Raw genomic sequence first — 202216 nt, 5'->3', positions numbered from 1 at the left:
TGTAGCCTCTCTGTGCCCATGTATGGATTTCCATAAAATCTGTGAGAAGAGTTGGGATCGCAGCCCTCAGTCTGAAGATGGTGATCTGCTGGTCTCTCTTGTCTTCCAAGGCTGAGACAGGCGGGAGGTCTCTGAAATCATCTCTGTTAGAGAATCTGTCCTCTTCTAGTTCTAGAGAAGGAACGTTTCTCAGGGTTTCAGCTCACACAGAAACGAAGCAGGATTCTTTTCACTGCAGCAGGATATGTATATAGGTGAATCCTGTGGTGTGGGCTACTGGGCCCAGGTGCTGAGAATAGCGACTATTTTATACAGTGTGGAGGGCCAGGGCCCTGCTGGCTTTTTTGATACACAGGTAGAGAGTGACTAGAAAAGGGGAGGGTTGGGGGGTGGGAGGCAGCTCAGTGGGGCTGCCGGAACTTGGGAAGAGCGTGAACGTGAGCGTGTGCATGCACAGGAGCACCCCTTCCCAACTTGCAACAGGATTCCTCCTGGGGCGTCTTCTCTGCGTGACCCAGAGAGGCATCTAGCCAAGAGACTTCAGTTGGGATAGTAACTTTACCGACACCCTCCTAGTTCTTGACAGACAGCTTCAGGTCGCTGGGTCAAGAATATGGGTGGGATGTGGGAATACTCTTTGAATACTGAGCTTCAGTTTTCATTCACCTTCCTGCTCAGCACTGCATCAGCCAAGAGCTTACTCAGCGAACACCTCACACTGCTGCACTTCCTGGCGAGGGGAGTCCTAGGTTGTGCTACTAGAAAACACTTCACTTCCACTTCCTTACCTGGGCAGTCCTCTGCTGAAAATTTCGTGCTGAGATTCAATCTCCCTCTCCCTCTCCCACAGTTACTCCCGTGCCCAGGAGGGTGTACAGGCCCTGGTTCTGGCACTCTAGTCACCTGTCTAGGACACCCTTCTGATCCACCAGGACCTCTGACCCAGAGGCGGGAAGGGGGACTGGTAGGCAGTATGTTTGCTTGCTCACTGGTGACGTCCTCTCTTTCTCCGGACACCTGCTGCTTCTGTGGGTTTGTGTGTGGCAGTGGGTGAAGTGATTGCCTGAAGTTTTCTGTAACCCACTTTTTATTACCATTAAGGGGAGTGTTCAAGAAAGCTTTAGTGCTGATAGTGTCAGGGCAAGAAGGTAAAAAATGGAGCCCAAAGAGACTCCCCTTAGGGCAAGATTATAACAGAAAAGTGACTGGCAGAAACTGCCAGCCCTATTCAAATGTTTAGTCCTGCAGCAAATAGCATCTTTTTATAATCTACAGCACGGTTTGGGGATGCTAGGCCCTCAGGGCAGGGAGGGGGAAGGACAGAATTTAAGCCGCTTTGGTTTTTTTTGGGGGGGCGGGGGGTACTCGCTGTTCACTTTTGACACTGGAAAGTCATGTTTTCATAAAAAGCTCTTTCTAGGTGGGTGGAGAGTGAAACTGCCACGTCCTTGTCGGTTTAGTCCAAGAGATCACTCACAACAACAGTAGATGTCTGGGTTTTGTTTGTGTCTGTCTTTTTATTATGAGGAAAAAAAAAAAAACGTTAAGGGGGGAAATGTGGATTAACGGGAGGGATCCCTAGCCTTGTTTTCCTTAGAAGACTTGTTTAGTGTTTTATCAGACGTCTGTTGTAGTTGTAGGTGGAAAAGCTTGTGAGAAAAACAACCACCACATGGAGCCTGTAAATGTTTTTGCACAACCTGTAAAGCATTCTTGGAAGTGGCCAGTAAAAAAAAGGGTTTTACCGTTTTAAAAAAATGTAACTGTGTCATTGTTTACATCTGTAACTTTCTCCTCCCCTGTTCTCATTACAACATTCTGGCAAAAATGTAGGCACGGTAGCTACCAGTTTTAGAATAAATAACCATTTGGATTGAATTCACCTCTTCTGTGGCTGCACTGACTGGGTACAGTGTGTCATTGGGGGCTTTCTTATGTCTGATGCTGCTCCTTAAGCTGTACTGGGTTCCATCTAAGGGTGGCTGTCCTCTTTCAGAGCAATTTCTCCCTTCCCATCCTACCATGCTTTCACTGGGGAACCAGCGACACCTTCACTCAGGGTTTGTTGGCTTACTTAAGTGCTTGCTTTTACTAAGAGTTTGAACAATTGGAGTAGAAGAAAATAAGTTATAACTCATGACGTCTGTGTATTTGGCGTATACTGAAACCAGTTGAATGCGTGAGATTAAATGTAGGGTTGTCCATTTAGGGGCCACATAAGTTTATTTATGAGTAATTACCACTTAGGGAAGCCTTGGTGGCTTAGTGGTGAAGAATCTGCCTGCCAATGCAGGAAGCGCGGGTTCAGTCCCTGGGTCCGGAAGGTCTCCTGGAGAAGGAAATGGCAACCCACTCTAGTATTCTTGCCTGGGGAATCCCATGGGCAGAGGAGCCTGGTGAGCTACAATCCAGAGTCGAAAAGAGACAGACATGACAGCGACTAAACAAATCACCACTTAAAAGGAAGAGCCTTATTCAGCAGATGTTTGATGGAGAGTCTTTCCTAGTGAATTTGTAGAATGAGAGGTAACTGACTGACAAAAGCATTTGTGTCACTAGCATGGAACTGACCTTGATTGTAATTCTAATAAATGGTCAGGGACTTACTAAGGCTGGGATACCACAGGCTTATGACATGTAGGGTTTTGAAGTGATGATATAAACTGCTGTAACGCCTCCCTTTGGACATGACACAGATTCTCACCCTAGAGGCTTATAGCTTCAAGCCCAAAGGCTATCCTTGATCTCAGTGTCTGCCCATTCTCTAGGACACTTAAAGTCACTCTGTTATAGCTACTCATTTTAAGTGGTTATTTATAGCTTATGCCTTGTCTCTAGTAACCTCCAATCACCCCCACCCTCACCTTTTCCCTAACTAGGGCTGCAGACATTCACATCTAATCTGATGAGTATGAAAATTGAGTATGTAGAACTGAGCAGAGGCTGCTTTTTTTTAAAAAAAGATAAACATCAAGATTACATTTTTTGAGTACTCCTGACTTTATGAAGTCTGAACAGATGTGGAAATTTTCACTTACTCTTCTGGAATTTGCCCAACACTGTGATAACAGGAAAAGAGAAAATTTGTTTCATGCCCTGCTTGCCATTTAAGCATGTATAGTACAATTTAAATGCTTGCTATATGCCAGACACTGACACGATGAAGAGATTTTAAAAAACTTGATCCTTTGAGGAGTTTCCCACAGGCACTAAGAACTAAGCAGGATTCCCTGGTGGCTCAGATAAAGAATCCGCCTGCAGTGCGGCAGACCTGGGTTCTATCCCTGGGTTACGGAGATCGCCTGGAAGAGGGCATGGCAACCCACTTCAATGTTCTTGCCTGGAGAACCTCCATGGATAGAGGAGCCTGGTGGGCTGCAGTCCATGGAGTCACAAAGAGTCAGACACGATTGAGCGACTAAGCACAGCACAAGAACTAAACAGTTTCCTCTGGGTAGGTCCCCACTTCAGGAGGGAGACCAGGTTACTTTCTCGTTTCTTCCTCTCTAGGATGAGGGAATTAAATATCTCCAGCGCCTATCAGGGCTCAGGAATTCAGCAGCAGCTCCCCAAGTTCACCAGGTACCCCTGTAGCCTGTGGAAACATCCACAGGAATCTAAGTTATTCCCTTGGTTTCCTCTCTATTCTCCCCGTGCTTGTCTTTCTGTGTGGAAGTGTGAGGAAGCTGGGGGTGATATGCTTTCTCTAATATAGGTCACCCACGCCTACTGCAAAGCAGCTCCTACCCCTAAGTGTATCCCAGGACACAGCATGAGCTGATCTAGGCTTCCCCCGGGAAACGATGTATTCCTGAATGGGGGGTGGGGAATCTTAATCCATGAGGAGCAGACATCCTGAGACTACTACCTTCTCTGCCTTGGCCTTGGTCCCACTTCCGTCTGTCTTTCCTTCCCTTGGAAGGAAAAGGCTGCTAGAAAAAGTATTCTGGGGCTTTATAAGCCTCTGCCAAGGCTGAGCCCAGGAGGCGCTCGTGAGACAAGCCTCTGACCGGGCAGCTTGCTGGCTGGACCACTACGAGGGGTGGTAAGCGAACCAGGGGCGGGGACACAAATCCTAGCGGATGTGACAGAATGAGCCTGAATGGGAAGTGGGAGAATAGCAAGCCCCAGTTCTACCAGGAAGCCAAAACTGAACAACTTAGGGCTTATCCAACTCCTAGGGAGAACGAGAGCCAACCAAGGAACAGCACCCCCAAGCCGAACGGTGCGCTAATTGTCATCACACTTGTGTTTCCGCTCCGAAGCAGCTTCCACTAGGCAAGCTGTAGGGACCTAGATTCTCATAAGACCCACGCGACCGGCGCCTACTATATCGGCGTGCTTGCTGGGGTTCCCTTGTGCCAAGATCCTTGGTTATAGCCCCCCGTGTCTTCACCTGGATCGGGTGGACGTCGGCGTCCAGCCTCCGAATTGGGGAGAAGTGGGCATCGAGTTGGCGAGGACATGGGCAGCCATTTTGAGACAGATGAGCACGGAAGGGACCATATTGAGACCGCTGGGTGCCTGGGGCCGCCATTTTAAGTATGGGCCCAGCGGAGAAGCCCCGTCCGGTAAAACGCTGTGACGTGCGGCCGCCGTATTGGCGCGGGCCCCATGGCGGCGGCCATCTTGGAGGGGGCCTGCTGTGGGCGCGGCCATCTTAGAAGTAAAGCCGGCCCCTCCTCAGGAACTGGAACCGAGCTCCTCCCCTCTCGCTGGGTGCCTCCTGTCTTCGACTTCCCTCGGGAATCCCTTCCTAAGTTCACCCGGTTCGGTCTGTTTTCTTTTTGTCTTCTTTGCGTTCTTGTGTACGTGTAGGCGTGCTCTCTGTAGCCTCTGAGTGCCTGTTTGTAACAATTCTTCCACTTGAGACCCTTTCTTTTGCTCTCCATCCCCTCTAACCCGACGGATCTCTGATCCTAGAGAATGTCTAACGCGCTTTGACTGGCCTTGTTCCCTGGTTATGGCAAGCTTTTCTACCTACCCACCACCAAATCTATTGACTGATGAGCCTCTCCCGCCAAGGACGGTAACACAGGAGCTGTCCTCTGAGACTCTGGATGACTTTATTCTTCACATGGCTTTAGCATCCCAATAGCTCCAAGGTGAGACTGAGAGCAAGCACCCAGCCCATCCCTCTCTCCATTGTCTGAGCAGGTCACAGAGGGAAGCCGGCGGGACGCTGACAGAGTCTGCCAGCCCTTCTGTGGGTGGAGCTACGGGTGCCCCGAGTCACAGGGTGCTTTGGGTCCGCCACAGTGGGCGAGGAAATGGAGTCAGCAGACAGGTGAGGGAGGGCCTGGGCTTCAGATAACCTCACAGGGTTGGGCAAGGGCTAGGGGTGGGATGCAGGGATCCTCGGGGGCTCACGACAGTTACTGACATAAATAAGGAAGGGCCCGGGAGAGGGAAAGGTGAAGAGTTGTGAAGAGGAACAGGGCAGCTCAGAGGAGAGCACAGAAGAATTTCTTCTCCCGGAAAGGGTTCTCCGAAGTGGGCACAGGGGTGATGAGGGGATCCTCACAGGCGTGGGCATCACAATAAGTCATCAGGTCTGCTGCTGCCTTGGACACCTGGGGCACAGCCAGGAGGGGAATTGTTAGCCAGAAATCTCGAAGGGGGCTGCAGCCTCTTTCCCCAAATAGATTATCTTTTGCCATCTTTAGGACTCCTTAAGACAGTCTTCCCTCATCACCCACAGAGACCTGGAGCCAGCTTTCCTTACAGACACCAAGACTCCTTCCATGATCTCAAGGAGTCAGTGAAAGAAAGCCTCTCTTAGCCTAAGGTTTGGGCACCTAGGTACAGCCTGCCAACTAATGGGATCCAGGGCCCCACCCACCTTTATCCGGCACAAGCTGGCTTCAATCTTAAGCTGTTCCACCATCTTGCGGGCTTGCCCAATACTCATAGTGCTGTTCACAGGGGTCTCCCCTTTCATCCTGGAGGAAAGAGACAGCTCAGAGCGTGCTAGGGGGCCCTGCACAATCTCAGCTGAAGGCCCCTCTCCCCCATTACGCCTCATCAATCATTGCAAGGCTGGGTCCTATGCCCTAATATTTTACTCCCCTCTTATCCCCAACCTCCCAGGCCTTTCCCATCTCCCAGTTCCTCAGCTAAGGAAATGGAGAAGTGGAATGAGATGCTCCCAAACTCCTACAAGGCCTCGGCTTCAGATCATTAAACATATGAATGACTTGAAGGCTTTACAGCCCTCAAGCTATCTGTATTCCCAGTTCTGAAAACCACAACTAGAAAGAGCCCCGCCCTAATGAGGAGGGCACATAACCCCCACCTGCCCCCTTGAGCCCCAAAGGGAGAAAAACAGGATGCTCCCTACTCACCTGAGGCCACTGGCAGCGACAGTCCTGGGGAATCTGATCAGTGGGGTGCACCAAAGCCTTCTGCCTGAGATGGGTGCCCCACCTTGCAGGGAGTTGCAGCTGAGAGTATCTGACGCAGCAGCAGAAGCTGCTAATACAGAGAAGGCCACTGGAGAGGGTCAGGTCAGAGGCCAGTGGAGGGCTGGTCCCTGTTTCTGCAGCTCCAGCACTGGCTGATACCTGAAGGATGAAGGATGCTAGAAGGAGCAGCTCAGATCCTGGCATATACCAACTGTCTGGCCAGTGGGGGAGCCTGGCTGCTGCCTGCAGCCCCTGTGCACACCCCCACTGTTAATGTCTCACTGCCTGTCCTTCCTCATTGCAGGCATCCAGAGTCTGGGCTAGAGCCCTCCCCAAAGGAGCTGGAAGTAGCTGAGTCCCAGGCAGACACCCCCCTCAAATGGGGTGGTCTGGACCTGTGACAGCCCCTGCAGTGAAGTCAGTACAGACTGCGTGAGACCCTGCTCATTTGAAATTCTGACATCAGCTGGGCAGTCGCCCCCTCTATCCCTCCTCCCTCTACTCTGACACAGCATTTAGCGCCTGAATCTTCGTGTCTCTTCCAGGGACCCTCCATTCCCCATATCCAGGAAAATGTGATGAGCTACAGGTTTCAGCTTCTAGATCACCACTTAACGTTCTAGCTACAAGTGGAAAATCCAAGGGCAGCAAGGTCCATCAGAAAGATGTCTGAAGAAATGGCAGACCAAAGAGAAGAAGGAGAAGCTGGGGAAAAAGAGGCATGCAGAGACCAGATCAAAGAATCCGACAAAGAAGAGGTAGGGGAGAGTCGGTGGGTGTTTCTGGAAATAGATGGGCTTACTGGATGCGTGTGTGTGTGTATGTGTATGTGTGTGTGTGTGTGTGTGTGTGTGTGTGTGTGTTGGTCTGAGAGATTGCCTTTTACGTCTGCAGCGTTGTGCGTGGTGCTGTGGGGAGTGCAAAGATGTGCGCAACACTGACCCTACCCTCTGAGGGATCTTGTTTGGGGTGAATAGACACGTACAAAATAAAAGTGCCACCCGCTAAGACCTAGTCTAGATAATGCGCTGTGGGAACTCAGAGAAAAAGTCTGATTAGGGTCCGAGGAGGTCGATGACACGTCTTTAAATCTGGAGACAAGTCACGGGCCTGAAATGCTACCACTCTTGTGAATAGGGGCCAGCCAGCTCGCCGGCGCATCACGCAAAATTCCCAGGTACCTGCAGATTGCAACGTTCCCGGGGTGAATGCTCTTTGCTTTGGAAGCCCACGGGTCCAAGGAGATGTGCGCAATAAAAATCAGCGCCCGTTGGACGCCCGCCTCGCCCTCTTTTTGGGGTTAAATGACTGATAATGAAGGTGTAGGCGGAGTGCCGCGATTGCGGCCTCGAGGGGCTGGCTGAGAGGGATGCTGCTGACTCATAGCATTTCGTGGAGCATATCTTGGAGCCTAGAAGGAGATGCCTATCCGCTTTGGTTTTGGTTACCGAAAGAGGAGGGGGTAACGAACCCCGGGGAAGGAGCGAGCCCGGCGCTTGGAGGTGGGAAACTGGCCTCCTAGAAGGCCCCGCCCCCTGCGCTGGGCCCCGCCCCGGACGAACCCCGCTCCCCTGCGCTACAGAGGCAGTCGGCGGAAGGGGGCGGGACTTCCCTGGGAGGCGGAAGAGCCTTCTCGCCGTTGCCCTGGCAGCGCGCGCGGCCGGTGAGTCTGCGGAGCTGCCGCTGCGGGCTGGATGGTTTCTATGGTGGTGCGGTTGCGTGAGGGCTCCGGGCGCCGCGCCCGTCACCGAACCGGAGGGGTCTGGCGGGGAGCGGCCGTTGGCCGCAGGACACCCTGCCCGGCGTGGGGCTCGGTCTTGTCTGGGAGCGAACGCAGCTCCAGAAGGAGAGAAGCAACTTGGGAAGCAATAGTGGCTGCGGTGAGGTTGCTGGCTTTGAGTCCAGCTGTGCGACCTTAGGCAAGTCGCGAACTCTCCGTGCAGCCACCTCGCAGTGTGGAATCGTGTGTATAAGTCCGCCTTAGAAGAATTTTAAGGCGTTCATCCTCTGTATGTGACCATCAAAGTGGCCTGTCCTAGAATCAGGTGACCCGAGGATGGGTTCAGCTGAGGAACTCTAGCACAGGGGGGTGGTGAGAAAGCTCAGTGGAGGAAGGGAAGAGATAATTGGCTGAGAAACACAATCAGTTGGAGAAAAGCCATATGAAACAAAGGCTTTGCTATGTCTTGCTGTCTCTGGTTCCTCAAAGCCTTTCTGGTCAGCGTGTCCTTTTTGTCCTCACCTCCCCCGTGAAACAAGCCATTCTTTCCCCTTCTCGGTCTTTTTCCAGGAACCACCAGCTGCTTCGTCCCATGGCCAGGAGTGGCGTCCAGGTGGCAAAGCACCTAGGAACCCAAAGGCTGAACCCGGGGCCAGACCCCCTGCACTCCCCGTCATGGTCAATGACCCACCAGTACCTGCCCTACTGTGGGCCCAGGAGATGGGCCACGTCGTGGCGGGCCGTGCTCGCAAGCTGCTACTGCAGTTTGGAGTGTTCTTCTGTACCATCCTCCTCCTGCTCTGGGTGTCTGTCTTCCTCTATGGCTCCTTCTACTATTCCTATATGCCGACAGTCAGCCACCTCAGCCCCGTGCATTTCCACTACAGGTGAGAAGGGTCTTCTTTTGTCAAAGTAGAGGAATCCCGCGAGAGAATTGCTGCAAGCACCCTTCGCACTTTCTGAGGAAAACCCTCTTACTCAGAGAAGAGGACACTTGAGCCTAGTGCACTTACATTGATTTATAGCCGGAGGTTGGGGCAGGTCTGGGCTGGTAGGGCTCTAGGGTCTTAATCCTGTCTCTGGTTAACTGAAATCTGGTTTAAAAACAAAACAAAACAAAAAAAGCCCTCTCCTAGACTGTCATTATGAGGGTCAGTTCACTTTAGGCTGGATCAGACCTCTCTCAGGGCTACTGTAGACTTTTGAGCTAACCCAGCCTCTCAAGTCATCTCAGAACTAATCTGGCCTTCAGTAGAGAAGATATGAGGAAAGCGGTATTTGCCTTTCACATTACTTCTTCCCACTCCTGATTGTCTGCTGCAATAGAGCTTATGAAAACAAGGTGTCTGGGTTCATAAACTCCCAGAGTCCTACTTGTCTGAGTCCTCAGTTCCTTCCCATTTTACAGATCCTGCCAAATTCTCTCCCCTTCTTTTAAAAATGACCTCAGGACCAATCAAGAGGTGCTGTTATCGATGGTCCAAAGTTGTTGTTTTTTTTCTTTCCATGTCCTGAATCCCTAGTCATGAGCCATAATTTCTAAGGCACAGCTGTTTAAATTTTAGGAGGCATGGATCTCATGAAAGCTATGGCCCTTCCTGTCTGTCATAAGAACCTACTTATTGATACATGCCCATGTACAATTTTGCCTACAATTGGAAAGGTTTGTGAGTAAAGGGTTTAAGAGTAAAGATCATCTGTGGGTCCCTTTGGAGGAGTTTTCTTGAACTAGGGCCCAGATCAGAACTCTGGAATCAGAATCTAGAGGGGTGGTACCCAGGAATCTGTTTTATATTTTTAGGAATCTGCATTTTTATCAGCTTCCCAAGTAAGTCTTTAGAAACACTTAAGTCTGAAACTATTCAACTAAGTGTCCATAGGTTCCCATTTAAGAATGTCTACCTTCATGAGAAGAAATAAACACAGGTAGCAGGAAGAGAATTTAAAAGACTCATTCTAGTGTCTTGAATCTCCTGGCTGTACTTCTTCTCCATCTCTCTATAACAGAAGGAATGCCTGTTCTGGAAGAAAGGATGGGGGACAGGAAAGGGAGTCCTAGGGGCCCAGGAGCTGTGTGGATAAGTAAGACAGACTATAACTTAGCAGAATATCATCCTTATTCTCATTTAGGACGGACTGCGAATCCTCCACCTCCTTACTCTGCTCCTTCCCTGTTGCCAATGTCACACTGGCTAAGGGTGGACGTGATCGGGTGAGTATGGGAGCTGAACAGAGGTTTCATTAGCGCTTTGATGACTGGAAATAAGAACACTTGGGAAAGACCTAGGTACCAGGGACTGAGTAACAGAGATGGAACGGAAAGCTTTCAAGGAAAGGGAGGTTAAAGAAAAATTGAAGTCCAAATGAATTGAATGGGTTATTCTTTCCTCCTTAAATTGTTTCAGCCAGGCCATATCTGCTGGATAAGGGATGTTTTAGATCTAAATGAACTTAAAGAAACCAGTTATCTCACTGAACTAGGATGGAATCCACCCAAGAGTTTTGAAAGTGCATTATTAATTATGACACTACTGAGAGATACACGTAACCTTCCTTTACAAAGGGTACTGTGCCAAAGGACTGGTCAAATGCCAGTATATCTTCAATAAACCTGAAAGCCCTGGGAAATGCAAAGTGGGAATGCATCCTTCTTTATTAGGCAAGTTGGTGGAAGCTCTGCAAAAGGGTAGGATCCCAGAACACTTCAGAAGGACCTTGGAGGATCAACAGTGTTTCTGATCACCAGAGGTTTTTGACTTGTCAGCAGCAAAATGAAAAATAATCAGTGGTCAGACTAAAAGTTTAAAAATCATTTGAAAATGATTTTTCAAAAATTGTACTTGGGGAGGATACTGACCTGAAGATAGAAAATATGGAGGATAGAAATAAATGGTCATTCTGAAGGGAGGAATGTAAGCTATAGAGTTTTGGACCCCTTGGGGTTGACAATACAAAAAACCCGGAAGACTGTGTATCTTGTGACATATTCCAGTGGACTACCAGAGTACCACTATCCAGAAAGCTTAGCAGGTGGGATGAGTGGATCCCAAATGGAGATTTCAAAGTGGGGAAGCGGAGAGAATTTCCTGGCAGTCCAGTGGTTAGGACTCCGCACTTTCACTGCCGACGGTCCTGGTTCAATTCTGGTTCAGGAACTAAGATCCTGCAAGTTGCACAGCGTGGTCCAAAAAGAAAGTGGTAGAGTGGAGTGTTGGGCACTGGGAGACAGAGGGTTATCCAGTTCTGCTACTCAGGAAAGTAATGTGGAGAGTACTATAGAATATTCTGTGAAAACATTGGTTCATTGTGTTTTTGTGGCTCAATAATAATAAACGGAATATATTGAGGGGAGTAGAAACAAGGCCACAGTACACCCACACCTGGGATGGGGCATGCTGTTGTGTGGCTTCCTGTTGTAGATCATAATGGTTTGTGACACAGGGAGCCTAAAACCATCGGGTACCAGGCTGCTGGATGAGCAAGGAATGGAAGGATGAAGGGTGAGGCCCAAGTTCCCCAATAAGTAAAGCAGGTTGATCATTTCATTGATTTCTGGTGAACATTTTTGAATGAATGAGTGAAATAATGGGTCTATTTTGTGGGTAACAGCTTGTTTAGAAGTAGATGTTGTCCTGCTTCAAAGAGCTCACAGGATTGATGGAAATCTCTGCATTAAGTAGCAAAGATGCAGTTCCTGCATTTCAGAAGAATTTGTGAAGAATTAGGTCTTCTGGAGACTATGGTGATGGTGAGGCTCAAAGTGGGAATGGAGGAGAGTTCTCCATCAGGCAGACAAATGTGAATAAAGGCAGGAGTCCTTCACAAGACTCTGTTATTAGCGATTTTTGGATCCCCTTGGAGGAGACGACATAATTACTGGCTTAAAAAGAAAAAAATATATATATCAGTTCAGTTCAGTTGCTCAGTCATGTCCAACTCTTTCAACCCCAAGGACTGCTACACGCCAGGCCTCCCTGTCCATCACCAACTCCCGGAGTTTATTCAGACTCATGTCCATTGATTTGGTGATGCCAACTCTAAATAAATAAATAAAAATCTTTATTGCTATATAATTCAAATAGTATACAAGTCACCCATTCAAAATGTACAGTTCAGTTGTTTTTAATATATTCAGAGCTGAGCAACCATCACCATAATCAATTGGAGAACATTTTCATCACCCCAGAAAAAAAACTCATACCCGCTACCTAGCAGTCACTCCCCATGTCCTTCTTGTTCACCCAGAGAACTACCTGTTTCAATGTTTCAAATAATTCAGTGAAGCAACTAGCTTAGATTCACCTGGCCTCTACATGGGGATAGGACTCTCATAGAATCCATTTTTTTCAAAACAGTTCAGACTGAAGGGACTTCCCTGGTAGTTTAGGGGTTAAGACTCCACACTTCCAATGCAAGGGGTGAAGGTTCAATCCCTGGTCAGGGAACTAAGATCCCATATGCTTCACAGTGTGGTCAAAGAAACGAACAACAACAAAAAGGTAAAAAATAATCATTCAGACTGAAAATAACAGTGTATATAAAGAAAGATTTTGATCAGTGGATTTTCACCTGTTACTCTAGGGATAAAATCCTCAAAGTACCTTCACAGCAATAAGTCTAGATGGTTCACTATTAGGGTTGTGTGCATTCATGCTAAGTTACTTCAGTCGTGTCCAGCCCTGTGGAACCCTGTAGACTGTAGCCCACCAGGTTCCTCTGTCCATGGGATTCTTCAGGCACAAATACTGGAGTGGGTTGCCATGCCCTTCTCCAGGGGATCTTCCCAGCCCAGGGATCGAACCTCGGTTGGCAATTTGATCTACCAGGGAAGCCGTCACTATCAGGGTTAGGGCACTCTTTTTTTCAAAAAAATTTTTTTAATCCATTCCCTCTTTGGTTAAAACCAAAAGCTTTACCATCACCGCTGTAATCCTTGTGGATCACCCTGAGGGGGTCATGCACAGGATAAGCATAGTCGAATATAGGATTAGAGGAGTATAGGAATGGTCAGGAATAACTAGGGTATGTTTGGTGGCAAATCTTTAATCTTTTGGGGTTAATCCCAGTGAAGATGCTTTCCCACTGAGTCTTAGGGTTCTACCAACAGAACTAAGGTAAGGGACCCAGAAGGACAGAGTTACTGTGGGAGAGCTGGCTAGGGAAATGGTGAGTGCTTCCGGCACTCTGCTAATTAGTAATGTAAGTGAAGGCAGGCTGGGCCCGAGGGGATGGCCTCACGGGGACAAAGGCCTGAGTCACAGATGGCCCAGTTGGCAACATGATGGTTCACTTTTGGAAAAGAAATATGACACAACTTTTCTCAAACAGAGTGATTCAGGAGTGTAGATACTGAACATCTCAGAAGTGGGAGGGATCCAGCTACCAGAAGGGGGCAGCAGGTTCTTGGGAAGAGGGAGATTTGAGAGGCCTGTTTTGATAGCGGAGGAGATTGTATTTGGAAGGGTAGCCGGGAGGTGGGACAGGGACAATGCAATTAAAAATTTTTTTTGAAAGAGATGCCGTCCACCTTGGGCAGGTACTGATGTATGGACAGCCTTACCGCGTTACTTTAGAGCTTGAGCTGCCAGAGTCTCCTGTGAATCAAGATTTGGGCATGTTCTTGGTCACCATCTCGTGCTACACCAGAGGCGGCCGAATCATCTCCACCTCTTCACGCTCCGTGAGTGTTCGTGGCCTGTCTAGGAGGTTGTGGAGAATGATAACAGATGTCAGAGTATCTGGGTGGGGCTTCAGGAGAAAACATTCTGAGGTCTGAGACACAGACACAGCATCGCAAGAGGTGTCAGTTCACCAAACCAGAGAGATGACCCTTCCTGCCCACCCCGCCCCCGCCCCCCCGTTGCCAGACATCCGATGAGCACATCTATCTTTGAGTGGAGCCGCCCTGAAAATGGGCTTTTTTGGAGCCAAACAGACCAGGCTTCAAGTCCTCACTCAGAAACATACTAGCAGAGGGCCAACTTACTTAACCCCTTGAAGCAAATATAGTAGTAGTAACTCCCTCATAGCCAGACTGGTTTGGATTCCATGAGGAAATAGTGGGTGTTTAATAAATGCTGGACTCCGTTCTTAATTGTCAACAGAACCGTCTCATAAAGCAAATTCCTGAATGTCCACTTGGGAGAAGAAAGCCTCAGATGGTACACTGGTCTAGATTATAGCACCATTCTGGGGAAAGGTAGATGACAGATGGGGTGGGGCTTCACCTGGTAGGCTTTCTTAGAAGAGGAGACTTGTATTGGAATAGAGACGTGGTTGGGAAGGGCAGGGCAGGGATGTCTTGAAACTTCCGCAATGATGGGATCGAGACTTGGGGCGTGGTAGGAAGTGAGAGGGACTAGGAGACCTAAGGAAGAAGCCGCCTTCACGCCCTGCTCAGGGGTGGCTTTGAGGGTAGGCACCCGTGCCCAGCCTCTTCGCCCTGTTCAGGAGTGGTTTTGAGGGTGAGCGCCCGTCCCCAGCCTCCCTTCCCTGGCCCTGGCAGGTGATGCTGCATTACCGCTCAAGCCTGCTCCAGATGCTCGACACACTGGTCTTCTCGAGCCTCCTGCTGTTTGGCTTTGCGGAGCAGAAGCAGCTCTTGGAGGTGGAGCTATACCCAGAATACAGAGAGAACTCGGTAAGGAGAGGAGAGGAGGACAGGAGACAGCCCTCCCCACAAGCCCAGAATCTTCCCCGAGGAGCTCCCAGGCTTGGGCAGGAGGGACTGCGGTGGAGGCTGGCAGCAGGCCTCAGACTGGGCTGGCACGAGTGGCAGCAGGGTTCTGGCCTGATGTGCTGCCGCCCCTGCCCTCCTGCCCGCAGTATGTGCCAACCACCGGAGCCATTATCGAGATCCACAGCAAGCGCATCCAGATGTACGGAGCCTACCTCCGCATCCACGCCCACTTCACTGGGCTCAGGTGAGGCAGTGCCCACGTGGGCTGGGCAGCTCTCCTGGGGCTGTCCTTAAGAGGGTCCTAAGCAGAGGTGACAGATTTTACCTGGGCTACAGGTTTTCAGCCCTGGCTGGACATCACATATCAGGAGCGTGGGGAACTTTTAGAAAATTACCAATGCCTGGGCCCCGCCCTCAAGACTAGGATTTGTTACGGTCATATCTGGCTGCCAGACTTTTTAAAAAATATTTATTTACTTGGCTGTGGCAGCTTTCAGTTGCAGCTTGTGGGATCTCATTCCCTGACCAGGGATCAAACCCAGGCCCCCTGCTTTGGGAGTGGAGTATTAGTCATCGGACCTTAGATAGGGAAGTCCCCAGCCATGAGACTCTGAAAGCACCCCAGGGGGAGACCATGTGCAGTCAGAGTGGAGAAACGTTCTCTTGAACCACTGACTCAGTGCGCAGGAGGCAGAGGGTGGAGACCAGCTCTCGCCAAGCTCTGGTGAACTGCCCTAGAAATTACTTCTGAGAAATGAGAAGGCTGGCACTCCCTGGTAGCTGCTACTCCCCTCCTGCCTACTCCCTGCCTCAGGTACCTGCTGTACAACTTCCCGATGACCTGCGCCTTCGTTGGTGTCGCCAGCAACTTCACCTTCCTCAGCGTCATTGTGCTCTTCAGCTACATGCAGTGGGTGTGGGGGGGCATCTGGCCCCGACAGCGCCTCTCTTTGCAGGTCTCAAAGGACCCCTTCCTCTCCCCTTCATGGTTCTTCTTTGGGGAGTGGGCCGGGGCGTGTTGGGGGCTGGGGCAGAAGGGCCCAATCATTCTGGTGAGGGAAGGCAGTCCTTGCTGCTCAGGAGTTTCCCCTCCACAGGTAAACATCCGAAACCGAAAACGTTCCCGCAAGGAAGTCCAGCGAAAGATCTCTGCCCATCAGCCAGGTAGAGGTGATGGCTGGGGGCTGGGTGAGGGGGGCCTCCTGCGCCATCCAGAATGAAGCTTTAGGTGCTCGCCTACTAAGCTGAAGGTCAAGAGAAAGGCGGAATGGGGTGAAGTTGGCACTGCCATCCAGGCACAGCCACCCTAGTCCTGCCCTGTTCTCTACCCCCTTTGGAGGCACAGGGCCCCAAGGCCAGGAGGAGTCCCCCCAGCTGTCACCCGTTACAGAGGACGGTGAGAGCCATGCGGATCCCCCTAGGACAGGTACGGTGCAGCTGCCCGACCCCCTTCCTGACTACTCCTCAGTCCTCCCCTTTAGCCTCCTCCAGACTGACCTCTGCCTTCCCCCCTGGGGCTGCAGAAGGCCAGCTGTCCGAGGAGGAGAAAACAGATCAACAGCCCCTGAGTGGCGAGGAGGAGCTGGAGCCCGAGGCCAGTGATGGTGAGGGACCCTGTGCGGCGGGAACGGGTGGCGGGGGGAGCATGTGAGCAGGGCGGAGGCCACCCCGGGTGGGGGCGGGGGTCCCTGGTCTGGAATTTCCCCTTTGGGATTTGATTTTCTCTCCCCTGGCCCAGGTTCAGGCTCCTGGGAAGATGCAGCTCTGCTGACGGAGGCCAATCTGGCTGCCTCTGGCTCTGCCCCTGCCCCAGAGACCGTGGGCAGCTCGGAGCCCTCTGCGGGCTCTGTCCGACAGCGCCCCATCTGCTCCAGCTCCTGAAGCGAGTAGGGCCGAGTCCCCACATTCTGGCCCTTTCCCACCTGCTCCCTTTCTCTCTCTGGGGCTCCCCCAATAATAAACTATTTTCGTGCCAGCTGCCTCCCTGACTCTGAAGTGGATTCAGGGTCATTTAAAAACCTGGTGTTCCCCAGGCATTCCCCGCCCCGGCCGGAGGAGGTTTTCTTGTCAGGGGCCACAGATGCAGAAGACCTCCAGGCCCTGGACTATTTTAGGCACAGCTGTTTTCATTCATCAGCCTGGAAGTCCAGGGAGTGAAAACCTGCCCACTCAGTCCTCTCCCTCTGGGGAGGGGGATAGCAGAGGGTGGGGCTGCAAAGCTGGAGTACATCATTCTGGCCTCCGCACCCCTCCCTTTCTCAATCTGTGGAGAGGCAGAAGACAGGAAATGACTGCCATGGATGTGGTATGATTTTTTACCAGAACAGCATTTCGTGGCCCAGGCCCCATGCTGTCCGTAGCTGTTTTCCTCTCTGATACCAGCCAGGTGGCCCATCCCTTTCGCTCCCCTCCTCACCCCTTCACATGACTTCAGCCTTTGGATTCTCAGCCCTTGGCTGCTTTCCACATTCCGCTGCTCTTTCAGAACCCAGGCATCCCGACCTCCAGCTGGAACCACTGCATGTGGCTTCCCCCACCCCTGGCCCCGTGACTCAGGCCTTCTGAAGGGACCAGCCCTCTTCTTGGCACTCACCAGGGAGGGGAGCAGGGGAAGGGGGGCCAGGTGGTGACATCACAGTCGAGGGGTATAAAAGCTTTGGGCCAAAACAGAATTGAAATTGAAGACACCGACAGAACGTGACTGCACAGCCTGTGTTCCTGGGGGACCTCTTAGGAGCCCCAGCTTGCTACTTGCCGCATCAAGGCCTACCTGCTGGTAAGGGGGTGCCTATGAGATAGACGTGTGGAGGGCAGGCAGGGACCAGGCCTTCGACAGGTGGGGAGGGAGGGCTCCAGGGCCTCTGTGTCCCTCTCTTCTCCGTTCTAACTTCTGTCTCCTTTCTGGCTTTCTGCATGTGTCGCTGACTAGCTGGTTGCTCTGGGTGGCAGCTGGTAACCATTCCACCTTCCTCACCCAGGCGGTGTAAATCATTTCCTCCTCTTCTCTGCCCCAGCTCCCCCCAGCACTGTTTATTCATTGAATAAACTATTTCCAGCATTTCACATGTTGCCGATCGCACCTCTCTCTGTCGGCTCAGACCACATTTCATTCTTTTCCCCAAAACCAAGCACATAAGCTGTTCAGAAGCTGGACGGACACATGGGTGTGTCGGGGTCATTCCCACCTCTTGCTTGTTCTCCCGGTTCCCTGTCCTGTTTCCCTTTGCTTACAGGTTTTGGTGAGGGACAGGGCCCCTGCAGGGACTGGGGGCTAAAGAGCCTTTACCCTTCTCTTCCAGATTCCATGCCGCGCTCTCCCTGCCTTCTGTGGCTCCTTGCTGTCACCTCCTCCCTGGTTCCCAGAACGCAGCCCTTGGTGGCCGGAGACTTGGAAGGAGACGAGCAAGATGAGACACCTTTGCCGGCCATCCCCTGTGATTACGACCACTGCCGCCACCTGCAGGTGCCCTGCCAGGAGCTGCAGGGGGCCGGCCGGGCAGCCTGCCTGTGTCCCGGCCTCTCCAGCGCCCTGCAGCCGCCGCACCCGCCACGCCTGGGGGAGGTGCGCGTGGAGGCCGAGACGGGCCGCGCTGAGGTGCACTGGTGCGCCCCCTCCTCCCCGGTCCACCAGTACTGGCTGCTGCTTTGGGAAGGCAGCGGGGCTCCGCAGAAGGGGCCCAGCTTCAACTCGACGGTCCGCCGAGCGGAGCTGAAGGGCCTGAAGCCTGGGGGCGCATACGTTGTCTGCGTGGTGGCCGCCAACGACGCGGGAGAGAGCCGCGCTCCCGGGCCCGGGGCGGAGGGCCTCGACGGTGCGGACGGCCCCAACTTAGGGCCCTGCGGCCGGCTGACCGTGCCGCCGCGGCCACTCACTCTGCTGCACGCGGCCGTGGGTGTGGGCTCGGCGCTGGCCCTGCTCAGCTGCTCCGCCCTGGTCTGGCACTTCTGCCTACGCCAGCGCTGGGGCTGCCCCCGCCGAGGCCGCCCCAGCCATGCAGGGCTTTGAGGCTGCCCGGGTCTCCCCCTGGGGAGACGACGGCCCACGAAGGCCAGACCGAGGATGGCACAAAAGGCCGGGCGCTGGGCCCTTGCTGAGTGGGTTCATGCCCCAAACAACACTCTCCTCCGAAGCTGAGGTTTAGGAGTAGAGAAAGCTGACAAGATCTTTTCTTAATGGACCAGATAGTAATTTAGGTTTTGTGGCTCCAGGGGGTAAAATCACAGATATTGTGTAGGTACTTCCATAACCATGTAACCGTTTAAAAATGGTTCTTAGCTCCTGAGCTTCACAAATCAGTCCACAGCCGGGTTCCACGTGTGGGCCCCATCACTGTGGTGGCTTCCCGAGGGGTTTTGAGAATCAGCTGCTGTGGGAATGGGAGTTTGGGGCTAGAGACCACACCTCACCTGCTGCCTTTTGCTTAGATAGTAAGGGTGCACACCGAGTTACAATCCACTGTGTCTTAAGTCGGGTGGAACTAAGTGACTGACATGGGGTGGAGAAGAGGAGGATTGTCCAAGTGGCTGGCTGGGACAAGCTTGCTTATAAAAATATATTAATAACAAAGGATTTCCCCTCCCCCCATTTGTGTTTACTGTGTATTATCTGTGTTTGTTGTATAACATTAAAGGAAATGTAAAAGGAAGACATTTTCATTTGTCATGATCTTTTTTGTTTAAAGTTTTTATTTTGTATTAGAGTATAGCTACAGCCCATGGGGTCGCAAAGAGTCGGACACGACTGAGGGACTACACTTTGGAAACATAGCTATCATGATATTTTTCAATTCCCTGTCCTTGGGGCTTGCCTAGCAGCACAGTGGGTAAGAATCTGCCTGCTAATGCAGGGGACATGGGTTCGATCCCTGGTAAGATCCCACGTACTACAGAGCACCACACCCCACCACACACTGAAACTAGAGAAAGCCTGCGAGTAGCTTCAAAGACCCATAGCAGCCAGTACCCAGGCCCATTCATTGGGAAGGCAGAATCTTAGCCATGGGACCACCAGGGAAGTCCCTTGAGTTTATTTTTAAATTAACTGGATGTAGAAAAGTCTAAGTTGCTACAGAGTTTATTCCTCACTTTTACTGCTCTTAAATCTTTAAAAAATTACAACACATATTTCAAGTAAAACTTGATAAAAGGAGAGTTCTCCTCAAGAGGTAGTCACCTGCTGCAGAGCAAATCTTTCCCTAAGCGGTGGAAATACATTCTTGATCTCATTCAATATGTTATAGACAATGTTCCATTGGTAAATCACAACCTCCCTGGTTATGTGAATGGTATAACTTTCCATCGGAGGATGCTCCTTAACTGACACTTCCCATGGCTCCTTGTTAGACCACTTGTCTTCAGTGTTTGCTATGGACATCCTTGTTTGTTGGCATATCCTCACATGATTAGATATTTCCACAGGGCACTTACCCAGAAGTAAGTGAGGTCGTACTATACAATTTAGTCATCTCTTTTTTTGTTGTTGAGTCACTATGTCGTGTCCAACTCTTTATGACCCCATGGACTGCAGCACACCAGGCTTCTCAGTCCTTCACTATCTTTCAGAGTTTGCTCGAACTCATGTCCATTGTGTTGATGCCATGCAACCATCTCATCTTCTGTTGCCTGCTTTTTCTGCCCTCAATCTTTCCCAGCATCAAGGTCTTTTCCAATGAGTTGGCTCTTCTTCGCATCAGGTGGCCAAAGTATTAGAACTTCAGCTTCAGCATCAGTCCTTCCAATGAATATTCAGGGTTGATTTCCTTTAGGATTGACTGGTTTGATCTCCTTGCAGTCCGAGGGACTCTAAAGAATCTTCAGCACCACAGTTCGAAAGGATCGGTTCTTTGGAGTTCAACCTTCTTTATTGTCCAACTCTCTCACATTCATACATGACTACTAGAAAAAACGTAGCTTTGACTATACAGACCTTTGTCGGCAAAGTCTCTGCTTTTTAATACGCTCGCTAACTAGGTTTGTCATCACTTTCCTTCCAAGGAGCAAGCACGTTTTAATTTCATGGCTGCAGTCACCATCTGCTGTGATTTTTGGAGCCTAAGAAAATAAAATGTCACTGTTTCCTTTTTTTCCCCATGTATTTGCCATGAAGTGATGGAACTGAATGCCATGATCTTAGTTTTTTGAATGTTGAGTTTTAAGCCTGGTTTCTCACTCTCCTCTTTCACTCTCATCAAGAGGCTCTTTGGTTCCTCTTCACTTTCTGCCATTAGAGTGGTGTCATCTTCATATCTGAGGTTGTTGATATTTGTCCCAGAAATCTTGATTCCAGCTTGGCATTTTGCATGATGTACTCTGCGCCAGGCTTCCCTGGTGGCTCAGATGGTAAAGAATCTGCCTTCAATGCAGGACACCTGGGTTCAATCCCTGAGTTGGGAAGATCCCCTGAAGGAGGGCATTGCAGCAACCCATTCCAGTATTCTTGCTTGCAGAATCCCCAAGGACAGAGGAGCCTGGCGGGCTACAGTCCATGGGATCTCAGAGTCAGACACAACCGAGTGACTAAGCATGGCACAGTACTCTACATATGTTAAATAAGCAGGGTAACAATACATAGCCTTGACAAACTCCTTTTCCAATTTTGAACCAATTTGTTCTTCCATGTCGAATTCTAACTGTTGCTTCTTGACAACAGTTGGTCTGGTATTCCCATCTCTTGAAGAATTTTCCAGTTGTGATCCACACAGTCAAAGGCTTTAGTGTAGTCAACAAAATGGAAGTTGATGTTTTTCTGGAATTCTCATGATTTCTCTATGATCGAACAGATGTTGGCAGTTTGATCACTGGTTCCTCTGCCTTTTCTAAATTCAGCTTGCACATCTGGAAGTTCTCAGTTCACATGCTACTGAAGCCTCATTTGTAGAATTTGAGCAGTATCTTGCTAGCATGTGAAATGAGTGCAATTGTACAATAGTTTTAACATTCTTTGGCATTGCCTTTCTTTGGGATTGGATGAAAACTGATCTTTTCCAGTCCTGTGGCCACTGCTGAGTTTTCCAAATTTGTTGACATATTGAGTGCAGCACTTTAACAGCATCATCTTTTAGGATTTTAACTCAGCTGGAATTTTGTCACCTTCACTAGCTTTGTTCATAGTAATCTTCCTAAGGCCCACTGGACTTCACACTCTAGGATGTTTGGATCTAGGTGAGTGACCACACCATCATGTTTATCTGGGCCATTCAGACCTTTTTTGTATAGTTCTTCTGTGTATTCTTGCACACATTCTTAATCTCTTCTGTTTCTGTTACGTCCTTGCCATTTCTGTCCTTTATTTTGGCCATCCTTGCATGAAATGTTTCCTTGATATCTCCAATTTTCTTGAAGAGATTTATAACCTTTCCCATTCTATTGTTTTCCTCTACTACTTTGCACTGTTCACATAAGGCGGCTTTCTAATCTCTTCTCACTATTCTTTGGAACTCTGCATTCAGATGGATATATCTTCCCTTTTCTCCTCTGCCTTTCACTTCTTTTATTTTCTCAGGTATTTGTAAGGCCTCCTCAGACAACCATTTTGCCTTTTTGAATTTCTTTTTCTTGGGGATGGTCTTGATCACTGCCCATACAATGTCCATAGTTCTTCAGGCACTCTGTCTCCCATATCTAATCCCTTGAATCTATTTGTCACCTCCACTGTATAATCATAGGAGATTTGACTTAAGTCATACCTGAATGGTCTAGTGGTTTTCCCTACTTTCTTCAATTTAAACACGAATTTGCAATAAGGAGCTCACGATCTGAGCCACAGTCAGCTCTTGGTCTTATTTTTGCTGACTGTATAGAGCTGCCCTATCTTCAACTGCAAAGAATATAATCAGTCTGATTTCAGTCTCACCATCTGGTGATGATCCTGTGTAGTCGTCTCCTGTGTTGTCAGAAGAGGGTGTTTGCTATGACCAGTGTGTTCTCTTGACAAAATTCTGTTAGCTTTTGCCCTGCTTCATTTTGTACTCCAAGGCCAAACTTGTCTGTTACTCCAGGTATCTCTCTCTTTTTTAAAAAACAAAAAACATTTATTTATTTTATTTGGCTGTGCTGGGTCTTAGTTGTAGCATATGGGATCTAGTTCCCCGACCACGGATCAAACCTGGGCCCCTTGCATTGAATGCATGGAGTCCCAGCCCCTGGACCACTATCCCTCCAAATATCTCTTGACTTCTTACTTTTGCATTCCAATAACCTATGATGAAAAGGATATGGGAATGACAAACTACTCCAGTATTTTTTCCTCGAGAACCCCATGAACACTATTGACAAAAAGATATGACACTGGAAGATGAGCCCCCCAGGTTGGTAGGCGTCCAATATGCTACTGGGGAAGAGGGGAGAAATAGCCCCCGAAAGAGAGTTGAGCAAAAGCAGAAACAACGCTCAGTTGTGGATGTGTCTGGCCATGAAAGTAAAGTCCAATGCAGTAAAGAACAATACTGCACAGGAACCTGGAATGGTAGGTCCATGAATCAAGGTAAACTGGACATGGTCAAGTAGGAGATGGCGAGAGTGGACATCGACATTTTAGGAAGCAGTGAACTAACATAGATGGAAATGGGTGGATGTAATTCAGATGACCATTAGATCTACTATTGTGGCCAAGGATCCTTTAGAAGAAATGGAATAGCCCTCACAGTCAACAAAAGAATCTGAAATGCAGTACTGGGTGCAATCTCAAAAATGACAGAATGATCTGTTTGTTTCCAAGGCAAACCATTCAACATCACAGTAATCCAAGTCTATGCCGTAACCACTAATGCCGAAGAAACTGAAATGGAATGGTTCTATGAAGAGCTACAAGATCTTGAAGCTACAAGAAAAAAAAATATTCTTTTTTTTAGGGGGCCATGTTCTGCGGTATGTGGGATTTTTGTTCCTGACCACAGTTTGCACCCATGCCCCCTGCATTGGGAGCAGAGAGTCTTAACCATTGGACCACCAGGAAGTCCCTAGTCATTTTTCTCTTATTGGAACTCTAGAATAAATTTAGAACATATTTGCTATCTAGAATATACTCACCACATTGCCACAAATTCTTTGTGCACATTTGATTCCTGTATTTCCTCAGCATTTCAGTTCAGTTCAGTTCATTTCAGTCGCCCAGTTCAGTTCAGTCGCTCAGTCGTGTCCGACCCTTTGCAACTCCATGGACTGCAGCACGCCAGGCTTCCCTGTCCATCACCAACTCCTGGAGCTGACGCAAACTCGTGTCCATCAAGTCGGTGATGCCATCCAACCATCTCATCCTCTGTCATCCCCTTCTCCTCCTGCTTTCAGTCTTTCCTAGCATCAGGGTCTTTTCCAACAAGTCATATACAAATAATGAGGATCTATTCCCTCATTTTTTCCATAATTTTTCTTACCTACTATCTTATTATAAACGACTCACTTTAAAGACTTCCCTAGTAGTCCAGGGATTAAGATCCTACACTTACACCACAGGGAGCACAGGTTCGATCCCTGGTCAGGGAACTAAGATCCCACGTGCCACATGCCCCGTGCAGCACAGCCAAAAATACAAAAACAAAAAACCATGAAGACACGCTTTACATACATTCTCACTTAATTCCTATCACAATCTTTCCAAGAGATGCTGTCACTTTTTCACAAATGAGAAGCAAGCTTGAGGTTCTAAACACTTTGAAGCTACATGTCAGGATTTCAGCCCAAGTTGCATCAAAAGCTGATGCTCTTGACTCCTCTACAGAGAGATAGCACAGCTTAGCCGTTTGATATCGCACACTGCATGGGTTTGAATCCTAGGTCTCCTATTTTACCAGCTCTGTCACCTTTGGTAAATTAGCTCACCTTTCTGTGTTTGTTTCCTGTGACTACTAATAGTATCTACTCATATGGATTATTGGGATGATTAAATATTAATTAATCATATAAAATTCTCTAGTGCATCTATTATCAATATTAGTAACTTATTATTAGTTTGCCTCTAATAAACATTTAAAAGTAAGTTTTAGGGACTTCCTTGGTGGTCCAGTGGTTAAGGCTCTGTGCTTTTAGTTCAGGGGGCACAGGTTAGCTCCCTGGTGGGGAACTGAGATCTCACAACCTATATGGCTTGGTCAAATAAGCAAATAAGGAAAATAAAAGTGAGTTTTAACTTAGGCGACCTAACAGCCTAGGTAGCAGTGGAACGCTAAGTAATCAACTTGACTACACAGCAGGGGGACAAGTGCTAATAGAGAAAATACTAGTGCTGGGAGATAGAGATGTGGTGGTCAAAGCACGCTTTCATTAGAAAGCAAAGCGTAGGAGCTTCCATCGTGGTTCAATAGTTAAGCTGAGGCACTTTCCTCACAGGAATGCAAATTTGATCTCCGGTCCGGGAATTAAAATCCCACATGCCATGCTGCTACAGAAGAAAGAAAGGGTCTGTTTTGCAATCTGCACAAGTTACCCTCAAGCACTGAAAGATGAACTCCGTGCTAACTTTCTTTACCCAGTGCAGCTTGCCAGACACCTAAGGTTGGTGCTATTGTTAGCCTCACTTTATAGATGGAGAATTAACAAGAGACGGTAGGAGGAAGCCATTTAAGTGACTGAGATATCATGGAGAAGTCTTAACCAGGGAGTTGATGACAAGATCAGTTATTGCGTTTTGCAAAGTTTCTTTGTGGCGGTCGAGCGGAGGATGGCTCAATTCTCCGCAGAGGATGAATAGGTCAAAGGGTGCATACATTTCTAAGGCTCCTGATAAACACTGCTTGCGGTGTGCTTAGGGGCCATCTGGGGAGCTGTCTTCATTCGCCCATGGGTTTCAGGACAGCATCGTTCTTTTTCTCTAGCACCAACAGGCGCCCGGACTTGGGCTAGGGAGTGTTGGCCGCCTCCTAGAATGCGACTCGCAGGCACCGCCCATTCGCGTTCCCTCAGCGGCGCCAGGCCGGCGTTTCTGGCACTCGGCGGCACCCGTCCACGCCCGCCCCCACGTGACCCAAACAGATTCGGGCACTTCCGCCTCGCCTAGGCTTTCTTTCTCGTAGGTGTCCGCGGCTGGTCCGCAGCCGGTGAGTGAGCAAGCACCCGGCCGGGGCCGTCGCGGGCAGGGTTGGGCGCTGGTGGGAGGCGCCTCGCGCTGACCCCCTTCGCCGTCTTCGCTCCCCCCTCTCCCCAGGTCCCCGCGGAAGCGGCGGTGGCGGCGTCATGGCGGAGCTGACGGCTCTGGAGAGTCTCATCGAGATGGGCTTCCCCAAGGGACGCGCGTAAGGGAGCCCCCTAACCCAGGGCCGCGAGGGTCGCGCACCTGTCCAGGCCTTTACCCCAATCTGGCCTCAGGCTCTACGCCCCAGCCTGATCGTCGCCATGGCTTGTGGGCGCTATTCACGGTGTTTCTGCCCTCAGGGAGAAGGCTCTGGCCCTCACAGGGAACCAGGGCATCGAGGCTGCGATGGACTGGTGAGCGCTCAGACCGGTGGCAGGGGACGGGGAACTACTGGGAGGGCAGCCTGAACGTTAACCTCCCTCCTGACTTTCCCTGCCAGGTTGATGGAGCACGAAGACGACCCCGATGTGGATGAGCCACTAGCCACCCCTCTTGGACATGTCCTGGGACGGGAACCCACCCCCTCGGAGCAAGGTGGCCCCAAAGGTCCTAACTGAGGAAAACACTACGATTATTCAGGAGGGACCGAGGAGGAGGATGAAAGGGTAATAATACTGATTGTTTGTTTGTAGGACCTGGGTCAGCAGTGGGAGAAGGCAAACCTGTTTTGACTGAAGAGGAAAAACAGGAACAGACTAAGAGGTAGGAAGAACAAGCTCACGTTTCTGAGAGTCACTTTCCACCTCTCCCCACTACACAAATCTGGTCAAAGAACTCTCACTTCCCACATTGTTTTTTCTTGGCCTTTTCCTTCTTTCTTTTTTTTTTTTTTTTGTATCTGTTTTGGGACTGTGTTTCTGGATTTTGTTTTCTGAGTCCCTTGTTATAAACTCACTTTCCCAATTTATATACACGTCTCTTGAATGTTTCCTTTCTGCAACACAGGATGTTGGAGCTGGTGGCCCAAAAGCAGCGGGAGCGTGAAGAAAGAGAGGAGCGGGAGGCATTGGAACGGGAACGGCAGCGCAGGAGACAAGGGCAGGAGTTGTCAGCTGCCCGACAGAGGCTACAGGAAGATGAGATGCGCCGGGCTGCTGAAGAGCGGAAGAGGGAAAAGGCTGAAGAGTTAGAAGCCAGGTCTGGGTTCTGGGAGTGTTGGCTAAGACATGGGAAAGGAATCAGGATTTGCTTTGTCAATGTCTGACCTCCTTGTGTCCTGTCTGCATTTCAGACAAAGAGTCCGAGAAAAGATTGAAAGAGACAAAGTAGAGAGAGCCAAGAAGGTAGGTAATTGGGTGGAAACCCAGGATAGTTTAGTGGAGGGGCCAGTAGCTGCAGAGGGCAAGGATGGGCTTAGTACCTGATCATTGAACTTTGTCTTCTAGTATGGTGGTAACGTGGGTTCTCAGCCATCCCCACCAGCAACAGAGCCAGGCCCTGTTCCCTCCTCTCCCAGCCGGGAGCCTCCCACAAAGCGGGAGTATGACCAATGTCGCATACAGGTACTGATTATCAGGATTCCAGTCTTGCTCCTGGGACCCTTTGTTGACTTATAGGGCACCCAACCGAGCCCAGCCCAGAGCTTTTTTCAGTTACGTTTCCTTTGCCAAACCTCTCCCTTCTTTGTAAATGACTTTTGAAATCCTAGCTCCTCTGCTCTGAGGGAAGATACTCAAATTTCACTTGCCCCAGTCTTATTTAAACCCATACCTCTCTCTTACTCAGCAGCTCCCTTTTTACTTGTTCAGTGTTTTCATTTAGATTATGCAGCTGTTTGCATGATGTGTGGTATCTATCCAGATGCTTTATATAATTTTGTATTATGTTTTCCTTAAATTGTGAGGGAGCCAGGGGTCTCTTTCTTCATTGCTGAGTAAAGTGCATCCTAAGTGGTTGTTCCTTAGGTGCTTTCAATAGTAATGATCCTGGTCCAGTCTCTCTAAGTGGAAGGCAGAAGCCAACTTTGCTCTTTTTCCTTCCTTGGGCACCTCACTCAGTTACGACATTCACAATACTGTGTCTTTCTCTTGCCTTTTAGGTCCGGCTGCCAGATGGGACCTCACTGACCCAGACGTTCCGGGCACGGGAACAGCTGGCAGCTGTGAGGCTCTATGTGGAGCTCCACCGTGGGGAGGAGCTAGGTGGGGGCCAGGACCCTGTGCAGTTGCTCAGTGGCTTCCCCCGGCGGGCCTTTTCAGAGGCTGACATGGAGCGGCCTCTGCAGGAGCTGGGTATGACACATGGGATCTGAAACCAGGACTTGGGGGATAGCAGATGCTTGAGGAGAAGGGATGCAAAGAAGGGACTTTGTATAGAGATGGTGTGAGGGCAGAATGTGGGGCAGTGGGGGGAAGCAGGTATCTTTGGGTTCAAATCTGTTTTCTTCCATCTTCAGGACTTGTGCCTTCTGCTGTCCTCATTGTGGCCAAGAAATGTCCCGGCTGAGAGGCCTTTATCCCACCATCCCTCTGACCTCTCTTCATCTTTGATAAAGCACTGACATTGCCTTCTTAATAAATAGAATCTCTTGAGTTCTGTATGTGTCTGACTCCTTCCTGAATGGTTGGGAGAGACAAGGAAGGCTTTCAGAATAGACACTATGCTTTCTCTTAAATTTCCAAGGGAGACTTGTTTCTAATCTCCAGGTCTGATTAGTTGGAGGTTAAAGTGGGGTGTACATTGGATAGCATTTTTTGCTCTGTGAGTAAGACAGTACCTGAGCTTGAAATCTTTACTAGCTATGTGCCTTGACTTCTTAAGTCTAGTTTCTTCTTTAGTAAAACCTGGATAATAGTACCTGTTATTTGGGGTTATGGGGGTTACGTAATGCTTTAGCACAGTGCATGACACCTAACGAGTCCCCAGTTACTAGCTACTAAAAGGGTAGTTTTTAAAATGTGGCCATTCACAAAGAGTATTGAGTAGTTAATAGGTACTGCACAGGTTTAAGTACTGTGTATGTATCAACTGAGATCTGAAAGCACTATTATCTAGCAGTGGGTACAGTTATCCCATTTTAGAGACTGGGACATGAAAGCTCATGACTTGTTCAAACTGACACAGGTAGCAAGTAATAGAACCTGAACACACTCCTGGGGAGCCTGACTTTCAGGCTCAGGCTCTGAACTGCCAAGCTCCTGCATTCTAGCCCCTCTCACCTCATCTTCATGCTCCCTCAAGCAGCTGCCTCCTTCCTCTCATACCCTGGCTAGGAAGGAGGCCACAACTAAACTTAAAAGATCACACATGACCAATGTGTTTATGACTTCACAATCAAGAAGCACAAAACTGCGCCACTGCTCATACATGGGATCAGACCTCAGTGCTACCAAGCTTTATGTAGTGTTCCAGCTTTAATGCAAACAGCCTCCCCTGCGCCCCCACTGTTGGAACAGTTTGGAACCACAGGACGGAAAAATAAAAAGAAGGGTGAACTTATTGGCTTGCCTGTGGGGCTGCCACCCCACTGACAGCTCTACCTCATCCCATCAGTGGCATCTCCAATAGATTCTATGACCACGTTCAGAGACTGAAAACCACTGCAGTGAACACCTTATGGGAGGAAAGCCCCAGTGCAGTTAGTGAGAGGCTGTCTTGTGCCTGGCACTTACATTCCTAAGTTCACCTTCGGACCACAACTCAGATAATTGTCACCTTTATGATCAGGACTTCCCAAGTGGCCCTAGTGGCAAAGAACACCCCACCCCACCCCACCCCTCCATCGTCGCCAATGCAGGAGATGTAAGAGACGCTGGTTTGGTCCCTGGGTTGGGAGGATCCGCTGGAGAAGGAAATGGCAACTCACTCCAGTATTGTCTGGAGAAACCTATGGACAGCTGGCGGGGGGTCACAGAGTCGGACAGGACTGAAGTGACTTAGCACACCTGGAACAGGTGGACTGAGGCTCAGAGAAGTTCTGTAACATACAGGAGTTGAAACAAGATCTGTCTCAAAGTACACTCTGTTTTACTAGTACCACAGTGGCCTCCAAAACTTAAGGCCACAGAGGGCATCATGGCACATGTTAATTGCTAGAAGCCCCTCTTCAACCTCATTCGAAAGACAGGAACCCAAAGTGTCCTCTATGGGTGTTTATTGCACATGAGTTTCCAGGCTACTTATAATTTCAAGAACATCATTTGGTTATCCACTCACACAAACCACAGGACCTGACTTGTGTTTTGAAAATGTCGTCGCTCTGCCGACTGGGGTTCAGCCTCACATGGGGCGGGCATGGCAGGCGGCAGCCGCACTCCAGCTAGGCCGCAGCACAGACCCGGAGAACACTTGGCTTTTATGGGCGTCCAACCGCAGGGCTCACTCTCTGGATGGAGGAACATGATTTACTGGATCCTTGTTAGCCACAGCCCGCGATGTGGACGTTAAAACGTAGTCCTTGCAAGCTTTGGGGGAGAGCGCGCTCACCCGGCGGCAGCTCCCCAAGTCGCGAAGAGGCCTGCGCTTGGCATCCGGGTCTGGACTCCCCGCCGGCCCAAGGAGGAGTCGGGGCGGCTTGGGCGCCTGCGCTGTTAAGTCCCGGCGCCCAGGCGAGCGGGTTCTGTCTCAGGCTGACCTCCCGCCCCCGCCACTCATCCAGTTCTTTCTCCAGGCGACGTTCTCTTGCGTGGCCGCTGCTTCCTGCAGAGTGGCCAGCAGCAACTCTTTGGTCCTGGCCGCCTCGTCCCTGCGCTGCGGATCCTGCTCCGGCATCTCCTGCGGGCAGAAAGAGTGGTTCGCAGCCCCGGCCACCAGCCCGCGATTCTCCGCCCACCCACCCCACCTCTGCCTTCCCAACTGCTCCCACCTTCAGCATCGCCTGCTTCCGCTCCTCTCCCGGGGTCACAAGGGCAAAGAGCGCGGTGCCCACGCCAGCCCCGGCGCCCAGCAGTGCGCCTGCGAGCAGCAGCCTGCGCAGGGTCTCCATGGTCGGCCGCGCGACCAGCGAGGCGACCTCTGGAGCCTCCAGTAGCCTAGCCAGGCCGCCGCGACGTCTCAATCTACGCAGGCTAGAGCGCCCCACACAAGAAACCATAGAGACGGGCCCAGGCTAGAGAGGACCTAACCAGAGAAACGTTTCGCATCTGAAGCATCTGGGTCTTAAGACTAGGTTTAGCTGAGAAGGTTGAGCACGTCAAGAGGTGTTGGGACCCAGGGCTGAGGGTGGGACCCCTTGTCATGAAATCCCGAGCAGGATTGCTAACGGGAGAGTGTCTTCATGGTTAATGTGAGTTTCACAATTGCCCAGTTCCAGATTGTCCAGATCAATAGAGGGCTAAGCCTGTGCTCTAGTTTCCTAGGATTACTTGTGCTTTATCCAAACTGCAGTACGTAATGGACGTCCACATGTTTATTAACATCAGTCTGTTTAAGAGTCTTCAATCTCTTCAATCCTGAACAAAAACTGAAAAACCAAATGTACCGGATGGGGAAAAGGATATATTTATACATATTCCTTTTATTTTACTTGATAAAAGCAAACGTTACCAAGGTATATAATCTTGGCCTTTTTTTTTAGCCATGAAAACCATGGATGTTGTGTAACTTACCGAATTCTAGTTTGGTGAAGAAAACACCTCTTAGTTGTGTGACTCTGGATAAGTCATTTAAGTTCTTTGTTTTACGGTTTCTGCATCGGAAAATGAGGCTAATAACAGTGCATATGGACATGTTAGTGGACATGAATTTGAGCAAACTCGGAGATAGTGAAGGATAGGGAAGCCAGACATGTTGCAGTCCATGAGGTCGCAAAGGGTCAGCCATGACTTAGTGGTTGACCAACAACATCTCAGTTTTAGGATAATCAAACAATTTATATGACAAACATTTAAAACAGTTCCTGGTATCAATTACATATTGGCACTTGCCAAGAGCATTTGCCAGTGACTAACAACAACAGTCACTGGCATCACTGATTGGATCAACAAGAGTTTGAGCAAGCTTCAGGAGTTGGTGATGGACAGGGAAGCCTGGTGTGCTGCAGTCCATGGGGTCACAGAGTCGCAGGCGACTGAGCTAAATGAACAAAAACAAGAAGAGCATTTGCCATCTGCCTGTGTTGCTGCAGCTGCTGACCTCTACACTCCCTAAAGGGAATTCAGGGTGGAGAGTGAGGCACTCTGTGCCCCAGGGAAACTGGTGAAACAGGTCTTTTAGATAGTTATTTTCAGGAACTGATTTCATGATCTCATTTCTTGCATCTCCTCATATCTAGAAAAGTACTAAATCCCTTCTGGTGATGTCAGCTCCTCCTCCTGAAGAGCAGAAAACCTTTTATAAAATGAGTGCTTGATTGCACTGAACTCCCCCTTCACCAAAATCTTATATTTCGACTTTCCCCAGTGCCTCTTTGGAGCAGTTTCTCAGACCTATCTGAGGGACTGTCTCCTGGGCTGCAGTCTAAATTCTGCCCCAAATAAAACTTCACTCACAACTCTCACATTGTGCTTTTTTTTTTTTTTTTGACACTGTATAAATATTCATTAAATAAGATATCAAGAAACATGTCAACTTGGGAGACTCGGTAAGAATCAGGAAATTTCAAACTCATTATCAAAGCTCTTTACTCACAGGGCTTTAATCCAAATGCCCTCCTTAACTCCTCCTCCTGCCTTTCCGTGTCACCACAGAGTGAGTGCGCGTCCCTGGTGGCTCAGACCGTAAAGAATCTGCCTGCAATGTGAAAATCCCCTGGAGAAGGAAATGGCTACCCACTCCAGTATTCTTGCCTGGAGAATACCATGGACAGAGAAGCCTGGCAGGCTATACTGTCCGTGGGGTCACAAAGAGTCTCACATGACTGAGTGCCTAGCACTTCACTTCATCGCACCTCCTGGGATTGTCCCCTCCCCAGGAAGGCCCATAATCTCTCCTCAGAAGTGATTAAGGGGCTCGGCTCCAAAGCGATTAAAGGAGTAGTCTGTGGGGTGCACTGGGCAGGGGTGCTCTACTGAGTTCAAGTGGCCTACATTCTAGAATCAGCACCCATGGCCCTTGTGCCAGGGAGCAGTGAGGATGGGCCTTGGCCTCGAGATAGCCCAGGCTCTTCCCAGCATGCAGAAAGTCCTAGACTGACCACCCGGCTTTGGAAGGACAGAGGAGAAATTGACAGGGTTGAAGGTCACCAGGATGTTCAGGTTAGTACTCTCCCACCTTGCGTCCTGCTGCTGGCTCACCCTCCACTTTGGCCCAGTTCCCCTGTTGTGCCCATCCAGGTTACGTGTCCGCAGACCCGCCTCCCCTCCATTGTGGTGGAAGCCTCTGAGGTGAGTGAAGAGAGTGGGGAGCTCCGGTGGCCACACCAGGAGCTGCTGCTGCTGACTGACGATGAGGAAGAGGAGGTCGAGGTGTTCTTCCAGGACCAAAGTGAAGAACCAGGTGAGGGAGGAGGCTCGTTCAAATGGGCCTGTTGCGAACTGAATGTTCTAAGCAAAACAAGAGGGACAACTTAGTTGTGTCCCCTGCATTAAGCAGCACCCAGTAGGTGCCCAGTAAACATCGTTAAGAGAAATTCCAGTGGTTGGGACTCTGAGCTTCCACCTCGGGGAGGGGGAGGAGAGGGCTCAGGTTCGATCCCCAGTGGTGGAATTAAGATCCCATGTCCCCTGCAGCTTGGCCAAAAAAATGAAAAAAGTCAAGGTGACTGGCAAAGTTGATGAATTTTTTTTTTGGCCGCCATGCCACACAGCTTGTGGGATAGTTAGGCTCTTCATTTCAATTGCTGTATTATTTTTATAAGCAAAAAGAATTAAACAAATTTACCTCAAAAAAAAAAAAAATCCAGTCAGGTACCAGGTATATTTTTCACTGTTCTTTTATTATGTATTTTTCATTGTTAATGGGTTCTTTAACTCCCAGGCTGGACTTGGAGCTCCCTGGACCCTAAGTCTCCCTTAAGAACCTTTAACCCAGAACTCAGCTGGGGGCAGGAACGGGTAGATCAAGATGCCTCCTGGATCCCAGAGGACACAGACTGTCAGGAAGCCCCCAATCCCTGTCCTCTCTGGGACGCACCATCAAGCTCCCATGTCTGCAGAAGCTGCTTTGTGGAATATTCCCATTTCCTGCCTCCCAGGAGCTTTGAGGGTAAGTATTACTTTCTCCCTCGAACATATTACCTAGGTTTTTGAAGCCCTTCCATCCATCCCTTCAGTCTTCTCCATCTACTAGTGAGAAAAATGAGTGATAGTCAAGTAATCTGGATTAAGAATTATCATCTGTGCTTTTAAGATTTCAACTAGTTGGAGATGGGAAATAATCCACTTATACGTTTTCTATTTAGCAGTCATTTTGTGCCTGGCACTGCTAAATGTTTCACCTGTCAACTGTATGTAATCACATAGCTTCAGGTATTATCCCAGCCTTGCAGGTGAGTAAATGGGGCGCAGAAATAGTCAGTACTAGGTACACCCATCTAATAAATGTGGAAACCAGGACCCAAATTTTCCAGTCATCTTGCAAAGACAAGTTTTCTCCACCTCCTCACCCAACGGAAAACACTCAGATCAGGTCTAAAACATCTTTAATCAGAGCCTTGAACCACGTAAGCAAAGTAGGTGATGCCCCTGAAAGGGCCCAGCTCCTGCACAGTCACAGTCCGGCCCTGGGACCCTTTCTCTAGGCAGGGGAGCCGCACATCAGGATCCTCATCTGAGAACTGAATCAGGGTCCCCTGGGGGCTTAGGACCCTCAGACATTCTGCCAGGAGCTGGTAAGCCCCTGGCAGACCACCCCGGGCAACAGCATCCCAGGTGCCCTTGTCCAGTACTAGCTGAAAGGAGCCTGAGGAAGCCAGTGGCTGCAGATTCTGGCCATCAGCCTGCATGAAATGGAGGCTTGACTCAGGGTGTCCAGGGCATAGGGGTGCTTGGCCTTGGCCACCTTCCAGGAGACTGTTCATGTGGGCCACAGCTACCGGCGAGAAGTCCACCCCCAACACGTCCACGGGGTGTCGGCATTTGGTATAGAGACCTGTACACAAGCTGGAGGTCCCACAGCCCACGTCCAACACCCGGGGTGGACAGGCAGCCCATGACTTTTCCAACAGCGGCAGCAGGAGCCCCTGGGCTTCTTCGTATCCAAAGAACCAGTCGAAGGTGCAGACGCTGCCCTGACGGGGTTGGGCGTGGAGCTTATCCCAGAGGGAGCGGTCCGCCAGGCAGCTACCAGCCAAGGAACCTGCGGACGAGGGGAGGACACACATCACCCAGCGGCCGGTTCTTTCAAACTGCTGCAAAATCGGCGCCATGTGTCCTGGGGTTTTAAGCGTCACAATTTCAATGACCAGACTCTTGGGTAACGAAGAGCCCAGCTTGCCCTCCCAGTTTCCACCTTCCCTACCCGCCACGGTGCGGCGCGTCCCCGCCGCCAGGCTCGCCAGATGGAGGGTTCGGCGCAAAGCAGCCATCCGGAGGTGCCGGCAAGGTCGCCCAGGGAAACTTGTGTGAAAATGTCGCCCGTACTCCGGCTGGGGCCTGAGATCCAAGTGAAGATTTGCAAAATCCGCTGTGCGGAATGACGCGTAAAGCTTCCCTAACCCTGCAGCTTCGGGAAAAAAGAACGCGGACACAAACTTAGTACCGTACGAACGACCTTTATTGTTTGCAGCGGGAAGTGGAAGAGGGGATATGGCAGCTCCGGCTCTTGGGGTGGCTCCACAGACCTGAAATCAAAGGAGAAGGTATGAGTACCCCCTGGAGGAGTCTGCTGAACCTCGGTTCTGCCCTGCTCCTTGGAGCTCTGTGTCCCGGCGCTTGAGGATAGAACCGGCGGACTGCTGGCCGCTGGTACCGAAGACATGACGCCGAGGGGGCCAGAGCCCGTTCCCTCTACCTCCGCACATTACGCGGATCGGGACTGCACGCCCGACCCGCGCCAAGAAAAGGAGGGTTCACAGGTACCGTCCCCGTTCCCCAGGAACACCAGCCCGACACCCACACCTACCAGACCACACTCCATCAGTCGCCGCCCTCGAAAAGGCTTGCTAATGAGCCGGGTTCGTTTATATAGTGCTAGGGCCCGCCCCCGAGTTGCGATTGGCGAGCACAGAGCTGAGGGCGGGGCGCACACGGACCCTGCGCACAACGGAAACGTGGACCCGCAGCCGGCCTAGCGGCGCAGCTATGGGTGCTCCCAGTGGAAAGATCAACCGGCCGCGAACGGTGACTCTGGGACCCCCAACATGGTTTCCCAAACGTCCCAGAGCCTTTATTCTCGCCCGAGATGGAGTCTATGGGCCAGTGTCGCCGGGTGAGGGGTCCCAGGACGCAGGGCGCGGCCGCCCTCTGATTAAGCATCTTCCTCTCCCCAGGAGCTGAAGAAGAAGCTGTTCAAGCGACGACGAGTGTTGAACCGGGAGCGGCGACTGAAGCATCGGGTGGTCGGAGCTGTGATAGACGAAGGACTGATTACGCGGCACCACCTCAAGAAGCGGGCGTGAGTGCCAGACCCTCTCTCCCTACATCCTCCCCCATCAACCCTCCTTCCCTCCTTGTCGAGCTCCGGAGCAGCTTAACACCATTTTGCTTTCCTTGTGTACTCACTTATGCAAGGAAAGTTTGTGCCTAAACTTTGTTAGCCTCTCATTATACCTGTAACTTGCAACCTTTTTTTGGTTCTTGGACCCCACTGAGAATCTAAGGAGAACTGTGGCTCCAGCCTCCCCAAGTAATATACATTCACACAGATTTCCTATAAGTAAATTTAAAAGCGTACACATGAGTGTGCGGTGAATCATTCGATAATTTTCACAAAGGCTCGTGTGGGATATTGCATATAAGTTTCAAGGCCCCTTGAGTTCTTGTGGAAGACTTCCCATCCCATTCTTTCACTGACTTGTTTACTATAATATTTACTTTATGAATTGGCATAATAAATATATTTGGTCCCTGTCGGGTTTCTGACAGAGCTAAAGCCATTGGAATTTCCTGAGTGATAAGAGTGCCTTTTATTTCAAAAGGATCCCCTTTTGAGCACACCTAAACTTAAGCTTGGAGAAGGAAATGGCAACCCACTCCAGTGTTCTTGCCTGGAGAATCCCAAGGGCGGGGGAGCCTGGTGGGCTGCCGTCTATGGGGTCGCACAGAGTCGGGCACGACTGAAGCGACTTAGCAGCAAACTTAAGTTGGGCTTCCCTGTTGGCTCAGACGGTAAAGAATCCACCTGCAATGCGGGAGACCTGGGTTTGATCCCTGGGTTGGGAAGATCCCCTGGAGGAGGGCAACCCACTCCAATATTCTCGCCTAGAGAATCCCCATGGACAGAGGAGCCTAGCAGGCTGCCATGGGGTTGCAAAGAGTCGGACACAACTGAGCAACTAAGCACAAATTTATGCTAATAGTGATTTAGGGTGGGGCTGGTCATCCAAAAGATGTGATTAGAGGATTGGAAATTTAAGCCCTATGCACTGACCTTTGGGAAGGGGGCAGGTGCTGGAGATTAAGCTCTATAAAACCTCTTGATAGCTTCCTGATTGGTGAACAGGTGGAGGTGCTGAGAAGGTTTAGCTGGAGAAGGCATGGGAACTCTGACCTCTTCCATACCTTGCCCTATGCCTCTTCCATCTGACTGTTCCTGAGTTGTATTTTATAGTAAATCAGTAAATGCAAGTATGTTTCCCTGAGTTCTGTGAGCCTTTCTAGCAAATTACTGAGTTTGAGAAGGGGATCATCAGAACCCTAGTTTATGGCTGGTCAATCAGAAGTCTAGTACTCTTGCCTGGCAAATCCCATGGACGGAGGAGCCTGGTAGGCTGCAGTCCATGGGGTCGCTAAGAGTTGGACACGACTGAGCGACTTCACTTTCACTTTTCACTTTCATGCATTGGAGAAGGAAATGGCAACCCACTACGGTGTTCTTGCCTGGAGAATCCCAGGGGCGGGGAGCCTGGTGGGCTGCCGTCTATGGGGTCGCACAGAGTTGGACACGACTGAAGTGACTTAGTAGTAGTAGTAATAGGTGACAACCTGGATTTGTGATTGGCATTTGAAGTGGGGGAAACCCTGTGGAACCAAGCCCTTAACCTGTGGTGTCTGATGCCATCTCCAGGTATATAGTGTCCAAATCAAATTAAATCTGTAGGACGCCCAGTCCGTGTCCACTGCGAATATGGAGAATTACTTGATGTGGGAAAACCTACCATATCTGGTGGCAGAAGTATCAAGAATGAGAGGAGGAAAAGTTTCCACTCTATACTAAATTTTAGCAATTAATGTTACTTTATGTATGTGTTAAGGTTAGTTTTAAGTAAGGTAACAGTTCTTTAACTTAGATCCAAAGACCTTTCCGGTAACCAGAACCACTGTGTGGGCTGTTTTGGTTCAGATCCAGTGCACGTGCCAACATTACTCTGTCTGGGAAGAAGCGCAGAAAACTCCTCCAGCAGATCCGACTTGCCCAGAAAGAGAAAGCAGCCATGGAAGGTGAGGCGAGGGCCCAGAAGTTGGGGTGATGCAGCCTGGATTCATTCAAGTTCTTTAATGCTTCCTCTTTTCCTTTGTTCAGTGGAAGCCCCTCCCAAGCCAACCAGGACTAGTGACCCACAGCCCAAATCAAAAAAGAAGACAAAAGCCCCCCAGGATGTAGATATGGAGGACCTTGAAGATAAGAGCTCAATCTGAATCTCACACCCTTTCCACCGGAAGATTCTCAAGCTGGAGCCAAGAGGACTCGATGGTTATTTCAGATGATTTTGGAGAAAGCATTGCTCCTTTTCATTCTCCCCGTATTCCTCTTCCTTAATGGCCTACTGACCTGCCCTGGAGGGATGTAGAGAAAAAGAGAGTAGAAAAGAAAAATTGGAGAGGGAGTCCTAACCAGTCAACTGCATTTGTAATAAAGGCCCCTCGATCCCACTGAGATGTGTGTGATTAAATGTAGGAATTGGGATGGGAGAAGGAAAAGGGGCCGTGAGTGTGGAAATAAGACAACTGGAAAACAGGACTCACAGTGCTTACTTGAGCAAAGGCAACAAGAAGTTAAGCTCCTTGGTGGCCCTGTCTCCCCAGTGCCAAAATTTCTGACAAAACTGAGAATTATTGTATGTTGAGGTCCTTTAATGGACCGGAACCTGGTGGTCCGGAGTCGACCAATAAGAAAGTAAAGGAGAGAGAAAGAGGCTGATATTCCTTGGTTTACGCAGAAAGCCAATAAAGCCCCTGCACGGGGCTTGCTCTGTTCACGAAGGCCTCCGGCGCCCTCTCGATGGGATGAAGGTGCAGAGCGCCTTCTCAGAGGGTCTTAGAAGCCCAGGCTGGAAAGTGAACTCGGAGGGCCTCTGCGCTCCAGGGGATCAGCCTGAAAAAGAGAGAGAGAAAGAAAGACACGGGGACTAGAGCTCTGATGGAGCAAAGGTGTTTTCATCAACATGGTGTGGGCATATATACTGTCTTACAAGGTAGTTGTTCTCAGCAAAGATAAAGATTAAAATTCCAGATTTACAAAACATAGGCGATCCATATTAAAGACAGAGAGAGTTGTAAACAATCACTTTTACCGTCTGGTTCACAAGAAGGAAGAGGGTACTTACTACCACACAGAAACACTAATGAAGGAAATGCCTGGATTCCTCAGTCCTGGGAGAGGCTTGCCTCTCCTCTTAATTCCTGAGTATTCAGGAATTAATAAGGAACAGAGAATTCCTGACAGATCCAAAATAGCACACAGGAAGCCTCCTGTTAAATGCCTTCCTGACAATTGTAGAGATGTCAGAGGAGGCAAGGCTCCTGATATCAGACCTGACACCTCCCCTGTGTGACCAGGGTGGACAAGTGACTGTGATTATCTCTGCTTCCATTGCTGATTATATTTTTAATAAAGTGAACATTATTTTTCCCTTTTTATGCTCAGAAATTCTGTTTGTTGGAAGCCAGGGCTGGGGTGGTTAATTAAAGTGAGAAACTGAATGTGCAGAGATGTGGTCACTGGGGAAAGAGCATACTCTCTCCTTGCCCTGTTTAATCAGTGCAAGCTTCCTAGAAGAAGAAGGGATTTTGAAAATTTCAAACCTTCAGTAAAGTTAAGAGATTAGCACAATGAGCCCTTATGTATGCACTCTACCTCGGTTTACCAGTTTTTAACATTTCGCTTGCTATGCTTGATCTCCCTACCTGCTTGCAAATATGTTTGTTCAATTACATATCATTTTTGTCTTTGCTGACTCATTTGAAAGTCAGTTGCAGGTGAGATTTTATCCCTAAGGCTATGTTTCTATATAGCCAAAACACCTAGGACACTTAACATTAGTGGAATAGCTAAAATTCAGTTTTTCATATTCAAATTTCCTCAGTTGTCCCAACAATATTCCTTATAACTGCTTATTGTTTCCTCAGTCCAGAAACCATTAAGAATCACACATAGTATTTAATTGTCATGCCCCTTTAGTCTCCTTCAAATGAGAAGAGTACTCCTACCTTGTCTTACTTAGATGACTGTTTTTTTTTGAAGAGTCCAGCTCAAATTAATAAAAGAGTATCTCACAATCTGGGTCTGTCTGAGTGTTTCTGTACATTTCCTCATCAGTTGTAGGTTAGGCATTTCTGGGAGGAATTTGATGTAGGATATTGTGTACTTCTCGTGGCGTATCATCAGGAAGTATGTGTTGACTGAAAAATACACAAGATTGAGGGGAGGAGGAGAAGGGGGCAACAGGATGAGATGGTGGGATGGCATCACCAACTCAATGGACATGAGTTTGAGCGAACTCGGTGATAGTGAAGGACAAGGAAGCCTGGCATGCTGCAGTTCATGAGGTTGGGAAGAGTCGGATGCAACAGAACAACAAAAAGTTGAAAATTATGTTTGATTTGGCAGACTTGCAGAGGACATAAAAGCCCAGAAGACAGCGGCTCAGATGACTCTGAAGGACTGCTGCTAAGAGGTAAGGGAGGAGCCTAGATAGAGGTTTTGTGACAAAAATCAGGTAGTCAGGGATTCCTCTGGGGCCCAGTGGCTAAGACTCTGAGCTGTCAATGGGGCCCTGCGTTTGATCCCTGGTCAGGGAACTAGATCCCACTTACCATAACTAAGACCCTGTGCAGGCAAATAAATATAAATATTTTTTTAAAATCAGACCATCGAAGATTATCATTAGACTTCTCAGGACATCCCTGGTGGTTTAGCAGTTAAGAGTCCACGCTTCCAGTGTAGTGGATGTAGTTTCCATCTCTGGTTAGGGAACTAAGATTCCTGCAAGCCTCAGCCAAAAGATAAACTTACAGCAGAACACTAGACCTCTCCAGTTAATGAATTTAGTGCTCTTTTGTTTTTTCACTCTTTTGCTATGCACCTTAACTATCTATGGCCAGTATCCTGTTCTTTTCCTTCCTGAATTCCCTCGGGGTTCACCTCTGGGGATGGCTGCAGAGGTTGTCCTGGTTTGATGCCCAGAGACCCTTATGGGCGACTATAGTGGCTGACTGCTTGACGGTCACAAGATTTTTTTTCTGATACGGCAGGCAGACAACATTTTTTGTTCACATGTAATGTCAGTTTTTCTCATTGGTGCTTCTAAGTGTTAAGTGGGTATCTGTTAGATTTCTCCACTGTTAAGTATTCTTTTCCTTTATAATTAATAACCAGTCCATGGGGGCTTCCCTGGTGATCCAGTGGCTAAGATTCTGAGCTCCCAATACAGGGGGCCTGAGTTCAATCCTTGGTCAGGGAACTAGATCCCACATGCTGGAACTGAAGATTCTGCATGCCACAACTAAGACCTGGCACAGCCAAATAAATGAATGAAAATAAATATTTTTTTAAAAAGCAATCTATGAGTGATAACTTTGAGACTGTATGATTTTCCTGTTCCCAATGACATCGCAACAATGGTTTCAGCATCCATGCATCCGTGTTACTCATTTGACATACTCTGTAAAGGCAACCCCTAGTCTCTTTTTTTTTAAAAATCTCATTTAGGTTGTTTTTCAATGTTTTAATCATCTGTTACTATCAATTTTTCATGCTCAAAATCATACCAAACTGACCAGCCAGCCTCTTTAAGGAGGTTCCTGTGGCTTCCCTTGTGGCTCAGCTGGTAAAGAATCCTCCTGCAATGAGGGAGACTGGATTGGGAAGATCCCCTGGAGAAGGGAAAGGCTACCCACTCCAGTATTCTGGCCTGGAGAATTCCATGTATAGTCCATGGGGTCGCAAAGAGTCGACTGAGCAACTTTCACTTTCACTTTGTGTCCTTTCGGGCTTTCCAGGTGGCTCAGTGGTAAAGAATCTGCCTGCCAACGCAGGAGACGCAGGAGATGTGGGTTCGATCCTTGGGTCGGGAAGATCCCCTGGAGGAAATGGCAACCCACTCCAGTATTCTTGCCTGGAGAATCCTATAGACAGAGGAGCCTGGTAAGGTTGCAAAGAGTCAGACATGGCTAAGCTACAGAGCATGCATGGATGCTGTGTCCTTTTGATACACCATCAGTATTTAAGCACTTCCTTGCTGTCAGGCACAATATGTTCCAGGCTCACCTGCTTCTTCTCCTGGGCTAAAACTTGCTATCAGCCATTTTCTCAAGGAAACAGTATTATGTCCAGTTTTGAATACAGAAAGGAAAAAGTGCTAGTGTGAAACTGAACTGTATTCAAGTGAAGTAAAGAGGGGAGAAGCTGAGGGAAGAGGGAAAGGCAATTTCAACATCTTGGTATCCCCATTACCCTGAATAATTTTCTTCTACCCCTTTGCCTAAGGTGGGAAGGAGCTTGCTGAGTTCAAAGTAGAGTTTCTGTATCTGGTATTGTGTTAAGCTCTTAATACAAATAATCTGCAGTGATTTTTGCAAAAAGCTGGTGAGAAACATACCCATTTTACAGATAAGGAGAGGGGCTCCAAAACAGCTGAGTCACTTGCTCACAATAACATTGCTATTAAATAGCTGACAGGAATCCAGATCTAACTCCAAAACAAGCACCCTTAGATTATGAAATCTTTAAGGGCAAGAACCACATAATAGTCTCACAGCTGGAAGAACTCCCCTGGTTCAAAAGTCACTTCTCACAGATCAAAAGTTGAGGCTGAGAGAAGGAAAGTGTTGGGTCCAAGTCTGAAGCAGAGCTTGGAGCAGAAATTGTCTCATATTCACTCTCCTAGAACATACACATTTTATGAATGCTTGAACTTCTAAAATCTAAGAACAAATATAGAACCACCAGAATTAATCATTTAGCTTTTAAAACACAGTCACAGGGCTTCCCTGGTGGCTCAGAGGTAAAGAGTCTGCTTGCCATTGCAAGGGACATAGGTTTGATCCCTGGTCCGGGAAGATCCCATATGTCAAGGAGCAACTAAGCCCATGCCCAACAACTATGGAACCTGTGCTCTAGAGCCCAGGAGCCACAACTACTGAAGCCCATAGAACCTGTGTTCCACAATAAGAGAAGCCACTGCAATGAGAAGACCCTGCACTGGGAAGCCCAAGATCTGCTATTAGAGTAGCCCCTGCTTGCCAAAACCGGAGAAAAGTTTGCGCAGCAGTGAAGACCCAGCACAGCCATAAGTAAATAACATTTTTTAAAAACCCTATTTTAAAACACTGTCACTTCAAAGATACCTTTAGGACCTACCATCTGCTGTTCTTCTAACTAATACTTCCATTGAGAACCGTAAGCGGTCTGGTTAATAAATGCCTCAGAACCTACTTTCCCTTCCTTTCATCTAAGCAACTCTTAGGAACTTACTTAAAAAAAGACAACAAAAAAACCCCCCAAACCTACCAAGTGCCAAGCAGACACCGTTGTATGTGATGACGGTGAAGCCTTTAACAAAAGCAGGAACTACCTGTTGCCGAAGACTTATCTTCTGGAGTTCACCAAAGAAAGAAAATGAAAACAGCAATTGCATGTATAATGTTTACCTACCATTGCAGACACCAAGTGCTATACAGTAATACTATTTCCTGGTTTCAATTTTCACAACAAGCCCCTGGAGTAAGTGTACTAATAACCATCGTAATTTCCAGAAAAGGAAGCAGGTACAGAAGGCAATGGCACCCCACTCCACTACTCTTCCCTGGAAAATCCCATGGATGGAGGAGCCTGGTAGGCTGCAGTCCATGGGGTCGCTAAGAGTCAGACATGCCTGAGCGACTTCACTTTCACTTTTCACTTTCATTCATTGGAGAAGGAAATGGCAACCCACTCCAGTGTTCTTGCCTGGAGAATCCCAGGGACGGGGGAGCCTGGTGGGCTGCCATCTATGGGGTCGCACAGAGTCGGACACGACTGAAGCGACTTAGCAGCAGCAGCATAGACAGCTTAACTGAAGCACAGAGTCCGTTACAGGAATAGCTGGAATTTGATCTAGATAGGGAGAAGGCAAAGCAACCCACTCCAGTACTCTTGCCTGGCCAATCCCATGGACGGAGGAGCCTGGTAGGCTGCAGTCCATGGGGTTGCTAGGAGTCAGACACGACTGAGCAACTTCACTTTGACTTTTCACTTTCATGCATTGGAGAAGGAAATGGCCATCCACTCCAGTGTTCTTGCCTGGAGAATCCCAGGGACGGCAGAGCCTGGTGGGCTGCTGTCTCTCGGGTCGCACAGAATCGGACACAACTGAAGCGACTTAGCAGCAGCAGCAGATCTAGATAGACGGGTTGGAGAAGGGTCTATTGATAAGGAGTATTAGGTCCTCAGAAAGTTACCAAACTCTCTGCTGCAGGTGGGGAAAGGTTCCTCCTCTGGGAGACTGGGGAGCCTAAGGAGGATCATAGTGACAGCTTAGGGCTGGGAGGACACCTTCAGCGTGGCCAGCCCCATTTATTTCAGGCTTCCTCCCGTTCATCTCTTTTCTTGTCTTCTCTTCATCTTCTTTTAGGGGTTTTCTCTCTTCTTTCCGCTTCTCCTCCTTCCTCTCCTTTAACTGCTTTTTCACCTTGTCTCTGGTTACTGATTAAAAGGTTTCCTATCCTAGCGCTTCCTTTTTAAAAAAAAAAAAAAAACAACCTCGAGAGTTGAACATTTTGGATTTTCCAGGCAAGAATACTGGAGTGAGTTGCCATTTCCTTCTCCAGAGGATCTTCCCCACCCAGGGAAAAAACCCGGCTCTCCCGCATTGCACGCAGACGCTTTACTGTCTGAGCCACCAGGGAAGCCCCTCAGATACCTTTCAGTTCAGTTCAGTTCAGTTCAGCTCAGTCGCTCAGTCGTGTCCGACTCTTTTTGACCCCATGAATTGCAGCACGCCAGGCCTCCCTGTCCATCACCAACTCCCAGAGTTCACTCAAACTCATGTCCCTCGAGTCGGTGATGCCATCCAGCCATCTCATCCTCTGTCGTCCCCTTCTCCTCCTGCTCCCAATCCCTCCCAGCAACAGAGTCTTTTCCAATGAGTCAACTCTTCGCTTGAGGTGGCTAAAGTACTGGAGTTTCAGCTTTAGCATCAGTCCTTCCAATGAACACCCAGGACTGATCTCCTTTAGAATGGACTGGTTGGCTCTCCTTGCAGTCCAAGAGACTCTCAAGAGTCTTCTCCAGCACCACAGTTCAAAAGCATCAATTCTTCGGCGCTCAGCTGTGTCAAAGACCCTTACGGGGGGCGGGAGGGTGGAGAAAGTTTGCCTAGAGGGTCGGTCGACTTCCGGGTGTCACCGCCGCAGCCTGTAACTGGGACGCCGACTCAAAGCGGAACCAATGTGCGAGGGTCACGAACAGCGCCGGATTGGTTTTCTTGAGAAGCCTTTTCGCTGGTTCCTTTCGGGTTTCCAGGCAGCGCGCATGCGCTCCCTGCGCTCCGCCGCTCCCGCCTCAGGCTCGGTCTAGGGCTCCGGGATGTCTGCGTTGTGCGACCCTCCCGGGGCCCCAGGGCCTCCTGGGCCTGCCCCGGTCACTCACGGTCCCGCGCCGCTCAGGTAGTCAGAGCCCCTGGCATCTTTCCTTTCCACGCGGTCCCGCGCCGATCCCCAGCTTTCTCGGCAGAAACCCGGATCCTACCTCGAGAACTCGCGTCGGGGTTCTCAGAGATTCCTGGTCCGGTCTTCCCCGAACTCGGGGACTGCCTCACCAAAACTCTGGGCTCCAGTGCCCGCACTCCCAAGGTCTCGGTACTGCCGCCCCCTAAAGCCCAGTGTATAGTTACCCTCGATCCTGGCCTTGCTCTTCCAAGAGTTGGGAATATCAATTCTTGGGAACCCGGGTGCCCTGTCCTTTTTAGACCCGAGCTAACCCAGGGTCCCCTGACTTCATGGGGACTCCCTGAGCACCCAGGCCCCCAGAATCCCACAGAATGCTTTCTTCTAGCCTTTCCCTCGCCCTCCAACGGAGACACTCCCCTCACCGTTGAGTGGTTTTGGTTTTTGTTTTGGAGGAACCAGAGAGGGGCACAGTCAGAACCTTACCAGTCTCTAGAGGATGCTGTCTTCTTTGGCAGAAAACTCACAAAGAGGAAGGGAATTTTGTCTCTTCCTGTGATACTGCCTCCTGAACCTCTTTAAGACTGAACCCATATGTTTTAAGGTGGGAAGGGCTGGAAGGCATTACCTTGTCTCTGCCCTGGGCACCTTGGTTCCTGGGGCATATTGAGGGTACTGGGACGGTAGTGGTTGTTGATGTGGTGGAGTCCAAGTGGTGAGTGGTTAGGGTGCTTGCAGAATATGGAAAAAAACAAGTTTGAGGAGGAAGAGCCCTTAATGAGGGGCAAATTTGGGCTTAGAATTTTCTTTCCATTAAGGGCAAAATCCAGGGTACTTGAGTTGTATGGAGGGGGGAGTGATGTAAAGCTGAAAAGGTGTGTTTAAGGCAGATGTTATAGGAACACAAAATATACTTCCTCAATTCAACGAATTATTATTTCCCATATTCCAGGGGCTCCAGTAGAAGGGGATTCAGTGTTGAAGAGCAGAGAACTGTTAACTACCCTCTTGGAGTTTAGAGTCTGATTATTTAACCTTGATTTCCTTCTCCGTAAAATGGGATCATAATGGTACCTACCTTACTGGGTTGTTATCTGTATTGAAATAATACACGTAAAGTACTTAAAAGAGAACTTGGTATATTCCAGGAGTTACCTAATACTGATTCTGTTATTAAAAGAAAAACAGCTTGCATTTATTAATTAGTGTAAACTAGATATGGTGCTTCCATACTTTGTGAACATTATGAGGGAGGTTCAGTTATCCCTATTTTATATAGAAAAATACTGAAGCTCACAGAGGGAATGTAACTTGTTCTACATCTTCCAACACTCTCACTCTGCTTCTTTTGCTTCCTTACAGTGCTCAGGAGCTGTCCCAGGAAATCAAGGCTTTTCTGACTGGTGTAGACCCTGTTCTGGGCCACCAGCTCTCTGCTCGAGAGCACGCTCGCTGTGGCCTTCTCCTGCTCCGCTCTTTGCCACCTGCTCGGGCTGCTGTGCTTGACCACTTGCGAGGTGTTTTCGATGAGAGTGTCCGGGCCCACCTGGCTGCCCTGGATGAAAGCCCTGTGGCTGGCCCACCTCACCTCCGTCCACCCCCACCTTCCCATGTCCCTGCTGGGGGTCCTGGTCTAGAGGATGTGGTGCAGGAAGTGCAGCAGGTGCTGTCTGAGTTCATCCGGGCCAACCCGAAGGCCTGGGCACCTGTGATTAGTGCATGGTCCATTGACCTCATGGGGCAGCTGAGCAGCACTTACTCGGGCCAGCACCAGCGTGTGCCCCATGCCACTGGGTCTCTCAATGAATTGCTGCAGCTGTGGATGGGCTGTCGGGCCACACGCACATTGATGGACATCTATGTTCAGTGCCTCTCGGCTCTCATTGGCAGTTGCCCAGATGCCTGTGTGGATGCCTTGCTGGATACCTCCGTCCAGCATTCCCCACACTTCGACTGGGTTGTGGCACATATTGGCTCCTCTTTTCCCGGCACCATCATCTCTCGAGTTCTCTCGTGTGGCCTTAAGGACTTCTGCGTTCATGGTGGGGCCGGAGGTGGAGCTGGTGGCGGTGGTGGAGGCTCCTCTCAAACTCCCTCTGCAGACCCCTTCCCTGGATCTCCTGCCATCCCTGGGGAGAAACGGGTGCCCAAGATTGCCTCAGTTGTAGGCATCCTAGGGCACCTGGCCTCCAGGCATGGAGACAGCATCCGACGGGAGCTCCTGCGAATGTTCCACGATAGTCTGGCAGGGGGCACTGGTGGCCGGAGTGGGGACCCCTCCCTTCAGGCCACAGTTCCCTTCCTCCTGCAGCTAGCAGTCATGTCACCAGCTTTGCTGGGCACAGTCTCTGGAGAACTGGTAGACTGCCTTAAACCCCCAGCCGTGCTGAGTCAGCTGCAGCAACACCTGCAGGGATTTCCCCGAGAGGAGTTGGACAACATGCTGAACCTGGCCGTGCACCTTGTGAGCCAGGCCTCTGGGGCAGGTGCCTACCGCCTGTTGCAGTTCCTGGTGGACACAGCCATGCCTGCCTCTGTCATTACCACCCAGGGCCTGGCTGTGCCAGACACTGTACGCGAGGCATGTGACCGGTTGATCCAGCTGCTGTTGCTGCACCTGCAAAAACTGGTTCATCACTGGGGACCGTCTCTAGGGGAAGGGTTGTTGAGCTCACCCCCACCCCCCCGCCCTGTGCCCTTTCTAGATGCGCTCAGAAACCACGTTGGAGAGTTGTGTGGCGAGACATTACGTTTGGAACGGAAACGCTTTCTCTGGCAACACCAGCTCCTTGGCCTACTCTCTGTCTATACCCGGCCTAGCTGTGGACCTGAGGCCTTGGGCCATCTCCTGAGCCGGGCCCGAAGCCCTGAAGAGTTGAGTCTGGCCACTCAATTATATGCTGGGCTGGTGGTCAGTCTCTCTGGCCTCCTGCCCCTGGCCTTCCGAAGCTGCCTGGCTAGGGTACATGCAGGAACTTTGCAACCTCCCTTCACGGCCCGGTTCCTGCGCAACTTGGCGCTGCTTGTGGGGTGGGAGCAGCAAGGTGGTGAGGGCCCTGCGGCCCTAGGGGCCCGGTTCGGGGAGTCTGCCTCAGCTCATCTGTCTGACCTGGCTCCTCTCTTGCTCCATCCTGAGGAGGAAGTAGCCGAAGCTGCTGCCTCCCTCCTGGCCATTTGTCCCTTCCCCCCAGAAGCTCTATCCCCTTCCCAACTCTTGGGACTGGTGAGAGCTGGAGTACATCGCTTCTTTGCTTCTCTGAGGCTGCACGGCCCCCCAGGGGTGGCTTCCGCCTCCCAGCTGCTTTTGCGCCTCTCCCAGACCTGCCCGGCGGGGCTCAAAGCTGTGCTGCAGCTGCTAGTTGAGGGAGCCTTACATCGTGGCAACACAGAACTATTTGGAGGGGAAGTGGATGGGGACAATGAGACTCTCTCCATTGTGACAGCTCCTTTGGCATCTGCCTCCCTGTTGGACACAAACCGGCGGCACACTGCAGCTGTACCAGGTCCTGGAGGGATTTGGTCTGTGTTCCACGCTGGAGTCATCGGTCGTGGCCTTAAACCACCCAAGTTTGTCCAGTCACGCAATCAGCAAGAAGTTATCTACAACACCCAGAGCCTCCTCAGCCTCCTGGTGCACTGCTGCAGTGCCCCTGGGGGTACTGAATGTGTAGGCTGCTGGGGGTCTTCCACCCTGAGCCCAGAGGCAGCCAAAGCAGTGGCAGTGACTTTGGTGGAGAGTGTGTGTCCTGATGCAGCCGGTGCAGAGCTAGCCTGGCCTCCTGAGGAGCATGCCCGGGCCACTGTGGAGCGGGATCTCCGCATTGGCAGGCGCTTCCGGGAACAGCCTCTGCTCTTTGAGCTGCTAAAGTTGGTAGCAGCTGCTCCCCCAGCCCTGTGCTACTGCTCCGTGCTGCTGCGGGGGCTGCTGGCTGCCCTCTTGGGCCACTGGGAAGCCTCTCGCCACCCTGACACAACCCACTCCCCCTGGCACCTGGAGGCATCCTGCACCTTGGTGGCTGTCATGGCTGAGGGAAGCCTCCTGCCACCAGCCCTGGGGAATATGCACGAGGTATTTAGTCAACTGGCACCTTTTGAAGTGCGTCTGCTGCTGCTCAGTGTCTGGGGCTTTCTCCGGGAGCATGGGCCCTTGCCCCAGAAGTTCATCTTCCAGTCGGAGCGTGGTCGCTTCATCCGGGACTTCTCTAGGGAGGGTGGGGGTGAAGGTGGACCCCATCTGGCTGTGCTGCACAGTGTCCTCCACCGCAACATTGACCGCCTGGGCCTCTTCTCTGGCCGTTTCCAGGCGCCTTTACCGTCCACTCTCCGGCAGGGCACATAGCCTTTCCATGCTCCAAAAGCTGAGGGAGATTGAGCCATGAGAGAGGGGGCCAAGGTGCTGCAGAAAAGTGGGAGGTTTCTCTTCTAAGACCTTGGCTTAAAAGAGCGCTGTCACTTTCTTCCTCCCCACCTTTTTTCTAAATAAAATTTGCCGAGTTGAGAAAAACAGGGTTCAGTGCTTCTGTCTGATGTTTAGGACCAGCCAAGTCGGACAGCGCCTGGCTCAACAATCCCGCCCCCTCCCTCAAGCTCCGCCCTGGCACCGCCCCCATGAGTATTTGGCTTAAGTCCTCCGCCAATGGGACAAAAGCCCGGCCTCTGTGCGGTCGGGCCAATCAGGAGGCCGGAAGGGGCGGGCGCTAAGATACGTGGCTCAACGCGCGCTGGGGGAGGGGAAGCTCCGGGTCAAGGAGCAAACCCGGCGCAAGATGGCGGCGGTAGCGGCAGTGGAGGCGCGTAGGAGGCGGTGAGGAGCTCGGATCCCGGGGGCGCGCACGGGACGCCCCCAGACCCCTAAATCCCGTATCTCTCCTTTCTGTGTGTTCTCCTGAGACTCCGCCACCCCCGGCCTCGTGAGGACTCTTTGTTTCTCTGGAGCCGGCCTCAGGTTTCCCCAGCTTCCTCGCAGTAGATCCGCGCGGCGTTGGGGGGTCCTTATTTCTGGGGCTCCGGACCGGTGGCTTTAGAAGGCCGCAGCCGTGCGTTCTTCTTGGTCTAGGCCGCTCTCAGCCGCCGCCCTCCCTGGCGGATTGCGGCGGTTAACGCTGCCGCCTCTTTCCTGCAATGCGCGGGGCCGTCGGGGCGGGGGACGAGACGCGGCCAGGCCTGCGGGAATGCAGCCTGCTGCCCTGCGGCCCCGAGCCGGGCTGGAAGCATCGTAGCCGGCAGTCTTGCTTTCCACTGCCCTTGCCCTTCTCTCGAGAGGCCCGGACCCTGCCCTGCCCTGGTCTTCACGTGGACACCATCCCTGGCTTGTTCGGTGTTCACGGTCGTTGGGCACGGCTGGGGCAGGATCTCGTAAGCTCACAGTCGACCTGGATGATGTTGCTCAAACACAACAATGATTTGGTCTGCGTTCTCTAGTTAATATTACGGAAAAAACGGCTTGAAACAGTCAATCAGCTCCACAAAGTATTTACCAAGATCTAACGGATGTATTAGGGTGGGGAGAGGCGTGTACTGTTGGCAGCAGTGGAAAAGCATGGATCGTAAATTCTATTCTGGAAACCTGTGATCTGAAACAATAAACGGGTGCACCTTTCCCTGCGAATCATTCCTAACCTTGACTTGTGACCACCTCTTGCTCAAAGGCGTTGGAGGCCTTCCGGAGTTCTTAGGGCCTTCCAACAGGTTACATCTGAAAAATCTTCAGAAACCCCATCCACATTAGCATCTCTCCAAACCCATTTTATAGATATTGCAAGTAAGACTCCAGAAAGTATTTAACTCATGTACTTCTGCTTCTGCTTTGGGCTGGTATAGACATGGGGTCAGTGGCTCAGAGTGTCTGCTCCAGTCACTCCTGCTTGTGGGGGGCGGGGGCGCACATGCCTTGCTTTTAAGTTATCTGGGAGCATTTCTTCTGCTTGTTTTGCTGCTCCTTATTCCTGCTTGGCCTATTAAACCACAAAGCCTGGTGTTTCCCTCACCTTTCTGTCTGGCCTCGTATGCCCTGCCCTTTCTTCTGGAACTGGAGGACTTACTCTGTTCCATAATCTCCTTCCTGGTGAATTTCTTTACCTTTAGCTTTCCAGCTGATACCGAGGCTAGTGGTAGATACCGTGTGTTTAGTAGGCCCTACTCTCTGGCTACCCTGTTAGCAAGTAGCAGGGTTTGAGTGGTGAGAAGTCTGTGTTTTGTTTTTCCCTCTCCTATATGGAACACTTTATCAAAGTGTGCTCCTAGATCAGTCACTGGGAAAAAATGCAGATTCCCTGGGACCTGGGAATTTTCATTTAACAGTCACTACTCATAATTCTTAACTGACACTGAAGTTGGAGAGTGCCTGTTTAGGATGTACTCAGAATGGAGAATATATCCTTAACAAACTAACTTGCTATATGCCTGTTAGTCCCTTGTCTGTCCTTTGATGGCACGTTGGGGAAGTGGCAGGTTTGTAGTAACCTCAGGCTGATGGTCCTCAGTGAGGCGGCCCTGCTGGTGGTTGGGGCTGTGTTGAACAGCATGCAGTACCTGAGCCCCGGAGTCACACAGAGTTCAGTCCCGCTGGCACCTCATACTGTCTGTTCAGTCTTGGATGCATTATTGAATCTTGTACGTCTCTTTTATGTACCCATCTGAGATAAATTCCAATCCTGCATTCACCAATAAAACAAAGGGAAAAGAGTGCATAAAAGAGTTGGTTCTGAACACTGGTTGCCCATTAGGACTGTTTTGTTATTGTTTAGTCGCTATATCGTGTCCAACTCTTTCGTGACCCCATGGACTGTAGCCTGCCAGGCTCCTCTGTCTGAGATTTCCCGGGCAAGAATACAGGAGTGGGTTGCCATTTCCTTCTCCAGGGGATCTTCCCCACCCAAGGGTTGAACCCACATATCCTGCATTGCAGGCAGATTCTTTACCACTGAGCTGCCCCGGAAACCTTAGAATTATTTAGAGGAGTTTAAAATCTGATGCCCAGGTCCCACTTCAGGCCAGTTCGATCAGAACTTTGGGGTGAAACCGGGGCATTGACACCACTGAAAACTACAGATAGAGTTACAAACTATATAATGCAGTTAGCCAGGCTCCTAGGTGTATATTAGGACTCTGTAACAGTTGAAAGTGAAAGTCACTCAGTTGTATCCAACTCTTTGTGACCCCATGGACTATACAGTCCATGGAATTCTCCAGGCCAGGATACTGGAGTGGGTAGGTAGCCTTTCCCTTCTTCAGGGGGTCTTACCAATCCACGGATTGAACCCAGGTCTCCCGCATTGCAAGCAGATTCTTTACCAGCTGAACTACAAGGGAAGCCTAGTACAGGTTAGCTCTTGTTATTCTTTTCAAGCTCAGGTGGTGGTATGGGTGACTTATGTCAAAGATATAGGAGTGGAGGTCTGAGGAGCAGGATGGTTAGTGCATTAGGGATGTTAGAACCCCTGTGGCCAGCAGGCTAGCTGAGGGTACATCTTTAACTTTTTCACTGTCACTGCCCCCAGCATCTTGCCCATGGAAAGGCATGGCTTAACTTTGTTTCTCTGCTCTGCACGTATGATACCACCACCTCCCCTGGGACTGGCTGTTACTGTGTCTTTCCTCCGAGAGGCTGATGTAACCTGAATCAATACCTGGCCTGTGAAGGCCAAGGATCCTTTGTCCACTTCCTCTGCCTTTTGAAGGGAAGGTGTGAGTGAGCCAACTTCTCAGGCCTTACATTTAACCCTGGGTCCAGTTTGCCTTCTTTTTCTGTTTAGTAGGAGTCTTAGCTTGCTCCCCTTTTAGGGTTGTAGGGGGAAAAGGCCTTCACCTCTGAAGTGGGGCCCTTTCTGACCCTGCTCTGATTATTCCCTTGTTGTTCTTTTCCTTCTAGGTCTTGGACCGCTTTGGTGCTGGCCTGTTTAGGGGTCTGTCTGGGAATTACCTTTGCTGTGGATAGAAGCAACTTTAAGACCTGTGAAGAGAGTTCCTTCTGCAAGTATGATATTTCTGGGAGACTGGAATGGAAAGTAGGGTAATATGGGAGGTGTCTGGCAGGTGAGGTAGCGTGGGTCACTGCAGCTGATAGAAGGACTTAGGGGCCTTGGGGAGCCCTACCCCCTTCTCAATTGTTTCACTTGACAGGAGGCAGCGAAGCATACGGCCAGGCCATTCCCCCTACCGAGCCTTACTGGACTCTCTGCAGCTTGGTCCTGATGCGCTCACAGTCCATCTGCTCAACGAAGTCACCAAGGTCAGGGGAGAAAAGGAAGAGTCAGATGGGGGTGGAGAAATGGCCGGGGGGAATTGGGGAAGGGGAAACCTATGGCCCACATCGCATGCCATCAAACCATGGGACTTTTACTTTGTGAGGAATTCAGGTCTCAGATCCCTTAGGCAAAGGGCTAGAAGGAGGAGATCCCCTCAGAAGAGAGGTGGGTTCAGAGGGCATTCCTTGGTGTAGCTCTTTCCTTTCTCCACTCCCTGACCTCTGCCCCGACAGGTGGTGCTGGTGCTGGAGCTCCAAGGACTTCAAAGGAACATGACTCGCATCAGGATCGATGAACTCGAGCCCCGGCGGCCCCGATACCGTGTGCCCGATGTGCTGGTGGCCGATCCCCCCACAGCTGGGTAAGTTTCCCCTGAGAAACATAGCCACCTCCATGGCCCTTTCCTCCTTCTTCGGTTCAGTTCAGTTCAGTGGCTCAGTCGTGTCCGACTCTTTGCGACCCCATGAATTGCAGCACGCCATTCCTCCCTGTCCATCACCAACTCCCGGAGTTCACTCAGACTCACATCCATCGAGTCAGTGATGCCATCCAGCCATCTCATCCTGGGTCGTCCCCTTCTCCTCCTGCCCCCAATCCCTCCCAGCATCAGAGTCTTTTCCAATGAGTCAACTCTTCACATGAGGTGGCCAAAGTACTGGAGCTTCAGCTTTAGCATCATTCCTTCCAAAGAAATCCCAGGGCTGATCTCCTTTAGAATGAACTGGTTGGATCTCCTTGCAGTCTGAGGGACTCTCAAGAGTCTTCTCCAACACCACAGTTCAAACGCATCAATTCTTCAGCGCTCAGCCTTCTTCACAGTCCAACTCTCACATCCCTACATGACCACAGGAAAAACCATAGCCTTGACTAGATGGACCTTAGTTGGCAAAGTAATGTCTCTGCTTTTGAATATACTCTCTAGGTTGGTCATAACTTTTCTTCCAAGGAGTAAGCATCTTTTAATTTCATGGCTGCAGTTACCATCTGCAGTAATTTTGGAGCCCCCAAAAATAAAGTCTGACACTGTTTCTACTGTTTCCTCATCCATTTCCCATGAAGTGATGGGACCAGATGCCATGATCTTCGTTTTCTGAATGTTGAGCTTTAAGCCAACCTTTTCACTCTCCTCTTTCACTTTCATCAAGAGGCTCTTTAGCTCCTCTTCACTTTCTGCCGTAAGGGTGGTGTCATCTGCATATCTGAGGTTATTGATATTTCTCCAGGCAATCTTCATTCCAGCTTGTGTTTCTTCCAGTCCAGCGTTTCTCGTGATGTACTCTGCATAGAAGTTAAATAAGCAGGGTGACAGTATACAACCTTGACGTACTCCTTTTCCTATTTGGAACCAGTCTGTTGTTCCATGTCCAGTTCTAACTGTTGCTTCCTGACCTGCATACAGATTTCTCAAGAGGCAGGTCAGGTGGTCTGGTATTCCCATCCTCCTTCCTAAGGAACCTTTATTTGGTGGCTTTCTTTTCCACATTGGGATAATAGATGAGTAGCACCTTGCTGCTCTCCTCAGCCTTCCTTCATCTCTTCCTTTGCTTCAGTTGTTCTGTCTGTTGATTGATTGGCTGAGCCACGTGGCTTGTGGGATCTTAGCCCCACCAGGGATCGAATCTGCACCCTCAGCAGTGAAAGCAGAGTCTTAACCGCTGGACCGCCAGGGAACTCCCTTGCTTGGTTTCTCTTTCACCCTTTATCTTTGTGCATTCAGCAGACAAATTACAGCTTTCTCAATATAAGAGGAAATCAGCAAGGCCATGGAACTTGCCTTCCAGGAATACAGTGTCTCTGTAATTGGCTCCTCCCTTCCCTTCCGGTCGTGTCCCACTGTCTTGTCTTGTCTGTTTCTTCTCTTTTCTTTTCTGTCGTCTTTTTTTCTTTCTTTCCTCCCTCCCTCCCTCCCTCCTCTCTTTCTCACCAGATAGTCAGGATAGGCTTATTCAAGTACTCGGGCCATGACACACTGTCATTATTCCATGCATGGCTCTCTTAAGTATTTACCTAGAAAATAACATGATAAACTCTTCACCCAACCCAAACACATACATCTTACTACCCCGTACCCCTGACTCCTTCAGAGGTGACTGTTACTCAAAAGTTTATTACTCCCTTGGTTTTTTGTTCTCACAGTTATGTTGTGTGTATATGTGTATAAACACACATATACATATACATACATACATATGTTTATGTGCCTAAGCGATAAATTATGTGATGTTGTTTGTTTGTGAGCTTTTGTTTGTTTTAAGCTTTGTAGGGAAAGTATTTTAGTAAATGAGGTCTTTTGGGATTTCCTTTTTTTCACTTACGTATTTAACTGTTGCATGTAGCTTTAGAAATTCATTTTTACTGCTGTATAATATTGTGTTATATGAACATTTCCCAACTTAACTTCTCCATTTCTGTGTTAACGGGTGTTTTGGGTTCTTTCCAGCGCTGTTCTCTTCACAGTCTTGGCTTGCACGCTGTTGTCCGTCTCTCCTGTCTGCCTGTGCAGGAGTTTCTCTGTGACATATAGCTAAGAGAAGAACTCAGAGTGTAGAATATGGAAATAGTCAGCTTTCCAAGATAAAGCCAAAGCGTCTTGCCAATTTACACTTCCACCAGCAGTATGTGAGACTTATGAACTGCACCTTCTCCAACCCTTGGCACTATCGGACTTAACTTTTGTCGGTGGGAGGGCTGTAGGATGACACCACGTGATGGTCTTGGCTTGCGTGTCTTTCCAGTTTATTACTGATACATTGAGCGTGTCCTCATCTTTGTATGTTTATGTCATTCTGGTTTACTCTTCTGTGAACTGGAGGTTTACGGCTCTGCTCATTTTCCTTTCATGTGGTTTGTCTTCGCTGATTTGCAGAAATTCATTAGTCTTGATACCAGTTCTTTATTATGTACATGTTTTAGAGCTGTATTTTCCTGGGTTGTAGCTTATCTTTTCACTTTTCTAAAATTATAGGATAATTTTAGATGTATAGGAAAGTTTCAAGAATATTATGAGACTTCCTCTATACCTTGAATTCCAATTTTCCCCTGTTGTTTAACATCATTGTTGAATATTTGTCATGCCTAATGAATAGATGATTATTGTGAACTAAAGTTTTTAAAACATTTTTTTAATTTTGTTTTCATTGTTTTTAGTTGAAGTTTAGTTGATGTACAATATTATGTAAGTTACAGGTGTATAATATAGTGATTCACAGTCTTTAAAGGTCTTACTCCATTTATAGTTACTATAAAATATTGATTATGTTCTCTGAGTTGTGCAGTATATCCTTGTAGCTTAAAGTCCTTGTATCCTTGTAGCTTTATTGTTTGCTTAGTTTTTAACCTAATGTCTCTTTTCTGCCCAAGAGGCCCATTTAGGATTCTGTTGTATATTTAGTTGTCAAGTCTGCTTAGACTCCTCTACATTGGGACAGTTTCTCAGACTTTTTTCTTGTTTTTGACTACCCTCAAGGTATCTATCAATAAACCAAAATTCTGAAGTTTATGTTGTCAGGTATATTAGTCTGGTGTTCACAGTTTCTGAGTTGTGTTTAAATAATCTGTACCTCAGAGTCAAAAAAACATTTCTTTGTGTTTTTTTCTAAAGGTTTTACTTGAAAATTTTAAGTCATGATCTGTCTGGAGTTGTTGTATCTGAAATGAGATAGGGTTGCGATAACCATTTGTTTCCTCTACAGAAAACGTGTTTTTCCTATTATTGTTAGCGTTTTTCCTCCTGACGTCACTGAACTGCCACGATGTCAGTCACATTTCAAAGTTCTGAGTACGCCTGGGTCTGTTTCCAGGCTCTTTATTTGGTTCCTCTGGTCACACTTGTCTGCCCCTGTACTGTTCACCCCAGTTCCTATATAGCTCTTGGCACGTGCCCCTCTTCTCAGTGTCGTGACTACCCTTGGCACTCTGCACGTCCTTAGATCCTTTTTGATCTCTTTCCTAGGCTGTCTGTCTCTGGCCGGGATGACAACAGTGTGGAGCTCACCGTCGCTGAGGGACCCTATAAAATCATCTTGACGGCACAGCCATTCCGCCTTGACCTGCTGGAGGACCGGAGCCTTCTGCTCAGTGTCAATGCCCGAGGACTCTTAAATTTAGAGCACCAGAGGACCCCCAGGGTCTCGTGAGTACAGGGGTCAAGCACTGAAGGAGACCTAGTGTGAAAAAACCTAGAGGTGTTGCTGGTCTGGCACCGGGGCCCTGGGAGGAGACAGGGTGGCAGTGCGGCCAGGTGGGGGCGGGAGCTGGGAGAGACGGACCAGCGGGGGGAGGACGAGGCCTGGCTCGGCGCTTTCTCCGTCTCCTGTGCAGACCAGGAGGCAGCCACGTTGTCCGTTGTCTGTACCCTGGGCACCTCCTCGGGGAGGCCTGCCTAGGTCTGCCTTTCCCTCTCCCCCTCTCACACCATCACATTTCCCAGATTTATTTTCTTCCTTTTTTTGGTTTTTGTTTTGTTTTTTTTTTTTGGTTTTTGTTTTTTATTTCTTCCCCTGCCCCATCTCTGGAAGTTTGTCGACTGAAACTCACTTTTATGTTTCTGTTTTTGTGTTGGTTTTGTGCCTCCTTTTCCCCTTCCCTACCCATCTCCTCCTGCCCCAGTTTCTCGGATAAAGTTAGTCTCACGCTCGGTAGCATTTGGGATAGGATCAAGAACATTTTCTCTAGGTAAATCCATGACCACTGGTACTGTATCTGTTCCTCTTCCCTTACCCGCCCTTCACTGTGGCCCCCAAGGAAGGCCCCCCCAAGGTGGCCCCCAGACCTTTCCATGCCCTGCCCTTCATTTGCCCATTTACCCCAGCTATATGGTCTCTGGTTCCTGTCCCCTATTCCCCTGGCTGGGAGCCCCCTGGGAGAAGGAAGATGAAATGTTGAATGTCCTTGAGGAGCGTAGGGAGCTTCTTGCTTTGCCAGAGGGTGGAGAGATGCTGCCTGTTGCTGGGGTTCCTGGCTCTCAGCTGGTATGCACTGAGGCCCTGGGCAGAGCTGCTTGCCAGCTGCCGTTGAAAGCATTCTTTGGCACAATCTCTTGTTTTAAGTCCCTGCATATAAGCCTGACCGTGTGTAGAGGCTTGACCATGGTTGTGACTCACTTGCCTTTGCAAAACCCTGTGTCAGGCCAAGAGGCTAAGGCCCAGTGAGGGAAGGTGGGGCCAGGGTCTCTTGGTAGAGGCAGCAGGGCCAGGACTGGCATTCCGAACCCACTCCCTTGAGCCTGCCTGCCTGTCTCTTGTGGAACGCTGGCAGAGGCTGGTGGTTGGGCCTGTGTTGGGAAGGCACCTCCAGGTGGCATTTCCTTCTCATTTCCTTTCTCGTGTCTCTCCCCATCCTCTGCACACGTATCTGCTCACTGGGGTCCCTCTCCGAGCTTTAACATTCAGTCCCTTCCTCCAATGCCTTCGTTCCTTTGGACCCTTGGCTCTCTATTCCCTCACCCCTCCTTCCACTAGCCCCTCGTCCCTGCCCCCTCTGGATTGGAGCAGACAGCTCTCCTACCTTCCAGGCAAGGATCAAAAGAACCAGCTGAGGGCGATGGGGCCCAGCCTGAGGAAACACCTGGGGATGACGACAAGGCAAGTCGGTGAGGGTGGGGAGTTGGAGCACAGGGCTGGCTGGGAGGTCGAAGAGGAAAGGCCCACGAGAAATTTGAGCTTAGTCTTGCCATTGGGGATGGGATTTAGAAAACAGGGAAGGAAAGAGAGAGAACTGGTGTGTGATTGGGCAGTGGTCCATTTTCCTCCTTCCAGCCAGATGAGACCCAGGGGAAGCCAGAGCATGATGAGCCAGGAGCCTGGGAAGAGACGTTCAAAACTCACTCTGACAGCAAGCCTTACGGTAGGGGCTGGGAGAGCCTTGGGCAGGGGCGCAGGGAGTCCTTGTCAAGCAGCAGCTCTGGTGCTTATCTTTTGCTTCTCTTCCAGGCCCCATGTCTGTGAGTTTGGACTTCTCTCTGCCAGGCATGGAGCATGTGTATGGGATCCCCGAGCATGCAGACAACCTCAGGCTGAAAGTCACCGAGTGAGTCCCTCAGTGACATCAAGGTCGGGGGAGGGAACGGGTTAGAAGTCAGGGCTGTGGGGAATGTGCATACAGATTGGATACTCTGGATGAGTCTGGATCACTTCCCATGCCCAGGGCGCCTTTGGCAGTCAGATTTTCTGCTTGGAGAAAGGGCAGAGGGGCCGGTGTTTATCCTTTGTCTTTGTCTATGGGCTGGGGGCTGTGTGCGCCATGGTCAATGGCTGGTCTGTCTGTCTGCCTGCAGGGGTGGGGAGCCGTATCGCCTCTACAATTTGGACGTGTTCCAATATGAGCTGTACAACCGCATGGCCCTGTACGGGTCTGTGCCCGTGCTCCTGGCACACAGCCCCCTTCGGGACCTAGGCATCTTCTGGCTCAATGCTGCAGAGACCTGGGTTGACATATCCTCCAACACTGCCGGGAAGGTGAGAACACAGGCATGGGGAGGGATCAGTGGGCCTTGAGCCAGATGTATGTGCTGGCCCATTTGCTTTGAAGAGGCTGGTAGGATGGCCTGTCTGGATACCTGTTAGGGATTGGGTGAGAGACGGGCCTTGGCCTCGTGAGCAGCATATGAGTTCTCCAGTCACTCCCAGAAGACACACACCCATGGGGAAGGTGTTTCCCTTCCTTCATTTATCATCAGTGTGTTTATTATTGAGTTTGCAATAAGAGCTAGACCCTTTTATCCATATGGGGAATATACTGTATGTTGAGTTAGGAAAGGAAGAGAACAGAGGTTAAATAGGTAAGAGGTCTAGATGAGCTCAGTCGTAAGTGCTATGAAAGAACAGTGGTTGTGGGGGGAGGATGGGCAGGGCTGCTTGTGAGGGGGCTGAGGGAAGCCTCACTGAGGAGGTGACGTTTAACCCCAGCCTGAAGTGGCTCAAGGAGCCTGCTGTGAGAGCACTCAGAACACTGGCTTGGGAAGCAGTAGGGTGGGGTCAGACCTCTCTCTGGTCCTCCCTGCAGACCCTGTTTGGGAAGATGCTGGACTACCTGCAGGGCTCTGGGGAGACTCCACAGACGGACATTCGCTGGATGTCTGAGAGCGGCATCATTGACGTCTTCCTAATGCTCGGGCCCTCTGTCTTTGATGTCTTCCGGCAGTACGCTAGTCTCACAGGTATGTGGCCCCCCTTACTGCGTGCAGCCTGCTCTCCTGATCCTTGTCTCCCTGAGATGGGTGACTGTGCATTTTCAGCAGTCCTGTGCCTCGGCCTGTTCTCTGGCCCGGTCCTCTTGTATCTCCCTGAATTTCGGGGCATCTCCATTGGCTCCAGGTTGAGCCTGACCCCGCTGTGACCCCGTCCCCCCTAACCCCGAACCTGCAGGGACCCAGGCATTGCCCCCGCTCTTCTCCCTCGGCTACCACCAGAGCCGCTGGAACTATCGGGACGAGGCTGATGTTCTGGAAGTGGATCAGGGCTTCGATGATCACAACCTGCCTTGCGATGTCATCTGGCTGGACATTGAGCATGCCGATGGCAAACGGTATTTCACCTGGGACCCCAGCCGTTTCCCTCAGCCCCGCAACATGCTTGAGCATTTGGCCTCCAAGAGGCGGAAGGTAAGAGGGCTGCAGCCGTGGTTGGTTTTCTCAGGCACGATAACCCTGGAGAGCTCTGACCACCCGTGGTCCTTGCCCGCAGCTGGTGGCCATTGTGGATCCCCACATCAAGGTGGACTCCGGCTACCGTGTACACGAGGAGTTGCAGAACCTGGGTCTGTACGTTAAAACCCGGGATGGCTCTGACTACGAAGGCTGGTGCTGGCCAGGTAGGCGGGTCCAGAAATGAGGGGGGACGATTGGGAGACCAGGGAGCTTGCGTGGAGGCCGGTTTGCCCTTCATGGGTTGAAAGCCATGCTTGACTTTTAGGCGCAGCTGGTTACCCTGATTTCACCAATCCCAAGATGAGGGCCTGGTGGGCTAACATGTTTCACTTTGACAATTACGAGGTATGGCAGCCTGTCTTTCCCACGCTACTTCTTGGAGTCAGTCTCTGCCTGCCAGCCCTGCTGTGGTTGGTTGCTTGTAAGATATCAGGGCCCTTGATGATCCTGGGAGGACCCAGAGAGGTGCATCGTTCTGGACTCCCAGGAGCTCTGTGCTCTCACACTGTTTGTCTTCTTCCTCCCCTCTGTCCTCTGTTCCCATTTTCCGCCTTGTGTTCTCAGGGCTCAGCTCCCAACCTCTATGTCTGGAATGACATGAACGAACCTTCTGTGTTCAACGGTCCTGAGGTCACCATGCTCAAGGATGCCCAGCACTATGGGGGCTGGGAGCACCGAGACGTGCATAACATCTATGGCTTCTACGTGGTAAGGGACTGAGGAGAGACCGAGGCCCGAGAACTGGCACTGATGCCAGCTGGTTTTGCCCCTTACCACCGCTCTTTCTCGTTCCCATGCAGCACATGGCGACCGCGGATGGCCTGGTGCTGCGCTCCGGGGGCATCGAACGCCCCTTTGTCCTGAGCAGGGCTTTCTTCGCTGGCTCCCAGCGCTTCGGTAAGATTTGGAGGAGAGATTTGGCAGAGGGACCTGGGTCTGGTTCTAGGGGAGGTCTGTCCATGCGGCCATCCTTTGAGTGGTGCGCTTCCTTCCAGCTGTGCATTTAAAGGGAGGCAGGGCATGGGGTGGCCAGTCCCTGTTTGAGTGCTCTGGTGAACTTCGCCACTTTCAGCAGGACCCTGGGGGCCCCAGAGCAGGTGTGACAGGTCAGAGAGGTCAGCTGTCTTAAAGGCCAAACCCTTCACTGTACGTAAACTCCCTCCCTCTTCTCTTCCTCAGGAGCTGTGTGGACAGGGGACAATGCTGCTGAATGGGACCACATGAAAATCTCGATTTCTATGTGTCTCAGCTTGGGGCTGGTGGGACTTTCCTTCTGTGGAGGTGAGAGGAGGAGGAATTTGGGGCCTTGGTTTGGCGGGAGAGGGACAAGGTAGAGGGCACAGATGGACCCTAGGCTTGAGCAGAGAACCGATAGTCCAGGCCGGGGCCTTGGGGGGCTCCTTAGCCCTCCTTCACCCTCTTTCCAACTTGCTTTCTCCCTCCCCTCTCCAGCGGACGTGGGCGGCTTCTTCAAAAATCCAGAGCCAGAGCTGCTTGTCCGCTGGTACCAGATGGGTGCCTACCAGCCATTCTTCCGGGCTCATGCCCACCTGGACACTGGTCGGCGAGAACCGTGGCTATTACCGTCTCAGTACCATGACATAATTCGAGATGCCCTGGGCCAGCGATATTCCTTACTGCCTTTCTGGTACACCCTCTTCTATCAGTCCCATCGCGAGGGGATCCCGGTCATGAGGTAAGGCATTCACTTGGGTCTGTGGAGAGTGGACTGAGGTGGCTGGGAGACAGTGGGGACGGGGCTCCATCTCTGGGCTCTTTTCTTCTTGGCCGGGGCCTTGTAAAGGAGGGGAATCGGATTGCAGAGGGAAGAGTGAGAGGAGACCAGTGGGGATGAACAGCAGTGAACGCCCCTGAGTGCTCACGACATGCCAGGCATCGTCCGTCACGACCCGCAGAGCCTGAAACAAGTTAGACAAGTGTCCCGCCGTTGTGAGGAAGACAGAGAGACGTGTAGACAAACACGTAAATATGAAAATTGCCAACACTGACAAGCTGTTTGTAAAAAGTAGAACACGGTAATGGAATTAAGTTCCACAGACAGGCCATGTAAAGATGAGGCCTGTCTGATGAGTAAGACAGCCACTTGTGATCCAAGAATGTTCCAAGCAGGAGAGATTGCAAGTGCATACATATGAAATGGAAACCAGTTTGGTATGTTCCAGCAGTAGGAAAAAAAAAACAGTGTGTCTCAGCAGGTAACGAACCAGAGGGAGAGGTAGTTGAGGTGGAGTGGAAAATATGACCTGATCCTGGAGGGCCTTTTAGGCCAGGATAATAAAGTGGCCACTGGAAGGTCGTCCTGCAGAACATTTTCCAGAAGGAGCCAGGGAGGAGGCAGCAGGGAAGTGGGTTGGGAAACCAGATGTCTGGTCCAAGGTTAGGTTGCGTAGCTAAAGCCTTACTGGCTGCCAGATCCGGGTCTTTACCCCTGTGCTCTTCTTATTGCCAGTTCCTGGGGTAGCATCCTTGACTTCCACCAAAACAGCAGGTGTCTTCCCTTCTTGTCTTGCTTCCTTCCTAGGCCCCTGTGGGTGCATTATCCTAAGGATGTGACCACTTTCAGTATAGACGATCAGTTCCTGCTTGGTGAGAAACGAGGACAGTTAGTGGTGGGTTGGGGTAGGGCTGAGAAGAAGCAAGCACTGTGGGGGATATGTCTGTGGATGTGCAGGAAGGGAGGAGGGTCAGAGGCCGCTGGTGCAAGGGGGCAGGTGCTTTAGGGCTCCCTCTTTGGGAACCGATCCCCCCAATTCAGAGTGGATTCTGCCATGTTTTAGGGGATGCGTTGCTGGTTCACCCTGTATCAGACTCCGAGGCTCATGGTGTGCAGGTCTATCTGCCTGGCCAAGGGGAGGTAAGTTAAGGAAGGGCATGGTGGGGAAAGAAGGTGGAGGTCAGAGAGAGTGAAGAGAGTGGAGTCCTCTGTGCAGCGAGTGACCGAGACTATCTTCTGCACCGACAGGTGTGGTATGACGTTCAGAGCTACCAGAAGTATCATGGTCCGCAGACCCTGTACCTGCCTGTAACTCTAAGCAGTGTGAGTATGCTTGGCCCAGCTGCCAGCTCCATGTGCCTCTAGGTTTCCAGAAGGGGGGAGAGTGTGTATGCTGGAGTCCAGTTCCTGAGAGGGCACGGACTTGCAAGAGGTACAGCACTGCCGCTTCACCCCAGCACTGGTCTTGCACTAGATCCCCGTGTTCCAGCGTGGAGGGACCATCGTGCCCCGGTGGATGCGAGTGCGGCGTTCTTCAGACTGCATGAAGGACGACCCCATCACTCTTTTTGTCGCACTCAGCCTCCAGGTGAGTGCATGGGCAGGGAGCCGCCACCTCCATCTGTCCACCCTCCTGGGAGGCAGTCCCCCAGGGCAGGTGCCCCTCACTCCCTCTGGGGCTCAGGCTCTCACCTGTCCCACTTCCTGCTCAGGGTACAGCCCAAGGAGAGCTCTTTCTAGATGATGGGCACACGTTCAACTATCAGACTCGCCATGAGTTCCTGCTGCGTCGATTCTCATTCTCTGGCAACACCCTGGTCTCCAGGTAAGGAGGAAGAGCCTTCTTCCTTGGCAGCCATTGCAGGAGGAGGAGGCTGGGCCCTGGGATATGCACAGCTCACTCTGCTCTCCTGTTGTGACCTTGCTCTGCTCTCCCCTGTTCTGCTCTGATAATTGTTTTCCTGCTGGGTGTCCATTTTTGCTTCCTCCAGCTCCGCAGACCCCAAAGGCCACTTTGAGACACCAATCTGGATTGAGCGGGTAGTGATAATAGGGGCCGGAAAGCCAGCAACCGTGGTACTCCAGACGAAAGGTGAGTGATCTGGCCTCCAGGTTGGGGACCCACACCTACGGGAAAGTAATTGCTGTTGATCCTGGCACTCTTTCTTCCTCCTCCATCAGGATCTCCTGAAAGCCGCCTGTCCTTCCAGCATGACCCTGAGACCTCAGTGTTGATCCTGCGCAAGCCTGGCGTCAACGTGGCATCTGACTGGACTATTCACCTGCGATAACTGAAGGGGATGTTGGGGTGGGGTGTGAGGGTCGTGATAGTTACTCTTCTTTCTGCCCTGGAGTTTGACCTTCCCCAGGCTTCACCTTTCTGATCTCAAGATCCAGGTTCTGCCAGCATCTGGGCAGGATGAGAGGGCTGTCCCTGGGCTCTGAATTACTTTTGTGATCTCCCGACCTCTCCCACCCCATTGACACTGAATCTCCCTTCATCTCCAAATATCCTCTTGCTCTAACTGGAGCACATTCACCTGTGAAGACCCGGGGATCACAGGGCTCTTGCTGCCCTTCGCTTTCTTTTGGGAGCCCTCAGTCTCCTCCACACCCTCTCCATTTGTTTCCTTTGCGTGTTGATGCCGTTTCTTGGAAGAAGATGACGGCAGCTTTTTGCCTCCTCTTCTCCTTCCCCACCAAACTGCTCCTCCCTCCTTTTATTTCTTCCTCCTGGTTCTTCTCTGTTGTCAGCCCTCCCCTGATACACTGGGACCACCCCTTACCCTGAGAAGGGATGAATGGATCAAAGGAGTGAGGTTGCTGGAAATCATTCTCTTCCCTGGCATCCTAACCTTTCCTCTCCCCGCTTCTATCTAGAGCTGCTGCGGTTTTGACAGGGGCGTTCTACCTCCCCTGTCCCTTGGGGGAAAGAAGTTTACACTCCTCAAGATGGGGGTGGGCAAGACTTCTTTTGCCTCCTAAAATTTTGTCCCCTTGAGGGGCATTCAAGATGGAGAAATCAGTTGTGGTTTCGTGGAATCACGGTCACCTGTATTTATTGCTGGGAGGAGGCTGAGGGTGGGGGACATGATCATGTGTGCCCAGGGCTGGCCCAAGGCCCTGGGTAGCGGGTGGGGGAGAACTCACTGGGGACAAGCCGGGGCGGGAGGGGGGGATATTTGTGGGAATTTTTTTTTTACTTCCTTTTGGCCCCCAGCTGTGACAGGTTTTGATAAAAGGAGAAACAATAAAGAGAGAAACCATTAATTACTGTTGGTGTCTGGATTCTCATTCTGGCCTGAACCACAGACCCTTAAAAGCCCAAGGACCTGACATTTTCAGCCTATGCCTCGTTGGTTGAGCAGAATGAGTGAGTGCAAGCCTTCCTCAGCTTGCTTGATTGCCAGTATATCATGAAGGAACCCAGCAAGATCGTCAGGCTTTAGCGGGCCTAGTTCATAGTGGTGACTAGAGCTAATGGGGTCCCTCTAGAAATAGCTGTCTGTTAGATGCTCTCACACTTAAGACTGCTTTTCTTTTTTTAAAATTTATTTTTGGCTGTGCCAGGTCTTCACTGCTGCGTGGACTTTCCTTTAGTTGTGGAGACTGGGGGCTGCTCTTTATTGCAGTGCATGAGCCTCTCATTATGGCGGCTTCTCTTGTTGCAGAGCATGGGCTCTAGGGCGCTCGAACTTCACAAGTTGTCACTTGTGGCCTCAATAGTTGCAGGTACCAGGCTCTAGACCACAGACTCAATGGTTGTAGTGCACAGGGGTTTAGTTGCTCCTCAGCATATGGGATCTTCCCAGACAAGGGTTTGAACCTATGTCTCCTGCATTGGCAGGCAGATTCTTTACCACTGAGCCACCAGGGAAGCCCAAGACTGCTTTTCTTTAGCAGTATTTTAAAAATCTGCATTTGTATCAGTGACAGGAGATGGTTTCCTCCATTTTGCAGATTGGCCACAGTCTTAGAGATTATTTTAACAAAAAGGTTGGTTGGTTTGGGAAAATTACTGCTTAGGATGGTTTATGCCAGTGAGGAGTTGGGGGTGTGTTCAGGAAATTCCTCAGCTCAAGAAATATTTCCAGTTAATTTCCTGGGAAATAGCTCATCGCCTTGGCATCCCACCCCCATCCCTATTGTCAGACGTTTATGAAGTGTGGGTCAGAGGAAAGAAAAAGTACAGGATCCTGGAGTTAGGTACCTAGAAGGCACATAGAAAGTTGCACAGTGGGGATTACATTATTCGGGGCAATCTATGGGGACAAAAATCTATCTTACATACAAGTGGACAGGTACTGTGACTGCTGAAGAGCAGTTTGCTCTTAAACTACTGCTGGATGTGCTGGGAAAACACTATTGATGTAAACTCTTCATCCCAGAAAGGGGACCTGATTCCAAGTGGACATACTAGAACATCTACAAGAGGTTGATTAATCATTAATAAAATGCTGGAAATGCCCTTTGCTATTTTCCAGTTCATTATATTACTGTTAATTTTGCATTTTTGCCATGATCAAAATTCTGCAACATCAATTTTTAGAGTGATAGTATTCTAAATTGTGGTCTTCCTTGGTTCATATGGTAAACAATTTGCCTGCAATGTGGGAGTTCCAGGTACAATTCCTGGAAGACCCCTGGAGATGGGAATGGCCACCAGACAGAGGAGCCTGGGGGGCTATAGTCCATGGGGTTGCAAGCAGTCACGCACGACTGAGCGACTAACACACAGACATCCTAAATTGTATTAAAGTTATCAAAGGATTATAGTGAGGATTATATGAGACAACCAGAGCACAGGCTTGGCAGTTCAGTTCAGTTAGTCGTGTCTGACTCTGCAACCCCGTGGACTGCAGCATGCCATGCTTCCTTGTCCATCACCAACTCCTGGAGCTTGTTCAAACTCATGTCCATCAAGTCAATGATGCCATCCAACCATCTCATCTTGTCATCCCCTTCTACTCCTGCCTTCCATCTTTCCCAGCATCAGGGTCTTTTTCCAAGGAGTCAGTTCTTCACATCAGGTGGTCAAAGTATTGGAGTTTCAGCTTCAGCATCAGTCCTTCCAACGAGTATTCAGGACTGATTTCCTTTAGGACTGACTGGTTTGATCTCCTTGCAATCCAAGGGACTCTCAAGTCTTTTCCAACACCACAGTTCAAAAGCATCCGTTCTTCCTTGCTCAACATTCAGTATAGTCCAATTCTTACATCCATACATGACTACTGGAGAAACCATCAGTTCAGTTCAGTCGCTCAGTCGTGTCCGACTCTTCGCGACCCCATGAATCGCAGCACGCCAGGCCTCCCTGTCCATCACCAACTCCCGGGGTTCACTCAGACTCACGTCCATCGAGTCAGTGATGTCATCCAGCCATCTCATCCTGGGTCGTCCCCTTCTCCTGCCTCCAATCCCTCCCAGCATCAGAATCTTTCCAATGAGTCAACTCTTCGCATGAGGTGGCCAAAGTACTGGAGTTTCAGCTTTAGCATCATTCCTTCCAAAGAAATCCCAGGGCTGATCATCAGAATGGATTGGTTGGATCTCCTTGCAGTCCAACTATATGGACCTCTGTCGGCAAAGCAATGTCTCTACTTTTTAATATGCTGTCTAGGCTTGGCAGGGCTGTAGATTTCACTCATTCGTGTAGCAATTATTTACTGAGCTACTGTCACTGCGTGCAATGACTGGTGAATGGGTGAGTGAATGAATGTAAGAAAATACGCTCACAGGGACTGGAGATCAAGGCGGAGGGTCTCAAAGCCACTCCCACGTTACCTTACTTGGCTCCGGACCACCGGCCGGGCACGCTTGACACGCCGGATATGACGTCACCCACTTCCGTGGTTCCCAGAACTAGGCAATAGGACCGGAAATTACCCAGAGGGAAGGGGGTGTGCAGACTGACCGGAAGTGGGCCCAGACGGGCGCTGCCAGCGCTAGCTCCCGGGAGCCGCTCGAGACGAGCGTGAGGGGGGCGGGACACGGGGCGGGGCCGCTGCAGGGGCGGGGCTGGCAGGCTGGCAGGCGGGCGGGGGGCGGGAACCCCTTGTCCCCGCCGGACCCCGCCTGCCCCGGCGGCGGCGGCGGCGGCGGCGCGGCCATGAAGCTGAAGCTGAAGAACGTGTTCCTCGCCTACTTCCTGGTGTCGATCGCCGGCCTACTCTACGCGCTGGTGCAGCTCGGTGAGCGGGGCGGGGCGGGGGTGCGGCGTGTCGGCGGAAGGGCATCCCGCCGCTGTGCATCCCGCCCTGGGGATGAAGCCCCGCGCAGACCCCATTCATCCGGCTCGGTCGTCCGACAGCCCCTCTGCGGCCCCTGGGCGCACTCCCCTCTCCAGAACGCACCGCGGCTGCCCGCCGCACCTCGGGTGAAATCAGACTCCTTCCCGGAGCCTGCCAGGCCCCGCGTGATCCCGCCGCCGTCTGCCTCTCTAACCCCATTTCCCATCCCTCTCGCTCGCTCTGCTCCAGCCACACTGGCTTCATGACAGTTTCTCGAAAACCCCACGCTCGTTGCCCTAAGCACTTAACCTGTCTCTGCCTGTAACCTTTTCTCCCAGCTCTTCCCCAGCTGCCTCTTTCTCATCCTTCAGGTCTCAGCTCGCTGACATGTCACCGCCTCACAGAGGCCTTCCTTGACCACCTTAGCTAAAAGTAACTCTTCTTACTCTGGGTTCTCTTTTAAGCCTTCCTCCTATTTGTTTCCTTCATAGCCCTTACCACAGTTTCTAATAAATTGTATTAATTTGTTTCTTTGCTTAGTGTCCAGCTCCTCCACTAAACTGCAACCTCCATGAGGGCAGGGACCATGTCTGTTTGGTTTCCTGCTGCAGCCCGGGCACCTAAGGCAGTGCCTCCCAGGAGGAGCATTCAATAAATATTTATCCAGTGATGGAATCAATGAATTTAATGAGTCTTTGGTCACACAGCCAACGGAACAGATTGAACCCTGCCTCTTATGCAGGGATTTAGAGACTGGGCCACTGCATGATCCTCAGGTATTTGAAAGACTGCCCTGTTTTAGGAGATCAACTGTTCGTTATGCTTCCAGAAGGCAAAATTAGGCCCAGCAGGTAGAAAGGATGGAGGCAGGTGATCAGCTTAATAGACACATGAAAATGTAATGGATGGAATTGTTAAAAGTTGGAGATGTGCTGCTAATTAAGGCAGCGAGTTCCTCACCACCCTGGGTGTAGAAAAGCTGTTAGAGAAGTTGTAAGGAGAGCCCCGCATTGGTTAGTTGAATGGGAAGGTTAATGCCCTTTGGGATGCTGAACATCCTGTGGTTCTCTGCCCCCATCCCTGTTTCCTGGGACCAGGCCAGCCATGTGACTGCCTCCCTCCCCTGCGGGCAGCAGCAGAGCAGCTTCGGCAGAAGGATCTGAGGATTTCCCAGCTGCAAGCCGATCTCCGTCGCCCACCCCCTGCCCCTGCCCAGCCCCCTGAACCCGAGGCTCTGCCTACTATCTATGTTGTTACCCCCACCTATGCCAGGTATGGGCTCTGACTCACCCAGGATCTGCATGGACGAAGAGGCTGGGGTTGATGATGAGTTTCAGGAGGCACTGGGCCAGGAGATGTTCTTCAGGCTAAGGCATTGCCAAATGTCAGGCTAAATGAACCACATCGTTACTCAGATCTTGGGGAAATTGTTTTTTTCTATAAACAATAGATGGGAGGACTTCCCTAGTGGTCTAGTGGTTGAGATTCCTGGCTGCCATCATGAGGACTGCGGGTTCAACCCCTGGTTGGGAGCTCTAGGATCCTGCATGCCATGTGGCGTGGCCAAAAGATAAAGAATATAGACAGGGATGTGCCATGAAGTAGTGTTAAAAATTCCTGAGAAATTTTAAGATAACAACAATAAAGTTTCAAAGAAATTCTGAACTTGCCAAGTGAGTTCACTCTGACTCCTTAGGGAACCTTTGGTGAGGAAGTTTGAGAACCCCTTGACTAATGTAAAGTAGAGAAGGACTTGGCCATTCAGTCATATGGTGGTCTAGAAATAGTTACACCAGTTGTTATTTAGTGTGTTTACTCTCTGCCCCACACTGTGCTAAATGGGTTCCTTTTTAAAAAAAAATAAAATGTAGCATTATTAGTGATACAAACCAACTGGGGAATGTGGTTTTGAAAGGAGCCAAAAGGACTTGCTGACATCTGCCTGGAATCAGATGGCTGGCCCACCTAGGCTAGGCATCTTAAGACCCTCCCCTCTCCATGCACAGGATGGGCAGGCCCATCTGAAGGGCAAAGAAACTTACAAGAGGCTCGGGGATGACCTTGGTTCAATCATTTTGGTCTAAGAAGGCACTGCCCTCTGCCCAGCAATGACAGACATCAGGAGACAGTGTCTACAAGACTCCCCCACCTCAGACTCCGGTTCTGTATGGTCTACAGAACCGGAAATCAAAAGACTTGGACTTCTCTGGTAGTCCAGAGGTTAAGACTGTGCTGCCAACGCAAGGGGTACAGGTTCAATCCCTGGTTGGGGAACTAAGGTCCCACATGCCATGCATCATGGCCAAAAAGATAAAAAAGTAACAGAGCAGGTGAGGGAATTCCCTGGTGGTCCAGTGGTTAGGCCTCTGCATTTCCACTTCGGGGGGCACAGGTACCGTCCCTGATTAGGGACCCAAGATCTCACAAGTTGAGCTACTCAGCCAAAAAACAACAACAGGGAGTTTGGGTGCTGGTCAGGGAAATGTCGTGAGGGTGCTAGGAGTGGCCCAGAAGAAGACATATGTGCCTGCTGGAGTGGGCAAATGGTGGCCACCCTTTCCCTCCTGCATCTTTCCCCCTGCAGGTTGGTGCAGAAGGCGGAGCTGGTGCGGCTGTCCCAGACCCTGAGCCTGGTGCCCCGGCTGCACTGGCTGCTGGTGGAGGATGCTGAGGGCCCCACCCCATTGGTCTCGGGGCTGCTGGCTGCCTCTGGCCTCCTCTTCACACACCTGGCGGTCCTTACCCCCAAGGCCCAGCGGCTCCGGGAGGGCGAGCCAGGCTGGGTTCGGCCCCGAGGTGTAGAGCAACGGAACAGGGCCCTGGACTGGCTCCGGAGCGGAGGGGGTGCTGTTGGGGGAGAGAAGGACCCACCCCCACCAGGTACCCGGGGAGTCGTGTACTTTGCTGACGATGACAACACCTACAGCCGGGAACTCTTTGAGGAGGTGAGCACTGGCTCGGGGCTGGGGAAGCAGGCCCGGTGGGACCTGCTTCATCATTTTCCTTGGGTGGGAAGTGGAGGGGCAGAGTGACTCAAGTGGTCCTTGCTGCTGCTTCTCTTCCTCTGGGCCACTTCCTGTCTGTCTCTTCTTTCCCGACTTCCGCTAGATGCGCTGGACCCGTGGTGTCTCAGTGTGGCCTGTGGGGCTAGTGGGCGGCCTTCGATTCGAGGGCCCTCGCGTACAGGATGGCCGGGTTGTTGGTTTCCACACAGCCTGGGAGCCCAACAGGCCCTTCCCAGTGGATATGGCGGGATTTGCTGTCGCCCTGTCTTTGCTGTTGGCTAAACCCAATGCCCGGTTTGATGCTACCGCTCCTCGGGGCCATCTGGAGAGCAGTCTCCTGAGCCACCTTGTAGATCCCAAGGACCTGGAGCCACGGGCTGCCAACTGCACTCGGGTAAGGGGATGGAGGTGGGCATAGAAACCCGGTTCTAGGATTGACAGGAGATGGGAGAAGTGGAATGAGGCCCTGCGGAGCAGGATCGAGGATGGGTGTTTGAACAAGGAGAGACCCTGCAGAGCTTGCTTACTCTATTGAAGGGGAAGTCAGAGAAGGAAAGTGGTCTCTTGGCACCCCTGAGACAGACAGGGTAAGGGATTAGGCCCCATTTCAGAGGCACTGGCTTCCCTTATGGCTCAGATGGCAAAGAATCTACCTGCAATGCAGGAGACCTGGGTTTGATCCCTGCGTTGGGAAGATCTCTTGGAGAAGGGAATGGCAACCCGCTCCAGTATTCCAGCCTAGAGAATTCCATAGAAAGAGAAGTCTGGCAGGCTACAGTCCATGGGGTCGCAGAGTTGGAAATGACTGAGCAACTAACACTTTGACTTTCAGAGGCACTAAAGCCTCCCCCTCCCCCTGCCCTTCATACTTGGCAGCCAACATGGTGTGTGTCCAGGAGGTGGGAGGATCCATTTTATCCTGAGTGCCCCAGAGGCTTGGCTGAGGCTGGGCTCGGCTCTAACTGAAACCTCCCTGGACAGGTTCTGGTGTGGCACACACGGACGGAGAAGCCCAAGATGAAGCAGGAGGAGCAGCTGCAGCGGCAGGGCCGCGGCTCAGACCCAGCTGTCGAGGTGTGATGGTGGCCTTACCCTGCCCACCAGCTCACCAGGCACAGAGCTGTGGGACTGTGCCCCTGGCCCGCCCAGGATGTGGTTTTCCAAGTCCTGACCCCTCAGAGCCAGGAGCGGCCCCTCCACCCCTTCAGCCCCTCCCCTGGCCTGCCATGTGGCACTGCCCACAGGCTAGGGACAAACAGCCCTCCTATTGAGCCAGACTGGCCCTGTCTGGGGTGGAGCAGAAAACAGGCAGACTCAGGAGGGAGGGCAGCTGAGTCACTGGGTAACTTATTGGGGCTGGGCATGCACTAGGGGGGCTGAAGGAGCTGGGCTGGACCCTCCCCACCTGAGCATGCTGACCCCACCCCCTCCTACCTCCAGAATAAAAACTCAACCTGGCGGGGCCTCTGTGTTCCTTCACTTCCCACGTCAGGTTCTTGCATTTGATTCTTACCAGGGTCAAAACCCTTGGGTCCTGGCTTCTCCATCAGATGGAAATCAGTTCTTTCAGGGCCCCCCACCCCCTTAAAGAGAAAGATCAGGAGCTTCAGTCCGAAAGCTTTATTGAGCCTGTGCACCAGAAGTAGCTTCCCCGGCCTTCCCATGTCATTTCTACCACCTTGGTTTTGTTGTTTTTTTCTGTCCCCTGGTGGTTCTGGCCATGGACTAGGCCCTAGGACACCTGGTTTTCTCTCCTACCCCAGTCCAGCTCACTGACTATCCTTAACCCTCTAATCCCAGATTCCCCCCTCCCTCACGGGGAGCCTATAAGGAGTTGTGAGCTTTCCAGTCTTGTCCATCCCTCCCCTTCCCCCCACCCCCATCCCCACCTTAAGTTCTAGGCCTCAGGGTAGACCCTCCTTGGGAGGTTCCTCTTCTGGTGGGGCCTCCCCAGGTGCTGGCCTGTGGGGCCCCGCTCCCTGTAGCCAGGCTGTTTTCAGCATGTCTTTCAGCCCAGCAGGAAAGAGGTAGCCCTGGGCCTCTCCCTCCCCATCAATGACTCCTCCGAGCCCCTCCAGTGCTGTCTGCAGGTACCGCAGGCCCAGAAGTACCAGAGTCTGTGGGGGGAAGCAAGAAGCAAGAGGTCAGCAAGGGTCAGCAGTTCCAGGGGTCCCTGGGTTGGAGGAGGCCTCAGACTCTCTGCTGACTCACCTGCAGCAGGAAGGTAACAGCCAGCGTGTTGCCCAGTGTGCTTGCCAGCCCCTGCAAATGCCCCAGTAACACCTCGTGGCATCCTTGGGACCAGAGGTTGAGGTTGGGCTGTCGGGGATCAAAGAGGGGGTGGGCGTGGGGGTCTGAGAGCTGGCTTTGCAGGCAAGGTCTGGGTGAGTGGGGATTACAGCAGGAGAAAGGGACCCCATCAATCAGATACAGGCCTTCCACATTGCTCTGGATCCGGCTGCAAAGGGAGGGGAAGGGGTGTTAGGATATCTGGAGATAGAGGCCTGAGGGAGAAGCTGCAGGGTACAGAAGTTGAGAAGGGAAAAACGAGGGAAACATTTACCAACTGCTTTACTATGCCAGGCAGCCATAATTCACTTATCGTTACAACAACTCTGTGAGATGGTAGTTTTATCATCTCTAGTTTACAGACGCATGGGCCCAGAGCAGTTTGGTACCATGCCCTGGGTCACACAGCTGTTGCCCCATTCCCTCAATCACTAGATGAATTAGTGCCTACCTGGGTGAGGTGGGGTTTCAAGGAAAGAGGAGAAGGAGGAGGAGAAGGAGGGGAGAAGCAAATCACTCACTCAACCACGTCATGGTCATTGGGATCCAGGTAACGGTTGCTGACCCACTGGATTCCAAACCAATCCTTGTAGCCATGACGGCCGCAGCAGTGGTACCTCAGCTGCAGCTCATCCAACAGCCGTTTGGCTTGACAGCGTCCGGGCACCTCTGTGTCCTTGTAGTGAGCCAAGGCAGACCCCAGGCCCTCCTCCAGGCCCGTGTCCAGAGTCCCAGGTAAAGCCAAGGCTAGTCCCAGGGCGAGGACCAGGAGCCCCCCGCCCCCTGCCGTGCCAGCCACCAGCAGTGGGCCCAGGACCCCTCGCCAGGGAGGGTATTGTTCTGCATCCAGACTGGCCCGGCTAGCTCCTGAACTCACCAGTCCTGTGCCCAGAGCCACCACACTGGCCGCCAAGGCAACCTGGGGCAGGGCAGAGAACGGGCAGGAGGGAGCCAAGAAGGTACCAAGGTGCCACAGCTGGACCAGGAGGTGCCCGCTACAGAGCAGGGTGAGGCCGCCGACCAGCACGAGCAGCCAGGAGAGGAGCCAGAGCCCCTGCGCCAGACGGATGCGGGGCTGGAGGGGCAGGACCAGGGGCAGCACCGGCGCCATCTCCCATCTCTGCCCGAGGGACAGCAGAGCTGTCAGGGGCTGGGGTTGGCCGTGGCAGGATGCTGCGTCAGCCCGGCCCGGCTTGAGCTGGGCTAATGCCACCCTGACCCCAATACCCTGGGCATCCTCCCGCCACAGCCTTAATAACCCGCCGGCCGGGTCCTCAGCCAGTCTCAGTTCGGGATGCTTCGGCTTTGCCCCTGAGGGAAAGCCCCGCCCCCGGGCAAAGGGCCGATTTCGTGACCCCGCCTCTGCCCCCTCGCGGAAGTGGGGAGGGGCTGGTCGGTTCTACCCCCCAGAGGCAAGGGGCTGGGGGCGGAGACCTCGGGCCCCGCGCTCCTTCCCGGGTCCCCAGGGAGTCCGAGGGCCAGGATCCCGGAAGGGCCTGGAGGGCGGTGGCCCGAGGGGACCCGTTTGGGGAGGGGGGGGGTCAGAGGGTTGGCCCCGCCCCCGTAACGAGCCGCGAGGCCCGGACAGGGAGGGGTTACCAGGCGGCCCGGCCCCCCCCTCGTCCCGCCCCCCCTCCCGCGCTTCCTGGCGGCTCCGCGTCCGGGGCCTGTTTGTGCTGCGGCGCTGGGGCCCGGGACGGCCCCGCCACCCCACCCCCGGGAGCCGAGAGCGGCCCGGGGAGAGTCCGAGGCCCCGGCGAGCGCCGGAGCCTGCGGCCCCCTCCCCACAGCGCCCCCTCCAGGCCCTTTGCCCGCGCCCGACAGCGCCCCCGTGGGGGTGGCTCGGCTCCCTCGCGCGCGCGCCCCGGGGTGCTTCCCCTTCCCCTCTCCCTGGCCATGGCCCCAGCGGCTTAGACGCCTCCTCCTCCGCCGCCGCCGCTCGGAGCAAGCCGGGGGCCGGATGGACGGGGCCGGGGGGCCCGGTGAGTACGGGGCGGGGCGGGCGGCGTGCCCCTTCCCGGAGCGCCGGCCAGTCTGGCGCTGCCATTGCCCGACGGCTGTCCCGGGCGTCCCCGCGTGCTCCTTGGCCCCGGGGGCTCCGAGCATCCTCCACGGTTCCTCAAGCCGCTCCCCCTAGTTACTTGGGTCCTCCAACTGTCATTTCGGACTTCGACAATGCCATCCTGCCCCCCGTATTACTCTGGGCCCCTCCAAAGTTTCCGAACCTCCTGTGTTACCCTGGGCTTCTTTCCCTGCTTTGTTGGGTCTTTTTACTCCTGATCTCCTCTGTTACCCTGGAACCTGCGCTGGGACCTCTGCTCTCCGCTGCTAACCCTCTCCTGTCACTCCGGACCTCTTCTCTTCTGAGTCCTCAGGATGACTGTCCTCTGAGTCGCCCGCTTCTCTCCTGGTGCTCCCTCGCAGTTTGTCTGCCTTCCCTGGAGTCCTACGGTTACTCTGGGCTGGGCCCTGTCGTCCCTCATGCGCCTCCGTCTGTGGTTCCCACGTTCCTCGGCAGAACTCCATATTTCCCCCCTGGTACTCCATGGTACTCCCTGTCTTTGCGGAGGCTGGGACAGGCAGCAGGAAGGGAGCTCTGCCAGGTTCCTCGCCTGCCCTGCCAGAAGGAGGCCCTTGATCCTTTTCCCACTGTCTCCTCCCCTCTGGGAGCGCTTCCAAGCCTGGAGTTGCTTGCAGGGGGCAGTCCTATTGGACAGATGCAAAGTTAGAGGGAGAGAGAATCCCCTCAAGCCTTTCCCCAGGTGTGTGTGTGTGTGTGGTGGGGCGGGGGGGGGGTGACATGCTGACGGCTTCTTGCCCCTTTCCCAGGTGAGGGCCCGGCTCAGGAGGCCCTGCAGTCCTTGAGCCGGCGGCTTCAGGTGCAGGAGAAGGAGATGGAGCTGGTGAAGGCAGCCTTGGCAGAAGCTCTTCGCCTGCTGCGGCTGCAGGCACCCCCCACCTCCCTGCAGGACCCTGGCACCCTGGGCCCTCCAAGGGACAGGTATGCATGTGGTCACTCCCTCTTCCTCCTCCTCCTCCTCGATAGGGGCTCTAGGGCCATCAGGTTGATGCACTGTCTCCCCAGCAGCCCCGCAGCCCCCCCAGGACTGCCACCCACATGCAGCCCCTCCTTGGTGAGCCGAGGCACCCAGACGGAAGCAGAGATGGAGGTGGAAGCATCCCCTGGCCCCCCCGGGCTGAGCAACGGGCCCCCAGCCCCTCCGGGGGGCAGTGAAGAACCTAGCGGGACCCAGTCTGAAGGAGGGGGCAGCAGCAGCAGTGGCACAGGCTCCCCCGGCCCCCCAGGGATCCTCAGGCTGGCTCAGCCCCCGCAGCGCATTGATGCGTAAGTGTTCTGTGGTCGAGGCTGGGCGGGAGGGTGGATAGGGGAGCCGCAGCGGCAAGAATGACGTTCACCTGCTCACTGTGCTCTGTCCAGGCCACGGAGAAATTCTTCCTCCTCGTCGCCCTCAGAACGGCCTCGCCAGAAACTCTCCCGGAAGGCAGCTTCCTCGGCCAACCTGTTGTTGCGGTCAGGGAGCACAGAGAGGTGGGTGAGGCTCCCCCCGCCCGCCCCCGCCCCCGACCCCCCCAACCCAGGCTCAGGTTCTTGACTTTCCACATCCCTCACCTGGCTGCCCTGGGTGGGGTGGGGGGCCTCATTGCCCAACAGGAAGAAAGGAACAAGCCAAGCGCTCCTGGGGTGCCTGCTGTGTACCCAGCACTGTGCCAACCCCTCGACCTCCTCCATCTCATTCAGTCCCCACGACATCCTTGGGGGGTAGGTGGTCTCATGCTGTTCATTGGCCAGGTGAGGAAGCAGGCTCAGAGAGGGTAAGTCATTTGCCTGGGGTCACGCAGCTAGAGCCAGGATTTCAACTGAACTCTTCCTGACTCCAGTTACCCCTGCCCTCTCCACCATACCACAGCATCCCTTTCAAGTTCCCAAGAGGGTTTTCCGAAAGTATTCATGGGTGACTCTCCTCAGATTCCAGCTCTCTTCCCCCACCGCAGCCTACCACGCTTTAGGAAGCAAGGGGGAAATCCCAGTGAATTGTCCCAGAGTGTGTACAGGCTCCAGGGCACCCGAGTGCTTACTCTCACCCTATCCTCGGCCTCTCCTTTATTCTTGGAAGAGAGGTTGACATCTTATTATCCTCTGATGACAGTGATCTCTGGAATTCACCTCTCACTTTCCCCTTGAGAGACAAGGACTTTCCTGCTGACCTCTCAGATCCCCAAGAGGCAGGGCTGTGGACCTTCTAGAGTCACTATGGGCCCATTTTACAGATGGAGAAATGAAAAGGTTGATAGGCAGAGGCCTGGTGGTCTGGAAGAAAGTGTCACCGCACACTACCTCTTACAGCCACGCTTGGCCCCTTTAGTCTCGGTCTTCTTACACCTTACGTGGAGCCCATTTACACCAGAGCCCTCACTGCTCACGATACAAACTTAGAGTGTGCAGAGGTGGCTGTGACCTCTAGGGTGACCTCCTTCCTTGTGTCCTGCCCCTCCTCAGTTCTGTCTTGGGACCTGACCGCAGTCCCTGCCCTTTTCTCTCTGCCCAACAGCCGTGGGGGAAAAGACTCCCTCTCCAGCCCTGGCGGTCCTGGCTCTCGGAGGAGCAATTACAATTTAGGTATGTCCAGAGGGATCTGGAAGAACTTGGATTATGGGCTTGGGGCTACAGCCCCAGGAGCCGTTTGGCGGGGAGCTGTGAGGTACGGTGGTTGGAGCTCTGCCCTGACTTTCCTAGAAGGGAAGCTGCAGGACGGTGGTTGACACCTGCTCGTTTTCACTGTAGAAGGCATCTCAGTGAAGATGTTCCTCCGAGGCCGCCCCATTACCATGTACATCCCGTCTGGCATCCGCAGCGTGGAGGAGCTGCCCAGCGGCCCACCCCCGGAGACCCTCAGCCTTGACTGGGTGTATCCTGCCCCCTTCAACCCCCTGGCAACCACCCTTCCCATCATGAACCCTCCCCACCCCCTGCTTTTTTACGATTTCCTCCTGGGTCTGCAAGGAGAGGGAGACTTCTGAATCCTCCCCATCTATCCTCTGCCAGTGGCGCTGCTGGTCGGAGCTCTGTCTTTCTCCTTTTTTCCTCACTGTGCCCTTGATCCAACTCTTTCCTTGACCATGATCCCCACTCCAGGTATGGGTACCGGGGTCGTGACTCCCGCTCTAATCTGTTTGTGCTGCGCTCTGGGGAGGTGGTCTACTTTATCGCCTGTGTGGTGGTGCTGTACCGACCCGGGGGGGGCCCCGGGGGCCCTGGAGGTGGTGGTCAGAGACATTACCGGGGGCATACAGACTGTGTTCGATGGTGAGGGTCCGAGGGCTGGGGAGTGGGCAGCTCAAGGCGTGGGGAGGGTGGGCTTGGCAGAAGGAAGGTCTTAGGTGAATGTGGAGAAGCAGGAGAGGAGAGTGGGCTTGCTGCTCTGCAGGGCCAGGGGACGGTGTCCTGGGTGGTCTTGAGAGACCGACCCCCTTCCCTAGAGTGTCTCCTCCCCCACTTAGCCTGGCTGTTCACCCTGATGGTGTGCGTGTAGCCTCAGGACAGACAGCTGGCGTGGATAAAGATGGAAAGGTAAGGCCACAGTCAAACACCAGGGTGAGATCCCAGCCCGGCCCTCCTTCACTCCCCTGACTCCTTCTCCTCCACCAGCCCCTGCAGCCTGTGGTTCACGTCTGGGACTCCGAGACGCTGCTGAAGCTGCAGGAGATTGGATTGGGGGCCTTCGAGCGGGGTGTGGGGGCCCTGGCCTTTTCAGTTGCGGTGAGCTGGCCCTGGTGCCTCGAGGCCCCCATTTCCTTGTCTGGGAACCCCCTTCTTGTACTTCACCAGGAAGCCTCAGAGGTCTTGGCCTTCCCAAGCCCTGCCCAGCTGGTTCTCCTAAGAGACACATGGCCCCTTCTGCTCTCTCAGCCTGTCATGGTGCCCCTCGCCTCATTTAGACCCTGAACCCCCTGACTGCCAGGCCTCACTTGACCCCTCCGGTGTGTCCTCTGGCCTCAGGATCAGGGCGCTTTCCTCTGTGTGGTGGATGATTCTAACGAGCACATGCTGTCGGTGTGGGACTGCAGCCGGGGCACGAAGCTGGCTGAGATCAAGGTGAGATGTCCAGGGGGCTTGGCGGGGCACCGGGCGGGTTGGGGTGCAGAGAGCTCCAAACTTCCCAAACACGAACCTCCCTTCTGGCAAGGTCCCCTGGAGCAAGCCTCCTAGCTTCTCTGAGGCTGTGAAGTGGGGACCACAGAGGTTCTGACCTCATGAGAGACAATGTGTAAGGCATTAGCGAGTGACGGAGAGTGGCGCTCTTAGGGGACCAGGGCCTTGGAGGAAGGGTTGTCCTGAGGGTTCTGGACCTTAGCAGACCAGCTGTCAGGGTGCCATTCTGGTATAATGAAGGTATACAGGGCTTGGGGTGGCTGAATCTAGTATCTTCCCTTCAGAGTACAAACGACTCAGTCCTCGCCGTTGGCTTCAACCCTCGTGACAGCAGCAGCATCGTCACCAGTGGGAAATCCCACGTCCACTTCTGGAACTGGAATGGTGGAACAGGGGTTCCTGGGAACGGGATGCTCACCAGGAAACAGGGTGTCTTTGGGGTGAGGCGTGGATGGGTGCAGGATGCGGGGGAAGGCAGAGTGCAGATGAAAGCATTGGTCTGGGTACTATAGACCCTAATGCTACGCAATTCCCAGTGGTCCCGTGACTTGTAGTCTTTGCCCTACCCTTTGACCTCTGCTCTCTGCTCGCCTCGACTCTAGAAATACAAGAAGCCCAAGTTTATCTCCTGCTTTGTGTTCCTCCCCGATGGAGACATTCTCACTGGGGACTCAGAGGGGAACATCCTCACCTGGGGGCGGAGCCTCTCCGATTCCAGGACCCCAGGCAGGGGTGGGGCCAAAGGTACGTGATGGAGGTGGCATCCTGGAAGGCTAGTTCCCCAGAGGGTCTGTGAAGTCAGAGGAGAGGATTTCCCATCCTTTTACCTGGGGAGCTGATGGGTTCTGTCAGAGAGTGGGGCTCTTTAGGCAGCCAGGATAGAAAGGTAGTGGGCAGCATGGCAAAGGGAGGAGGCTGGGGCTTTGGAGTCTGCCAGGCTCTGGGCTCACCTCTAGTTCTGGCCTTTAGGAAGTCACCTCACTTCTTTGAACCTTAGTTGTTCAGTCTGTAAATTGGGGAGAAGAGCCAAGGATCAGAGACAGCATTCAGCGGGCACTCAGCAACTGGGAGTCGTTACTCTATTGTGACCGCCTAGGCTGCTCTTGTTCCCTCCTTCCCTGCACCCTACAAGCATGACTACCTGGACTTTGCCAACAGAGACCTATGGGATTGTGGCCCAGGCCCACGCTCATGAAGGTTCCATCTTCGCCCTGTGTCTCCGGCGGGACGGGACTGTGCTGAGTGGTGGTGGGCGGGACCGCCGGCTGGTCCAGTGGGGGCCCGGGTTGGTGGCCCTTCAGGAGGCGGAGGTGACGGCTGGCCTGGGGTCAAGGGAAGGAGGGGGACAAAGAATGGACAGGGGGCTCCTGACCTTCTGCACCCCTCTGCAGATTCCTGAACACTTTGGGGCCGTGCGGGCCATTGCAGAGGGGCCTGGCTCTGAGCTGCTGGTGGGCACCACGAAGAATGCGTTGCTGCGGGGAGATCTGGCCCAGGGCTTCTCCCCTGTAATCCAGGTTGGGGGGGGCAAGGTTTTTGGGGAGCAGGGAGGGAAGAGCTGTGGGGAGATGACAGAGCTGACAGCCGTGCTCCGCTGCAGGGTCACACGGATGAGCTCTGGGGGCTCTGCACACATCCCTTCCAGAACCGTTTCCTCACCTGTGGCCATGACCGGCAGCTCTGCCTCTGGGACGGGGAGGGCCATGCCCTGGCCTGGAGCATCGACCTCAAGGTAGAGAGCTCTGTGTCCCCGGATCCTCGCTGTCACACCCACCGTGACTTCTGTGGCCGCCACTCCTTCCCCAATATCCACTTCCTTTTTGCTCCCAAAGGCAGCCACCTTGCACTGGTGTGACTGTACTGGCTGCTAAAATATTTATTCTTCTGTACTGATGGTACCAGTGTCCCTGAACACTGTCCGCCCCCCAACCCCTAGACCTCTTGAGCCAGCAACTAATGGTTAATCTCCCGCACAGCTGGGGGTGTCAGTTCTGGTGGCTAAGTGTTTTGAGTAGCACCTCTGTTTAGGCTCCAAAGGCACCCTGCCTGCCATCCGAGGTCTCCTGTCCCTCTCCTTGGAAGCGGGGAGGCTTTGCCATTGTTATCAAAATGACAAGGTATCCATCTTAGTTCCCTCACTCGAAAGGCATCTTCTTGAATTCACCTTCTCCCCTCTCCCAGGAGACTGGTCTCTGTGCTGACTTCCACCCCAGTGGGGCAGTTGTGGCCGTAGGACTGAACACAGGGAGGTGAGAGGGAGCCAGAACTCCTGGGAGGGGAAAGTAGGAGGTATGGGAAGGGTTTCTGGTAATGGGGGGCAGTGGAGGACTGTGATCGCTGCCTGTTCAGGAGCCCCAACTGCACCCTCCCACTCCTCAGTGCTTTCCCTGCAGCCTGGGTCTCCCTTGCTCTCCTGTGTGTCATCACACCCTCCCCCGTCCACTCCCCCTCCTCTGAGAGTGGAGGAGGTGGCAGCTCCAGATAGAGGAGCAGGGGATGGCGGGGCATAGGGGAAACTAACACAGGGTAGTGACAAGCTTACAGAATCCACAGAGCCTTGTCTTTGGGCCCTTGGACTCCTTTTCGGAAGGTATCAGGAGCCCCTCAGCTTTTATCTGCCCTTAGCCCCTTTCCACTTCCCAGCATATGAATGTAATGGCAACCTCCCTGTCTGTATCATAGCCTTTCTTTTGGTGTCTCTGAAGCTCTCTGACTTGCCAACGCGCACCCTGCTCGGGACAGGTATCCTCACACCTGTTTTCCACCTCCTTCCTTTCCAGGTGGCTGGTTTTGGATACAGAGACCAGAGAGATTGTGTCTGACATTACCGATGGCAATGAGCAGCTATCAGTGGTCCGGTACAGCCCAGGTGGGAGCCACCTCCACCCCGGACCTAGACTCATCCCTGGCCCTTCCCTCTCTGAGTGACTGTCTTTGTAGATGGGTTGTACCTGGCCATCGGTTCCCATGACAACATGATCTACATCTATAGCGTTTCCAGTGACGGTGCCAAGTCCAGCCGTTTTGGCCGCTGTGTGGTGAGGAAGCTGGGTTGGAGGGTGGGGCATTGCTATAGCACGTAAACTAATGTCCTTCTGGGGGTAGGGGTGGGAAATGGAGGCTGCATTTTCAAGTCTCTTGACCTTTGCTCCCAGGGTCACTCCAGCTTCATCACTCACCTTGACTGGTCCAAGGATGGGAACTTCATCATGTCCAATTCTGGGGACTATGAGATCCTTTACTGTGAGTGATAGTAGGGGAGTACATGAGGAGAGGGGAATTGGGGTGGGTTTTATTTATGTAAGTGGGCTGTTGGTTGGGAGGGAATGAAGGAAATGTAGGGAAGCTCCCAGTAGAGGGGCAATCAGATAGGGGCTGAAGATGAGTTTATACACAATAGGAGAAATGTCACTGGACAGAAAAACCACAGACACAGTTTACCACCACGTCTTGTTCCCACCAGGCCTTAAGAGAGTTGAAAAATGTACTAGGGAAAAGATTGTTTTGGAAAAGTTTCTCAGGACAGGTGTGGAGGGGTTGACGTATCGAGAGAGGAGAACTTCAGATGAGAACTCAGGAAGCACAAGGGGCTGGGTTTTGCCCTGGGCTGAGGGCTACCACTCTGACCAGATCACATGCTGTGGCCTCAAGCCAGTCTTTCCAATTTGGTCTCCCATGTCATCCTCCCCACGGAGGACAGGGTGAGAACTGAGCTGGGTGGGCTCCCTCTCCCCAGGGGATGTGGCTGGAGGCTGTAAGCTGCTGAGGAATCGCTATGAGAGCCGAGACCGGGAGTGGGCCACCTACACCTGCGTGCTGGGCTTCCATGTCTACGGTGAGAAGGGGCACAGGGCCGTGGGAACCTGCGTGAGTGTGGGGGGACAAGGTGCAGCCAGCCTGGGGCTCGGAATGCTGGACATGTGTAGGGGGTGGTCGTCAAGAAACTGGCAGATCCAGCCCAAGAGCCGCCCCCCTCCCCCACCTCCGCCACTGGCCCTCGGGACTGGGAAGGATTGCCAGGAACGTGGTGGGTGGGTGGCCGGGCTGCCTGAGCTAGTGGGGAAATGGTGCAGCTCTGGACCGCGGGTGGGGGCGGGGAGGTCGGGCTGAGGCCGGCTGCTGTGATAGGCGTGTGGCCAGATGGCTCGGATGGAACTGACATCAACTCCCTGTGCCGCTCCCACAATGAGCGCGTCGTGGCCGTTGCCGACGACTTCTGCAAAGTGCACCTCTTCCAGTACCCGTGCGCGCACGCCAAGGTGAGGCCTCCCGGGGCCGCCGGGGCGGGGTGGGCGGCCGGAGTTCCTCGGCCGCTGCAGCTCCATCTTCTCTCCTGCCCAGGCGCCGAGCCTCGTGTACGGTGGTCACGGCAGCCACGTGACCAGCGTCCGGTTCACGCACGACGACTCGCACCTCATCTCGCTGGGCGGCAAGGACGCCAGCATCTTCCAGTGGCGAGTGTTGGGCGCTGGGGGCACGGGGCCGGTGCCCACCACGCCCTCTCGAACCCCCTCTCTGTCCCCTGCCTCCTCTCTTGACGTCTGACCCCTGCCGGACGGGACCCACCGGCCCTGCAGTGTGGCCCTGGTCCCACCCACCCAAATTCCCCAGGACCGAGGTGACCCTGTCCTCGACTTCGAGACATTCCCAAAAGTGCATTTCCTTGGAGGGGGCGAACGGCACCCCTGCACACACTGTATAGACCCGCTGGCTGAGCCGGGCAGCCCCAGCCTGGGCCCTGACTCCCGCTGCCTGCTGAGGGGCAATAAACCAAAAGCAAAGTCGCCTCCCGGTCCTTTTGTGGGGCGCGGCTGGGCGCCTCGGGGCTTTATGGGGGTGGGGAGGAAGGCAAAGGGGAATGCGGAAAAGGTGAGGGAGGGTGGACTTTTTATGCAAATAACAGGCGAAGCCTCTTGCAAATAACTGCGAGGCTCAAAGGCGCTTCGAGTTTTTCGCGGCCGCTGGTGGAGCTGCAAGACTCCGGCTAGCAGAGAGTTAAGCCCAACTCCTCTCCCCGCCCTCGGAGGCGGGGCCGAGCCGCAACGGAAATAGCCGAGTGCCGGGCCGCGGTTGGCCGGAGGGAGCCGAACTTCTTCCGGAAGTAGCCGAGCTTTGCGGGCTTGCTCTCCGACCGGAGCCGAGTGCTGGGCCTTGTTCTCCGGATCCGCCGAAGGTGTTCCGGAAGGAGGCGAACCCCGAGGCGGGCCGGCAAGTCTTCGCGGCGGCCCTCAGAGTCCAACGTCTGGTGGGACTCGGCGAGGGCGGAGGTAGCTGCAGCCTGCCTCCGGTCCGGCGGGATCCGAGCTCGTTCCGGAAGAAGCCGAGCGGACCGGCGCCGGTCTCGGCGTCCCGGGCGTGAGGCTATAGAGGCGGCGGCGACAGCGCGGGCCGGGATGAGCCGCGACGGCTGAGGCTGCGGAGGCGCCGGCTGCGCGGGCCCGACTGAGACTTCTGCGAAGCGCCGGCCCCGCGCTCAGGGCTTCGCTTCGAGTCCTGCCCTTGGGAGCCTTCCGGACCCCTTTGTGCGGCCGGAGGCGGCGGCGGCGGCGGCGGGAACGGCCATGGCGGCCAACATGTACCGAGTGGGGGGTGAGTACCGGGTGTTAGGGGCTTCGGGACTCGGGGCGGGAGAGGCTCGGCTCCCAGCGGCGCGGGGACCCGCGTCTGGGGCGGCGTGGTCCAGAGCGCGGACCGGAACCGGAACCGGGAGCATGGGGAGCGAGGGCGCGGGGATCGCGACGCGCCCGGGCTCCGAGACTCCCGGGGAGGCTGCGGGCGGCCCGACGGCACTCTCAGGGCAGCGTCTGGGCCGCCGGGGTCGTGGAGTGGGCTTGCGAAAGTGGTTCCAAAGGGGCTGACAGGGCAGGCAGGGGGCGCGAAGGGCCGGGGCAACTGCTTGGCCACCAACGGGGGAGCGGCCGGGAGGTTTCCTCTTCCCAGGCGTTATTGTGCGCTTCGGTTCACAAAGGTGGGGGCCCTGTACAGGGGTGAGCAATTGCTCTCCTGAACGAGACCGGGATGCAACTCCGTCGCTGAGTTGTGGGGACTGCTGAGCAGGGGAACCCCCTGCTTCTCTTGTCTCCTCCTTAAGGCTCACTTTTGAGCGGAGGATCTGATTTAAGAACTGGGTGATTAGGGGGTGGAACGTCCGTCCATTATTTTCTGCTAGTCTGTACACTTCCACATTTCTGCGTCCTCTCTATCTAGACCCTTATCTCCTTTTGGTCTACTCAGGCCTCCTTTCGCTCCTCCCACTCTGGTACTGGACTCTCCCATCTACTCCTCTGATCTTCCCGGTTCTTCCCCACCCCCTCCTACAGATTACGTCTATTTTGAGAACTCCTCCAGCAATCCTTACCTGGTTAGAAGGATTGAAGAGCTCAACAAGGTGAGTAGAGCAGAGGCCCGCCACTCCCCGCCTACCCAGCAACCTCCGTCTTCTTTTTTCAGAGATCTGTAACTTCAGGTGAATGAGAGACAGAGAGAACGCAAACCCTGTCCTAAGTACCCTTGCATATTCATTCATTCATTTCTTCCACGCTTTCAGGAAAGGCTATTAGGAGCTTAGTGGGAACTTTACTGTTCTGTTTTTTGGGGGGCTGAGGAAAGGGATTTGGAAGTCTGTCCTTAAATGTGAATCTCTTGATTCATAATTTGAGTTTTTCTTACATCCTTTAGAAACTTGTTCACTGATGTTAGTCTCTTCTTTATGCATTTCCACTTTCAAATGATTAGTTTTCACCACCGTTTTTTCTCTCCTTAGACTGCAAATGGAAACGTGGAGGCAAAGGTTGTGTGCCTTTTCCGGCGAAGGGACATTTCGAGTAGCCTCAACAGCCTGGCTGATAGTAATGCCAGTGAGTGTCTTTGTCCCCACCCCCGGTTTCCCTGTCTCCCCCTGCCCATGATCTGCAGCCTGGGCATGTCCCTGCAGGTGTTCTCTTGTAGCATGCCCAAGGCAGGGGTGTGAGTTTGGGGGTGGGAAGTGCCTGGTCTGCAGAGGGAGGCCTGTTTTTACATGTTGGGCTAGAAGCAAGGTGGAGAGGCCATGATAAGGAAAGCCAGCATTTGGCTTGTGTGTGAGTGTGTATTTTTGAATCTGCCTTTGTGAATGGTGTATGTAAAAGAGATGATAGTATTTAAATCGGGGATGAGGAAGCACTTTAGAGAAGCAGATCTCTAGGGGGACAGTTTCGGTTGTGTTGGGATGATAGGTGGTGACTGCGAAGGTCAGGTGAAGAGAAGAGACTGTACTGAGAAGCCTGCATAATAGGAAGGCAGGTTTTTGGTGTGATCATGAGGTGGTAAGACTACACTGATGGGAGAAAATAGGAAGCCAGGAACATTTTCTTGCGCTTTTTCTCTATTTTCACATAGCCTAGGACTCACCTAGCCCTGGACTCCATTTTACATCTTTCCCTTTTCTTTTCACCCTATCCTGCTTCTCTTGATGCTTTCATCTTTTTAGATACACAGCCTTCTGTTTTCTGTAGTTTCTTTTTCCTTTCCTGCTTTGGCTTTCTTTCCCCTTTCTCTTGTTCTTCCTTTCTAGATTATTTTCCTTATTTTGGGCTTCTTTGAGCATTGGGCATGAAGGGGTTAACGAGGACCTGGGCCGACCAAGTTCTCTGGCTCTCTGGGGTTTCCAACCCTGTCTGGCAGGGGCTGACCTTGGTCTTGTCCAATCGGAAAGGCTGTGGGGGGTGTGGTCCCCCTTGCCTTAGCACAGGGTTTCCGGAGCACACAGGCAAGGGGTGGAGCCTACTGCACACCCCTGCCCCCCCCTTCTCCTTGAGGTTGGGAACAATGCACCAATGAGCCTGGGCCTGTGGCTCTTCTGCCCCCTCCCTGTTTGGTTGGCACCCAACCAAGTTAACCCTTTCCACTAAGGTTTCAGGGCAAGTTGCAGCTCCTTGGGGAGGAAGGTGTTGGCACTGGCTTGAGAGGTACTGTCCTTGAGAGCCCCCAAAACAAACTATTATTAGCAAGTAGAAAACAAGAGAGTAAGGGTTGCATGTGATGTTTAAGAGCAGAGTCTCCTGAAATTTGCAGAGGAACTGGTAAACACAATTTTGTGTGATGCTTTTATTTATTTATTTATCGTCACTGAATTTCTGGACCCCAGGTTAGTTTAGCAAGAAAGAGACAAGTGCGATATTCTTGCTGGGCCTGGTGTGGGCAGATTTGTGCCATATGAGTGGTATCTGAGCATTGGCACCTGGGTTTGCCGTGTGTTTCTGTGGCAGCCTTTGTACTCTCAGCATGTGTATGTACAGTTGTGTCTGACTCTGTGACCCCATGAACGTAGCTTGCCAGCTTCTCTGTCCCCGGGATTTCCCAAGCAAGACTACTGGGAGCAGGTTGCCATTTCTTTCTCCAGGGTATCTTCCCCTCCCAGGGATCCAACCCCATCTCCTGCATTGATTGGCAGGCAGATTCTTTACCCATGAGCCACCTGGGAAGCCCTTGTACCCTGAGCAGCTCTTCCCTAAAAGCCCTCATTAGTGATGAAGAGTTGGGAGCACCTATGATGGCGACAGGGGCGGGCTAAGAGGTAAGGGTGGTGTGGTGAGGATATGGAAGGCAGGTCCTTGAGGAATGTGAGGAAAACATAAAATATTTCCCCTGGGTTAGAGTTTTTAAGGTGGCTTCTTTCTGAATTAGTTTCTGACTTGCTTTCTTCCTCCTAAATCTCCCAGGGGAGTTTGAGGAGGAATCGAAGCAGCCAGGGGTGTCAGAACAGCAGCGACATCAACTGAAGCACCGAGAACTTTTTCTTTCTCGGCAGTTCGAATCATTGCCAGCCACCCACATAAGGTATGGGGCAGTCAGAGCCACTGTGGCTTGCATGCACTTATTTAGAAGGTGGAGAGGAGGGGCTAGTGTGCGGGAGATGCCACACGGAGGAAATGAGCTCACCCAGGGTTTTCTGACCTCTCTCCTGTAGGGGGAAATGCAGTGTGACCCTCTTGAATGAGACAGATATCCTGAGCCAGTACCTGGAAAAGGAGGTGAGAAAGAAGTGCTGGGAGAAGAGGGAGTGAAGTGGGTATTGCCCCGAAAGGCAGGAAGAAAGTCTGACTGGGATGAGGTACAGGTTGACAGTCTGCCTGTCTTGGGAACTCCAGATAACCCCTGTGTCCCCTGCCTATGAGGACTGCTGCCCAGCTTACTTTCTCTTTTTCTGTTTCCAGGACTGCTTTTTTTACTCACTGGTGTTTGACCCTATGCAGAAGACACTTCTAGCTGATCAGGGAGAGATCCGAGTTGGTTGCAAATACCAAGCTGAGATCCCAGATCGTTTGGCAGAGGGTACGCAGCAGGAGAGACTGGGTTATGACCACTGGGATATCTTAAGATCAAAGTCTCTGAGTGGTGGGCCTTGGCTTTGTGTGGTGCACAGTCTGCATGGCTCTGTGTTAATGACCCGGGCAGACTGGGACCTTAGGAACCTGAAGGGGGCAGATGGGCACACTGGGAAGAGAAGTCTGAGAGTTAAGGTGGCTAATAGAATCTAAGGAGGAGATGAGGTGTTCCTGTGTCAAGGCACCTATTTTTCTCCTGGATGATAACCATTTCTCCACTCCCCAGGAGAATCTGATAATCGGAACCAACAGAAGATGGAGATGAAAGTCTGGGATCCAGACAACCCTCTCACAGACCGGCAGATTGATCAGTTTCTCGTGGTGGCCCGGTGAGGGGTGGGTGGATGGGGAAGATGGGCTGTGGGCGGTGTGGACATAGTTCTGAGTCATGTTCTTAAGAGATGGACTTTAATTATTTTTGGCCTGGGTGTTGTCCTCCGCCCCCCGCTCCCCCCCGCCCCCACCCGCCTCATCTGGCTTGATTCCTCAGCCCACTCGAACTTTCTTTCCCTGACTTCTCACTCTCTCCTTTAGAGCTGTGGGGACCTTCGCAAGAGCCCTAGATTGCAGCAGCTCCATTCGGCAGCCAAGCCTGCACATGAGTGCAGCCGCTGCCTCCCGAGATATCACCCTGGTGAGCAAAAGTTGGTGGGTAGTTGGGTAGGCTGTGTTTTGCAGGGACCTGCAGAGCCTCGGGACTCTGCAGGGAGGAGGTTATCTCTGAGGTGGGGGGAGTACTTAAAGAGCAGCAGGGGAGTGGTGCTGAGAGTTTCGGGTCATCAGCATCGCTTCCCACCTTTCCTGTAGTTTCACGCAATGGATACGTTGCAGAGGAATGGCTATGACCTGGCTAAGGCCATGTCGACCCTGGTGCCCCAGGGTGGGCCCGTGTTGTGTCGGGATGAGATGGAGGAATGGTCAGCCTCAGAGGCCATGCTGTTTGAAGAGGCCCTGGAGAAGTATGGGAAGGATTTCAATGATATTCGCCAGGACTTTGTAAGTGGCTGGAGCTAGGAGGAGGTGGAAGAGGTGGCAGATGAGGGAACGAGGCTCTGGGACCAGATCCCAGCTCACCCTTCTCTCCGTCTCTTCAGCTACCCTGGAAGTCACTCGCCAGCATAGTTCAGTTTTATTACATGTGGAAAACCACAGACCGATACATTCAACAGGTAAGATCTGGGCTGGGGAGGCTGGACCAGAGGCCCCCTGCTCACCTGCTTTTGAAGTTGATGACACCCCCCCACCCCCTGCTGAGATGCTCTGATCCTTTTTTCTTTTTCTCCTTCCCGCAGAAAAGATTGAAAGCTGCTGAAGCAGACAGCAAACTAAAACAAGTCTACATCCCTACCTAGTAAGTATGATGGGTAAGGGTGTGTTTCTTCTCTCCGCCCCTAACCTGTGCTTTCCTAAGTGATGGGGGTGCACAGGAGACGGGCAAATTATGGGGACAAAGTGGAAGTCTTTCCTTGACCAGTTCCTGGTTTCTCTCTCATCAGCACCAAACCAAACCCTAACCAGATAATCTCTGTGGGCTCAAAACCTGGCATGAATGGGGCTGGATTCCAAAAGGGCCTGACTTGTGAGAGTTGCCACAGTGAGTTCCAGAGAGGGATAAGGGATGCTGGGGGTGAGTGGGGTGTTTGCCTCAGAGGCTCAAGTGGCATTTACCTCCTGACTGTTCCCTCCGCTCATGCTCCCACAGCCACACAGTCTGCCCAGTGGTACGCCTGGGGCCCACCCAACATGCAGTGCCGCCTCTGTGCTTCCTGTTGGATCTACTGGAAGAAGTACGGGGGACTGAAGACCCCAACTCAGCTTGAGGGGGCTGCTCGGGGCACCACAGTAAGGATGGATGAGGAGCAGGTTGGGGAGAGCAGTAAGCTAATTGATGTGAGCTTTAGGCGAAGGCCAGGACACCCAGCTCCAGTAAGGTGATGGCTTGACTGCGGGTGGCGGGGGTGGGACTTGGTAGTGGTTGGGGAACCAGGTGGTCAGGACAGCAACAAAGAAATCAGGCGGGAATAAATTCTCTGCTGACAGTGGAAGAAGGGAGCCTTGGTGACTGACTGTTCTCCCTTTATCCTATGTCCTTCCAGGAGCCACACTCGAGGGGTCATTTGTCCAGACCAGAAGCCCAAGGTCTCTCCCCCTATACAACCAGCGCCAACCGGGCCAAGCTGCTGGCTAAGAACAGGCAAACATTCCTGCTCCAGACCACGAAGCTGACCCGTCTTGCCAGACGCATGTGCAGGGACCTGTTACAGCCGAGGAGGGCTGCCCGACGACCCTACGCCCCTATCAATGCCAACGCCATCAAGGCAGAGTGTAAGGGCAGGAGTGCTGGGCTGGTGGCACGTGCGGGTTGCTGTGGCCAGAGACCAGGGTTTTCTCTGGGTGTTTAATGACAGCAGAGGTAGTAGGCCGCAAGGACTTGTTATGGATTAGACATGGTTCCTTGGGACTTCCCTGGTAGTGCAGGGCTTAAGACTCCACGCTCCCAATGCAGGGGGAGCAGGTGCAATTCCTGGTTAGGGAGCTAGGATCCTGCATGCTGCACAGTGCGGCTCCTGGCCCCGGAGAGACCTGAATGGTGACGCACCTTCAGAAGCTGTCGTCTTTGTTCTCCAGGCTCCATTCGACTTCCTAAGGCTGCCAAGACTCCACTGAAGATTCACCCTCTGGTGCGGCTGCCCCTGGCAGCTATCGTCAAAGATCTGGGTAAGGGATGGGGAGCTAGGTGACCCAGGGTGGGTTTAGGATGGGGAGCTGCTAGGTGGTGTCTGGCTTTTATTATCAAGACCCTTCTCTTCCTCTGCTTTTTTCTTTCTCACTGAGTCCAAAGAGGTTTAGTCTTAACTGTACTTTTGTAGGATAAAAATGTTCTTCTCATAAGCTATCCAGTATAATTACATACTGATTGATAAGAACATGTTCATATGTGACTTTCGAAATACTGCTAATTACTTGTCAGACCCCTCTCCCATCACTACTTTCGGGTATTCATAGAGAAAGTGTGAACGTTCTCTAAGGTTTAATTTTTTTCTGACAGTGGCCCAGGCACCTCTGAAACCAAAAACACCTCGGGGTACCAAGACACCGATCAACAGAAATCAGCTGACTCAGAACCGGGGACTGGGGGGTATCATGGTGAAACGGGCCTATGAGACTGTGAGTGGGCCAAATGGAGTTGGGTGGGCTTTTATATCTGATAGGTGATTGGGAGTCCCCTCTCTCATTATGTTGCCCCACCTTTTTCCAGATGGCAGGAGTTCCTTTCTCTGCCAATGGAAGGCCTCTGGCCTCAGGGATTCGCTCAAGCTCACAGCCAGCAGCCAAGCGTCAGAAACTCAACCCAGCTGATGCACCTAATCCTGTAGTGTTTGTGGCCACAAAAGATACCAGGTAGGGAGCCTGCCATGGGAGGGGCCGAGAGGTCAACAACCCAGATGGGTGGGTATGGGAAAGGAAATAGGATCTGAGCAAGAGCGGCTCCATGAGACTGGGTTGTGGGGGCGGGATGCTGGGAAAAGATGGGCTGGAAGGTGGCATCGTAGTGGAATGTGGAGCTTCACCTTGACGGTCTTTGGTTTTTTTGCTGCCTCTTCTCTTGCTGGCCAGAGCCCTGCGGAAGGCTCTGACCCACCTGGAAATGCGGAGAGCTGCCCGCAGACCCAATTTGCCCTTGAAGGTGAAGCCACCGCTGATGGCAGTGCGGCCCCCAGTCCCTCTTCCTCCATCGTCACATCCTGCCAGCACTAATGAGCCCATTGTCCTGGAAGATTGAGCATCTGTGGGGAAGGGAGGTGGGCTGAAAGCTAGAGGGTGGGTGCACAGGGCACCTAGCCTCCCTTCCCTCTAGTATCAAAGGGAATGAGGAGTGAAGGAGGGAGGGAGCAAACGAGTGTGTCCTTGGAGGGGCCGGGCGCCCTCTGGTGTTAGCACTTGGAGGCTTGTCCCCTTCTAATGCCTCTCCATGCCTGGTGGTGGAGGGCAGACTGCAGGATCTTGGCTCATTGTGGGGACCTAGCCTGTTTTGGGGGGTAGGACCCACAGTTGTCTTGGACAGTTTGGGGGGGAGGGTTTTTTAATTTTTTAAAAATTTTGCCTCCCTTTGTGAAAGGGGATGGGGGAGGGGAAGAGTAAACAGATACCAGGTGGTAGTATCTGGTTGGGGGAGGGGGGCATGCACTGCCATGACTGCCATGTCTTTTTTTTTTTTTTTCCTAATTGGGGGTTTCTCTTGCCGTCCGGTGTCCGGACTTTCCTAATTGGAGTTTGAAGCCCCTAAGCTGGTATCAATCCCAGCCTATGCTCGCTCTTTCCTTTCCTCCCCTTGTCCCCTCTGCCTTTTGTACGCCAGTTCTCAGAAATAAAGACCTTTTGTCTGTTTTTTTAACCTTGGATTCTGTAATTGGTTCTTATAGTAACAAATAAAAAGCTGTTTTCTTCAGCTCCTCCTGGCTCAGCTATTCTCTGCTGTGTGTGTGTGTGGTGGCTTCTATAGGAGGGGGTGTTTGTGTGTCTGGTGGTTTCTATAGGAGGGTGTGTGTGTGTGTGTGTTGGGGTGTATGTCTTGGATTGGGAAAATAAAGGACAAAGCACAATAGAGAAGGTGCAGATGGGGCTTGCTCTGGGAACAACTTTATGTGCTATGTAGCCTGGACAGGTGGCTTGCTCTCATTTTGCTTTCCTGTGGAGTCCAGACTGCTCCCCAGCTCCCTACAATACTGCAGCCCAAGCACCATCTTGGCCCAGCTTCATTAAAACAGTTGGGATGTGCTGGTTCTCAAAATTGACTAGTGAATTCTATAGGAGGGAGGGTGTGTGTGTGTGTGTGTCTAGTTTCTTCTTTATTTCCCAACTCTTACTCCCCTCTTCTTTTTATTGAAGGAATTCTGGGAGTTGCTAGAGGCCAGAGTGGGATGTAGTCCATTTTGGAGGGTACTGTAGGATCATGCCACCTACTTTTCTGCTACTTCAAGGATCCCCACAGCCAGCCTCAGCAGCTGCTTTGATGCTGAGGTCCCCCTTGTGTTTCCTGCCTTTTGGGGTTTTGGAGACAGACACGAGCTGGTTCCAATGAGAGGAGCACCTTAGGAGAGAGAAGTTAGGCTTACTGTGTGCTCCTTGAGCACTTTCTTTAGAGATGGGGAAAAGCCTAAGCAGCAGACTTACCTCGAGTTTAGTTTGAGACGCCTGACTCAGGTCCGCTACTCTTTTCACAGCCCGATGTTGAGGGTTGATCAACACAGTAAGCTGCTCAGCCCAGCTGATAGGCCCCTCTATCTCATGGTCCCTGTCCCTGGGGCCTCCTCAGCAAACTTGATCTCTTCCTGGCCTAAGCCAACACTTCTGGTGTCGGGAGAAATGACCACTACAACGGTCTGCGGTTGGATCAGCACCCTCCAATGTTTTTACGCAGTTGCCATCACAGCAGTTTCCGCTGCATGCCTTTAAATGGGCGGGAGGCTCTGGCATCTGGTGAATACTCCACGCAGACGGCTATCGAAGAAGAAAGGCCATCTGGCTGTGAGCCCGTGGAGTTCTAAAGGTGCGCGGGCGGGGGGAAGAGCTCCCCAATCAGGGCTAGGAAGCGGGCGCAGAACACCATTCTGAAAAAGGACCGACGGCAGAGGGAAGAGGATAAGAGTCCTCAGGAGGTCTGGAGACTAGGAGCAGCCCGGGCTTCGTGAAGGACTCGCCTTTATCTACCAGGTAAATACGGGGTTGAGGATACAACCCCACGGGTCTCTGCTGCCCCGCGAAGGAGGGCACAGCCTGCCCTAGGTCATCCAGCAAGGAAACCTCCGGCTGTCAAGGAGGGGGCCCGGCCAGAAACCCGGCTCAGACCGTGTGGCTGCCTTGTGAATATTCATGGTCTTGGGGCCAATCAACGTCTCAACCGCTCAGAGCACACCAATTGGCTTACCGCATGCAGATAAGCATCGTGGACAGTTTTCCAAACGCTGGTAGAGACCTAACTCCGGCAGGAGACGGAACCCTGAGCCGAAAGAGCTCGGTTTCAGCAGAGTGTACCGCGCGATTGGCCGACGGTGCGTCACTTCCTATTGGACCGGCGGAAGTTGCTTCTGAGAGCGTTGCCGTTTGTAGGAGGGAGTTCCGGTCGTGGCCGAGGTGGTTGCATTTTGTTAGTACCGGAGAGTCACGATGGCTGCAGTGGATTCCGATATCGAGCCGCTGCCTCGTGGGGGTTTCCGCTGCTGCCTCTGTCACATCACTACAGCCAACCGTAAGCGGTGGCTACTCGGGGGGCGGTTTCGTTTTGGGGTCCTAGTGAAGATTAGGGTTACAGGTCATAGTTCTTGCCAAGTCTGTTGGTAGGGTCTCACTTCCGTTTTCTCTCAGCCGTCCGGGGGGATTCCAAAGTGGAGAGAGTCCCAGCACCTTACACTCCAACGTCCCGGTATCTGAAATCTCCACCACGGAAATTTCGTTATTTTATTCCCTCTTTAATTGTCAGGTATTGGACATCCAGCTCTAGGGCGGAGAGAGGGAATTTAGAGAGGTGAAGAAGCTCCCAATCTAGAGATGGAGATAATTTTCAATACCCTCTGTTTGGAAAGCTGCAGGATCACAGAGAAGGTAGTAGGGAAAGAAGCCCTACAAGAGAAGCTCCCCAAAGGCAGAGATGGTGAAGTAGCGCGGTATGCGTATTTGGAAGGTGGGTTTGGAAAAGGAGACCATGTCCTTTTATGACAGTGCAAGAGGCCCAGTGAAACCTCAGCTTCCACTTCTGAAGTCTGGAGTCTTAATCTCACCTAAACATGATCTTTCATTTTTCTTTTTCGTTGTGAATGAAAAATGCCCTACCACTGTCCAGTAGGGCAAGCCAGAAATCCAGGATAGTCTTCTCTGGCCTCACATAACCCTTGGTGATGTCAAACAGCTGACTCAAAGGGCAATAGAAAATTAAAAAATCAGCTAAGATTCCCCACATTCACCATGTCCCAGAGTCGGGCCAAGTGCTATGTGTGAACAGTATCTATGTGGTAGGAAGTATTAATATCTCCATTTCATACCTGAGGAGACATGAATAGGGAGGTTAAGTTACTTGCCCAAGATTTCATACAGCTTGACAGAGCTAGGATTTGTTTCTTGGTAGTGTGACTTCTGATTCTGCCCTTGGAGTCTCTGTATTATACTCAGAAATGATTAGTGGGAGATAGTGTAGGGTTCTGATTTATTTAGTTCATCTATGTATTGAAGTCAGGAGGAGAAGGGGATGACAGAGGATAAGATGGTTGGATGGCATTACTGCCTGGATGGACATGAGTTTGAGCAAGCTCCAGGAGTTGGTGATGGACAGGGAAGCCTGGCGTGCTGCAATCCATGGTGTTGCAGAGTTGGACACGACTGAGCAACTGAACTGAACTGATAAATGGCCTAGATAAGTTACCTGTTAGTTTCTTCACAGTGTACAGGTGTTGCTCTATCTGGCACTTATAGGTGGTTTAAGAAATACTTGTGTACAGCCAGTTCTCCTGGGGACCACTTAGAATGCACTGTACAGACAAATGGACAAGAGAGGAAGCTGAAAGGAGCCAGGACTTTGTTATTCAAAAATCACGTTTTCAGCGGCTTGGAAGAATCACTAGGATCTAGGTATGCAGAGAACAAAGTCAGAGTAGGTACACTGAAGCGCGATTCAGATGCTTTTGTCTCACGCTTGTCTTTGCAGGACCCAGCCTTGATGCCCACCTGGGAGGCCGGAAGCACCGGCACCTGGTGGAACTACGAGCTACTCGAAAGGCCCAGGGGCTTCGAAGCGTGTTTGTCAGTGGCTTTCCCCGAGATGTGGATTCTACTCAGCTCTCTGAGTACTTCCAGGCATTTGGACCTGTGGCCAGTGTTGTCATGGACAAGGACAAGGTAGAGTGAGTGACTCTGCGGGTAAAGAATGAGTCACGTGTGCTGCACACCAAAAGAAATGAGGGAGAGGAACCAGCAGATTGTTTCTGCTCGTTCCTAACGTGACTTGCCCTTGCTGGGCACTGCAGTACTTGGGCGCTAGTCCAGCTTTGTATCTCTCACCCTTGCCCACTACCCCTGCTGGGATTTTATCAGTTTGTCAGAGTTAGTCACTGGGGGCCTTGTTGGTCATTTATTTATTCTATCAGTCTTTCATTTGCCAAATATTTGTTAATTGCTAATTTTGCACTAGGCTTCCCTGTCAGGGAACTAAGATCTTGAGCAAGTTACTTGACCTTGCTATTCATGTCTCCTCAGATATAAAATGGAGATAATAATAGTACCTACCGGGCATGCATGCTCAGTTGCCTCAGTCATGTCCGACTCTGTGACCCAATAGACTGTAGCCTGCCAAACTCCTCTGTCCATGGGACTCTCCAGGCAAGAATAGTGGAGTGGGTTACCATGCTCTCCTCCAGGGGATCTTCCCAACCCAGGGATCGAACCCTCATCTCCTGCATCCCTGCCTTGGAGGTCGATTCTTTACTGCTGAGCCACCAGGGAAGCCTTAGTACCTACCACATAGATATTCATATATAACACTTGGCTGAGAGTCTGGTACATAGTGAATGTGGGAACACTTAGCTGATTTTTTAAAGAACTTTATTTTACTTTTGGCTGAGCTAGGTCTTCATTGCTTTGCATGGCTTTCTCTAGTTTTGGTGAGCGGGGGCTACTCTTGATTGCCGTGCACGGGCTTCTCATTGCAGTGGCTTCTCTTGTTACGGAGCACAGGCTGTAGGTGCATGGGCTTCACTAGTTGCAGCACACGGGCTCAGTAGTTGTGGCACACAGACTTAGTTGCTCCGTGGCGTGTGAAATCTTCCCAGACCAATGCATGTCCCCTGCATTGGCCGGTGGGTCTTTACCATTGAGCCACCAGGGAAGCGCTTTAGGCTGTTCTATATATAAGGTCATGTCACCTGAAAACAGTGATAATTTTGCTTTTCCTTCCCAATCTGATGCCCTTCATTTATTTTCCTTGCCTAGTTGTTCTGGCTGGGACTGTGCTAAATAAGAGTTGTGAGAATGAACATCCTTGCTCCTGATTTTAAAGGAATTTTCTCAATTTTTTACTGTTGAGAATGATGTTAACTGTGGGTTTGTTGTATACGACTTTTATTATGTTGAGGTACATTCCTTCTGTGCCTCTTTTATTGAATTTTTATCATAAATGAATGCTGAATCTTGTCACATGCTTTCTCCTGCATCTATTGAGATGATCATATTTTTATCCTTCAGTTTGTTAAAGTATGTGTCATGTTGATTGATTCATGGATGTTAAACCATCCCTTCATCCCTGAAATAAACCCCACTTGATTGTGGTTTATGATCCTTTTAAGGTATTATTGTATTGGATTTGTTAATACTTTTTTGAGGATTTTTGCATCTGTGTTCCCCAGAGATAATGGCCTGTAGTTTTCTTTTTTTGTGTTGTCTCTGTCTGGTTTTTATATTGGTGACATTGACTTTGTAAAAATAAGTTAGGAAGTATTCTCTCCTCTTCAGTTTTTTGGAGTAGTTTGAGGAGGATAGGTATTAAATTTTTGATGATCCTAGACTTTTGTTTTTTGGAAAACTTTTTGATTACTGTTTCAGTCTCTGTCCTAATGATCAGTCTATTCAGATTTTCCATTTCTTCCTGATTCAGTCTTGGAAAGATGGGTGAGTCTAAGAATTTGTCCCTTTCTCTAGGTTGTCCAGTTTGTTGGTGTATGGGTGTTCATGTTCATAATATTCTCTTACCTTTTGTATTTCTGTGGTATCCACTGTTATTTCTCTTCTTTCTTTTCTGATTTTATTTATCAGAGCCTTTGCTCTTTTTTTCTTAATGAGTCTAGCTAAAGTTTTGTCACAGTACCACACTGTCTTAGTTACTATAGAGGGCTCCTTTTTATAAGCAGAATGAGGTTCTAACTTTACCACTGAAGAGAATGTAAAAGAATATGGAATGGGAACTTCCGCGGTGGTCCAGTGGCTAAGACTGTGCTTGTGCTCCCAATGCAAAGGGCTTGGGTTCAATCCCTGGTCAGGAGACTAGGTCCCACATGCCATAAATAAGACCCAGTGCAGCCAAATAGATAAATTAATTTTAAAAGAATATGGACTTAAAAAAAAAAACCAGAGTTTATGTGTTTATGTTTACACTTAACACAGTGATCATTACATGGATTCTTAATATTAAAAGAATCGAATTAAAGCAGGAAAAGTTAGGGGGTGAGTTTAGTGTAACCAGTGAAACGTCACTGGGATAACTGGGGTTTGATGAAATAAGTAAAATGAAGTTTTTCAGAGGCAGGCTTAGGTGAGAATAAAATGTGTGCAATTTGAATGAGAGAGATAATTGCTTTTCTAAATATGTTCCCCAACAGGAATTCTCTGGTGGTCCAGTGGTTTGAACTCTGCACTTTCACTGCCGAGGGCAAGGGTTCAGTCCCTGGTTGGGGAATTAACGTTCCATAAGCCTTATGTCACAGCTAAAAAATAAATAAATATGTTCCCTGATGTTATGGAAACTGGAAGCTAATATTTCCAATTTATAGGGTGGTCCCCATCTTGAAGATTCTCATCTACTGTTAGACCATGTGTTTGGATTCTTGGTTCCAGAACTGTCATCATTGTCTCTGTTGTGGTTTGACAGGGCGTGTTTGCCATCGTGGAGATGGGGGACCTGGGTGCCCGGGAAGCTGTTTTGTCACAGCCCCAGCACAGCCTGGGAGGACATCGCCTGAGGGTCCGGCCACGGGAGCAGAAAGAGTTCCAGAGCCCAGCCTCTAGGTCCCCCAAAAGAGTGGCCCCCGACAGTCACCAGCTGATCAAAGCACTCGCCGAGGCCCCAGACGTGGAAGCACAAATGGTGAAGCTTGTGGGGCTGAGGGAGCTCTCTGAGGCTGAGCGGCAGCTTCGGAGCCTTGTGGTGGCCCTAATGCAGGAAGTCTTCACAGAGTTCTTCCCTGGTGAGTCACTGCCCTGCTCTGTCTGAGCCGTCTGTGTCTGCATCCCCAGCCTCCCTCAGCTAATGGTGTTCACTTGCTTGCTTTTCCATCTTTGTGCCACGTTGCTTTTTCTACCGTTTATTCCCTGCAGTGTCTCATGACCCTTATTCTTTTCTCGGCACCCAGGCTGTGTGATCCATCCTTTTGGCTCCTCCATAAACAGTTTTGACGTCCATGGCTGTGATCTCGACCTCTTCCTGGATCTGGGGGACCTGGACGAGCCCCAGGTATGTGACTGTGGAGGCAGCTGTGAAGAGTTAGTGGGAATGGTCGTGTGACGCTGGGCGAGCCCTTGACCTCTCATGCCTTAGCGCCTATCTGTAAAATGAGGATAATAGGACCTACCTGAAAGGGTTGTTATGATTGGAGAAACATGGATGTGATTGGATAGGATAAAATGAACCAACATGGAATAGGTGACATTTGTAACAGGGAAAAAAAATTTCAAAATGGCACATGTAATATCTTACTGGAAGAGATATATATATATATATATATATATATATGAAATGCCATACAACAATGGATTATGTTTTTGCTTATCTGTGTTTTGTAACATCTAATGTACAGTTTCTACCTTGGAAGTAGGAAAGGGTTATTATTTTTTAAATAAACTTTTTTAGAACTGTATTAGATTCATAGCAAAATTGAGCAGAAAGTACAGAATTCCCATGTATCTCTTCCCTGCAAAAGGTTGTTTTTGTTTTTTTTGACTGTGCCATGAAAATTGCAAGATCTTCATTCCCTGACCAGGAATCAGACCTGTGTCCCATGCAGTGGAAGTGCAGAGTCCTAACCACTGGACCACCAGGGAATTCCTCCTTTAGTCTTATTGAATCTGAAATTGTTCCTCTACCTGTTTTTGCTTTTCCTGACTGTAATATTTTTGTAAAATGTAGACTGTTTATTTTATGGCATTAAAAGGTTAATTTTAAAAAAGGCTTGTAAGGATTAAAAGAGTTAGTACTTTTATAAAGCCTTTAGAATAGGGCCCAGCCCATAATAAATTGTAATAGATATGTCTTAGAGATGGACTGTTCCCCAGTTAGGGGGCAGCAGGAGAGACAGTTACCCAGCCCATTTCCATCCACAGCCAGCGCCAAAGGCTCCAGAATCTCCCTCCTTGGACTCAGCTCTGGCATCCCCACTGGATCCTCAAGCCCTGGCCTGCACTGCAGCCTCCCCTCCAGACTCACAACCTCCAGCTTCTCCTCAAGACTCGGAAGCCCTGGACTTTGAAGCCCCTTCCTCCTCACTGGCACCTCGGACTCCAGACTCTGCTTTGGCCTCTGAGACCCTCGCCTCTCCCCAGTCCCTGCCTCCAGCCTCGCCGCTGCAGGAGGACCAGGGAGAGGGGGACCTGGGGAAGGCGGTGGAACTGGCAGAGGCCCTGAAGGGGGAGAAAGCAGAAGGGGGGGCCATGCTGGAGCTGGTGGGATCCATCCTTCGGGGCTGTGTTCCTGGAGTGTACCGAGTCCAGACCGTGCCCTCTGCCCGGCGCCCTGTGGTCAGGTTCTGCCATCGGCCTTCAGGTCTCCATGGTGACATCTCCCTCAGTAACCGGTACCTTTGAGGTGGTGGGGGAAGGCCAGCTGGTACTCTAGGGAGGGGGAGGGAGGCGCCCTGCACCAGCTGAGGCTTGAGGTTGTCCTTACTTAGTCCCATCTCTCTTTCTGACACTTATCTCATGTCTGGCTTTCATTTCAATGTTTGGAAAGTATGTTTCCTGGGATACTGATTTTAAGGATTTAGGAAAGAGTTCCATGGTTGAGTAAGTTTGGGAAATGCTAAGTTAAGACAGGCCAATTTCTCCCTTCCCTCCTTCTCTACTTGCTCTTTCCTCCTTCCCTCTCCCTTCCCGTCTTTGTTTCTTCGCATAGTAAGTGTTGTGATCAGTCTTATTAATAACATGCTCTGTGACTCTCCAAGACATTTGTAGGATATAGTGTTTCCCAAACAAATTTGATGTGTTTTTTCTTTTTTTTTTTTAAGAAGCAACATTCACTTTTTTTAAAATTATTATTTATTTTCGTCTGCACTGGGTCTTCATTGCTTGCAGGGGCTTCTCAAGTTGGGGTGAGCGGGAGCTACTCTTCGTTGTGGTTTGTGGGGTTCTCTTGTTGCGGCGCACAGGCTCTGGGCACGAGGACTTCAGTAGCTGTGACACAGGGGCTTTGTTGCTCCGAGGCATGTGGAATCTTCCCAGACCAGGGATTAAACCCACGTCCCCTGCATTGGCAGGCGGATTCTTACCCACTGCACCACTAGGGACGTCCCATTTGATGTTCCTTTGTACACACTCTCTCCAGACCATGTCAGAGAAACACCCTGGGAAACCCTCTTTTGGCCTTCTTCAGCTGGCCGCCATTACACAAGTCTGGAGTGAGAGCTGGGGGGTGACAAGCTCCTGAGCCCTGACACCCTGTCTGCCCTCTGTCTTAGGCTGGCCCTGCACAACTCCCGCTTCCTGAGTCTCTGCTCTGAGCTGGATGGGCGAGTACGGCCCCTTGTGTACACTCTGCGCTGCTGGGCTCAGGGTCGAGGGCTGTCAGGTGAGAATGAATCAGGACAGACCGGGGGCTGCGTTGGTATCGGGGCAGAGGCAGGGATTCGGGGAGAGAAGGAAGCGGGGTTGTGAAAACTGCCAAGGAGGGGGTCAGAACTGCCTCTGATCTAACCAGAATTAATTATTTATGCAGGGAGTGGCCCACTTCTCAATAACTACGCCCTGACCTTGCTCGTGATCTATTTCCTTCAGACCAGGGACCCTCCTGTGTTGCCCACTGTGTCCCAGCTCACCCAGAAAGCAGGTACAGCAGCCTGGCCTTCACCCGCCCTATCTCCTGACCTTCATCTCTCTTCTTCATCTTAGACATACTGAGCTTCCTGGGAATGAGATCTCTGCCGCCACTACCATATCCGCCCCCCAAACCCCCGCCCATCTTCCTGCTTTCAGGCTGACCTTCAACTTTCTTACTTTCATAGGCGAACAGGTAGAGGTTGATGGCTGGGACTGTAGTTTCCCCAGAGATGCCTCAAGACTGGAGCCCAGCACCAATAAGGAGCCTCTGAGTGAGTCTGGGGAGCCTGGGAGAGGACTAACAAGTGGTGTTAATGACACAGTTACTGGCACACAGCAGCCCTTGTGGGTTAGTTAATATCATTATTGCCACTTTACAGATGAAGAAACTGTGCCTTGGAGTAATGAAGTGGCTTGCCCAAGGTTATGCTGCTAGCAGGGGGAAGGGGCAGTATCTGGGGGGCACTGTGGGGAGAGAGGTTTGCCCTCTTGTTTATTGGGATCAGAGGAGCCTGGCTCTGGCACTCCTCTGAGCCACTTGGGAGGGAAGAGGCAAGTCCAGCTCAGGGAATGGCTGTGGCACAAGGGTGATCTCAGTTCTGGCCTCTAAGGGACCCCTCTTCCCTGCTCTTCCTCTTTGCTCCAGGTTCCCTGCTGGCCCAGTTCTTCTCCTGCGTCTCTTGTTGGGATCTTCGTGGCTCCCTGCTGTCCCTGCGGGAGGGTCAGGCACTACCTGTGGCAGGGGGCCTGCCCTCTAATCTCTCGGAGGGCCTGCGCCTCGGCCCCATGAATCTCCAGGACCCCTTTGACCTGAGTCACAATGTGGCAGCCAACGTGACCAGCCGAGTGGCCGGGAGGCTACAGAACTGTTGCCGAGCGGCAGCCAATTACTGTCGAAGCCTCCAGTACCAGCGGCGGTCTTCCCGGGGTCGGGACTGGGGCCTGCTTCCCCTTCTGCAGCCCAGCTCCCCCAGCTCCATGCTCTCTGCAACACCTATCCCCTTACCCCCTGCTTCCTTCACCCAGCTCACTGCTGTGCTGGCCCAGGTGTTAAGGGAAGCCTTAGGGTGCCATATAGAACAGGGAACCAAGAGACTGCGGTCAGAGGGAGGTGGCCCTGGGGAGCCCCCCCAGGGAGGGAAAAGCAAAAGAGCAAAACTAGACGGACAGAAAAAAAGCTGTGAGGAGGAGCCAGAGGAGCAGCAGGGATGTGCAGGGGAGCACGGTGAAGATGGCGTGGAAGAGATGGTCATAGAGGTTGGAGAGTCGGTGCAGGACTGGGTGATGCGGAGCCCTGGGCAGCCGGGGGAGCTGCCCCTGATGACCGGAAAGCATCTAGCCACTAGAGAAGAGGGGCAGTCAGGCACCGCAGCGCTGGCTGAGCAGGGGCCCGGAGGACCTGAGGCAGCCTGTGAAGGGTCTCAGGCCGAGGCCGAGAAGCGGGTGTCGCTCGCAGTGAGCTGGCGCTGCGCCTTGTGGCACCGTGTGTGGCAGGGGCGGCGGCGTGCCCGGAGACGCCTGCAGCAACAAATCAAGGAAGGAGGTGGAGCTGGTGCTGGCTCGGGAGCAGAGTGGCTGGCAACTGAGGCTCAGGTCACCCGGGAGCTGCGGGGACTGAGCAGTACTGAACAGAGGCCAGAGGCCGAGCCACTCCTGACCTTCGTGGCGTCCGCCTCCCAGGCTGACCAGAGTCTCACTGTGACCCCACTCCAGGATTCTCAAGGCCTGTTCCCTGATCTCCATCATTTCTTACAGGTTTTTCTCCCTCAAGCACTTCGAAATCTGCTTAAGTGAAGATGGGAACCCTGAAAGGCAATAAAGCTGCTAGTTTAATGAACACTAGTTTTCTCTATTTCCACCTGGTGATAATACTCCTTCCCCGACTAAGTGCTTAGTGCACCCTCAGAGGTACCTTGTCTTGTCACCCTAAAATAAGTCTGTCTTCCAGGCTGTTTCCTTTCACGGCCAGGGCAAGTGATTGGCACCTGGACACTCTCAGTACTGAGTTCTGGAAAGATGGAGTGCTGGGTGGGTGGCTTGAGCTGCACCTGGGAAGAACCAAGTTTCCTTTCTCATTTACATTACTGCCCAGATTATGAATGGTGACGGGCTTGAAATTTGGGTCCTGGGTTCTAAATCCATTCTCTTCATATTGGGTAAAAAATGTTCAGATCTGAGCATGGGTAAAGGGCAACCCCTCATTTGAACTGTCAGCCCCTCCAAGGTGACAGAACTTGGCTGTGTTCTCCCTCAGTCCCTCCCCTGTTGCGGGTCCCGGAAGAGTGCCTCTTAGTAACAGCACCTGTGAGCTGCAAGGTGGTTTAGTGGAAAAAGCCTCACTTTTACGGAGGGTTTCAGACCTGGGCTTGGGTTAGATGTACAATCCCTCCTCTAGAAAGCTGTAACAAAAGGAGCGTGGGACCCCGTCATCTCCACGCAGTTGCCACCCCAATGAGTGTCACACGACCACGATGTTGTGGGTCTGGCACGACCTTCACCAAATCACCATGGGCCAGGCGACCCGGAGGGAAACGCCTCTGGTGCCCAGCAAGATGCCGAGCTGGCAGCTCTGCCACGTAGCTGCAGAGGGGCGGCTTTCCAGGCAAGACTCAGCGTCTCCGCGCGGTCTACCTCCACGTCCGGACTCTGAGTGGCCATCCTCCACTGCGCCGGCGCGAGTTTTTTCCGCGCTGGCCAGTAGGCCCCACCCACTTCTTTTTCCATTCAGCTGCTGCGGGATACCGAACTGTCGTGCGTAAGCCTTCTATGCCGTCCTCGCTTTCCGGCTGCTGTTTCTCCACGGCTCTCCCCTTCCCCCCTCCCTTCTCTCCCTGACGGCTTACTTTGCGGCAGCGCGGAGAGCCCCACCCCCTTTCTCTGCGGAATCACCATGGCGGCTGGGGTAAGTTTGCCGGCTCCGGCGATCCAGGTCATCCTATCCGACGCCATCCTCTGCCCGAGCGGGGTCAGCCGGCGTCAGAGGGGTTCTGCAGCTGAGTCGGGAACTGATCCGGGGTTTAGAGATCGTACTGTTCGAGAGTAGGGCCTCCAGGCCCCAGAGGGGAACTGAGGCTAGGGCTCTGGGAGGCCGAAGAGGTGGAAGGGTCTGGGGTAGAGGAGAAAACGGATTCCAGATTCTGGCAATCTGGAGCTTGATAAAGCAGTTCGGGTTCATTGCCGCCTCGAGACGTGGGATCCGGGCAGGTTGGCAAAACTTTTGCGACCGTTTTGTGGGGCAACAGGAGGGACAGGGCGAAGAGGAAGGTCTTTATGGGCAGGTACGGCTGGCCACGGTTAAGGGTGGTCCGGCGGGGAGGTTGGGGAGCGAGAAGAGTCTCCGGACAGGGAAGTCAGGCCAATTGGACCTCTCTGGCCAGGTTAATAGAAGGGGAGAAGGCAACCCGGAGAACTCACTGCGGGACAGGACCAAAGAGATGGAATGCGTGACAAGAAATGAAAGGGTTTTTAGGGAGACCGAGTTGATTTAAGATGCCATTCGGTTCCCGTGGCTATTTGGAGTGGGCTCGGAAATGTCTTGGTCTATGTGTGTGTCTTGGAAACAAGCGTGATACTTCTGAAGGGTGAGCGGCTCAGCAGTAGAGTAGTCAGGCACTCGGGAACCATGAATGAATGAACAAGGGCTCTGGGGAAGGGAGGGCTGTGTGTTTGTCGGCAGATGGAGTCTGAGGGACCTAGAAGTTCTGTAGTTCTTGGAAATATATTGGAGGGGAAGAGAATGCTTCTAGAGACGTCCTTAGAGAAGGTCAAATCTGTCAACAAGCTTTATTTAGCAGTCGGTGTGTAGTTCTGTCCTCGGTATTTCAGGGGACTCTGGTTACACTTGACGGCAGACACGGAAGAACTAACTTGGTTCACCAGAGGGAGTGAGGTGAAATGGATTGGGGTTACTCAGGGAAGTCATTCCCTGGAAACATTTAGGACTGGGACCCTTCTAGTCATTAATGTTTTATTCCCCATCTTTTCCCCACAGACCCTGTACACATATCCTGAAAACTGGAGGGCCTTCAAGGCCCTCATTGCCGCTCAGTACAGCGGGGCTCAGGTCCGCGTGCTCTCCGCACCACCCCACTTCCATTTTGGCCAAACCAACCGCACCCCCGAATTTCTCCGTAAATTTCCTGCTGGCAAGGTGAGTAGGGAAGTGGAAGAGGGGCCTTTGGTCCTGAGAACCCAAGGAGAACTGAGAAGCCATCACTCTGAAAATGGCTTCCATCTTTAAAGGGGATCTTTTCATGTTATTTTTTTCCCCTACACTGCAGAGACTTAAAACTTTTATTTTGAGATAATGGTGATTTATTTGTAGTTAAAAATAGTACAGAATTCTTCAGTGATTTCCTGTAAAACACAAGCTTCGAGGCAGACTGAATGGATTTTGACTGATTTCAGTGCAAATGTCAATAGGTCAGATACCTGCTGTGAGTGAAATTCTTGCCCCAAGAGGCTTAGGGAGGTAGATAAATAACCATGCTAAGTCAAGTCCAGTGGAGTAGTACGTAGTAATGCTCTGGATAATATAGAAAGCAGTAGAGGACTTGGTTTCTTGCCTTTTGCTTATTTGATTGAGGAATTATGTACAAATATCTAATAATATGTAAATTTGGGGGGTTTCTGTGAGTTCACATTGTAGGGGGTAGCAAGTTAGTCATGTAGTTTTGGGTTTTGAGTTTCAGATAGCGTTGAGTTCGGTTAGCAAGGGATATCAGCCTTATATAAAAACTTCTATTCAAAACAGTTGAGCCTCCTGGACTTGACTAGTGAGAAACTGCTGTGTATTTTACTTTTGACTATTTTGTCACCAGGTTCCAGCCTTTGAGGGTGACGATGGATTCTGTGTGTTCGAGAGCAATGCCATTGCCTACTATGGTAATCTGCAGTGGCTGGGGAGTGGGAGGGTCTGGAGATGGTGAGGCGTAGGGGAGGGTGGGGGAGCTGGAGTGGACAGAAAGAGGAATTTCCAGGCACCTGGACTGGTCTTGGCATAACCCCAGAGTTCTGACCTTCATGTTCTGCCTCTGCAGTGAGCAACGAGGAGCTGCGGGGAAGTACTCCCGAGGCAGCGGCGCAGGTGGTGCAGTGGGTGAGCTTTGCTGATAGCGACATAGTGCCACCAGCCAGCACCTGGGTGTTCCCGACCTTGGGCATCATGCACCACAACAAGCAGGTGAGCCTTGGAACTTGGGGGAGACCACGGGCCGGGGTGGCGTCCGCTTCCTGAGCATCCGGGACGAAGGAATAGGAAGGGCGATGCCAAGAACACCTAAATAGTTAAATCTTTGGGATGTAAGCTGGGAGTGCTGGGGAGCGCTGGGCAGACCCCGTGGAGGTGGGAGGTCTGAGTGGACAGACCAGAGATTTCTGCTGTAAAAAGATTGTATCAGATGGTAAGGGAGTGTAGTTAGACCAGATGACCTCTAAGGTGATTTCTAAAATTCAAAGATGTATGACTATGATTAGTGCAGTTTGAAATGAAGCCAGACTGCACCCTGAAGAAATTTAACATTGAGAGCTTCATTTATGATACATTTGCAGCGAGCCCAGGACTCAGTGGAATAGCTATTTTGGTTCTGTCACTGGGGGAGAAGGGCAGGGACAGGGCTTGCTACCCACTGCTGAGCCTGATCATTTTAAATCAATAGGCCACAGAGAATGCAAAGGAGGAGGTGAGGCGAATTCTGGGGCTGCTGGATGCTCACTTGAAGACGAGAACTTTTCTGGTGGGCGAACGTGTGACGCTGGCTGACATCACAGTTGTCTGCACCCTGTTGTGGCTTTATAAACAGGTGAAATTTATAAAGAATCTGGGTGGGCAGGGGGTAGATGAGGGTTAGAAACAAAGTGACACGTCTGCCAGGTTGCCTGTATTTTGCTGATGTGAGAGGGTCTGAGGTAACAGCTAGGCCTTTTTGTTTAAGTATTTATTTGTTTATTTATCTAATTGTGCTATGTGTTAGCTGGGCCTGCAGGGTCTTTTCTTTAATAGCTGTGCTGGGTCTTCATTGCCTCCTGGGCTTTTCTCTAGTTTCGATGAGTGGGGGCTCCTCTGCGTCATGGTGTGCAAGCCTGTCATAGCAGTGACTTCTCTTTTAGCAGCGCGCAGGCTCTAGGCTGTGGGCTTTGGTAGTTGTAGCTCCCAGGCTCTAGAATAGTTGTAGCACAAGGGTATAGTTGTTCCGTGGCAGGTGGGATCTTCCTGGATCAGGGCTTGAGCTCTTGTGTCCTGCATTGGCAGGTGGATTCTTTCCCACTGAGCCACCAGGGAAGCCCCAACAGCTAGTCTTACTTGAGGACCACTGTTACTGGAAAACTGGGCTTGCCTCTTGAGGGGCGTTGAGCCAAAAGACTACCAGGCCAGAGAGCAGGATAAAGAAGGATTTATTATTGTTGCTTGTAGCAGGTAAGGAAAACACCAAGCCTCTATCCTAACAGCAAAATTGGAAGTTTCAAGCTAAGGCGAAGGAAATGGCAACCCCCAATAATCTTGCCTGGGAAATCCCATGGACAGAGGAGCCTGGTGGGCTATAGTCCATAGGGTCATAAGACTCAAACGTGACTGAGCATGCACGCACACGCATACTCATGAAGGGGCTTGGGTGGCTAATGGTTTGAACCTTAATTGAAGTCACGAGGGTCAGAAAGTGCCATCATCATCATCGCCTCTTCGGTTCCAGTTGATCCGGTAGTTGAGGGCTTTAGGCTAATCTTTATCACTGAAACAAGATTGGGAGTCTTTACTACTGATATAATATCTTTGCTGTTGTTACTTTTCTTTCTGTAGTCTTTTGTTCCTGTGATCTTTTATTCCTTTGATGGTTGATGGTTTAATCGCTAAGTTGTATCTGACTTTTGCGACCCCACGGACAGTAGCCCACCAGGCTCCTCTGTCCATGGGATTCTCTAGGCAAGAATACTGGAGAGGGTTGCCATTCCCTTCTCCAGGATGGCTTCCCGACCCAGGGGTTGAATCCTCGCCTCCTGTGGCTCCTGCATTGCAGGTGAATTCTTTACCACGAAGCCACCAGGGAAGCCCTTAAGATCATTCGTTACTATGACCTGTTCAAAGACAAGTATTAGAGCCAGGTTCAGATCACAGACTGGCTTAGGCCAAAAATGACTTCTCTTATGTAGAGAAAGTCATGCCTGGTTCTCTTTTAACGAGGACCCCCTAACCTTATCTTCTTACATCGCAACTGCTTCCCCTCCTGAGAAGTTCGGTATTATTCTGCCGCCTGTAATTTCTGTTTGGCAGCTGTCATGTGTAGTTTGTTCCCATGTTCCTAGGGCAGCCTGTTTGTGTTTAGTTGTGAAGACAGAGGTAGGGGTGGCTGCTTCAGCATTAGGATCTTTGGAGGCAGAACTTGGAATAGTTCTTGGCTTCAGGACTCATTGGTTGTTGAGGAGGGCGGGTGTGGGAGGGGGCTGTGTGAGTTCCATTAGTCTTCTTCGCTGCATGGAATCTATAAAACTAAGGTAGAAATAATCACCATTGAGGTTACTGGGTTAAAGATGGCACATTGCTGGTTCTAAACAGCAGTCCTTGAACCGATGCTGGTCCAGAATAGTAATGTGATAACCACAAAGAAACAAGCACCTACTCTTGTCAGAGCCTGTGCCAAGGCCTAACGGGGACCATCTTAGTGAGTCTTTGCATGTTGTGTGGGCGAGAGAAATGTAGCCCGCCAAAGGCATGTAGCTTGAGAGTCGTGGGGCAGGATTTGAGAACCAGCCCTACAGAGGTGATGGTGGCGTGGCCCTGATAGCATTGTTTTCCCTCTAGTCTTGGTAAATGGAAACAACGGTAAATTAATTTTTCATGAAACTGAGTTTAAGGACTGTCATTCTGAAATAAAACATTTCTTTTGCTGTCAAATATTTACTTTCTGAACTTTGATGATACGTGTATTTCTCACATATCACGCAGTTCATGTAGGTAGTTTTTGTTATTTATTTGTCAGAGGGAGTTGGTAGCCCTCTGTTGGTCCCAGCCTTTTCAATTTTACTGACGCATGAAATTGTAGGTATGAAATGGCTTTGTGAAAGGAGTAAGGGATGATGTAAGTATTCCTGCCAAGTCCATGCATAGTGAACGGACGGTGGGACCAGCATCCATTAAGCTGGATGGGGTGCTAGAGAGAGACTAGTAAGGTAGGTGGGCATAGCCCTCCTGGGAAAGCTGGTGTCTAGGGGCTGAAAAGGAGCTGGAGCTTCAGTGTAGACAGAAGCATGGGGCTCTGGCTCTGGCTCAGACACATCAGGATGTTTCCCTCCACTGACTTCATGTCCATTCTCGCATCCTGGCAGGTTCTGGAGCCTTCTTTCCGCCAGGCCTTCCCTAATACCAACCGCTGGTTCCTCACCTGCATTAACCAGCCCCAGTTCCGGGCTGTCTTGGGAGAGGTGAAACTCTGTGAGAAAATGGCCCAGTTTGATGGTAAGTCTGAGGTCCGGGGACATGCAAGCAGGATCAGGGGACTGGTTTGCTCAGTCTTAACCCCTAGATTTCCTGTCTGGGTTTTGGGCTATGTGGACGCACAGAACATAGGGCATCGTGTGTAGTAGCTAATCTTGTGTGACACTCTTACACATTGTTAATTCTTACACACCCGTATGCTGGCACTCTTTTGTGTTAACACGTAGAGTTCTGGTATGCATGTATTAGTCGATGAGGGTTGCAGTCTTGCTCAGGGACGTACAGTGAACTGGTGGCAGGCACTGTGGCATCTGGGTCCCTTAATTGGCCCCCTGGTAGTTTTCCTCCCGTTACTATGCTTGTACCTGGTTTGGGAGGGATGTGGAAAGAGGCCAGCCACTGACTTTTCTTCCTCTTTTGCACCAGCTAAAAAGTTTGCAGAGAGCCAGCCTAAAAAGGACACCCCACGGAAGGAGAAAGGTTCTCGAGAAGAGAAGCCAAAGCCCCAGGCGGAGCGGAAGGAGGGTAAAGAGGAGAAGAAGGCGGCTGCCCCTGCTCCTGAGGAGGAGCTGGATGAATGTGAGCAGGCGCTGGCTGCTGAGCCGAAGGCCAAGGATCCCTTTGCCCATCTGCCCAAGAGGTATGGATGTTGGAGGGCTTGGGATTTTAGGTTGTCCATACAAAATTGAGTTGCTTATCAACAACAGATGGGTGAATTTTAAAAAAGAAAGCAAGTTTCTAGTGCATCTGGTATTTGAGAATATCAGAACTTTCTAGCAAAGAAAGCAGACGGGCCCAGAATTCGGTGTGGAGGTGACTTGCTGGTGACTTGTTTGGTCTTGGGTGCACTTGTCGAGATTTGAGATGGCTGGGAACTAGTACATCAAGGGGTGCAAGAAGGATGAAGATGCAGAGAGCGCCTGGCATTGGTTCTGCTGGGCTGGCTTTGCTGAGGCAGCAGACACCACATCAGTAATCTTTGATTGTCTTTTTGCTGCACCAGCCTGTATCAGAATTGCTCACTAAGAGAAAGAATGGTGACTATAGCTATATAGTGCTTGTCTGGTTGTTTCCCAGACGAAGGGAGTTAAACCCCTCAAGGAGAAAGAGGCAGATGAGGTGGGCGACTGTGTAGGGTTCTTGGAAGAAAGAGTACAGTAGAGGGGAGATTTTTAGAATCATATCTTTTTTCAGCTGCTGCTCTGTGTCACCCTATTAATGAGTTTCAAGCAATATGAGAAATGTCTTCTGTGGTCACATCACTTAGTTCTCTTTTCTCTTTTTCTTGCCCACTCACTCTGCCTTTCCCAAAGCCGTCTGTCTTGTCACTAGTTGGTCCTTTGGGATGCAGGATTGTTTCACCTCTGCATTTTGTAGGGCTTTGTATATGGGATGAAGGAGCACACACTGGTGATGGGCATAAGAAGTGTGTGTGGTGATAAGCAAAAAGCATGGTACTGGAGAGTTGCTCTAAGAAACCGCTGCTTTCCAATTTGGGGACCAACTTGGGCTGTAGCTGAGATATCTTCCTCCCAGGCACTTCATACAAGAGGCTTCTGACACAGCTGCTCTTTAAAAGATGTGTTTCTGAACCTTTTAGCACAAGATCAGGTCAGGACTGAGCAGCATTTTTGGTATGTGCAGTATACAACCCAAACTGTATATGCTGTTGTAACAGATAGCTGGAGACATTCCCATATTTCGGGTCTGTACACTGGGCAGAAAATAAATCAGGCAGTAAACATTAATAAATCTTTAGTAACCTGTGCATTCTTTGTTACTGTTTTGGCATGTCTATTCATACCTGTTGGTTACATTACCATGGTGCTCTCCTGAGCTGCCCAAATGCTTTACCCCAGGATTTTTAAAGGTGTTGTCTTCAAAGACAGAAAGACAAGACTCAAATGAGTCCAGAGTTAACTTTAGTTGTTTTAAGGCCTTTGAGCTAACTTGTTTCAGGAGCTGTTTAGAGCCTATGTTCAGTTTAAGGGGAGAAATGGACACGTGATCATGAATAATAAAGTTCGGGAGGAAGTGAAAGAAAACTCCCCAGTTCCACTTCTGAGGTGGTTGAGGCAGTAAAGCTCCTCAGATGAGGTCTCTGATGTGCATTTGGGAAGACCCTAGGACCTCTGGTTAAAAGACAGTTCTTGGCTACATTATAACAGTGAGCAAGTCACACTACTTAACCAAATTTGTTCATAAAAGGAGGAACGGTAACAGTCTTTGACTCTACAAGTTTGTTGACTTACTTATACTAATAATTGAACAAGTTAAACATTCAGTATAAGGGCGTTTAAGAGATTAATGTCACGTAACATTCTCAGTAGCCAGGCGATGAACAAATTGTGTAAGGCACAGCCCACATGCAGCATCTTTGGAACAGCCCCAGTGGGAAATACAGTAAAATATTACGGCATCACAAGTGATCTTCTTCAGGCAGCATCTATTTTTATAATTGGAAAAAACAAAACGGAAGCCTGCTTACCATGGTGGGAGCACCTCTCCTATTCTGACGCTGGCATCCTGGTGTCTGTCCCTGTGCTAGATTGCTTCAGAGACCACCTGAGGGGTTTTCAGCTCCTGAACTTGTTTCTGGGCAGAGTAACTGAAGGACGCGGTTGTAGGATTTGGCATGGAGGCCCTTTGAAAACATTCATCTCTTAACATTGCTGTCATATTATAGTGTGTGTAACCCGAAGAGGCCTGTGTGATGGGGGTGGGGGTGTGGGCAGCGACTTGGGTGAGTCAGGAACCATGGAGAGGAGCCCTGGGAGGGGCCAGACAGGAAAGAAGAGTTCTCACTGGGAGTCTCCACCAGGGGGCAGCAGCTCGCCACACCTTTCTTGGGGCAGATGGCCTGGGCCCTCCTGGGCCCTCCTGGGCCCCACCGACCCCAGGCCTTGCATACCATGTACCTAGCTGCCCTGGCCCCCTCTCATACCCCTCAGCTCTCTTCCCTTGAGGAGATATCCATCTGCCAGTCCAGTGACTTTCTGTAAAGCAGTACTTTGGCGTGAAAACGCCCTTAACTTCTTTCAGCCTGGCGACATCTGTTGCCTCAGTAGGACCTTCCCCACCTTGACTTCCTTGCTTTATTCCCTCCATGCAGTACCTTTGTGTTGGATGAATTTAAGCGCAAGTACTCCAACGAGGATACGGTCTCTGTGGCGCTGCCGTACTTTTGGGATCACTTCGATAAGGATGGCTGGTCCCTTTGGTACTCTGAGTATCGCTTCCCTGAAGAGCTCACCCAGACCTTCATGAGTTGCAACCTCATCACTGGTGAGAAGATGGCTCTGAGGGGGAGGAAGGGAGGCCACGGTAGTGGGTGATACGATTTCAAAGGCTGAATGTTCTTCTTCCCCTTCAGGAATGTTCCAGCGACTGGACAAACTGAGGAAGAATGCCTTTGCCAGCGTCATTCTCTTTGGAACCAACAATAGCAGCTCTATTTCTGGGGTCTGGGTCTTTCGAGGCCAGGAGCTTGCTTTTCCGGTGAGGAAGGTGCAGGGGAGGTGGGGCAAGGATTTGGGAAATGCACTCATATTCCGGAGTCAGAGGGCGTCCTGGAGAGTTCAAGGAATGTGCCCATGAAAGAGCAGTCATGTTCACAGGGGTCCTGGGCTCTGATGATGGGTGTCTGAGCTGGAAGTAACAGGTATGGGACAGTGTCCGATAACCTGACCACATGCTTCTTCCCTGACTTTTTCTCCCCAGCTGAGTCCAGATTGGCAGGTGGACTACGAGTCATACACATGGCGGAAACTGGATCCCAGCAGCGAGGAGACCCAGACGCTGGTTCGAGAATACTTTTGCTGGGAAGGGGCCTTCCAGCATGTGGGCAAAGCCTTCAATCAGGGCAAGATCTTCAAGTGAACACCTCTTGCCATCGCCCAGCCGCCTGCACCTGCCCTTCGGGGAGAATGGGGCTCATTAAAGGAAACTGAACACGGAACCCTTCCCTGTGCTGCCTCCTTTGTGGGTGATGGCTTCTTCAGAGGGGAGTAGATGTGTTGGAGCAGGGTTCTGTCCGTGCCTGCGGGACCTCCCTGCACAGGAGAGAAGTCTTCAGAAGAGCAGAGAGGCCACTCCTCAGTTTTTGTTTTCCTGCATTGCTTCTTCGGTGATGACCATCTTCTAGCTTAGCTGGGAAAGATTGGATGTAGTTAGGAGGTGGTGACACGGGGCTTTGTAACTACCTAATTCCAGACCCTCCCCCGTGAAGGGGGAGAGTACCTGCTGGTGGGGTGAGAGCACAGCCACTTAACACGACTCCCCGCCGCTGCCCGGTGGGGCAGCAGCCATTCCCAAGGATCAGAGTTTTAACACTTCAGACCAACAAGACGAGGCACAGACTCCTTGGAACAGATAACTGGCCTGTGGGCCCAACTTGGCAGTGGATCATCTCTGGGGTATCCCTACTTTCTCACAAGGAAGTGGGGTTCCAAGATTTAAGTAACTTGCCTGTGATCACACGTCTTAGGTGGTGGAGGCAGAATTTTGAACCCAGTGGGTGTCCCTGGATCCTGTACCATAAACACACCCTGCTGCTTCCTGGAATGTAGAGCAGTCATAAATGTCATTTAACAACCCTGCTCACACCAGTGCTGGTTGCTTTTTTTTTTTTCCCTTCTTTGAGCTTAATTTTTATTACACTCTTTTCAGAAATAACTTGTCCTTCTCTGTTCGTCTTTTCTGTGTCTTGTGAAAAGCATTATGGATCTCCCTGTAAATTTAACAGCTCAGGTGAAGTTGGAAACCTGGTTTGGTTCACATTTTGAGGCATATGCAGAAAGTTTTGAGTCTGGTCTCCAGGTTATAGGTAACTGGTTATTTTTTCCTGTTCCTGTTAGTCCAGGCACAAAGAAGGGGATTCTTGGCTAGGAAGGGGAACACTGATCTCTCCTGGTACACGCGGGTATGGGCTGTAGCTTTTAAGGGGGTAGGACTAATTGAACTAGGACCTTGACTGCACTTGGGGTTCTGTGAATAAATGATTGGGAAGGTTGTGATTGGAATCCAGCTGGGTGAGGATGGGTTGATTCTTGCTCAGACTTTGCTCCCTGGTAGCTCTGTCTTGAATTGGATCCAAACCTGCTACCTACCTGTCTTGCTTCTGAATATTCTGGGCTCCTCTAGGATAGGACCTAAGGGTGCTAGGTGCTGGCCAGGGTGTGCCCTAGGCTGGTTGCTGGGGCCTCACAGAACCTGTCAGACCCCTCCCGGATTCCATTTCCCTCCACACCCCCTGCTCCTTGTCTTGTGTGATCTTCCCGACCTTTCTGGTAACCTTAATCTTCCCAGGACCTTGGAGACAGGCAGGAGAAATCGAGCCGGGCAGGTAGGTTTGAAGGGTTAGCTTGAGAGGCCCGGGGAAAACGGCGGCGGTTCCGCGAGGTGGGCCGCAGCTTGAGCTGCTGCGGGCCTGGCAGCCCACGTGGACAGCGGGGTTCTGGCGTGGGGGGCCTGGACCACCTCCCAGCCTCCCTCGGAGACTGCAGGAAGAGTGACTCATCCACACGTCCTGCCTCCAGCGCCTCTAACTCGGGCGGTTTGGTGCCGGGAAGTACAGCCAGGTTGCCGGAGGAGGCCAGGCCTGCGCTTGGGGGAGGGCCAGGACCCGCAAGCCAGAGGTGGGGTGGGAGGCCCGAAGGGAGGGGGTTGTGGCCTCTAGAAGGCTTGCTGTTGGCCTCTGAGGGGGAGGTGGGGTGAGATGGGAGGGCCTCTACCCTGCAGGGGTGGGCTCGAAAGAGATGAACTGCAGAAGTTTCTAGCGGCAGATGTGGGGCGGGGTAAGGGGGAATACATCTGTAGCTGGTTCGGTCCCCACCCTGCCCCGGGGAGCCCTGAGTCACCGCACCGCCGCAGGCGGGGCACTCACGCCCTACAGGATCCAGCTGGGCGCCCCCCTCCCTCGCCCTCCGCCCTGCTGGCTGGAGCCCCGCCCCTTTCCCCGCCCCTCCCAGCACGGGGCGTGGGCGCTCCCAGCCCCGCCCAGCTCACCACCCGCAACCAGTGAGAGCTTGCGCGGTGGGGAGGTCTCCCGTGGCAGAGTCACTTTCGTGACGTGCTGGGGAGGCTCGCGCAGGAGCTGGCATCCCCGCGCCCAGGGTGCGGCTCAGGAGGGCAGGCCCTGGGGTCGCGGGGTGGAAAGGGATGAGGGCGCTGCGAGTGGGTCGAGAGCTGAGGACAGGGCAGGGTCTTGGAGAAAAGGGGATAGGATGGGGAAAGAGACTGTTTCATCCGCTTACTGGACAGATTCTCAGCGCCTCCAGAAAGAGAGGGTGAGAAACGAGAGGGGGCCAGGGCTCAAGAGGTGCCTTTGACTGCAGATAAAATCTTTACAGAGGCTAGAGTGTCAATGGGAGGCCGAGTCTTGGTTTAGCTTGTAGATAAACCAGTAGATACTGGTCAAAGCAGCTATTTATTTTAGCTTTGTTGGTGCTTCTACTTAAGTCACTTATTAAAAAGTCAAAAGCCTTTAAAGTTCTTCCAAGAAAGACCTAGATTATCTTTTCCTCATGTCCTGGTTGGAGCCAGAGCTGGACAGCTGCTGCTCGCACTGGGTCAGACCCATCCCACCAGCTGCCCACATGCCCCAAGTGTGCCAGTTCTCCTTTTGAGGGGTGGGGGAAGGGTCTAGAATGTTGAAGGGAGAGGCCTGAAGTGCTTTGAAAACTCCACCCAGTCATTTCTGAAACTGATACCGTGGTTTTCATGGCAACCTTTCATGGCGTGTCCTCAGAATGCAAACTTTCCCTCCAAACATCAAATGAATTTTCCTGGGTGAGTGTGGCTTCCCTGGTTCACCCCATCAGCGGTACCTCCAGGACACTGTAACTTCCCCCACGTGATTTGATCGGTTCTGTGTATGTTAAAATGTCATTCTGGGGTATCCACTGTCTTTTATTCTTTGCCTAACTCTATGGAGCTAAAATATTGGCGCTCCAGAAAGGTTAGAGAAACTATGCCACCTGCTCTTGTCTGTTTGCTCTAATCAGGCTGGCATGGCTCCCAGAGGAGGCTGTGTTTTACTCCAGTGGACTGACTGGGGTGTCCCAGTACCTCAGCACCCGAGGGATGGGTGGAGTGGCAGGTGATGGCGGTTGCTGGAGAGTAACCCTATATTCACTTGAATCTCTTGTAAGAGGGAGAATGTCTTGGGCAGTTAGGGCTGGGTCAATGGCAAAGGTATCCTTCGTGACCCTGGATCTCTAGACGTTCCCGGATTTTTTTCATTCTTGTAGCCCCCTCCCCTGCTGTAACCACCCCCTTTTGTTTTCCTAATTTCCTCGGGATTCCAAAGACAGCCTGTTGACCTTACTTTGTTTTATACAATGGGCAGGCTTTTGCGCTGAGCCAGAGCTGGATGGTCATTCTGTGTTTGGGGCTATTTCTGATCAGATCTCCCGTGGAATGTGCCTCCCTCTACTTCCAGCTGCCCCCTCCCCTCCGCAGCAGGAACAGCTGTCATGTGAGGGCCTCTCCCGCTGGCTCAGCCCTTTTGCAATCATCTGGCTGGCTCTGCCAGGATGGGGGTGGATAGTGAGGATGGGCAGAGCCAAGGGGTAAGCGAGGGGACATGGCAGGTCAGGGGAGCCATTGAAGGGTAGGGAGGGCTATGGAGTGGAAGGCAGAAGGGTTGCCAAGGCCAGGCAGGAGGAGTGGGAGCCGGGTCGGGGAGGTTAGGACACTCATCAAAGGGACTCGGGGGCCCACACTGGAATTGGAAGCTTTCTAAGTTGTAAGGGAGAGTTGGTTATAGCGGGACCTTGGCTGGTCATTCTCCACGGAGATCTGCATTTCCCTGACTCACAAGGGAGCCGCGGGGTGCCTTCCTGCCTGTCGGCCTCTGTGCGGGGACCTGAGTCACCGAGTTGCCTGGGGTGTTGGCTGCCCTACGGTGGCCTTGCCTGTGCCCGTGCCCCGCCCACTCCTACTATTAGGATAGGGGTTAGCAAACACACCCCTTTTATACCACTGTGTTCAATAGCAACTCTCCATCTCTTTGACTCAGTCTTACAGAATGTACCTCTGGGAGACCACAGCACGTAGTCCCTTTCTTTCACCCAAGAGGAAACTGGAGTCCAGAGAGGGGAAGTGACTTATCAGGGGTGCATGCTTCTCTTTCCACAGTTCTTGCAGGCGCTGAACTGAGTCACTTTTGCTCCCAAAAAAGAGCAGAAGGGTGCTTCTCCCAAAAGTGGTGGACAAAGCACACTAGGTTTCGGAAGCCAGGAAGAGGGTGGTATCAGCCCGAGAAGGACAGCCCCGACCCGAGTAAGGCTTGTGGAAGTGGAGCAGGTCCCAGGGCAGGGTCAGCCCCAGCGATCCAAGTCCCTGGGGCGGCGGGCAGAGGGCACAGGGTGTAGCAGAGGCGGGACTTCGAGTGACAGGAACCTCAACTATGTGGTGACTCAGGCTCTGGGCAGCCTAGGCCCTTCCTTCCCCGCTCAGTCTGATCCCCTTAAACTGGACTGGGGAAGTGTGAGCAAAGGACGGAGAGGGAAGCCCGGACTGATCTCCCCTTCCCCGGGGAACTGGGGGGAAAGCAGAGGAATCTGGAAAGTGTGGGAGAAAGACAGAGTCCAAAAAAGGGGAGAGGAGACTGGTGTTCCCCTCTCCCGGCGCCTCCCTCGTGCTCCCCGCTCCCTGCTGGGGAGGGGAGCTGGCTGGGGCGTTGGCTGCTTGGTTCATTCCAGCTCCCTCCCTCGGCTCCTGTTTACAAGTCCGTCCGCCCAGTCCCTAGCTCAGCTTTGGGCTTTTTTTTCCTCTCCCTCCCTCCCTCCCTTGACAGTCTCATTCAGTCCTGTTTTGCCACTTCTTTCCCTTAATCCTGGGTCCCCATTTCCTGTTATCTTTTTGCTCCCCCAGCATCCTAGCCCCAACAGCGCAGGGCCCTCTAGGAATCCAGTTGTCATGTGCATCCTCCCGCCCCACTCTCCCTGCTCCCTTTTCCCCCCACTTCACTTGCCCAGACAGCATTTCTTTGCCTTCTTACCTCCCAGTCTCTCTACTCAGGGCCCTGGGTCTTGTCTCTTGTTCTCTAATCAGCTTTAACTTGGGTTCTGCTTGGGTCTGAAGATCTCAATTAGGACTGAGTGTAATGGGAGGGTTTCCGGTATCCCAGCTGTCTGATCTGAGCAATTCAGGAACTCCTTATTTGAAGCCTGAGCTTTAAATACAGCCTAGGATTTGAATTGAGCTGGAGGAGGATGGGTTGACTTGGCATCCTATGTTGAGTTTGAGTTTGGAGTTTGAGAATTGCTTAGAAAATAATGTTTGGATCCCAGAATAACCCAATAAACTTGCTGCTCCACTGGGGAAGATGATAGATTAAGAATCAAAAGTGAGAGACTTCCCTGGTAATCCAGTGGCTAAGACTCTGCTCTCCCAATGCAGGGGGCCCGGCTTCGATCCCTGATCAGGGAACTAGATCTCACATGTCAAAACTAAGATCTGGTGCAGCCAAATAAATATATATTTTTACAAAGAACTGAAAGTGAATGGAGAAGGTCCTGGTGCTTGGCAGGGATGCTCATGTCTGAGCTGGTGTGTTGTATAGGGTGGAGAGGGGGGTCTGGGAAATGCCCCGTGACTCAAAGAAGGAGTGACAGTAATTTCTGTGCTCTTAAGGCTGACATGCCAAAGGGCCCTTGACTGGACGGAAAGTCTGCTTTCAAAGAGATTGCGAACAGATTGCACCTTTCACTTCCTTCCTGGGATCAGAGTTTAAAAGCCATAACGACTCGTAGAGCAGTCGCATCTTTTCTTCCGCATCATGCACTGATTTCAGAGAAGGGGACTGTGGGGAGAAGGGAAGGGAAGGGGAATCCCCTGGCACGGGGCCTGCCCACAGAACGCCCCTTTGGGGTTGCTATAGAAACAGGCATAATAAGAACAAAACAGAGGCACGTTGCCTGGCAACACAGGAGCCCAGGGTTCATCACACACTTACTACCTACAAATCAGGGAACCCCCGGGGTGGGAGTGGCACTTCTGGCGAAGCTGGGGTATCCCAGTGATGATGAGTCCTAGAGCTGACCTTGCTTTTCCAGTGGGTCTGGAGGACTGTGTGGTATGGGACGCTTCTGAAGGGCAGTGGAGCACCAGCGGGAAGGCTGAAGTCCTCTCAGATCCCTGGGTAGTCCTTACTTTGCCGGGGAAATATGAAACAATGTTCAGACGGAGAGAACTCCTTTTAACTAAAAAACAGTGTGTCTTTGTTGGGGGAGTAAGATATGGGTGTAAAAGATCTGGAAGAAAAGATGACATCCAGTTTTTAAGCATGGGACTCAGAGTACAAGGTAGGGTAGCATCAGAGGCTAGATCCTTCTGGACTGAGCACCTGGAGGCAGGGATTCCATCTTGTCAAGGACTCTCTTACCTGTACCACCACCACCACCATCACCTACCCCTGGCCCAGTGCTGGACACAGTAAATGTTTGTGCAAAGCTGCATGAGAGAACTACACGTGGGGGCTGAGAGTGAGGGAACCTTGAGGGGTACAGGGTGCTGTTGTATAAAGAACAAGAACTTTGGGGGGGACTTCTCTGGTGGGCCATTGGTGAGACTCCAAGCTTCCGATGCCAGAGGCACAGTGCAGGTTCGATCCCTGATCAAGGAACTAAGAGATCCTACATTCATGGCCAAAAAAATTATTTAAAAAAAGAAGAACAAGGGCTTTGGGGCCAGTTATATCTGCAGTTTATTCATTCATTCACTTTTTTAGCAAACTGTTCTGGCGTGATTGCCAGGTGCCAGCTGCTGCTGTAGACACAGAGTACACAGCAGAAAGCAAACAGTGCCTGCCCTCCTGGAGCTTAGATGTGGATGGGAGCTTTGAGTCCGGTTTCTGAAGGTTATGTGATTTTAGGTAAATCACTGCCCCTCTTCCGGACCATTTCCTTCCTGCGTGTGAGGAGTAAATGGGCTGACACACAAGGTGCCTGCAGCAGTGTCAGACAAGATCACCATGAAGGTAGCTCTTGGGGAGGAGGGGTGAAAGGTGGGGGCTACAGCAATAGGCAGAAAGAGAAGGGGTGGCAGAAATCTCTAAAAGTGTTGTGTCTCCAGTTGCACCATTGAAGACTGTTGAAAATATTCCCTTTCCCTGCCAGCTTTGGTGAGGCAAGTAGGGTCCTGGCTTTTTAGGCGGCAGAGTCTAGTTTACCCCTTCTGTATCCTCCTAGCCCAGAAGTGGGGGAGGAGCCACTCCGCAGGACCACCTCCCACCAGGTATACTCACACTCCTGCCCCTGAACCAAGTACCTGGACAGTAATCCCTGCTCTGAAGCTGCTCCCCAGACCGGCCTCTCCTGCCTTCTCTGTTGACCAAGAGGGTGGCCAGAACAAACAATGGAGCTGATAAGTAGGCTCTGAGCCCAGGACAGCAGCCTCTGCTCTTTCACGCCTGGGGGGCTGAGGGAGTCCCTGCTGAGTTGAAGGCGCGATACCCACACCCTTCCACACTCTTCCTTTCCTGTTCCAGCCCCTCGCTCCAAATTCCCATGGTCCTTTGTGCAGACCCCCTATCTTTGTGGCGTATGTCATATCATAGGTATCTTTCTGAAAAACCTAGCTGTTGATCAGCTCCCATTTTAACATGCATTGGAAACCCTCACACTTTCAAGGAACCAAATGATTCATTTCGTAAAGTTAACACTCTTCTGATAAACTGTTAACTGTGGTTGTTTTGGGGGAGAGGGACTAGCTTAGGGGTGGAGGGAATCATCTACTTTTTACTGTTCTGCTTTTCCGTACTGACGTCCTTCACCCTATAGAGGTATTGATTTTATCTCTGAAACAGCAACAAGGATTAATCAGACTTGTAGGGTCACAGGCCACTTTATCTGTATCCTTGGTCTATATTTTAAAAACTGAATATGTTATTTAATATGAAATAAAATTAAAAAAACATTGATATCGGAAATAATTAGCTGTTGGTTTTATTTTTTTAAAGCATCCCAAATTTTTTTTTTTTTTTCTTTAAATAAGGTAGGTGCTGGCAAAGAGGAGCAGACCACAGTGGAGGTGGAGGTGATTCTAAAAGTCTGGGTTTCTGATTCTCTGCTTGTGATACAGGTGGTGGAACTGCCTCTGCTCTGGGTTTGAGTCACTGTGTGTGTGTGTGAATGTGTGTGTGTGTGAGAGAGAGAGAGAGAGAAAATATGAGAGATTGCCAGTGCCCAAGTCTGTGCTTTGACTATGTGTCTCTGCATGTCGGTGCCGGTCTAAATGTCTACACACATGTCTCCACCCTTCTGTGTCCATTATCTGACTGCCTGCCTGTCTGTGGCTCCTTTGGCTGGGTCTTCCCTCCCCCACGCCTGTACCCTATGCCGGTAACTGGACCTGGGACACAGCCCCCAGGGCTGGCAGTGGAGTTGGCTGTTGGGTATTTTTAGCCTGTAAACATGTTTGCCATTTCAGAGGACAGGGCCGCTGGTCTCAGCCCCAGCCCACTCAGGATGGTACAGCGGGCCAGGTCTTCTCAGGTCTCCAGCCTGGGGTCTCACTTCCCCAGCATTCCAGAGGAAAGAAAAACTGGCTCCACGTGGGCAGTGGGTGGCCATCCAGAAGGGAGGATAAGTGGATTCATGAGGGAGAAGAGAATGAGGGTGAAGCCAGAAGGCCTCCCCCCCCCCCCCCCCCCGCACCCCGTCATTAAATGTTTAATAAAATCTCCGTGTAGTTAGAAGTGGCTGTGGGAAATGGCTGTAAAACTGGAAACTCAGCGTCCAGGGGAGTGGGGCGGTGGAGGAGGGGGTCCGAGCAGAAATAGAGACTGGGGGACAGGGAGGTAGGCAGCACGGACTCTGCTCCTCCAAGGGGTGCAGGCCTGACTCCCGGGTCGCTGCAGCGGCCAGAGCGGCACGGTGGCGCGTGGGGCGCTGGTGACCCTGACTCCAGCAGGTGGGGCCAGCGTCTCCAGGCCGGTTCTGGGGGCGGGGAGGGGCTGAGGGGCGCCCAGAAAGAGGGAGGGCGAGAAGTGGGCGCCGCTGCGTGAAGAACCAAGTGAAGAACCTGGGGCCTAGGATTAGAAGGGTAGTGGGCAGCGTTGAGAGAAAACTCAAAGGTCCGCGTCAGGCTGGAGGTCGCGGCTGAATCACTCAAGCCCCTCCAGCCGCCGGACCCCATGGGTCCTTCTTGCAAAATGGGCTGATTCGCAGGTCCAGCTTCCAAGAGTTTCTTGCAGAAGAAGCCACCCGCCTGTCAGGGGGCAAATCCAGGCACGGCGGGGCCGGGGTGGGCAGTGGATGGGGGCAGGGGAAGGCAGCACCTCGGATGTGCTGCGCCCCCGGGTCCCCGCGCCCCCGGTGCCCTCCCAGCAGCCCGCTTTCGGGTCCCAGCAGGGTCGGCCCGGCTCGCCCGTCCCAGCCCAGCTCCGGCCCCGCCCGGCCCCGCCCTCTCCCCACAGCTCGGGGCAGACCCGCCCGCTGGAGCCGGAGTTACAAGAGCCGCCTCCGCGCGCAGGGGCCCGGCCACTCGGAGCAGCTCCGCCGCGGGGACTGCACCGCCCGCCCTGCCGGACCCGCCCCGACCGGGGCTCGCCGCCTGCAGCAGCCTCAGCACCGCGACCTCGGGCCCCGCGCCGGCTATGGCTGTGCCCTGGGGCTGAGCGCGCAGGTAGGGGCCTCCTGCGCACCTTGGCGCGATCGGGGAACGCGACGCCGGGGACGCGGGAGGGGAGGTGGGTGGCAGGACTTGGGCGAGGCGCTTTGGGTGGGTGTCACTGTGAAGACTCAACTTGGAGCAAGGTGGGCAGCCCCGGGCCGCCACCGGGAGGCCAAGCGTAGTGCCCTGGGAAAGGAGCTCCGCCTCTGGAGTTGGGGCGTTGGAAGGGGCGCAAGTTGGGCAAAGTCGGAAAATCGCTCCGAGGCGCGGTTTGCTCCAGTCCGTCTGTCTCTCGAGGGCTGATCGTTGTCCCTGCTGCACGGCCGGGCTCCGGTTTTTTGCCCGGTAACCCTGTCCCACCCCCTCCTTCTCCATGGGGCGGTGGCTCGGCGAGCTGCTCTGTGCCTATTCCGTGTTTACTGGAGAAGTTTCCGAGATCGCGGCGCGGCCTCTCGGCCCCTCCCGGAGCCCCTGCGCCCCCGCGCCGCGCACCCCGTCCGCCGTCCCTCCCCGCGCCCCACACCTCCGCCCCTGACTTCGCGTCCCGAGGCCTCGGGGCCCCACCCAGTTCTGCACCAGCAGCCTCTCCCTTTCTGGCCCCCGGCGGCCCCTCAGCCACCCTTCGGCTGCCCCGCCCTAGTCTTGCCCCTCTGTGTTCCCAGCTCCAGAAAAAATCCCTTCTTCCTCTAGGGCGGCGGAGCCGGGAAGTTTGCAGCGCGCCCCGCGGCGGGACTGGTGGGAGTGGGGGTGGGGGACATAACTGGGGAGATTCTTGCACTGGGGGTGGGCGGGGAGTGGGGCTGTGCAGCGGCGCGGCCCTCGGGACCGCCCCTTCCCCTTCAGAGGCGGCGCTCTCTCCCCAACCCCACTCCCAAACCCGTCCGGGCGGGATGGCCCCCGCCCCAGCGCCTGGCTCGGCGCCAGCAGCCTGAGGAATGTGGTGGTTGGAGCCGGTGACTAATTCAAACCAGAACTCGGGGAGGAGTGGCGAGGGGTAAAGGGGAGGGGGGCGACGGGGCTTGTGTGGGAGGCGGGGGCCGGAGTCCGGCTGGCGTAGGAGGAGGAGGGCTCAACTCCCCTCCTCGGACCCCTCGCTCCCGCGGCGCGCTCTTGGGGCGACGGCGGCGGGGCGAGGTCCTGCTGGGGAGTTGGAAGGTCTCCGGGCTTAGGGTGTGTTCGGAGAACTGTGTTATATAAGGCTTTCCCATGCCGGGAGAGGGTGTGCAGTGCGCGAGGGCTGGCCCTCCGCTGGCGGGCTCGGTGCCCCCTGCAGTGCCAGGGCCCCGGGATGCGGGGGCGCAGCCCTTTGGCGTCGCTAGCCACGAGGGACACGTGGGTCTGAGCAAGGCTGACTCTGCTCCGTGGGTGGGAGGGGAGCCGAATGGGCAGACGGGGCATCTAACTGGACCCCTGCACTACGTGGGCAGGGCACTGGCGCCTCTGCCCTTTGTGGCCCCAGAGAATGGTGAGCCTCGTGTGTGCCTTTCGCAGGGCGTGGCTGCCACCCAGGAGGTGGTGAGGTGCCCCCAGGGAACCTGCTGCTGGGTGCCCTGTCCTGCGGAGTGGATCTCTGAAAAGGCACCGTGGGATCCTCCCATGCCAGCGAGGTCCTTAGAGCAGGTCCTGGACCTTTGGAGGAAAAGGGACCCAGATAGTTACCTCCGGGTTCTGAAACAGTTTCCTCGACTACGATCCAGCCTCTGACTGCAGGGGTCGTGTGCTCTGTCTTGCACAGCCTAGAACATGAGAGAGACTGGGTTGATTTTGGGCGACACAGTGATGCTTTGGAGGGCTGGGGTGACAGAAGAAGGCAACGAAGTCAGGGGAAAGGAGAGAGGTTGAAGGTGCGTTGGAAGGCATTTTAGGGTCCCCTCACCAGGGCTGGGTCTTAATTCGGGGAGTAGATTCTCCTTTGGTGCTCCCTCTCTTCTGCCCCCAGGAGGGAAATCCCTGGGTCAGGGTGTGGCACTCACTTCCTTTCTGAAGCTCAGTGGGGAAGCTTCCTTCTCGGTGGCCCCAAAGGATGGTGGGTTGCGCTAGCCCTTGATTGGGGTGTGTTTGCCGAGTGGGGAGAGAAGGGAGCCCTCGGCTGAGGGATGAGGTCGGGGTGTTGGGGTGGGGGGGGAGAGGACGGGGAGGGGGGTGGGGGCTTGAGAGGTGGGCTAGCAGAGGACAAAGGGTCTGGAGTATTAGCCACGGGGATCGGAGGGTGTCTGTGGCTCTCCCCAGAGCCTTGTCCTTAAAGGTTATACGCAGGGACATTGTTGTTCAGGGAACCAAGACACATAAGAAGCCACATAGGTGGGGCTTACTGCAGATGCTGGGGGGGCCCCAGCAGTGATTCGGGGGTCTTTGTCAGGGCAACTTTGTGAAGAGCTGAGGACTTGAACCAGCCAGACTCTGGTTGGCTCCTCTCCCACCCACGGAGCAGAGTCAGCCAGTTGAGGGGGATGTAACTGCAGGTCCAGGGCTCAAAGTGGGACCCAAAGGAGTGACTCCTGGGAGACCTGTGAAGGGAGATGGCCATCATTGGGTCAAGGGCAGGGAATGGGTTGGGGGGGTCCTGGGGTCACCTTCGTCCCAGGAAGGCCTTGGCTGGGGGCTCCCCGGGCACCACCGACCTGGATTTCTAGGCTCAGTTGGAAGGGGCTGGCTGGCCCTGGCCGAGCACACCACCCCGAGCCTGAGGAGCTGGTTTGAGAGGTTGGGGCGAAGCTGTGGAGCTGGAGGAGTGTGTGGGTCTCTGGGGCGTGGCCATCACCTTCCTCAGCACTTGGGAACCGCCTGGGGTCAGGCAGAAGCAGACTGGGAGAGCTAGTCCGACTCCTGCTGGTAACTCTCCCCTGCTGACTCTCACCTCTGCACCACACCCAGGAAACCCCAGCTTTTCTCTCTCCCTGGATCTGGGCTGACTGGGGGCATGTGCACACAAGACAGGGGGGTCGCCCCTGGAGAGGGGTGGGAATGGACTGGTGGTCGCTAGGGCTTTCTGCTCTCCCATTGCTCCGCGACGGGCTTCATCCAGGCTCCCAGGGAGCTGGCATTTTCCCAGGCTTTGACCATCTCGCTGGGCTCCCGGCCTTCCTGAGCTGACTGGTTTCCTCCAGGCTTGAGTGGGCCTAAGAGGCACAGTGAGGGGAGTCGGGGGTCCCCTGGGTGGGCCACAGTGGGCTCAGCCAGAATGTGTGTGTTGATGGACCCCCTCTTCCTCCCTTCAGCCTCCAGACGGACAGATGGGCTGTTGTAGAGGAGGTCCCAGCTCTGGGGTCACTGTTTCATGGTGGCCTTGAGACTCTGACTGCTCGTGTCAGAGCCGAGAAATGAGTGTTTGTTACCTGTGAAAGGGTGTCTCTGGCTGGCAGGCCGGTCCTGAATGTGTCGCCTCTGCTTGCATCTGGGGCATAGGGGGCAGGGGGTAGCCGTGGGACTCTGCCCGGTGGTGGTGGAGGTTTCATGGGGGCTGCGGGGGGCTGTAGGGAAGGACTCCAGTGAGTTTCTCCGTCTTGGACGGTTCTAGGCCCTGGAGTTTGTGTCCAGAGGCCTGAGGAAGGCTGAGCACAGGCCTGGGCGTGAGGCCGTGGCTCATGGAGGCTTCAGGGAGGGGCATCCTGCCCTGTCCCCCGGGGGCCGGAGCGGAGGTTCTAGGGGAAGGGGAAGCGCCTGGCCGGGTTGGGGGTGGCTCTTTGGCAGCTGGGCCGAGCGGCCTGGCCTGGAGCCCCTGCACTATCCGGGCCCGGCCGCTGGGCGGAGAGCTGGGCCATGGTAGCTCCCAAACTGTAATCTATCCCCCAGGGCGAGACTGGGCGAGGGAGTGAGCTCACCCCTCCTCAGCTCAGCAGGGACCTTCCCACCCACCCACCCCACATCCTTGAGCTGGTATCTTCATCCTAGCCATCCTGGGTCAAGGCCTACTTTTCTCTGGAGAGGTGGCCAAGTGTGGGGACTGTTCGTATGGGGAATGTAAAGCTGCCCCAGAGCCGCCCCCCCCCCCCCCCGACGCCCCACCAAGAACTTCCTAGTCCCACAAGGAAGTCCCTCTGGGTCAGGGAAGGAAGATAGAATCTCTCTTCTGGCTGGAAGCTTGAACTTGGAGCACTGGGGCTAGGGAAGTGTGAGGGGCCAGGGGACAGAGGTGGAGAAAGACCGCTGAGCCGAGCCCTGGAAGCAGCTGGCCCCCAGGGGTGGGGGTGGGGAGCTGCCCTGGAAGCCGAGGCGCGAGGAAACTCCAGCATGGTGGTGAGGGGCCAGGGAGAGGGACTGGCGGGGAGGAAAGGGCTGGGTGATGAGGCTGGAGAAGCTTCTTCCTGGTGGGAGGTGTGGGAGGGGCCAACGGCCCAGGCAGCCAGGGAGGAGCTCGAAGGTGCACGCAGACTCTGGACACCAGGTTAACAGAAGCAGGCTCCCTCCATGATGGACAGGGCTTGGGGCTGCCCAGACTCGAGTCTGTTGAGAGCTGGCGGAGGCAGGGACCGTGAGCCTGCTCTGGGCTGGGTGGGGTTGGGGCTTCAGGAGTGTCTCTGCACGCATTGGGTGGGTCGTCTATTGGCCTTGCGAGTCTTTGATCATCTTGCCAGTGCCCATATCGCCCGTGTCTTGCAACATGTTGGTCAGATTCTCGCTGATAATTCGACCTCCCCAACACACACACCCTATCCAAGTTGAAAGTGCCCCTGGGGGTGCGCTGCCCAGAATCAGCTGACCTCAGAGTTCTTGGTGCCAGTGTAGACTCGGGAGATAACTGTGCAGATCTACTCCATTTAGAATGGGACAGGTTTTTTTTTCAGACCAAGGTCTGGCAGCTGCATACATGGAGGTCCACTTGGAGGTTTTAGCACCCGGGAGAGAGGCCACCCCTCTCTTCCTCCTTGTCCTCTGACCTGGCCTCTGCCTGTCATGGCTGTTCCCATTTCCCAGTGAGTGGGAGTGTTTGCCTTAACCTGTCGGGGCCTGTCTCCAGGTGGGCCTGTCTCTTGGTCTCACCTGCTGGGGTCCAGAGAGTCTACAGGTGAGCTGGGTTCTGGACAGCTCAGGACTTCTGAGTCCTGGGGACACAGTGCTGATGAGCCTAGAAGCACAAGGGCCCTCAGATCCTGGGCTTTGGGATACCTGGGGCTCTGCCCATTCTGGGTTTGGGGTCTCCGAGCTAGGTCGGGATGAGGCTGGTGTGTGGGCACAGAGGCTGGTGGCCACTCACCTTTCCTCCTATGCTTGTGACACTTGATGGGCATCACTGCTTCCTGGGGGTCTCCTGCCCCTATCCGAACCTCAAGCCCTCTCTTTCCTGTGCTTTAATGTCCCCTGAAGCATCCTGGTCCCACTGTGTGGGTCTCTCTTTGGATGAATCTGGAGGCCTGTCCGCCTCCCTGTGGGTGTGTCTCTCCGGCTCTCACTGGGCCTCCTTCCATGTAGATCTCTCTCGCCTGGGTATCTCCCTTGTGCATCTTTCTCTGTGGTTTCTCATCCTGTGTCTGTGTTTATTCGTGTCTTCATCCCTTTCCCTGGTTAAGACTGGTTGGCCTCAGAGTCAGAGATCCCTGGGCTTGCATTTCACTTCTGTCTCATACTCGGGCAAGTCATTTAACCTCAGGGCCTGTTTCTGCACTCTAAAATAAGGATATTAATTCTTAATCACATGGGATTGTTTGGGAAAGAAAGGGGACCCCAGGCATGGAACGAGCACAGTCCTGGGGCGCTATGGGATCTTGACAAAATTCTTTCTCTTCACCTGGGAGGGGTTGTTTCTTTTAATGTGGCTCTTTCTCTTCCTCTTTACTGCCCGGTGAGTGTTCACGAGAGTGGATGGCCCTCTGGGTGTGTCTGTCTTTTCTCTGAATATCCCAGCCCCTGCTCCTTGACTCTGTGTGTGTCTGTGGCTTTCTGGCTGGTGGAAGTCTCAGCTCTGGTTGTGATCATCTTGTTCTCACCTTGGGGTACTGCTTCTCCGGGGCCTGTGTGTCTGGTGGGTCAATTTGCCCGTGTGCTGGGCAGAAGTTTTGTCGCTGTCTGTGTCCTCCCCATTGCGGGCTGGCGTGCTTCTTTCCGTCTTAGCATGTCACCTTCGACGTCCTGCCTGTGGCAGGCATATGCGCAAACTCAGGTCCCTCTGCTGTGTATTTTGACTTCAGGTGTGGCGTGTGGAGGCGCTGAGGCGTACGGACCTGACTCTCAGGGTGTGTGTGTGTGTGTATCAGTTCCTGTCATCTTGACACTGACCTTGGCTGCGAGGTTGTCTTTGGCTGCTGCAGCAGTTCCACTGCGCCCCCTCCCTGGCTGTGTTCACACTGGCTCTTGGGCAGAAGGGATTTCCTGGGACCCATGGGAGAACATGCCCTTCTAGGGCGTCACAGCTGGTGGGGACCATCTTCCCCGGGCAAAGGGTCTGCTTCCTGGCCTTCTCCTGGGTCTGCCTGGGTGTTGCCCACCCAGGGCAGAGATCTGCAGAGATGGCATGGGCAGAACCCTGCTGCACATCCTCTTTGTGGTTTTGAATCATCAGGGCAGCTTCGTTCTTCTCTAGCTGCTTCTGGCCTGAATTACTTGCACTCTGTCCCTGCAGCCTCAGCTGTGTGTCCTCTCTGCCTTGAAGCTGGAGTGTCCCTGCCACGTCGCTCCTTTTTTGCCCTCCAGGCAGCCCTCTGCCTTAGAGGGTCTCCACTCCAGCCCTTCCCACCAGGAAGGTTGCTGTGAGCTGGTGTCAGGTGCCGATGGGGAGCTGGCAGACCTGGGCATTCCAGGGCCCCAGCATTCCCCCATTCTCAGGGCTTCAGACCTCACTCTCCCCATCTGTCACTAGCAGGCAGTGCCGTCCCACAGAACTTTCTGCAGTGGTGGCAATGTTCTGTATTTGCGCTTGTAATGTGGTAGCCGTGCGTGGCTGTTGAGCTCGTGAAATGTAGTTCCTACAACCTACGGGCTAAATGTTTAATTGAATTTAAGTTAGGGCTTCCCTGGTGGCTCAGATGGTAAAGAACCTGCCTGCAATGCAGGGGGAACCCAGGTTCAATCCTTGGGTGGGGAGGAGCCCCTGGAGAAGGGAATGGCAACCCACTCCAGTATTCTTGCCTGGAGAATCCCACGGATAAAGGAGCCACATGTGGCCTAAGGGCTCTTCCAGCTCTGACACTTGAGGAATGTGTAGAATTCCCCAAGGCTCCAAAGACTCAGCTTTGGGTGGCAGCAGGGTGGAGCCCCTAGCCTCCGGGGAAGCTGGCTTTACCTGACATGTGGGAGAAGAAGGAAGGACCCCCTGGGTTTGGTACAGGCCCCAGGGGTGGGGGAGACCACAGGCTGGGATCCAAGTGCAGAAAATAGGCCCTTGCCACTGTGGCCTCGAATTCCCTGTCAGCACCCTTGTGTCTCGCCAGGTCAGATGGAAGGGGCGGGGAGGGGAGTCTTGCCTGGCTGTGCCAGGAGGTGAGGCTTGAGCCAGGGCAGGCAGGGTGGTTGGCAGCCCCACCTGGCTGGGAAGCCAGCGGGTGCCCCGCCAGGGTCAACCTGCAGCCTCGAGTCCAGCGCCTCCCGCTCTCACGGGCTGTGGTCCCTTCTCCACTCATGATGTCCTCCTAATTAGCCCCTGGGGTGGAAGCATGTGGCTGATCCCTTCTGGGCCTCCCACTTGGGCTTCTAGGGGCTCTGGGCCGGGGGCTCTGGGCCAAGCAGCTGGCAGGGAAGCCCATTGCCTCTTCCTGCAGCCCCAGCCCCTCTGGCACCCAGGGGTCTGGCCTATGAAGCGGGTTTTAGGTGTGACCCTTGGCGTGTCTGGAGCTGTTGCAGCCACAGTGACTCACTGGAGAAGGAGGGAGGGTGGGGCTGAGATGTGGGCGAGGGTGAGCTGGCTGGCTCTCTGCCCACCTTGCTGGCTGCTGGCTCAGCACCAGGATGCGAGGCTGAAAAAAGGGGCCCTGCTCAAGGAGAAAGAGAGGGTGCCAGCGCACTCGGTGGCTTCGGGGAGCTGCAGGGCCCTTGGGTGGAAGCCTTTTCCTTCCCCTCCGGGTCTGGCTCCCCCCTTGTCTCCCGGGCTGGCTACTTAGTGCTGGAGGCTGGGGGAAGGACTGTTGAAGTCCCGGCTTTTGCTGTTTCTCCGTGGGAAGGGTCAGCTGGACTTCCGGTAGGAAGGGAGGAGGTGATTGCCCCAGCTGACACCTGTGCCAGCAGGCTGCCCCCTGGCCTCCTGGCGGGCACCTGTGCTGACATAAATACCACACAAGTGAGTGCAGGTGGTTGGGGAACAGGGTGTCTGTGGCTGTCTTCATCAGTATTATGATCTGCCTGACATTGGAAGTCCTACGTGCTCATGAATTTCCGTAAATCTTATCCTCAAAGACAAACTCAGTACCTTCAAGATCCCATTTAGATCTCATCCCCCCTCCTGAAGGCTCCCAAACCTTCTGGAACATTCTGAGGCCAGATTAGTCACACCCTGAGCACCTTGCTCATAATTTATATCTGGGACAGGAACTAAATCTTTTTTTTTTTTGGCTTTGCCATGTGGCATGTGGGTTAGTTCCTTGATTGGGGCTGGAACTTGGCCCCTTGCATTGGGAGCTCGGAGTCTTAACCACTGGGCCATCAGGGAAGTTCCAGGAACTAGGTCTTTTAACTCTCCATACGTGGCCCGTGGAGTGCGTTTGGAGGATACATCAGTGACGTTAGGTAACAACCTAGCGGAGCGTGTAATTCAGAGCTGGGCTGAGTGCCTCCATCCCTTTCTGGTTTTCTCTGCAGCGGTCTGTACAATGATACAGGGGTGATCGGTATGCATGTATTAATTGATTGGTTGGCTGGTTTCTGGATGTCAGCGGTTTTTGGCTTAGGGCGAAACTCTCCACAACTTAATAGCACCCCCTCGTGGTTTCACAGACGTGCTTCTGGGTGGCTGCCGCTGCCATTTTGTGTGGGTGGCTGGGGGCTGGAGGCCCTCCTGCTGTCTCCCCGGGTGCCCCTGCAGCCAACAGCTGTAGCTGGAGGGTGTCTTTGCTCCTTACCTATGGGAACCTGGCTCCGGGCCCAGCCGGGGCAGCCCAATGGGCCCTGGCTCGCCACATGCCTGAGATGGCACCACTGCAGCCTCTCAGGCTTGGGCCAGTGCTGAGGGGCCCGGGGCTCCCGTTGCTCAGCCTCTGCCTGTAGCAGGGCCCCTGGAGCTCCAGCTGGCAAGTGTCTGCCTGGACCCAAGGCCGGGTTAGACAGGGTGACCCAGCGTCGCTGACTGTTGGCCTCCACCAGCCCAGCTTGCAGGTTGCCTGTGACCCCCAGGGCTGGAGGCTCTGAGGAGGAGGGGTCTCACACCCATTAGAGCTGCACGCTGGATGTGGTGTGTCGAGGGAAGAAAGAGTTACAGGCTCAGAGCCCAAGCTTGTTGCTCGCTTATGGTGGACCCCGGCCGGCTGGCCTCTCTGAATCTCAGTTTCTCCATCTGTGCTGTAGGGCAGTAACATCTCCCTCCTGAAGCTGTTCCAAGGGACCCAGTGAGGATGTGGATGTTGGGAGGCTCCCGTGGGCCAGAGCTTTCCACTCATGCTCTCTCTCCTTCCTTCAGCCCTCATGGGGATCCTTTAGCGTCTCCGTTTACACAGATGAGGAAATGGAGGTTCAGAGAAGTTAAGTGACTTGGCCTGGGTCACACAGCTGGCGAGATGCTGAGCCAGGATTGGAACCTGAGTCTGGCCTCTTCCAAAGCCCCTTCCCATGATCCCAGCCTTGGAGAGTCACATGTGAACGGAGTTGATGACAGTAGCAGGGTTGGGGTTTTGGTTTGGCCCCAGCTGACAGGACATCCAGCCATCTCTCTTGCAGAGCAGCTGGGGCAGGGCTTCAAGCGAGCCAGCTGTTGAGTGAGAACCTGAACATGACCTTTCCCCTAGACAGTGTGACCGAGATTCCCAAGAGATAGCCTGAGGAGAGAAGAGGAAGGAGGGGCGGGCTCCTGGCAAGGCATCCGCTCCTGACCCAAGTCCTGCGAAGGTCAGTAGGAGGGAGGGGGAGGTGACTGGGTGGGGAGTGGGGAGGGTAGAGACCTGGATTGGCTGTAGCACGGAGCATGGGGCGGGGAGGGGCGGGGATCAGGGTGAGGGGCTGGTTACCTCCGTTGTGGTTGCATCCACTGGCCCATTTCCAATTTCTCCCTTGTGCCTTGGGAGCTCACCCACAGCAGAAGCCGGCACCTTGGAGACAGTGCCCCACTCCCGGGGGGCGAATCCCTGGCCTCCTCATCCCCCCATGGCCTTGCACCCCCACTGCCCTGAGCTCTGTTTTGTTACGCCAAACAGATGGAGAAAGAGGAGGAGACGACCCGGGAGCTGCTGCTGCCCAACTGGCAGGGCAGCGGCTCCCACGGGCTGACCATCACCCAGAGGGATGACGGCGTCTTTGTGCAGGAGGTGATGCAGAACTCCCCTGCGGCCCGCACTGGGGTGGTCAAGGAGGGTGAGTCTTCTCGGGGTGCGGCCGGTGCTGGCGTTAGCAGGGAGGCTGGTGGAGGGGGGGGCGGGGGGCAGCACAGGCGGGTGGGTGACTGTGGAGTGCCCGGTCTCAGTGGCATCAGGATGGTCGGTACCCAAGCCCTGCCCTCCCCTGCCCACTCTTTGGTGCTTGTTCATTCACAGTCCTCGTGGGAGGTGGTCCCATGGGTTGGAGATGTTGTGCGTCCTCTGTTCCGACTCCACCACCCAGGAGCTTGGCCGCTTTGGGCCTATTAGTTGTCCTCCCTGCCTCAGTTTCCTCATCTCTACCATGTGTGTTACCACACCTGTGAATCAGCCCAAGGGCCCAATGCAGAGTGCTGGGTTGTGGGTTGTTTCCCCGAGACTCTGGGTGGTCTTACTCACATCTTGCTCCTTCCTGCTCAGGGGACCAGATTGTGGGTGCCACCATCTACTTTGACAACCTGCAGTCGGGTGAGGTGACCCAACTGCTGAACACCATGGGCCACCACACCGTGGGCCTGAAGCTGCATCGCAAGGGGGACCGGTCCCCTGAGCCTGGCCAGACCTGGACCCACGAGGTCTTCAGTTCCCACAGCTCCGAAGTGGTTCTGGTGAGTTCCTGGCTGGCCGGCTGCTCCCTGAGCTCCACTCGCCACTCAGCTCCCTTTCCTGGGCCTCCCTTGTCCTTCCTTGCTTTTCTCTCCCACTCTCACCCTCTGCTCTCTGTCGAGCCAGCCTGTTCCTCCTATTCACGTGTGGCTGCTACTGCTGCTAAAAAGTCTTCTGTTGGCCTCCTCAGTGGGGACCCACTGATCAGTCTGGTCCGAGGTGACGGGAGGCAGGTCGGCTGCTTTGCGAGGATCTTTGAAAATTATTTTCTTGGTGCCCAGCTCTGCCTCCCAGACATCATTTTTCTGCTTCCAGAGGCCTGGACTCATCTGTGAGTCAGAGGCTGGGCAGTGAAGTCCCTGAGGGACTCTGCTCCTTCCGATGGCTTGTTTATTTAACATATAATGAGTCCCTCAAAGTGGAAGTGTTAAGCCCAGCACAACTGGGCTCCACTGATGCTGTCTGAAGGGTCCCTGAGAGGACTCCCCTCTGGATTAAACGAACAAGGCCAGGCAGCTGAGAGCTGAGAACTGAACTAAGTCAGCACAGAGCTGGTCGCCGGGAGGCGTCTGAGAAACTTGATGGGCTGACTCGAATCTAGAATTGGCTGTGAATCCTTCTCCCAGGCCCCAGTGTCCAGGAGTCTACTGTCCCCAGTCTTCCCCATGGCATTTGCTTGCCAGAGTTTCCCCAAATAATTTGTTTTCTTCCTGTGATGTGGCTGTGAGCCCCTCTCTTTAGCCCCTCATGCTGGGTCCCAGAAGGCTCCGTGGCCCTCCCTAACGGTCCCGGCTTCTTTGGGGAGCAGGTGACCGTGTTGTCGGCTGGGCTGTGGCCGGGCGTCTGTCACTCACGCAGACTCTGCTGCAACCTGTACGGGGTGTGTGTTTCTGCAGAGCGGGGATGACGAGGAGTACCAGCGCATCTACACCACGAAGATCAAGCCTCGGCTGAAGTCAGAGGATGGAGTGGAAGGGGATGCTGGGGAGACCCAGAGCCGCACCATCACGGTGACCAGGAGGGTCACGGCCTACACTGTGGATGTGACAAGCCGTGAAGGCGCCAAGGACATTGACATCAGCAGCCCAGAGTTCAAGATCAAGATCCCACGGCATGAATTGACCGAAATCTCCACTGTGGATGTGGAGACCCAGCCTGGGAAGACAGTGATCAGACTGCCCTCGGGCTCAGGGGCTGGGTCTCCCACCACAGGCTCCAGCGTGGACATCCAAGCAGGGTCCATTTCCGCTGTGGGCCCAGAGTTGCCAGGGGCTGGCCACTCGAAGATCCAGGTCACCGTGCCTGGGGTAAAGGTGGGAAGCCCGGGTGTCAGTGTCAATGCCAAGGGCTTGGACTTGGGTAGCAAAGGAGGGATCCAAGTCCCAGGGGTAGACGTTTCATCCTCTCTTGGGGGCGGGGCAGTAGAGGGACAAGGCCCATGTCTTGACGGGAAGATTAAATTTCCCACCATGAAGGTGCCAAAATTTGGTGTCTCAGTGGGGCCTGAGGGCCAGGCCCCCGAGGCAGGGTTGAGCGTTTCCCCCCCTGAACTCTCTGTGGGGCACAAAGGTGGCAAACCAGGCTTGACCGTTGGTGGAAGCATCCAGACCCCTCAGCTCAAAGTCAGCACTCCCTCTGCCAATATTGAGGGGCTTGAGGGGAAGTTGAAGGGTCCCCAGATCACTGGGCCCTCCGTTGAGGGTGGCCTAGGCCTGAAAGGTGCCAAGCCACAGGGGAGTTTAGGGGTGGACATCTCTGTGCCCCAAATTGAGGGCAGCATCTCTGGCTCCAGGGTGGAAGTTCAAGCTCCTGACATTGACATTCATGGGCCTGGGGGCAAAGTGAGTGTGCCCAAGGTGAAGGGCCCCCAGCTCTCTGTATCGGGTTCTAAGGGAGACAGGCCTGGCATTGATGTGGCACTGCCCACAGGGGAAGTGACGCTTCCTGGGGTCTCTGGGAATGTCGACCTGCCTGAGGTCGCTTCTGGGGATCTGGAAGGGAAGCTGAGGGGTCCTAAATTCAAGCCTCCTGAAATGACTATTCAGAAGCCCAAAATCTCCATGCAGGATGTGGATCTGAGCCTTGGGTCCTCTAAATTGAAAGGAGACATTAAGGTTTCTGCTCCTGGGGTGCAAGGTGATGTTAAAGGCCCTCAAGTGGCAGTTAAAGGTGCCAAAGTGGACATAGAGACACCCAGCCTAGAGGGAACCATGACTGGCCCCAAACTTAGTGGTCCTTCTGGGAAAGCAGGAGCCTGCAGTATCTCTATGGCAGACGTAGATTTGAATGTGGCTGCGCCAAAAGTGAAAGGGGGTGTTGATGTTATGCTTCCAAAAGTAGAGGGGAAAGTCAGTGTCCCTGAAGTTGATGTCAAAGGCCCCAAAGTGGATGTGAGTGCCCCAGATGTGGAAGTTCATGGTCTGGACTGGAATCTGAAAATGCCCAAGATGAAAATGCCCAAGTTCAGCACTCCAGGAGTCAAAGGGGAAGGGCCAGATGTAGATGTGAGTCTCCCCAAAGGTGATGTCAGTATTTCAGGGCCCAAGGTCAATGTGGATGCCCCAAATGTCAATATCGGGGGCCTGGCAGGCAACCTTAAAGGCCCTGATGTTCAGCTGCCTGAAGTGAGTGTCAAGACACCAAAGCTCTCCATTCCTGATGTGGATTTGCATGTGAAAGGCCCCAAAGTAAAAGGAGAGTATGATGTAACAGCACCAACACTTGAAGGAGAGCTGAAAGGTCCCAGAGTGGCCATCGATGTCCCAGATGTGGATGTCCAGGGCCCAGACTGGCACCTGAAGATGCCCAAGATGAAAATGCCCAAGTTCACTGTTCCAGGGTTCAAAGCAGAGGGCCCTGAAGTCAATGTAAACCTGCCTAAGCCTGATGTGGACCTTTCTGGGCCCAAGGTAGATGTCAGTGTTCCAGATGTGAGTATTGAGGGACCAGAGGGGAAACTGAAAGGACCCAAGTTTAAGATGCCTGAGATGAATATCAAAGCACCAAAGATTTCCATACCAGATGTGGACTTACACTTGAAAGGCCCGAGTGTAAAAGGAGAATACGATGTCACAGTGCCAAAGGTTGAAGGTGAGATGAAAGTTCCTGATGTTGAACTTAAGAGTGCCAAAGTGGACATTGATGCCCCAGATGTGGATGTTCATGGCCCAGACTGGCACCTGAAGATGCCCAAGATGAAAATGCCCAAGTTCAGCATGCCTGGCTTCAAAGGAGAGGGCCCGGAAGTGGATGTGAACCTGCCCAAGACTGACATTGATATTGCTAAACCCAAGGTGGATGTTGAAGGTCCAGATGTGAATATTGAAGGACCTGAAGGAAAGCTAAAGGGTCCCAAGTTTAGGATGCCAGAGATGAATATCAAGGCCCCCAAGATCTCCATGCCTGATGTAGATCTGCATATGAAAGGTCCCAAGGTAAAGGGGGAATATGATGTTACAGTGCCAAAGCTGGAAGGGGACCTGAAGGGGCCCAAAGTAGACCTCACTGCACCAGATGTTGACGTTCATGGTCCCGACTGGAACCTGAAGATGCCAAAGATGAAGATGCCCAAATTCACCATGCCCAGCCTTAAAGGAGAGGGCCTGGAACTGGATATGAATCTGCCCAAGGCGGATCTTGACATTTCTGCACCAAAGGTAGATATTAGTGCTCCAGATCTGAGCCTTGAAGGGCCAGAAGGAAAGTTGAAAGGCCCCAAGTTTAAGATGCCTGAGATGCACTTCAGAGCTCCTAAGATGACCCTGCCAGATGTTGACATGGATCTTAAAGGACCCAAAATGAAAGGCAGTCTCGATGTGTCTGCACCAAAAATAGAAGGTGAGATGAAAGCTCCAGAGGTGGACATCAAAGGCCCCAAATTAGATGTTAAAGCACCAGATGTGGAAGTTCAGGGTGCAGACTGGAGTCTGAAGATGCCCAAGATGAAAATGCCTAAATTCAGCATGCCAGGCTTCAAAGGCCAGGGTCCAGATGTGGACGTGAACCTGCCTAAGGCTGACATTGATGTCTCTGGGCCAAAGGTGGACATTGAAGCCCCAGATGTGAGCCTTGAGGGGCCTGAAGGAAAACTCAAGGGTCCCAAGTTTAAGATGCCTGAGATGCACATCAAGGCCCCCAAGCTCTCCATGCCTGATGTGGACTTAAACTTGAAAGGCCCCAAAGTCAAAGGGGATGTGGATGTGTCTGTGCCCAAGATAGAAGGTGAAATGAAAGTGCCAGATGTGGACATCAAAGGCCCCAAAGTGGACGTCGATGTCCCAGATGTGGATGTCGAGGGCCCAGACTGGCACCTGAAGATGCCCAAGGTGAAAATGCCCAAGTTCAGCATGCCTGGCTTTAAAGGAGAGGGCCCTGAGGTGGATGTGAATCTGCCTAAAGCTGACATTGACATCTCTGGCCCCAAGGTGGACATTGAAGCCCCAGATGTGAGCCTTGAGGGGCCTGAAGGAAAGCTCAAGGGTCCCAAGTTCAAGATGCCCGAGATGCACTTCAAGGCTCCCAAGATCTCCATGCCGGATGTGGACTTAAACTTGAAGGGCCCTAAAGTCAAAGGGGATGTGGATGTGTCTGTGCCCAAGATAGAAGGTGAAATGAAAGTGCCAGATGTGGACATCAAAGGCCCCAAAGTGGACATCGATGTCCCTGATGTGGACGTTCAAGGCCCTGACTGGCACCTGAAGATGCCCAAGATGAAAATGCCTAAATTTAGCGTGCCTGGCTTCAAAGGAGAGGGCCCTGAGGTGGATGTGAATCTGCCTAAAGCTGACATTGACATCTCTGGGCCAAAGGTGGACATTGAAGCCCCAGATGTGAGCCTTGAGGGGCCAGAAGGAAAGCTCAAGGGTCCTAAGTTTAAGATGCCTGAGATGCACTTCAAAACTCCAAAGATCTCCATGCCTGACATTGATTTAAACCTCAAGGGCCCCAAGATGAAAGGGGACGTGGATGTTTCTCTGCCCAAAGTTGAAGGGGATCTGAAAGGGCCAGATGTGGACATCAAAGGCCCCAAAGTGGACGTTGATATCCCAGATGTAGATGTTCAAGGCCCAGACTGGCACCTGAAGATGCCCAAGATAAAAATGCCCAAGTTCAGCATGCCTGGCTTCAAAGGAGAGGGCCCAGAAGTGGATGTGAATCTGCCCAAGGCCGACATAGACATCTCGGGACCGAAGGTGGATGTTGAAGTTCCAGATGTGAACATTGAAGGTCCCAATGCAAAAGTAAAAGGTCCTAAATTTAAATTGCCAGAAATGAATATAAAGCCTCAGAAGATATCCATGCCAGATGTCAGTCTGCATTTGAAAGGCCCTAAAATGAAAGGAGATTATGATGTTACAGTTCCAAAAGTAGAAGGAGAGATTAAAGCCCCTGATATTGACATTAAAGGTCCAAAAGTGGACATTAATGCACCAGATGCAGGAGTTCATGGCCCAGACTGGCACCTGAAGATGCCCAAGGTGAAAATGCCCAAGTTCAGCATGCCTGGCTTCAAAGGAGAGGGCCCAGAAGTGGATGTGAACTTGCCCAAGGCTGACATTGACATCTCAGGACCCAAGGTGGACATTGATGCCCCAGATGTAAATATTGAAGGTCCAGAGGGGAAACTAAAGGGCCCCAAATTCAAGATGCCAAGCATGCATATACAGACGCACAAAATCTCTATGCCTGATGTTGGACTTAATCTGAAATCCTCTAAACTTAAAACTGATGTAGATGTTTCTCTTCCTAAAGTGGAAGGAGACTTGAAAGGTCCTGGAATTGATGTGAAAGCCCCCCAAATGGATGTGGATGTTGGTGATATAGATATTGAATGTCCAGAAGGAAAGCTTAAGGGGCCCAAGTTTAAGATGCCCGAGATGCACTTCAAGGCTCCCAAGATCTCAATGCCGGATGTGAACTTAAACTTGAAAGGCCCCAAAGTCAAAGGGGATGTGGATGTGTCTGTGCCCAAGATAGAAGGTGAAATGAAAGTGCCAGATGTGGACATCAGAGGCCCCAAAGTGGACGTTGATGTCCCTGATGTCGATGTCAAAGGCCCTGACTGGCACCTGAAGATGCCCAAGGTGAAAATGCCCAAGTTCAGCATGCCTGGCTTTAAAGGAGAGGGCCCAGAAGTGGATGTGAATCTGCCTAAAGCTGACATTGACATCTCTGGCCCCAAGGTGGACATTGAAGCCCCAGATGTGAGTCTTGAGGGGCCAGAAGGAAAATTGAAAGGCTCTAAATTTAAGATGCCTAAGTTGAATATCAAAGCTCCCAAGATCTCCATGCCAGATGTGGACTTGAATTTGAAGGGACCGAAACTGAAAGGAGAGATGGATGTTTCTGTGCCAGAACTAGAAGGTGATCTCAAAGGTCCTCAAGTTGACATCAAAGGTCCCAGTGTGGATGTGGAGGTGCCTGATGTTGATCTGGAGTGTCCTGATGCAAAGTTGAAAGGCCCTAAATTTAAGATGCCTGAGATGCATTTCAAGGCCCCCAAGATCTCCATGCCTGATGTGGACTTACACTTGAAAGGCCCCAAAGTCAAAGGGGATTTGGATGTGTCTGTGCCAAAATTGGAGGGAGATTTGAAAGGCCCCAGTGTGGATGTGGAGGTGCCTGATGTTGATCTGGAGTGTCCTGATACAAAGTTGAAAGGCCCTAAGTTTAAGATGCCTGAGATGCACTTCAAGGCTCCCAAGATCTCCATGCCTGATGTGGACTTAAACTTGAAGGGCCCCAAAGTTAAAGGGGATGTGGATGTGTCTGTGCCCAAGATAGAAGGTGAAATGAAAGTGCCAGATGTGGACATCAAAGGCCCCAAAGTGGACGTTGATGTTCCAGACATGGATGTACAGGGCCCAGACTGGCACCTGAAGATGCCCAAGATGAAAATGCCTAAATTCAGCATGCCAGGCTTCAAAGGCCAGGGTCCAGATGTGGACATGAACCTGCCCAAGGCTGACATTGATGTCTCTGGGCCAAAGGTGGACATTGAAGCCCCAGATGTGAGCCTTGAGGGGCCTGAAGGAAAGCTCAAGGGTCCCAAGTTTAAGATGCCCGAGATGCACTTCAAGGCTCCCAAGATCTCCATGCCTGATGTGGACTTAAACTTGAAAGGCCCCAAAGTCAAAGGGGATGTGGATGTGTCTGTGCCCAAGATAGAAGGTGAAATGAAAGTGCCAGATGTGGACATCAAAGGCCCCAAAGTGGACGTTGATGTCCCAGACGTGGATGTTGAGGGCCCAGACTGGCACCTGAAGATGCCCAAGATGAAAATGCCCAAGTTCAGCATGCCTGGCTTCAAAGGAGAGGGCCCTGAGGTGGATGTGAATCTGCCTAAAGCTGACATTGACATCTCTGGCCCCAAGGTGGACATTGAAGCCCCAGATGTGAGCCTTGAGGGGCCTGAAGGAAAGCTCAAGGGTCCTAAGTTTAAGATGCCTGAGATGCACTTCAAGGCTCCCAAGATCTCCATGCCTGATGTGGACTTAAACTTGAAGGGCCCTAAAGTCAAAGGGGATGTGGATGTGTCTGTGCCCAAGATAGAAGGTGAAATGAAAGTGCCAGATGTGGATATCAAAGGCCCCAAAGTGGACATCGATGTCCCTGATGTGGATGTTCAAGGCCCAGACTGGCACCTGAAGATGCCCAAGATGAAAATGCCTAAATTCAGCATGCCAGGCTTCAAAGGCCAGGGTCCAGATGTGAACGTGAACCTGCCCAAGGCTGACATTGACATCTCTGGGCCAAAGGTGGACATCGAAGCCCCAGATGTGAGCCTTGAGGGGCCTGAAGGAAAGCTCAAGGGTCCTAAGTTTAAGATGCCCGAGATGCACTTCAAGGCTCCCAAGATCTCCATGCCTGATGTGGACTTAAACTTGAAGGGCCCTAAAGTCAAAGGGGATGTGGATGTGTCTGTGCCCAAGATAGAAGGTGAAATGAAAGTGCCAGATGTGGACATCAAAGGTCCCAAAGTGGACATTGATGTCCCTGATGTGGACGTTCAAGGCCCTGACTGGCACCTGAAGATGCCCAAGATGAAAATGCCTAAATTTAGTGTGCCTGGCTTCAAAGGAGAAGGCCCTGAGGTGGATGTGAACCTGCCCAAGGCTGACATTGATATCTCTGGCCCCAAGGTGGACATTGAAGGCCCAGATGTTAACCTTGAAGGACCAGATGGAAAGTTGAAAGGTCCTAAGTTCAAGATGCCAGAGATGAACATCAAAGCCCCCAAGATCTCCATGCCTGACTTTGATTTACACCTGAAAAGTCCCAAGGTGAAAGGAGATGTGGATGTTTCTCTGCCTAAGGTGGAAGGTGACCTAGAGGCCCCTGAAGTTGACATCAAAGGCCCCAAAGTGGATGTTGCTGTCCCAGATGTGGACGTTCACGGCCCAGACTGGCACCTGAAGATGCCCAAGATGAAAATGCCCAAGTTCAGCATGCCTGGCTTCAAAGGAGAGGGCCCAGAAGTGGATGTGAACCTGCCTAAAGCTGAGATTGATATCTCTGGACCCAAGGTGGATATTGAAGGCCCTGATGTGAGCCTTGAAGGTCCTGAAGGGAAGCTCAAGGGTCCTAAGTTCAAGATGCCAGAGATGAACATCAAAGCCCCCAAGATCTCCATGCCTGACTTTGATCTACACCTGAAAGGCCCTAAGGTGAAAGGAGATGTGGATGTTTCTCTGCCTAAGGTGGAAGGTGACCTAAAGGCTCCTGATGTTGACATCAAAGGCCCGAAAGTGGACATTGATGTCCCAGATGTGGACGTTCATGGCCCAGACTGGCAGCTGAAGATGCCCAAGATGAAAATGCCCAAGATTAGCATGCCTGGCTTCAAAGGAGAAGGCCCAGATGTGGATGTGAACTTGCCCAAAGCCGACATTGATGTCTCGGGACCCAAAGTGGACATTGAAGGCCCTGATGTTCATCTTGAAGGACCAGAAGGAAAGTGGAAAAGCCCAAAGTTTAAAATGCCTGAAATGCATTTTAAAACTCCAAAGATATCCATGCCAGATATTGATCTTAATCTGACAGGTCCAAAGATAAAAGGTGATGTGGATGTCACATGCCCCAAGGTAGAGGGAGATTTTAAAGGACCTGAAATTGACCTCAAAGGTCCCAAAGTAGACATTGATGTCCCTGATGTAGATGTTCAAGGCCCAGACTGGCACCTGAAGATGCCCAAGATGAAAATGCCCAAGTTCAGCATGCCTGGCTTCAAAGGAGAGGGCCCGGAAGTGGATGTGAATCTGCCCAAGGCTGACATTGATGTGTCAGCACCCAAGGTGGACATTGAAGGCCCTGATATTAACCTTGAAGGACCAGAAGGAAAGGTGAAAGGCCCTAAATTCAAGATGCCAGAGATGAACATCAAAGCCCCCAAGATCTCCATGCCTGACTTTGATTTACACCTGAAAGGTCCCAAGGTGAAAGGAGATATGGATGTTTCTCTGCCTAAGGTGGAAGGTGACTTAAAGGCCCCTGAAGTTGACATCAAAGGCCCCAAAGTGGATGTTGCTGTCCCAGATGTGGACGTTCACGGCCCAGACTGGCACCTGAAGATGCCCAAGATGAAAATGCCCAAGTTCAGCATGCCTGGCTTCAAAGGAGAGGGCCCAGAAGTGGATGTGAACCTGCCTAAAGCTGATATTGACATCTCAGGACCCAAAGTGGACATTGAAGGCCCTGATGTGAGCCTTGAAGGTCCTGAAGGGAAGCTCAAGGGTCCTAAGTTCAAGATGCCAGAGATGAACATCAAAGCCCCCAAGATCTCCATGCCTGACATTGATCTTAACCTGAAGGGCCCCAAAGTGAAGGCAGATGTTGATGTGTCTTTACCAAAAGTTGAAGGTGAGATGAAAGTTCCTGAAGTGGATATTAAAGGCCCCAAGGTGGACGTTGATGTCCCAGATGTGGATGTTCATGGCCCTGACTGGCACCTGAAGATGCCCAAGATAAAAATGCCCAAGATGAGCATCCCTGGCTTCAAAGGAGAAGGCCCAGAAGTGGATGTGAACCTGCCCAAGGCTGATATAGATGTCTCTGGACCCAAGATGGACATTAATGTTCCAGATGTGAACATTGAAGGTCCAGATGCTAAACTGAAGGGTCCCAAGTTCAAGATGCCAGAAATGAATATTAAAGCTCCTAAGATCTCCATGCCAGATCTGGACCTTAATCTTAAAGGCCCTAAAGTGAAAGGAGAGGTGGATGTTTCACTTCCAAATGTAGAAGGTGATTTGAAAGGGCCTTCTCTTGACATCAAAGGGCCAAAGATGGATGTAGATGCACCTGATATTGAAATTCATGGCCCAGAAGGCAAATTAAAAGGTCCAAAGCTGAAGATGCCTGACATGCATGGAAACATGCCTAAGATCTCCATGCCAGAAATTGACCTGAATTTGAAGGGCTCAAAACTTAAGGGAGATGTTGATGTTTCTGGGCCCAAATTGGAAGGTGATATTAAAGCTCCCAAGTTGGATATAAAGGGCCCAGAAGTGGACATTTCTGGTCCTAAGCTGAATATTGAAGGCAAGTCAAAGAAATCACGTTTTAAGCTTCCCAAATTTAATTTTTCGGGCTCCAAAGTTCAGACACCTGAGGTAGATGTCAAGGTCAAAAAGCCAGATCTTGATGTAACAGGTCCAAAAGTTGACATTAATGCTCCTGATGTTGAGGTCCAAGGAAAGGTGAAAGGACCCAAGTTCAAAATGCCTTTCCTAAGTATTTCATCTCCTAAAGTGTCAATGCCTGATGTGGAGTTAAATCTGAAAGGTCCTAAAGTCAAAGGAGACTTAGATGTTGCAGGTCCTAATTTAGAAGGTGAACTTAAAGGACCCAAAGTGGATATTAAGCCACCAGAAATTCATCTGGATGCACCTGATGTGGATGTTCATGGTCCAGACTGGAATTTAAAAATGCCCAAGATGAAAATGCCCAAGTTCAGCGTGCCTGGGTTAAAAGCAGAAGGACCAGATATGGCTGTGGATCTGCCGAAAGGAGATATCAACATAGAGGGTCCCAGAATGGACATTGAGGGCCCAGAAGTCAAAGTGGAAGGTCTAGACGGAGGCTTAAAAGGCCCCAAATTCAAGATGCCTGACATAAATATCAAAGCTCCCAAGATCTCTATGCCTGATGTTGATTTAAACTTGAAGGGCCCCACGGTGAAAGGTGATGTGGATGTTTCTTTGCCCAAAGTTGAAGGTGACCTCAAGGGCCCTGAAGTTGACATCAAGGGCCCCAAAGTGGACATTGATGTCCCAGATGTGGACGTTCATGGCCCAGACTGGCACCTGAAGATGCCCAAGGTGAAAATGCCCAAGTTCAGCATGCCTGGCTTCAAAGGAGAGGGTCCAGAAGTGGATGTGAACCTGCCCAAGGCCGACATAGATGTCTCAGGACCCAAGGTGGACATTGATGTTCCAGATGTGAATATTGAAGGTCCAGATGCAAAACTGAAGGGTCCCAAGTTCAAGATGCCAGAGATGAACATCAAAGCTCCCAAGATCTCCATGCCTGACCTTGACTTAAATCTGAAAGGACCCAAAGTAAAGGGAGATGTGGATGTTTCTCTGCCTAAGGTGGAAGGTGACCTCAAGGGCCCTGAAGTTGACATCAAGGGCCCCAAAGTGGACATTGATGTCCCAGATGTGAATATTGAATGTCCAGATGTGAAACTGAAGGGTCCCAAATTCAAGATGCCAGAGATGAACATCAAAGCTCCCAAGATCTCCATGCCTGACCTTGACTTTAATCTGAAGGGTCCCAAACTGAAGGGTGATGTGGATGTATCTTTGCCAAAAGTAGAAGGTGACCTCAAGGGTCCCGAGGTGGACATCAAGGGTCCAAAAGTAGATGTTGAAACTCCTGATATTAACATTGAAGGTTCAGAGGGTAAATTGAAGGGGCCCAAATTCAAGATGCCAGAGATGCACCTAAAGGCTCCCAAGATCTCCATGCCTGACATTGACTTAAACCTGAAAGGACCCAAAGTAAAGGGGGATGTGGATATTTCTCTGCCTAAGGTGGAAGGTGATCTCAAGGGCCCTGAAGTTGACATCAAAGGCCCCAAAGTGGACATTGATGCTCCAGATGTGGACGTTCAAGGCCCAGACTGGCACCTGAAGATGCCCAAGATAAAAATGCCCAAGATCAGCATGCCTGGCTTCAAAGGAGAGGGCCTGGAAGTGGATGTGAACCTTCCCAAGGCTGACATTGATGTGTCAGCACCCAAGGTGGACATTGAAGGCCCTGATGTTAACCTTGAAGGACCAGATGGAAAGTTGAAAGGTCCTAAGTTCAAGATGCCAGAGATGAACATCAAAGCCCCCAAGATCTCCATGCCTGACTTTGATTTACACCTGAAAGGCCCTAAGGTGAAAGGAGATGTGGATGTTTCTCTGCCTAAGGTGGAAGGTGACCTAAAGGCCCCTGAAGTTGACATCAAAGGCCCCAAAGTGGACATTGATGCTCCAGATGTGAACGTTCATGGCCCAGACTGGCACCTGAAGATGCCCAAGATAAAAATGCCCAAGATTAGCATGCCTGGCTTCAAAGGAGAGGGTCCAGAAGTGGATGTGAACCTGCCTAAAGCTGACATTGACATATCAGGTCCCAAGGTGGACATAGACACTCCCGACATTGATATTCATGGTCCAGAAGGAAAACTGAAGGGTCCCAAGTTTAAAATGCCTGACCTGCACCTCAAGGCACCCAAGATCTCCATGCCTGAAGTTGACCTGAATCTGAAGGGCCCCAAGGTAAAGGGTGATGTGGACGTCTCTCTGCCCAAAGTTGAAGGTGACCTAGAGGCCCCTGAAGTTGACATCAAAGGCCCCAAAGTGGATGTTGCTGTCCCAGATGTGGACGTTCACGGCCCAGACTGGCACCTGAAGATGCCCAAGGTGAAAATGCCCAAGTTCAGCATGCCTGGCTTCAAAGGAGAGGGCCCAGAAGTGGATGTGAACCTGCCCAAGGCCGACATAGATGTCTCAGGACCCAAGGTGGACATTGATGTTCCAGATGTGAACATTGAAGGTCCAGATGCAAAACTGAAGGGTCCCAAGTTCAAGATGCCAGAGATGAACATCAAAGCTCCCAAGATCTCCATGCCTGACCTTGACTTAAATCTGAAGGGACCCAAAGTAAAGGGAGACGTGGACATTTCTCTGCCTAAGGTGGAAGGTGACCTCAAGGGCCCTGAAGTTGACATCAAGGGCCCCAAAGTGGACATTGATGTCCCAGATGCGGATGTTCATGGCCCAGACTGGCACCTGAAGATGCCCAAGGTGAAAATGCCCAAGTTCAGCATGCCTGGCTTCAAGGGAGAGGGCCCAGAAGTGGATGTGAACCTGCCCAAGACCGACATAGATGTCTCAGGACCCAAGGTGGACATTGATGTTCCAGATGTGAACATTGAAGGTCCAGATGCAAAACTGAAGGGTCCCAAGTTCAAGATGCCAGAGATGAACATCAAAGCTCCCAAGATCTCCATGCCTGACCTTGACTTCAACCTGAAGGGTCCCAAAATGAAGGGTGATGTTGATATCTCTCTGCCCAAAGTTGAGGGTGATCTCAAGGCCCCTGAGGTGGACATCAAAGGCCCCAAACTGGATATTGATGCTCCTGATATTAGTATTGAAAGCCCAGAAGGAAAACTGAAGGGGCCTAAATTTAAGATGCCAGAGATTAACATTAAAGCCCCGAAGATCTCCATGCCTGACTTTGACTTAAATCTGAAAGGGCCAAACGTAAAGGGTGATGTGGATGTTTCACTGCCTAAGGTAGAAGGCGATCTGAAAGGGCCAGAGGTGGACATTGAAGGTCCTGAAGGGAAGCTCAAAGGACCCAGATTTAAGATGCCTGATGTCCACTTCAAAACCCCACAAATCTCCATGAGTGACATTGATTTGAACTTGAAAGGACCTAAGATAAAAGGAGATTTGGATACTTCCATCCCTAAATTAGAAGGAGATCTGAAAGGCCCAAAAATAGATGTTAAAGGCCCTACGCTGGACATAGATACTCCTGACATTGACATTCATGGTCCAGAAGGAAAACTGAAGGGTCCCAAGTTTAAAATGCCTGACCTGCACCTCAAGGCACCCAAGATCTCCATGCCTGAAGTTGACCTGAATCTGAAGGGCCCCAAGGTAAAGGGTGATGTGGACGTCTCTCTGCCCAAAGTTGAAGGTGACCTCAAGGGCCCTGAAGTTGACATCAAAGGCCCGAAAGTGGACATTGATGTCCCAGATGTGGACGTTCATGGCCCAGACTGGCACCTGAAGATGCCCAAGGTGAAAATGCCCAAGTTCAGCATGCCTGGCTTCAAAGGAGAGGGCCCAGAAGTGGATGTGAACCTGCCCAAGGCCGACATAGATGTCTCAGGACCCAAGGTGGACATTGATGTTCCAGATGTGAACATTGAAGGTCCAGATGCAAAACTGAAGGGCCCCAAGTTCAAGATGCCAGAGATGAACATCAAAGCTCCCAAGATCTCCATGCCTGACCTTGACTTAAATCTGAAAGGACCCAAAGTAAAGGGAGATGTGGATGTTTCTCTGCCTAAGGTGGAAGGTGACCTCAAGGGCCCTGAAGTTGACATCAAGGGCCCCAAAGTGGACATTGATGTCCCAGATGCGGATGTTCATGGCCCAGACTGGCACCTGAAGATGCCCAAGGTGAAAATGCCCAAGTTCAGCATGCCTGGCTTCAAGGGAGAGGGCCCAGAAGTGGATGTGAACCTGCCCAAGACCGACATAGATGTCTCAGGACCCAAGGTGGACATTGATGTTCCAGATGTGAACATTGAAGGTCCAGATGCAAAACTGAAGGGCCCCAAGTTCAAGATGCCAGAGATAAATATCAAAGCTCCCAAGATCTCCATGCCTGATGTTGACCTGGATTTGAAAGGATCCTTAGGCAAGGGTGATTTTGATGTATCTGTTCCTAAGATTGAAGGGACTTTCAAAGGCCCAGAAGTAGACCTTAAAGGTCCAGGTCTAGATGTTGAAGGCCCTGATGCCAAACTCAGTGGCCCACGTTTGAAGATGCCATCACTGGATATTTCTGCTCCTAAAGTAACTGCTCCTGACATTGATTTGCATCTCAAGACACCCAAAATTGGAATTTCTGGTCCCAAATTAGAAGGTGGTGAACTGGACCTCAAGGGACCCAAAGTTGATTTAGAAGCTCCAAGCTTAGATGTACACATGGAGAGCCCAGATGTTAACATTGAAGGGCCAGATGTAAAAATTCCCAAATTTAAGAAACCCAAGTTTGGGTTTGGGGCAAAAAGCCCCAAAGCTGACTTCAAGTCACCTACACTTGATGTCACAGTTCCTGAGGCAGAGCTGAACGTTGAGGCTCCTGAAATTAGTGTTGGTGGCAAGGGCAAGAAAAGTAAGTTTAAAATGCCAAAAATTCACATGAGTGGGCCTAAAATGAAGGCCAAGAAGCAAGGATTTGATTTGAATGCTCCTGGGGGTGAAATTGATGCCAGTCTCAAGTCTCCTGACATAGATGTCAATGTTGCGGGGCCCGACGCCTCACTGAAAGTTGACGTGAAATCTCCCAAGACCAAGAAACCTATGTTTGGGAAAATGTACTTCCCAGATGTAGAATTTGACATTAAATCTTCTAAATTTAAAGCTGAGGCATCTCTCCCTAGCCCCAAAATGGGAGGTGAAATCCAGGTGCCTGATCTGGATATTTCTTCACCAGGGATTAATGTGGAAGGTCCTGACATCAAGCTGAAGGCTCCCAAGATCAAGGCACCAGGTGTCGATGTCTCAGGGCCAAAGATAGAGGGCGACTTGAAAGGCCCCAGGGTGCAGGCAAACCTGGATGCACCTGACATCAGCATTGAAGGCCCAGATGCTAAAGTCAAAGCACCATCATTCGGCATTTCTGCCCCTCAAGTATCCATCCCTGATGTGAATGTTAGCATGAAAGGACCAAAGATAAAGGGTGATGTCCCCAGTGTGGGACTGCAAGGACCGGATGTAGATCTGCAAGGTCCGGAATCGAAAATTAAGTTCCCTAAGTTTTCGATGCCCAAGATCGGCATCCCTGGTGTGAAAGTGGATGGTGGGGGAGCTGAGGTCCAGCTACCCTCTCTTGAAGGAGGCTTGAGCACACCAGATGTCAAGCTTGAAGGGCCTGATGTGTCTCTCAAGGGGCCAAAAGTAGACTTGCCATCAGTGAACCTCTCTACGCCAAAAATCTCTGGACCTGACCTTGACCTGAACTTGAAAGGACCAAGTTTGAAGGGAGATCTGGATGTATCTGTTCCCAGCATGACGGTGCATGCCCCCGGGCTTGACCTCAGAGGTGCCGGTGGAAAGGTGAAGGTAGAAGGTGACGGAGTGAAGGTGCCTGGAATCGATGCCACAGCAGCCCTTGACACTGGTGTGCCGGATGTGACCCTGAAAGGACCAAGCCTGCAGGGCGACCTGGCCGTCTCTGGTGACATCAAGTGTCCCTCGGTATCAGTAGGTGCTCCTGATCTAAGCTTGGAGTCACCTGAGGGTGGTATTAAACTTCCCAAGATGAAGCTGCCCCAGTTTGGCATCTCCGCTCCAGGGTCTGACGTGGACATCAACGTCAAGGGGCCACAGGTGACTGGAGAACTCAAGGGGCCTGGCATGGACGTGAACCTCGGAGGCCTGAACCTGAAAGGGCCTCAGATCTCTGGCCCTCAAATCTCAGCGCCAGATGTGGACTTGAACTTGGAAGGACCAAAAATAAAAGGCAGCCTCGGGGCCAGTGGTGAGATGAAAGGCCCCACGGTTGGTCTTCCGGGCATCAGTGTTCAAGGCCTGGAAGGAAACCTCCAAATGCCTGGAATGAAGTCATCTGGATGTGATGTGGCGCTGCCAGGTGTGAATGTGAAACTCCCAACTGGGCAGATTTCTGGTCCTGAAATCAAAGGTGACCTGAAAGGTTCAGGGATAGGTTTCCGTGGAGCTGCTCCCGACATTGGCGTGAAAGGGCCTTCACTGAACGTGGCATCTCCTGAGTCAGATTTTGGTATCAGCTTGAAGGGCCCGAAAATCAAAGGAGGCGTGGATGTTTCAGGGGGTGTCAATGCCCCAGATATCAGCCTAGGAGAAGGGCACGTGAGTGTCAAAGGTTCTGGCGGGGAGTGGAAAGGACCCCAGGTCTCCTCTGCTCTCAACCTGGATGCACCCACGTTTGCTGGAGGACTTCATTTCTCAGGACCAAAGGTAGAAGGAGGTGTCAAAGGAGGCCAGGTTGGACTTCAGGGTCCTGGACTGAGCATGTCTGGGCCTCAAGGTCACTTGGAAAGTGGATCTGGAAAAGTAACATTCCCCAAGATGAAGATCCCCAAGTTCACCTTCTCTGGCCGGGAGCTGGTGGGCAGAGAAGTGGGGGTGGATATTAACTTCCCTAAAGTGGAGGCCAGTGTCCAGTCTGGTGCCGGAGAGGGCGAGTGGGAAGAATCCGACGTAAAACTTAAAAAGTCCAAAATCAAGATGCCCAAGTTCACCTTCTCCAAACCTAAAGGGAAAGCTGGCGTCGCCGGCTCACCAGAAGCGTCTGTTTCAGGGTCCAAAGGTGACCTGAAGAGCTCCAAGGCCAGTCTGGGTTCCCTGGAAGGCGAGGCCGAGGTCGACACGTCTTCACCCAAAGGCAAATTCTCCTTATTCAAAAGCAAGAAGCCAAGCCACCGCTCAAATTCCTTCAGTGACGAAAGGGAGCACTCTGCCCCTACCACCCCCACGGGGACTTTGGAGTTCGAGGGTGGGGAGGTGGCGCTGGAAGGCGGGAAAGTCAAAGGGAAACACGGCAAGCTGAAATTTGGTACCTTTGGTGGATTGGGGTCAAAGAGCAAAGGTCATTATGAGGTGACTGGGAGCGATGATGAGGCAGGCAAGTTACAGGGGAGTGGAGTGTCCTCGTCCTCTAAGAAGTCCCGACTGTCATCTTCTTCTAGCAATGACAGTGGGACTAAGGTTGGCGTCCAGCTTCCCGAGGTGGAGCTGACAGTTTCCACAAAGAAAGAGTAGCCGGCCTCTGTGTGTGTATATATCTGTATAGAACTCCATCAGCCTTGGGTGTGTTTGTATATAAACTCCAAAGAGAAACACGCCAACAGCCTCAGCAACAATGCAAAGATCTGGCCTCTGCCAGGGGCAAGTGCTGAAAAGCCAGCTGCCTTTAGGCTCCTCCCGGAGCTTTACAGATAGGTTCCAAGTTCTTCGTCCAGCCCACGTGCAAAATCAGCAGTATTTGCCTTCAGATTTCAGTTTTTTGTTTTGTTTTCTTTTTTGCATTGAATGCTGAGAGCTCCTGTTTACTAAGCCAGCTTTTGTGTTTATTATCTTCGTTTTTACTGAACATTGTTAGTGTTGGGGTCATGGAAACCCACTTTTTTCATTGTAATGACTTGGGAGCTTTTGTTAGTAAGGGTGGGGTGGGGTAGAAGGCAGTAGAGGGGGGCCAGACCTTTTTCTCCTACAATTGGGTCTACTCAAGCAGCAAACACCCAAAGATGGCTGAGAGGAGCCGGCCGGCTGGGTGTGTGGGTGTTTGTAGAACTGTGTATCATTGCTTTTTGTTTCCCCAGGGGTGGCGGTCAGTCCCAGCCTGTATGGTGCTCACGGGGGAGAGGGAATTAGAATCTTTGTAAATTAGGCCACCTACCCACTCGCTCCACATGAGAGCCTTCCATTCTGTGTGTTGTAAGGGAAATGTTTTCTTTGTGATCGCCACGTTCCTGATACTAGTTCTGATTTCCTTTAACAAATGTTATTGTGATTAAGAAAATTTCCAGCACTTTAATGGCAAATTAATTGAGAATGTAAGAAAATTGATGCTGTCAAGGGCAAATAAAGCTGTTTATTAACCCGGATATCCTGTGCCTTTGCATTCTGTGTTGGGAGGATGAGGCCTGGGGAGGCTGCAGGCCCAGTCCTGACAGGTCAGGCTGGGTCCACTGAGTGGCGTTTCTGGTTGCATTAGTGGGTAGTGGGAGGGATTCTTTGCTTTCTCGATTCTCACAGTGAGGCTGTTTGCATCACTGCTGAGAAATCGAGAGAGACTGGGCATGTTGGCAGCCCAAACCTCAGGACCTACCCGCCAATTTGGCATCCTCAGATAGGAATATACCATACAGAAATGATTCAGACATGAATGGATAAAAAAGCCTGTTAGAGTGACAGAGAAGGATCTGGCCATGGGTCACAGGCCTGTCCGCTATTCCTGACTTGGCTGCAGGCTTGCTGACTGGCCTCATTACCTGCCATCCTGGGCCTCAGTGTCCTCTCATTTGAAATAAGGGTGCTGATCTCATGTCACATATCTTTATGATTCCTTCTAGGCCATCTGAGGGCTAAACTTTACGAAAAATATCTTCTGACAAAAGTCCCCCCCCTCACTCCTTTTCTTTTTGGTTACGCCATGTAGCACTGTAGGATCTTAGTCCCCTGACCAGGGGTCAGATCCGTGTCCCCTACATTGGGAGCACAGAGTCTTAACCACTGGACTACTAGGGAAGTCCAAAAGGCCCCTTTTGATTTCTAGTTCTGTGGACAATACATGGTGGGTGGAGGAGCCTCCTAGAAACTGGTTCCTGACGTCTGTCATTGCTGGGCAGAGGGCAGTGCCTTCTTAGACTGAAATGATCGAACCAAGCTCAGCCCTGGGGCCGTGTCTCAGAGTTGCCATCTTTCCGCCAGCAGAGGCAGCTCTGTTCCTCTCCGGTCATCCCTGGAGTGGAGATGCCAGCTCCCACCCCTCCCACCCTCTCCAGAGCCAGTTTGTCTGTGGGTCTCTGTGCAGAGCAGTGGGGTCTCCTGCCCAGAGTGAACTCCACCTGCCCTTACTTGGATTGCAAATGGGCCTCGGCCAGCTTCATCCATTCACGCCTCAGCCAGCAGAGTCTGTGTCCTTGGAGGGGTGGTTTTGGAGCTCAAGGGTGAGTCTAGGTTTTGGAAAGGATAGGTAATAAGGGAGGCACTTGATTGCCTGTGGTTTTTAAATTTTTTACTTTTTTTAATAAGTAATGCTGGTTAACAATGTCGTGTTACTTTCAAGCGTACAGCAAAGTGATTCAGTTATATACATGTATTCTTCAGATTCTTTTCCCCTATAGGTTATTACAAAATGTTGAGTATGGTTCCTTGTGCTATACATTAGGTTCTTATTGCTTATCTATTTTATATGTAATAGTGTACATCTGTCCATCTCAAACTCCTAATTTATCCCTCCCCTCCGTGGCTTTTTTAAAGCTGCTTTTGTGAACTGGGGAAGAGTTTCCTCACCTGTTAAAACAGGGATAGCATCCACAGGACCAGAGTCTGTTCAGGTATTTTGGTTGTCTGCTGTGCAGGGACACCACATTTAAGCGTGTAGCATTCGTGTCACAGCTGTGTTTGTTGGGAGCACAAGGGTGGGCATGGAGTCCTAGAGAGGCAGGTGTGAGCCCTTGCAGACACACTGAAACGTTAGAGCGTGCACATCCACCTACGTGCATTTGTCTTCTAACTGGGTCTGGGCATCCCACAAGGGTGCTTCTTACAACCACAGCTCAAAGCTCAATTCTCAATCCTTCCTCCATTCTCAAGCTGACACGGGTGTTGGGGTGGGACAGCGTGTGCATGCTACCTGAGCTATGTGGCCCTGGTGTTTGGAGAGAGGTTAAGTGGGTGACAGTGGGGTGCCCTTGTGTACACACCCAGGGGGATGCTCACTGGGATGCTGGAAAAATCTCCTAGGCAGAACTAAGCAGGTTGTCTAATAATAAAGCAATTAAAAAATTTTTTTTTCGCTTGAGGAAGGGGTGATGTAGGCTAGGGTGGCCCTCACTGTCCATTTACTCAACAAGTAGTTTTTGAGCATTATGTGGTTAGATGCTGTCCCAGCCCCACCTGATCTCAGAATCCTCCTCTGTCAACCTCCACAGACCTAATGCTATGATGGATGTGGGACACTGGTCTGTTCTGAACACTGGAGATATACACACTTGTAAGGGAGGCTTCTATCAGGGACGATATGGGTGATATCACATGGGGCCTGGACTTTCAGGGCAAGATCTTATTGGCTGGGACAGTCAGGGGTGGTGGGTCAGATGGATGATGAATGTGGCAGTGGGCCAAAGGTGAGAAACTTCTTAGCCACCCTCCTCCCACATCAGGCCCAGGGTGGAGGCAGTAGTGGCCCCAGGATGGGATCCGTCCCCTCTGCAGTGACCCTGACCACAGACGAGGGGGCATGTAGGAGGTGCCAGGGGCTGGAGAAGCATGCGGAAGGCCCATCCCAGCGGACTTTTCTTGGCTCGTCCTGCCCCGCCACTCTGAGTTCCCCCTTCGCTCTGTTCTTCTCACCTTCTCACCATTTACCCCTGCCCTCTCTCAGTCCCTGATGGGGATGGTCCAAGGTATTCCCCAAAGTCCTGCGGGGCCCAGATCCAGGAGGTCTTAACACTCTGCAGTCCCAGTGCTGGCATTCAAGGCCATGAGTGGCCTCAGGAGACCTGGAAGGGGCAGGCCTGGGCTCCTCAGGGTCCTTGGTTGGAGCTCCAGGGCTGAGTCACAGCCCAGGGCCTTCAGCCTGTCAGTGCGCCTGGCTTTAGGCTGTGTGACTGACTGTGGATGTGGCTCAGGGGACACTTGGAAAATTCATTTATTTTGAAACGCGTCCCATGCTCACAAAAGGCAGTAAATATTTTTCAGCCACTCAAACTCATTTCTGTATGTGTCAGGGTCCCTCCCGGAAATGTAGTTGAAGATAGTTCAGCTATAGAGACTTTAATGGGGGCTCTTTATGCAGTAGTGGGCCAGGACCAAGAAGCCAACAAGGTGTGTGGGACCCCCAGGGGCAGCAGGAGGCTGGTAACCCCCAGGTTACCCCTGGACCTGAAGGGGCCCGGGAAGAGATGGTGTTCCTGGAATCCAGCCATGCAGGACCACAGCATCTGCCAGAACTGCCTGCCACGAGAAGCAGGAAGAAACACCCTGAGTTTTCCCCCTGGTGGTTGCTCGTGCCGGAGGGCAAGGGAGCCCAGTGTCACAGGTAGAGCGATCAGCCTCCTGGAGGCACAGAGCGAGGCAGAGACGCAGGGAGAAAGGGTCTGAGGGTGGAGGGCCAGATAGAGAACAACCAGGACAATGTCTTTGTCCTCATTTTTCTGTTTGGCGAGTTTGACTTTCTATATATTGAGATTTCTTTGAATAGCCACAATTATGTGGGATACATCTAAGATATGATCATAAAATACTATGACCATTTTTGTTTTGAGCTGCTGCTGCTGTTGCTAAGTCGCTTCAGTCATGTCCAACCCTCTGCGACCCCATAGACTGCAGCCCACCAGGCTCCCCCGTGCCTGGGATTCTCCAGGCAAGAACACTGGAGTGGGTTGCCATTTCCTTCTCCGTGTTTTGAGCACACACAGTTATATTTGGGAGACCCTGCACTTCTGTGAAAATTTTACTGTTAAGAATGTTTTAGTCCTCTCTCTTTAGGAAATGCTCTCAGCATCACTTGTGCATTTAAAAAATACCAGTTTCCTTGGAGAAGTACAAATCTTCCTCTCTTAAGGGCTGCAAATAGCCAAAGGGCCTGGAAGATACTCCAGGGCTCCTAGAACAGAATCCTGAAAAAAGCACTGGGCCTGAGAGTCAGTGGGATTCTCCATGACCCTGAAGAAATGAAGCCCCACCCCCACCCCCTTGGAGCCTCGGTTTCCTTATCTGTAACATGGATAAGGCATATATTCTTTAAGGCCCTTGCCAGTTCCAAGAGTCTCTGATCTTTACAGAAGCAAGGCTGGTTAATTATGTGGATAGAGCTGTTTGGGGTCAAAAGCAAAGCATGATTACAATGTAGTGCAACTAATTTTCCCATGTGGCCAGTAAATTTTCTCAAACATTTTGAGCAACAGCACTGTTGAAATACTGCTATGTTTCCAGGGTCCCAAAGCCGAAGTACTGCACCCCCAAGACTCTGCATGTTGCTGGCACATGTGTCTCGTTTCTTGAGTCCCGTCTTAGCCCTCTGTGCTTTAGCTGTGATGTGAGAGGTGCAGCTAAACATGTGACTGATTTTTTTTTTAAAGTGGATTTATTCACTTTAAACCTATACAGAAATTGCACAGTGAATATCCATATAACTGAGACTTCCCTGGCCGTCCAGTGGTTAAGACTCTGGGCTTCCACTGCAGGGGGCATGGGTTTGATTCCTGGTTGGGGGAACTAAAGATCCCACATGCCATGGTGCAGCCACACACACACACAAATATATCCATATAACTTTCACTTAATTTCCCAGTCTCACCTTGTTGGTTTTAATCTCTCTCTCTCTTTAGATGTTATAATTGTCATTGTATCTGCTGCCTCATTTGAAAGTGAATTGCAAACACCATGACCCTTGATTCCTAAGCCCTTCAGCATGTATGGACATTCTCTTACATAACAGTATCAGAGCCAAATTTAAGAAACTAAACATTGCTACTTACTATTATCTGACATATTGCCCATGTTTAAATTTTGCCAGTTGCCTCAGTGATTACAATTTCCTTGCAGCAATGTCTATTTTCCCATTGAGGCCCCAACTATCCATGATCCCACATGACATATAATTGCCATGGTCTCTTTAGTTTCTTAAACCTGGAACAGTTTCTCCTCTTTTGGTTGTCATTTGGATACTGATTTTTGAAGTGTAAGGGGCCAGTTGTTTTGCAGAAACGTCCCCAGTGTGGGTTTGTCTGAGGACATTTCTTCACGCTTTGGTTCAGGTTTTGCCTTCTGGGGCAGGGAGCGCACAGAAGTGGAGTGAGGTCCCCGCTCAGGACCCTCAGGACTCGGGTCCCTTGATGAAGGAGGAGATTGCCTAGTTTCTCCATTGTAAGAGTACCGTGCTTTTTTTCCCCTTTGGAATTAACAAGTAAACCCAAGTTTTCAAGAAAGAAGTCCAAGTTTGGGCAAGTTTATTTTGCAAGCGCACTTGAAAGAGCTGGTGGCCTGCACTCTCCAGCTGGGGTTTGGAAACCAGAGTTCTGGCTTCGGGCTCTGCAGCACAGAGCAGCTCTCTGTCCGTCCTCCCAAGGACAAAGAATTCAGTGCATGAATGCTTGCCATGGGGAGGGAATGCCAGAGTGTTTACCAGCTTCTGAATGGCCGGGTGTTAGGCATTTGATTCCCAGGGCTGACTGATCCCAGCAGAGGCGCTGCCCTGCATGGGCCGAAGCACATGTATGGGGAACATTCTGCTGAGCACGGTGATTTCAGTTCCCTTTGAAACCCTCTGTTGTTTTCCGCCACAAACTTGAGGCCTGGCCTTCATGGAAAAATTTGCCAGCAATGAGGCCAAGGATCAGAAGGAGTTAAGGATGAAAAGACCCTCTCTAGGGACAGGGGGCCTGCTGGCCCACAAAGTACCCCTCTCCTGAGATTTCATGCTGGCTTCTCCCTGTGCTTAGTCGCTCCAGTCATTACCCTTTGCGACCGCATGGACTGCAGCCCACCAGGCTCCTCTGTCCATGCGGATTCTTCAGGCAAGAATACTGGAGTAGGTTGCCATACCCTCTTCCAGGGGATCTTCCCAACCCAGGGATCGAACCCAGGTCTCGCACAATGCAGGCAGATTTTTTACTGTCTGAGCTACCAGGGAAGTCCCCTAGCCCCCCGAAAGAAGGCTACAGAAAGGTGAGGTTCAGAGAAGTGAAGTAATCTGTCTCACCTCTTACAGCTGGAAAAGGTGACTCTCTCTAGGTCAGTCTAGGCATCCTGATTAAAAAAAAAAAAAAAATTCCCCCCTTTCCTGTGATGCCATTGCTGCTTCTCTGAGGAAGTTGGGAATTAATTTTTTTTCTGAGGAGGTTTTAGGAAATGACAGCTGTCTTTCAAAATTTGTAGGGTCTTGACCTTTTCAGAACTGAAATGTGTGTGCTAAGTCGCTTCAGGTCTATTCTTTGTGACCTCCTGGACTGCAGCTCGCCAGGCGCCTCTGTCCATGGGATTTCCCAGACAAGAATACTAGAGTGGTTGGCATGTTCTCTTCCAAGGGATCTTCCTGACCCAGGGGCCGAACCCTGGTCTCCTGCAGCTCCTGCACTGCAGGCGGGTTCTTTATCTCTGAGTCACCTAAATATTGTGTGCAAAGCCCTTTGCTTCAAAGGGACCTGCAGCCTAGTAGAGGAATAATAATAAAGATGATAATGATAGCTCTCAGTTCTTCTGCTTCCTAGCTGTGTGATCTTGGGCAAATTACTGCAACTCTCTGTGCCTCAGTTCTCGTATCTATAAAATGGCAATGATATGTTATCTCTCTCGTAGCTTTCTCGTGAGGATGATGCGAGTTGACACACATAAGGCGCTTGGCGTATAGTAAATACTGGAAGTGTCAGCCACTTCTACGGAATGCCCACTTTGCGTTAGGCATTGTATATGGACTGTACATGCTCTGTCTCTTGGTTTCTACAACATCCCTCTAAGGTGGGTGTTGCTTTCCTCACCACAAAACTGAGGCTCAGAGAGGTTAAGCAATTATTTTCAGGGTCACACAGCTAGTCAGTGGCAGAAACTGGAGAACTCGGGGCCGCTTGGCTGGTTTCTGGTGCAGCCCAGAAAAGGCTCTTATTTATCTAGGGAGTAAGAGGAGGCTCCAGGCTTCAAAAAAAGTGAACTCTTGGTGTGGGTTCAGCCTCCTCAGCAGCTGCCAATCCCTCCCACCCATTATTACCCTAGGTCTTTTCCCCTTTGGAGTATTCAGAGTATTCACTCTTCTGGATGATAATAAACAAGGGAGGGTCCATAATCAAAGTGTTTGCATTGTAACTGGCCCCACCCACTGTCCCTGACCGCAGTCCAGGCAGCCTGGAGGCCCCTTCCACCACCCTCTCCAGTGGAAGCGTTGCCCCCAGCCGTGGGAATGCAGGCCAGAGATGTTGGGTACATCTCTGGGGGAGGGCCTGAGAGCATGAGGGGACTCCAGAGAGTAGTTTTGAGAAGGACATGGGTGTGTGTGCTCAGCTGTGTCCGATTCTTTGGGACCCGGCGGACTGTAGCCCACCAGGCTCCTTTGTCCATGGGATTTTCCAGGCAAGAATACTGGAGTGGGTTGCCATTTCCCACTCCAGAGGATCTTCCCAACCCTGCATTGGCCGGCAGATTCTTTACCACTGGACCACCTGGACAGTGGCTCCCAAAGTGGACAGTCTTCCTTATTCCTCCTGCCAGCTTCCTGGGCTCCAAGGCTGAAGCCTCTCAGCCCAGCCTGAGAACTCGCGAAGGGTCATCTGTCATGGGAGTGAGCCAAGGACTTGCTCAGTCCCACCCACCCACCACCGGCGCCCCACCCAAAGGGAATGGGAAGGAACTGGAGCCTCCTTGAGGTTGGACCACTGGCTCTTTACTGTGGAGACTATGGGGGTCCGAGGGAAGAAGGAAGCAAAAAGCAATCTATAAGGAAAATAGAAGTGCGAGCCCGGGAGAGGACAGAGGTGGATAGGGCGGCGTGGCGGGCGGTGGGGGCCGGGAGGGAGAAGCCAGTAGGGGTGGAGCGAATCCCCAGGAAGAGGGGAGCGGAAAATGGGGAGGTTTGGAATGAGCAGCTGGGAACGTGACAGGGCGTGGTGACGGAAGGAAAGAAGAGAGGCTTTACAGGGAGCAGGGACTGTGCCAAAGGGCTTTGAGGGGATTTTAGCCCTGCTCCCCAAGTCTCTAAGTCCCTCGTAGCGCCTCAAATGAATTTACGACCTAAATAAAACACCACCCTGGCAATGTCAGGTTCTTCCACTCCAAGCAGAAACTAGATGACACCCCTAAGCTCCCCATAATGTAATCACGAGACCGCTAGCGTCCAAGGAGTGAGAGAACCACGCCGAGACCCGCGGTCCGGGAGAAATGAGAGGGAGCGAGGGAGTGAGGCACCGGAGAGGAGGGCGGAGGGCAGTTTCTAGGGAGCCTCTGACGCCACGCCCCCTTCGGCGGAGCAGCCAATCGCCAGGCTGCATCCTGTTCCCGTGACTCGTTGCCAGGCAGATTTTTAGCCACCTCTGGGCTGCTGTGAGCCCCCAACCTAGCTTTGGATGAGGAGGGTCGGGCGCGGAGCACCGCGGGCAGGGAAGAGGTGGGGAAGAAAGCAGGGGGTGGGGAGGCTTCGGAAAATTGCTGGAGGCCAGGTTAACACTTCCCAGGGAGGGCGTGGCCGCAGGGGTTAACCCCCTCTCCCTGGTGGGTCCCTAAGCCCGAAGTCTTGCGGGGACACAGGTTTTTCCCGCAGTCAATCGACAGCTTTGTGCTCTGAGAAACTCCTGCGCTGCGGAGAGCCAGGGCCCTGTATGTTAATACTTCGAAATATTTACATGTAAAAAGAGGACTTTGGGGCCCTGAGGGGTGGGTCCGTCTTGGTGGTTATTTCAGGCCTTTGGGCAGGTCAGCTCTGAGTATTTTGGGAGAAGAGAGCCTCTTAGCAAAGCCTCACAAACAAGGTGAGTAGGTGCCCGCGTGCCCGCCTTACTTTCTCCCCCAGGGGCCTGACTTGGCTTCCCGCCTGTAACCTGGAGTTTGACCCCTGCCTGCTGCCTTTTTTGTTTTGTTTGACCACACTCCCTGGCTTGTGGGGCCCTGACCAGTGGAAGCTCAGAATCTTAAACACTGGTTGTTGTTATTCAGTCGCTCAGTCCTGTCCGACGCCATGGACTGCAGCATGCCAGGCTTTCCTGTCCTTCACTGTCTCCTGGAGATTGCTCAGACTCATGTTGGTTGAGTCGGTGATGCCATCCAACTTATCTTATCCTCTGTCCCCCTCTTCTTCTTCTGCCCTTAATCTTTCCCAGCATCAGGGCCTTTTCCAGTGAGTCAGCTCTTCACATCAAGTGGCCAAAGTATTGGAGCTTCAGCTTCAGCATCAGTCCTTTCAATGAATAATTCAAGGTTGATTTCCTTTAGGATTGACTGGTTTGATCTTGCAGTCCAAGGGACTCTCAAGAGTCATCTCCAGCACCACAGTTCAAAGGCATCAATTCTTCATTGCTCAGCCTTCTTTATGGTCCAACTCTCACATCCTTACGTGACTCCTGGAAAAACCATAGCTTTTATTATATGGACCTGTGTCGGCAAATTGATGTCTCTGCTTTTTAATATGCTTCCTAGGTTTGTCATAGTTTTTCTTCCAGGGAGCAAGCGTCTTTTAATTTTATGGTTGCATTCACTGTGTAACCACTGGACCACCAAGGATTCCCATCCCCTGCTTGTCTTCAGGTGCCCCACTCCAACCCAGGTGAGGGTGAAGGCTTTCGACTACCTCTGGCTTTCCAGCCAGTGCCCAGTGGGTTTTATCTGGGGGTGTGGTCTCCTCCAGGGCACAGGGCTGGATCCTGGCCTCCAATCTCTGGCTTAGTGGGCAGGCAGTGGGGAGGGCTGGAATGTGAGCAGGGAGGAGAGGATAATGCCAGGGGCCTTTTCTACTTGTAAGAGTGCAAGTTCGCTTACAACTTGAATTTCAAGTGGGCCCTTCAGGCAGATTAGGGAGGTCAAGTGAGAGTGTGGAGGCAGCCGGTGTGGATTGTCTAAATTCCTAGAAAATAAATTCTAGGAATTTAACTGCAGGAGGGAGGCGTGCCAGGTGAGTACTGCCAGTGCCATGTATGGCTGGGGTTAGAGTTGGTGGTCCAGGAGGACTGGAGGGGAGGAGGTGGCTTTTTGCTTCCCTTCCTCTATTCTAACACTCTGTATTCCAAAAGTTACTTGTTTTCTTGAATAGTATCTAAGAGACAAATGAATGCTTTTAGCTAAGGGCTTTAAAAATTTATTGCTTAAAAAAAAAAAAAAACTAAGCTGCAATCCTCTTATGGAGGAGAACCAGTCCCTCTAAAATACTGTTTTGGGGAACTGCCCTTTGTTTGAAGTAATTATTGTCCCTAAAAATGGGAAATTACACATACTGTTTATCAAAAGGAAATAAACATCTTGGACTAACAGGGTTCTCGCCACTGGATGGTGATTCCAAACCTTGCCAGTAACCCAGGAAATGGCCCTCACTGCACGTTGGGCTCACACACACTTTTGGTGTTTTGCATTTTTTAAAGGGGAAACTGTTGGATTCTGTGTGTCCCTCGAAGGCTGCTTGCCCTGTTCTTGTTATGTGATCATGGAGAACCTTTGACAGGGCTTTTTTGGAGGCCAAAATAAGTTCAGGAAAAAACACGGGGAGTGGGGCGTGTCTCCCATTCGCTTTGCTCTGACTCGGATTGGCCCCTTGGTTGTTTTGTGTTCACGGGTGTTTGGTGAGGGATGCTTTATTGAGACAGCATGTGGGTTCACACAGGGAAGAAAAGGTCGTGGAGGGGGCTCCGGGTGTGGCTCAGCCTTTCCTGCTCCACCCAAGGCCCGGGGGAGTGCTCCAGTGCTCCCCGACTTTTGACTCTGGTCATTGTCTGCCGAGACAGCCTCTGGCCAGCCTCTCCAGCCACACCCAGCTCTTTCATCCCCTGCTTGCTCTAACCTCTTGGCTTTCAACAGACTTCTCTTCCTCAAGGCTTCGAGTTTCAGCTTAGGGAATTTCCTCCTAGAAGTCTTCTTCCCGGAACACACAAAGGCCCCTCCACCCCACATCCTCTTATGGTCTGTGTGCCCATGTTGCTCTGTGCTTTCCTGTCCTCAGCACAATTTGTATTAGATCATCAGTAACTGGCCACCTCCTGCATCGGACGGTCAGCTCCTCGAGGGAGGAAGGCAGTTGGCTTGTTCACCATCATATCGCCAGCACAATGCCAGGCACGTGGTATGTGACTTGTGGCAGAAACACCATTAGCCCTATCACTCTCTTATCACTTAGTACACTTCCTCTTATCAACATGGGCTCCTATTCTCCTTCTGTCCATTACTGGTACTTCCTTGATCTCCAAGCCATTCGCTTAGACTTTGGGTGAAAACCAACCAACGAAAAACAAGCAAAACAAAATCCAAAAGCAAACAAAAGAAGCAAACACCAGAACTGATTCCCTAATAGGTTATTACACAAGTTGTACAAATCAGCTGCTCTCCTGGAGCTACTGATGAGCCTGACTTAACTTCAATAAAAGAGGGAAAGTCAGCAGATTTCAAAATTCACACTTTTCCAGTGTGCAGGACAACCTTCTTAGGGGTGGAAAAGGAGATAGAGCAAAAGCTTGGAGATTCAACCTTGTAATAAACTATAATGTAAAAGAATCTGAAATATATATATATATACATATATATATATATAACTAAATCACTTAGCTATACATGTGAAACTAACATGTTATAAATCAACTATACTTCAGTTAAATTTTTTTTTAAAAAATTAGAGACTGGAAAGGTGAAGAGCTGATCTAACCTGTGGGGTGGCAGCCTCAGAGGGATGCTGAGTGGGGAAGAGATCTGTGGGGGTTTCATAGAAGACAAAGGTGAGTCAGGGGTGGGTTGGTGATGGCCCCCGCCAGAATTATAGCAGAGATTTAAAAAATATTTATTTAACTGTTGGCTGCACAGGGCCTTCATTGCTGCACTTGGGCTTTCTCCAGTTGCAGTGAGTGGAGGCTACTCTTCATTGTGGTACATGGGCTTCTCATTGCAGTGGCTTCTCTTGTGGAATCCAGGTTGTAGAGCGCCCAGCCTTCAGTAGTTGCAACACGCTGGCTCAGTAGTTGTGGCACACGGGTTTAGTTGCTCTGAGGCAGGTGGAATCCTCCCAGACCAGGGATCAAACCCATGTCCCCTGCATTGGCAGGCAGATTCTTGTCCACTGCGCCACCAGGGAAGTCCAGAGATTTTTTTTTGGCTGTACCACATGGCATGTGGGATCTTAGTTCTCTGACCGGGGATTGAACCCATGTCCCCTGCAGTGGAAGCAATGGAAGCTCAGAGTCTTAACCACTGGACTGTCAGGGAAGTTCCCACAACAGGTACTTAATGGCTAAGAATTGCAGTTGAGGAAGGGGGTGGGGAAGAAAGCTGGGGTAATGAGTAGGAGAGGACTCCCCAAATCTGATCAGTTTGTTCCAGTTCCTGTGACTGGTATCTGAAATGTCACTTAAGACTGGGAAGTATGACTTTTGACTGTTCTGTTCCCAATTGATTACTTTGTTTTTATTAATTAAAAAAAAAATAAATCTTTTGGATGAGATTCTGATGCCCCAACCAATTTTTTTTATTAAGGGAGTAATACAAAGACAGCAATGGCACCCCACTCCAGTACTCTTGCCTGGAAAATCCCATGGACAGAGGAGCCTGGTAGGCTGCAGTCCATGGGGTCGCGAAGAGTCGGACACGACTGAGCGACTTCACTTTCACTTTTCACTTTCATGCATTGGAGAAGGAAATGGCAACCCGATACAGTGTTCTTGCCTGGAGAATTCCAGGGATGGGGGAGCCTGGTGGGCTGCCGTCTATGGGGTTGCACAGAGTCGGACACGACTGAAGCGACTTAGCAGTAGCAGTAGCGCAAAGAAAGCACCTTCATTTTTCTCCCTCCTCCCTTCCTTCCTAGTGAGATCTGTGACCAGAAACCCCAGCAGGATGTGCAGAGTTGCGTTTGCCCTCTGAGGCAAGTTGTGTTTGTTGTGGGGCCGACCCTCTCTCCGTGGCAGCTTACTGCCACCCTCCACCCAGCTCCCACTCCTTTTTGAGCTGGACAGACACAGGGACAGTGGCTCCGGTGCCAGTGCAGACTGTTGCAGACTGAGAAAAAGCCCTTGTGTTTTTTGCTAGGAGGCACTTGGCCGTGAAGTAGTGACATGTGAGCAGGGGCGCATGTTTGGTGACAGCCACGCCTTTTGGGTGTTTGTTTCTAAGACTTCTTTGAAGACAGTGAGACTGGTGTTTGGCAAATGTGTTTTTCTTTCTCAGGTTTGGGCAAAGTCCTTCTAGAAGTAGATTTGAAAAAGAAGATGTGGAGGCCTCGAGATCAGATATTTCCTGGGGAAGTGGTAGGGAATTGTGTTTTAAAACAGTGTTGTGTGTTTGAGTAATGTCCACCTCCAATTGCTAAGAGAGAGACACTGTTGTCAGCCCCATGCAGATCTGTGCAAATGGTAGTTGACCCAGGTGGCCTGTGCTGGTTGCTTGTCCACAGAACAGGATCGTGAGCTGGGAAGGACTTCTCAGCTGAGGGTGGGAAGAAAAGATTATTACTTTAAAAATTTAAAAAGAAATTTATTCAAATTTAGTTGATTAAGAATGTTGTGTTAATTTCTGCTGTATAGCAAAATGATTCTGATACATTCTTTCTCATAATGGTTTATCATAGGATATTGAGTATAGTGCCCTGTGCTATACAGTAGGACTTTGTTGTTTATCCATTCTCTACTGAAAGGATTATTTGCTATGTGAAGTGGTGGGTCAGGAAACTCCCGGTTTATTCTCTGAGTTCAAAGTGGAAAAGATATGAAGTGGAGGTGGTTGTTAACTTGAAATCCAGTCTGGTCAATTGGGCATGGCAGTTTTAAACCCATGAGGATCTTCAGAACTCTGCAAAGCTGCTCAACCCGCCCTGTGCGTCTCCCTGTCCGGCTCTCTGCGGGACAGCACGTAGGTTTGGGAAGAACAGGTTCAGACCTGTCCCTGATCGTTAGCAGAGCCAGTCTTCACTAGCACACGTGACTCTCCAGGCCAATCACATGACCTCCCTCTCCCAGGACCCGTGTGAATTCGTATCTCAGGAAGCTGACTGGGCCGGGTTCAGGTGGGGCAACCTGGGGCCTCTGAGGGATGATTTGAAGGCCTCAGGAGAGGCTGCCAGAACCTGAAATCTCTCCCTTGCTGGCTCATCAAGGATGTCTGCCATTTCATTATTACTGAGTCATTCCTTTGTTTGTATCGTGGGGCCCTCTCCTTGCCATCCTTCTGTGAATATGGGTTGGTCTGGGATATAGGATTCCCTTAACTTTCCCCTTTCCCCATAACTTTCCTTAACTCTTTCCCCTTAAACTGTATATTTAATCTCTTGCATAGGCTTCCTGGGTAGCTCAGCTGATAAAGAATCTGCCTGAAATGCAGGAGACCTGGGTTTGATCCCTGGGTTGGGAAGATCCCCTGGAGGAAGGCATGGCATCCCACTCCAGTATTCTTGCCTGGAGAGTCCCCATGGACAGAGGAGCCTGGCGGGATGCAGTCCACGGGGTCGCAAAGGGTCAGACACCACTGGGTGACCAAGCACAGCACAATCTCTTGCGTAAACTGCAAATTCAGTTCCGTTTTTACTTTTTCCAGCTTTATTGAGATGTGATCGGTATATAATATTGTGTTAGTTCTGGGTGTACGAAAGAATGATTTGATCTATGTTTATACTGCAAAATGATGACTCCGTTAAGCTTAATCTCAGTTCTGCTTTTTCATGTTGGGTCTCTGTGGAGTCACTTCACCTACCCTGTTCCCTATACCGTTCAGCTTAGACAGGAAACAAAGGGAAGCCAGGTGGCCTGGGGTGGGGACAGAGGAGTGGAGGGAGGGGAAGTGAGGATGCTGGGGACCGGCAGGTTCTCTCATGCCTCCCGCACAGCCGGGGCGGCTGGGTCTTGCTCTGGCGACAGATGACACACAAAGGGAGAGATGGTCTCCCCGCTTTTGGCCGAGGTAGAGCATTGGCAGCTCCTCCGTGAGCTCGCCTCTCTAATCTCATTTCCTTCCACTCACTGTCCTCTTCCTGTCTGTCTCTTGTCCCCCTTCCTGCTGGCTCTCAGCCATCGTCATTCTTAAGTGGCCCTGTGCAGCAGGAAGGGAACTCTCTTTGGTGGCCTTAAGCACCCAGGAGCTCCTAAGTCAGACCAGGCTTGGCTGTCCCCTTTCTTCCCTCTGTAGTTTGCTCTTAATCCCTCCATGAGACCTGGGTAGTGGCATTGCAGCTGACCAACTGCAGACACCTTTTCCTCTTTCCCTGGCCTCAAAGAGCTGACCCTGACTTCGGCATATTTTATCAACCCCTGCCTCTCTCCCAGAGACCCCGCTGCCGTCGACAAAGGAGATGATGCCATAAGCTCCTCTATAATGTAAACTTCATGAAGGCTTATATATATAACTAATACATATGTTAGCCGCTGCACTGAGTCTTTGTTGCAGCGCATGGACTTCTCTTGTGATGGTCACGGGTTTAGTTACCCTGTGGCATGTGGGATCTTAGTTCCCTGACTAGGGATTGAACCTATGTCCCCTGCATTGCAAGGGGACCATTAGACCACCAGCAAAGTCCCCTGAAGTCAGATATTTTGAAGATTCCTCAGAGTCTAGAACAGTGCCTAGCCCTGTAGCAGGGTACTCAATAAATATCTGTTGAATGACCCTCCTCTTGTTGGAATAATCACCCTCCCGATGCTGATGGACACTTGGGTGGGCAGGTAGACATTTTTAGAGCTAACATTTACAAAGACTTAATTTTTAATTATGCTGTGTAGCAATTAATTTTTGTAAAAATCTTTAACAAGGGACGTTCTCCTTGTCTCAAACCCATTTGCACAGTCCTCTGTAGTGCTGACCACTGTCATCACCTTGGCGTGGCCCCCTTGCAGACATTACTTGAAGTTTTTTGACATATCTGTTCAATAATCCAGATGTTTACAATTTGGTGGGTTAAAAGAAATCATAAATAAGACTATACCATATTGTTTTGCAATATGTATTTTTTTCTGCCTTAACGAGATGTTTTGGAGATGTTCTGTGTAGGTAGAGACAGATCGGTATCATTCTCCTTCACTGCTGTGAATTATTGCATGGCCCAAATGAAGTACTGTATATTGTATGTCATTTCCCATGTCTACAAACAGCCTGGCACGTGCCATTTTGAGCACACGTAGAAGGATTTTGCTTGACTACCTCGCTGTGAAATTGCTGAGCAAAGGAGCACGTGCATGTCGCATTTTAACAGCTGCTCCCAATCACCCTCCTCAAAGACTTGTATTCTTGCACATTCTGGGTATGAAAGCCCATGCTTTCTCTATATCCTTATTGATTTTTATTGAGCTCTGTTATTTTTCACCAATCTGTTGGTCAAAAAAAAACATGATCTCATTGTTAGAATAAAAATTTCAGTTCAGTCTTCTTGGCCAGGAAATTGTGAGTGATTCACATTAGTAACATAATCACATGTATAGTAATAGCACTATTTAACCACTATGTGCTTGGTTACTATTTTACACTGAGTGAGTAAGGAGGTCTCTACTCTTTTGCTTGGGAATATAGTTATATATCAGTTTTCTCCACACAGTTCTCTACAGTCTTATCCATGTTAAAAAACCAGCGTCTGGGGTCTTGGAGGCCCCCTGTGGAATGGCTCCCCTCCCCCGCACCACGTATCCTCTCTTCTCTGGAGTGGCTCCAGCGAGTTCTTTGGTCACAGCCTGCCCTTCCTCCACGTCCTTTCCTGCCACACAGTGGTCATGTCCTGGAATGACGAGGCTGATTGTCTGGTCTGACACAGCAGTGCATTCTCAGCCTGGCCTCTAAAAGTTTCTCCTTTGATCAGCGCCGGACACAGCAGCAGAAGTCGTTAGCTTGTCCCTTGCTTGGCCTAGATGATATCAGGCCTATCTTCTGGTACGTCAGAAGCTGTATCACTGGCTGGACCTTGTCTTAGTCTTTCCCAAGCTCACAGGTCACCTAGTCCAGTGTTTTCCACAGAGGATTCCCTTTTATTTATTTATTATTAAAAAAATTTTTTTGGCCATGCCATGAAACATACAGGGTCTTAGTTCCCTGACCAGGGATTGAACCCAGTGTCCCCTGCAGTGGAAGTGTGGAGTCTTAACCAAAGGACCACCAGGGAGGTCCCAAGGAGTTCCTTTTAAAAAGAAAAACTTTAAGAGCATTTACAATCTTACATCATTTAATTTCATGATTCTTCCCTGTGCCCACCTCAACATCTTGGGCTCTTTCTTCCATTTCCCTCATCACCTGTATTCAGGAAAATGCTGAATTGGTGGCTGTGAAAGGATTTTTCTCCCTGAAAGTTTTCTCTGGGCTTGGTTCTCTATTACTAACATGATATAGCCTAAAATCATTTAGTGCCTTAATGTTTATCTCTGGGGATTGAATTGGACTCACCACTTAGTATGGCTGAATTTAGGTTTCTGCCCAAGGTTTACAGTTGTTAGAGAAAACACAGGATTTTAAGGCAGTGTGGCTTGTTTTGATGGTTTCAGATTAATTTCCTATTTGTATCAGAAATTCATTGCTGGATGATTTATTTCCTTTCCTAAAGTCAGCTGAAAACAAATTTGTCTTTTACCCCTTTATCCAGTCCAACCGCTACAGAATCTTTTTTTTTTTAGTTTAATTTTATTTATTTATTTTTTAGAATCTTTTTTTGATGGTTTATTAATGGTAGTATTATTCTGTTATTTCTAAAGCACTCAAGTTTTGGCTACAAGTTTGCCAACAGGACACAGCAATATAATCTATGTAATTAGTCTGCAGGATAACTTCTTCTTTTGGAGATACTGGTAACTTTGCCTTGGACTTTTTCTTTTTTTTCCCTCCTTTCGTATTTTCTAATATATGCTGCAAAATGTGAGTGGATGGTTTGATGGTTTTGAGTGTGGGTTCATGAACCACATGGCCTGGTTTCAAATCCCAGCTCTACGACTTCCCAGCTGTGTGATCATGGGCAACTTACTTAAAGGTCTCTGTCTCAGTTTTCATGCCACTGGTTGTTAAAGAAGTGCAAGTGCAGTGAGTCCCTTACTAGGGACCTTCAAGCTGCGAACTTTCAAAGATGCCCATGTGCTTGCCGCCTCCTATTGTTGACGATCCTTCAGCTCTACCACCTCCCACGTCCCCTCCCTCCTCCAGTCAGTAATTCTTCTTGCCTGTTCACTCGATGCCAGCCCCTGTATGCTAGCTGTTATACTGCAGTACTGTACTTTTCAAGGTACTTTACTGTAAGATTAAAACGTTTATTTTTGTGTTTTTTTAAAAATATATTATTTGTGTGAAAAGTATTATAAACCTATTATAGTCCGGTACTATATAGCCAGTTGTGTTAGCCAGGTACCTAGGCTAACTTTGTTGGACTTGTGAGTGTGCTCTTGGAAAGGAACTCGTTTGTATGTAGGGGACTTACTGTGTCATTTAACTGAAAGAGCGAACACATGAAAAAAACAGCCCATGGAAGCTATTGATGTTAACTGTGTTCTCCACACACTGGTTTCCATGTTGCTGCCGGACAGGATTCTGACATTGCCCAGGGAATCCTGCACTCATATAGGCTTTCTGTCCTGATGGGACCCCTACTTCGAGATGCTGGGTCCCCTGCATTGGAGATCTACCACATAGATTTCAGGGACTCTTTTCATGGAATCCAATCCACTGGTTAGCCCTCCTGCCCCATGGTGCCCAGTTCAGCGTGGTACAGAGAAAAGATGCACATTGGACAGTAACTCACACCTTCCTTTCTACACATTCTCCACTTGACAACATCTTGTTCCTCAGTGTTGAATTGCACCTTATCTCTTTTCTTTTGCCACTGCCAAATTCTTGAGGACAGAGACTGGGTCTGCTGCACTGAGGCACCTGAAATGGCATTGTCCGTCTCCATTATTTGAGGGTCACTGGACTTTAGCAGAAGGATGTCTTTCAGCTGATGCCAGCTCCCTTCTTAAGATCCTGTTATCGCTTCTACAGACAGAGCTTCCAAGCAAGGGGTGGGCTAGACTGGGATGCGGTGGGGTATAAAGGTGGGCCCCTGGTTTTATTTATGGACTATTATTTTTTAAAATTTATTATTTATTTACTTTATTATTGTTTTTATTTTTGGCTGTTCTGGGTCTTTGCTGCTGTGTGTGGGCTCTCTCTAGCTGTGGTGAGTGGGGACTGCTCTGCGTTTTGGTGTGCAGGCTTCTCATTGCGATGGTTTCTCTTGTTTCGGAGCACAGGTTCAAGGGTGTGTGGGCTTCAGCAGGTATGGTACGTGGGCACAGGAGTTGTGGTGCCTGGGCTTATCTGCCCCATGGCATGTGAGATCTTCCCGGGCCAGGGATCCAACCTGAGTCCCCTGCATTGGCAGGTGGATTCTCAGCCGCTGGACCACCAGGGAAGACCTGTTTTTGTTTTTTTAAAAATATAGTATGCATTTGAGAAACATTAACTGGTTGGATGATTTGATGTGCGTCTGGTAACAACCCTTGTCCTTGTTGTTAGGACCCACCACAGCCATCAGTCCTGGAACACAAAGAGCAGAATAAACCCGAGGAAGCCACCAGCCAAGCCCAGGCAGAGTCAGTCTCCACCCCAAACACAGGTGAGAGAAGGTCACGGGGGCTGAAAGAACGATGACTTGAATCATAATAATGACGTCTCCATTCAGACATGAAGTTCACGGGAGCCTCCACAGGTGACCAAGCCTTCCTGGACCAGGAGTCACTCACCAGAGAGCTGGTTCAGAACAACAGGGACCCCGCCCCTCCCTCTCCAGGACCTAGAAATTCCACAGGCGCCTAAGGGTTTATTGATACTTAAGTCCTCTCTCACCTTTCAGCTGTTTGAAAAGTCAATGGAAAATGTTCTCACTCTGGAGAAATAATTGACTCCTTCCACAGGAGTCTCAGGGTTTCTTGATACTTAGAGCTGTTAACACTTGTGGCATATATGGAATGTTTACACAGTTATAGGACAGTATCTGGGTGTCCCTGGTGGCTCACACGGTAAAGAATCCACCTGCAATGCAGGAGACCCAGGTTCGATCTTTGGGATGGAAAGATACCCTGGAGAAGGAAATGGCAACCCACTCCAGGATTCTTGCCTGGAGAATTCCGTGGACAGAGTAGCCCGGTGGGTTACAGTCCATGGGGTTGCGGAGTTGGCACGACTGAGTGACTAACACACACAGGACAGTATCTGTTGAACTTGGAGTTCAGAGTGGGGCAGACACCCAAGACTTAGAACTTCAGGGTTAGTATCTACTGGTGGAGATCCACTGGAGTCTAGGAAAAAGGCTTTTGGATCCTGTGAAGGAAATGCTTTCTCCAGAGGGGAGACGCCTACATGAAGCGTGAGATGAGAGGAAGCAGTAACCGTGGGAAGAGGAAATCCTGCTTGCAGGGGGCTTAATTTGGGTCACAGTCAGATCTTGGGCTTACTGTATTTGAAGTGGTTGGAAACACTTGAAAAATCAGGAGATTTCCAGAAAATCGGGAATGCATTCAAAAGGAACAGCCTAGCTTCTCTTGAAATGTTTGCATCTCACGTTTCACCACCAGCTGGAGCAGAGTCACAGCCTATCCCTGGGAAACGGGTTTCCTGTCCCTTTGTCCCATGGACACCCACCCCCACCTCCTCCCTCCCCGAATTAGCCTTGCTTCCTGAGGCTAATCCCTCCAGGGGTTTCGTGCTTTCCCTTCCCTCACCTCTTTCAGTCACCCCTACTCTCCTGGCACCCCACCTCTATCCTGGCATCTCCCAATAAATACGCAAGCTCCCCTCCCCGCTTGAAGAAACCCTCCTTCAGCCCCTCCCTCTTCTTACCGTGGTATTGTCCCTGTAGCACCAACCTGTTTGAAAAGGTCACCTGCTCTTCCCATCACCTCTGTCTCCTGTGCCACTCACTCCAGTGCTCCGCCCACCCCCCCTCGCCATGGGGCTTCCTCCGTCTCCACCCAGAGCTGTTCTCGCTCATCCTTCATTCTGCCCAGGGTGGTCTCAGGGCGCTTGGCGCTGTGCTTTCTCCCTGCTGGAAGCCCCCTCCTGCCTTGGCTTCGGGATTTCTGTCTCTTTTCTGTGGGCTCTTAGGGCTTCCCTGGTGGCTCAGTGGTAAAGAATCTTCCTGCAATGCAGGAGATGTGGGTTTCATCCCTGGGTCGGGAAGATTCCCTGGAGGAGGAAATGGCAACCCACTCCAATGTTCTTGCCTGGGAAATCTCACGGACAGAGGAGCCCAGTAGGCTACAGTCCACAGGGTTGCAAAGAGTTGGATGTGACTTGGTGATTAAACAACAAAGTTCCCTGGCTAGGGATCAAACCCGGGTCCCAGCAGTGAAAGTCCTGAGTCTTAACCACTGGATGGCCAGGGAACTCTCTATGATTTTGCTTCTGTCTGCTTGGCTAGGACCACTTCGTCCTCCTTTCCCAGGCCCCTTATGGCCTCCTCTTTTCCCGTAACCTCACAAATGGCAGAATTTCTTGAGCACCTATCCTGAGCTCTTCATTTTTCTTGCTGGGGACTCTCTGGGCAACCTCTTGGGGCTGCTGATGCTTAAACCTGCTTTCCAGCACTGGCCCAGCTCTGCCTCCCCTTGGAAAGAAAACTCAGACCCCCGTTGAGTTTTCTTTGCCTCTGATCAGCTCTGTAACCTTCTGCTTACCACAACAGTCACCCCTGCCACTCCTTAATATCCCCAACATCTTAAATTTTCGTTATTTCTGCAATTGTTTCTTAATTGGTTTGCAGTCTTAAACCTTTCCTTCATGAATGGAGTGGGCTTTAAGTAGAGGCCAGTCTAAAATAAAAATCAGATCATGTTACTCCCCTCCTTAAGATTCTTCAGAGGCTCCTCTTGACTTTCAGGGTGAAATTCATGTCCTTGACTTAGCACCCAAGGCTGCCATGACCTGCTTCCATCTCATCACCCCACCTTGTACCTTTCATCCCAGCCATACTCAAGTGCTTGCTGGTATCCAGGTTCATGATGCTGGTCCCTGCTCCTGTCTTCATAATGCCCTCTGTTTATCTGGGCCTTCAAGTCACCACCCCAGACACCTCTGAGCCTCCGGGTCTGGGCTCTGTGCTCCTCCTGTGTGCTCTCCCATAGTGTCAGGCACCCCTGTTTCAGCTCCAACAGTACTGGGCTTCTGCCAGACTTCACATCCCCTGAGGACCTAGGAAGGTCCCCAAGACAGCATGCCTGGCACGTCAAATAGAGAGATGATGGCAGGAGCTTCTGGCTGGCTTCCCAGCACTCACGTGGCTGTGTACTCCTCTCTTGTTTTCTTGGGAGCAGCTTCTAGCCTCTCAGCGTTTGCATTTTCAGCACAGTATTTTTTTTCTGGATGATGTACCTTGACATTTATTAAGTGTCTCGAGATTTAAAGATGATGGAGACTTGACCCCTTTCCCTAAAGGATTTGTTATACACTGGGTGCGTCCGTCACGTGTATTCATTCAGTGAGTATTTATCAACAGCCAGCATGGAAAGAGGTAGAATTAAGGCACGGGGATTCATGTAAAGTCTGCAGAGCTTAGAAGAACTTGCTGTGGTTTTTCATCTTCACAAGCTTTGCTTTAAATGACGGGAGAAATATGACAGTTATCCTTGCCAGGCACTCCGCTATCAGCCAGGTCAGAGGCTTTTCCCTGGTCACAAATGTTTCCTTTGAAACCTGCTTGCATGGCCCTCACTTGCATGGACTTTGAAGTCAGGGTTTTGTGTAAACATGACTTCGTCAGAAACAAACCTTTCCTGCCCCTGCCATTGGCCTCCAGCTTTCTCTGGATCAGCTTCTCAAGAGAATTCTGCTGTGTCCCTTCTTAGTTAAACACACAACAGAGCTTGGGGCTGGCTTTCTCACGGCAACGCTGCTGTCTGCTCTTGCCATAAAGTCTCTTTTCGTAAATAAACAGAAAATCAGTGTGTCTGATCTGAGAGCCATGGCTGGACTTGGAGATAAGGCTGTGGAGTTCACACCAGTGGGGCTTTTGGATGGAGACATCTGGCCCCATGCTGTTTTAAATGCTTAAGAGGGTTTTGGAAGATGAACTGCTGGAAAGTGCAATCTATAAATGTCAGCTCCCAAAGTCGCCACGCTGCATGTCACACTGTCTGGCACTGAGAGCTAGATAGCCTAGTGGTTAAGAGCTCTACTCCAGAACTCATGGGCTGCTTCGGTTTGACTTCTGTTTCCGATACTCTAATCTTCTAATGGGGTGAGTTCTAGTTTCCCCGTTTCTGAAATCAGGATGATTTGAGTAGTTCCCTTGAGTGGTGGTTGTGAGGATTAAGCCAGTTAGTAGCTGTGCAGGGCTTAGACACAGTAAGTACTCGGTGATGTGAGCTTTTGTATAATTATGCCCTTTTATCAGCTTCTCAGGGGATGTTAACCACTATGACTTTCTCTGGGTCACCAAAGCTGTAATCAGGTCTCCCCACCTCTGGTGGCCCACAGCATCTCTGAGCCTGTTGTCAATCCTCTTCGCTCACTTTGTATCTCTGACCATCTTATTCCAGTCTTTTCTCTCTCTCTTTTTTTTTTTTTTGGTCTGCACCACAAGGTTCATAGGATCTTAGTTCCCCGACCCAGAATGGAAACTGGGCCCCTGGCAGCGAGAGCCCTGAGCTCTAACCACTGAACCACCAGGAAATTCCCAGTCATACCTGTTCCACATTGTTCTTTGTGCCTGGAATAGGCTTCTATTGCATCTCTTCCCCTCCCCCAGTGCTGTCCTTCTTCCTCTTCTGAAGCCCTCTTGGTGGACTGGGTACAGGAACCATAGGGAAACTCTAGGATGATTTGATTTTTTTTTAAATTTATTAATCTCTAAAGCCTTCTAGAGCCTTTGCCAGTGGACTAACCTGTGAGATTGCCCTCTGTTTCTTTAAAATTGTAAAATATGCTTAAGATTTACTGCTGTAACCATCTTTAGGTGTACAGTTCAGGGGCACGAGTACATTCACATCTGTGTGCAATCATCACTGCTCTCTGTCCCCAGAACATTTCCATCTTCCCAAACAGAAGCTCTGTACCTATTAAACAATAACTTCTCCTTTCTCCTCTCCACTTCCTGGCAACCATGATTCTGTTTTCTGTCTCTATGGATTTAACTACGTTAGGCTCCTCGTAGCAATGGAATCATGCAACATTTGTCCTTTGGCGGCTGGCTTACTCCACTTAGCATATCTTTAAGGTCTATCCATGTTGTAGGACGGGTCAGGATTTCCTTTCTTCTAAAGGCTGAATTGTATGTAAAGTCACATTTTATTTATCTGTTCATCCGTTGATGGACATTTGAGCTGTTTCCATTCTTTTTTTTTTTTTTGCCACTTCCCACAGCATGTGGGATCTTAGTTCCCTGACCAAGGACAGAACCTGCGCTTGCTGCATTGGAAGCGTGCAGTCCTAACCACTGGACTGCCGGGGAAGCCCCTGTTTCCACTTTTTGGCTGTTGTGAATAGCACTGCCATGAACACTGGTGTACAAGTATTAATATGTATAAGTCCCTGCTTTCAGTTCTTTTGGGTGTTATACTCAGTGGTAAAATTGCAGAGTCATAACTGTCCATCTTTTATGCACGGTCGACTTTATAAATCAAGATAAGAGCTTGAACACCTGCTGGGAGAATTCTCTTGACCTCCCTTCTCCCCCACCCCCACCCTGCCCCAGGCCCTCTCATGGACTTTATCTCCATCAGTGTCAACTCTACACTCAGGTTCTTCTGGCTAAAGCTCTGGTGTCATCCTGGACTTCTTGAATTCTTTTACATGTTTAGACAATGAGCAGTTCCCATTTGGTCCATCTTCTGTCTCCAGAATTGAGTCGCTTCTCTCCATCCCACCTTTGCTGCCTGGATCCAGGCCCCACGGCTTCATCTGGATCGGGACAATGGTTTCCTGACTGCTCTCCCTGTTTTGATCTTGGTCCCCCTGTGGTCTCTTTATGAGCACAACAATTGGTTCAACCTTTTAAAGACATTCTCAGACTTCCCTGGTGGCTCAGTGGTAAGGAATCCACCTGCTAATGCAGGAGATGTGGGTTCGATCCCTGGGTCAGGAAGATCCCCTGGAGAAGGACATGGGAACCCACTCCAGTATTCTTGCCTGGAAAGTTCTTCATGGACAGAGGAGCCAGGCAGGCTATGGTGGCAAAAAGACAGACAGGGTTGAGCGACTAACACTTTTAAGACATCAATCAGGTAATGTTATTCCTGTTGACCTTCCAGCATCTCACTGTCCATCTCACTGGAGGCCAAATATAAGTGCTTGCAAAGGTCTGTATGTCCCCACTGCTCTTCTGACCCTATTTCTCCTTCCCTCCTCAGCTCAAGTCATGAGTGTCCTTTCACTGTTCTGCCTCAGGGCTTTGGAGTTTTTGGAGAACTAGCCTCAAATATTCTTACCTTAACAAACCCTTCACCCTCCAAGGTCACTTCTGAAGAGCGCCCTGCTCTGAAACTTTAAGGTAACAAGCTCTCACTGTCCTGATTCCAGGCATCTCTCATGTCTTTTACCCACTTACTTAGCGCTTTCTGACACAGATTCACTCCCCAGTTTGTTCATTTCCTTCCTCCTCACTAGAGTGTGTGTATGTGTATATGTGTGCCCAGTCATGTCCGACTCTTTTGCGACCCCATGAACTGTAGCCTGCCAGGCTCCTCTGTCCATGGGATTCTCCAGGCAGGAATACTGGAGTGGGTTGCCATTTCCTTCTCCAGGGGACCCAGGGATCGAACCCACGACTCCTGCATCAGCAGGCCGATTCTTTACCACTAGCGCCACGTGGGAAGCCCCCTTGTAAGCTTCATGATGTCATGATGTCAGGGACTTTGGTTTCCTGTCGTATTCTCAGTGCCTATAACAGGGCCAGGCACATACTAGATGCTCAGTTTGTATCTGTTCCATGAATGGATGGATGGTGCTGTGAGGTCCCCCCACTCGAATGGCCCACAGGTGTTCCTAGTCTCTGAGAGATATGCAGACACGTCAAAGTCCTGCTGCTATCAGGCTCCAGTCTCATCCTTGTGGCCCAGTTCAGTTCAGTTCAGTCACTCAGTTGTGTCTGACTCTTTGTGACCCCATGAATCACAGCACACCAGGCCGCCCTGTTCATCACCAACTCCCGGAGTTCACTCAGACTCACGTCCATCGAGTCAGTGATGCCATCCAGCCATCTCATCCTCTGTCGTCCCCTTCTCCTCCTGCCTCCAATCCCTCCCAGCCTCAGAGTCTTTTCCAAAGAGTCAACTCTTCCCATGAGGTGGCCAAAGTTTCAGCTTTAGCATCACTCCTTCCAAAGAAATCCCAGGACTGATCTCCTTCAGAATGGGCTGGTTGGATCTCCTTGCAGTCCAAGGGACTCTCAAGAGTCTTCTCCAACACCACAGTTCAAAAGCATCAATTCGGTGCTCAGCTTTCTTCACAGTCCAACTCTCACATCCATACATGACCACTGGAAAAACCATAGCCTTGACTAGACGGATCTTTGTTGGCAAAGTAATGTCTCTGCTTTTCAATATGTTATCTAGGTTGGTCATACTTTTCTTCCAAGGAGTAAGCGTCTTTTAATTTCATGGCTGCAATCACCATCTGCAGTGATTTTGGAGCCCCCCAAAATAAAGTCTGACACTGTTTCCACTGTTTCCCCATCTATTTCCCATGAAGTGATGGGATCAGATGCCATGATCTTCATTTTCTGAATGTTGAGCTTGAAGCCAACTTTTTCACTCTCCTCTTTCACTTTCATCAAGAAGCTTTTTAGTTCCTCTTCACTTTCTGCCATAAGGGTGGTGTCATCTGCATATCTGAGGTTATTGATATTTCTCCCGACAATCTTGATTCCAGCTTGTGCTTCTTCCAGCCCAGCGTTTCTCATGATGTACTCTGCATGTAAGTTAAATAAGCAGGGTGACAATATACAGCCTTGACGTACTCCTTTTCCTATTTGGAACCAGTCTGTTGTTCCATGTCCAGTTCTAACTGTTGCTTCCTGACCTGTGGCCCAGGGCAGCTTCAAAAGGAAGCAAACTGGGTGGATCACTTTTTGCAACTCTCTTTAGCCTTAGCAGATCTTATAAATGCCCCTGATTGCTGCAAAGATTTATCCTATAGCAAACAGCCCTTCAAAAACCTGTATCATATTCAGGTTCCCCAAACTGGACTCCAGGTTACCTTCTCAGGGGCTCAGGGAGTCTTCGTGTTAGTCCTGCTCAGTCCTGTCTGACTCTTTGCCCTCCAGGCTCCTCTGTCCATAGAATTTTCCAGGCAAGAATATTGGAGTGGGTTGTCATTTTCTTCCCCAGGGGATCTTCTTGACCCAGGTCTCAACCTAGGTCTCCTGCATTGCAGGCACATTCTTTACTGTCTGAGCTACTGCCGCCTATACGAATCAGCTATTGTTTTTACAACCTAAGCGGGAAAAATGGAAACAAATTCTTGGTCTTTTAACCACTGAATTACACCTAAGGAATGTCATGTGAGTAGTGCCAAGGTGCTGTGTTTGCATTTGTGTGTGAGGTATGCTTGGTGCCCAGGGACCCCCTGAAGTGATGGTCTTTAACTCTTAGTTGCTTAAATTGGGGTCACTGGTTCATGGATGTCTTTTTGCAAGTTCATGATAATCTCTTCCCCTGTAAGTGTGTCTGATGGAGAAGGCAATGGCACCCCACTCCAGTATTCTTGCCTGGAAAATCCCATGGATAGAGGAGCCTGATGGGCTGCAGTCCATGGGGTTGCGAAGAGTCAGACACGACTGAGTGACTTCACTTTCACTTTTCACTTTCATGCATTGGAGAAGGAAATGGCAACCCACTCCAGTGTTCTTGCCTGGAGAATCCCAGGGACGGGGGAGCCTGGTGGGCTGCCGTCTATGGGGTCGCACAGAGTTGGACACGACTGAAACAACTTAGCAGCAGCAAGTGTGTCTGCATGAGATATATTCAGACTGCACAGCTAATAACCATGAGCTACAGGACAGACTGAAATACAATACAGGAGAGAAATCTTCCAGGTTCCAGGCCACAATTTCACAGGGGTCTGAGTCAGCCTGGGGAAATGGGGTATGAAGCAGAGAAAAGAACATGGTCTTAGAGTCAGGAGACTGGAGTTGGAATCAATCTTGGCTTCTGAACTAACCATGTAAACCTGGGTTTGTTGGCCCACCCCTTTCTGGGTTTCATTCTTCCTTGATAAAATGAACCAGAGAATCTCTAAGTTCTCTTCCAATTCATACTTCTCTTTTGTGAGGTATATTGGGCAGAAATGCTCATTCGGACACCAGGAAATGTACGCTGTTGGCACCAAGCCCTGAGTACTGGCCATGAGGATGATAGTGACATTTCCTGAGGTGTCCATTCAAGGCTCGTCTTCTCTGAGTGGCCTTTGCTAAGACTGTACCTAGAAATCACACCTGCACTTCTATCCTGTTTATCCTAGTTGAGTTTTCTTCATATTCATCTCCTGCACTTTTGAGGAAATCTGATCTTTATTAAAGTTATTTCTTATTACCTATCTTCTACTTCTAAAAGTAAACTCTATAAAGAGGGTTTTTTCTCTCTCTCAAGACTGTGCCCCAGTGCCTTGGAACAGTATCTGTCTCTTAGTGGGTACCTAATCAACATTTTCTGAATGATTTGGGCACCGCCTCTGCTTTGGGTACTGTGCAAAGTGCTTTATATTTTAATCAATAAGTGTATGAAGTATTATTATTAACCTTGTGTACTGGCTGAGAAAATTGAGGCATCACAAAAATCAGATAACTTGCCTGTAAGTATCAGAGCTGAAACTTGAACACAGGTAAGTGCACACCTTGCTGGATTCATCCTTGGCCTTGGCACCTCTCAGCCAAGAGGGCTCTAGTGCCAAGTGCATCAGGTTGTACCGTGTCTCTCTTTTTTTTTTTCCCCATTCTTTTCTGCAGCTCCGTGTATAGGGATGGAGGAATTAACCTCTCATTTATTGAAGAGACTATCCTTTCCCCATTGTATATTCTTGGCTCCCTTGTTCTCAGCTAATTATAAAAGGATGGTTTTGTTTCTTGGCTCTCTATTCTGTTTCATTGATCTATGTGTCTGTTTTGACTATTATAGCTTTGTAATATAGTTTAAAATTGGGACGTGTGATGCCTCTAGCTTTGTCCTTCTTTCTCAGGATTGCTTTGGCTATTTGGAGACTTTGGGGATTTTTTTTTTTTTTCTATTTCTGTGAAAAATGCCTTTGGAATTTTGATAGGGATTGGATTGAATCTGAGGAGTGCTTTGGGGTAATATTGACAGAAATCAAACTCTCAGAGTCGTCCTTGACTACCTTTGCCTACTCTGACTGTGCAGAGAACTCACTGTGCAGAATTATACAACTGAGTGGTTTGTTAGCTCTCCTCTGGTTCCAGCAATCTCTTCGTTTTAAAGCTGAAGAAATAGAGACCTGAAACAGCTGAGTGCCTCTTCACTCCCATGTTATCTTGATCTATGGACTGACTGATTCATGAACTTTCAGCAGTCTGGGTGGTAAACCAGAAGTCCCTTGGCAGTCATGCTGGGAGCCTGCACAGCGTTGGGGCCTACCTTCCTGATACTGTCACCATCTGCTGGCCTCTTGGGCCCTGGACCTTTGAGATCTTCCATTACTTGAGGTGCAGTTCAGTTTCCGGGAGTAGATGCTGGCTGAGGGCCCTGCCTCTGGTCAGGCCACTCCGAAGACAGTGCTTCTTGATGCGAAAACCACATCTGTCAAAATCTCATCTTCTTGGTGTTCAGATGCACCGGTAGGATGGGTTTCAGGACCATTCTGTGGGCATTTTTGTGTCTTCTGCTCCTGACGATTTGTCCCCAACTTTTCCTTTCTAGGTCTCTTAGGGGTTAAATGCTACCAGGAAGAAGCAGGGCAGTTTCTCCCCCCTTATGCTGCTAGTTAAGAATGAGGAATATTTTATGTTCATGAATAGGCTATTGCCTATTGGTGTTCTGATCTTAGATAAAATGTCCTTGTTCCTGTTTGTTACACATGGAATCACAGCAAACAGTACAAGACCGACTCTAATTAAACAGTTGAGTGATGTGGTCTCTACCATACCAGGTGTAGAAATTCAAGGAAAAGAGTATTGGAAAGGATGGGATGATCAGGTAATAATACAAGTGAAATAAGAACCAACGCTTATCAAGTGCTTTCTATGTGTCAGGCACAGTAAAAAGCTTTATGTGTCTTAACTCACTTAATCCTCACAATAACCTTGCGAACTCCGTATATCCCCATTTTGCAGTGGAGGAAACTGAGGCCCAGAAAGATGAAGTAATTTCTTGAAAGTCATTGAGAGCTGGAAGGGCAAAGCCAGGGTTTGAATTCAGACAGCCTGACTCCAGGGTCTTTTCTCTTAAATTTTGCACCTGACGGCCTTGATGAAAGTTTTGCGAAGAAGATCAGACTTGAACTGGACCTTGAAGAAGGAGAGGGCCAATAGTGTGGGAACAAATCTAAGAGATGGAGTGGGCATGGCAGATCCCAACTGGAGAGAAGGGACTGGCCTCGCTTGGCAGAATGCATGTGTTGGGAAATAGTGGGAGATGATGGGACAGTAGGGTAGGGACATATTATAAAAGGTCTTAGCATCAAGGCAGAGTGTTTAGACTTGATCTGGAGGGACCTTGTCTTTGAAGAGTGTTGAAGGGTGACTTGCTAGAAGCAGACGTTTTGGGAGGCTTTTGGGTGGCAGTGGTAGGTCTGGTAGGAGGTGTGCAGGCAGTAATGAGGTGCTGGAGGGTTGAACCTGGAATGCTGGTCTCCGCTGAGCCAGCTCGGGAGGGAAGATGGATGTGGAGTTGGGAGTATGAGGGACAGCCTGGGAGAGCTCTCACCACCTGTGATCCCCATGATACAGCTACCTGCAGGACAAGCCAGGGCTCCGCACCCCAGAGTCTCACACACCCAGCCCAGAGTGGAGGGGCTGTCCCACCACCAATGAGTGCCTGAGCCACCCTTCATCTGCCTGCCCTGCTCCACCCTCAGAGCACAAAAGGGCTTGCTTTCTCTCTGCCTTCCAAGTCCACACACCTTCTTCCTGTGGCCACCCCAACCCAGGACCCAATGGAGAGGGAATTCTGGGAATTCCACGTACAGGGTTGGCCAAAAAGTCCATTCAGGTTTTTCATTACATCTCACAGAAGCACGCAAACAAACTTTTTGGCCAACCCAATACATAGAGGATTTCTTTCATTCTTCTCTTCTCTGCCTGACTGATTTGATCGGAAAGGCTTTCACAGGTGCAGCGTAAACTCTCTTAGCAAATCAGTTGCAGCCAAATATCATGGCTGAGGATCTCTTGCCCTCCCTGCAAGTTCTTAATGCATCTCACCTCGTCTCTGAACCTCCCAAAGTTTCTCTCTGTCACTTGCATGGGGGCATGTGACTGTCTACAGCTGCACCCTCTGTGCTCGTTTGCTTGGGCCTCTAGGACAAAGCACTGTCAACCAGATGGCTGAACATCAGGCATTTGTTTTTGCACAGTTTGGAGACTAGAAGTCCAAGATAGAAATGTGGCAGGGAAGGTTTCTTGAGACCCCTCTTGGTCTTCTGTCTCCTCATGGTTGTCCCTCTTTAACTGTGTCTTTATTTCCTCTTGTTATAAGGACACTGGTTGTATTATGTTAGGGCCCACCTTAATGACCTTATTTTAACTTAATTACTTCTTTAAAGTAGTCATGTATGGATGTGAGAATGGGACCATAAAGAAGGCTGAGCGCCGAAAAATGGATGCTTTCAAACTATGGTGCTGGAGAAGACTCTTGAGAGTCTCTTGGACAGCAAGGAGATCAAACCAGTCCATCCTAAAGGAAATCAACCCTGATTATTCATTGGAACGGCTGATGCTGAAGCTGAAACTCCAATACTTTGGCCACCTGATATGAAGAGCCAACTCACTGGAAAAGACCCTGACTCTGGGAAGGACTAAGGGCAGGAAGAGAAGGGGGTGACAGAGGATGAGATGGTTGGATGGCATCACTGACTCCATGGACATGAGTTTGAGCAAACTCTGGGAGATAATGAAGGACAGGGAAGCCTGGCAGTGCTGCTGTCCATGGGGTTGCAAAGAGTCAGACATGACTTATCAACTGAACAACAACTTCTTTAAAGACCATCTTCAGGGAATTTCCAGGCTGTCCAGTGGTGAAGACTCTGCACTTTCACTGCAGGGGTCCCAGGTTCAATCCCTGGTTGGGGAACTAAAAGCCTGAAAGATGTGGCAAGGCCAAAACAAAGCACCCACTTCAAATACTGGAGGTACTTCTACGTATGGATTTGCAGGGCAAGAGACACAATTCAGCCCAGAACACTTTCCTGCTCATCCAAGTTACCTCAGGGTGAAAGGTCACCCAGCAACTACCCAGGCTGTGCAGTTTTTGTGTCTGGTTCCTCAAGGCAGGCAGCCTCTGGGCTTTCCTGTGAAGGTCCAGGGTGTTATTCACTGATGTTCAGTTTCCTAGGCTGGGCTGTCCTCCTCCAGGCGAGGAGCATTCCTCCATGCACACATTCCAACTTGGTCAGGTCAGAAATTGTCAAATCCAGGAGGGATTTTTTTTTTAACTGAGTGCAGAATTCCTAGCATATCAGAGAGCTCAGGAAGGAAGGCCCTGCTTGAGGACAGAGGTCAAAACTTTGGTGTTCAGAGCCTCTGAGAAAGGGTTAAGCCTAATCCTGTTTGCCTGATTAGCCTCTGAATGAATGCAATGATTTAATGCAGGGGTCCCCAGCCTCGGGAATCTAATGCCTGATGATCTGAGGTGGAGCTGATGTAGTAATAATAGAAATAAAAGTGCACAATACATGTAATGCACTTGAATCATCCCCAAACCATCTTCCACTCCCACCCGTCCATGGAAAAATTGTCTTGCACAAAACCAGTCCCTAGTGCCTAAAGGGTTGGAGATGCTGAATTAATGTAACCCTTGAGCTTTAGTTTCTTCCACTCTTAGAGTATCAGTCACTAGGGGATCTGGAAAGGAGCAAAGAGACAAGATTGGCAAAGGAGAGGGTTGGGTGGCTCTCAGGGCTCAGGACAGCTGGCCAGAGGGTCCAGCCTGCTTCCATAGCAGGTGTGAGTCTGGACAGAGGCCTCCCTGCCTAGCAGGAAGTGGGGGTCTGGGCAAGACTTTCCAAGGCCTGCCTACTGCTCTCCTGCTGGAAATGAGGAAGGGATGCTAACCTTCTACAGATCCAGCAAAATCAAGCCACAAGGACACCCAGCATCTTCTCTCTCTCTTCTCTGGATCCCAGCTCCCAGGCACCTGCCAAATTACCATCGCTTTTTATTCAAGTGAAAAGCACTTCACTGAAGTGAAATATTGGAGCTAGGAATACTCTAAAAAGCCATTTTGGAAAACTGTCAAGAACAGTTTCATGGGCAAAACAGAGAAAGGGACAAGACTGCACGCAAAGCTGGATCACCTGCCTGGAGAGTCTGTTCTAGAAAGACGACTTGGATTTTACGCAGAGAGGATGAAGGGAGTGGGAGGGTTGGGTTGGAGAGCTGAGGCCTGGCACTTGCCCAGGGTGTCCTCCTCGGCATGTGACAGGCCCTTGGGGAGACATCTTAGTAAAGAGGTCACTAGCCACCTGGCAGACCTCCAACCCTCCTGGTACCCGAGACAAAAATGCTGGCCTGGCGAGACTGTTTAGGTAATTTCTTAGCACATTTACCACTTCACAGACCCCAAACTATGCAAGTAAATGGATCTTTTTTTTTTTTTTTAAGGTATTAAAAATGTCCAACTACCTTATTACGGTAAGAGCTGAAATAGGCGTACTTTGTAATCTTAACTGTCGACATTAGAGAAACGTTTTTATCCCCAAAGGCCTGGGAGGTATTATTTGAAAGTGATTTTTGTACCGACTTAAACTTTCTTCTTTTCTAAACATAGCTAAGGGTGGTCAATTTGGGAAAAGTAAAAGAGAAAAAAAAAAAAAAGAAAAGAGACGTATTTCTACTGGTGCTCGCCTGAGGTCTAGAAAGTGGTAGAAAGGACATGAGTGAGACCTGAACTAAGTGCCCTGGGTCTGTTTGGGAGGGGTGGGGGAGACTGGTGGCCAGAGGGGTCCAGTTTTGGTGTGAGAAGCCCTGGGATGGGAGCAACCCCACCCCTCCCAGGTCCTGGGCTCTTGCTGAGAGGAATGGAATGTTTGTGTGCTGACCAGACCTGCCTGACTGAGTCTGTGGGAGGGACAGGACTCAAGGGGCTGAAGGCTTTGTGCTCTTAAGATAACACTGTCTCCTTGGAGGGGGATTCCCTTGAGCACAAGAAAGAGATTCCAAGCTGGTTCCCAGCAGGGACTGCTGATTGGGGTGGTGGTGGTGGGGCTTTTGGGATCCAGAGGCTTCTGAGTAAAACAGTCTGCATGCCAGGCTTCCTTCTATATGCCAGGCTCCCGCCTGCATCAGTATACCCTTCCCAGTGCCCACTACCTGGCTTCTGCTCCTGCCCAAACACACCAGCGGCCTCTGGGCCTTTGCACATGCTACTCCTTTGGCCAGAAGTGCCCTGGCCACCCCCTAAGTCAATCAGCCCTCAGGATCTGGTACAACCCTCACCCTTTCAGGAAAGCCTGGACCCTGGCCTGTGTCCCCATCGCCTTTTACACGCTCAGAGGTCTTCCTGCCCCTCCTGCCTCTAACTTGTCCTCTCCTTCTCCTGGCCTGTGAAGGAAACTGCGGGGGATCACTGGCAGGGCTGAAGGGGTCCAGTTTTGCTGTGAGGAGGTCTTGGGGGCCAGCTCCACCCCTCCCAGCCCCTGGACTCTTGCTGAGAGGAATGGAATGTGCATGCTGACTGGATCAGCCAGGCCCAGGCCTCTAAGAGGTCAGGAACCTCCTTATTGGCTGCCAGGTGTGGCTTCTGGCAGGTAACTCTTTAGAGGCCTGAGAGTGGGGATGGGAGACTCCTGCTTTGTGCAACAGCTGGGACTGCAGGGGTGCTGCGGGCAGACCCCTGCTTAGCTTGGTACCCAGGCTGCTCAGTAAGCGCTGTGGTGTGTGTGTGCCATTGCTCAGCTGTGTCTGACTCTCTGCGACCTCCTGGACTGTAGCCCTCCAGGGTCCTCTCTTCACAGGATTATCCTTGCAAGAATACTGGACTGGGTTGCCATTTCCTCCTCCTTGGCAATCTTTCCCAGCCAGAGATTGAACCAGCGTCTTCTGTACTGGCAGGCAAGTTGTTTACCACCGAGCCATCTGGGAAGCCCTAAACGCTTGTGGACCAACCGTCAAACTGGCTTTTGCTGGGCAGCTTCCACACACCTGGCACTTTATATTCCGCATCTCGTGTAACCTGGACAAGAACAGGTGAGGAAAGTCTCGTGTCCATTTTCAGACAAGGGACTTTGGGCTGAGTACGTTCTTTGACCTGACTGAGATCACACAGCTAAGTTGTTCGGTCACCAAGTCGTGTCTGACTCTTTTTGACCCCGTGGACTGCAGCACGCCAGGCTTCCCTGTCCTCACCATCTCCTGAGTTTGCCCAAGCTCATATCAATTGAGTTGGTGATGCCATCCAACCATCTCATCCTCTGTCACCCCCTTCTCCTCCTGCCCTTAATCTTTCCCAGCATCAGGGTCTTTCCCAATGAGTTGGCTCTTCGCATTAAGTGGCCAAAGTATTGGAGCGTCAGCTTCAGCATCAGTCCTTCCAATGAATATTCAGGGTTGACTTCCTTTAAGATTGACTGGTTTGATCTCCTTGCAGTCCAAGGGACTCTCAAGAGTCTTCTCTAGCCCCACAGTTCGAAAGCATCAGTTCTTCAGCACTCAGCCTTCTTTACTGTCCAGTTCTCACATCCATATGTGACTCCTGGGAACACAACCAAGAGGCCATAACAATTCCTGACTTTCACACTGAGGGGGCATAAGAACCAGTGGGGAGCTGCTTAAAAACGTGAGTTTCTTCACACTTCCCCCAAGATTCTGATTTTGTCATAGCATTTTTTTTTTAATCGTGATAAAATATACAGAATGGAAAATTGACCATTTTAAACATTTTTAAATGTATAGTTCAGTGGCATTAAATACATTCACTATGTTCTGGAACCTTCACCACTAACCATCCCCAGAACTTTTTTCATTTTCCCAAACCGAAACCCTGTCCCCATTAAACAACCATGCCCCAGACTCTGGCAACCACCACTCTACCGTCTGTCTCTGAATTTGACTACTCTAAGGACCTCTATTTGGACGTTCTTGGTTCACGTAATGCTGAAACCTAGCAAGCAGGATTTTGAGCATAACTTTACTAGTATGGGAGATGAGTGCAATTATCCAGTGATTTGAGCATTCTTTAGTACTGCCCTTCTTGAGAATTGAGATGAAGACTGACTTTTTCCAGTCCTGTGGCCACTGCTGGGTTTTCCAAATTTGCTGACAGATTGAGTGCAGCACTTTGATAGCATCATCTTTTAAGATTTTAAATAGCTCTGCTGGAATTCCATTGCCTCCACTAGCTTTATTGATAGCAGTGCTTCCTAAGGCCGATCAATCCTAAAGGAAATCAACCCTGAATACCCACTGAAAGGAGTGACACTGAAGCTGAAGCTCCAGAACTTTGGTCACCTGATGCAAACAACCGACTCGCTGAAAAAGACCCTGATGCTGGGAAAGATTGAAGGCAGAAGAGGGCAACAGAGGATGAGATGGTTGGATGGCATCACCAATGCAATGGACATGGACTTGGGCAAACTCTAGGAGATGGTGGGGAATAAGGAGGCCTGGCGTGCTGCAGTCCATGGGGTTGTGAAGAGTCGGACATGACTTGGCAACTGAACAACAAACAACAGGGACCTCTATAAGCAGGATCACGTAGCGTGTGTCCTTTTGTGTCTGGCTTATTTCACTGTCACAGTATTTTAAACAAGGGCCCCTGGCAATCCTCCTGTAGGGGCCTGCACCTCCCTGAGGAATTCTGGCAGAGGCTGGGAGGAGGGTGAGGGAAGCACGGTCCTGCAGAGGCTTTGCAGGCTGAGCTGCATGGAAGGGAGGGCTGGGATGAATCAGGGAGGGTGGGCTGGAAGGTAGGGAGGGAGAGGTGGCCCTGTGGTGACAGGGGGACCCTGGGGTGGGCAGTGGCTGGCTTCTGGCAGGTATTGCTCAGGGCAGGGTGTTGACCCATGCCTAGAGCTCAGGGCAGGAGGACGGGAGGGACAGTCGTGTGGACTGGTCAGTTCAGGGAGGGCCCATGAGCCCTAGCTCATAGGCCAGGGTGAGGAACCCTGTTAGTTCAGTTTAGTTCAGTTTAGTCGCTCAGCCGTGTCCGACTCTGCAACCCCATGAATCGCAGCATGCCAAGCCTCCCTGTCCATCACGGTCTCCCGGAGTTCACTCAGACTCGTGTCCATCGAGTCAGTGATGCCATCCAGCCATCTCATCCTCTGTCGTCCCCTTTTCCTCCTGCTTCCAATCCCTCCCAGCATCAGTCTTTTCCAGAGTCAACTTCCCGCCCCCAAGGGAAGGCCAAAGGAGGGCAGGGGTTCTAGGTTTGGAGGACTATGTGGGGTCCACAGTGGTGAGACGAATCAGAGGCACCTGGTGGGTGAGAGCCCCCTGGGCCAAGTGGAGGCTCCCACAGAAGCAGGTGTCAGACCCGCCCAGGTCTAGAGGCCTTTGGTGTAGACGGTGTGGGAAGGGGGAGCAGGAGCGCCAGAGGGCAGGGTCGAAAGAGCGGGCGGGTGGGCTCGGGAAGAGTTGACACAGAGCCAACCCTGTGCCCGCACAGGAGACTGCGCACCCTCCCTCTTGAAGAGGCAGGCCCCTGACCCCAGGGAGCGGTCCAGGGCCCGCGGGGTGTGGGTGTGGCAAGAAGGGCACCCGTCTCCCGCTCCAAGGAGCACAGCCCAATGGGCCTCTCCCGCCATCTCATCTCTTTCTTTCATTTCTGAGCTCCCCCTTTCCTCTTAGCTTCTTTCTGCTAACTGCTGTGGAGGAAGGCACCGGAGGCGCATGCACTGCGCCTATGCACGCCTCCCTCTCCTGCCCCCGCACCATCAGCCTGGCCGCTATCTGCCTAGCCTCCTATTGGTTGCCTGTCCCGGAGGGGGTCTCCATCCATCTCTAGACCTCACTTTCCCCGTTTATAGCGTTTATAGTTATAGTACCAACCCCATAGGCGTGTCGTAAGGATTAAATGAGAGAATTCCTGTAAAGGGTTTAGAACAGTGCTTGTCCTAGATGGCTGTTGTCTAGTTCAGAAGTCGTACGGACAGGGAGGCCTGGCGTGCTGCGATTCATGGGGTTGCAAAGAGTCGGACACGACTGAGCGACTGAACTGAACTGAGCTGAACCCCACTCTTTGAGACCCATGGACTGGTTCCTTCATCCATGGGTTTTCCCAGGAAAGAATATTGGAGTGGGTTTCCATTTCTTTCTCCAGAGATCTTCCGGACCCAGGGATTGAACCCCTCATCTCTTGGGTCTCTTTCCCTGGCAGGGGGATTCTTTACCACTGAGCCACTAGAAAGCCCATAGATTAAGTGGCCATTATATCCATTTATAATGGATATAAAATATCCATTATTAGGGACTTCCCTGGTGGCTCAGTCAGTAAAGAGTCTGCCTGCAGGGCAGGAGACCCGGGTTCGATCCCTGGGTGGGGAAGATCCCTTGGAGGAGGGTATGGCAACCCACTCCAGTATTCTTGCCTGGAAAATCCCATGGATGGAGGAGCCTGGCGGGCTACAGTCCATGGGGTCACAAAGAGTCAGACACTACTGAGTGACTTCACTTTCAAATATCCATTATAATTCAGAGGTTTGTGGTGTGGGGGTGTGACTAGCCCCAACTGTTTGTGTTTTGTTTTCATAGTAAGGCAAATACAGACTGGGAGGTGAGGTGGAAGACTTGTGTTAATAGCTGCAGGCTGAACACATAGCGTGTGTAGTGAGAGTGGTAACGGTGGGTGGTCCCCATCCCAGTTTGAGCCCCTGCTGGCCTTCTGTTGGGTATCAACCTCTCTTTCTCTCAGCTGTATGAGAATATAGCAAGTAAGAGGTTGTCTGCAAACCAAGAAGAGGGTTCTCGCCAGAACGCCGCCATGCTGGCACTCTGATCTCAGCCTTTCAGCTTCCACAGCTGTAAGATATAGTCCTGTTGTTTAAGCCACCACTATGGTGTATAGTATTTGGTTCATTAGCAGCTTGAACCTACTAAGACACTTGGGATGCACAGACCCATTTCCCACAACCAAGAATTATCCAGCACGAAATGTTTGCAGTGTCCCTTTGAGAAACTCTGCTCTAGGGTAGCTTAAACTCTGCTGCAGCCAGAAAGCTCTCCTCCAAGGACTGCCTGCCTCCCCACGGCTCCAGATACTGATCCCTTTATCCTCATCCTTATGGCTGCAGGAGGCTGAAGTTCTAGCCCAACTTCTCCTGTATTGCTGCAAATAAATCAGAGGTCCTTTAACTTGCAGCGGTAGACCACAGGTGGACAGGCATCTGGGGTGTGGCAGGGAAGGTTACCTCTGAGAGGTTGCAACAGACCCATCATAGATAATATCTCGTATTATCTATGTATTCAACTGAAATTCACCAGCTGGGTTAGCAAGGGGTTATTGCGGACAGTTTGACTCTTTAGAAGGTCCGCCACTCCCCCCTCCTCCTCCCGGAAAGCACAGAAATGAGAGATAAAGATTGGCAGGAGGTGATAATCTGCGGCAAACGGTCGTTCACAAAGTTATTGACCTTGCCCGCCTCTGATGACCACCGGTTGGACCCTTTACGTGGCATTCAAGCCTCAGTTTGTGGCTGTGTGATGAAGCAATTGGATGATGAGACGAGTTTTAATCTTCTCAGCTTTTGTGGTTTTGGTGGTTAGGAACCAGAGCTCTAGTTACACGAGTATTTTCTCAACTCTATGAGGGTTTTCCACGTAATTTTTGGTTTATGATCCAGCGTTCATACATAGATGAACTGTGCTTTCTGCTTTCCCTACCTTGTCTACACTGTAAATCTGAACAGTTTCACATGTCACCTTCTCTGTCCCTGACACCTCTCCCCCTTGTGGAAAGACCTGTTCCTTTGTTTGTACCCACACAGCCCCTTAAGCACTCTTCAACCGTAGCTCTCATTACAGTCTGGTTATGTCAGTATAATCCCAATATAATTAATGTAACTTGTATGCTGCTGCTGCTGCTGCTAAGTCACTTCAGTCGTGTCTGTCTCTGTGCGACCCCATAGATGGCAGCCCACCAGGCTCCCCCGTCCCTGGGATTCTCCAGGCAGGAACACTGGAATGGGTTGCCATTTCCTTCTCCAATAATGTAACTTGTATAATTCCCCCCAATGGAAGAAGGTTCTGGAGGGGAGGAAGGACATGTTTTCTCATCCTTGGGCCTTCAAACCTGGGGCCGTGTCAGATTGCAGGATGTGTTTGCTGAGCTGAACTTCAAAAGACTAGGCCATATGCCATGATCTGATGGGTGAAAATGGCAAACCTGGGCCACTCGATATATAGATGGAAGAAAGAAACACACTGCTGTAAGTTCTAGCAGGGTAGTTGGAAACTGCCTGAGAGCATTTCCATATTTCTTTTTCAAGCCAGCTGCAGCTGCTGGCATGCTTTCCTCAGTGTCAAAAGGACTGAGTGTTTCAAGATACATTTTTGGGATGCTGGGCGAGTCATGTGGAGAACAGAAACATCGAGACTTTAAGGTGTTTATAGGATATGCTTTCTGATGAGATCACTGCAAATATTTGAATTGTAGAATATGTATTTTCTTTTATATTTATTTATATTATTATATGATTTATTATATATTACTATTATATTTTATTTATTTTTTACCACGTGGCATATGGGAACTTAGTTCCCCAATTAGGGATCTGACCCATGCTCTCTACAGTGGAACTGCAGAGTTTTAACCCCTGAATCACCAGGGAAGTCCTTGCATTTTCTTTTTTTAAAATGCAATTACATTACTTTGAAGGCTATCCTTAAAGTGTTATGAACTAACCTTCAAGGAAGAACCTAGGCTTTGCATAACCATCAAGTAAACCAGGTCTTTCAGAAAAACTTGGGGACCGTTATGTGTATACAAATAATCATAATTAACAAGCAAGTTGTTTGTAAATAGTTTGTTATCCTACATAGTTTAAATGCTTCCTCATCTTAGATATACTATCAGTTTGCTTAATAATCTCTGTTTAAATGATCACAGATTCTCAATCAGGGACATTTTTGAACTGATAAGGTTTTACTAAATTCATTGATCTAACCAGTATTTATTGAAAGTTCATTATGTTCCAGGCCCTAGGAATAGCAATAAGCAAGATCAAGTCCTTGTCTTCCTGGATTATTCTAGTGAGGCAAGGCATAATGAGCATTGCAGAAATCCAAATAGCTAATATTCTGTATCATTAACTTGTTGCAATGTTAAGGCACTGTTGTATTGTCCTGGAATAGGTGAAGGTGGATACATCACTAGGAGCACATTTCTGGTCTATAGGAGTTTGAGATAAAAGCAGAATGACACCTTGACCCTCACCTTGGATTTATTCCATTAGGGCTGTTTACACTTACAGGATGGGGGGGGCTTCCTTGGTAGCTCAAAGAATCTGCAGGAGACCCGGGTTTGATCCCTGGGTCAGGACCATCCCCTGGAGAAGGAAATGGCAACCCACTCCAGTGTTCTTATCTGGAAAATCACATAGACAGGACCCTGGTGAACTACAGTCCCTGGAGTCACAAAGAGCTGGATGCGACTGAGTATGCACACACTCTTGCGGTGCAAACCCATTACAGCCACATCATCCTTTGGTTCATCTGCAGAAACACTTCAGAGGCTTTTTTATACCCAACACTTCTTTGCAATGAACAATGACGGTGGTTTGCATGAGCAACAATTTAACACTGACAGAAGTAAAAAGTCGCTGTCAGGCTTGAATTCACTGATCTTTGTATCAAAGGAGCTCAGCTGGAGTGCCTGTTTTTACTTATTGTGCCCATTCTCTTGGCAGATTTTGGATACCAGGTATTTTCAGAGTAGGTGATTCAAGAAGTAGCAAAATATATGGATTTGGAGTTAGAGGGTCCGGATTCACGGTATCCACCTGCAGCTTATTGGTCAGGTGACCTTATAAAAACTCCTCTAACCTGGAGTTCTTAGCTTCTTCATAAAAATGCGGCTAAAACTGCCCCTGCTGGTTACTTTGAGGGTGTAAGGACTTCATGAAAAATTTTAAATGAAAATGTCCTGGGTTGAATGATTGTGGGCTATTTCTATGATTGTTTGCAACACAGTTCCATGACTTTCTTCAGTATGTTTTCAGTTCTGTAGCTTTAATAGAGACAGAGAAACCTGCTGACCCACTGGACACAGCAGCTGAGTTTTCAATGACTGTCAGTCCTAAGGAGGGATGAGGAGCAGGACTAGAGACTAGAGATGAAGTGAGAGGGATGGGAAGAGATGGTGGGCATGAGGAACAGGGGTGTGGCCAGGTAGAGGGACTGTGGTTATAGAGGAAAAGTTCTTTATTATTTTGATTGAAGTATAGTTGATTTACAGTGTTGTGTCAATCTCTGCTGCACAGCAAAGTGAAAGTGAAAGTGAAGTTGCTCAGCCGTGTCCAACTCTTTGCCACCCCATAGACTGCAGCCTACCAGGCTCCTCTGTCCATGGGATTTTCCAGGCAATAGTACTGGAGTGGATTGCCATTTCCTTCTCCAGAATAGCAAAGGGACTCAGTTATATACATAAAACTATAATTTAAAAAATATTCTTTCCTACTATGGTTTATCACAGGATATTGAATATATAGTTTCCTGTGCTATACAGTAGAAACTTGTTTATCTATCCGATATATAATAGTTTAAATCAGCTAATCCCATACTCCCAGTGCTTCCCTTCTCCACCCCTTCCCCCTTGGCAACCACAAGTCAGTTCTGTTTCTGGTTTATAGAAAGATTCATTTGTGCCATATTTTAGATTCCACATGTAAGTGGAATATGCTATCATAAGATATCACATGGTATTTGTCTTTCTCTTTCTGATTTATTATTAGGTTGGTGCAACCTAACATTAATACTTCACTTAGTGTGAGAATCTCAAGTTGCATCCATGTTGCTGCAAATGACATTTTTTTTTTTAATGGCTAAGTAGTATTCTATTATATATATGCACCGCATCTTCTTTATCCATTCAATGGACATTTAGATTGTTCCCGTGTCTTGGTTATCGTGAATAGTGCTGCTACGAACATAGCGTGTATCTTTTTGAAACATAGTTTTGTTTGGATATGTTCGCAGGATTGGGATTGCTGGATCATATATTCGTTCTAGTTTTAGTTTTTTTCAGGAAACTCACACTTTTTCCATACTGGCTGCACCAACTTACATTCCCACCAGCCGAGTAGGAGGGTGAGAGAGGGAAAGTTCTTCATGTAAGATACTGAAAGCAGCGTAGTTGCAGTCACTCTTAAGCTCTAGAGTGCTGCCTAGAAATGGGGTTGGTGACATGAGGTCCTGGGCACTCTGTTTTAGAACGCAAGAGGCCAAGAGGCCATTTTAGAAAGACTTCTATTTAAAGGTTGAAATGTTTGCCCCTTAAAGGTTTCATCTTCAGCCATTCAGGAAATTCTACTCCATAAAGTGACTCATTCATTCCCCGAGGGTTCCGCAAAGCCAAGGTTTTATTGGGCCAACCACAGAGACATCCATTCCTGGAAGATTGTTCCCATTTTGTCATGGACTCGGAGGGAATATTTTTGAATTCTCAATTACGAAGAACTCAAAATACTCTTTTGAGATCGGTTCGAAAATCCTCAGATATCGTCCTCCTTTACTATTGAGTATGAAAAATGGAAATGCCTTATGATCTCTAGATTAAATCATCTTAATGTGCTTGAAAAGGCAAGTTAGAGTCCATTCCTGCAGCAATACAGACACCCCCTGTCTCCAGGATGTCTATGACCACCCTCTTTCCAGTTAATGAGGGTCCTTTGATTTTGTTTTTGTCTTTGATCCCAGCCTCAACCTTAAAATTCCACCATCCTCATCTCACTGCTTCTGGCTAAGCGCAGAGCTCAGGGCTTAGCCTCTAGCTCTTCTCTATCCACTAAAGAAAGATTTCTTTTCCCTTGAATCATTTTTTTCCTTTTTCTTTTTTTTATTGAAGGATAGTTGATTGTGTTATTTATTGTGTTAGATTCCGGTGCACAGCAAAGTGACTCGGTTACACATAGATGCGTGTATAACTCTATATTCTCTTTAAAATTTTTCTTTCCATTAGTTTATTATAAGATAAATATAGTTGACTGGGCTATACAGTCAATTTTTAAGGATATGAAAAAAAAGCCAAAATTTTACTAATTATCTCATACAACTCAAAACGGGTGAAGGGGAAAAGTAGACATCACCCCCAGGTGTGCCCCCTCCAAGGTCATCCCTACTTGGCCGAGTACACACTGTCTCTGGAAAGTTCTCCCAGGCTGAAGGCTTAGGGACAGGGTCTCTGGATCCAGGTCTCCAGCTCCAACTCCTGGTGGTCCAGCCCACCTTTCTGCTGAACACTGTCACAAGAGTCCCTCATTTCAGATACAGCAAATCTTAAGATCCATTGGCAGAATCCACTTCTTCAGCCACTGTGGACAGATGACTTGCAAGGCAGTTTTCCTGGATGTAACCATGGAAACTGCATTGGAACCTCTGTGAACCTCAGTTTCCGCATCTGTAACACGGGTTAGAATACCATGGACCCTCACACACTCTTTCACTCATATCAGTCTATGTGGTCAGCCCCCTCCTCAATTAGTATTTCTAGTTCCCCTTCCTGCATGGCTCATTATTTTTTTGCCCAGTTGGAGAACTTATGGAGCTGTGTGACCTGCCAATCACGTGGCCCTGGGGACCGTAGTTTTCTCCTCTGAGAAATGGAGGACCAGGGCTGCCTGGTCTCCAGGAGACTTTCTGGTTCTGACACCATGTGAGTCTCATGACCCTCTCCTGCCCAGGGTGACCCCTCTGATCCCAGGGGAACAGTCCGCTCAGGGCAGGCATTTGCCGCTTTCAGCACAGGGTGGCAACAGTAGGTTTGGGGGAGGGGACAGCCTAGGGAGGATGCACCCTTTTCCAGAGCCCCCGAGTCAATTCCTCTTGGGCTGACTTCCTTTTTTCTTTTGAAGTGTTGTGAAATCCCATCACATCATCAATGCCCACATTCAACTCTGAGTACCTCTCAACACCATTCCAACTTCAAGTATGAGCGATTTGGAGATAATCCCTCACCTGTGAGCTTGGGCACTCCTGCTTTTTGTCCTTGTATGTTTTGTTTTGTTTTGTTTTAATCTTTTATTTATTTATTTATTTTGGTTGGTGCCACACAGCATTTGGGATCTTAGTTCCCTGACCAGGGACTGAACCCACGTCCCATGCAGTGGAAGCGCAGAGTCTTTATTTTTATTTTTTGACATTTTTCTTTTGATGTGAACCCTTTTTACAGTCTCTACGGAATTTGTTACAATTTGTTGGCTTTGGTTTTTTGGCCTCAAGACATGTGAGATCTTAGTTCCTGGACCAAGGATCGAACCTGCACCTCTTGCATTGGAAGGTGAAGTCTTAACTGGACCACTACGGAAGTCCCGTGTGTGGAGTTTTGAGAGGAGCTAGGATAACCAACCATCCTGGCTTGTCCCGGACTCTTCCAGCTTTAGCCCTGGGAGTCCCCCGTCCCAGGAAATCCCTTAGTCCACACCTGGTTGGTTGGTTCCTAGCCCGATGGTTCCCATCAGGGCCTGGCCGCCTTCCTCAGTGGGATGGGCCGTGGTTACATAAAGGAACCACAGTGAACCTCAGAATCAGTGGGAGTGCTGGATACACACAGATTTCTGCGCCCCACCCTGGAGGGTCTGAGTCAGTAGATCTGGAGTGGGGGCTGGGTATTCGATGTCATCAGGCCCCCAGGTGGATCTGGTGCAGGTACCACACCTGGAGAGACTCATGCTAGGCTTGGGGCAACGAAAGGAGGCAGAGCTGGCTCCTGCCCGCACGGAACTTATGACACAGACAGGAGGAACCAGGAAGGGGACCCTTTGCCTCTGATAGGCAGGGGAGCGAAATCAGACCTGTAAAGTGAGTAACACAAGTACCGGCCAATTTTTTCCCTCCACCCACCTCCAAAGTCATTCCGTGCTTAACAAAGCTTGGCTTTGTTCATTCTGAGGGCTGACTTTACATTTTTCTGCAAGGGGTTGGCAGGGAGGGAAGGTGAGGGGGCTGAGGGGAACCATTGCTAAGGCCCGTTGCAGCTCTGACTTTCTGGCCCCTGGGAACTGAGGATGTAGCTCCGCCCTCATTCTTGGTGCGCAGC

General features: G+C 51.2%; 16 protein-coding genes and 1 non-coding gene across 42 annotated transcripts; 12 read left to right on the top strand and 5 right to left on the bottom strand.

The window, feature by feature from the left end:
* The first annotated feature begins 4018 nt into the window (after positions 1-4018).
* Positions 4019-16784, top strand: BSCL2 (BSCL2 lipid droplet biogenesis associated, seipin). Of its 8 annotated transcripts, XM_052661812.1 has the most exons (14): positions 4710-4774; positions 5158-5287; positions 6709-6836; positions 6950-7162; positions 8695-9011; positions 10255-10336; positions 13661-13804; positions 14630-14764; positions 14950-15047; positions 15618-15759; positions 15901-15968; positions 16141-16229; positions 16327-16407; positions 16542-16784. In XM_052661812.1, the coding sequence occupies exons 4-14, from the start codon at positions 7070-7072 to the stop codon at positions 16682-16684; spliced, it is 1392 nt and encodes a 463-aa protein (XP_052517772.1). In that variant the 5' UTR covers positions 4710-4774; positions 5158-5287; positions 6709-6836; positions 6950-7069; the 3' UTR covers positions 16685-16784. The 8 variants fall into 8 exon arrangements, with proteins under 8 accessions (XP_052517773.1, XP_052517767.1, XP_052517768.1 ...); XM_052661807.1 differs by lacking the exon at positions 5158-5287 and having other exon boundaries at positions 4664-5105; positions 6709-6821; XM_052661808.1 differs by lacking the exon at positions 5158-5287 and having other exon boundaries at positions 4664-5105.
* On the bottom strand, positions 5445-5941 carry GNG3 (G protein subunit gamma 3). Its single transcript, XM_052661817.1, has 2 exons — positions 5843-5941; positions 5445-5573 (listed from the first exon to the last, which is right to left on the bottom strand). The coding sequence occupies exons 1-2, from the start codon at positions 5939-5941 to the stop codon at positions 5445-5447; spliced, it is 228 nt and encodes a 75-aa protein (XP_052517777.1).
* A 134-nt stretch (positions 16785-16918) lies between the features above and the next one.
* On the top strand, positions 16919-19440 carry LRRN4CL (LRRN4 C-terminal like). Its single transcript, XM_052661816.1, has 2 exons — positions 16919-17579; positions 18103-19440. The coding sequence occupies exon 2, from the start codon at positions 18108-18110 to the stop codon at positions 18807-18809; it is 702 nt and encodes a 233-aa protein (XP_052517776.1). The 5' UTR covers positions 16919-17579; positions 18103-18107; the 3' UTR covers positions 18810-19440.
* Positions 19441-25755: 6315 nt separating this feature from the next.
* On the top strand, positions 25756-28399 carry UBXN1 (UBX domain protein 1). 2 transcript variants are annotated; one of them, XM_052662000.1, is made up of 10 exons: positions 25756-25833; positions 25941-26028; positions 26168-26221; positions 26308-26402; positions 26501-26570; positions 26814-27005; positions 27100-27151; positions 27254-27370; positions 27907-28099; positions 28264-28399. In XM_052662000.1, the coding sequence occupies exons 2-10, from the start codon at positions 25970-25972 to the stop codon at positions 28311-28313; spliced, it is 882 nt and encodes a 293-aa protein (XP_052517960.1). In that variant the 5' UTR covers positions 25756-25833; positions 25941-25969; the 3' UTR covers positions 28314-28399. The 2 variants fall into 2 exon arrangements, with proteins under 2 accessions (XP_052517960.1, XP_052517958.1); XM_052661998.1 differs by having other exon boundaries at positions 25763-25833; positions 26308-26414.
* A 1545-nt stretch (positions 28400-29944) lies between these two features.
* On the bottom strand, positions 29945-30841 carry LOC128068955 (ubiquinol-cytochrome-c reductase complex assembly factor 3). The gene is made up of 2 exons (XM_052662235.1): positions 30673-30841; positions 29945-30581 (listed from the first exon to the last, which is right to left on the bottom strand). Exons 1-2 carry the CDS (start codon positions 30790-30792, stop codon positions 30432-30434), a joined length of 270 nt encoding a protein of 89 aa, XP_052518195.1. The 5' UTR covers positions 30793-30841; the 3' UTR covers positions 29945-30431.
* Positions 30842-32851: 2010 nt separating this feature from the next.
* On the top strand, positions 32852-38720 carry LOC128068650 (uncharacterized protein C11orf98). 2 transcript variants are annotated; one of them, XM_052661774.1, is made up of 6 exons: positions 32852-33001; positions 33080-33242; positions 33723-33950; positions 36175-36299; positions 38187-38284; positions 38367-38720. In XM_052661774.1, the coding sequence occupies exons 1-6, from the start codon at positions 32852-32854 to the stop codon at positions 38395-38397; spliced, it is 795 nt and encodes a 264-aa protein (XP_052517734.1). In that variant the 3' UTR covers positions 38398-38720. The 2 variants fall into 2 exon arrangements, with proteins under 2 accessions (XP_052517734.1, XP_052517735.1); XM_052661775.1 differs by lacking the exons at positions 32852-33001; positions 33080-33242; positions 33723-33950 and adding an exon at positions 35935-36025.
* CSKMT (citrate synthase lysine methyltransferase) lies at positions 34377-35821 on the bottom strand. Its single transcript, XM_052661776.1, has 3 exons — positions 35808-35821; positions 35205-35526; positions 34377-35042 (listed from the first exon to the last, which is right to left on the bottom strand). The coding sequence occupies exons 2-3, from the start codon at positions 35269-35271 to the stop codon at positions 34387-34389; spliced, it is 723 nt and encodes a 240-aa protein (XP_052517736.1). The 5' UTR covers positions 35272-35526; positions 35808-35821; the 3' UTR covers positions 34377-34386.
* LOC128069302 (small nucleolar RNA SNORA57) lies at positions 35604-35752 on the bottom strand. The gene has a single exon (XR_008201556.1). It is a non-coding gene; the product is annotated as a small nucleolar RNA SNORA57 (small nucleolar RNA).
* A 6871-nt stretch (positions 38721-45591) lies between the features above and the next one.
* INTS5 (integrator complex subunit 5) lies at positions 45592-50194 on the top strand. The gene is made up of 2 exons (XM_052661921.1): positions 45592-45709; positions 47072-50194. The coding sequence occupies exons 1-2, from the start codon at positions 45630-45632 to the stop codon at positions 50046-50048; spliced, it is 3057 nt and encodes a 1018-aa protein (XP_052517881.1). The 5' UTR covers positions 45592-45629; the 3' UTR covers positions 50049-50194.
* A 278-nt stretch (positions 50195-50472) lies between these two features.
* Positions 50473-66424, top strand: GANAB (glucosidase II alpha subunit). 2 transcript variants are annotated; one of them, XM_052661578.1, is made up of 25 exons: positions 50473-50513; positions 53580-53684; positions 53831-53939; positions 54189-54316; positions 57908-58087; positions 58564-58629; positions 59468-59537; positions 59712-59799; positions 59886-59982; positions 60230-60410; positions 60958-61111; positions 61320-61555; positions 61638-61764; positions 61866-61945; positions 62165-62308; positions 62401-62497; positions 62780-62881; positions 63053-63296; positions 64143-64207; positions 64399-64475; positions 64584-64658; positions 64810-64923; positions 65048-65160; positions 65327-65427; positions 65517-66424. In XM_052661578.1, exons 1-25 carry the CDS (start codon positions 50476-50478, stop codon positions 65624-65626), a joined length of 2901 nt encoding a protein of 966 aa, XP_052517538.1. In that variant the 5' UTR covers positions 50473-50475; the 3' UTR covers positions 65627-66424. The 2 variants fall into 2 exon arrangements, with proteins under 2 accessions (XP_052517538.1, XP_052517539.1); XM_052661579.1 differs by lacking the exon at positions 58564-58629.
* Positions 66425-69370: 2946 nt separating this feature from the next.
* On the top strand, positions 69371-74022 carry B3GAT3 (beta-1,3-glucuronyltransferase 3). Its single transcript, XM_052661885.1, has 5 exons — positions 69371-69526; positions 70663-70837; positions 72150-72510; positions 72674-72964; positions 73552-74022. The coding sequence occupies exons 1-5, from the start codon at positions 69445-69447 to the stop codon at positions 73648-73650; spliced, it is 1008 nt and encodes a 335-aa protein (XP_052517845.1). The 5' UTR covers positions 69371-69444; the 3' UTR covers positions 73651-74022.
* Positions 74023-74474: 452 nt separating this feature from the next.
* On the bottom strand, positions 74475-76068 carry ROM1 (retinal outer segment membrane protein 1). Its single transcript, XM_052661599.1, has 3 exons — positions 75381-76068; positions 74782-75028; positions 74475-74687 (listed from the first exon to the last, which is right to left on the bottom strand). Exons 1-3 carry the CDS (start codon positions 75968-75970, stop codon positions 74475-74477), a joined length of 1050 nt encoding a protein of 349 aa, XP_052517559.1. The 5' UTR covers positions 75971-76068.
* A 664-nt stretch (positions 76069-76732) lies between these two features.
* Positions 76733-85799, top strand: EML3 (EMAP like 3). 3 transcript variants are annotated; one of them, XM_052661597.1, is made up of 22 exons: positions 76733-76841; positions 77689-77860; positions 77948-78205; positions 78299-78409; positions 79431-79498; positions 79664-79787; positions 80015-80185; positions 80380-80449; positions 80528-80638; positions 80879-80974; positions 81316-81471; positions 81634-81775; positions 82190-82341; positions 82423-82548; positions 82632-82763; positions 83213-83280; positions 83812-83900; positions 83972-84069; positions 84187-84274; positions 84768-84866; positions 85160-85290; positions 85373-85799. In XM_052661597.1, exons 1-22 carry the CDS (start codon positions 76820-76822, stop codon positions 85574-85576), a joined length of 2688 nt encoding a protein of 895 aa, XP_052517557.1. In that variant the 5' UTR covers positions 76733-76819; the 3' UTR covers positions 85577-85799. The 3 variants fall into 3 exon arrangements, with proteins under 3 accessions (XP_052517557.1, XP_052517558.1, XP_052517556.1); XM_052661598.1 differs by having other exon boundaries at positions 77945-78205; positions 85222-85290; XM_052661596.1 differs by having other exon boundaries at positions 77945-78205.
* Positions 85800-86173: 374 nt separating this feature from the next.
* Positions 86174-94475, top strand: MTA2 (metastasis associated 1 family member 2). The gene is made up of 18 exons (XM_052661671.1): positions 86174-86620; positions 87352-87419; positions 87795-87888; positions 89731-89848; positions 89979-90042; positions 90226-90343; positions 90623-90725; positions 90931-91030; positions 91204-91392; positions 91491-91565; positions 91689-91747; positions 91893-91990; positions 92099-92238; positions 92493-92721; positions 93025-93114; positions 93446-93564; positions 93656-93798; positions 94015-94475. The coding sequence occupies exons 1-18, from the start codon at positions 86593-86595 to the stop codon at positions 94178-94180; spliced, it is 2001 nt and encodes a 666-aa protein (XP_052517631.1). The 5' UTR covers positions 86174-86592; the 3' UTR covers positions 94181-94475.
* A 2034-nt stretch (positions 94476-96509) lies between these two features.
* TUT1 (terminal uridylyl transferase 1, U6 snRNA-specific) lies at positions 96510-106010 on the top strand. The gene is made up of 9 exons (XM_052661916.1): positions 96510-96646; positions 98096-98286; positions 101027-101342; positions 101508-101608; positions 102475-102944; positions 103824-103933; positions 104081-104191; positions 104367-104453; positions 104828-106010. The coding sequence occupies exons 1-9, from the start codon at positions 96565-96567 to the stop codon at positions 105973-105975; spliced, it is 2616 nt and encodes an 871-aa protein (XP_052517876.1). The 5' UTR covers positions 96510-96564; the 3' UTR covers positions 105976-106010.
* A 965-nt stretch (positions 106011-106975) lies between these two features.
* On the top strand, positions 106976-116567 carry EEF1G (eukaryotic translation elongation factor 1 gamma). Its single transcript, XM_052661743.1, has 10 exons — positions 106976-107083; positions 108173-108331; positions 109002-109065; positions 109221-109363; positions 109839-109982; positions 112501-112630; positions 113036-113249; positions 115722-115894; positions 115983-116107; positions 116330-116567. Exons 1-10 carry the CDS (start codon positions 107072-107074, stop codon positions 116486-116488), a joined length of 1323 nt encoding a protein of 440 aa, XP_052517703.1. The 5' UTR covers positions 106976-107071; the 3' UTR covers positions 116489-116567.
* A 9536-nt stretch (positions 116568-126103) lies between these two features.
* AHNAK (AHNAK nucleoprotein) lies at positions 126104-156142 on the top strand. Of its 14 annotated transcripts, XM_052662479.1 has the most exons (7): positions 126104-126241; positions 136093-136192; positions 136498-136654; positions 137077-137264; positions 138159-145529; positions 145914-145973; positions 146742-156142. In XM_052662479.1, the coding sequence occupies exons 3-7, from the start codon at positions 136498-136500 to the stop codon at positions 155301-155303; spliced, it is 16338 nt and encodes a 5445-aa protein (XP_052518439.1). In that variant the 5' UTR covers positions 126104-126241; positions 136093-136192; the 3' UTR covers positions 155304-156142. The 14 variants fall into 14 exon arrangements, with proteins under 14 accessions (XP_052518439.1, XP_052518433.1, XP_052518434.1 ...); XM_052662473.1 differs by having other exon boundaries at positions 138159-144251; positions 144636-156142; XM_052662474.1 differs by having other exon boundaries at positions 145914-156142.
* Positions 156143-202216: the final 46074 nt, after the last annotated feature.

The sequence above is a fragment of the Budorcas taxicolor genome, chromosome 25 (assembly GCF_023091745.1).
Source record: "Budorcas taxicolor isolate Tak-1 chromosome 25, Takin1.1, whole genome shotgun sequence".
NCBI lineage: Eukaryota > Metazoa > Chordata > Mammalia > Artiodactyla > Bovidae > Budorcas > Budorcas taxicolor.
Note: the sequence above shows the minus strand (reverse complement) of the source record. Positions and strands in the feature narration are given on the sequence as shown.

Coding starts and splice junctions, on each gene's coding strand:
- UBXN1 (XM_052661998.1), top strand. CDS start 25,970: ATGGCGGAGCTGACGGCTCTGGAGAGTCTCATCGAGATGGGCTTCCCC. Junction 26,571..26,813: donor AAACAGGAACAGACTAAGAG/GTAGGAAGAACA, acceptor TCTGCAACACAG/GATGTTGGAGCTGGTGGCCC. Junction 27,371..27,906: donor ATGACCAATGTCGCATACAG/GTACTGATTATC, acceptor CTTGCCTTTTAG/GTCCGGCTGCCAGATGGGAC.
- GANAB (XM_052661578.1), top strand. CDS start 50,476: ATGGCGGCGGTAGCGGCAGTGGAGGCGCGTAGGAGGCG. Junction 53,685..53,830: donor GAAGAGAGTTCCTTCTGCAA/GTATGATATTTC, acceptor TTCACTTGACAG/GAGGCAGCGAAGCATACGGC. Junction 64,476..64,583: donor ATCTGCCTGGCCAAGGGGAG/GTAAGTTAAGGA, acceptor CTGCACCGACAG/GTGTGGTATGACGTTCAGAG.
- EEF1G (XM_052661743.1), top strand. Junction 109,066..109,220: donor CAATGCCATTGCCTACTATG/GTAATCTGCAGT, acceptor CTGCCTCTGCAG/TGAGCAACGAGGAGCTGCGG. Junction 113,250..115,721: donor TTTGCCCATCTGCCCAAGAG/GTATGGATGTTG, acceptor CCCTCCATGCAG/TACCTTTGTGTTGGATGAAT.
- EML3 (XM_052661596.1), top strand. CDS start 76,820: ATGGACGGGGCCGGGGGGCCCG. Junction 80,450..80,527: donor GCGTGGATAAAGATGGAAAG/GTAAGGCCACAG, acceptor CTCCTCCACCAG/CCCCTGCAGCCTGTGGTTCA. Junction 84,275..84,767: donor GGACTATGAGATCCTTTACT/GTGAGTGATAGT, acceptor CCCTCTCCCCAG/GGGATGTGGCTGGAGGCTGT.
- LOC128068955 (XM_052662235.1), bottom strand. CDS start 30,792: ATGGAGACCCTGCGCAGGCTGCTGCTCGCAGGCGCACTGCTGGGCGCC. Junction 30,582..30,672: donor GGAAGCAGGCGATGCTGAAG/GTGGGAGCAGTT, acceptor TTCTGCCCGCAG/GAGATGCCGGAGCAGGATCC.
- LOC128068650 (XM_052661774.1), top strand. CDS start 32,852: ATGGCCCTTGTGCCAGGGAGCAGTGAGGATGGGCCTTGGCCTCGAGAT. Junction 33,243..33,722: donor GGACCAAAGTGAAGAACCAG/GTGAGGGAGGAG, acceptor TTTAACTCCCAG/GCTGGACTTGGAGCTCCCTG. Junction 36,300..38,186: donor CACCACCTCAAGAAGCGGGC/GTGAGTGCCAGA, acceptor GTTTTGGTTCAG/ATCCAGTGCACGTGCCAACA.
- GNG3 (XM_052661817.1), bottom strand. CDS start 5,941: ATGAAAGGGGAGACCCCTGTGAACAGCACTATGAGTATTGGGCAAGCC. Junction 5,574..5,842: donor CCAGCTTGTGCCGGATAAAG/GTGGGTGGGGCC, acceptor GCTGTGCCCCAG/GTGTCCAAGGCAGCAGCAGA.
- LRRN4CL (XM_052661816.1), top strand. CDS start 18,108: ATGCCGCGCTCTCCCTGCCTTCTGTGGCTCCTTGCTGTCACCTCCTCC.
- ROM1 (XM_052661599.1), bottom strand. CDS start 75,970: ATGGCGCCGGTGCTGCCCCTGGTCCTGCCCCTCCAGCCCCGCATCCGT. Junction 75,029..75,380: donor AATGACCATGACGTGGTTGA/GTGAGTGATTTG, acceptor CTCCCTTTGCAG/CCGGATCCAGAGCAATGTGG. Junction 74,688..74,781: donor CTGTTACCTTCCTGCTGCAG/GTGAGTCAGCAG, acceptor TTCCCCCCACAG/ACTCTGGTACTTCTGGGCCT.
- TUT1 (XM_052661916.1), top strand. CDS start 96,565: ATGGCTGCAGTGGATTCCGATATCGAGCCGCTGCCTCGTGGGGGTTTC. Junction 96,647..98,095: donor TCACATCACTACAGCCAACC/GTAAGCGGTGGC, acceptor TTGTCTTTGCAG/GACCCAGCCTTGATGCCCAC. Junction 103,934..104,080: donor TCAGGGTCGAGGGCTGTCAG/GTGAGAATGAAT, acceptor TTATTTATGCAG/GGAGTGGCCCACTTCTCAAT.
- CSKMT (XM_052661776.1), bottom strand. CDS start 35,271: ATGGCTGCTTTGCGCCGAACCCTCCATCTGGCGAGCCTGGCGGCGGGG. Junction 35,043..35,204: donor GACGCGCCGCACCGTGGCGG/GTAGGGAAGGTG, acceptor CCTCGTCCGCAG/GTTCCTTGGCTGGTAGCTGC.
- INTS5 (XM_052661921.1), top strand. CDS start 45,630: ATGTCTGCGTTGTGCGACCCTCCCGGGGCCCCAGGGCCTCCTGGGCCT. Junction 45,710..47,071: donor CACGGTCCCGCGCCGCTCAG/GTAGTCAGAGCC, acceptor GCTTCCTTACAG/TGCTCAGGAGCTGTCCCAGG.
- B3GAT3 (XM_052661885.1), top strand. CDS start 69,445: ATGAAGCTGAAGCTGAAGAACGTGTTCCTCGCCTACTTCCTGGTGTCG. Junction 69,527..70,662: donor CTACGCGCTGGTGCAGCTCG/GTGAGCGGGGCG, acceptor TCCTGGGACCAG/GCCAGCCATGTGACTGCCTC. Junction 72,965..73,551: donor GGGCTGCCAACTGCACTCGG/GTAAGGGGATGG, acceptor CTCCCTGGACAG/GTTCTGGTGTGGCACACACG.
- AHNAK (XM_052662471.1), top strand. CDS start 136,498: ATGGAGAAAGAGGAGGAGACGACCCGGGAGCTGCTGCTGCCCAACTGG. Junction 136,655..137,076: donor CACTGGGGTGGTCAAGGAGG/GTGAGTCTTCTC, acceptor CTTCCTGCTCAG/GGGACCAGATTGTGGGTGCC. Junction 137,265..138,158: donor ACAGCTCCGAAGTGGTTCTG/GTGAGTTCCTGG, acceptor GTGTTTCTGCAG/AGCGGGGATGACGAGGAGTA.
- MTA2 (XM_052661671.1), top strand. CDS start 86,593: ATGGCGGCCAACATGTACCGAGTGGGGG. Junction 91,031..91,203: donor CCTCCCGAGATATCACCCTG/GTGAGCAAAAGT, acceptor CCTTTCCTGTAG/TTTCACGCAATGGATACGTT. Junction 93,565..93,655: donor TGAAACGGGCCTATGAGACT/GTGAGTGGGCCA, acceptor ACCTTTTTCCAG/ATGGCAGGAGTTCCTTTCTC.
- BSCL2 (XM_052661813.1), top strand. CDS start 7,070: ATGTCTGAAGAAATGGCAGACCAAAGAGAAGAAGGAGAAGCTGGGGAA. Junction 10,337..13,660: donor CTAAGGGTGGACGTGATCGG/GTGAGTATGGGA, acceptor CACCTTGGGCAG/GTACTGATGTATGGACAGCC. Junction 16,230..16,326: donor TGCGGATCCCCCTAGGACAG/GTACGGTGCAGC, acceptor CTGGGGCTGCAG/AAGGCCAGCTGTCCGAGGAG.